The 244,134-nt window shown below is 45.5% G+C and overlaps 3 protein-coding genes, 3 long non-coding RNA genes and 1 other non-coding gene across 31 annotated transcripts; 2 read left to right on the top strand and 5 right to left on the bottom strand.

Moving 5' to 3' along the window:
- Positions 1-2,221: 2,221 nt before the first annotated feature.
- On the bottom strand, positions 2,222-6,824 carry NME2 (NME/NM23 nucleoside diphosphate kinase 2). The gene is given in 5 exon segments (NM_001204750.1): positions 2,222-2,339; positions 2,966-3,078; positions 3,826-3,927; positions 6,327-6,456; positions 6,786-6,824. Coding segments are annotated over 4 exon segments (459 nt in total). The 5' UTR covers positions 6,453-6,456; positions 6,786-6,824.
- Positions 6,825-6,975: 151 nt separating this feature from the next.
- LOC103351623 (uncharacterized) lies at positions 6,976-11,573 on the top strand. Its single transcript, XR_011383508.1, has 3 exons — positions 6,976-7,141; positions 9,482-9,569; positions 11,346-11,573. It is a non-coding gene; the product is annotated as an uncharacterized protein (transcript).
- Positions 11,574-12,926: 1,353 nt separating this feature from the next.
- NME1 (NME/NM23 nucleoside diphosphate kinase 1) lies at positions 12,927-49,158 on the bottom strand. Of its 6 annotated transcripts, none has more exons than XM_070059960.1 (5): positions 48,955-49,158; positions 20,400-20,649; positions 15,081-15,182; positions 13,673-13,785; positions 12,927-13,219 (listed from the first exon to the last, which is right to left on the bottom strand). In XM_070059960.1, exons 2-5 carry the CDS (start codon positions 20,523-20,525, stop codon positions 13,102-13,104), a joined length of 459 nt encoding a protein of 152 aa, XP_069916061.1. In that variant the 5' UTR covers positions 20,526-20,649; positions 48,955-49,158; the 3' UTR covers positions 12,927-13,101.
- On the top strand, positions 48,732-215,870 carry SPAG9 (sperm associated antigen 9). 19 transcript variants are annotated; one of them, XM_070060863.1, is made up of 32 exons: positions 48,804-49,230; positions 90,813-90,933; positions 111,929-111,999; positions 123,706-123,800; positions 129,559-129,709; positions 138,947-138,988; positions 146,324-146,531; positions 147,407-147,506; positions 154,002-154,123; positions 163,556-163,613; positions 166,550-166,702; positions 167,168-167,219; positions 174,760-174,890; positions 180,615-180,671; positions 181,693-181,866; positions 183,256-183,385; positions 184,057-184,146; positions 184,376-184,543; positions 185,155-185,326; positions 189,231-189,449; positions 189,720-189,927; positions 192,863-192,988; positions 194,117-194,197; positions 196,615-196,682; positions 198,423-198,571; positions 200,008-200,179; positions 201,839-201,952; positions 203,139-203,177; positions 204,090-204,266; positions 207,005-207,154; positions 212,481-212,641; positions 212,737-213,215. In XM_070060863.1, exons 1-31 carry the CDS (start codon positions 48,928-48,930, stop codon positions 212,594-212,596), a joined length of 4,017 nt encoding a protein of 1,338 aa, XP_069916964.1. In that variant the 5' UTR covers positions 48,804-48,927; the 3' UTR covers positions 212,597-212,641; positions 212,737-213,215. The 19 variants fall into 19 exon arrangements, with proteins under 19 accessions (XP_051680809.1, XP_069916964.1, XP_051680812.1 ...); XM_070060864.1 differs by having other exon boundaries at positions 48,805-49,230; positions 189,720-189,915; XM_051824858.2 differs by adding an exon at positions 85,857-85,951 and having other exon boundaries at positions 49,101-49,230; positions 212,481-215,870.
- On the bottom strand, positions 49,608-49,994 carry LOC138846115 (uncharacterized). Its single transcript, XR_011383509.1, has 2 exons — positions 49,861-49,994; positions 49,608-49,735 (listed from the first exon to the last, which is right to left on the bottom strand). It is a non-coding gene; the product is annotated as an uncharacterized lncRNA (long non-coding RNA).
- LOC138846116 (uncharacterized) lies at positions 86,506-93,590 on the bottom strand. The gene is made up of 2 exons (XR_011383510.1): positions 87,602-93,590; positions 86,506-86,598 (listed from the first exon to the last, which is right to left on the bottom strand). It is a non-coding gene; the product is annotated as an uncharacterized lncRNA (long non-coding RNA).
- A 5,427-nt stretch (positions 215,871-221,297) lies between the features above and the next one.
- Positions 221,298-226,873, bottom strand: LOC108178550 (uncharacterized). Of its 2 annotated transcripts, XR_001795289.3 has the most exons (3): positions 226,497-226,817; positions 223,041-223,336; positions 221,298-221,525 (listed from the first exon to the last, which is right to left on the bottom strand). It is a non-coding gene; the product is annotated as an uncharacterized lncRNA (long non-coding RNA). The 2 variants fall into 2 exon arrangements; XR_011383506.1 differs by having other exon boundaries at positions 221,298-223,336; positions 226,497-226,873.
- Between the last annotated feature and the right edge of the window lie 17,261 nt (positions 226,874-244,134).

The following is a 244,134-nucleotide window of genomic DNA, read 5'->3' as shown; positions in this document are numbered from 1 at the left end:
TGTCACAAGTGGTGGCTTTACCTGTTAAGCCACAATACCAGCCCCAACCTCACCATTCCTAACATCCAAAACCTTCCTTTCAACTCTTTCCCCACTCAGGACTTCTGGTATCACTTAAAAAAATGTTTATGCAGGGGCATTGAGGCATACTGGCCACAAACATGGACCTCGAAGCTGTTGCCTGAGGTGGAGCCTGGGACCTTCACTTGATGGGCAACTTGGCTCAGTTTTCTCTGGTGTAAGGACAGGAGTGGTGACCTCCCAACAGCCGTGGAGATTCCAGCCGCGTCCCTAAGGCAGAATAAATGCGTGCTTTCTGCTACCGTGAACCCAAGCACCTCTCCCAGCTTGCAGACCTGTCACCACGCAGCAGGGGAAATGCAGACCTCCAAGCCCTCTCCCAGAAGCTATCATTTTCACCCAGCTCTGCTGCTTAACTGTGGTCAAAGTGTACAGCAGACAGAAACATGGGAACTAAATCGAAAAATGATTTTGAAAATGTTAAATTTCTCAATTGTTGACTTGAAACTAGCGTCCTGATGGTTCTTGTACAAAGCTATTAATTTATGTCATCCCAGTGGAAAGCAACCCTTTCTATTCCAAGTCATGTGAGCACTTGACTCCAGATAGGAGAGTGTTGCCCTCCACCAGGGAAATCAGCAGACACCAGAGAGGTGTCCTCTGCTCACATCAGTCCCACATCACATCCCAGTAGTCTGCCCACCAGATGCTGGTCACAAGCTCCACATTGACTCCTGCGCCCATCAGGACGCCATTCATCTGCTACAGCAGCTCCACAGAACTCTTACCATTTATTGTTTAAGAAGGGACACGATCCAGACCAAAGAGAGGCATGGGGGACATGTGTGCCTTCTCCAGGAATGCCACCGTCCAGACACACTGGCAGTAGGGAAGCTCCCCACAACCTCCCCAGTAGCATTATTACGTAGGCCTGATGGATGACATCACTAGCCATCAATCATCGGCCCAACCTTCAGCCCCATCCCCCACAAGAGCAAAGTTCCAACCCTCTCATCACAAGTTGGTTCCCTTGACAACCAGACATCACACAGTCACCCACCCCCTGCCCACTAGGTAGCTCTCCAGGACCACCCCCCTCTTCCCTGGCCATCACTGTCCACTAGCAGCAGCTTTTTGCTAATGCACACCCTGGGAAGCAGCAGGCAATAGCCCTGGTTACTTTTTATTATATTGTGTTACTGTATTTAATGAACCTATATGCCCAAAAAAACATTAGGCCATACATATATATATGTGTGTGTGTGTACTATATGTATGACGTATAGCTTTCCACCAGTTTACAGTCACTGAGTGTTTTAAGCAAACTACAAATGACAGTGCTACAGATTTGTCTAGGGACCACAGGTGCTTATCCGGCTTCACTTTATTGCAAAATTAACCTCTAATACAGGGAATATGATTTTCATAACCACTCACTGCTTCTACCCCAGAAAACAGGCATGACTAAATATCCCAGGGAAGAAAGTAAAACGGGGCAGGAGGGTAAGGTGACATTGTGGCATGGGGGTGGGGGGTGGGGGTAAAGCCACTGTCTAGGACATTGGCATCCCACATAGGCATCACTTTTCCTCTTGGTCTCCCATGCTGGTGCAGGGCCCAAGTACTTTGGGTCATCCTCCACTGCCTTCCCGGGCCACAGCAGAGAGCTGGCCTGGAAGAGGAGCAACCGGAACGGAATCCGGTGCCCCAACCTGGACTAGAACTTTGAGTACCGGCACCACAGGCAGAGGATTAGCCTAGTGAGCCACGGCGCCGGCCATAGGCATCACTTTTGAATCCTGGCTGCTCCACTTCTGATCCAGCTCCCTGGGAAAAGCAACAAAAGATGGCCCAAATACTTTGGCCCCTGCCACCACATGGGAGACCTGAATAAGCTCCTGGTTCTGGCCTGGCCCAGCCCTGGCTGTTGGAGCCTTTGGGGGTGGGGGGATGACCCAGCAGATGAAGACCTCCCTCTCTCCTTTAACTCTTTCAAAAATCAGGCCACTGTCCCAGAGCAAGCAGGGCTGACTAGCTGACGTAATGGCACCAGAGTCGGGGAACCAAGTCACTTCACTCAGTTCCCTATGAAATAAGCACGGACACTGTGCCCAGTTCCCAAAGGCTTTATTGGTCAACAGGCTTCCGAGTGTGCCACGCAGGGCTGCGTCAGGAGCTCCGCCGGCTGCCTGGCCGCCTCTCACTCATAGACCCAGTCGTGAGCACAAGACTTGTAGTCAACCAGTTCTTCAGGCTGGAACCACAGGCTTATTTCCTTTTCCGCACTTTTCACTGAGTCGCTGCCATGAATGATGTTCCTGAAAATGAGAACAGTCGCCGGTCACCGCGGGTTAAAGTGCCAAGGTTTGTTCAGCGGGCCCGCCAATCACAGCTGCCCCAAGGAGCTCCTCCTCAGAGCAGCTACAGAACTGCAGAGGTGCCTGGGCGCAAGGATCCCTTCGCTCACCGCCAGCCCGTCAAGATGGCCGAGGGCACCAAACACCCCTTGTCAATTTCTGAAAAAATACAGAAACAGGCACAGCCACTGCAGACCAAAACCCTAACTGCCCATGCCGCAGGCCTTATCAAGGGCCCTCGCTGCTGCGGTTTGTTCTCACGAGGGTTTGCAAAGCCTAACCACGCAGAGGTTTTTGTGCAGGCCTTATCTAGATGAGGGAGCCCGAAGGTTCAGTGACAGAGGCAAGGCTGGAAACAGGCCCTGCAACGTTGTGCTTCCTGCTGCCTCACACGGGAGCCACACGCAGCCAGCTCCCTGGAGCAGTGCCTTGTTTCAAGTTTCAGAAACTCAGAAGTGGGTATTTATGAACGCTTTTATCCGAGAGTTCACTACCACCTAATGGTTTTCGAAAACTGGGATGTGCCCAAAAGGATCGCTTCAGGTTCCAGGTGGTGGTACAGTCATCAGTACTCGCCCAGGACTCACCTGCCAACCTGGATGCAGAAGTCCCCGCGGATGGTGCCCGGCTTGGAGTCCGCAGGGTTGGTCTCGCCGAGCATCACTCGGCCTGTCTTCACCACGTTCAGCCCCTCCCAGACCTTGCCAGCAAAGAAAAGGGACTTGAACTGTGGCATCAGATCTGCCACCCAGAATCACCAGGGACAGCCATTAACCCCTGCCTAAGAGCAAACACCTAGGAGACCAGTCGGTGACATTACTGGCTCACCCCAGTAGACAGTAAAGGCCTACAGAAGCATTCCATTATCGCCAGGTGACAGAGAGAGTCTATCCAGCGTGTGGACTTCCCGGTCCAGCTGAGACAAATGGTAAGACCGAAGAATTTTTAAGCAGACACAACCCTGAGAACACTAAAGAAGGGGTAGATAGAGCAAAGTGATGAGACTGGAACGGGATCTGTGGAAAGCGCATCCCGGGCAACTGTAGAAGCAAGGGATGGCGAGGATGGCTGTGACAGGGGACAGCACTGCGGGGCAAGCAGACGGAAGCAGTCCTCCCCAGGGAACAGGAAGCAGGCCACCTCCCCAGCAGTGGCGGTGCCCCTCCACGTAGGAAGGCTCTGCTGCGCTACATCTTCCAGAAGCAAGCGTTTCATTTCTATTTTAGGGAGCTTTCGCTTCATGGATTACAGACTTAGTTTACCTGCCTCAAGGCGTCCTTTCTTCCTAAGCTCTGCATCCCTTGCCTCCCTCCTCCCAAGCTCCTGGTGCCTCCAGCAGGCTCCATTTGTGCAAAGAACTGAAGAGCAGCTGGGGGGATGGCTGAGAAAGGTCTGTGAGGAGTGAGCCCTTCCCCTTGCTTTGCTCACGCTCCCTCCCAGCGCTCACCATGGCCACGACCGGCCCCGAGTTCATGTACTTCACCAGCCCCGGGAAGAACGGGCGGTCTTTCAGGTCGATGTAGTGCTGCTTCAGGTGCTCCTCGGAGGCCTGCAGTGAGGAGGCAGTGTTAGGAAACAGGCTCAGGGCCGGCGCCATCCCCTCCACTGAGCCCACTCACTGGGAGGCTCTCAGAGGCAGGCATTTGGGCCGGGTCAGGACCCCAGGTGCGATACCTGCAGGCATATCCAAGTGCCTGTGTCCCGACTCCTCACCCGACTCCACTTTCCCACCAGGCACCCTGGGAAGCAGCACTGATGACTCAAATGGACGCAGAGGGCTCCTGGCATGCATTACTTAACACTCCTATCCAAACCAAGACACCCATGCCACTTTTGCAGAAAGATTATTCTGCCCACAAAGACACCCTCATGACGTCAGTGACATTAGGGATCTTCTAACCCTAAGGAGGTGAAGCAGGTGGTGATAAGAATTGGGTCCTCATTCCCCGCCAGGGGCTCCTCCAAGGTACTCTTTCCAGCCCTGAGTCCTCACCCCAATAAAAACAAAGAAAAGAATTCTGTCCTCAATGAAGCCAAAGGCTGAAGACGAGAGCTTTGGGCTAAAGAACAAGAGGACCAAGTGCCTTGCATGCGTGTCCTGCAGGTTGCAGAGGAGCCACCAAGGCCATGTGGCATTCTGCCCGGGAATTACCCGGCCGCCAAGCAGCAAGCACTCCTCTTAATGGAACTTGCTCTCCCTCCCCTCTTCATCTGTAGCCATTGTGGGTCAGTGTGAGGAGCAACATCTATTTTTTTTCTCCCTCAATTTTCATTATAAAATACTCTTGGGAGGGGGCAGGGATGATGTTGTGCCACAGCAGGTAGCCAAGCACATCTCATATGGGAGTACCTGGTTCCAGCCCCAGTTACTCCACGCTTCCCATTTAACTCCCTGCTAATGTACCTGGGAAAGCAGCAGAAGATGGCCCAAGTGCTTGGGTCCTTGTGAGACCTGGAAGAAGCTCCTGGCTCCAGGCTTTGGCCTGGCCTAGCCCTAGCTGTTGTGGCCACTGAGAAGTGAACCAGAGAATGAAGGATCTCTCTCTCTCTGTGTCACTTTGACTTTCTTAGATCAGAGCGCTGGCTTAAGTCCTGCTGCTCCACTTCCAATCCAGTTCCCTGCTAATGCACCTAGGAAAGCAGCAGAGGGTGGCCCAAGTGCTTGGGCCCCTGTACCCACATGGGAGACCCACATGCGGTTCCAGGCTCCTGGCTTTGGTGTGGCTCAGCCTCAGCTGTTGCAGCCATTTGGGGAGAGAACGAATGGATTAAAGATTGTCTCTCCCTCTGTAACTTGCCTTTCAAATAAATAAAATAAATCTTGGAGGGGGGACTGGACTCTCTTCTGTTTCCTCCTTTTTAAAAGGAACCAGCAGGCCAAGCCCCTTCCTGGGCGCCCCAGCAGCGGCACTGTGGTTACTAAGTGGGGTTTCCTCCACGCAGACAAGAAAAGCTGGAGAACACCAACGACCGCACGGATGCCACCAAGCCCCGACATGGGACCGGGCAGGCAAAGGGCCTGCACACCATCACAAGAACCTCGGCTCTGACCTCTTTCAGAAGTGGGTGGCAGGCAGGCATTCGGCAAGGTGCTTAAAATACAATTGGGGCATCGAATCCCATATCAGATGGAGTCCTGGCTCATCTACTTCTGACCCAGCTCCCTGCCACTGCGTCTCAGGAGGCAGTGGAAGACGGCCCAGGTCCTCCACCCAGGGCCACGCATGGGATCCCCGGATGGAGCTCCTGGCTTCCGACTGCCGAGGCCATCAGAGGAGTGAACCAGAGGATGGAAGACCTCTTTTTCTCTATCACTCTTTCAAATAAATGTTTAAAAGATACATACAATTTAGACTTAACAACGATTTGATGATCTAATTAGGAAGTGCTGGCTGCAGCCGCTCTGCACGTGACAGAGGCCAAATCACTCGCCTCTGGCCTTTATTAACCTGGAACACCTGGCAGCATCCTCACCCACTGGTTAGGATCTCCTGCCCAGGCCGGGGCTTCGGAGCCGTCCGGCCAACTTAATCCGGAAAACACACAGCGACCCCACGCCTGGAACCTCAATGCGCTTGCCAGCACCACAAGGCCGCCATTCTGGACCGACGCGACCAGACAAGGAGGTCCGGCCCGGCCTTGCTTCCCTCCCTGCTGCTCCGGGCTGCCCCCTGGCGACCGGCGGAGGCCCGCGGTCGGGAAGCCAGGCCGGCCCCGGCCAGGGAGTCACGTTACTTCGGCTCAACCTTCCCAAGGGCGTCGGTCCTCCCCGGCCCCGGGAAGGGCCGGCGGGGCGCAGCCGCCCTGGGGAGGGGCGTGGGCCAAAGGGCGTCTCGCAAGGGCTAGGTCAGCCACGGGGGGTTCTGGCTGGAAAGGGGACGCGGATAAACCGCTCCCGGGACGAGAAAACCCCCGCGACCGGGCTCCCGTGGGGCGAGGGCACGTTACCCGAAGGAACTTCATGGCCACCAGGCGGAATCCCTTCTGCTCAAAGCGCTTGATGATTTCTCCCACCAGGCCGCGCTGCACGCCGTCTGGCTTGATGGCGATGAAGGTGCGCTCCAGGTGGGCCATGGTCCTGCGGGGCGAGACATGCGGTCAGGCCAGGCGCCCGCGCCAAAACAGCTCCCCTCCCACCGGGTCCGGCTCGGGGTCCGGGTTTGGGTCCCGGCCGTGGAGGCCACGTGGGCGCCCGCCTGGCCATGGCCGCAGCCTGCACGGCCCCAGGCACGCTCCAGTCCCTCCGCCTGGGGGACACGTGGCTTTCCGGGTGCTTCCGCCTCAACCCGGTCCTGCGCGCAGGCCTGCGCCGGCCAGGGGGTGCCGGCAGATCGGGATCCGCCGGACGCGGTGCAAGCAGGGTTGGGGTCGCAGGGGAAATCGCCTCCCAACCCACCCCAGGCTTACCGGGAAGCTGGCGGGGCCGGGTGGCGGCTGCACTGCGGAAGCTGAAACTGGAAGCGACCACCGGACCCGGGAGCCGCCCGCGGAGGAGGGGCGTGGGGCGGAGCGCGGGGCGGACACACCCCGGACGCCCCGCCCGCCCGCCGGTCCCGCGCCCCGCTGGCGGCCTACGGGCCTCACGCTGGAGCCCCGTGGGAGGAGCTGGTGCGGGCTCCGGGGACTGGAGATGGTAGGTTCTGCGCCTGGACGCCCCGCGGGGGGAATCACACACGTCCCGGATCCCACGCCTCATCACTGTTCTTCCCGGGACCCGCCCACGAGCACCTGCTCCGGGCCTGGAGAGCTCTTTATCCAGAGAGGTACCTCTGCTTTCTCCATGCGCCCTAGCGCGCAGCCCCAAGCCTGACTCTTCCCTTCCCGCTACGGAGATCCAGCCTTCCTTCCCCCAACCCTCTGCTCTGAGCCCTGGAGAAACCCTCGGCCTTCCTCATCCAGATCAACCGGCAGCCACCCAGCGCCTCGACCCAGCCAGCCCGGCCCCCGCCCGCCGGACCGCGCTCCAACCCCTGGGCCAGGTGCCCCGTGCTTTCCCCTCGCGGGCGGCCTGGCTGCCCGGCTCCCTCCCTCCCTTTCTGGCCCCCATCCAGCTTTCTTGCGGTCAGATTGTCTAGTCCAAGCAGAGTGGCACCCCTGACAAGTCTGGCTTCTCTCAGGGTGGAAACCAGGCCCTGTCGGTGCCTTGCAGACGACTCCACCTCCTGTCTGCCTGGCAAACCGCTGATGCACTTTGTCAAAAACCACAGGGCGCCGGGACCGCTCCGGGACCCAGCCTGCTGGAGGCTTTCCTTGCAGGCTAGAGTCAGTCCCAGGGCACCGAGGAAGGTGTTGCCCAAAATACCAAAACTGCTCCAGAATTCCTAAAACCCTCCTAGAAACTCCTTAGCCTGCAGACGCCCCGGAGAGAACGTGGCTTTTCCCTAAGTGACACGTGCTTTGGAATGGGCGGCGGGCACAGAATCCCAGCCAGCCCCATCTCAGAACAGTGCGGCACTGGGGACTCCTCTGCAGCTGCTTTTGGGGTGACTCCAGCCAAGGGCTAGCAGGATGAAGCACACCTCCCATGGTTCCCAGCCCTTACTGACCCCGTGGCAGGGCTTGCTGTCCCAGGACGGGTGTGTGTGTGTGTGTGTGTGTGTGCGCGCGCGCGCACGTGCCCGCGCACGCCTCCATCAGCGGCCATCATCCTAGTGACCCTGCCAAGGATGACAAGCCAGGCGTCTGTGACACTTTCTGGCTTATTTGAAGAACACTGATTCACAACACATTGGCAGTGATTTTCAGCATCCCTCATTCTGGAACAGTGTCTGCTTGGGCCTCAGTTGGATGCACTTGCTTACTTGGGTTTCTTTGCCAGCGGTGGCAGAAGGTCTGAGAATTTCACTAGACAGTTCTGTTCAGTGGGCAGCTGTTTGCAACTGGGTCAGGTCACTGATACCCACACAGGGTCCACGCACTGCCATCCCAGCTCCTTTCTATCCTGAAGAGACTGGCCTTCAATGTGGAAACTTACGCTCCTGACTCATTCCCCAAAGTCCTGGTCATAAACTCTCACCCCCAAAACAAAACAAGCCAGCTGTGTGTAAAACAGAAATTCACCCAGCCCTCAGCTGCCCCCCAAAAAACGCAGCCCCATCCCAACTGTTGGCCTCCTCTGAGGGATTCCTTCTTCTCTGCTGCTTCTGCCAAAGCCAGAACAGGGGAAAGACCAAGAAAAAACATGCTACAGTCTGCAGCAGAAATCATAGCTTTTTTTTTTTTTTTAAGATTTTTTTTTTTTTTGACAGGCAGAGTGGACAGTGAGAGAGACAGAGAGGAAGGTCTTCCTTTGCCGTTGGTTCACCTTCCAATGGCCGCCGCAGCCGGCGCACCGCGCTGATCCGATGGCAGGAGCCAGGTGTTTCTCCTGGTCTCCTGTAAGAGTTACATAGAGAAGAAGAGGCAGAGAGAGGTCTTCCGTCCACTGGTTCACTCCCCAGATGGCCGCAACGGCTGGAGCTGTGCTGATCCGAAGCCAGAAGCCAGGAGCCAGGAGCTTCTTCCAGGTCTTCCACGTGGGTACAGAGGCCTAAGGACTTGGGCCATCTTCTACTACTTTCCCAGGCCATGGCAGAAAGCTGGATCGGAAGAGGAGCAGCCAGGACTCGAACCGACGCCCATATGGGATGCTGGCACTGCAGGTGACGGCTTTAATACCTGCTATGCCACAGTGCCAGCCCCCATAGCTTGTTTCTTAACATCCATTCTGGGGTGGCCAGCACTGAGGCATAGTGGGTAAAGCCACTGCCTGCAGTGCCAGCTTCCCACATGGGCATCAGTTTAAGACCCAGCTGCTCCACTTCTGATCCAGCTCTCTGCTATGGCCTGGGAGAACTGTAGAAGATGGCCCAAGCCCTTGGGCCCCTGCACCCATGTGGGAGACCCAGAAGTTCCTGGCTTCGGATCAGTGCAGCTCCGGCCATTATGGCCAATTGGGGAGTGAACCAGCAGATAGGAGGCCTCTCTCTCTCTCTCTCTCTCTCTGCCTCTCCTTCTCTCTGTGTAACTCTTTCAAATAAATAAATCTTTTTTAAAAAAATCCATTCTTTCTCCTTCCCTTGTTTTTTTTTTTTTTTTTTTTTTTTTTTTTTTTTTTTTTCCAGTTAGAACTCTGGAGTTTTACCTGGACACAAGATTAACCTAAATACAAACATTTTCCAGCTTCCCTGTCTGCTAGATGCAGTCGTGTAGGTAAGTTCTGGCCAAAGGGATGGGAGGGGAAATGAAGGCTGCAAATCCAGCATTTTACCTTGAAAAGGATCGGCTCTGCTTCACTTCCTAATTGCTGGCAGACAGACCTAGGGGAGGGGATCCAACTGGGCTTGGTTAGAAGGAACCAGAGCCCTGACAGCCTCAAGGGCCAGAGCCTTACCACGGCCCCATCAACCAGCTTGGGTTTTAACTTTTTTTAATGATCTTTAAAGATGCATGTATTTATTTATTTGGAGGCAGAACAACAGAAACACAGGAAGAGACAGAAAGAGAGACATTGAGGTTCCAGGAGTGGGGTCGCTCTGTGTTTTCCAGATTAAGTTGGCCGGACGGCTCCGAAGTCCCCCGCCTGGGCAGGAGATCCTAACCAGTAGATAGATTATTTACTGATTCACTCCCCAAATGGCTTTTTTTTTTAATTTTTAAATTTTCCCCCCAAATGGCTTTAATAGCCAGGGCTGGCTGGGCCAAAGCCAGGAATCAGGAGCCTCCTTTGGGTCTCCTACATGGGTGCAGGGGCCCAAGCACTGGGGCCATCTTCTGCTGCATTCCCAGGTGCATTAACAGGGAGCTGGATTGGAAATGGAGCCAGCTGGCTCTCGAACCAACACCCATATGGAATGCTGGCACTACAGGCAGAGGCTTAACCTACGCCATTGTGCTGCCCTGATATGGGGGCCCAAGTACTTGGACCATCATTCACTGTCTTCCTGGTGTACCAGCAGGAAGACAGATCAGAAACAGAGCAGCTGGGACTTGAACTGGTACTCCATTATGGGACGCTAGTATTGACAGCTTAACCCTCAAAGCCACAACACAGGCCCCAGCTTGGATCTTAAGTGAAAGAGAAGTAAACTTTTAGTTCTTCTCTGTTAAAGATACCAGGCCAATGTATATTTTTTTAAGTCACTATCCTAACAAATCAAAATTACTTACAAAGGACTGGCATTGTGGTACAGCGGGTTAAGCCACTGCTTATGACAGCAGCATCCCATAGCTTAGTGCTGGTTGAAGACTGGAGTCTAGGCTGCTCCACTTCTGATCCAGCTCCCTGCTAAAGCAGCAGATAATGGTCTAAGTCCTTGGGTCTCTGCCACTCATGTGGGAGAACAGGATGGTTTCCTGGCTTCTGGCTTCTGGCTTCAGCCTGGCCCATATCCAGCCATTGCACCCATTTGGGAAGTGAACCAGCAAATAGAAGATCTCTGTGTCTTGCCTTTTCTCTCTGTAACTCTGCCTTTCAAATAAAATAATCTTTAAAAAAAAAAAAAAAAGTAGGATGCAGAGTACAAGGAAAGAAGCAGGTGAAGATTGCCTGAGTGGATGTGAGCTCTCTCAGGCCAACAGGAATGATTTCTATATAGGAAGGCATCTGGCCTTACGGTTAAGCCACTTACACACCGGAGTGCCTGCCTGGGCTCAATGCCCAGCTCCTGATTTCAGCCTTCTCTTAATGCAAATCCTGGGAGGCAGCAGTCTGGCTGCTAGTTTGATTCTTGCCATCTATGTGGGAGACCTGGATTGAGTGCCCAGCTCCTAGCTCCTGCCCCAGATGGGGACCATTACAAACATCTGTCGAGTGAACCAGCAAAGGAGTGCCCTTCCTCTGTCTCATTCATTCTCTCTCTCAAATACATACTTTAAAAATTTATATAGGGACCAGCACTGTGGCCTAGTAGATTAATCCTCTGCCTGTGGCACCAGCAAACCATATGAGTGCTGATTCGTGTCCTACTTGCTTCTCTTCCAATCCAGCTCTCTACTTATGGCCTAGGAAAGCAGTGGAGGATGGCCCCGGTGCTTGGGCCCTGCACCCACGTGGGAGACCTGGCATAAGCTCCTGGCTCTGGATCTGTTCAGCTCCAGCAGTTGCGGGCATTTGGGAAGTAAACCAGCAGATGGAAGACCTCTCTCTGTCTCTCCCTCTCACTGTAACTCTGCCTCTCAAAGAAATCTTTAATAAATAAGAATTTTAATAAAAAACTATATATAGTATTTATGCTTTCTATTTGCTCAGTTTATCCAAGATTCATGAAAAAAGAGGGAGTGGGAATTTGGTATAGGAGTTTAGACAGCATCTGGGATGCTCACATCCCGTAGCAGACAGTCTAGGTTTTGTCATTTGGTTGTTTTTTTTAAAAGACTTATTTAGTTGAAAGGCAAAGCAAGAGGAGACAGATGGATCTTCCATCCTCTGGTTCACTCCCCCAAATGGCTGCAATAGCCAGTCTGCACAAGGCTGAAGCCAGGAGCCAGGGACTTCATCCTGGTCTCCCAAATGGGTGGCAGGGGTCCAACTATGCATTAGCAGGAAGCTGAATGGGAAGCAGAGTAGCTAGGACTCAACCTGGCACCCCAATATGGGATGTGAGCTTGAGCTAGGGGTCCACTCTCAATTCCAGCTTCCTGCTAATGCATAACTTGGGAGGCAGCAGGTGACGGCTCAAATTGGATCCCTGCAACTCACACAGGAGTCTGGGATTGAATTCCTGGCTCTGGCTTCAGCTGTTGCAGACATTTGAGGAATGAGCCAGCAGATAGGACATCTCTATCTGTCTGTCTGCTTTCTAAATAAATAAAGTAAAATAAGTTAAAAATTTTGAAAAATAAAAATAGGGCAGATGCTTGGCACAGCAGTTAAAGTTGCTGTTTCGGACACCTGCATCTCATATCAGAGTGCCTGATTCAAGTCCCCAATCCACTTCTAATTCAGCATCCTGCTACTGCATCCTGGGAGGCAGGAAATGATGGCTCAAGTACTTGGGAACCTAACATCCAACTCCTGGATGGAGTTCCTGGGTCCTGGTTCAACCTGGCCCAACCCTCGCTGTTGCAGGCATTTAGAGGAGTGAGCCAGCAGGTGGAAGATTTCTCTCTCTGCCTTCCAAATAAAATTAAAAACTAATTAATTAATTAATTAAAATAGTTGTATTTAAAAACAGTGGGGGGGCCGGCGCTGTAGCAAAGTAGGTTAATCCTCCACCTGCGGCACTGGCATCCCATATGGGTGCTTGTTCTAGTCTTGGCTGCTCCTCTTCCAATCCATCTCTCTGCTATGGCCTTGGAAAACAGAAGATGGCCCAAGTGCTTGGGCCCCTGCACCTGTGTGGGTGACCTGGAAGAAGCTCCTGGCTCCTGGCTTTGGATTGGCTCAGCTCCAGCCATTTAGGGAGTGAACCAGTGAATGGAAGACCTTTCTCTCTGTCTCTCCCTCTCAATGTCTGTAACTCTACCTCTCAAATAAATAAAATCTTTAAAAAACAAAACCGGGGCGGCGGGGGGGGGGAACGTAAAGCAATACTGAAATACTAAGTAACCAACTCAAGGAATCCTACATTGGGATGAAACATTTTAATCTGATGGGAGCACATAACACTGTACAGGGAGCACTCACAGCTCCAAGAGTTTCCCTCCAGATTGTAAGGAAATTCTGGAAATAACTAGGTTTGCTACAGTCTGGTCCTCTCTCCACAGGAAGGAGGGAAGTGGCTGGGAAGGCATCCACCTCCTGTCACTCGTAGATCCAGTCCTGAGCACAACTCTTGTAATCCACTAGTTCCTCGGGCTGAAACCACAGGCTGATCTCCTTCTCTGCACTCTCCACGGAATCGCTGCCATGAATGATGTTCCTGGGTGGGAGAGAGAGAGCCACATGACCAAGAACAACAGAATCAAACCGCCCAGAAGCCCACTGCATTCCCACTGGCTCCAGGTCCATCAGACCACGTCAACACGGCCGCCATCAAGAGCATGCATGCCCTCCCCACTCTTCCCCTCCCGCCACCAAGGATGCTGGGGTGAGGGCCTCCAGGGAAGACTTTGCAGGTGCTATGCTCTCGACAGAGGCACAACCGCTATGATGCTGACAACCAAAGGCAGACAGCCCTTGACGCCAAATATCAAATGGAGGAGAACAATCAACTCGGATAAAATCACCCCACCTACGGCTTCATGTCTGCCTCCAGCCCCAGGAACCAAAATCCTCTAGCAACCAAGTCAGACTCTAGAAAGGAGTAAAGATGACAAAGCCCACCCACCAACCTGGATGCATAAGTCCCCGCGGATGGTACCCCGGGACTCACCTGCCAACCTGGACGCACAAGTCCCCGCGGATGGTGCCCGGCTTGGAGTCCGCAGGGTTAGTCTCCCCGAGCATCACTCGGCCTGTCTTCACCACATTCAGCCCCTCCCAGACCTCCAAGGACAAAAGAAGACACCATCAAGACGGAAACCCATCTCAGCAGAAAATCTGGCAACTGCTGTTTTTTACAAAAGAAGAAATAAATAAGGAAAAGAAAAAGGCCCCATTGAATGACACCGACTCCTTGAACGAATATCCACAGAGCACCTACCTCTTCCAGCACTGGGGATCCTGTCTGTCTGGCCTCACTCTTGCCTCCTTACAATCCACGCTCAACCTGGCAGGCAGAGTGGCCTTCTCAAAACACCAAGCACGCGGCGGGCACTTGGCACAGCAGTTAACCCGGCACTGGGCACACCCACATCCCATATCAGAGTCCCGGCCCTGCTCCAATTTTAGCTTCCTGCTAATTCACACTCTGGGGAACAGCAAGTGAGGCTGAGTACCTAGGCCCCTGCCACCCACATGGAACACACAGATTGAGTTTCCAGCTCCTGGCCTGGGTCTGGCCCATTCCCAGCCATTGTGGGCATTTGGGAACAAATCAGCAAATCTCTCTCTCTCTGTCTTTCCAATAAATTAAAGATAAGTAAATAAAGTGCCTTGTATAAAACACCCCATAGCTTCGCAGCACTCGTGGAATGTACAGTCTGACACAGCTTGTATGATGCAGACCCTCCTCCCTGTCTCTCATCTCATCTACCCCAACTTCTCTCTCCCTCACCAGGCTTGTGCCGGCCCAACTTTCTCCATAAAGCCTTGCTTCTCCCTACTCTGAGTCCTTGGCACGTGCTATTTGCTTGTTTGGGGACGGTCTTTACTGTGATTTTATGCATGGCTGGCTCCTTCCTGTCATTCCTATCTCAGCCTGAAAATCACATTCCTTCCCATCCAATCTAAAGTGGCCACTTGCTGTCACATCATCCCATCTTATATCTGTGCATGCAGTGCCACTGTGTGACTGCGCATGAGTTTCTTTCTTGTCTGCCCAGCCCCACCCCCTTCAAGAAGTCTAGGCAAAGAAGGCTTGGAAACAGGCATCGTCTTTGTCTCATTCATGGCCACATCCCCAGTGGCTAGAAGACAGCCTGGCCGCAAAATGACAAACCGTGCGTACTTTGAGAAGTGGTACCGGCATAAACAAGACAATCTCCCTGTCCTCCGGCAGCTTACAGTCAGCCGTCTCCCCCGATCCCTCTCCCCAGGTGTTCAGAGTCTGCCAGCTCTCCAGCTGAATCAGGCCCTGGCGAGCCATCCTGCCAGCCCCAGTCCCGTCTGCAGCCGTGGAGACCTGGCATCAGAGGCAGGAATCACAGCACTCGCTCTCACTCCCACATGGGCACACTCACCATGGCGACCACGGGCCCCGAGTGCATGTATTTCACCAGGCCGGGAAAGAACGGACGGTCCTTCAGGTCGATGTAGTGTTCCCTGAGGAGGTCTTCAGACGCCTGTTCCACAGGACACAGAATGAAAACTGGCCCCAAGACTACTGGCAGAACCAGCAATCGATTTCACTCAAATCACTGGATGTTTAGCCGAGTGGTGAAGACACTAGCTAAGACGCTTGCACACCACACTGGAGTAACCAGGATCAATGCCCAGCTCCAGCTCCCGACTCCAGCTTCCTGATAATGCAGACTCCAGGATACGGCAGGTGGCCGCTCAAGTATCTCGGTTCCTGCCACCATGTGGGAGAGCCTGAGTGCACACCTGGCACCCAGCTCTGGCCCCAGCCCAGCCCCAGCCATTGCAGGCAGATGGGAAATGAATCAGCAGATGGCAACATGCTTTCTCTTTCGCTCTCTCTGTCTCTCAAATTTAAAAAAGAAATTAATTTTTGAAAAAATTTAAAATGTGAGGAGCCGGCACTGTGGTGTAGCAGATAAAGTAACTGCCTGCAGCACTGGCATCCCATATGGGTGCCAGTTCGTGTGCCAGCTGCTCCACTTCCGATCCAGTTCTCTGCTATGGCCTGGGAAGGCAGTGGAAGATGACCCAAGTTCTTGGGCCCCTGCATTTGTGTGGGAAACCCAGAAGTTGTTCCTGGTTCCTGGTTTCGGATCAGCGCAGCTCCAGGCATTGTAGCCATCTGGGGAGTGAATCAGCAGATGGAAGACCTCTCTCTCTCTCTCTGCCTCTGCCTCTCTGTAACTCTGCCTTTCAAATAAATTAATACATCTTTTTAAAAATTTTGTAAACGTGAGCTCTCAGGGGCTGGTGTTATGGTATAGCAGGTTAAGCCGTCGCCATCAACCCCGACATCCCATCTGGGCATCAGTTCCTGTCCCGGAGGCTCAGCTTCCAATCCTGCTAATGTGCCTAGGAAAGCACAGGTGACCCAACTACTTGGGCCCCTGCACCCACACGACAGACCCAGATGGGAGTTCTAGGCTCCCGGCTTCGGCCATTTAGGGAGTGAAGTAGTAGACAGAAGTAGTAGATAGAAGATTTCTTTCTCTCTCTCTAATTCCGCCTTTCAAATAAATGCATAAATCTATATTTTTTTAAAAAAAGGGAGCTCTCAGCTCGCTGATTCTGTAGTAACTTAATTCATTCTCCACACTGCCAGAGAGAGCAGTGACGAGAACTAATGGTGATGCCACAGCTCTGAACCAGTCTTCCCCCTGTTGGCCTTGATGGATCACAATAAAACCACAGAACACTAGGACTCAATCCAGTCATCTCATTTTCTTTCTTTCTTTTTTTTTAAAGATTTATTTTATTTATTTGAAAGGCAGAGTTACTGAGAGGCAGAGGGAGAGAGAGAGAGAGACGGCTGCAACGGCAGGAGCTAGGCCGATACGAAGCCAGGAGCCAGGAGCTTCCTCTGAGTCTCCCATAGGTGCAGGGGCCCAAGGACTTGGGCCATCTTCTACTGCTTTCCCAGACCACAGCAGAGAGCTGGATCAGAAGTGGAGCAGCCGGGACTCGAATCAGTGCCCCATGGGATGCTGGCACTGCAGGCAGCGGCCGTATAAGCCACAGTGCCGGCCCCCAGTCATCTCATTTTCCAGAGCGAACCCAAACTAAAGCATTAGAGGGAAGTGAGGGAGGTAATCCCAGCATTCAGTGAACAGCAAATGAACAAAACCACTTCCCCAGGATCCTGCAGACTCATTCAGAGGATAAAGGCCCAGTGTGAGAACCAAGTGACTCCCGTTTATTTGTAAACCACCCAGAAGTTCATCATATCTAGCGACAAATAATTTTGCTGAAGAAGAAACCAGAATCTCTCATACTGCAAGGCTGGTCTGTGTGAACAGATCGAGGCAGCCAGAGCGCAAGCCATCTGCTAAGCAGCCCAACGTGGCTGTGTTCTCTCTCTGCCACTGCAGGTACACTGGCGAGGGGCTCAGCACGGCAGTGCAGGAATCAGACTGCACACTTGCGTGACACAACTGAGCGGGTCAGTGCTGAAAGGCACACCCAGACCGTCCTACCACTCGGCCATGGTTGACCGTTACTTGCCAAAGCAGGATTGTCTGGCCATGCAAGCAGTCCTTGGCAGGAGCCACCCCTCACCCTGTCCCTTCCTATCCAAATGGACGATTTTTTGTAGAAGTCTCCCACAACCCACTGACCTGACCTTTCTTTTCAGTCCACCCATCGGTTCTGACTATGTTTAGCCTGGGGAACAGATCACAGGCTTTGAGTAAGGAGATGACCTCAAGAGCTGCCCTGATCCCACCCCGCGCCAGACGTCAGCAACCCTTCAGAGTCGCAGCAGCTCTCCCGCCTTCCGTTCTCACCAACCTGTATCCCTGATAGGAAATCCCGTGTAAAGGAGAGAGAAGCATGTAGGGATGCGAGAGGCCCACGCTAAAATGCCAGCTGCATCACTGCTGTGCTGTGCTGTAGGCACACTGCTTAACCTCTCCCAGCCTCGGGATCACCACTAACAACTAGGAGAACAGAAGTAAGTGCCTCTCAGGGTTGTCATGAGGGCTAGGAAAAACAACATGTACCCAGCACGCACTGAATCCCCAAAGAACAACATGTTCATTTCACTTCACCTTCAAAACCTGGTTGAACGCTCTGGAGACCACTGCTTGTCCTGCACACCTGGCTCCCACCATCACACTGTGCGCTCCCCTGAGCATGGCATCAGTCTACCCCTCTTACATTACAGCAATTTTTCCGAAATATCACATATGCAAATCAAACTAAATTTAATAGAAATTAAAGAGAAAGGCCGGCGCCACGGCTCACTAGGCTAATCCTCCGCCTGTGGCGCCGGCACCCCAGGTTCTAGTCCCAGTTGGGGAGCCGGATTCTGTCCTGGTTGCTCCTCTTCCAGTCCAGCTCTCTGCTGTACCCTGGAAAGGCAGTGGAGGATGGTCTAAGTGCTTGGGCCCTGCACCCGCATGGGAGACCAGGAGGAGGCACCTGGCTCCTGGCTTCGGATCGGCGCTGCGCGTCAGCCGTGGCAGCCATTTGGAGGGGTGAACCAATGGAAAAGGAAGACCTTTCTCTCTGTCTCTCTCTCTCTAACTCACTCTGCCTGTCAAAAAAAAAAAAAAAAAGTACTAGAAAGGGTAGGTATTGTGGTGTAGTAGGTTAAGCTGCCACTTGGGACACTCAAATTCCACGCTGGACTGCTGGTTCAAGTCCCAGCTACTCTACTTTGGATCCAGTTTCTTGTTAATGCACCTGAAAAGGCGGCAGAAGACAGCCCGAGAACATGGGTTCCTGCCATCCACACGGGAAATCAGGATGGAGTTCCAGATTTTGGTTTTAGTCTGACCCAGTCCTGACTGTTGCAGCCGTCTGGGGAGTGAACTAGCAGATGGAAGACCTCTTTCTCCCTCTCTCTTTTACTCTCTCCCTGTCACTCTGCCTTTCAAATAAATAAAGAAATCCTTTTAAAAAAAAAAAAAAAAGGGCTCTCGCTGGGTGGGTTTTGTGATGCAGCCAGTTAAGCTGCCATTTAGCATGCCCACCCCACATCAGAGTGCCTGTGACTGAGTCCTACCTCAGCTGCTGCTGCTTGGTTTTTTGTTTTGGTTTGGTTTGGTTTTTTGTTTTTTTTTTTTTTTAGGATTTATTTATTTATTTGGAAGGCACAGTTACAGAGAGGCTGAGGCAGAGGCGGGGTGGTGAGGGGAGTCTTCCATCTACTGGTTCACTTCCCAAATGGAAGCAACAGCTAGAGCTGGGCCAATCCGAAGCCAGGAGCCCCAGGAGCTTCTTCCAGGTCTCCCACACGGGTACAGGGGCCCAAGGACGTGGGCCATCTTCTACTGCTTTCCCAGGCCATAGCAGAGAGCTGGATTGGCAGTGGAACAGCCAGGTCGCGAACCAGCGCCCCCATGGGATGCCAGCACTGCAGGCAGCAGCTTTACCAGTTCCACCACAGCACCGGCCCCGACCACCTGAGCTTCTGATCTCAGCGTCCTGCTCACACGCACCTGGGAGTTGATGATGATGCAGATGCTGGCTCAAGTACTTGGGTCCCTGCCACCCATGTGGGAAACTTGGATTGAGTTCCTGGCTTCAGCCTGACCCAGCCTCTTTGTTGCAGGGTTGTAGGTATTTGGGGAGTGAAGCAGCACATGAAAGATATTTCTGTTGTCCATGGCCATATCCTGAATGTGCCCAATCTCATCTGAAAGGTGTCTCTGTCTCTCTCTCTCTCCCTCTCTGCCACTTTGCCTTTCAAATAAACACAACCAAAAACTTTAAAAAATGTTTTCAAATAAGTAAAATGTGCTTGGAGGCTCCAAAGCTGATTCCTTGAGTGGAAAACCATGTGTTTCCTAATCTACTGCGGAATTTGAATTTTCATCTCTTGGATCTGCAAGGGGTCAATCAAGATTGGTCACTCATTGAAGCACTGCTTTGCAGGTGTCTAGCAGGTGTCCCTGCTCTCTGCTATTTTAGGAGGGCCTCCCCAAAGGCAAAAGCATAGTCTTCCTCCACATGGCCCTGTGGGGCCTAATACATGCTAGATACTACATGGGTGGTCACTGATAACAAGAAGATTTTCTTCCTGGGTAACAACCTGCAGGGCCGGCGCTGTGGCACAGCAGTAAAGCTGCCGCCTGCAGTGCTGGCATCCTATACGGGCACTGGCTCAAGTCCCAGCTGCTCTGCTGCCCATCCAGCTGCCTGCTAATGTACCTGGGACAGCAGCAGAGAATGACCCAAGTCCTTGGTCTCCCACGCACCCATGTAGGAGACCCCGAAGAAGCTCAGCCTCAGCTGTTGCAGCCATTTGGGCAGTGAAGCAGTGGATGGAAGATTCATTCTCTCTCTCTCTCTCTCTCTTTCACTCACTCACTCTCTCTGCCTCTGCCTCCCCTCTCTGTAATTCTGACCTTCAAATAAATAAATAAATCTTAAAAAAAAAAAAAAAAAGAGGGGGAAGTTCTAAATTATCTGCTCATGAGGTTCAAGAGCAGAGCTCAAAAGTGCTCGGAGCTCTGAGTCAGAACTCACAGTAATAGGTGGGGTCCGGCACTGCCAAGGCAACACAGACCATCTTCAAAAGTCCCAAGAATCTCAGTTTGTTCCAAGGGTCAGCCAAGATGCTAGGCCACGGAGGAGTCTGTGTTCACTCTACCACAGGGATTGTGAAACAGAGAGGCAGGAAGAGAGGCGGCTGCATGTACCATCTTCCCCTACACTACAAAGGGCTCAAAATAAGAGGAAGGCAGTCCACTCACCTGCATTAATTTCAGACTAACGAGGCGGAAGCCCTTCTGCTCAAAACGTTTGATGATCTCTCCCACAAGCCCCCGCTGAACCCCGTCGGGCTTGATGGCAATGAAGGTGCGCTCGGTGTTGGCCATGGTCCTGGGGAGAGCGGGTGGGGGAGTGAGACAGCACTGAACTCTCTGTGTTCATCATTATCCCTCTCAAGCGGATTACCGCAGAAAGCTGGCTTCAATCTGTCATGCCAACCCAGGTCTCTCTCTGGAAAAAAAAAAAAAAAAACCAGTTCCCCCCAGCCCCCTCATCCAAGAGCTAAAAACCCCAAAGTCAGGACCAGTGCAAGAGCAGGGGCTGCGACTTCACCTGCCTGTAACCAGTCCCTACCCAACACGGTGCTGGGCCGCAGGCAGCGGATGTGGAAACAAAGCACCACTTCCTCAAGAAGCCACGCTGGCGAGAACAGGGGTGACACCTGGTCCAAGGCAGCAGAAAACAGTGTGCCCAACCGCCGCGGCCATGGCTGCAGGAGATCTGTCACTACCGTCCCCTTCACTCCACAAATGCAGAAACAGGTCCCCGCAGCAGGGCCCAGGTGGTTTCCCAACCCTGAGCAATGTATGCTCCGCCGGAGCCCATAGTGGGAGAAGGCCTATGGAGCCTCCGGCTTCACAGGGCGAGAAAGGGAGGCGGCGGCCGCCTCGACAAACACTAAGGTGAGACACTCACCTCCCGGCTCTACCGTCCTGTTTAGTTAACCTCTTAGGACAGCACCTTAACAACTGTGCTCCAAATCCAGTGTTTCCCTCTCCCCGACCCCGGCGTGAGACCTTCCTATGGGGCTGGCTGGTTCCTGTCTGTCTGCCGTACCTGGCAGGGCCTACCAGCCATCAAGCGCAAAGGAAATGCCCTCAATGATAACCACCCCGTCCTTTCAAAAAAAGGCCCAAGGATCGCTGGAGAACCGCAGGCGGCGCGCGGGGCAGGTTCTCCAGGAGAAAACGGAGCTAACTTTAAGATCAGAAACAGCCCCTCCGCTGTAAATGCGCTCCAGGCCGGTCTCACACACACACCCTGTCATTCATTCATTCATTCGGCAAGCACGTGCTGAGTGTCGCGCGGTCCCCGACAGAGACCAACAAGGCCCCTGTCGCTGCGGCGTGAGGGGAGGGGAGGCCACGGACAAAGGCGAGTCCACCTGCGCTGACAGGGCTGCACCTGCACACCCGCTCCCGCCCCTCCTCCCAGCCCATCCCCTCGCCACCCCTCAGAGCGGAAGCCACCTCGTCGCCAAACCGCTTCTCCTCTCCCCTCCCCCGACCCCAGTCCTCGTCCTTTCCCCCTGGGGACTCCAAACGTCCTCACCCCTGCAGCTGCTTGGGCTTCAGCTCCAGCTGCTGTCGCCGGCACCGGAAACACGTCCCGACCCCACGCGGCTCCCAGCACCCACAAGCGCGGAACGTTTCTTCGCAAGGCTGCCGCGGAGGAACCCATTTTGGGGGGACACCGCTCGCCCACGCTTCCTCCGGTGAGTAGGGCGTCTTTCTGGGGGGCAATCTTCCGACTGCTAATTTCCGGTGCTGGTGTCTTCGGGCCCTTCCGGCTGCCCGCCTCCTTGTGTGTTTTCCCTGCCCGCCTCTGTGACTCACTTCCGTCCTTCGAGAACAAGCTGGCTTCCCGAGAGGTGGCGCTCGCACTTTACGTGAAGTCCACTGGAGCGCCTGACCTAGAAGCCGAGGCGGCGCTCCTGCGTGGTGATTTTCCTGGCTCGCGGCCTGTCAAGCAGTGAGCCATTTGCTGAGTACCTGCTGTGTGCCAGGCGCTAACCTGGGCCCTGGGGATGAACCATGCAGTCTTGGAGCTTGTGGCGGTGGGGTGCGGAGGAGGGGCAAACGGTAAACAAGCATATTGAGACCTGGAAGTTCACATCACGCAGTGCTGTGCAGAAGCAGGGGACAGTAAGGTTGGAGGAGAAAAGGCTCTGAGGAGGGGATAATGCCATGCACCCAGGTGAAGGGACGGAGCAAGGCCGTGGGTATCAGAGCAGGCGCAGTGGTGGGCACCGTGTGGTAGTGCGGTTGGCAAGGGTCCCACTACTGTGGGAAGGAAATGGACAGGATAGCATCTGAGGTACATTTTTTTTTTAATTTTATTTTTTTGACAGGCAGAGTGGACAGTGAGAGAGAGACAGAGAGAGAAAGGTCTTCCTTTGCCTTTGGTTCACCCTCCAATGGCCGCCGCAGCCGGTGTGCTGCGGCCAGCGCACTGCGCTGATCTGATGGCAGGAGCCAGTTGCTTTTCCTGGTCTCCCATGGGGTGCAGGGTCCAAGGACTTGGGCCATCCTCCACTGCACTCCCTGGCCACAGCAGAGAGCTGGCCTGGAAGAGGGGCAACCGGGACAGAATCTGGCTTCCCGACCGGGACTAGAACCCTGTGTTGGCACCGCAAGGCGGAGGATTAGCCTAGTGAGCCGCGGAGCCGGCCACATTTTTTTTTTTTTTTTTTTTCAAGATTGATTGATTTGAAAGGCAGTTACAGAGAGAGAGATCTTCCATGCGCTGGTTCACTCCCCAAATGGCCACAAGCCAGGAGCTTGGAATTCCATCCATGTCCCCCACGTGGGTGTAGGGGCCCACTAACTTGGACCATCTTCTGCTCTCCCAGGCGCATTAGCAGGGAGCTGAATCGGAAGCAGAGCAGCCAAGACAGGACAATCAGCGCCCGTATGGGATGCGGAAGTCACAGGCAGAGGCTTAACCTGCTGAGCCACAGTGCTGGCCTCTGAAGGAACATGTTTTGAAAATTATTCTTAACTGCTGTATGGAGTATGAATTAGGGACAGATATCAGGAGTCTTCTCAACAAACAATGCTGGAGCAATTGCAGGCTTAGATAGCAAAAAAATAAAAATAAAAAGTGAACCTCAGCCTAAACCTTGCACCTTATAAAAAATTCACCCAAGGGGCCTGATTGTGACACAGCAGGTAAAGCCACGCCAGCATCTCATGTGGGCGCCAGTTTGAGTCCCAGCTGCTCCACTTATGATACAGCTCCCTGCTAACGTGCCTAGGAAAGTAGTAGAAGATGGCCCAAGTGCTTGGGCCCCTGCCACCTATTGTGGGAGACCAGAAGAAGCTCCTGGCTCCTGGCTCCTGGCTTGAGACCTGCCTAGCTCCAGTCATTGAGGCCAGTTGGAGAGTGAACCAGCAGATGAAAGATTCTGTCTCCTCTGCTTTTTCTCAGTAAAACTCTGTCTCTCAAAGAAATTAAATAATCTTAAAAATTGTTTTCAGTCAAAATAGATCATAGATTTAAATGTAAAACTGAAAAACATATATGCATTATATAATATTATATATTATATATAAATATTATTTTAAATCCTGGAGCCAATTGTTGGCATAGCAGTTAAGACTCCCACATCAGATGGCACTGTAGCATAGAAGGTTAACCCTCTGTCTGCAGTGCCTGCATCCCATATGGGAACGGTGCAAGTCCCGGCTGCCCCACTTGGCAGTCCAGCTCCCTGCTAAAGTGTCTGGGAAAGCACCCACGTGGGAGACCCAGAAGAAACTCCTGGCTCCCAGCCCCGGCTGTTGCAGCCATTTGGGAAGTGAACCAGTGGATGGAAGATAGTTTCTCTCTCTCTCTCTCTCCCTCTCCCTCTCCCTCTCCCTCTCCCTCTCCCTCTCCCCCCCCTTCTATTTCTGTATCTCTACCTTTCAAATAAATAAGTAAATCTTTAAAAAAAGACCCTCACTTGCCATATTGGAGTGCCTAGGTTCCTGTCCCTCTCTACTGCTAATTGCAACTTTTGGCTCCTGGGAGGGAGCAAGCGATAACTCAAGCAGTTAGGTCCTGGCCACTCATGTGGGAGACCCAGATTGAGCTTCCAGCTGTAGGTGTTGTAGACATGGGGGGAGTGAACCAGTGGTTAGGTTCTCTCTCTCTCCCTAAGTGTGTGTGTGTGTGTGTGTGTGCGCGCGCGCGCGTGTGTATGTCTTGGTCTCTCATTGTTTCTCTGTTGCTCTGCCTTTCAAGTAGATGAAAATGAGTAAATAAACATTTTTAAAAGGACAAGATTAGGCCGGCGCCGCGGCTCACTAGGCTAATCCTCCGCCTAGCGGCGCCGGCACACCGGGTTCTAGTCCCGGTCGGGGCGCCGGATTCTGTCCCGGTTGCCCCTCTTCCAGGCCAGCCCTCTGCTGTGGCCAGGGAGTGCAGTGGAGGATGGCCCAGGTGCTTGGGCCCTGCACCCCATGGGAGACCAGGAAAAGCACCTGGCTCCTGGCTCCTGCCATCGGATCAGCGTGGTGCGCCAGTCGCAGTGCACTGGCCGCGGCGGCCATTGGAGGGTGAACCAACGGCAAAGGAAGACCTTTCTCTCTGTCTCTCTCTCTCGCTATCCACTCTGCCTGTCAAAAAAAAAAAAAAAAATGGACAAGATTAGACATTACACTGAAGAGGATATACAGTTGGCAAAAAAGCACATGAAAAGATATACAATATCATTAGCCATTAGGGAAACAGCAAATTAAGACCACAATGACATGACCACACAATTATTAGAGTGCTTTTATTCATTTTTAACTGTTATTTATTTATTTGAAAGGCAGAAAGAGAGAGACAGAAAGAGACTTTCCATCTGCTGAACCAAATGCCTGCAACAGCCAGGGCCAAGCCAAGCCAAAGCCAGGAAGCAGGAACTCCATCCAGGTCTCCCATGTAGAGGCATAAGTACTTGAGCCATCATCTGCCTTCCAGGTGCATTAGCAGGAAGCTGGGTCAGAAGTGTAGCAGCCATGACTAGAACCAGGATAATATTGGATACAGGTGTCCCAAGCAGTGGCTTAATCAACAGTGCCACAAAACCTACCCCAGAATGCTAAATTTTAAATTATTTGCTTATAAGTGGGCGGGGAGAGAAAGAGAAATATCTACCATTCACTTGCTTATTCCCCTAAATGCCCACAATTGCCCTGTGATGGAGAGATGTGGAAACCCAGGAGCTAAGAACTCAAACCAGATCTCCTATATGGGTGGCAGGAACCACCTGCTGCCTTCCAGGGTCTACATTAACAGGAAGCTGGACTCCATAGCCTGGAATTGAACCCAGGCACTCTAATGTTGCATGTGCATATGCTAAGTGGCAGTTCAATGGCTAGGCCAAATGCCTGCCAAAGAATGCTAACATGTTTTAAAGTATAATACCAAATGTAATTATGACAGAATTCCTGGGATGAATGACAAGATTTGGGAATTGATTACAGATTCATAACAAGGGCCAGGGAGGCAATGCATCATAGCCATAATAGAGCCCAAGAGCAGGGATCTGTCTTCAAAACATGTGGGTATCAGTCTTGGCTCAGACACTTGGGGATTATGTGACCTTGAACAAGTTATTCAGTATCTCTAAGCATCAGTTTCTGTAGTTGCTGAATGGGGGTAGTAAAGAGCCTCTACAGGCTGGCGCTGCGGCTCACTAGGCTAATCCTCCGCCTGCGGCACTGGCACCCTGGGGTTCTAGTCCCAGTCGGGGTGCCAGATTCTGTCCCGGTTGCTCCTCTTGCAGGCCAGCTCTCTGCCGTGGCCTGGGAAGGCAGTGGAAGATGGCCCAAGTCCTTGGGCCCTGCACCCCATGGGAGACCAGGAGAAGCACCTGGATCCTGGCTTCGATCAGCGCAATGCGCTAGCCGCAGCGGCCCTTGCGGGGTAAACCAACGGAAAAGGAAGACCTTTCTCTCTGTCTCTCTCACTGTATACTCTGCCTGTCACAAAAAAAAAAAAAAAGAGCCTCTACATTATAAGATTCTTGTGGGGCCAGCGCCGTGGCTCACTAGGCTAATCCTCCACCTGCGGCGCTGGCACACCGGGTTCTAGTCAGGGCGCCGGATTCTGTTCTGGTTGCCCCTCTTCCAGGCCAGCTCTCTGCTGTGGCCAGGGAGTACAGTGGAGGATGGCCCAAGTGCTTGGGCCCTGCACCCCATAGGAGACCAGCAGAAGCACCTGGCTCCTGCCATCGGATCAGCGCGATGCGCCGGCCGCAGCACGCCGGCTGCGGCGGCCATTGGAGGGTGAACCAAAGGCAAAGGAAGACCTTTCTATCTGTCTCTCTCTCACTGTCCACTCTGCCTGTAAAAAAAAGAAAAAAAGATTCTTGTGAGGATTATAGAAAGTAATCCAATAAAATTTTAACACACTGTCTGGCACATAGTAAATAAATGTCAGCTGCTTGTCTGTTTTTTCTAACTTTGGGTGACAAAATTTCACACCTAAGAAACTGTGATATTAATATTGACAAAAATAGGGAAGCCTGACAGCAGCCACTAGAGGCCCTTGAGCTTGGTGTGGTGTTAACGATGGACAATGATTCTGAGTGAAAGTATTCAGTCATCAGTTGGGGTTCAGAAAAGATGCTAGGTCTGAAGAGAGAGAGATGGAATTGTCTGGATAAATATGAGCTGTATATCTAAAAAGTGTAATGAAAGAGTGATAATAACCATTCATTTCTATGTTTAAGGATTGATTTATTTTATTTGAAAGGCAGAGTTACAGAGAGAGAAGGAGAAGAAGAGAGATACAAGGGGAGAGAGAGAGAGAAAGAGAAACTCTTCCATCTACTAGTTTGCTACCCAAATGGCTGCAACGGCTCTCTGGGCCAGGACCAGGAGCTTCTTCCAGGCCTCCCATATGTGTGCTGGGTCCCAAACACTTGGGCCATCTTCTACTGCTTTCCCAGGCACATTATCAGAGAGCTGGATTGGAAGTGGAGCAGGTGGGACTTCAGCTGGAGCCCGTATGGGATGCTGGCACTGCAGGTGGTGGCTTTACCCACTACACCACAATGCCAGCCCCTCCATTCATTCCTTTCACCAAAAAAATATAGTCGCCAATATTTGAGTTGCTGTGTGCCGGGCACAAAATACTTTATTTATATTTACGAGTTTAATTTCATAACTCCTTCATGAGATAAATACTATTATCCTCATTTTTTAGTTGAAGAAGCCTAAACTCATGGGGTGTGATTTGATTTCTGACAACCAAAAGAGGTAGAACCAAGATTTAAGGCTGGGGAATGTAGCACTCTTAACTGCGTGTGTGTTGCTTCCTCCAAGGTTTATTGCTGAGACTCATTTCTCTGGGAAGATCACACCATGGTGTAAGGAGATCACAGCAGGATGACAAGGAAATGATATAATTGTTTTTGAATGTAATTTGAGACTGACAAGACAGCTAGCTCTAATATTGAGCAAAGGGTGGAATTGATTTAGGACATGACCATCCTGTTATTAATGATTAAGTACTTGGAGCAACTAATGCATTATGCCTGTGTGTGAGAAACCGAAAGGCACCTTGGGATACAGGGCAAAGAGAGAGCATTCATAACACTAATTGAGAATGAGCCTCTGGGGGATCTTCAGTGCCCACAATCAAGAATGAAGTATGAACCCTCCCACCTTTGACTCAGACTCAAACTACAAATCAAACAGCGGGATCATTTGGTGAAGGCAACTGCCTGTGCTGCATAAATCCCACTCACAGCTCATCTGTCTGCATCTGAGGCTCTGATTCCTGAGAGGGGGAAGTGAGACTTCTTTGGGAAACTTGCATTATTGGCTGACAGAGGAAGGAAGTTATGAGGGGCGTCTCATCACTGTATGGTACAACCACCCTGTGAGGTGGGCATTACTCTTAATCCTATTTTACAGGTGGAAAAACTAGGCACAGGAAAGTTAAATAACTTGCCAATGCCACAAAACTAGTAAATGAAAAAGCGTGGCTGTGAACCCATCTTAGTCTTGCTCCAGAGCTCATACTGTGAACTACCGCACTGTGTACCATTGGCTGTGAACTGCCACACTGTGTACCAGTGGCTGTGAATTACCGTACCACACTGTATACCTTTGGCTATGAACTACCATACTGTGTACTGTTGGCTGTGAACTACCGTACCACACTGTATACCTTTGGCTGTGAACTACCGCACTGTGTACTATTGGCTGTGAACTACCACACTGTGTACTGTTGGCTGTGAACTACCGCACTGTGTATCATGGCTGTGAACTACCACACTGTGTACCGTTGGCGATGATGGCCTCAGAAATCACAGACTTTCCTGGCAGGATGAGACCTTAATGATCACAATCTAGGGACCGGCATTGTAGTGTAGCAGCTTAAGCAGCTGCCTATGATACTGGCATCCCATAGCGTCCTAGCTGCTCTACTGCCAATCTGGCTCCCTGCTAATGCACTTGGGAAAGCAGCAGAGGATTACCTAAATGCTTGGATCCCTTCCATCTACATGGGAGATCCAAACAGAGTTCCAGGCTCCTGGCTTCAGCCTGGGCCAACCCTGCCATTGTAGCCATTTGGGGATTGAACCAGCAGATGCAAGATCTCTCTCCCTCTGTCTGTGTAACTCTTCCTTTCAAATAAATAAATAAGTCTTTTTAAAAAGATCTCAATCAAACCCAAATTACATCAATCATCTTCTTTCTATTCAACTGTGTTCCATGCCTTTGGCACCCCTACATCTTCTACATTTGCCTATGAACAATGATACTAATACCACTGCTCTTTTCTCCTCAAGCTCCGTGAACATTTTCCCATTTATTTATTTTGATATCAAAGTTAACATTTCTTGACATTCTGAGTAAGGGATAGGAATTGCAAAAAGCTTAGGTTATAGTTACTAAATTCTTATATACTTAACATTACTTCTAAGTTATCCTAGGAGTTAACTTTGCTGGAATGTTCACCACAGTTGGATTGAGAGACTACTTCAGGAATGTGACAGTTCTGTAAGGAAACCACATTACAGGTTTACTGGTGATCCAAGGGAGTTGCCTTTGCAGATTTGAAACAAAAGATTGAGCTGCGGTGGAGGGGGGTGGCTTTGATGCAGTTGTCAAATCAGCGCTTAGGACACCTACATCCCACACCAGAGTATCTGGGTTCAAGTCCCAGCTCTGTCCTCCAGCTTCCTGCTAATGCACATCCTAGGGGGCAGCAGATGATGGCCCAAATACTTGGTTCTCTGCCACCCATAAAGCAAAATGCATTGAGTTCCCAGCTCCTGGCTTCAGCCTGCTCCAGCCCTTGCTGTTGCAGACAATGGGGAGTGAACTAGTGGATGAAAGACACTCTCTCTCTCTCTCTCTCTCTCTCTCTCTCTGCCTATCAAACATAATAGTAATAGTAATAGTAATAGTAATAGTAATAGTAATAGTAATAATAGAACAAGCAGCAAAAAAACCTGCTGAGGAGCTGCATATCCTGAAGTCAGGACAGGGAAGAGGAAGGGGAGCAGCTCTGCCGCAAGCTCTCCTAGATTTAGTTTCCAGAGTCCCGTTCTCTTGAAAGGGTTCTATTTGTGCTGTTCTTCTCCCTGTCTTTCCATTCCCTTACAACCTTCTTCTTGTTTCTACTTTCAAAGCGTAGACACAATAAGCCTTTAGCAAAACCATGGGCTCCTTGCCTGTTACAGTTTATACACTTGCCTTGATCCTGGTGTAGTCTTTCAGGGCAAACCTCTGGGGGACAGGATTATGTGGATGAAGAGGCTCCCAATTCAGAAAAGTGACTTAGCATCAGTCTTCCCGCTTTCATGCAGTTTGACTCTCCAGGACCCCCACTGCAAGTCTCTGGATGGGCCTTGTATCTTTTGTGTCTACCAACCATGATTCTAGACTGGTTCAGCACTTCCTCCCTTCAACTTCTTTTGAAGTTTGAAGTTGAATGTCATGTAACCCCTAACTTCTAGAACGCTGTTGGAATGCCTTTGATGTTAATGTACATAGGCTACATTATCCTGCAGGGGAAAAGAAACCCCAAATCTCAGTAGCTTAAAAGAAAACCAAACTTTCTTGGGGATGAGTGCTGTGGCATAGTGGTTTAAACCCCTGGCTTGTAGCGCCAGAATCCCATGTGGGCATCGGTCCAAGTCCTGGCTGCTCCACTTCCGATCCAGCTCTCTGCTATGGCCTGGGAAAGCAGTAGAAGGTGGCCCAAATCATTGGGCCCCTGCATCCACATGGGAGACCCAGAAAAGCTCCTGGCTCCTGGCTTTGGATCAACCCAGCTCCAGCCGTTGCAGCCATTTGGGGAATAAACCAGCGGATGGAAGACCTCTCTCTCTCTCTCTGCCTCTGCCTGTCTGTAACTTGCCTTTCAAATAAATAATAAATAAATCTTTAAAAAAACAACTTTCTTACTTCCCCAGTCTGCTGCAGGACTGGCACCTTTCCAGTGAGCTGCCCATTGCAGTGAATCTGTGAGCTTCGCTGTTCCCAAGAGGTGGCTCTGCCATCCTAGTACGCCACACCAGAGCAGAGAGACCTACAGGGCCACACAGAAGCTCTTCAGTGGCTCCTTTGGCCTGGGCATGATACCTATGATTCTTTTTCCAGCCCATTGACCAAAACTAGTCAGATGAGTTAGCCCCACCTAACTGGAAAGGAGTTAATATGGGGAAGCAGGTGGCATTCTGGGAGGCAGAACTCACTTTGCCTTTTTCTCAGTACGGTATTGCACACACTGCAATCTTGTCTTCCTTTTGCAGACTAGTGGCAGCCTATCCACTTGTACTTTGGATTTTAACCTCTTCCTGCTAAACCCACTAATTATGGCTTAATCTAATTCCTGCTCTGGCACTGTCTTGACCCTGACAGATGACCCTGGCTCTGCTCTTTCACGTGCATGCTTCACATTTGGAATGTTTTCCTTCTCTTCTCCGTGTCTAGTTTTATATCTGGTTATTTTCTAAGATATACCTTGCTGAGAGTGGTCTGGAAAGAACCCCTCCTCACAAACATTCAGTAGTTGGAATTACTAAGAGCAAGAAACACTCTTTCTCTGGAGTGCAAACAAGAAAGGGAGACATGGGCAACACTCAGGGGATAAAAGCAAATTGAACCTTTGCTCTGGAAGCCAGGTCCAGAGGCAACTCCTGGGCCACTATCTCCCTAGGACAGTCTCTGGTAGAAATAGTTCTTCCTCTTCCAAAATTTTCACGTGTCTTGTTCCAGATGAGTGTTTGTGTTATGTTGTTGTTGTTGTTAAGATTTGTTTATTTGGGGCTGGCATTGTGGCTCTACTGGTTGAGCAACTGCCTGTGCCACCAGGATCCCATATGAGCACATGTTTGAATCCCCACTGTTGCACTTCCAATCCAGCTCCCTGCTGATGCACCTGAGAAAGCAGCGGAAGATGGCCCAAATACCTGGGCCGCTGCCACCCATGTGAGAGACCCAGATAGAGTTCCTGCTCCTGGCTTTAGCCTGGCCTACCCCTGGTCATTGTGGCCAGGTCATTATGGTCATTTGGGGAGTGTACCAGCATCTCTCCCCTTCCGTCTCTTCCTCTCTCTCTCTCACTCTGCCTTTCAATCTCCTTCCAGGTCTTCTATATGAGTGGCAGGGGCTCAAGTACTTGGGCCATTCTCTGCTGCTTTCCCAGGCACAATCGCAGGAAGCTTATTCATTTTTGTTTATTTGAAAGGCATGGAGGGAGAGAGATCTTCCACCTGTTGGTTCATGGCCTAAATGCCTGCAAACAGTTGGGGCTGAATGAAGCCAAAGCCAGGAACCTAGAACTCCACCCAGGTCTCCCATGTTGGTGACAGGAACCCAAATACATGGCTCATCATCTGCTGCCTCCCAGGCACATTAGCAAAAAGCTGTATGGAAGTGGAGTTGGAATTCAATTTCAACAGTTTTATTAGAGATGTGAGCATCCCAAATATTGACTTAACCTTTTTTTTTTTACTTTATTTTTTTGACAGGCAGAGTTAGACAGTGAGAGAGAGAGAAGACAGAGAGAAAGGTCTTCCTTCTGTGGGTTCACTCCCCTAATGGCTGCCACGGCCAGCGCTGCGCCAATCCGAAGCCAGGAACCAGGCGTTTCTTCCTGGTCTCCCATGCGGGTGCAGGAACCCAAGCACTTGGGCCATCCTCCACTGCCCTCCCGGGCCACAGCAGAGAGCTGGACTGGAAGAGGAGCAACTGGGACTAGTACTCGGCACCCCAACCAGGATTAGAACCCGGGGTGCCAGCACCACAGGCGGAGGATTAGCCAAGTGAGCCACGGCACTGGCTTGACTTAACCTTACCATTTTTGGACAGCACCAACTGACTGGAAAAAAAGTTATATTGAGAAAAAATGCCCTCTTCCTAGGTTGGTAATGATCTGCCTGCTAGTCCTCCTTCAACATGGTGGGTATTTGAAGTCCGCTCACTAATATTCGAGGGTTTTCTCAACAGGGTGATCATGTCCAGTTACTTCAAACTCCTCAGGTCAAGTCTTCAAGTCGCTTCTCTAACTGGGCCACTTTACTCAGAATGAACTGATCTCAGTAGTTTTCAAGGGACAAAATCATCCTGCATAAGCCTTAAGAAAAAAAAAATTTGGTATCTGTCCAAGAAACTGGAGACCATACTACAAATATGCTGGGTATGATTTTTGAAACAGTGACATGCAGTAAAAAGAAATGCCTATGGGAAGGAGAGCTGAGCCTGGCTCCTTGGTGATAATTCTAAACTAAGTCCTTTCAAAGTTAATTGATTGGGGCTGGCGCTGTGGTGCAGCGGGTTAACACCCTGGCCTGAAGCGCCGGCATCCCATATGGGTGCCGGTTCAAGACCTGGCTGCTCCACTTCCGATCCAGCTCTCTGCTATGGCCTGGGAAAGCAGTAGAAGATGGCCCAAGTGTTTGGGCTCCTGTACCAACATGGGAGACCCAGAAGAAGCTCCTGGCTCCTGGCTTCTGATCGGCGCAGCTCCGGCCGTTGCAGCCAGTTGGGAAGTGAACCATCAGATGGAGGACCTCTCTCTCTCTGTCTCTCTCCCTCTCCTCTCTCTGTGTAACTCTGACTTTCAAATACATATCAAATAAATAAATAAATCTTTTAAAAAAAGAATGATTGATTGATTGATTGATTGATTTTGAAAGGCAAAAAGAAATCTCACATCTGCTTGTTCGCTCCCTAAATGCTTGCAACAATTGTGGCTGGGCCAGGCCAAAGCAAGGAGCTGGGAGCTTAATCTAGGTCTCGCCTAAGTTTAGCAGGGACTCAACTATGAGAATCATCACTGCTGCCTCTCAGGGTGTGCATTAGCAGGAAGCTGGAATTGAAAACAGTGCCAGGACTCAAACCCAGAGACTCTGATATGGGTTGCAGGTGTCAGAGGCGGCACCTTAACCATTGTTCCAAGCACCTAACCCTAAAACTAACTGATAGTCTTAGTTTACATTTATTGAGCAATTGTGTACTAGGCACTATTCTGTATGCTTTATGTGCATTATCTCATTTAACCTTCACAACAGCCCTATAAGTTCTCTTATTGTCAGCCACATTTTACAGATAAGGAAAGTTCAGTACAGAGAATACCTTGCCCAGGCCTTCACAGCAAAGTGGTAGGAGCACAGTTCAGACCCCAGCAGCAAATCTCAGACAACTTGTACCTTCTCAGTCATTCTTGTTCATTGCTTCATGTTTGGCTAAGGTTTTGAATTTTAACAGTTTTACAAAGCAGTAGAGTGCATAACCCTCTGGGTCTTGATTTCTGCTAATATGATAATAAACAGTATAATGTTTTTCCCTTAGATGCAGCATTTACACTGCATTAGAATAGGAAATCAGCCCAGGAAATGCCCTCTTCTTCTAGACTGATGATCTCATGAAAAACTTACATTATTTGGCTTTTGCCTAAGGAATCTGAAACGGGAAGTGGAATGGGGCACAGAGCTGAGTGGCCCAGGATACTAGTTCCAGCACAGCCGTGAGCTTACACATGGCTGGGGTGATTCCATATTTGGAAAATGAAGAAACTGGGTTCCACTCAGCACTGACTAAGGGGAACTTTCATGTTTTGGGAGTCACTCTCCCCTGGGAGTTTCCAGCTCTGTGGGAGAAGGAAGAGCAAATTATCTTGAAAGAGATAGCTCTCTGGTACCCACCTTGAGTCACACAGATTATGCTGAAATAAAGAAATGAGTATTTCTTTCCTACTTTGGATCTGGGAGGCTGCTGATTGGCAATGGTTACTATGCTTAGGTTTTCAACTGGCTCGGTTACCCTTCCTAAAAATAAGCCACCGGTGGTAGAGCTGAGTCATTGTCATACATGAATATGTGGAGGGAAAAAATGACAAAGGTCACAGAGGCTCGGTGGATTATTTCCCTTCAACAAGACACCACCCCTCGTCACAGGTCCCAGCCAGCCCCTCTTTTTGTTTTCTTTCAGATAAGCTGTGTACCTTAAATAGAAAGCATAGTCCCCAGCCAGTCACTGTGCTTCAGCCTGTTCATATCCTGGTCTTTGCTTGTGGCTAGGTCTTGTCCCTCCACTTGGATTTTTATATTTTTCTGAGGAACAGAGGGAAATATTAACGACATTTACAACTTCATTTTACAGTTTGCAGAGTGAGTCCAAAGACCTGACTTCTTGAACAGTCAGTCATCCCCCTGGTGATGTGGCAACCTGAGGACAGGTTCACAATGTTCTCTCTCTCTCTCTCTCTCTCCCTCTTTCTCTCTCTCTCAGATTTATTTTTATTTATTTGAAAGACAGAGAGTTACAGAGAGGTAGAGCCAGAGAGAGAGAGAGAGAGAGGTCTTCCATCTGCTGGTGACCACAACGGCTAGAGCTGAGCTGAGCTGATCTGAAGCCAGGAGCCAGGAACTTCTTCCGGGTCCACATGTGTGCAGGGACTCAAGGACTTGGGCCACCTTCTACTACTTTCCCAGGCCATAGCAGAGAGCTGGATTGGAAGTGGAGCAGCTGGGACTTGAACTGGCACCCATATGAGATGCCGGCTGTGCCACAGCCCCGGCCCCCACAATGTACTCTTGAGGTGATGACTTCTGATTAGGGAAGGATCCGTCCTGGGGAAAACGAGGAAGTCATTTTGTCTGATAGTCTCCCTATTCAGTTTTTGGGGATTCTTTTCTACCTTCTGGAATCTGTTTTCCGCTCCCCCTTCTCAGGGCCAGTGCCCTCATTCTGCTTTCTTCTCAAAGCCTCTCACTCATTAGGGCTCAATCTTCTTAGCTGTAAAACAGGAAGAAGAATGGGGGATGAAATCACTAAAGTTTTTTTTTTTTTTCTTTTTTTAGAGAGAGATATAGAGTTCCCATTCATGTTCTACTCCACACTCACAATACAGCTGGGAGCTGGGAGCTGGGAGCTAGAACTCAATCCAGGTCTCCCACATGGTGGCAAGAACCCAACCACTTGTGGAGCCCAGCATTGAATCCAGGTACTCTGATTTGGGATGCAGACATCTTAAGTACTAGGCCAAATGCCTGGCCCCCATTAAAATTCTTCCTTTCTTATTATAAACATTTATTTAAAAGGAAGACTTACAAAAAGAGAGAAGGAGAGACAAAGAAAGAAAGATCTATCTACTGGTTCACTCTCCAAATAACTGCAATGGCCAGGAGCCAAGGGCTTCATCCAGGTCTCCCCATGTGGGCAACAGGGACCAAGTACTTGGGACATCTTCTACTGCTTTTCCAGGTGCTTTATCAGGGGGCTGCATTAGAAGTGGAGTAGCCAGGACTCGAACCAGTACCCAGAGGGGATGCTGGTGTTGCAGGCTGCGGCTTAACCTTCTGTGCTGCCATCTTCTACTGCTTTCACGGGCAATAGTAGAGAGCTGGATCAGAAGTGGAACAGCCAGGACTTGAACCAGCACTCATATGGGAGGCCAGCACTGCAGGCAGCGATTTTACTTGCTATGCCACAGCGCAGGCTCCTAAAATTATTTCTTAATGTAATCCTCCCCTCCCCCAATTCTGCCTTCCTAAGAATTGACATAAGAATTGACATAAACTCTAAAATTAACCCATGCTTCTTTCCCTTATCTTATAAATTTCCATTCTCTGATTTCAGCTAGCTATTTGGTAGAAAGCAGTTGAGGGGCCGGCGCTGTGGCGCAGTAGGTTAATCCTCCGCCTATGGCGCCGGCATCCCATATGGGTGCCAGTTCTAGTCTGGCTGCTCCTCTTCTGTCCACTTTTCTGCTATGGCCTGGGAAAGCAGTAGAAGATGGTCAAAGTCCTTGAGCCCCTGCACCCACGTGGGAGACTTGGAGGAAGCTCCTGGCTCCTGGCTTCGAATTGCTCAGCTCCAGCCGTTGTGGCCATTTGGGGAGTGAACCAATGAAGAAAGACCTTTCTCTCTGTCTCTCCCTCTCACTGTCTGTAACTCTACTTCTCAAATAAATAAATAATAAAAGTTTTTTAAAAAAGAAAAAAAGAAAGCAGTTGATTAAGCAAAATATAAAGCCTCTCTGGGGCCAGTGCTGTGGCACATTGGGTTAAAGCCCTGGCCTGAAGCTTCGGCATCCCATATGGGCACTGGTTGTAGTCCGGCTGCTCCTCTTCTGAACCAATTCTCTGCTATGGCCTGGGAAAGCGGTAGAAGATGGCCCAAGTCCTTCGGCTCCTGCACCCACATAGGAGACCCTTAGGAAGCTCCTGGCTCCTGACTTCTGATCAGCTCAGCTCTGGCCATTGCAGCCATTTGGGGAGTGAAACAGGATTTAAAAAAAAAGCCTCTCTGGCCGGCGCCGCGGCTCACTAGGCTAATCCTCCGCCTTGTGGTGCTGGCACACCGGGTTCTAGTCCCAGTCGGGGCGCCAGATTCTGTCCCGATTGCCCCTCTTCCAGGCCAGCTCTCTGCTGTGGCCCGGGAGTGCAGTGGAGGATGGCCCAAGTGCTTGGGCCCTGCACCCCATGGGAGACCAGGAGAAGCACCTGGCTCCTGCCATCGGATCAGCGCGGTGCACCAGCCACAGCACGCCGGCAGCGGCGGCCATTGGAAGGTGAACCAATGGCAAAAGGAAGGAAGACCTTTCTCTCTGTCTCTCTCTCTCACTGTCCACTCTGCCTGTCAAAAAAAAAAAAAAAAAAAAAAAAAGCCTCTCTCCAGCTCTGCCTTTCAAATAAATAAATAAATCTTTTTTTAAAGGGTGAATATTGAATCATGTGCTTCATAAACTGTTTCTTCCTCAGAATATTATGCACAACAAAACTTAACTACATTCATCAACAAATTAGTTCAATAGGTTTGTCCAGCCTGGATCTTCGAAATGAAGTCCAAAAGCACCTCAAGTCAAAGGTATCCACCATGAACTCATTATTATTATATATATATATATTTTAAAGATTTATTTATTTATTTGAAAGACAGAGTTACACAAAGAGAGGAGATGCAGAGAGAGAGCAAGGTCTTCCATCCGCTGGTTCACTCCCCAATTGGCCGCAACGGCCGGAGCCAATCCGAAGCCAGGAGCCAGTAGCTTCTTCCTGGTCTCCCATGTGGGTGCAGGAGCCCAAGCACTTGGGCCATCCTCCACTGCCCTCCCAGGCCACAGCAGAGAGCTGGACTGGAAGAGGAGCAACTGAGACTAGAACCCGACGCCCATATGGGATGCCGGCGCTGCAGGAGGAGGATTAACCAAGTGAGCCACAGCACCAGCCCCATTATTATATTTTTGAAAGCCATCTTCCTTTCTGCAATAGATATCTTAAAAAATATATTTACTAGTTATTTGAAAGAGTAACAGAGAGAGAGAAGTAAAGAGGGAGAAAGAGGTCTTCCATCCTTTGGTTCACACCCCAGATGGCCACAATGGCCATGGCTGGGCCAGGCCAAAGCTAGGAGCCAGGAGTTTCATTTAGGTCTCCCACATGGATGCAGTGGCCCAAGAATTTAGGCCATCCTCTTCTGCTTTCCTTGGCCATTAGCAGGGAGCTGGATAGAAGTGGAGCAGCCAGTACAATATGGCAGGCTTGTGTCACAGGCATCAGCTTTACCCGCTATGCCACAGTACCAGCCCCTAAAGTATTATCTTGAAGGGAGGTAGCACTATTTACCCATTTGCTCGAGCCAGAAGTCTTTTTGTCATTCTCTATAAATAGCAAATTCTGTATATTGGATCTCTTAAATGTTTCTTGGACCCATACCATTGCCACTGCCTTAGCATGGGGGTTGGGGAAGCACTGAGGGAGAGTAGATACAGATGGAAAGCCAAGAGAAAAATCTAAGTAAAATCAGTGTAAGCAAATGCACCAAGGCTTTAGCTTAACAAACCAGACAGAGGTCTTGATTCCTACAGAGCTCCCAATATAGAAATAAAATATCTGCAACTTACTTAGATTTAACCAGGAGCAAGTATTTGGCGCAGCTGCACTTGAACATCCATATCCCATAATGGAGTGCCTGGGTTCAAATCCCAGCTCTGCTCACTATCCCAACTCCCTGCTAATGTGTATCCTGAGAAGTAGCAGGTGATGGCTGAAGCAGTTGGGTTCCTGTTACTCACAAGGGAGACCTGGATGAAGTTCCTGACTCCTGGCTTCATCCTGGCCCAGCTCTCGCTGTTGTAGGCATTTGGAGATTTGGGGAGTGAATCAGCAGATGCAAGATCTCTCTCAATTTGTTTCTCTACCTTTCTAAATAAATACATAAAAATTTAAAATTCAGTCATGAGATTGAAGTTGGAAGAGCATATGTGAGAAAGGTCTTACTTTTCAGACTGGAAGATGGGTAGGACGGAGGCAAGGAAACTCAGAATGAGGAGAGTCGAACTATCATATATGTGTCCATGTTTTTGTTAGTCTGGGCTTTGTCCTAAAGTAGAAGCCATGTTAGATAAGTAAAATTAGGTTGAGGGCTATATTCTCTTCTCATCTGGTGCTCAGAAAGATGCTGCCCCAAAAACCACCCTGAACTAACCTAGGGAACAAACATACCACATTGGTTCAGCTGTGGGGTCAGGCCCTGGGAAGAGCAGAAGTTAAACTTTCCCAAGCCCAGTCTAGACTTGGGGTGGTAGCAGGGGTAGGAAGCAAGTGGCTCTGAGGTGAGGGCTGCAGGAAAGGCTGCTATCAGAACCAAATTTAGAGATGTCTCACTTAGCATCAGAGTCAAAGGAGGCCAATTTAGACAGGGAGTAATGCCAAAAGAACAGATCCCACATTCTAGCAACTCAAAACTTCAGCTCTGAAGGCCAGCTGGCTATCCAGAGACCAAGAGAGCAAAGAACATTGTTTAGAGGCCAGAAAATAGAGAGCAAATGTCACTGCGTGGATCCAAAGACTGCATGCACTTTTTTTTTTTTTTTTTTTTTTGACAGGCAGAGTGGACAGTGAGAGAGAGAGAAAGATCTTCCTTTTTTCCGTTGGTTCACCCCCCAGTGGCCGCTGCGGCTGGCGTGCTGCGGCCGGCGCACCGTGCTGATCTGAAGGTGCTTCTCCTGGTCTCCCATGCGGGTGCAGGGCCCAAGGACTTGGGCCATCCTCCACTGCACTCCCTGGCCACAGCGGAGAGCTGGCCTGGAAGAGGAGCAACCGGGACAGAATCCAGCTCCCCGACCGGGACTAGAACCCAGGGTGCCAGCGCCACAGGCGGAGGATTAGCCTATTGAGCCGCGGCGCCTGCCTGCATGCACCTTTAACCAGTCAAGTGGCAGAAGCTCTTCTGCCCAATACATCAAACCCTGTTACGGGGAGAAGTAGGAGGGAGAAGAGTTAGCTCAAAGACCCAGCATTGTTATCCAAGAGATTGCACATGACCTGAAGGAACTGTTTCAATAATCGGTTTAGACCAAGTTTTCCTTTGAAGTAGGTCTGTTCAGTGAGTGAGGGCTCAGAAAGTAGGCCAGATTAGATTTAGACAAAACAAATTATATTTTCTCTGCTTATCTAAGCATGATGTGAACGAACCTCCAAGCTAAGTTTCTGCCTTTCTCTTAGCAAAATCTCCCAGATTTTAAAGGCCCTCATCCCAACACCCTTCAACTGTTCTTCCTCTTTACATCATTGTATTTTGTGCATACTTAGTTTGTTGCACTTTCATAATGGATTTCGATTTGTGCTGTCCTTACTAGACTGCTCATCTTGGGGGTAGGTACTATGCCTGATTCATCTTGACATTAGGCCTAGCACTTTTACCTTGGGGTTTATTTTTTTTTTAAGATTTATTTATTTGAAAGGCAGAGTTACAGAGGCAGAGAGAAAGAGAGACAGAGAAAGAAAGAGATAGACAGAGAGGTCTTCCATCTGCTGGTTTACTCCCCAGATGGCCACAATGGCTAGAGCTGTGCCAATCCAAAGCCAGGAGCCAGGAGCTTCTTCTGGGTCTCCCAAATGGGTGCAGGGGCCCAAGGATTTGGGCCATCTTCTACTGCTTCCCCAGGCCGTAGCAGAGAGCTGGATCGGAAGTGGAGCAGTTGAGAATCGAACCAGCTCCCATATGGGATACCAGCACTGCAGGTGGTAGCTTTATCCACTGTGTCACAGTGCTGGCCCCTACCTTGGGTTTAGCACAGGACCCAGTGCTTAACAGGCAACAAATGTTGGCTGAATTGTACTGAAAAACTTTTTTTTTTTTTTGAGAGTCAGAGAGACAGAATTAGAGAGAGTAAGCTCCCATCCATTGATTCACTTCCCAAATACAACAGCTAGGGCTGGGCCAGAGTCTGTGTTAGCAGGAAGCTGGGTCAGGAGCTGGAGCCAGACATTGAACCCAGGCACTCTGATACAGGATGCAGGCATCTTAACCACTAGGCTAAATGTCCACCCTATGCTGAGTTTTTAAAGGTAATGGATTTCAGGAATGATATTTTGGGTCATTGAGACCTTCCTTCAAAATCGCACGTACAGGGGCCAACACTGTGGCATAGTGGGTAAAGCTGCCACCTGCAATGCCAGCATCCCATATGGGTGCCAGTTCAAGTCCCGGCTGCTCCACTTCTGATCCAGCTCTCTGCTATGGCCTGGGAAAGCAGTAGAAGATGGTCCAAGTCCTTGGGCTCTTGCACCTGCATGGGAGTCCTGGAGGAGGCTCCTGGTTCCTGGCTTCAGATTGGCGCAGTTGCGGCCAACTGGGAAGTGAACCAGTGGGTGGAAGACCTCTCTCTCTCTCTCTCTTTCTCTCTCTCTCCCTCTCCTTCTGTGTAACTCTGACTTTCAAATAAATAATAAATATTTTTAAATCACATATACAAATGAGTTGGCATTTAGAAAAATTAGACCATTTTTTTCTCATTCTATTCCTTTTCAAATATGACTATTAACAAATGTGTCAAAATTAGTTTCTTAGCTGGAATGGATTAATAATGTCATCACCAGTGAAACCTGTTTAAACACTCTTTTAGAAACAGGTTCTGGGCCAGCTCCGGTGGTGCAGCGGGTTAAAGCCCTGGCCTGAAGTGCCAGCATCCCATATGGGCGCTGGTTCTAGTCCTGGCTGCTCCTCTTCTGGTCCAGGTCTCTGCTATGGCCTGGGAAAGCAGTAGAAGATGGCCCAAGTCCTTGGGCCCCTACACCCACATGAGAGACTTGGAAGTGGCTCTTGGTTCCTGGCTTCGCAGCCCCGGCCATTGTGGCCATCTGGGGAGTGAACAATCGGATGGAAGACCTCTCTCTCTGTCTCTACCTCTCTCTGTAACTCTGTCTTTCAAATAAATAAAAAATCTTAAAAAAAAAAAAAAAAGAAACAGGTTCTGGGTGTGGGTGATTTTCCTATAGTTATAATATACACCTTTGTCATCTTTTTCACTTGAGACTCAAGTGAAGGACAAATCCAGGTTTCTTGCTGGTGGATCTCACTGGATACTTACCTGCTTCAGAGACAGCAAGTCTTGCTTGCACTTGACTTCTCTCCCATGAGCTTGATGGAGACTTCCTGGATCACCTAATGAGATGGCTAGATACTAACCATGTGATATTTGGGAGAAAAAGTAATGTTCATTTCTTATTCTGTGATTTTCTATATTTAACAAACTTTTCTATACTGAATATGCATCCTTCTATAATCAAGGAATAAAAAAAACCTAACCAGCCCACCGTATTAAAAACATTTCTCTGGGGTTGGCACTATGGTGTAGCAGGTAAAGCCTCCCACTGCAATGCCGGTTCAAGACCTGGCTGCTACAGTTCCAATCTAGCTCCCTGCTAAGGCACCTGGGAAAGCAGTAGAAGATGGCCCTGCACCAATGTGGGAGACCTGGAAGAAGCTCCTGGCTCCTGGCTTTGGCCTGCCCGGCCTTGGCTGTTGTGGCCGTTTGGGGAGTGAACCAGTAGATGGAAGATCTCTCTCTCTCCTCCTCTCTCTGTAACTCTGCTTTCAAGTTAAAAAAAAAAAAAAATCTTAAAAGAATCCATATCTTTTATTCCCAGAGTGAATTTTGGCTTGATGTCTAACAAGTACACTGAGAGGTGGGTGATGAACCTCCTCTTCTTCTCAATCCATGTTGGAAGAAGTGGAGAGAAAACAGACCTGAATTCACACACCATGAACAATATACTTTGTACTCATTAAAAAGAGCATCAGGTACCAGGACTCGTGTTTAGCTCCTCCTCTTCCGGGCAATTCCTGCTAGCCCAAAGTCTTGAGAGTCAGGGAGTAAAATGGAGCAGTTCTTGTCTGGAAGCCTCCTACCTTCAACACACTTATCCGTCTTGTCTTGTCTTGGTGCATTAAAAGGCTTTCAGAGGACAACCGAGGACTCATAAAGGTACTGTGGCATGTTTCCAGAGTCTGGAAGTCCAGGGCCAGCCTGCCTCAGCACGCATGTGCTGGGCTGTGTGGAGTGATGACTCACCTGGCATTTCACACCGCCAGAACCAGAGGGCCCCAGGCCCAGGAGCCCACTTTTCTCTTCCTTTTTCTGTACTCTTTCCTCAGCTAGGATAAGGTGGTAGGTGAGAACAGAGAAACTGATTCATATGGAGCGACTGCAAAAGTTCCAGAAGGCCAGGCAAACAACAGGACTAGTAATTTCAGCCTCCCAGTGATTATAGTCATTGTGCTGAGGAAGAAACTCCTCCCTTCCTGCCCTCATCAACCCCCCTCTCTTGGGCCCCCCTTTCCTACTGTCCTCATTATTTTTACAAGGCCAAGGAATCTCTTGAATTGGAATTTCCTTCCCTTTAGGAATCACGAGTAAACACTCTAAAGTGGAAAAGTGACCTGTTTTTCCTTAGTGACTGTTAGTCTTTAATAAAAATCTCAGCCCTTCGGGGTTTGAGGTGGGTGCATGGAGGTAATATCACTGCCAACATACTTAGGAGCTGACTAATGGGACTCAGCTTCAAGGCCCTGTTTCCTGTCTGTCACTCCCACCCACAAACAAGAATCACAGGATTTCAGGATTTCAAGAAGCCTTTACAGGTTCTCTAACAAACCCCTTCATTGTTCATAGAGTTGAGGTTCACAGTCTTAATCACACTTAGTGGCACCCAGTAGGTAGTCAATAACTATTTGGTCTTTTTTGCTGACCTAAGTTGTACAAAATAACCAGACCATATTAGAATACAACTTTCCTGGTTTCAAAACCATTTTCTTTCCATTCTGTCACATTGACTTATCTGCTCCATCAGGTCAGCTACAGTCACGCACTTCATAACATTTTAGTCATCAGGGCACCACATATACAATGGTGGTCCCAACAAATTACAGTAGAGCTGAAAAATTCCTATCACCTGCTGACGTCAGAGCCATCGCAGTCATAAAGCAACGCATTACTTGTGTGTTTGTGGTGATGCTGCTGCAAGCAAACAAACCTACTTGGCTGCCAGTTGTTCTAAAGTGTAGCACATACCATTATGTACAGTATATAACATTGACAGTGATAGTAGTTGAGTGTTCTTGGTTTATGTATTTACTATGCTATGCTTGTAATGATTATTTTGGCACATACTACTTCTATTTATAAAACAAGATCACCGTAAAATAGTACGTAATATTACAGCAGAAGCAGCCTCATACACCACATGTTTACCGAGTCCCTTGATTGCATCAAGAGGCCAGGTTGGGTGGCTGACCCATATCATCTAGGTTTGTGTAAGTACTTTATGATGTTCACAAAACAGTAACGTCACCTGGTGCCACATTCATCACAATCTACCTCCATTAATAAGTGATTCATGGTTATATAGCCATGAATATTATTTCATTATTGATTTATTTTTCATTATTCATTTATTTGAGAGGCAGAGAAAGAGACAGAGAGCTCCCATCCACTAGTTTACTCCCCAAATGCCTGCAACAGTCCCAGCTGGGTTAGAGCTGGAACCATGAGCCTGAAACTCAATCTAGGTCTCCCACCTGAGTGGCAGGGATCCAATCACTTGAGCCATCACCTACTGCCTCCTAGGGTGTGTATCAGCTGGAATCTGAAATCTGGAGCTACAGCTAGGAATTGAAGCCAGGCACTCCAGTGTGGGACACACAGGGCACATCATGGCACCTGCATCTCAACACAGAGCCTGGTTTGAGTCCCAGCTACTCCATACTTCTGATTTACCTGCCTCCTAAAGTGCTGGGGCCCTGCCACCCATGTGGGAGACCCAGATGGAGTTCCTGGCACCTGGCATTGGCCTAGCCTAGCCCCAGGTATTGTGAGCATTCAAGGAGTGAACCAGCAGATAGAAGATATCTGTTTCTCCCTGTCAGTCTATTGTAAACTAAACAATAAATCTTAAAAAAATAGGAACACAGGCATCTTAACTGACACCTTAACCACTAAGCCAATCACGGCCCCTCATTTATTTTAATAGCTATATTGAAATGTAATTCATATACCATACAATTCACTCATTTAAAGTGTAAAATTCAAGGCAGGCATTTGGCACAGTGGTCAAGACACTGCTTTGGAATCCTCACATCCATCTGGAGTGCTTGAGGAGTCCAGGCTCCTTATCTTCCCATTCTGCCTTCTGTTAATGTACACCCTGGGAGGCGGCAGAAGATGGCTTAAGTACTTGGATCCCTGCACCCTACATGGAAGACCTGGACTGAGTTACAAGCTCTTCGCTGCTGCCTGGCCCAACCCCAGTTGTAGGAATTTGGGGAGTGAAGCAGTAGATGAAAGATCTTTGTCTCTCTGCCTTTCAAAACAAAAGAAAAATATTTTAAAAGTGTAAAATTCAGTGCCTTTTAGTATATTTACAGAGTTGTATTTAACACCACAATTGAGTTGAGAACATTTTTTTTTTTTTTTGACAGGCAGAGTGGACAGTGAGAGAGAGAGACAGAGAGAAAGGTCTTCCTTTGCCGTTGGTTCACCCTCCAATGGCCGCCGTGGCCGGCGCACCACGCTGATCCGATGGCAGGAGCCAGGTACTTCTCCTGGTCTCCCATGGGGTGCAGGGCCCAAGCACCTGGGCCATCCTCCACTGCACTCCCGGGCCACAGCAGAGAGCTGACCTGGAAGAGGGGCAACCGGGACAGAATCCGGCGCCCTGACCGGGACTAGAACCCGGTATGCCGGCGCCGCAAGGCGGAGGATTAGCCTAGTGAGCCGCGGCGCCGGCTCGAGAACATTTTCATTACCTCAGACAGAAAGCCTAAAGTTGGGGTCAGCACTGTGGTGTAGCAGGTAAGGCTGCCACCTGCAGTGTCGGCATCTCGTATGGGCACCAGTTCAAGTCCCGGCTGCTTCACTTCTCATCCAGCTCTCTGCTATGGCTTGGGAAAGCAGTGGAAGATGGCCCAAGTCCTTGGGCCCCTGCACCCACCTCGGAGACCTGAAAGAAGTTCCTGGCTCCTGGCTTCAGATCACCACAAAGCTCTGGTCATGGCAGCCAACTGGGGAGTGAACCAATGGATGGAAGACTTTTTCTCTCTGGGTCTCCTTCTCTCTGTGTGTAATTCTGACTTAAAAAAAGGAAAAGCCTAAACTCATGAGCTGTCATCTTCCTTTTCCCTTATCCCACTATCTCATTGCTTCCTAGCCCTAGGAAACCATAGATTTGGCTATTCTGGACCTTTCATACAAATAGACTCATATTGTATGTGGTCCTTGGTGGCTGGCTTCTTTCACTTAGCATGTTTCAAAGATTCATCCCTGTTGGGGGATGCACTTTTTATTGCTGAGTAACAGTCCATTGTATACATATAATTCACCAGTTTATAGCTATTTAGGTGAATTTCATTTTAAACATTTAAATGTGGGGCCAGCACTGTGTCTTAGTGGGTTAAGCCGCCGTCTGCAGCAACAGTAGCCCATATTGGCACTGATTTGAGTCTGGGCTGCTCCACTTCTGATCCAGCTCTCTGCTCATGTGCCTGGGAAAGCAGTAGAAGATGACCCAAGTGCTTGGGTCCCTGCACCTACATGGGAGACCTGGAAGAAGCTCCTGGCTCCTGGCTTCAGATCAGCCCAGCTCTGGCCATTGTGGCCATTCGGGGAGTGAACCAGCAGATGCAAGATCTCTGTCTGTCTCTCCTTTCTGCGACTCTTTCAAATACATGGATAAATCTTTAAAAAAATTTAAATGTGAACTCTGTTAGTTACCAGAAGTTTAAAATCAACATAAATATATATATATCTCATGTATTTTTGAGCTTATAACTTAAAAAATCTTATACAAAGACATAATTATAATCTTGTACCTGAAAACTGGCATTTTCTCCTAAATTTTCTGATGTGTGTAGTAATGTTGTGGAAAGGCAAAATAGAGAGTTCTCTAAGCTTTGCTGCTCATCTGACTCCCAGAAAAATAGAATCACATTAATATAGATTGCCTTGGTACATCCCTCCAGAAGAGAGAAGAAAGCAAAAAAAGAAATCAGAGTAAGACATTTCCTGATTTTCAGATGTTAAGAAGAGAAAGAACATTTAGGGCTCACACCCAACCAAGTAGTCTGCACTTCTATAACCCAGACATCCCCAAACAATATAAGGGTGGATGTGGGGTGAGGGTGAAAAAACAAGACAGCACAGAACACAAATTCAGTACATCTGAGGTAAGACTTAGCATTTTGTTTTGTTTTTTCTTCTGACTCTATAAATTGACTGTGGCCCAACCTTCATACTGTTTTCATTGGTCTTCAGGTGGGTCAAGAGCAGACTTGGGGCCAGCGTTGTGGCACAGCGGGTTAAGCCACACTTATATGAGAAGCTAGCATCCCATTTGAGTGTATAGGCTGGAGTCCTGGGTGCTCCACTTTGGAATCAAGTCCCTGCTAATGTGCTTGGGAAAGCAGTGGAAGATGGCCCAAATACTTGGGCCCCGCCACCCACGTCGGAGACCCTGATGGAGTTCTTGGCTTCTGCTTCAGCCTAGCTTGGCCTCAGCAGTGGAGGCCACTTGGTTAGTGAACCAGCGGATGAAGATCTCTGTCTCTCCCTCTCTCTGTGTAACTCTGCTTTTCAAATAAATAAATCAATCTTAAGTTAAAAAAAAAGTGGGAGACTTTGGGGGACTAATTCATGCTTGGTGAGAGGAACTTGAAAACACCAAGTTGAGGGTATTTATGATCTGGGGAAGTGGCAGATTTCCCCTCCTAAATCCTTGTTTATCTCAATCCTGACTTCCCTCCTCCTGTTAGGTGAGTCACTGAGGCGAAGAGAAGGGGCTTTGAGAACGTATTCCGACCCACTTGGACGCTAGATGAGAACACGGAGAAGTTATCCTTGACTCAGCCCGCTGCAGGCTTGGGTGTTGTGTCATTCCCCACACGTGACGCTGTCCCAGGGCGGAGGAGACCTCACACACCATGGGACTTATTCACCCCAGTGACTCCACCCCTTCCCTCCTCCACTCCTCTTCCAGACCAGCGGAGAGGAAGGTGGCTGGAGCCTGGCGATTGCCTCCGCAGAGCTGGCCGGGAGCAGCAAGAAATTCCATGTTTGGGAAAGTGCAGGATGTGGCGTTACAGTCCTACCCTTCTCCAGAATCCTTTGTACTTCCTGTTTTAGGTTATCCTTATTCCTCCCTCCCATCTCAAAACAGCTGTAGCCCACTGCAGACCACCTTAAAAAGCACTCAGACCATCTCCTGGTTATGGTTGTTGCCCCCCACCCCGCCACTGTTGTTCCTTTTTCTCTGAGCCCGGAATTCTCCGTCACAACTGGTCTGAGTCCCGACTCGGCCTCTTTCCTGATTCTTGACCTTGAGTGAACCACAACTTTTCGGGGCCTGGTTTCTTTGTCCGTGAAACGGGGGCCAACTGTCTCCGCACCGCGCCTGTTGTGACCGTCAAATAAGAATGAGCTTTGTGAGCTGTAAAAAGCAATACCCTTAGCCACGCTCGTCCTGGATGCCAGTCACTCTTCCGGAACCCCTCCCTATCCTCTGGGATCGCCCCACAAGTCCGGCCTCAGGCTGACACTTCTCCCCACCCTACGCTCCACAGCCTTTCCCATTGGCGTCGCGCCCGTCGCGCGGCGCCCAGTGCTGACGCCACAGCCAGCCTCCGCCGGCGCGCGACGACCGCAGCCCCGCCCTCGGCCGCGCCTGGCCTCCCGCGGGGCCCCGCCCATCGGGCCGACGCGGCGCCCGCCCCGCCCCCGGGTGACGTGTTGCGCGCGCGGCCCGGCAGCCCCGGCAGTTGGTGCTGCGGCGGTTGGGGTGAGTGCGCTCACCCCTCCCCTCCCCTCCTCCGGCCCCGGCCCCGGCCCCGACTCGGCCGGGCCCAGCCCCAGCCCCAGCGCCAGCCCCAGCCGGGCCCGTCCCGTGCGGGCCGGTGCCGCTCCTCAGCCGGCGACGCCCCGGGCTGCCCGCCCGCCCGCCCGCCCGCCACCATGGAGCTGGAGGACGGTGTGGTGTACCAGGAGGAGCCCGGTGGCTCCGGGGCCGTGATGTCGGAGCGGGTGTCCGGCCTGGCCGGCTCCATCTACCGCGAGTTCGAGCGGCTCATCGGGCGCTACGACGAGGAGGTGGTCAAGGAGCTGATGCCGCTGGTGGTGGCCGTGCTGGAGAACCTGGACTCGGTGTTCACGCAGGACCAGGAGCACCAGGTGGAGCTGGAGCTGCTGCGGGACGACAACGAGCAGCTCATCACCCAGTACGAGCGGGAGAAGGCGCTGCGCAAGCACGCCGAGGAGGTGAGGGCCGCCGGCCGGCGGGCAGGGCGCGCGCCGCGGGGCCGGGGTCGCGGCCCGGCCAGGGCCGGAGGCGCGCCGGGCCTCCCGGAGGGCGGGCCGGATGCCGAGGCCCCGCGTCAGCGAGCCCGGCGGCCTCGGGGGACCCCGGGACCCCGGGACCCCGGCCGGCGTTGGAAGCCAAGGCAGGCCAGCGTGTGTCCGGGCGAGGGAGGGAGCGCGATGGGAGAGGCCAGGCCCGGAGGAAGCGGCAGCCTGGCCCGAGGACCCCTGGGGGTGGCCGAGGGCGGCGGTCTGAGGCCGTCTGCCAGCTTGGGGTCGTCGGGGGAAGTTTCCGACCACCGTAGGCCGGTCGGAGGGCGGCTCAAACTTTTACCGTTGGGAAGGGGGACACTTCTGTCCTGGATCTGTAACTTGCGCTGGTTCCAGTACCTTTCCAGGGGTTGCCCGCTGCTTTGGAAGTCGGAGATCTCCCTCTTTCGGTCAGTTCTTCCTTGACGTTTTAATCCTGTTAAGAAAGAGGTCTTGTTTTCACGTCTCGTGTGCCTTATCGGGTTCCTGCTTTCTCAAGACGCAGATGCTGCGCCGCGGTGCTCGGTAGAGTACATAATGGTGTTCTGTCGGTACCCTCACCCGAGCATTCCTCCCTGTCAGGTGGTAACCTTGGACAGTTCCCCTCAGAAACCCTCTGTTTATAAAGACGCCTGGGGGGGCGGGGTTGAGGAGGTGCAGGTGACTGTCGCAGCACGTTTGCTGTCTGAGTCTCCTTTTATACTGCGGATTACAGGTGCACTTGCCCGGCTGTTACCTGGCACCGGAGCGCTGACCTCACTCTCTGCGGTCCTTGGCATCTTGAGAGACAGACTTTAGCTGTCAGGCTGTATTCCTGTTATCTCTGGGGAGCTTAGTTAAGGCAGCAGAAATGCCCTATCTGCCTTTTGTTTCTGGAGCAACCAGCACACCTGACGAAATGCGTGTGCCTGGTGACTGAGGAAGTTAAATGACTAATTATAGAAGAAAGGAAGTGCTCTTTGTCAAAAGTACTTGGAAAGTTTTTAGGATGTGAGATTTGTGCAGCGGCTCGTTTCCTAACACTGAAAGTTACCCCATTTAACTGTGTTTTGTCTTGTCGCTTTAGGGGATGCCTTTGCACCGCTTACACGAGTCTTTTTCAGTCTATTTTAAAGCTTGACTAGTGATGATTTTTAGTTCTGATTTTGCGATGCAGTTGTCTCAGAAAATTGCAGTTTAATTTGACTTTATTTCAACAATATTTCCCGGCAGCTAGGGAAGGAAGGGTTGAAAAATCCAATAAAAATGGGATCAAAATATCCACTAGTGTGTTAGCACTGTTTATGGAGCAGGTGTCAAGTACTGCTTCTGAGATGGCTTGCTGCTGCTTCAGGTTTGTGCAGCCTTTGCCACTTCCTGAATGCACCTGGGAGAGGCTGGTGGCTCAGCCACATGGACACAGGGGTGAGGAGCAGGCCCAGCATGACCTGCCACCTCTGGCAAAAGAAATGCTCCCTTCAGCCTTAAACTTGGGGCAGTCCAGGCAAACATGGGCAGAATGCCGAGGTCACAGGTGCCTTGGACAACCATCTGCCACAGCTTGCAGAATCAGAAAGTAAAACTAGCTGCAGAGTTCTGAGTTTTATATTAACTTTTGAAGCAAATACATTTTAAAAAATTAGGCCATCTAAGAAGTTTGTTTGTAAGGTTATACGTGTTCAGTCACATCTATAAATTCTCCATAATGAAACCTTTGGGCAAAGGGCCGTGACCTGAGAAGGGAGAACATTGATGAAATGTTAGATGAGCCAACTTCCAGACCACAAACATCAGACTGCCTCGTTATCAGTCTTCATGTAAGATCATAAATCAAATGTTGCCTACTGCGTAGAGGTTCAGTCTCTTAGGCCACTGTGCAGAGTGAGTACTGTGTTTAATTTTCTGTGAGTGCTTTGTTTGTCCTTTTAATGTGTAGTCTGCAAGGCTACTATTTAGCAAAAATGCTGGAGGGATATTGACAGTAAAAGTAATTTGAAACCATGGCAATTGTCCATCACCAGAGGGTGTAAACTCTTGAGCACCTTGTAGAAATTTAGAAGGGTGTGTAAATGGTGAGACTGTTTCAGAAGCGGTGAGGAAACTCTTGCTTGTAGGGATTCTCAACAAGGAGTCTGAAATTTAATCTTCATTATCATGAGAGGACTGACGTTGAACACCATCTCTTTCTTTGCTTGTCTTTGACTTTTTTTTTTCTTGTGGGAGTTAGACTGCTATTTTAGTGATTCTTTAAAAACAACCTAAAGGAGTGCTGATTTGGACTAGCTTCAAATGCTCATCAGTAAATTAATCAGTTTATCACCCACGACGCTCCATAGGGCTCCCTGCCACACACCTTCTCCTTAATCCAGCCCTGTCTGAGGCCATCACCCACGTGCTCCCTTGCCCTAGAGTGCTCTTCCCTCAGAGCTGTACCTGGTTGGCCCCTCAGTTTATGCTCAGCTTAAATTTCACTTTTTCAGTGGACCTTCCTTCTGCTCTGTCAGAGTGGAAGCCCTGCGAATATATTGAATTAGTTCATTTTAAATCAATGACTTATTAATAATAAAAATCTGAATAGAAAATGAAATGAAAAGAAATGCTATTCCTGAGTTTATAAAATATTAGTCTTTTTTTTTTTTTTTTTTTTTTTTTTGACAGGAGAGTTAGACAGTGAGAAAGAGAGACAGAGAGAAAGATCTTCCTTCCATTGGGTCACTCCCCAAATGGCCACTATGGCCGGCGCACTGCACGGATCCAAAGCCAGGAGCCAGGTGCTTCCTCCTGGTCTCCTATGCGGGTGCAGGGCTCAAGCACTTGGGCCATCCTCCACTGCCTTCCCAGGCCACAGCAGAGAGATGGACTGGAAGAGGAGCAACTGGGACAGGACCAGCGCCCCAACCGGGACTAGAACCCGGTGTGCCAGTGCCGCAGGCAGAGGATTAGCCTAGTGAGCCGCGGTGCCAGCCAAAATATTAGTGTTTTTAAACATGTTTTTTGTGCAAGTTCTAATTTTTTTTTAAAAAAGGTGTAATTTTCATTAATTAAAAAAAAGAAAACTACTCTGAAAAGTAATATGTAAGTTAAAGAACCCTTTTCTTACAAGCTTCCCTCTGAGTGATTCTGTGGGCCTTGTTAGGTTTATTTACAAAGGGAGAGTTTATTTAGCATCACTGGGTAGAGAGAAATTGTACTTCAAAGTGAAGACATGCCATCTTCTTCCTCTCTTCCCTAGTTTCATGGTAGAAGTATGTATGAAGGGAGAATGTCTTTGGTAGAAACACAATTTTGAGATTTTGTGACTTTTTGCTTAAGAACATAGATCAGGTAAATGCAGAGGTGGGAGATGCTACGAGGATTTTCAGATTATAATTCTCCCCAACAGGGGTTGGCGCCATGGCGCAGTAGGTTAATCCTCTGCCTGTGGCGCCAGCATCCCATATGGGCACCGGTTCTAGTCCCGGCTGCCCCTCTTCCAGTCCAGCTTTCTGCTATGGCCTGCAAAAGTGGTGGAAGGTGGCCCAAGTCCTTGGGCTCCTGCACCCACATGGAAGACCAGGAAGAAGCACCTGGCTCCTGGCTTCGCATCAGTGTAGCTCTGGCTGTTGCAGCCACCTGGGGAGTGGACCAGCAGATGGAAGACCTCTCTCTGTCCCTCTCACTGTCTGTAAATCTAACTCTCCAATAAAATAAATAAAATCTTTAAAAAAAATTCTCCCCAAGAAATCAGAACTTGGGTAATATCAAGACTTCTGTATGAAGACTTTAATCAAATTATTTTCTTTGGAAATATGTGAAAGTGGGAACAGTAAACCAGAAAATAGGCATTGACATTTAATACCTTTTTTTCTTTTTTCATAAAAAGATGTATTTACTTATTTGAAAGTCAGAGTTACAGAGAGAAGGAGGGAGAGACAGAGGTCTTCCATCCACTGATTCACTCCCCAAATGGCCACAACAACCAGGGCATCTTAATAGCTAATTAAGCACATACTCTCAAAGAACTTAATTTTGATTTTTCTGCAAAACAGTTTAGAATCATGGTTAAATTAATCTCTTTAATAACCAGCAAAAAGGAGAAATTTGAAGTCTTTAAACTGAGCTTTGAGACTTTTTTTTATAAAGTGACAGTGTAGTATAGTAATTTCATATACATATCCAAAATTATTGTCTATTAAAGATCTAGGAAGTTAAAAAGTAGAAATTTCACTTCTATTCCAACATTAAATTTATTTTGTGCCTTTAGTACAATGGCTTGTTACCTGATAATTATGATGGGGAGCTGGCATTGTACCTGTTAAGTGGTTTTTGAAAACCAGTGTCCTGTGGCATGTTTAGTGGGCTAGAAAGTTTTGGTCCAGGGGCCAGTGCTGTGGCATAGCAGGTAAAGCCACTGCCTGCAGTGCCAGCATCTCATATGGGTGCTGGTTTGAGTCCCGGCTGCTCCACTTCTAATCCATCTCTCTGCTATGGCCTGGGAAAGCAGCAGCAGAGGGCCCAAGTTCATGGGCTCCTGCGCCCACATGGGAGACCCAGAAGAAGCTCTTGGCTCCTGGCTTCAGATTGGTGTGGCTTTGGATTGGTGCAGCTCTGGCCTTTGTGGCCAGTTGGGGAGTGAATCAGTGGATGGAAGACCTCTCTCTCTCTGCCTCTCCTTCTCTCTCTGTGTAACGTTCAATTAATAAATAATCTTTAAAAAAAAAAAAAAAAAGAAGAGTTTTGGTCCAAGAATTGATTCAGGTGCTTGACTTCATTTCTCTGTTGGTTTGGCTAGAGAAAGGTCTGCAACATCAATTCAGGTGGCAAGGACCCAACTACTTGATCTGTCACCTGCTGCCTCCCGGGGTATAAATTAGCAGGAAGCTGGAAACAGAAGAGCCAGGACTCAAACTCAGACACTCCAGTATGAGAAACAGGTGTCTTTTCTCTTTCTATTTTTCTTTCTTTCTTTTTTTTTTTTTAATAATTTACTATCATTTTCTTTTAAAAACTATTGATTTACTTTTGTTTATTTGAAAGGCAGAGAGAGAAAGGAGGGAGGTATCTTCTAGTTGCTGGCTCATTCCCCAAATGCTCCCAATACCTGGGGCCTGTGCTAAAGCCAGGATCCCAGAACTCAGTCTGGGTCTCTCACTTTGGTAGCAGAGACCCAGTTACTTGTACCATCATCTGCTGCCTCCCAAGTACACATTAGCAGGAAACTAGAATCTGGAGAGGAGCCTGGAACTCAGATCTAAGTACCTTGATATGGGATGCCCATGTCCCAAGTAGGATCTTCGCCACTGTACCAATCTCCTGTTCCTATGAAGAGCTTTAAAATTCTCTCTCTCTCTCTTTTTTTTTTAAGATCAATTAAACTTCTCAGTAAATCTCACTCCCCCCAACTTTTTGATTAGGAAAAATTTCAATACCGAATAATTAAAAGTATGTTAATCATCTGTATATCCACTATCTAGGTTCAGTAGTTTTAATTATCTGTATATGTGTAAATATACTTACTCTTACACATTTTCCTTACTGTGGAATCATTTGAACATAAACTGCAAACATTATACTGCTTCACCCCTCAGTTCTTAGCACATTTATCTTCCAAAATAAAAGGATGTTTTCCAGTATAGCCACAGCATTATATATATATATATACACATATATATATATATTTTTTGACAGAGTGGACAGTGAGAGAGAGACAAAGAGAAAGGTCTTCCTTTTCCGTTGGTTCACCCCACAATGGCCGCTGCAGCCAGCGTGCTGCGGCCGGTGCACCACGCTGATCCGAAGCCAGGAGCCAGGTGCTTCTCCTGGTCTCCCATGCGGGTGCAGGGCCCAAGGACTTGGGCCATCCTCCACTGACTTCCCGGGCCACAGCACAGAGCTGGACTGGAAGAGGAGCAACCAGGACTAGAACCCGGCGCCCCGACCGGGACTAGAACCTGGGGTGCTGGCACTGCAGGTGGAGGATTAGCCTAGTGAGCCACGGCGCCGGCCTATATATATATTTTTTAAAGATTTATTTTATTTATTTGAAAGACAGTGTTACAGAGAGAGGTGGAGACAGAGAGAGAGGACTTCCATCCGCTGGTTCACTCCCCAGATGGCTGTAACAGCCGGAGCTCTGCTGATCTGAAGCCAGGAGCCAGGAGCTTCTTCCTGGGTCTCCCACGCGGGTGCAGGGGCCCAAGAGCTTGGGCCATCTTCTACTGCTTTCCCAGACCATAGCAGAAAACAGAGAGCTGGATCAGAAGTGGAGCAGCCGGGCTAGAACCGGTGCCCATGTGGGGTGCCGGTGCTTCAGGCCAGGGCTTTAACCCACTGTGCCACAGCGCCGACCCCCAGTATTATTTATATTTAAGAACATTTTCTAATATCTAATATTTTCTTTAAATTAATTTTAAGAGCATAGTATATATTAGTTATTGTAGAGATGAATAAATTGTTTTAGTAATTAATATAGCACATCTGAAAAAAGGAAATAAATAGCAGTTTAGCTACTTTTCTGTAAGAAATTGTGAGAACTATAAGATTGGTTAGTTTTATTGTAAGACTACAGCCTACAAAATATGGAGAGGCAGGCATTTGGCACAGTAGGCAAGATGCTGCCTCAGACACCCACATTCCATATTTGAGTGCCCAAGTTCAAGTCCCAGCTCTGCTCCCGCTTTCAGCTTTCTGATAATATGCTTCTGGGAGGCTGCAAAGGATGACTCAAGTGATTGGGTTCATGCCACCTACATGGGATACCTGGATTGAATTCCCGACTCCTGGCTTGGGCCTGGTCCAGCTTTGGCTGTTACCAGCATGTGGACATTTGGAAAGTCAGCCAGTGGATGGGAGCTGTCTGTTTCTGTCTGTCTCTTTCCCCCGTCTCTCTGCCTTTCAAATAAATAAACTAAAAAATTATATGAATGCTTTCTTTCCTTTGAAATTTGAGATAGAGAAATTGAGAAGCTGATTCTACATTTACTGTCACAAGAAACTTTTTTTTTTAACTCTTGTCACACATTTCCAGGATATCTTGTTTCTGACTGCTTTCCTGCTCTACTAGAGTTATAGAGCCTGAGTAAATTTTTTAATTTTTAATTTAAGGTCCTGCTAATAAAATTCTTTCCAGGGATAGGTCTAGAATTTTTGTGATTTTGGATTCAGTTGTTGTCCTTTAAAATTTATTTCCACTTGTTCTTCCTCTATTTTTTTTTTTTTAAGAGCTAGAAGAAAATTCCATGATCTTCTAGTTCTGCCCCATCCCATTCCCTAAGTTAGGTGGAAAGGAAAATAGGCATATAGATACTCAGAACAAATATTGAGCAAAACACTGTTCTGGGCACTGAGGATGTAGCCACAAACAAAGCAGACAAGGAAGAGCTTGTATTCTAATAAAGAATAGACAAACTAGTTAATTACAGATTATGTTAGATGCCATGCAGGAAATAAACAGGATGTCAGAAAAAGAGTGAAGAGGCAGGAACTTTAGATGGAGCAAACAAGCTTATAGAAGGTTAATCTGTCCATGCATCAAATAACTCATAAGTATTTACATCCAAAATCTGAGGCTTGTAAATTCGGTTTCTTCTACTTAATCTTTTAAATTCAAGAAAGTAAGTAGATGTCATAGATGCAGTTTTTCCTTTTGTCATGTTCCTTCTCATACTTGATCTCGTGGTACTCTTTTCTGAGAGAAACGTTATATTTGGGTTATGTGAATTTGCAGCCTCTTGGTTTTCCTTTTACCTATCTGACCACCCTGTGCCTTCCTCTTATTCCTGTTAGTTTTGGTGTCCTTGGCATTCATTCTGAGGTCCTCTTTAGTTTTCACTCTGCATACTGCCTAGCTGATGTTATCTACTCCCTTCAATTACCATGTGTTAATTATTTCAAGATGTATATCTCACTCATTGAACAGATATCTATACTGAGTGCCTATTATGTGCCTAGTATATCCCCACCTGGGAGACAGACAGGGTCCTTGCCTTGTGGAGCCAACAGCCCATCAATAACTTTTAAGGCCAGATTTCTCTCTGGAGTTTTGAATCCATGTTTTCATTGTTTGTTGGAAATGAATGTCACCCAAAGTGAATGTTAATCTGAGCTTATCTTTCAGGCCTGTTTCTTTGTTTCCTATCTTTGTGAAGGAGACTTCCATCTACCTGGCTAGAAACATAATCATCCTTAATTCTCTGTCCCTTACCCCCATTTCTGCTTTATTTTTTTTTTTAAATAAACATTCATTTCAGTTCACAATTGATCATACTGATAGGTCTTAGAGTCAAAGGGATCACAAAAACAAGACTAGTGTCTGCTAATACTAACTGATAGAATAAAAAAGGGAGAGAATGATCCAACATGGGAAGCAGGATACACAGTAGACTCATAGAATGGCAGATGTCCTAAACAGCACTCTGGCCTCAGAATCAGCCCTTAAGGCATTCGGATCTGGCTGAAGAGCCCATGAGAGTATTTTAGGCATGGAAAGGCAAGACACTCTGGCAAAAAAAAAAAAAAAAACACACCTAAAAAATGAAAGATCTCTATGAGTGAGATCCCAGTAGAAAGAATGGGCCATCAAAGAAGGAGGTACCTTTCTCTGAAGGGAGGAGAGAACTTCCACTTTGACTATGACCTTGTCTAAATAAGATCGAAGTCGGCAAACTCAAAAGGCTTCCATAGCCTTGGCTACTCATGACTAGAGCCTAGGGAGATTACTGATGCCATAAACAAGAATGTCAAATTGTTAAGTCAACAATAGGAGTCACTGTGTACTTACTCCTCATGTAGGATCTCTGTCCTTAATGTGTTGTTCAGTGTGAGTTAATGCTATGACTAGTGCTAAAACAGTATTTTGCACTTTGTGTTCTATATGGTGCAAACTGATTAAATCTTTACTTAATATGTGCTGGATTGATCTTCTGTATATAAAGATGGTTGAGAATTAATCTTGATGTGAATGGAATGGGAGAGGGAGCGGGAGATGGGAGGGTTGTGGGTGGGGGGAAGTTATGGGGGGAAAAAGCCTTTGTAATCCATAAGCTGTACTTTGGAAATTTATATTTACTAAATAAAAGTTAAAAAAATTTTTTTAAAGATTTATTTGTTTATTATTTGAAAGGCAGAGTTACAGAGAGGCACAGCGAGAGTGAGTGAGCAAGAGCTCTTTTCATCCACTGGTTCACTCCCCAAATGGCCTCAACAGTTGAAACTGCCCCAATCCGAAGCCAGGAGCCAGGAGCCAGGAGCTTCTTCCAGGTCTCCCATGCTGATGCAGGGGCTCAAGGGGCCATCTTCCACTGTTTTCCCAGGCCATAGCAGAGAGCTGAATTGGAAGTGGGACAGCCGAGACTCGAACTGGAGCCCATATGGGATGCCTGCACTGCAGGTGGTGGCTTTACCTGCTATTCCACTGCTCTGGCCCCTCTGCTTGATTTTGTTTTCTACTTTTAAATATCTTCAGCATCTCTACTTCTTTCCAAATCCTTTTCTCCCACTCTGCTACAGCCCAACAACATCTCTCACCTGAATAAAATCTCTATAGAGCTGGAACTTTATGTTATTCACCACTGTGTCCCAGTAGTTGGCGCATAGGAGGGACTGGAAGAGTATGGTTAAATGACCAGACAACTAAAATTGTCCCACAACTGACTTTATTTTTTTTTTGCATTCAATATTGCCAGCCTGTAAACTGCCCATTTCTTCAAAATGGAAACCTGATCAGATAATTTTCTGTACTTACAGCCCTAAATAGCTCTGTCTAAAGTTCTTGAGATGACTTAAGTTCCTAAGATACAAGGTCTTGAGATCTGGCTGGCCCTTATCTTGTCGGTGTCAAATGTTCATTTTTGAGCTATACGTAACACTTTTGAGTTTGTTTCGCAATTTTTTTTTTTCTACAGATCTTCATAAAAACTGCCTCTTTGCTTGGCATTTTCTTTGTCTTCTGTTGCCTGACTACTTTGATTCATCTCTCAGGTTTCAGTTCTAGAATACCTTTCATGAACACCCAGGTTTGGACTGTGTCTGTCCTGTATCCTCTCACAGCAGGAAGTGCTCACAGCACTTCCAGTGGTATATCAGACTAACCAGTCACTTTCATTCCCCCATCAGATTACTGGGAGACAGTAGGTACATATTTGTTGGTTGGGTGGATGAATATGCCAAAGGTCAAATTGCTGAGCCAAACCATTTAAAGTTCTCTTTGTGAATTAGAATTATTGTCCTTACTTGTGGTGCCAAGTTATGCTGAAACTTCCAAAAAGTTCTTCAGTAAGCCTTTGACTTTTGTATATACAGAAAAATTATGACTTCTTGAGAATTGTTGTTTGATAAACTTTACCCTTTATTCTATATATAGTAATGATTCAGAAATATTTATACATTTTAGGAGTTGAAATATTAAGATCACTATACTATTAAAAGTATCGAAGGAATTCTGCATTTGCAAAGGTTGGAATAAGTGATCTCTCTTTTTAATGCCTATTTGTTTTTGGGGCCAGTGCTATGTCATAGCTGTTAAGCCACCACCTACAACACTAGCACCTCATATTGAAATACCAGTTCAAGTTCTGGCTGCTCCAATTCCAATCCAGTTCCTTGCTAATGTGCCTAGGAAAGCAGTGGATGATGGCTCAAGTACTTGAGCCCCTGCCACTCATGTAGGAGACTCCTAGCACTGGCATTGCCTGGGGCCATTGCAGGCCTTTGGGAAGTGAACCAGTGAATGGAAGATGTTTGTGACTCTTCTCTTTCTTTCTGTCACTCTGCCATTTAAGTAAATAGATAAATAAACCTTGCAAAAAAAAAAAAAAAAAAGTCACAAATGAGTGGGTAATTTGTCAAATGTTTCCCAAATCACATGAAACAAGTTCGAGTAGATTATCTTCATGGTAGAACCACAATCAACTTTTTTAAAAATTAACATCTTGGGATGGGCATAATTTAGCCTAGCAGTTAAAATGCCCCCTTCCTATATTGGAGTACCTGGGTTCAGCACCTGGCACTGGCTCGTGACTCCAGCCTCCTGCTAATGTGGAAGTAGCAGTGATGGATCAAGTTATTGGGTTCCTTTTACCCCCATAGGAAACTTAAATTGCATACCGAGTTAGGACCTTTGGCCTGGTCCATTCCCTGTCATTGTGAGTATTTGGGGATAAAATCGCAGATGGGAGCTTTCTTTCTGTGTCCACCTGTCTCTGACTCTCAAATAAATAAATGTGTGTGTTTTAAAGATTTTATTTATTTATTTGATAAGCAAAGTTACAGACAGAGAGAGGGAAAGACAGAGAAAGGTCCCCTCTCCACTGGCTCACTTCTCAAGTGACCGCAATGGCCGGAGCTGCACCGACCCAAAGCCAGGAGCCAGGTGCTTCCTCCCAGTCTCCCACGAAGGTGCCAGGGCCCAAGCACTTGGGCCATCCTCCACTGCCCTCTCAGGCCACAGCAGAGAGCTGGACTAAAAGAGGAACAACTGGGACTAGAACTGGCGCCCATATGGAATTTTAATGAATGTTCAGAAATAAATGTTGTTTTACCAACCATTTTATTTGTTACTGTAGGATACTAGTGAATCCTAATTAGAAATGTCTAACACAAGATTTTAAGCATTTAACATTAAGTCCAGCATTTAATTTTCATTTGAGAAATTTATTCACATAGCCCCAAATTATTTCTTAACAAATAACTCAGAAACAAATACTTGTTTGGACAAGATACCACTTGGGATACCCACTTGCCATATTTGAGTGCCTGAGTTCAAGTCCCTGCCACTTTCAATCCAGTTTTCTTAGAGTGCACACCCTGGAAGGCAGCAGATGGTGACTCAAGTACTTAAGTCCCTGCCACCCATGTGGGGAAACTGCATGGGGTTCCTAGTTCCTGGCTTTGATTTGGCTATTGTAGCCATTTGGGGAGTGAGCCAATGAATGGAAGCTCACCCTTTCTTTCTCTCTCTCTCTCTCTCTCTCTCTTTCTTTCTCTCTCTCTCTCTCTCTCTCTCTCTCTCTTCTTTCTTTCTTTCTTTCTTTCTTTCTTTCTTTCTTTCTTTCTTTCTTTCTTTCTTTCTTTCTTTTTTAACCACAGATATCTTAAGAAGTAAATAAGATCATTTTGTTGTTGTTGTTTTTTAAAGATTTATTTATTTACTTGAAAGAGTTACACAGAGAGAGGAAAGGCAGAGAGAGAGAGAGAGAGAGAGAGAGAGAGAGAGAGGTCTTCCATCTGATTGTTCACTCCCCAGATGGCCACAGTGGCTGGAGCTGCACTGATCAGAAGCCAGGAGCTTCTTCCGGGTCTCCCACGTGGGTGCAGGGCCCCTCAAGAACCTGGGCCATCTTCTACTGTGGAAGCTCTTTCTGTTGTTCTCTCTCTGCCTTTCAAATAGATGAAAATAAATAAGCATTAAAAACATTTTTAAAAAGATTTTTTTTATTTGAAAGGCAGAGTGACAGAGAGAGAGGGAGAAACAGAAAAAGATCTTCCATCTACTGGTCAAATGTCCATAACAGCCAGGAGCCTGGAACTCAGTCTACGTCCCATGAGGGTAACAGGGACACAGGTACTTGAGCCATCCCCACCTCCCAGAGTGTGCCATCAGCAGGAAGTTAAATTTTGGAAGTAGAGGAGCCAGGACTCAAACCAGGCACTCCACTATGAGATGCAGGCATCTCATGTGGTGTCTTAACCACTATTCAAATGTACAGCCCTGCCCTTATTTTAAGTAAAATAATTTCCTAGCCCTCAACTGGTTATTACAGCAAATTAATGCGGGTGTCTATTAGAAATAAGTATTTATACATAATAAATAGCAGATGTCTCTGATGCAGGATTCTGAAAATTACACAAAGTGCTAGTAGTGCAGTGGCCAAGAACAGTGTGGTCTGATGCCCTAGTTCAAATCCTGACTCAGTTACTTTCAAGCTATATGATCAAGAGCAAGTTTCTTTTTTTTTAATTTAAGAATTTTTAAATTTTAATTTATTTGAAAGGCACAGTGGCAGAAGGAGAGATAGAGAGATCTTCTCTTCACTCCCCAGATGGCTGCCAGGAGTGGGGCAGGCCAAAGCCAGGAGCCAGGAATTTCATCTGAGTCTTACACATGAGTGGCAGGGGCCCGAATAGTTGGGCCATCATCCATTACTTTCTCAGGCGCATTAACAGAGAGCTGGATCAGGGCTGGCACTGTGGCATAGAGGGTAAAGCCACCGCCTACAGTGCACGCATCCCATATGGGCGCCAGTTCAAGTGCCAGCTGCTGCACTTCCGAACCAGCTCTCTGCTATGGCCTGGGAAAGCAGTAGAAGATGGCCCAAATGCTTGGGCCCCTGTACCCACATGGGAGACCCAGAAGAAGCTCCTGGTTCCTGGCTTTGGATTGGCCCAGCTCTGGCTGTTGCAGCCATCTGGGGAGTGATTTGTTGGATAGAAGACCCTTCTCTTTCTGCCTCTGCCTCTCTGTAACTCTGCCTTTCAAACAAATAAATAAATCTTTTTTTTTTTTTTTTTTTTTTTTTTTTTAAAGTGAGCTGGATCAAAAGTGGAGCAGCCAGGACTTGAACCAGTGGTCATATGGAATTCTGGCTTCACAGGCAGTGGCTTAACCCACTGTGCCAGGATGTTGGCCCCATGAGCAAGTTTTTTAATGCCAATTCTCAGTTTCTTCCTTTTTTTTTTTTATTTTAAAAGATTTTATTTATTTGAAAGAGTTACAAAGAGAAGTAGAGACAGAGAGAGAGAGGTCTTCCATCTGCTGGTTCACTCCCCAGATGGCCCTAACAGCCGGAGCTGTGCTGATCCGAAGCCAAGAGCCAGGAGCTTGTTCCGGGTCTCCCATGTGGGTGCAGGGGCCCAAGGACTTGGGCCATCTTCTACTGCTTTCCTAGGCCATAGTAGAGAGCTGGATAGGAAGAGGAACAGCCAGGACTAGAACCGGTGCCCATATGGGGTGCCAGCACTTCAGGCCAGGGCTTTAACCTGTTGTGCTACAGCGCCGGCCCCAGTTTCTTCCTTTCTAAGTAGGGGATAATAATAGTAATAACCTCATAGAGTTGTGAAGATTAAACAGAAAAAATGAGTTTTTCAAAGCTCTAGACATTTATTTACTTCTTAGATGTTAATTAAATACCTTGTGCCCAGGTGACAAGAATTAAACAACTGTTGTGTGCAGGGTGGTAAAAGACTTTCTTGACTTGATGGGCGACTTCATTGAGAAAGTGTAGCCTTTAACTGGGTAAATGTCACAGAGCCAAGGTATGAGAGGTCTGAAAGAATATATTGGGGCCACCAAAGACATTCTTCTCAGATCTAGAAAAAATGATGGTGAAATTCATATAGAGGCACAGGAAACCTCAGATAGCTAAAGCAATCTTATACAACAAAAACAAACCTGGAGGCATCACAATACCAGATTTCAAGACATAATACAGGGCAGTTGTAATCAAAACAGCCTGGTACTGGTACAAAAACAGACATGTAGACCAATGGAACAGAATAGAAACTCCAGAAATCAATCCAAACATCTACAACCAACTTATATTTGATCAAGGAGCTAAAAGCAAGGACTGTCTATTCAACAAATGGTGCTGGGAAAACTGGATTTCTACATGCAGGAGTATGAAGCAAGACCCTTACCTTACACCTTACACAAACATCCACTCAACATGGATTAAAGATCTAAATCTGCGACCCGACACCATCAAATTATTAGAGAACATCGGAGAAGCCCTGCAAAATATAGGCACAGGCACTGACTTCTTGGAAAAGACTCCAGAAGCACAGGCAGCCAAAGCCAAAATTAACAACTGGGATTGCATCAAATTGAGAAGTGTCTGTATGGCAAAAGAAACAGGAAAGTGAAGAGGCAACTGACAGAAAGGGAGAAATTATTTACAAACTATGCAACTGATAAAGAATTAATAACCAGAATCTACAAAGAGATCAAGAAACGCCACAACAACAAAACAAACACTCACTTAAGAGATGGGCCAAGGACTTACACAGACATTTTTCAAAAGAGGTAATCCAAACGGCCAGCAGATGCAAGAAAAAATGCTCAGGATCACTAGCCATCAGGGAAATGCAAATCAAAATCACAATGAGGTTTCACCTCACCTGGGTTAGAATGGCTTTCATATGGAAATCAGCAAGCTACTAATGCTGGCTAGGATGTGGGGAAAAAGGTACCCTAATCTACTGTTGGTGGGAATGTAAACGGGTAAAGTCACTATGGAAGACAGTTTGGAGATACCTCAGAAATCTGAATATATTCCTACCATACGACCCAGCCATCCCACTCCTTAGGATTTACCCAAGGGAAATAATAAAGCTGTCTCTCCTTCATGTTTATTGCAGCTCAATTCACAATAGCTAAGACATGGAATCAACCTAAATGCCCATCAATCGAAGACTGGATAAAGAAATTATGTGATATGTACTCTATGGAATACTACACAGCAGTAAAAAAAAAAATGAAATTTGGTCATTTGCAACAAAATAGAGCAATCTGGAAAACATCATACTGAGTGAAATAAGCCAGTCTCAAAGGGACAAATAGCATATGTTCTCCCTGATCGTTGACAACTAACTGAGCACCTAAAAGAAAACCTGTAGAAGTGAGGCTGGCGCCGCGGCTCACTAGGCTAATCCTCCACCTTGCGGCGCCGGCACACTGGGTTCTAGTCCCGGTCGGGGCGCCAGATTCTGTCCCGGTTGCCCCTCTTCCAGGCCAGCTCTCTGCTGTGGCCAGGGAGTGCAGTGGAGGATGGCCCGAGTACTTGGGCCCTGCACCCCATGGGAGACCAGGAGAAGCACCTGGCTCCTGCCATCGGATCAGCGCAGTGCGCCGGCCACAGTGCACCGGCCGAGGCAGCCATTGGAGGGTGAACCAACGGCAAAGGAAGACCTTTCTCTCTGTCTCTCTTTCTCTCACTGTCCACTCTGCCTGTCAAAAAAAAAAAAAAAAAAAAAAAAAAAAAAAAAAAAACCAACACCTGTAGAAGTGAAATTGACTATGAGAAGCAATGACTTGATCAGCCTTTGTCCTGATTGTTAAGGAACAGCTTACTGTTTTATTCTTTTTAGTATTTAGTGTTTAGTAGAAAAACTACTTAATACCACTGTTTTATTCTTTTTAGTATATAGTACTTAGTAGAAAAACTACTTAATACCACTGATTGAACTCTTTACTTAACACAGAATTATTCTTAGGTGTTTAAATTCAATTGAAAATCAATCCCTGTAAAAAAATAAGAGTGGGAATAAGAGAGGAAGGAGACATACAGTTCGGCACACGTTCCCATGGACTTACACCTAAGGGTAAAGCTAAAAACTTGGAAATTCCATTAAGTTGGCAGGTACTAATGCCATCTTACTAGTTAAAGTGATCATTTAAGTTTCATAACTGATAATAAAGATAGGAATAAGTGTCAAAATGATCACATGAATAAGAGCAAGCATCTGCTAGTAACAATAGATTTAAAAGGAGAGAATGATCCAACATGTGAAGCAGGCCACACAACATTCATAGAATGACAAGTGCCCTAAACAGCACTCTGGCCTCAGAATGAGCCCTTAGGGCATTCGGATCTGGCTAAAAAGCCCATGAGGGCATTTCAGGCATGGAAAGCCAAGACACTGTGGCAAAAAATGGCCTACATGAAAGATCTCTTTGAGTGAGATCCCAGTGGAAAGAAGGGACCATCAAATAGCTTTCTTTGAAAGGAGTGGAGAACTTCCACTTTCATTATGGCCCTAAGTAATGTCAGAGTTTGTGGACTCAAAAGGCTTCCATAGCCTTGACAGCTCATGACAAGAGCCTCGGGTGATCACTGACGTCATAAATAAGAGTGTCAATTGTTAAGTGAACAGCAGGAGTCACTGCACTTGCTCCCCATATAGGGCCTCTGTCCTTAATGAGTTATACTATGAGAATTAACAGTAAAACTTGTCTTCAAACAGTACTTTATACTTTGTGTGTCTGTGTGGGTGCCAACTGTTGAAATCTTTATTTAGTATAGAGTTGATTTTCTGTATATAAAGATAATTAAAAATGAATCTTAATGAAGAATGGGATGGGAGAGGGAGTAGGAGGTAGGACAGGAATGGGGGTGGGAGGGCAGGTATGGGGAAAGAACCACTTATATTCCAAAAGCTATACCTATGAAATTTATATTTATTAAATAAATGCTTTCTATTAAAAAAAAAAAAAGACTAATTGGGGCTGGCACTGTAGAGCAGTGGGTTAAAACCCTGACCTGTAGCATCAGCTTCCCATATGGATGCCCATTCAAGTCCCAGCCCCTCCACTTCCAGTGCCTGCTCCCTGCTAATATGCCTGGGAAAGCAGCAGAGGATGGCCCAAGTGCTTGGACCCCTGCATCAATGTGGGAGACCTGGAGGAAGCTCCTGGCTCCTGGCTTTAGATCAGTTCAGCTCTGGTCATTGCAGCCATTTTGGGGAGTGAAACAGCAGATGGAAGACCTGTCTCTCTGTGTTTTTCTTCCTCTCTAACTCTTTCAAATAAATAAAATATATCTTAAAAAATTTTTTTAAAATATATGATGATGTGCCTTGGAGCATAGAGGATTTTAATTACAATTTTTAAAAAATTTATTTAAAAGGCAGAGAGATATTCTCTATATACTGATTTATTTTCCAAATAATAATGATGGTCAAAGAAGGCCATTGGGGAGGTAACATTTCTGTTACAACATGGGAGAGAGTGCTATCAGTGGAGAGGTTCTAGATCCATAGAATGGGACTCTCAGGAAGGCAGTCCAAAAGGAGTCAGCCAGTCTAGAGGAAGGGAAATGGAAAAGGAGGAGATAGAAGGAGCTCATCACTTCGTGGGTCTTGCCAACCAGGTTAGAGTTTGGGTTGCATTCTAATGTTGAATTCTAGTGGGAAGCCATTGATGATATTTAATCAAAGGAATGAAATGGCTGGATACATGGGATTCTTTTGTTGTCAATTTGTTTTTTGTTTTTTGATTTTTTAATTAAAAATTTTAAATTTATTTGAAAGAGTTAGGGAGAAACAGAGAAAGAGAGGTCTTCCATCCTTTGGTTCACTCCCCAGATGGCTGCAACTGCTGGAACTGAAGCAGGCCAAAGCCAGGAGCCAGGAGCTTCATCTGGGTCTCCCATGTAGGTGAAGGGGCCCAAGCACTTGTCCATCTTCTGCTACTTTCCCAGGTGCATTAGCAGAGAGCTGGATTGGAAGTGAAGCAGCCAAAAATCCAACTGGCCCCCATATGCGATGCCAGATTCATAGGGGCAGCTTAACCTGCTTTGCCATAGTGCCAGCTTAACCTGCTTTGCCATAGTGCCAGCCCAATCCATGGGATTCTTAAAAGAGGTTAATAGAGGGGCCAGTGCCCTGGTGCTGTAGACTAAGCCTCCGCTTGCAGTGCTGGCATCCTATGTGGGTACCAGTTCATGTCCTGGCTGCTCCTCTTCTGATCCAGCTCTCTGCTATGGCCTGGGAAAGCAGTAGAAGATGGCTCAAGTGCTTGGGCCCTGCACCTGTGTGGGAGACCTGGAAGAAGCTCCTGGCTTCAGTCAGCCCAGTTGCGACCATTGCCATTTGGGGAGTGAACCAGTGGATGGAAAACCTTTCTCTCTCTCTCTGCCCCTGCCTCTGCCTTTCTACAATTCTGCCTTTCAAATAAATAAATAAGTCCTTAAAAAATAATTCATAGAAAATATGTATTATGGGAAAATTCTATATGAATATGAAAAATTTTTGCACCAGTATAAACAAACTTTTTTTTAAAGATTTTGTTTATTTATTTGAAAGTCAGAGTTATACAGAGAGAGGTCTTCCATCCGATGTTTCACTCCCCAATTGGCCGCAACAGCCAGAGCTGTGCCAATCTGAAGTCAGGAGCCAGGAGCTTCTTTCAGGTCTCCCACGCGAGTGCAAGGGCCCAAAGACTTGGGCCATCTTTCACTGCCCTCCCAGGCCATAGCAGAGAGCTGGATTGGAAGTGGATCAGCTGGGCCTCGAACCAGCACCCATATGAGATGCTGGCGCTTCAGGCCAGGGCATTAACCCACTGCGCCATAGCGCCAGCCCCACAAACATGTTTTAATTCAGCTCTCCATGAACTTTTGAAGTACCCTATATGTACTTTTGAAGTACAAGTATATATAAAGTAACTTTGATATGTGTATACTAAAATATTTATAGCTGAAATAGTGTGTTGCTGAGATTTGTCAGGGGAAAGGGGAAAGATACAATGATTTGACAAATACTGATAATTTGAAATTGGGTGATAGAGTGCATATGTAGGGTTTATTTTATTATTTTTCCACCGTTCATTTTTTTTTTAAAGCTTCTTTTATTTACTTGAAAGTCAGAGTTACACAGAGAGAAGGAGAGGCAGAGAGAGAAAGAGAGAGAGAGGTCTTCCATCCGCTGGTTCACTCCTCAGTTGGCTGCAACGTCTGGAGCTGCGCAGATCTGAAGCCAGGAGCCCCAGGAGCTTCATCTGGGTCTCCCACAGGGGTGCAGGGGTCCAAGGACTTGGGCCATCTTTTACTGCTTTCCCAGGCCACAACAGAGAGCTGATTCGGAAGTGGAGCAGCTGGGACTCTAAACGACACCCATATGGGATGCCGACGCTGGAGGTGCTATCTTTACCCGCCATGCCACAGTGCCGGCCCCCTTTGTTCAGTTTTGTAAAGCCATTGGAAAATAACTGGAAAGAAAGGGTTAGCCACTATTTTTTCTTTGTAGATATTTTCTAATTTTTTCAATAGTCATGTATTTTTTATTTTGAGATAACATTTTCTAATTTTTTAAATGGCAGAATGTTTTTGCAATAGTTAAGTATTAAAATAAAACCACAGGGTTAAACATGATGATCTGTAACTTAAAGTCAGAAATGTAAGATATTGATCACGTACTTACAGAACCAAAGGACGGTAAAACAAAGTTTGTAACTGATGCAGCAAGCCTCACAGTAGGCACCCTCTCAGGCTTGGTCAGTGTAGCTGTTAGTTCCTGCCTGGTGGCCTCAGACATTGGTCAGTGAGTTCCTCTTCTCCTTTCCTGTGCTTTTGGGTATGGCAATAGAAGACGAATTCTCTTTTTTGCTGTGGTGATTAGTTGCAAGGACTAATAAGGAATAGGAAACAGACTTGAGAAGCAAGGAGAACAGGACGCATGTGTTGAGCAGATGGTTATGTTTGACTACATTCATGTAATTCTGGATGATGCTTTCAGGCACTGAGTAACATTCTTGTGCATGAGGTGCTTGTTTGGCTGTTCTTTCGTTGTTTTTTATTTTTTTTGAAAGAGAGACAGAGATTCCCCCATTCCCTGGTTCACTCCCCAAATGCCAGCAAAGCTGGGAGCTGGAACTCAATGTGGGTCCCATGTGGGTCTCGGGGACCTAAATACTTGACCTGTCACCTGCTGCTCTCAGGGTGCACATTAGCAGGAAGCTAGAATTGGAAACGTAGCCTGCACTCAGACTCAGGCACTCTGATAAGTGATTTAGGCATCCCCAGCAGCATCTTAAATCCCTGCCCTGATTTTCTTTCTTTGTTTTTAAACTCATAACTTGTCTTTGACATCTTCCCTTGTTTCTACAAAGCAGTTGGATGATACACACACACACACTCAGGTGGAAGGTCGTTAGGGATTGGTGTGAGGGCTTAAGGAGAGTTGAGTCAGGACCCACGTGGGGGTGCCATTGTCCTTCCTGACTTACCTATGGTTAGGTTAGTAAAGACCCCAACCATTTGAAGCTATGCTTGCAAAATAGCCACTTGTTTAGATCCTTGCACTTTTACTCGTTCACTTTTGTGAGACTCTGGGAGAAGTGCTGCTAGGCTGTGCCTGTGTATTCAGGGAGAAAAAAAAATCAAATCTCTCAAGGTGCTTGTGCTTGCCCCATCCTCCCTTCAACTTCAAGAACCATTGCTTCAGAGGAATGAAACACAGGCTTACTGGAAGCAGAAAACTTTATTCATTTAAAAAAAAAATGACATAAAATTATAGAAGACTGAAGAAAATAATGTAAAAAAAATCCACCTGCCACAACTAGGGTAATATATTGGCAGTTTATTTTTACTTAAAAAGTTTATTTTTAAATAAATTATACAGAGCATTAAAAATAAGTCACCTTTGGGGAGGGAAGTGGTTCTGAGTAAGATCACCAAGGTAACCTGTGCATTTAGTGTATCTTCTGTTGTGTGGTTTTAGGCATTTATCACATATGTTTGTATCTATAAACTATGTGTAGCATTAGTTTTAGACATTAAATTTTTTCCCTAAATGATATTATAATTTTATATAATTTTACATTTTATTTTTCCAGTTTTCAAATTTTCCCATGCTGATACATATAATTCATTTCTTTTGTATTAACTGTTAGACATTTCATATTATGAATATACAACTATTTCTCGACTCTGTTAATGAAAATTTTGGGTTATTTGCTACATTGCCATATTATGTGCTACAAACATTGCTGCAGTAAAATTCTGTGCAGGTGTAAGGGTGTCCCACAGATGTACATTTAGAAATTGGAGTACAGGTTTCAGGATGTGTATTTGTAAACCTAATTAGATGTTGCCACATTGCTTGTCAAAGGGATGTAGTGAATTTTATTCCTGTCAGTAGTGGATGAATTCTTATTTACCTGTGTATTGGCCAACATTTGGCACTCTGGCTTTTTTGGCTTCAGTTGTCAGTCTGATGTGAATAAAACCACCTGTTGATTTTATTTTGCTTTTCTCAGATCACTGCTGTGGTAAAGCATGTTTTCTTTTATTTTTGTTCCTTTTTTTAAAAGATCTATTTATTTGCCGGCGCCGCAGCTCACTAGGCTAATCCTCCGCCTAGCGGCGCCGGCACACCGGGTTCTAGTCCCGGTTGGGGCGCCGGATTCTGTCCCGGTTGCCCCTCTTCCAGGCCAGCCCTCTGCTGTGGCCAGGGAGTGCAGTGGAGGATGGCCCAGGTGCTTGGGCCCTGCACCCCATGGGAGACCAGGAAAAGCACCTGGCTCCTGGCTCCTGCCATCGGATCAGCGCGGTGCACCGGCCGCAGCGCGCCGGCCGCGGCAGCCATTGGAGGGTGAACCAACGGCAAAAGAAGACCTTTCTCTCTGTCTCTCTTTCTCTCACTGTCCACTCTGCCTGTCAAAAAAAAAAAAAAAAAAAAAAAAAAAAAAAAAAAAGATCTATTTATTTGAGAAGTAGGGTTACGAGAGGGAGAGACACAGAGAGAGAGATCTTAATCTGCTGGTTCACTGCCCAGATGGCTGTAATGGCCAGAGCTGGGCCGAACTGCAGCCAGAAGCCAGGAGCCTCTTCCAGGTCTCCCACTTGGTATAGGGGCCCAAACACGTGGGTCATCCTCCACTGCTTTCCCAGGCTATCAGCATGGAGCTGGATGGAAGTGGAGGAGCCAGACTCCATGTGGAATGCAGAGGCTTAACCTACTATGCCACAGCGCAGGGCCCTGAGCATGTTTTGATGATTCTACTTTGCTAAGGATCATGTTTTCAGTTTCATTCACTCATAAGTGACAATAGCCTATCTGTAGAAATACATGGATAGATCTAAATTATACTTTTCAATGATTTTATTATAGGAGCATCAACTGGATAAAAAGACCTGGGGAATCTGTAGTTTAAAAGAGACTTAACAGATCATCTACATGCAATATATGAACTTTGTTTGGATCATCGTTGTAAAACATTTATGAGACAGCCAGGAAAATCTGAAAAGTGACTAAGGTAGTCTCTATTATTTCAATAAAGATTGAGAAATGGTGCTATTCTAACCCAATTATTCCTTCAATATGTAATAGATAAGCTTTTTTATAAAGGAGAACTTCCCCTCATCAACGGTTTAGCTACCCTGGGGGTATAGTTTCTACAAGAAAGGAAAAGTGGTTCCATCTTCCTCATACTTTAATGATCTCCAAGAGCTCTTCCTTGTTCTTAGTCGCCTTCTACTTTTAAAAATAACATCTCTAATGGTTTCATGGGAGCAATGCTTTTTCTTTGGTCTCTGAATATATTAATTATAGTTTTCATTTGTTCTCTGCTTTTCTCTGTTTCCTCAGAGCCTCACTTTTTTTTTTCCGGTGAAAGTTTTGGTCTCTCTCTTTGATGTTGATAACCTTTAATTAGCCCTTCTTGGTTTAAAAGTGAGGCACTGTAAAAGGAAGACCAGAAGCTTCGTCTGCCTGGGTGCAGTTTACTTTGTTTTGGGAACTGAGATTTCAGAATCCCCTTTTTCTCAGAGACATTTCATTTCTCCAGTGAAGGATGATCTTTCTGGGGGTGGATGGCAGAGTAGTAAGTGAGCTTTGTTCTTTCTGTTACTGGAAGCTGGGTGAGCACAGAAATTCAAAGGGTACTGTCAGTAATACTGTTCAGTGTGTAGACTGTCACTGATTTTTCACTTTTCCACTCTGACTAGAGTATCCCTAGAATAAAATCTCCTTGGTTGGGTTTGTGCAGAAAGCAACCCCCCTATCTCCAGTGTGGTCAAGCAAGGAGGGCCACTTGGCAGCTCTTGGCTGGAACTGGGGACTTACTAGCTATTATTAAGTAGTGATTTTAGACTTCTATGCATTCTCAGCTCCACATTTACCCCCACCCTAATTCCCTATTACATAGTTTTTGTAGTATGGATCTATCATAATTTGTCTACTGTCCACTAGTGGATATAGAAATTGTCTTCTAGTTTTGAACTTACAAATAGGTTTTCAATGAACAATGTTTATGTCCCTTTTTGTGTATTTATTTGCCTTTTTTTAAAAAAAACAAAAAACATTTATTTGAAAGGCAGGGTTACAGAGAGAGAAGAGAGGGAGCTTCCATCCACTAGTTCACTCACCAAATGGCCACAAGGGCTGGGCTGTGCCAGCCAGAAGCCAGAAACCTGGAACTCCATCTGGGTCTCCCACGTGGGTACAGGGACACAAGTACTTGGGTCATCCTCCACTGCTTTCTCAGGCACATTAGCAGGGAGCTGGATTAGAATTGGAGCAGCTGGACTCAAACCAACACGCATATGAGATGCTGGCACCAAAACACCAGCCCCTATTTATTTGCTTGTTAATAACAGGAAACTCGGGCCGGTGCCGCGGCTCACTAGGCTAATCCTCCGCCTTGCGGCGCCGGCACACCGGGTTCTAGTCCCGGTCGGGGCGCCGGATTCTGTCCCGGTTGCCCCTCTTCCAGGCCAGCCCTCTGCTATGGCCAGGGAGTGCAGTGGAGGATGGCCCAGGTGCTTGGGCCCTGCACCCCATGGGAGACCAGGAGAAGCACCTGGCTCCTGCCATCGGATCAGCATGGTGCGCCGGCTGCAGCGCGGCGGCCATTGGAGGGTGAACCAACGGCAAAGGAAGACCTTTCTCTCTGTCTCTCTCTCACTGTCCACTCTGCCTGTCAAAAAAAAAAAAACAAAAAAAAAAACAAAAAAAAAAACAGGAAACTCATTGCAAATTAATTTTTATAAATAGTAACTTAAATGCTACTAATAATTGTCCAGAGTCTTTATTTTTTTAATTTCTTATTATAGAAATATCCAGTCTACAATATCAGGCCAATATTATTTCATCTGTAACTCCATATTAGTCTTTTTTTTTTTTTTTTCAAAAGATTTATTTATTTGTTTGAAAGTCAAAGTTGCAGGGGGGACTGCTCCTCCACAGCACGGGATTGTGGGTATGCGCTGTGGGCTTTGGCTCCGCCTTTCATTCCCACGCTATTTGCAGTATTTAGGAAATACACTGAAAAAAAAAAAAAAGAAAGTCAAAGTTGCACAGAGAGAAGGAGAGGCAGACGAGAGAGAGAGAGAGAGAGAGAGAGAGAGGTCTTCCATCCACTGGTTCACTCCCTGATTGGCCGCAACAGCCAGCGCTGCACCGATCTGGAGCCAGGAGCTTCTTCCAGGTCTCCCATGCGAGTGCAAGGGCCCAAGATCTTGGACCATCTTCTACTGCTTTCCCGGATAATTGCAGAGAGCTGGATCAGAATTAGAACAGCCAGCACTTGAACCAGCGCCCAGATGGGATGCCAGTACTGCAGGTGGCACTGCAGGGCTGGCCCCAGTCTTTTTTCTTTACTATAATGAAATATACCAATCCAGGTAATTTATAAAGCAAAGAAGTTTATTTTTTTATAGGGGCAGGCGCTGTGGCATAGAAGGTAAGGCCGCCATCTGCAGTGCTGATGTCCCATATGGGCACCGGTTCGAGTCACGGCTGCTCCACTTCCAATCCAGCTCTCTGCTATGGCCTGAGAAGGAAGTAGAAGATGGCCCAAGTCCTTGGACCCCTACACCTGCATGGGAGACCCAGAGGAAGCTCCTGGCTCCTGACTTGGGATCGGCGCAGCTCTGGCTGTTGCGCCATCTGGGGAATGAACCAGCAGATGGAAGACCTTTCTCTCTCTCTCTGTCTCTCTCTCTCTGCCTCTTCGCTCTCTGTGTAACTCTTACTTTCAAATAAAATAAATAAATCTTAAAAAAAAGTTTATTACACCCGCAGTTCTGGAGGTTCAAAAGCAGGACACCAACATTGGCTGGGCTGTGGTGAAGACCTCAGGCAGATGGCATTATAGTAGTGGGAATGTGTGAGAGAGCACTGAGACAAGAAGCCAGACTTTCATGCCCTTTTATAAACCCTCCTGTGGGAACTGACAGAGTCCCAGAGGACTACCTTAGTCTCTTGTGAGGACTGTGCCCCTAGTGACCTAACCAGCTTCCACTGGGCCTTGAGTCTTTTTTTTTTTTTTTTTTTTTTTGTAAGATTTATTTTATTGCTGTGGCCTAATAGTGTTTTTTAGGTAACTACTGTAGTCAAAGTAACTACTTAAAGGGCTTTTTCCCCTTTTGGTCTCCTGTATCTTTGCTCCAAAGAGCAGCAGTCGCCAGGATTTTTTTTTTTTTTTTTTTTTTTTTTTAATCTGTGGAGGCTTGCTCTTTCAAAGTGTTCATTTGTTTTTCTCTAGAACAGTAGGGCAAAACAGTCCCTATAAGCCATCTGGACTTGAAAGCATTTTGCTTCACCACAAAGCTTATTCTTCTTAGATCCTGACATAAGTCTGTATTGTCCACTGCTTTTTTTTTTTTTTTTTTAAACAGTGTCTAGTTGCTCCCAAGAGAGTACTCTCTGAAATTGTGTCAGTGTTGTTGCTGGCCTATTAGTTGTTGAGAGAGTAAAAGGATATGTAGTGAAGGTGTGTGTGCATACACTCTTGTGGGTGAGAGAAACAGAAAAAAAGGAAGGGTGTATACTCTCCCAGTGTACTCTAGGGAGCTGACAACCTCTCCTGTGCTGGGGAGTGGCCAAAATTTCCAGGGAGAAGATGGTTTTGTGTTTTGGGAAACTGCCCTCTTTCTTTTTCTTTCTTTCTTTTTTTTCTTTTTCTTTCTTTTTTTTTTTTTTAATTTATTTGACAGATAGAGTTAGACAGTGAGAGAGAGAGAGAAAGGTCTTGCCTCCGTTGATTCACCCCCCCAAATGGCTGCTACAGCCGGTGCTATGCTGATCCAAAGCCAGGAGCCAGGTGCTTCCTCCTGGTCTTCCCTGCGGGTGCAGGAGCCCTAGCACTTGGGCCATCCTCCACTGCCTTCCCGGGCCACAGCAGAGAGCTGGACTGGAAGAGGAGCAGCTGGGACTAGAACCCGGCGCCGCAGGTAGAGGATTAACCAAGTGAGCCATGGCACCGGCCCCCTACCTTCTTTCTTACCATGATTTTGCTATTGCTCAAACTACATCATGGATGTTTTAATGTTTGCTAAGTATAGGCAACCAATTTTATAGTTGCCCCTGGAAAGATGTTAAGTCACATCAAATTAGTTACAATTGTTGTTAGACGTCTTATAAGCATTCTTTTTTATTCTGCTTTAGAATACCTCTGACTAGGGTAAAACCTCCAAATCCTGTTTACATTGCAGAAAAATATTGTTATATGTCAATTATAGTAATAAAAAGAAGCCACCTGCTTATACTGAGAACTCTATTATAAATACTGCTAAAATATAGGAAGGAATGAAATCTATACAAGGAATCTGTTTTATACAATCTTTCTATAGGCTGTTTGGAATGGATCCACCCTTCTGTATCCCAGTCCTGAAAAACAGAAGTCTTTTTGTAACTTCGGACTGGAACAAACTTCATATACTGTCATGATGTATGTCATGAATTGTATGTACAATAAGTAAATGGAATTATCCTTGCACGTCAATTTCCCCTGCCTCAATATCCTATTTAAGGGTTTAATTTTGACTAACTGTACTTAGAAAAATATCAACATTTTTGTTCAGATGACAGTATTAATACAATTTGAGCATTCCTGATCTGAAAATCCTAAATTTCAGTTCCAAAATCTGGCGCTCAAAAAGTTGTGGGTTGGGGAGCGTTTTGGATTTCAAGGTTTTGGATTTAGGATGCTCAGCTGGCAAAGTCTATGCAAATATTACAAAATTCAAAATCTGAAACACTTCTGGTCCCAAGCATTTCTAATAAAGGATACTCAACCTAAGTTTGATTTACCAAATTTTCCTAAACTGAGTTGCAAATGAATTAAGTAAAGGTCATGGCTCTTTTACCACCATTAAAAAGATATATGCCCAATATAAATTAAAAATATTTTCCTTAAAACAATAAGAGGAGAATAGGTAGGAACAGAAGTTTTATTATATTCTTAAAATTGTATCTGTGGGGCAGCTGTTATGGTGTAGCAGGTTAAACCACTGCCTGTGATGCTGGCATCCCATATGGTATCTGTTTGTGTCCCAGCTGCTTCACTTCTGATCCAGCTCACTGTTAATGTGCCTGGAAAAGCAGTGGAAGGTGACCCAAGTGTTTGTGCTTGAGCCCTGCACCCACATAGGAAACCTGGATGAAGCTCCTGGCTCCTAGCTTCAACCTGGCTGTTGCGGCCCCTTGGGTAGTGAACCAGCAAATCTCTCTGTCTCTCCTTCTTTCTCTTTCACTCTGTCAAGTAAATAAATAAATCTTTAAAAATAAAAAAAAAAAGAATTATATCTATGAGCTACATTGAATCTGTTCCCTTTGTATTAATATAATGTTACATGAGATTTGTGTTGTAATTATCATGCGTTTGCTGTGACCCTGAGAGTTTTAGTGTATTAATAAATTACTTAAAAAGAGGCTGTATTTTGCATCTTCACTTTTTTTTTTTTTTTTTAAGATTTTATTTATTTGCAAGGCAGAGTTACAGAGAGAAGGAGGGGAGAGAGAGGTCTTCCATCCGCTGGTCTTCTCCTCTCATGGCCATTACACTCAGGGCTGGGCCAGACCGAAGCCAGGAGACAGAAACTCTATCAGAGTCTCCTACATGGGTGCAGGGGCCCAAGCACTTGGCTGTCTTCTGCTGCTTTCCTGCCAGATCTGGAACCAGTACCCATATGGGATGTTGGCATTGCAGGTGATGATTTAACCCATTACATCACCCACCCTTTATTATTTTAAAATATGTAAATAATCCATTAAGTGAAAGAAAAAAAGCAAAAAATAAAACTTAGACTTTAAGGATGAGGCTGCTCTGGTGCAGCAGGTAAAGCTGCCACCTGCAGTGCCGGCATCCCACATGGGCCCCGGTTCGAGTCCCGGCTGCTCCACTTCCAATCCAGCTCTCTGCTATGGCCTGGCAAGGCAATAGAAGATGGTCCAAGACCTTGGGCCCCTGCACCCATGTGGGAGACCTGGAAGAAGCTCCTGGCTTCAGATTGGCGCAACTCTGGCCATTGCAGCCATCTGGGAAGTGAAGCAGCAGATGGAAGACCTCTCTCTCTCTCTCTCTCTGCCTCTCCTCTCTCTGTGTAACTCTTTCACGTAAATAAATAAATAAAACTTAAAAAATGAGGCTATAGAAAGGAGGTAAACATTACATTAAATTCTAACACTGATAAATCACCATTACCAATGTTTAAATATGAGGGTGCTTCAGAAAGTTTGCAGAAAGATGGAATTAATGGATAAATTTATTTTGATGCAAAAAATCAAAACCTATGCATAATTTTTCCTTTTGAGAGACAGAGTTAGACAGAGAGATCTTCCATCTGCTGGTTCACTCCCCAAATGGCAGCAATAGTCTAGGCTGGGCCAGGCTGAAACCAGGAGCCAGGAGCTTCATCTATGTATTCCATATGGGTAGCAGGGGCCCAAGCACTTGGACCGTCTTCCTCTGCTTTCCCAGGCACATTAACAGGGAGCTGGATTGGAAGTAGAGCAACCTGGATCCAAACAGGAGCCCATATGGGATGCCAGCATCTCAAGCAGCTGCTTAATCTCCTGTGCCACATTGCTGGAGATTTTTATTTATTTATTTGAAAGGCAGAGTTAGAGAGGGGAAGAGATAGAGCGAGATCTTCCATCCTCTGCTTCACTCCACAGATGGCTGCAACAGTGATGGCAGGGCCAGGCCAAGAGCCTGAAACTCCATCTGGGTCACCCATGTGGGTTGCAGGGGCCCAAGTACTTGGGCCTTCTTCTGCTGCATTCCCAGGCACATTAGCAGCCAGGACTTTAGTGGCACTTATATGGGATACTGGTATTGCAGGTGGTGGCTTAACCCATTGCCCCATGACTCTGGCCCTGTATAGTCTTTTTCATGATATGCATTTTCTGTGAACTTTTTGAAGATTCCCCAAATATGTCCCCAAACCTTTTCTTTTGCCTGTTGTTTTTCCCCCTAGTATGTAAGAGTAAGATTACATTGTTGTGGGCATATGTATCTTTTTTTTTAAGATTTATTATTTATTTGAAAGAGTTGCAGAGAGAGGGAGAAATGAAAAAGAGATATCTTCCATCTATTGATTCACTCCCCAAATGGCTACAGTAGCTGAGGCTGGGCCAGGTCAAAGCCAGGAGCCTGGAACTCTATCCAGGTCTCCCATGTGGGTGGCAGGGGCCAAGCACCTCGGCCATCATCTGCTGCCTTCACAAATACAATAGCAGGGAAATGGATCTAAAATGGAGCAACTGGGACTTGAACACATGCTCATGTTATGCCATCATTGCAGGTAGTTACTTAACCTGCTGCACCAAGACACTGGCCCCTGGGCATATACATCTTAATCTTTATTCCAGGTTCTTGCCCTCACAGAAATAAGAATTCAAAGCAGCAATTTACGTACAGTGCACATGTGAGAGCAGGACTTATTTAAGAGAGGGAGAAAATATACATTTACACGAGAATGTGGGCAACCCCACACAGAGAGATACCTACCATAAGTAGACCAGAGTTGCCTACAAGGAGAGAGATTGGAAGGAGGCCAGAGAAGAACCCAGAAGCCAAAAGCAAAGGGTGTTTTCTTATGTGTCAGTCCCTTTTCTGAGGTAGGGAATGGTGTCCTCACTGAATATACAGGGTAGAGATTAGGATGTGTTATGCTTTCTGGGAGTTTCATGGCCCCTCTGTATGGAACTTGATTTCCACATGGCCATCATAGCTTCTTCTCCATCTGGTCCTAGATAAGACACAGGTGAATCATGGGAAATTTGTCATACTGGATTGACAGGTAGGGGGTAGAGTTATAATGCAGTGCTACACATAAATTATGAAAAACAATTTCAGATTTATTTATTCCTACCTAACTCCCTGCCTAGTTTCTCCATATCGGTACTACACATAATATTTCTTTTTCTTTTTTTAAAGATTTATTTATTTGAGAGAGAGGGCGAGACAGAGTCTTCCATCCACTGGTTCACTCCTCAAATGGCCGCAACTGCCAGAGCTGGGCCAAAGCCAGGTGCTTCTGCCAGGTCTCCCACGTGGGTGCAGAGGCCCACGCACTTGGACCTTCTTCCACTGCTTTCCCAGGCCATTAGCAGGGAGCTATATCAGAAGTTGAGCAATGCATATTCAACTGGCATCTTTATGGGTTGCCGGCAGTGCAGGCAGAGGCTTAACCTACTATGCCACAGTGCTGGCCCCTACGTATAACATTTCTATCAATGCCTGTAAAGAATGCATATTAAAAAATCCTTTTGGGGGGTGGTGCCGTGGCTCACTTGGCTAATCCTCCACCTGCGGCACTGGCATCCCATATGGGCCGGCGAACCGTACTGATCTGAAGCCAGGAGCCAGGTGCCTCTCCTGGTCTCCCACGCAGGTGCAGGGCCCAAGCACTTGGGCCATCCTCCACTGCCTTCCCGGGCCACAGCAGAGAGCTGGACTGGAAGAGGAGCAACCGGGACAGAATCCGGCACCCCAGCTGGGACTAGAACCCGGTGTGCCGGCGCTGCAGGCAGAGGATTAGCATGTTGAGCCGTGGCGCCGGCCTCTTGGGCCATCTCATGCTGCCTTCCCAGGTGTGTTAGCAGGGAGCTGGGCTGGATTGGATTGGAAGCAGAGCAGCCAGGATTCAAACCTGTGCTCTGATATCGGATGCTGACCTCGCAAGTGACAGCTTAAGCTGAAGCATGACTGGCGTTCAGTATACTCAATATGCTCCCATGCCCTCAGGTCCTTGCATGCTACGGGCCTTCTCTGTTTTCTAGCTTCATCTTAGGCTATTCTCTTTCTCTCTTGGGCTTTGTCTAAGTTTTCCAGATTCATCTTGGCTTTTCTGGGTTTCTTGGAACAGAGCTCTTTTTGCTTGATGAATATTTATTCATCTTTCAGGTGTCAACTTAAAAGGGAATCTCCTGGCCGGCGCCGCGGCTCACTTGGCTAATCCTCTGCCTGCCGCACTGGCACCCCGGGTTCTAGTCCTGGTTGGGGCACCGGATTCTGTCCCGGTTGCTCCTCTTCCAGTCCAGCTCTCTGCTGTGGCCCTGGGAAGGCAGTAGAGGATGGCCCATAGTGCTTGGGCCCTGTACCCGCATGGGAGACCAAGAGGAAGTACCTGGCTCCTGGCTTCAGATCAGTGCACCGCCGGCCATAGCAGCCACTTGGAGGGTGAACCAACGGAAAAAGGAAGATCTTTCTCTCTGTATCTCTCTAACTCTGCCTGTCAAAAAAAAAAAAAAAAAAAAAGGGGGGGGAATCTCCCTTATCAAGTTAGTTCCTTCATTATACACTTTTTGGGATCTTGTTCTATGTCTTGTGTCACATATATGATTACAGTATGGTTGCCCTATTTGCAAACTAGAATTCCATGATTTTAAGTTTTGTATTCAGGGGCAGTGTTGTGTGCAGTGGGTTAAACTACCACATGTGACGCTGGCATCCCATATTCTGAGCACTGGTTCATGTCCCAACTGCTCTACTTCCAATCCGTCACCCTGCTAATGTACCTGGGAAAGCAGCAGGAGATGACCCAAGTCCTTGGATCCCTGCCACCTACGTAGAAGACTCGTTAGGAGTTCCTGGCTCCTGGCTTTGGCCCCAGCTATTGTAGCCATCTGAGGAGTGAACCAGCAGTTAGTAGACATGTTTCTCTTTGTCTGCCATCTCTTCTGTCACTCTGCCTTTCAAATAAATAAAATAAATATTGGGGCTGGCATTGTGGCACAGCGGGTTAACGCCCTGACCTGAAGCACCGGCATCCCATATGGCACCTGTTCAAGACCTAGGTGCTCTATTTCCCGTCCAGCTCTCTACTATGGCCTGGGAAAACAGTAAAAGATGGCTCAAGTCCTTGGGCCCCTGCTCCCTCATGGGAGACCTGGAGGAAGCTCCTGCTTCCTGGCTTTGGATCAGCGCAACTCCGGCCGTTGTGGGTACCTGGGGAGTGAACCAGTGGATGGGAGACCTCTCTCTCTCTCTCTATGTAACTCTGATTTATTTATTTATTTGAAAGGCAAAGTTACAGAGATAGAGGGAAAGAAAGAGTTCTTCCATCCACTGGTTCACTCCCTAAATGGCTGCAATGGCTGAGGCTGGGCTAAGCCAAAGCCAAGAGCCAGGAGCTTCTTCCAGGTCTCCCACGTAGGTACAGGGGCTCAAGCATTTGGGCTGTCCCCACTGCTTTCCCAGGCCATCAACAGGGAGCTGGTTTGGAAGTGGAGCAGCTGAGGTCTTGAACCAGAGTCCATGTGGGATGTCAGAATCACAGGTGGTTTTACCTGCTACGCCACAACACTGGTCCCTGCTCCTGATTCTTGAAGACTTTCTGAAGGGCTCCTCAATCACCTACATTTGAAACTCTGTGGATGTTCAGGTCCCTTAGATAAAAATGACTTAGGATTTGTACATAACCTATGTACATCCTCCTGTGTACTTTAAATCATCTCTGGATTACTTACAGTATCCAATATGAGGTAAATGCACATAAACAGTTGTTATACTGTACTGTCTACGGAATAATGACAAAGGGGAAACTATGTATGTGTTAAGTACAGATACAGTGTTTTTTTATTTTTATTCATGTATTTCCGTGTTTGTGGAACCCATGGGTACCTAGGCCAACTATACTTCACAGTGTTCTGTTTCTTAAACTACTCTACCCTTTAGCAATTTCTAGTTTTGAGGTTACCTTTATTACCAGGAGCATTTCCTAAAATAAAGGTTCAAAACTAGCCTATTTGATGGGTATTTTTCTTGGGTAAAAATTTACAATATTCCAGTCACTTGTTGCTTTTTCTTAATTGCTCTCGGAAGGCTGTTAAAGGGTTTGTCCTGCTAGGCTTTTGGTGCACGATGTGATCTATTATGATGTACTATCAGAATTGAGGAACATTTATTTTGTTGCATTTTAGTGATCAGCATTGTAAATGAGAGTACATTTCTTTTTAAAAAAAAAAAAAGATTTATTTATTTGAATAAATGGCCAGAGCTGTGCTGATCCGAAGTCAAGAGCCAGGAGCTTCTTCTGGGTTTCCCATGTGGGTGCAGGGGCCCAAGGACTTGGGCCATCTTCTACTGCTTTCCCAGGCATAGCAGAGAGCTAGATCAGAAATGGAGCAGCTGGGACTTGAACTGACGCCCATATGGGATGCTGGCACTGAAGGTGGTGGCTTTACCCACTATACCACAACACCTGCCCTGAATCTTTCTTCTTTTTGCTATGTTTACTTAAAGCAGTATAGACATAAGGCTTCAATAGTCATAATGTGAAAAATTTTGAGGCTTGAATCTTGTAGGTAAGCATAAGTAATATGCTTGTAGTGTAAACTTATAGCGGTGACTGCTTAACAGTTATGGATTATTCACGTTCTCCTGTAGCCAAGCTAGGTCACTCACAAGCAAAGCAGAGATGTGACTTGGAACAGATGTGAGTCATTATGATGTTTCTTCTACCAGTCAAACAGGTGTTCTGAATAAGCAAAATAATGCTAGAATTTTTTGCTAGGAGTTCAGTATTGCAGCATTTTTAAAAAAAGATTTATTTATGGGCCAGCACTGTGGCTTAGTGTGCTAAGCCTCAGCCTGCAGTGCTGGAATCCCACACGTATGCTTGTTCAAGTCCCAGCTGTGCCTCTTTCATTCCAGCTCTCTGCTGTGGCCTGGGAAAACAGTGGAAGATGACCCAAGTCCTTGGGCCTCTGCACCCATGTGGGAGACCTGGAAGAAGCTCCTGGCTCCTGGCTTTGGATCGGCTCATTTCTGGCCTTTGCGGCCAACTGGGGAGTGAACCAGTGGTTGGAAGACCTCTCTCTGTGTCTATCCCTCTCTCTGTTTGTAACTCTCTCTCTCAAATAAATAAAAAAGAGAGAGAGGAGAGAGGGAGCGGAGGGAGAGGAGGGAAAGGGAGAGAGGGAGAGGAAGAGGAAGAGGAGGGAGAGGGAGAGGAGGGAAAGGAGGGAGAGGGAGAGGAGGAGGGAGAGGTCTTCCATCCACTGGTTTATTCCCCATTTGGGTGCAAAGGCCAGAGCTGCGCTGATCTGAAGCAAGGAGCCAGGAGCTTCTTCCAGGTCTTCCAAGTAGGTACAGGGGCCCAAGCACACATGGGTCATCTTCCACTGCTTTCCCAGGCCACAGCAGAGAGCTGGGTCAGAAGAGGAGTGGCCCACAGGCGGAGGCTTAGCCCACTATGCCACAGTGCCTGCCCATATTGCAGCATTTTAAGTGTTAACTTGGTAAGCATCTGCTGAATATTCTCTAAAACAGCACTTTATCCATAACACAAAAGGAGCCTAAAATAAGAATTTTTTGTTACTTACCTAGGTATGGCAGTTAAGTTAGCCAAGGGAACAAGCCAAAAAAATTATATATATTTTCTTATTAATTCTAAATCTTTACTTACACACTGAAGCAAAATGTTGAAATAACTTACTCAGACTTCATAGGTGCTGCTTTTCTATTTAATGTAATCTTACATGATTTGCTTGTCTTCACTTGTAGCCAGTGGAGGCCTGGAAGGCAGGAGTGAAGGGTTGCTCACAGAACGTTCTCTTTGCCTGGCACATGGTAAATAGATGTTTCTTGAATGAGTGATTTTAGCTTGCTTCTTCTATTTACTGTATCCTTTATTGCTTCTACATGTGATCATCTTTAGATTAATAGTATAGAAAAATTAACAGTGCTTGTTTGGTGAGTTTCCCCAGAAGCCTCACAAAAATGGAATACTTTCATAAAAAATTATAATGTAAGGGATCTTTGAGCTCCCTGAGAAAAAAAATAGATAAAACTTGGGGTGCATGGATCCTTTTTTTCTAGGGAAACATGGTTCATAGATATATACAGTTTCCACATAGATCTCTGGACCCATTTTAGAGGTGGTAGGTTTCAAACTTCAAACATGAACAAAAATTTAATCAAATGGCCCTTGAAGGAAGGTAGATGACTGTGCTGAGATGCTTTCAGTTTCTTGTGATACAAACAAACTCACTTAGAAAAGGAATTTTTTTGGCTTATGTAACTGGGAAAAAAAAAACACATCAGAAAAATGCTGACTAGGGATTGCTACTGAATGAAGGACTCTGAATTTAAACATGTTGGGGACCGACGTCGTGAGCTGCCACCTGCAGTACCAGCGTCCCGTACGGACACTGGCTCATGTCCCAGCTGCTCGACTTCCAATCCAGCTCCCTGCTTAGAGCTTGAGACAAAGCTTGGGCCTCTGCACCTGAGTGGGAACCTAGAAAAAACTCCTGGTTCCTGGCATCGGCATGCCCAGCCCTGGTTGTGGCCATTTGGGGACTAAGCCAGCAGATGGAAGATCTCTCTCTGTATCGCTCCCTTCCTCTCCATAACTCTGGCTTTCAAATAAACAAAACAAAACAAAAATCTTAAAAATATTTTTATTAGTTTTGTTCAAAAAAGAGACACAGAGAGAAACAACAGACAGAGATCTCCTATTTGCGCGTTCTCTTTCTAAATACCCAAAAAAGCTGGGCTGGGCCAGGCTGAAGCCAGGATCCTAGAACTCAGTCTGAGTCTCCCACATGGGTGAGAGAGACCATTGAGCCATCACCTGCTTCCTCCCCGAATGTACATTAGCAGGAACCTGAAATGTGACCTGGACCCTAAGCATTCCAACATGGAATACTGGCATCATAACAAATATTCCAAACACCCAACCCAATAGTATCTTTACTTAGGGTTTTCTTCTCTTTGTTCTTTTTTTTTTTTTTTTCTGTACTTTAAATTTTTCTCTTCCCTCCTCTTACTTTACATTGTAAAAATGTCAGTTTACTGCTTACATCTGCTAAATTCTTAAAAGATTTTAGAGGAGGGGGGTAGTATTGTAATTCACTTTCTATTTACTTTACAGAATACCTGAGACTGGGTAGTTTATAAAGAAGAGTTTATTGTGACTTATGGATGGTTCTAGAGGCTGGGAAGTACGTGATCAAGTGGCTGAATCTGGTGAGAGCCTTGTCTGCTTTAACTCACGGTGGAAAGCAGAAGGGCAAGTGGGCATGTGCAGAAGAGGCAAAACACCAAGGGATTGCCTTGCTCTTGCAGTAACTAGTCCTTTGAAGGAGACCTTAAGACACAAAGACAATCCATTTTAATGAGCTAATCATCTCTTTCAACATTGTTACGTTGGGAATCATATTTCAACTTGAGTTTTGGCAAGGATAAATCACATCTAAAGCATAGCAGGTAGTATTCCTCCTAATAATGAGCAGATGTCCCAGAAAAGGTTTTGACAAGTCTGGCTCAAGTCATATACCTACCCCTAGGGAAATGGAATCATCACCAGTCAAAAATCATGGGCTGAATAGAATTAGCATGAAACTAGGCTGAGCAAGTTCCCCAAAGGAAGGCAATGTGAATTGATAGAAAACAGTCTTCTACAGTGATTGAAAAATTTGAGTACATAGGGTGCAAGTTAACTATGACACACCAGGTTAAGCCACCACTTGGGTTGCCCACATCCCATATCAGAGTGCATGGGATCAACTCCTGCCTCTGCCTTTTTTTTTTTTTTTTAATGTTTATTTATTTTAAAAGATAAATTTAAAGACAGAGAAAAGGAGAGACAGAGAGGTCTTCCACCCACTGGTTTACTCCCTAAATGGCCTCAGTGGCTGAACTGGGGTCTGAAGCCAGGAGCCAGGAACTTCTTCTGGGTCTCCCATGCGGGTGCAGGGGCCCAAGAACTGGGGCCATTTTCTACTGCTTTAAAGGCTGTCGCAAGAGAGCTAGATTGGAAGAGCAGCAGCTGGGACTTGAACTGACACCCATATGAGATGCTGGCACCACAGGTAGAGGCTTTAGCCCACTAAAGCCACAGCACTGCCTCTCCCCCTCCCTTTTTAAAAGGTTTATTTATTTATTTGAAAGACAGAGCTACAGAGAGGCAGAGGCTGCAAGAGAGAGATCTTCCATCTGCTGATTCACTCTCCAAATGACCTCAATGGCTGGATCTGGGCCGATCCAAAGCCAAGAGCCAGGAGCTTCTTCCAGGTCTCCCATGTGGGTGCAGGGGCCCAAGGAGTTGGGCCATCTTCCACTGCTTTCCCAGGCCATAGCAGAGAGCTGGATCAGAAGTGGAGCAGCAGGGACTCGAACTGGTGCCCACATGGGATGCTGGCACTGTAGGAGGCAGCTGTACGTGCTACACCACAGAGTCAGCCCCTGCTGCCTTTGCTTCTGATCTAGCTCCCTACTAATGTGCCTGGGAGGCAAGAGATGGTGGCCCAAGTATTTGGGTTCCTACCAACCACATGGGAGACTCAACTAGAGTTCCTGGCTCCTGGTTTTGGCCTAGCCCAGACCTGGCTGTTGTGGGCATTTAGAGAGTGAATCAGTGAGTGGAAGATACCTCTCTCTCTCTCTCTCTCTCTCTTTCTGCTTTTCAGATAAATAAATAAATATATATTTAAGGAACCGCGCTGTGGCTCACTTGATTAATCCTCCACCTGTGGTGCCGACATCCCACGTGGGCGCCAGGTTCTAGTCCCGGTTGCTCCTCTTCCAGTCCATCTCTCTGCTGTGGCCCGGGAAGGCAGTGGAGGATGGCCCGAGTGCTTGGGCCCTGCACCCACGTGGGAGACCAGGAGGAAGCACCTGGCTCCTGGCTTCAGATCGGCTCAGCGCGGACCGTATCAGCCATTTGAGGAGTGAACCAATGGAAGGAAGACCTTTCTCTCTCTCTCTCTCACTGTCTGTAACTCTACCTGTCAAATAAATAGAGTAAATAAATAAACATTTAAAATAAATAAATAAATGAACTTTAAAAAAGAAAAATTTGAGGACAAATAAAGTAGGTGGACTGGAAAAATTTACATTGAAATGAGAGTGTATTTAATGATAGTTAACTTTTTCCATGTGTTACATATTGTTCTATATGAGTTTCTGTTTTTGGCTGTCCAAATTTTATTCATTTACTTACTCAATCATTTGTAACAAATATGTGATGCCATATACCTCGTCATTCTTTGCCTGGGGAATACAGCAGTGGGCAGAACAAAACTCTGCCTTCATGGAGCCTATATTCTAGTGAGGGCAGGCAAATAATAAATAAGTTATTCAAATAGCATGTTAGATGGGGATAAATGTTCTGGAAAAAATAAATGGGGAGGAGAAATAAGGAGTGGCTACTGCAGTTTTATTTAACTGAGAGGCAGAGAGACCGAGACAGATCTCATCCACTGGTTCACTCCCCTCAGATGTCCATAGCAGGACTGGACCAGGCCAAAGCCAGTGGCCTGGAACTCAGTTGCATCTCTTACAAGGGTGGCATTGACCTAACTGCTTGAGTCAGCATCTGCTGCCTTCTTCAGAGTACACATTACTCTGTGTACTGAGGCACTTTGATGTGGGATGTAGATGTCCGAAGTGGTATCTTAACTGATGCACCAAACACTTGACCCTGATACTGTGGTTTTTAAATGAGGTAGTCAAAGAAGGCCTCACTGAGAAGGTGACATTTGGGTATTATGAGGAAGCAAGCCTGGTAGATAGCTGCAGGAAGAGAGTTCCAAGCTGCAGGTAGAAATGCAAAGGGAAAATAGAATGGGAAGAGGGGACAAAGAAAATAAGCAGGAGATGATGTCAAAGAAGTAAGAGGGTGGTGGATCAGAAGCTGTAGGTCCTGGGAGGCTATGGCTAGTTCATGGATAAAGAATGTAAGCCATCAGAGGGCCTTGTGTAGAGAAGATGGTTTATCTGACTGATTTTAAAGGATCATTCTAAATTTGAAAGTAAAAACAAAAACAAAACAAGACAAGAATCACCCTAACTGCTTATTGAGAATGCATTGTAGAGAAGCAAGAATGGAAGGAAGGAGACCTATTAAGAGGTTATTGCTAATCCAGTAATCCAGGCTATAGGTAATGCTGGTGTAGAACAGGGTGGTGGTGGAGGTGATGAAAAGCGATTAGATCCAAAGGTAAATTTGCTGATGGATTGGATATGAGGTGTTAGACAAGAGTAAAAGCTCACTCCAAAGTTTTAGACCTAGACAATTGACCATAGTAGTTTAATGAGCCAGAGAAGACCAGGAGAGGAACAAGTATTAACATGATAAAATTTAAGATGCTTATTAGACATCTAAGTGAAGATATTCATTAGGCACTTGGACATACAAATCTGGAATTGAGGTCTGGGCTAAAGATAGAAAGTTGGAAATACAGTTAGTGTTTAAACCTATGAAACTGGATGAGATCACTAGGGAATAAGAATAAGCAAGGAAGGGATAATTTGTCCAAGGACTGAGCATTCCATTATAAAGAAGTTGAATAGAAGAGGAGATACAGAAGGAAACAAAGAAATGTCCTGGCAGCCAAATTGGAAAAAAAAAAAAAGTTTTAAGGAGGAATGATCAGTTGTCAAATGTTGCTGATAGAACAATAAGTTAAAGACTTTGAGATTTGATGACTGCATTTAACTATAATCCCTTTAATATGAATAATTTTGGTAACTTGAATTTCATTGTTGGCAATAGTTCTGGTGTGTGCCCTTTTTAAGGAAATTAAACTCCATGGTTCAGGTATGTCTATAAGACTACCTATCAATCAGATAATCATTTATAAAATACTTATTTTTGTTATCTCTTTATACATATTATGCATTTAAAAATCATGTCCTGGGATGTGTGTTTGGCATAGTGGTTAAGATGCTGCCTGTTCAAGTAGTTGGATCCCTGCTACCAATGTGGGGGACCTGGATGGAGCTCTAGACACCTGACTTCTGCCTGACCCAGCCCTGGCTGCTGTGGGCATCTGAGGTGTGAACCAGTGGATGGGTGATAGCTCTCTGTCTCTTTCTGCTTCTCAAATAAATAAAATAAAAGACAAAGCAAAAATCAGGTCTTGAAAAGAATATGGAAGTATACTAAAAGAATGATCTGTTTGTAGTAGAATATACTCAAATGTTCTTCCTTTGGGGAATGTCTATTATATGAAGTGGAAACAGTTACTAAACATATTCTTTTGTCATTATTTATAATGGGAGCTTTTTAAATTTAATTTTTATAGAGAAAATAAAAATCAAATTCATAATTCTGAGATCTCTTTAAGTAGTTATACTTAATTGTGAGTCCTTTTTTTATTTATTTTTTAAAGATTTATTTATTTATTTGTAAGGCAGAGATATATATATAGAGAGAGAGAAAAAGAGATCTTCCATCTTCTGGTTCATTCCCCCAAATGGTCACAGGGGCTGGAGCTGGGCCTAACTAGAGCCATGAGCTTCCTCTGGGCTTCCCACATGGTTGCCCGGGTCCAGGGGCTCAGGCCATCTTCTGCTGCTTTTCCCAAGTGCATTACCAGGGAGTTGGATCAGAAGTAGAGCAACTGGGACTCAAACTGCCTCCCATACGGGGTGCCAGCATTATAGGCAATGGCTTAACCTGCTATGCCACATGTTTGTTTTTTTAAAGATTTATTTTATTTATTTGAAAGGGAGAGTGACAGAGAAAGAGAAAGAAAGATCATCCATGTGCTGGTTCACTCCCCAAATGGCCTCAATGGCCAGGACTGGGCCAGGTCGAAACCAGAAGTTAGGAACTCCATCTGGGTCTCCCACATGGTGGCAGAGACTCAAGTATTTGGGCCCTCTTCCACTGGCTTCCCAGGCACATTAGCAGGGAGCTGAATCAGAAGCAAAGCAGCTGGGACTTGAAATGGGATGCTGGTGTCACAGGCCGTGGCTTAACCTATTGCACCACAACACTGGCCCCTAATTGTGTTTTTTGATAGTAAGAAGCAGAGGAGTTGAAAATATAGAAAAAATTTCATTTCCTCTGATGAAAATATATATTGTTCTTCTTTATTAGAAATTCATTGAATTCGAAGACTCTCAAGAACAGGAAAAAAAGGACCTACAGACCCGGGTGGAATCTTTAGAATCTCAAACAAGACAACTTGAACTCAAAGCAAAAAACTATGCTGACCAGAGTAAGTAAAAATACCTCTCCTCATAAGTACACTTTACTTTAAAGAGTGGGCTCTAATAGTGCGTGAGCTCTTCCTGACATTTGACTATGGTTCCAGCTGTGTGTTTGGAGTTGTCATCTCACACTCAAGAATGAGACTCAAGAGTGAGCTAGGGTTAGTTCTATATCCACATTTTCAAGTGGCACCCATGTATGCAGAAGTGACTAAATGCGTGCGTGTGGATCATTTCTTCTAACTTTGATCAAGTACCCAAAATTTCATTGTTTCTGAATTGTTTTGAGATTTTAAAATATAAGATAGACTCTGGTTTTGAATTGTGTAAAAAAAACTTTTTATTACTTTCTAATGGAAAAATAAACGTATTTAGGAGAACAGAATTTCATTTTTTCAGAATCATTTTACTTTTATATCATTTAATCTATTACTGTTGACTTTTTAAATAATTTTTATTTGAAACCTCAAGGATGATTTTCCTTTTTTTGCTAATGAAAATGAACCTAACTATGTCAAAATTAGAAAAGGAAATGATGAGAAACTTCATTATTTCCATGACTAACACAGGTAGGCAGAAAGCTCCCTGTTATTCCCTCCCAGGATTATTAACTTTCAGAATCCTAGGGAGAAAAAGGGATTGCCAGGCAGTTGCCCTTTCCATATCACCCATTAAGGCTGTATTGTGGTGCCTGTTTTTAAATTTATTCGTTCAATCATTATTTGAAAAGTAGAGTTACAGAGAGAGGGTGACAGACACACAGAGATAGTAAGATCTTCCATCCACTGGCTCACTCCCCAAATGAGCACAATGGCAGGCCTGGGCCAGGCCAGAGCCAGGAGCCTGGAACTGTATTCAGATCTCCCATATAGGTGGCAGGGGCCTAAGCACTCGAGCCATTTTCTGGTGATTTCCCAGGCACATCAGCAGGGAGCTGGATCAGAAATGGAGCAACTAGGACTTCAAGCTGCACTTCAAGGGATGCTGGCGTTGCAGGAGGCAATCTAACATGCTGTACCACAATGCTGTCCCAGGGACTGGCATTTGTGATGGATAAACTTTGCCACCAGATTTGGAGTATTGTGACAACTTTAGAACTCTGGAAGGGTCTAATACAACTAAATCAAATTCAGGCATTCTGGAATTCATGGAGCACTCACATGGCTATTAAACAAATGTCATAGAATAGAGAGCCAATGGATGTCTGACAACTGAAAGCCCTTTGAGTGAAACAGAATGAGTTATGTATCATATGTATTTTTAGGGTCATAGATAATCTGGAGTTGTATACTCATTGTTAGTTAATGTTGAGTATGTCACATGACTTCTGTACTTCTATATAGAAATTTTAGTTCTTAGGTGTATGATGAATTCCACATGCACACAATAATAACTCGTAAGTACTGGAGTCACATCACTAAGTATCATTCATTTAGAGAAACAGTCTGTGGCAATTGCAAGCTCTTGGGACCTTCAAGAAGCAAGCATTTTCTATTTATTCAAATAAAAAGCAAGTTTATTTACTGAAGATAATATTAACCCCAACCTGATTGTCTTTTTCCTGTCAGGGATTATATACTGATTTATAACCAAGCAATAAAAGGCACAGTCGGCAGAATCAGTCTTTTGTTGTTTTACATATTAAACCTTTTTCTTGATTTCAAAAGAGTACCACTTTTTTTTTGTTTGTTTGTGTCCTTTTATCATTTATTTATTTGAAAAGGAGAACAACAGAGAATGAGGGGGAGATGGAGAGAGAGACTTTTTAATTAAAAAAGAGTTACAGGCAAAGAAGGAGAGACAGAAAGATCTTCCACCCACTAGTTCACTCCCCAAATTGCCACAATGGCTGAAGCTGGGTGGATCTGAAGCCAGGAGCCAGAGCCTCTTCTAGGTCTCCCACATAGGTGCTGGAACCCAAATGCTTGGGCCATGTTCTACTGCCTTCCCAGGCCATAGCAGAGAGCTGGATTGGAAAAGGAGCAGCCGGGACTAGAACCAGTGCCCTTATGGGATGCTGGTGCCACAGGTGGAGGCTTTAGCCCAATACGCCACAGCGCTGGCCCTGAGAGACTTTCCATCTGCTGGTTCACTTCCCAAGTGGTCACAACAGCTAGGTCTGGGCCAGGCTGATGCCAGGAGCCAGGAACTCCATCCTGCTCTGTCACATGGATGGCAGGGACTTGTGTACTTAGGTCATCATTTGTTCCCTTCCCATGTGCATTAGCAGGAAGCTGGATTGGAAGCAGAGTAGCTAGCACCCAGACTGGCACTCTGATGCGGGATGCTTGTGTTGTAAGGGGTAGCTTAACCCCCTGAGCCCCAATGCCTACCCCCACCAAGTTTTTGACTCCGCCTGCGGTGCCAGCACACTGGATTCTAGTCCCAGTCGGGGTGCCAGATTCTGTCCTGGTTGCTCCTCTTCCAGGCCAGCTCTGTGCTGTGACCCAGGAGTGCAGTGGAGGATGGCCCAAGTCCTTGGGCCCTGCACCCCATGGGAGACCAGGAGAAGCACCTGGCTCCTCGCTTCGGATCAGCGCGATGTGCTGCAGCGCACCAGCCATGGCGGCCACTGTGGGGTGAACCAACGGGAAAAGGAAGACCTTTTTCTCTGTCTCTCTCTCTCTCACTGTCCACTCTGCCTGTCAAAAAAAAAAAAAAAAAAAAAAAATTGTGCCGCAATACCAAATTTTTGATTAAAAAAAAATTTCTTTGGAATTGGAAAGGAATTCCTTGCCTAAAACCCTTTTATGCGTCAAGTATTCTGCTTCTATCATAAGGAAGCATTATTAGAGTAAAAATGACCTTATACTTGAAACCATTTTTTTTTTTAATGAAAGTACCTGATTGTCTTCTCTCATATTCAAAAGAGAACTGGTTCCTTTTCACTAACTTAAGTGGAACGTGTTACTAAGTTTCACAGTACACTTAGCCCCTTTTATTACTGAAATATAAAAATCTGTCTCTTGTTTCTTCCAGTAAACATAAACAAAACCTAATAGTTTGTTAATTAAGGGAAGTGATAAATTTAGGAGAACATTTGAGTATCTCAAAATTTGCCTTCCTCATTGTCTCATATTTGTTACCCAGTTCTGTGAGTCGTAGCCAGCTGTTGAGAATTATTACATTGTGTGGCACCCATCTTCTCAGTCCTTTGTCCAAAAGTATTGATTGTTACACCTTCCATTTTAATTCAGACTTTCTAAAAAAAGATTTATTTATTTATTTGAAAGGGTTATACAGAAAGAGAAGGAATGGAAGAGAGAGAGAGGTCTTCCATTGCTGGTTCACTCCCCAATTGGCCGCAATAGCCGGAGCTGTGCCGATCAGGAGCCAGGAGCTTCTTCTGGGTCTCCCACATGGTGGCAGGGGCCCATGCACTTAGGCCGTCTTCCACTGCTTTCCCAGGTGCATTAGCAGGGAGCTGGATCGGAAGTGGAACAGCCAGTACACCAACTAATGCCCATATAGGATGCCAGCATAGCAGGTGTCAGTTTAACCCACTTCACCACAGTTCCAGCTCCTAATTGTCCTAATTCTATTATTTTGCTTTTAGAAAAAAATATAGTAGTCTTTATTAAAGTAAGTATAACCTAACATTTGATTTAAAATAAACATTTATTCAGGGCCACTGAAATTACTGTTGATGGTACCTAGGTAGTGGAGCAGGGTTGTGTGCAGTTTGTTTTGTTCAGTGCCATTTTTTGGAGCACCATATAATTGTACGTTGTTCAGTTTCCATATTTGTGTACAATGTCTTAAAGTCTTGAATTTTAAAAAATAGGGTATGTGCATTCTGATTGATAGGTTTTGGAAGCATATATCCTTTTAAAAAGTAGTCACAATAAAAGTCCAAGTTCTACTTTAAAGACCACTTCCTATATTGAAAGGGAAAATTTGGGTTGTGTTTATTTGCTGTGAGAAGCAAGGAAGAGTAAAGAAGTAGGAACTGAATTGAAGGACACACTTTACAGTGTTTGATAGTATGGAACTGATCTGACTGGTGTGATTTAGCAATGTTGAGAAAGTTAACACTAATAAAAACTTTGGTTACAATTTTATGATTGTTTGATATTAGAGATTTCTGGTTGTTTTCCTTCAAAATTTGAACTGACAGAAGACATGTTTTGGTTTTTCCAATAGAAATAAGGCTTTTTTTAAATGCTGTATGTTATGCTTTTGGTGGGAATAACAGTAACAGTTCTTGGTAATGAATATCTTGGGGGCCTTAAGGAAAAATCTGAAACATACATGGTATGGAATAAGGAAGTTGTAAATTGAGACAGGCTTTTCAACCCTGTGAGGAGTTGTTAGTTCACTTTGCTTGGTGTGGCAGTGATGGGTTCTTTCTCAGAAAATGCTGTTTATATTCTTTATTTCTACTGGATGTTGAATATCTCTGGCTTGTAAGTCAAATATTATCTTAAATGAGCCAAGTAAATGTTGACATTTTAATATACTTAAAAATATTAAGCTCTGGTATGCCTAGTATTCTGCCCAGGTGTGGTTGTTGTGTGGAAGTTAGGTGTGATCTTGGGGCTTATGTCAAGTCCAGCTTTGTAGAATGGAGGTGGTTATGTATGTGGCCTTCCAGTTTTTTCCCCATATGTATCATGCTTTGTGTCACTGCAGTTAGGATGCATATATGATTTTGTATCTTTCCCTTAACATGATCATATTTCCCTTGTATAATCCTTAGTAATGTCCGTATGTAGCCATCATCCAGAAGTTATGCCACCTGTTGACAGTTTTGTTTCTCTTGAGGAACTGTGCTTTCTGCTGTCCTCTAATGATACTTATTTAAAAGCCACTTTGTTTTTTACCTTTTTTTTTTTTAATTTATTTATTTGCAAGGCAGAGTTGTAGAGGGAGAACTACAGAGAGAGATCTTCCATCCACTGGTTCATTCCCCAAATGGCTACAATGACTGGGGCTGGGGCACACCAAAGCCAGGAGCCAAGAGCCAAGAGCCATGAGCCATGAACTTCTTTCAGGTCTCCCATGTGGGTGCAGGGACCCAAGGACTTGAGCCATCTTCCGTTGCTTTCCTAGGCTCATTAGCAGGGAGCTGGATCTGAAGTGGAGTATGGGATGCTGGCACTGCAGGCCATGGCTTTAACCTGCTGTGCCACAGCCCGGACCTGTTTTTTACCTTCTCTACCCAGAAACTCAGAACGAACTTTGGAGTGCACCCGTAAGCACTGGTTTGGACCTCGCCTGATTGGAATCTTAAAGTTATTTTTTCCTTGATCCAAATTTTATACATATATAATGAATAAATGGTGATATGTTCTTGTAAGGTATCTCAAGTCCTTTATGGAATGAATCAGGATAAAATATAAGTAAAAAAAAATTTTTTTTAAATTTTTTGACAGGCTGAGTGGACAGTGAGAGAGAGAGACAGAGAGAAAGGTCTTCCTTTGCCGTTGGTTCACTCTCCATTGGCCGCCGCGGCTGGCGCCATGGCTGGCGCGCTGCGGCCAGCGCACTGCGCTGATCCGATGGCAGGAGCCAGGTACTTATCCTGGTCTCCCATGGGGTGCAGGGCCCAAGTATTTGGGCCATCCTCCACTGCACTCCCTGGCCACAGCAGAGAGCTGGCCTGGAAGAGGGGCAACCAGGATAGAATCCGGCGCCCCGATCGGGACTAGAACCCGGTGTGCCGGCAGCGCAAGGTGGAGGGAGGATTAGCCTAGTGAGCCACGGTGCTGGCCTATAAGTAAAAATTTTAAAAAAGATTTACTTATTTATTTGAAAGGCAGAGTTACAGAGCGAGAGAGAAAGAGAGATCTTCTATTTGCCTTTTCAATCTTTGGCTGGGGCTGGTCCAGGCTGAAGCCAGAGCCTAGAACTCCATTTGGTTCTCCCATGTGGGTATAGGAGTCCAAGCACTTGGGTCATTTTTTTTTTTTTTTTAATATTTATTTTAAAGGCAGAGTTACAGAGAGGCAGAGAGAGAGAGAGAGAGAGAGAGGTCTTCCATTTGCTGATTCACCCCCCAGATGGCTGCAGAGGCTGGAGCTGCGCTGATCTGAAACCAGTAGCCAGGAGCTTCTTCTGGGTCTCCCACGAGGGTACAGGGGCCCAAGGACTTGGGCCATCTTCTACTGCTTTCCCAGGTGCATTAGCAGAGAGCTGGATTAGAAGTGGAGCAGCCAGGACTCAAACTGGAATATGGAATGTTGACATTGCAGGTGGCAGCTTCAGCCAGTGCACCACAATTCTGACCCCATAAATAAATTTTCAAAAAGCCCCAAACCAGGCAGGTGCCGCAGCTCACTAGGCTAATCCTCTGCCTGCGGCGCCGGCACCCCAGGTTTTAGTCCGGGTGGGGCGCTGGGTTCTGTCCTGGTTGCTCCTCTTCCAGTCCAGCTCTCTGCTGTGGCCCGGGAAGGCAGTGGAGGATGGCCCAAATCCTTTGGCCCTGCACCTGCATGGGAGACCAGGAGGAAGTACCTGGTTCCTGGCTTCGGATTGGCGCAGTGCGCTGGCCGCAGCAGCCATTTCGGGGTGAGCTAACGGAAGGAAGACCTTTCTCTCTGTCTCTCTCTCACTGTCTAGCTCTGCCTGTAAAAACAAAAACAAAAACAAAAAACAAACAAAACCAAACCAAAAACTTCCCCTGTTGATTGGGTAAACATTTTTGTGTGTTTTTTTCACACTTACAATTTCCCTCTTATGATATGTTTCATAGAAAATATTTAAGGAAGTAGATGAAGAAATATGAACATGTTAGTGGTTCTTAGTATATAATAGTATTCAGCCACTGTATGTGAATGGAGTTGGAGAATTATTAGTAGTAAATTCCATTTTGTTTATCATAATATATGAAGTTAAGCCATTATTTATAATAAATGAGCGTGCAAGCCAATAAAGAACCATTTACTGTTCTGTTCTCAGTTAAGAAACTTCTCTTGCCCTTTAGCTCCTTGAATTTACAATAGATCACTTTTCCCTGAGGTATATGCAGAGCCATTGCCTTTGGTGGAGATGAGCAGATTTAGAAAGTACTACTTAGCACTTCTGATTCTGCCCTTCCTTTCTTTGAATGAAAATCCACTTAAAACAAAAAAACAATGAAATGGGAAAATGTAGACAACTGAAAACTCATCTGTCAGAGTTTTGAACTCTAATCTTTCTACCCTTTCCATATCCCATACAACATTGTTTGCTTTTAAAAGTTGATATCAAGCTCTAATTTAGTAAAATACCTTTAAGTCTTTACTTGGAAACATTCTTTATTGTTGTAAGGAAAATATTAATTATTTCCAGGTAGTAAGAATAAGTACTTAAGTAGATGGAAAGTATGGGGAGGTTAGTGTGGTAAGTTATTTTTTATTTTAAAGTATATATTTAAAAACTGATCTTCATAAAAAGGTCTGTTAAGGATATGATTGATATATTTAGACTTCACAGCACAGAAGAAAAATAAAACATTTAAACTTAGTTGTATAATTTTTTTCCTTCTTAAATAAATTAGTTACAGAATTATTGATTTTTTTTGAAAGTCAGAGTTAAAGAGAGAGGCAGGGAAAAAGACAGAGATCTTCGACCAGCTGGTTCACTAACTCCTAATAGCCACAATGGCTAGGGCCAGGAGCTTTTTCCATGTCTCCCACATGTAAGAAGCAGGGGCCAAAGCACTTGGGTCATCTTCCTTTGCTTTTTCCAGACCATTAGCAGGGAGCTGGATTGGAAATGGAGCAACTGGGACACGTACCAGTGCCTATATGGGATTCTGGCACTGCAGGTGGCGGTTTTACCTGCTTACACCATAATTCCAGCCCACAAGTATAGTTTCATACCAAAGTTAATATTTGAGAGGGCCTACATATTGTCTTTTACTGTTTTTCAAATCACTTAAAAATATACTTTGAGGGTGATATAGAAAGCTTTATCAGTCCCTTTGCTGTACTTTGCAATTGGCAATGAATGTTAATATTCAGAAAAAGTTGAATAATGCTGTATTAGATCACTTTTTTCATTTTAGTTTTATCTTGTTAATAGATATTCCCTTTACATCATTTTTAGGATGATAAAAGTAGGCTGTTATTGATTTATATATTTTGAAGGCATATTCTTTATTTGATTAGGCAGTTTTAGGAGTTTCAGATTTGTGCTTTCTGATTTGAAAAAAAAGACAATTACATAGAAATTTAATTTTAGTCCCTTTTACTTGATCCTAGTTGTTTGTAATATAGATAATATCTGTATATTTAATAAACCTTATTTAAGAGCTGTGTCTTTTTCTTAGGACCTGTATATTCAGAAGTAGAAGAAAATTAAGCACAAGATAATTAGTACAAACACTAATTTTGTTGCTTTTCTTGTTCCTTCATTAGGTAATACTGTGTGGTCTTTGATTTTGTTTTATGTTTTATTATCTGTATTTGAACTCTTTCATTTTTGTAGTCTAGTGTTGTCTATTGAGAACCTTAAAGTTATAATTTATAATTAACACCTGGAACTAAAGAACTAAATGATAGAAAATTATTTTTATGAGTAAGAGTTAAAAGAATTCTGGTGATTTAGTTTAGAGAACAGAAGAAAAATAAATGAATTGATATCTCTCTCTGACATGCAAAGGGATGATGAGGAAAACAACAAGCTGTTTTTTCTGTCATTTTGAAAGATTAAAATAGGGGAAATGAAAGTGTTGACTATAGTTGGCCATGAGGAAGTGTTTCTTGATTGTGAGGGTGATGTGATACTCTGCGTGTGTACTGGGGTAAAGGATGGTTTCTCCCTGCCTATAGGGAGGCCTTAGAATAGGAGGCCACTTTGTGTCATAGACGGCTTAGGGGAGGTCTTCGGTTCCGTGCCTGGGTCAGATCACTGCAAGGCCTTGCCTCTGGGACTGTTTGAAGTCATCTACTTTGTTTTATGGGTGTGATCATTGATTCATGAGAGATTTAAAATATTTATAACTCACACTGGGCTATGGATTAATAATATGTAATATCTGTCTGAAAAATCTTTTGAAGTTTAGAGATACGATGAAGGATGTGGTTGGCAGATGGAGGTTTTCATTACTGTTTTGATGCAGTCATCTTGAGATCTGCTTGCTCTTGAGTCAGTATTTGATTCTGGCTTACCTGTTGGGACTTGGATTCTAAATTGTTCAGAGAGGTTTCTGAAAGACCAATGTCAGTCTTCTGAGGCCCAGTAACAGTTGGATTATCTGCCTTCTAGGAACAGTAAGAACTGATGACTCCTTTTGAGAAGGCAAATAATGAGTTGGATGTGGCATTCTAGCAGGTCTGTTTCTCTTTCTTCCCCCCATAGGCCTATCAGCAGTCTGATGGGGCAGAAGACAACAGAGATGGAAGGTGTTCCAAACTTGGCAAAGGCCATCAATCTAAGGAGGTAAGCTCTGATTTTGAGCCGGCAGAGCAGGTGGCTCTTCCTGCCTGAATCATATCCTCTTGCTCTTTGGACAGATGGATAGAAAGAGCATTCAAAATGAGGCTGAAGTATCACCATTAGCCGTTAAAAGGGGGAAACTTGCATCAATCCTTTGAATGTTCTTTTTCTTGTCCCCCCACCTTTTTTTTTTTCTATTGAGATGCCTTGGTTTAATTTTTTTCTCACCCTTAGAAAATTATCAGTTAAAACTGGCAGATTAGTTATCTGTTGCTTTTGGAATAGGCAGAATGAGCAGAATCTTGTTTATTTCCAGTTAACTTCAGGTTGTAGCTAGTTTGGGCGAGTAAGATGGTAGTTTTAGAATTTTTCCTGAGATCTTTTTTTGAAGTTTGGGTTCACATGGGAACTATTAAACAAGAAATGATCACTTTGGGGGATGTCTACAATCCTTGCCCAGATGGGCTTTTCTTTCCTGATCTCCCTTCCCTTCTACTTCCCTTTTCTGATTCTTTAGTAGTCTACAGGACTTTCAAGAAGCATCTCTTCCCTGTGTTAAAAGGTACTTCTGAAAAGTGTCTAACTCTACCCTCTCATGTGACTTAGGCCTTGAGTAAACTGAGCTTATTGGATGTGTTGTACTGAGTTACTGTATTTTCAGAAAAGAGTGAAAGGTTCTGAATTTGTATTATATGAAATGAGTATATTACATGATCTCAATTAGTGTGTGTGTATGTGTGTGTGTATTGCATATTCTGTGTACTATAGGTTCATATTAAATGATTTTGTGTTATATATCTAAAAATGATATTTTGAATCATAGTATAGATAAAGAAAACATGAAACACAGAAAATTATAAGCAGTTTCTGTTGATTAGAAGAGTTGGGGGGAGAATAATTGCCATATTAGCATTTAGAAAATCATCCAGAATAACAAAGGTACTACTATTCTTAAAGCATAATGGGTGACGTACCTCTAGTAATTTAAAATGCCAGTTAAGAGGACTTAATAAATGTTTAGCAAACAAGCCACAAAAATTAATTTTTTCTCACGTAAAGTTTAAAAAGTAAATGTTTCTAGTGTGAAGTGGTCTCTTTAGAGCCACAGGTACTTTCCAATTTATAACTTTGAGGTTCATTGTATTCCGGTATGTAAATTGGAAGAAGGGAAAAGGGAATGGGAGATTGTGGAAGTTTCTTAGTGGACAGGCCTGGGAGTGGAGCACCTTGTCTGTAACTCAGTCAAAGCAGAGGCGAAAAGGAGCAGATGCTTCTTTAATTTTTGTAAAGATTTCTCCATATGTTTATTTGAAAGGCAGAGTGACAGAGAGGAAGAGAGAGAGAGAGAGAGAGAAAGAAAAAGAGAGAGCCAGACAGAGCAACCAACCGACTGACTGACCGACCTTCCATCTGCTGGTTCACTTCCAGATGCCCACAACAGTCAGGTCTGGGCCAGGCCAAAGCCAGTAGCCAGAAACTCCCACATGGGTGGCAGGGGTCCAAGTATTTGGACCATTCTCCGGCAGGGAGCTGGATCAGAAGCAGAGCAGCTGGGATTTGAACCAGCACTCCCATATGGATGGCATTGCAAGAAGCAGCTTAACCTGTAGCACCACAGTGCTGGCCCCAAATGCTGTTTTTTTAAGTGTAGAGGCAATGGAGTGAACATACCTAAAGTTTAGCAGTCATCTGCAGTTCTTTCTGCTGTGAATTATCTGAGGAAAGAGAAGGAGATTTTAATGTAAATATAGAATTTATTATCTGTGCTCAGATAATCTAGTTTTTAAAACTAACTTCCAGATTCCTCTGGCTTGATTTTTATCATCGATATAAAACTCTTAACTGTATCTTCATCAGCATTTCATTTCATTTCATTTGCAGTATTCACTTACTAAATGTTGAGATTTTGTTTTTGTTCTCTTATTTGAATTTTTTCTTTTTCTTTTTCTTCAAAAAGAGGTGATTATTAAATTAAGATGTAACTTTTCTGCTTAAGTGGTAGATTTTAATATCTACTTTAAAAATTGAAATCTAACTCATATACCCTAAAGTCCACCACTTTAGAGTGTACAATTCACGTGAGGTTGTACAACCACTTCCAGTACATTATCATTACCCAAAACAAAACCCCATACCTGTTAACACTCACTCTTTATTCCCTGCTTCTCTTGGCTCATATCTCTATGAATTTACCTATTTTGGACATTTCACGTCAATAAAATTGTACAGTATGTGGTATTTTGTGTTCAGTTTCTTTCATTTAGCATAACATTTATTCATATTGTAGGATATATCAATACTTTAATTCCTTTTTTTTTTTTTTTTTTTAGTTGACAGGTAGAGTTATAGAGAGAGAGAAAAAAAGGTCTTCCTTCTGTTGGTTCACCCCCCCAAATGGCTGCTGGTCTTCCATGTGGGTGCAGGGGCCCAAACACTTGGGCCATCCTCCACTGCCTTCCTGGGCCACAGCAGAGAGCCGGACTGGAAGAGGAGCAGCCAGGACTAGAACTGGCACCCATATGGGATGCCGGTACCACAGGCAGAGGATTAACCAAGTGAGCTACGGCGCCAGCCCTTCCTTTTAAAAATTGAATAATAATCTTTTTTGTGGGTATACCACATTTCTTCTTTTTTTAAGATTTATTTATTTATTATTGAAAGGCAGAGTTACAGAGAGACAGAGGCAGAGAGAGACAGAGAAGTCTTCCATCCGTTAGTTCACTCCCCAAATGGCCGCAACAGCTGGAGCCAGGCCAATCTGAAGCCAGGAGCCAGTTGCTTCTTCTGGGGGGTCTCCCATGTGGGTACAGAGACCCAAGGACTTGGACTATCTCCTATTACTTTTCCAGGCCATAGCAGAGAGCTAGATTGGAAGTGGAGCATCTGAGACTTGACTTGAACTGGCGCCCATGTGGGATGCCAGCAGTGCAGGCAGCTGCTTTACCCACTATGCCACAGCGCCAGCCCCTATACCACATTTATGACCCTTCTTCCTTCTTAATCGCCTATGTAGCCTGCTGGTCTCAGAGATAAGAGCAACCAAAATTCTAGGTTAACTGTTTGAAATCCTATAGTGTGTAATTTGCAGAGTTCACTATTATGAGTAACCACCTTGGAAAGGTTTTCTTGGGTTTCTCTTGGCATCCTGACTTGTTTATTTCCTAGTTCACAAATTGGACGTCAATAACTTAGCATTTGAAGCATCTTAAAATGCTGTAGTTCACTACTGGTTAAAATGAGTTAAAATCTTATTAGTGTTCTTGTTTTGTTATTTGTTATCAGTGGGGTATTTGAATATAACTGGACAAAGTGACAAGCCTTCTGTTTACTTTTAGTGGAATAGACAAGTAAATTAGTTAATGATTCAATTAATTAGACTGAGTTGAATGGGTTATAATTTACTCTTGTACTGGAGTATAGAGGAAGATGGAAGTGGAGAATGCTTATGCTAGAGAGGATTATCATTTATATAGACTTAAATCCAATTTATGTAGATGTTTTAACCATAAGATAACTTGTCTGCTTTTATTTTAGATTATGTAAAATTCAGTATGCCTGTTACTAAATAGTGTAAGAAGTAAAAAATACAGACACACATGTGTATAGCTAGATAGCTAGATAGATAGCTTGGCTTAAATGCAGTTGTGATTTATTTTGCAAATTTCTAACTTGTAGCAATACTAGTTGAAAGTATATTAAAATACCACTTTTGTGGATTAAAAAAATTAACTTCTGTGTTTAGAGGAGATAATGAATGTTTAAGCCTTGTAACTGTAAGACTGTAGTGCTTATGAAAATATTGGGGGGAGGGCAGTGCTGTGGCGCAGCAGGTTAAAACCCCAGCCTACAGCGCTGGCATCCCATATGGGCACTGGTGCGAGTCCCGATTGCTTCTCTTCTGATTTAGTGCTCTGCTATGGCCTGGGAAAGCTGTAGAAGATGGCCCAAGTCCTTGGGTCCCTACACCTGTGTAGGAGACCCAGAAGAAGCTCCTGGCTTTGGATCAGCTCAGCTCTGGCCACTGCAGTCATTTGGGGAATAAATCAGCAGAATGGAAGACCTCTCTTTCTCTCTGGCCCTACCTCTCTCTGTAACTCTGTCTTTCAAATAATAAATCTTAGGGCTGGCGCCATGGCGCAGTAGATTAATCCTCCACCTGCAGCGTGGGCATCCCATATGGGTGCCAGTTCTAGTCCCGGCTGCTCCTCTTCCAGTCCAGCTCTCTGCTGTGGCCTGGGAAAGCAGTGGAAGATGGCCAAGTGCTTTGGCCCCTGCACCCACGTGGGAGACCCGGAAGAAGCACCTGGCTCCTGGCTTCGGATCGGCACAGTTCTGGCCATTGCGGCCATCTGTGGAGTGAACCAGCAGATGGAAGACCTTTCTCTCTGTCTCTCCCTCTCACTGTCTGTAACTCTACCTCTCAAATAAATAAATAAAATCTTTTTTAAAAAAAAAAAACAACTAATAAATCTTTAAAAAAAGAAAAAAACAGGTATAATTCCTTTCAGTGGAATATTATTCGGCACTAAAAAGATAGGAAGTATCAAGCCATGGAAAAACATAGAGTAGCCTCAGTGGCCTTTCTTAAGTGAAAGAAGCTAATCTGGAAAGACAGTATACTATATGATTCTAACTCTGACATTCTGGAAAAGGCAGTACTTGAGACAGCTGTTGGGAGTGGGTAGGGAGGGTTGGGTGGGTGGAATATAGAAGATATTTAAGGCAGTAAACCTGTTTTGTATGATACTATACTGGTGGGTGCCTGTCATTATACCTTTGTCAACATCAAGAGTGACTGAACCCTAATGTAAATGTTGTCCTTTGGGTGATGATGTGTCAGTGTAGGTTCATACAGTGTAAGAAACACACAACTTTGATATGGCATATTGGACTGTGAGAGACACTATTTATGTCAGAATGGGGGGAATGAGAATTTGCTTAATTTTTCTGTGAACCTAAAACTGCTCTAAAAATAAAAAAAAACAGATATCATAAGGGATAACTCATATGCAACCTCATGTAGTTTGCATGTGCTAAATGCCCTTATTAAGTGCTTGCTAAGAAATAATGTAGATATAGATCATTTGTATGAAATTAGTGATTATTGCCATTCCATCTTTTGAATGAAGTGATAAAGAATGGGTTTATAGGGAGCTGGCACTGTGGCATAACAGGTAAAGCCGCCACCTGCAGTGCCGGCATCCCATATGGGCACCAGTTCAAGTCCTGGGTACCCCACTTCTGATCCAGCTTTCTGCTATGGCCTGGGAAAGTAGTGGAAGATGGTCCGAGATCTTGGGCCCCTGCACTCACATGGGAGACCTGGAAGAAGCTCCTGGCTCCAGGCTCCTGGCTTCAGATTGGTCCAGTTCTGGCTGTTGCAGCCATTTGGGGAGTGAACCAGTAGATGAAAGACCTCTCTCTCTCTCTCTCTTTCTCTCTCTTTCTCTCTCTCTCTCTCTCTCTCTCTCTCTCTTTCTTTCTCACTGTGCCTTTCAAATCAATCAATCTTTAACAACAGCAACAAAAAGAATGGATTTATAGTTTAACTACTGTGGTTTTTTTTTTTTGAGGCAGAAGTAAGAGTATGACGCCAAATGGAAATAAACTAAGCAGAAAGTCACATAGATAAGAAAATTATAAATAAATGTTGCTTGAAGGGATTATAAACAGATAATCTGAAATGTTTAGGGAAAACCAAACACACAATAGAACGTTAAGGAATTTTTATGGATGACCAAAATCAACCTGAACAGTGGTCGTGTTCATTTAGATACTGGAAATGCGCAAAAATCAGTGGTCTCTTGGGGTTATACATCCCCCTTCCCCACAGTCTGGCTGTTAGGTAGTACATTGCAGCAGTGCTCTGCACACCAACATAGATCCGCAGGCTGGCACGACGTTGGGCAGGACCTGGTTCTGTTAGACAGAAGCCAGGTCTCTGACCAAGTCACCTGACAAACACCTTGGATAAAAGCTTTTCTTTGAGGTTTACTTAGCGATATTTAGTTTATGTATTAGTTGGCTAGGGCTTGTGTCCATAATAAACGACCACAGGCTGGATGGCTTAAATTTTTTTTTTTGAATTTTAATTTAAAATTTATCTGAGAAACACAGACACACCACCACCACCCCTCCCACCTGCTGATCCACGCCCCCACATGCCCACAACCACTGCCTGATCCCCGGGGGCGGGATGGGGCCTTCTGCTCAGGCCGCCCTGGCGGGGCGGGGCCACCTGTTCCGGCCACACCTGACCCCGCCCCCACCTTCCCCCAACCTAGGCAGGTGCTTCTCAACCACAACTGCCTACAGATGCTGCTGTAGCACCTGACCCCGCACAACCTGACCGTCATGAGCAACGCGTGCAGCACGCAGTGCGCGGGACCAGGAGTTGCTGTGGGACCTGGGCACCGTAGGCATGCTGCGTAACCTAGTACACTCCAGGCACAAGATGATTGCCATGGGCAGCACCGCCGCCCTGCGCAACCTGCTGGCCCACCGGCCCGTCAGGCACCAGGTGGCCGCCACGGCCTTGTCCCCCGGCACCTGCGTGCCCAGCCTCTACGTGCGCAAGTAGTGGGCGCTGGAGGCAGAGCTCGACGCCCGGCACCTGGCGCAGGCGCTTGGTTGATGGCTTAAATTAAACAGAAATTTATATCTCAAAATCTGGAGGCTGCAGTTCCCAAGAATAGACACATTTGGTTTCTCTTGCCCTTTTCCATGGCTTGCAGATGACTATCTTCTGTGTCTTTTTGTTTCCTAAGATTTTTTTGTTTATTTGAAAGACAGGGTGAATGAGGTTTGTGTGTATGAGAGAAAGAGAGAGTGCTGGTTCACTCCCCAAATGGTTACAGCAACTGTGTCTGGGTGTGGGCCAGGCCAAAGCCAGGAGCCAGGAACTCTATCTGAGTCTCCCATGTGGATAATAGGGCCTCAAGCATTCGGGCCATCATCACTGCCTTCTGAGGTACATTAACAGGGAGCTGACTTAGAATCCGAGCCGCTGGGACTTTCAAACTGGCATTCTGATATGAGATGCTGGCATTGCAAGTGGCAGCTTTAACCTGCCTTCACACACCCACCCCTAGCTTCTGTCTTAACATGGCCTTTTTTCTGCATGGAGAGAAAGATAGCTGGTGTCTCTTCCTCATATAAGGACACCAGTCCTATTGGATTAAAGCCTACTCTTAGGATCTCACTTTAATTGCTTCCTTCAAGGCTGTATCCCCAAATACAGTCACATTGGGAGTTAGGACTGTAACCTATGAACTTGAGGGATGCGGAGCACAATTCAGTCCATAACAGTTGGGCCAGGGTGGGGAGCAGAGTGGTGTGACTTAACACACCATATCCCGAAGAGTCTTACAGTCCATTGTAAGAACTTGTTTTTGGTCTTTTTAAAGTGAAATAGGAAGCCCTTGAAGGGTCTTGAGCTGATTCCACCCAGTTTATTATTTTGAGAACATAAATCAGGAGACAGTTGTGAGAATACACACAAGAGATGATATTGTGGACAAAGGTGGAAATGATGAAGGGAGAAGAGTGGTTGGATTCCAGACTCTGAAGGTAGAAATGGACATAATTTGCCAGTAGATTGGATATGTGAGGTGTGAGGGAAAGAGAAGAGCGAAAGGATGGATGGTTTTGCCTGAGTGAGAAGACAGTGGGAAAGAGCTGCTGTGAGGGAAACTGTTCAGTGTTGGTCTTAGAGACATCTGTTTTCAGAAGTGTATAGTTTACTTCCATCCATCCGTTCAGTTCGAGGCACTTTCTTATGTCAATAGGCATAAGAACAGAAGAATTTTCTTAAATATTTATTTATTTATTTATTTGACAGGTAGAGTTATAGACAGTGAGAGACAGAGAGAAAGGTCTTCCTTCCATTGGTTCACTCCCTAAATGGCCACAACGGCCAGAGCTGCACCGATCCAAAGCCAGGAGCCAGGTGCATCTTCCTGGTCTCCCATGAGGGTGCAGGGGCCCCAGGAGTTGGGCCATCTTCTACTGCTTTCCCAGGCCATAGCAGAGAGCTGGACTGGAAGAGGAGCAACTGGGACTAGAGCGGGCACCCATATGGGATGCTGGCGCCACAGGCGGAGGATTAACCTAGTGTGCCACAGCGCCGGCCCCTCCCTGTGAAATCTTAACGTAGACTTTAATATACAAAACAGATTGAAAGAGGGTTTCTTGCGAGGCAGTATAGCATGGTAATTAAAAACACAGATTCTGGAGCAAGACCTCCCCTTTGGGAATCCTTATTTTGCCATTTACTACCTGTGTCACTTTGGGCAAGTTGCATAACCTCTCATTGCTTCAAGTTCTGTATCTCTAAAATGAATACATTATTAATAATAGTATTAATAATACTTTCATGATAAAGTTAATGTTGGGACTGGTATTGTGGTACAACTGGTTAAGCCACCATGTGAGACATTGGCATCTCATATGAGGCCTGGTTCTTATCCCGGCTGTTCCTCTTCCAATCCAGCTCTCTGCTGAGGTGCCTGGGGAGACAACAGAGGATGGCCCAAATACTTGGGCCCCTGTACCCATGTGGGCGATCCAGATAGAGTTCCAGATTCCTGGCTTTGGCCTGGCCCAGCCCTAGACATTGAGGCCATTTGGGTAGTGAATCACCTGGAAGATCTCTGTCTCTCTTTCTCTCACTCTGCCTTTCAAAGAATAGATACATTCATTTTTAAATAAAGTTAATTTTAAACTCAAATATGTTAGGATTATGTACAGTGCATAGAACAGTGCATGCTATATGGCAAACACTAGAAGACATTAGCTGCTATTAGTGGTGGTGATGGGGATATAAATTTATGAATTTGTATCAAGTTAGTTGACAAGAGTAATGAAGTTCTATTGAACACAAATTTGAAACAGAGGTATATGAATAAAAGTTGGATTTTAGTTTAGTCTCAGCATCCAATTAAAATTTTTTTAAAACAAGATTTATTTACTTAGGTAGTTATTTGAAAGTCAGGGAGAACACATGCTCCCATCTGCTTGTTTACTCCCCAAATGCCCACAACAGCCAGGGCCAAGACAGGCTGAAGCCAGGAGCTATAAATTCTTCCCACATGGATGGCAGGGCCATCTCCTGTTGTCTTCCCAGGCACTTCAGCAGGATGCTGGATCAGGACTCAAACCAGCACTCCTAGGCCGGCGCCGCGGCTCACTAGGCTAATCCTCCGCCTAGCGGCGCCGGCACACCGGGTTCTAGTCCCGGTCGGGGTGCCGGATTCTGTCCCGGTTGCCCCTCTTCCAGGCCAGCCCTCTGCTGTGGCCCGGGAGTGCAGTGGAGGATGGCCCAGGTGCTTGGGCCCTGCACCCCATGGGAGACCAGGAAAAGCACCTGGCTCCTGGCTCCTGCCATCGGATCGGTGCGGTGCGCCGGCCGCAGCGCGCCGGCCGCGGCGGCCATTGGAGGGTGAACCAACGGCAAAGGAAGACCTTTCTCTCTGTCTCTCTCTCTCACTGTCCACTCTGCCTGTCAAAAAAAAAAAAAAAAAAAAAAAAAAAAAACCAGCACTCCTAGATGGGATCACAGCATTGTAAGTGGCAGCCCAATCTGCCGCACCACAGTGGTGGCCCCAGTATTTGATATTTTGGTTTGGTTGCATATTATCAAGAAAATACTGATTTACAAAGGTGAACAATTAAAAATCTATACAGGGGCCAGCGCTGTGGTGCATCGGGTTAACGCCCTGGCCTGAAGCACCAGCATCCCATATGGGTGCCGGTTCAAGACCCAGCTGCTCCACTTCCAATCCAGCTTTCTGCTATGGCCTGGGAAAGCAGTAGAAGATGGCCCAAGTGCTTGGGCCCCTGCACCCATGTGGGAGACCCGGAAGAAGCTCCTGGCTGCTGGCTTCAGATCAGCACAGCTCTGGCCATTGCGGCCAGTTGGGGAGTGAACCAGCAGATAAAAGACCTCTGTCTCCCTCTCTCTTCCTCTCTCTCTCTCTGTCTCTCTCTCTGCCTCTCCTCTCTCTATTTAACTCTGACTTTCAAATAAATAAATCTTAAAAAAAAATCTATACCAATTATACAGTAGCTTCAGAATTCCCCTAAGCTTTTAGATCAATTTAGTTTACAAGAAATACTAGAAAATGTTTCTTTAAAAATTGTTGCTAAATAATTTGCTTGGATTTCCTATTTTTAAATAAAAATCATAGAGGCGGTACTAAAAATTATACAACTTCATTATCTATTGTATTATCCCAACACAGCTGGTTTAAGTTTGCTTAAGGCTTTCAGCCACAGGAGAAGCTAGCAGATGTGCTCAGCTCTTACCTGGCGTGGTAAAGTAGGCTCCACAGATCCTGTAGTTTGTGTTTAAAACTGATGCCAATATAATGAGCCAATAACATATAGGCTTGAATTAGAAACAAATAAAAACAAAAAGAGCTTTTGTCCTAATTAATGACACGCTTTCAGTCTACTAAAGCAATTTGTGACAGTTAAATGTACACAAACCAAAAATGAGTTAACTGGCAGCACAAGCTGTGTTTTGTTTGATGTTTCATGTGGACATAAACTACTCAAATGTGTGCTATCAGAGCGTTTCTCTTAATAGCTAACTTCTACAGTTATTTGCCAGTCACAGGTTGTAGATTGTAACAGCCTTGGGTGTTTGCAGCTAGGTGACCTTACATCAAGAACTTTCCCAACTGACTTTAAGGCTTTCAAATAGGTGTTATTGAGTTTTGAGACCCCAGCTTCCCAAGTGGTCTTTAAAAAGTTCATGGAAACCATGCAGATTTAAGATTTTTTTGCACCAAATTAAACATCATTTAATTCCATTCCCACAAACTTTTTGAACCGCCTTTGTATTTCTGCTCACCGACTTGCTCCCACTGCTCCTCAGCCAGCATAGGCTCCTCGAGGCTGACCAGTCTCTCCCTCTGCCATACCACCAGCATGGTTTTATGTTCCTTTCTCTGTGGTAACAGTCTCTAGAACACTTTCAGTACCATCTGCTTGAGTAGTGTGATTTCTTCCTGGTCCTGCTTAGGCTCAACAACCTCTTTTCTAGATCATTCTTCTTTATTACCAGTCATTTTTCCCTGTGAAATACTTTCCTGACATTCTGTATCTCGGGATTGTTTCTAAAAATGTAATTTTTACTCTGAGCACTGCCTCAAATCAGTGCCACTCACAAAATCCATCAGCAGAGGGAGCTAAATAAGAGCAAATGAATCTGAAATTGAGAAGACCTGAAGCAGAAAAAGTACTTACAGTGGCATATTGTCCTTTCTGGTGCTAAAAAGAGATTTGAATAGTGTTAGAAATCATTGATTTGAACCCTAATTTCATATTAACATGATGTATAAGTTTGTGCAATAGTAATTTTATATCATGTTTCAAGTCCTGACTTTAACATGCATATTAGAGAACCAATGTGATAGTTAGATTTTTTTCCTTTCCTGTTTTCTCCCACTTGGAAGTTTGTTACATCTGAAGTCTATTAAGGATGATGAGCCGAGGTCACTGCTTTGTGAAGAATTTGATATGGCGCATTGAGTCCTAAAGTTGCTAAGGATTATGGGTAACCCCATTCCAAGTATTGAGGATGGATTTTTTTCTAGTAAATTTTTTGTGTTTTAAGCATATGTATCTTAATTTCAGTTAGCAGACTTGAAGAAAGAGAAGCAGAGCTGAAGAAGGAGTATAATGCATTACATCAGAGACATACTGAGGTAAGTTTCTGGATTATTCTTACCATGCTAAATCTGAGACAGAGAAATGGACATCAAGATGTACGTCTTGGTTTCTAAAAAAAAAAATCAGAGTAATTCTGATAATAATTTCCAGAAAACATTAAATGTGATGTGACATTTACCTGGTTACCAAATATTTTCTTGTTTTTCACCTGGAATTAACTTTTCAATTAATGAATTGCTTTAATGAATTTCTTTGCTACAAAATATTTGTTTAAGGCTGTCCCAATATTTGTTTGCTTGACTAGTATGATATTAAAATGAGAGAATTCATTTGCTTAGTATCAGTTTGGAAATTTTTAATAGTTGGTAAATTATCGGTAATCTCTACATTTATAATCTAGTATAAAGAACTTATTTGCGCCAGTGCCGCGGCTCAATAGGCTAATCCTCCGCCTTGCGGCACCAGCACACCAGGTTCTAGTCCCGGTCGGGGCGCCGAATTCTTTCCCGGTTGCCCCTCTTCCAGGCCAGCTCTCTGCTGTGGCCAGGGAGTGCAGTGGAGGATGGCCCAAGTGCGTGGGCCCTGCACCCCATGGGAGACCAGGAGAAGCACCTGGCTCCTAGCTTCAGATCAGCGCGGTGCACCGGCTGCAGCGCGCTGGTCGCGGCGGCCATTGGAGGGTGAACCAACGGCAAAGGAAGACCTTTCTCTCTGTCTCACTGTCCACTCTGCCTGTCAAAAAAAAAAAACAAAACAAAACAAAACTTATTTGCATTAAGTTTATAACAAATAAAACACACATTATAACATGTTAAATCTAAATGACTCTAAAACATATTTTCTGTATGAGTTTTTAGTATTTTAAATGAATAATTCCAGTACTTGATCTCTTCCAAGCAAATTAAAAATGTATTTAAGCACTTAAAAATGTTTTTAAAATTATTTTACTTATATGAAAAGCAGATAAAGAATGAGAGCCAGCGGCCTCTCATCTTCTAGTTCATTCCTTAAGTACTTGCAACAACTAGGCCTGGGCCCAGCAGAAGTAAGGAGATGAGAACTCAGTTTGGGTCTCTCACATGGGTGGCAGGAACCCAAGTACTTGAGCCTTCACCTGCTGCTTCCCAGGGTGCACATAGCAGGAAACTGGAATGGAGAGGGGGAGCTAGGACTAGAACCCAGGCACTCTGATAGCAGGGTACGGAATCGTGACTCTGGTAGAGGCCTGTGTTTTTGTTATTAAGAACCGTGAAATTTAACTGCACTCAGTTTGATTTTCTTTGGAATGATGTAGTTAACACTTTCTTGGCGAGAGGCTAAAATTTCTCCCTATTGGCTCTGATAGGCAAGGTTTGATGATTATTACCTTAGCTTTTTAGCCAAACCCAAACCATGAAGGGTGTCAGAGTTTTTCTTTTCTTTTTCTTTCTTTCTTTTTTTTTTTTTTTTTTTTGACAGGCAGAGTGGACAGTGAGAGAGAGAGACAGAGAGAAAGGTCTTCCTTTGCCGTTGGTTCACCCTCCAATGGCCGCCACGGCCGGCGCGCTGCGGCCGGTGCACCGCACTGATCTGAAGCTAGGAGCCAGGTGCTTCTCCTGGTCTCCCATGGGGTGCAGGGTCCAAGCACTTGGGCCATCCTCCACTGTACACCCTGGCCACAGCAGAGAGCTGGCCTGGAAGAGGGGCAACCAGGACAGAATCCGGCGCCCCAACCGGGACTAGAACCTGGTGTGCCGGTGCCGCAAGGCGGAGGATTAGCCTAGTGAGCCGCGGCGCCGGCCTTGTCAGAGTTTTGATATACAGTGATAGAGAAAACTGCCCGTGAAAGACTGGCACAATAGAGCTCTGGGAAGACAGGAGCAGATTACACAGCAGCTTTTTCAATTTGTAAAAGTGACTACATTTCAATTATATTTGATGGACATTAAAAATATTAAAAACCAATGGATTGCGGCTGACATTGTGGCGTGGTGGGTAAGGCTGTCACCTGCAATGCCAAAAGCCCATATGGGTGCCAGTTCGTCTCCCGTCTGTTCTACTTCTGATCCAGCTCCCTGCTAATGACCTGAGAAAAAGCAACAGAAGATGGCTCAAGTGTTTGGGCCTCTGCAACCCAGGTGGGAGACCTGGAAGAAGCCTTTGGCTCCTGGCTTTAACCTGGCCCAGGGCTGGCTGTTACAGCCATCTGGGGATTGAACCAGCAAATGGAAGATCGCTGTCCCTCTCCCTCTCCCTCTCTCTCTCTGTAACTCTGTCTTTCAAATAAATAAATTTTTTAAAAATAAATGGATTATAAAAGAGTATTTTTGGTTATTTTTACAGCATTTATTTCAAAACCTCAATAGTAACCTGCCTATAGTGTTTGTCAGTACTGATAACTAAAAACATGTTTGTGGAATATGTTTATATTCCATAAGTGATTGATAATGATGAATGATGAATAATACTTTTTTTAATAAGATTTATTTGTTTATTTGAAAGAGTTACACAGAGAGAGAAGGAGAGGTAGAGGTAGAGGTAGAGAGAGAGAGCAGTCTTCCATCTGCTGGTCCACTCCCCAATTGGCCACACCAGCCAGAGCTGTGCCGATCTGAAGCCAGGAGCCAGGAGCTTCTTCCGGGTCTCCCACATGGGTGCAGGGGCCCAAGCACTTAGGCCATCTTCTACTGCTTTCCCAGGCCGTAGCAGAGAGCTCAATCGGAAGTCAAGCAGCTGAGACTCAAACTGGCACCCATATGGGATGTTGGCACTGCAGGTAGTGGCTTTACCCATTGCCACAGTGCCGGCCCCGAATAATACATTTTTTTTTGAAAGGTTTATTTATTTATTTGAAAGAGTTACACAGAGAGAGAAGGAGAGGCAGAGAGAGAGAGAGAGAGAGAAAGAGAGAGAGAGAAAGATCTTCCATCCACTAGTTCACTCTGCAAATGACTGCAGTGGCTGGAGCTGCACCGATCTGAAGCCAGGATCCAGGAGCTTCTTCTGGGTCTCCCACATGGGTGCAGGGGCCTAAGCACTTGGGCCGTCTTCCACTGCTTTCCAGGCCATGGCAGAGAGCTGGATCAGAAGAGGAGCAGCCGGGACTCGAACCAGCGGCCATATGGGATGCTGACACTGTAGGCCGGGGCCTTAACCCACTGCTCCATGATGCCAGCCCCCTGGATAATACTTTTAAAATGAAATTTTAAACTTTTAATAATTGAGGATTATTATGATATGTTAAATTTCAGTATGTATAAAATATATACATTCGGGGCTGGCACAGTGGCGTAGCGGGTTAAGGCCCCGGCTTACAGCGTCAGCATCCCATATTGGTGCCGGTTTGAGTCCTGGCTGCTCCTCTTCCAATCCAGATCTCTGTTATCGCCTGGGAAAGCAGTTAAAAGATGGCCCAAGTCCTTGGGCCCCTGCATCCGTGTGGGAGACCCAAAAGAAGCTCCTGGCTCCAGGCTTCAGATCGGTGCAGCTCTGGCCTTTGTGGCCAATTGGGGAGTGAACCAGCAGATGGAAGACCTCTCTCTTCCTCTCTCCTTCTCTGCCTCTGTAATTCTGCCTTTCAAATAAATAAATGTTCTTTTTTAAAGATTTATTTATTTACTTGAAAATCAGAGTTACACAGAGAGAGAAGGAGAAGCAGAGAGAGACAGAGGTCTTCCATCCATTGGTTCACTCCCCAGTTGGCCTCAATGGCTTTAGCTGAACTTTTTTGAATCCAGGAGCCAGGAACTTCTGAGTTCCCCACGTGGTTGCAGGGGCCCAAGGACCTAGGCCATCTTCTACTGCTTTCCTAGGCCACAGCAGAGAGCTGGATCAGAAGTGGAGCAGCTGGGACTCGAACTGGTGCCCATATGGGATGCTGGCACTGCAGGTGGCAGATTTACCCGCTACATCACAGTGCCTGCCCCAAATGTTTAAAAAAAAAAAAAAAAAGACTGGGAAGTATACCAGTATCTAAACAGTTCCCATCTTTGCCCCCCCCCAAAATATGTATATATATATTACACATAGACACACACACATTCTTGGAAAAAATGTCTAAAGAATTTCTAATTTTTCCCATATCTTTATTCAATAAAAAAAAAAGCTTGACATTAATTTCAAATTAGAAGATATAGTACTTTTTCTGTGTGTTTCTATTCCTTTAGGGAAGTCACAGTCTGGGAAGAATAAAAATTTCAGGAAAATATATTTTTTAAAGATTTATTTATTTATTTGAAAGTCAGAGTTACACAGAGAGAAGAGAGGCAGAGGGGGGGGGGGTCTTCCTTTTGATGGTTCACTCCCCAATTGGCTGCAATGGCTGGTGCTGTGCCGCTCCGAAGCCAGGAGCCAGGAGCTTCTTCCAGGTGTCTCATGCCAGTGCAGGGGCACAAGCACTTGGGCCATCTCCTACTGCTTTCCCAGGCTGTAGCAGAGAGCTGGATTGGAAGTGGAGCACTGGCTCCTCAGGAAAAATCTTAATGACAAAGTTAGAGAGTTGCATACATCCACTCAACAGGGCAGATTTCCCACGGTGTATGACAGCTATTTGCATAGAGTCCTCTCTCTCATCACTAGCAGCTTTTGTCACCTGCCCTGATAGGGTCCCTTTATTTTGTTTTGCCTCCAGGGAGGTTTATGTAACACAGATACAGCTGCTTTGAAATGTGGGTCTGTTCTATCCTAGCCTACAGTTTTCTATGTTTATACATTCTTTCTAGAGATGCCATTCAATTAGCAATTATAAATAGCTATCTCATGCTAAAGAACTAGGTGCCCTTTAACTGTAAGCTCTGGAAATCTTCAGGGAAAGGAAATCTGAAAGTTTAACCTTAACTTCTTCATTATTATTTCCAAAGAAGGTAACACCTTTTACAGGTACAAAATAATTGCCTAAATAGTACTTTTATGAAACACATTGCCTACTGCTTCAGGGAGACCTACTGTGTTTCCTTTTTCTAAAATTTATTTTTAATTATTTTATTTGATTATTTTTTGAGAGACAGAACAAGGTCCTATCTGCTGGTTTACTCTCCAAATGCTTGCAATGGCAGAGACCTGTCCAGGGTGAAGCCAGGAGCCAGAAACTCAATCCAGATCTTCTTCCTGGTTCACAGGAACCCAATTACTTGAGCCACCATTGCTGCCTCCCAACGTCCACATGAGTGGGAAACTGAACTCAGGAGCCAAAGCCTGATATTGAAGCCAGACACTTTGATATACGGTGTCTTAACAACTAGGCTAAATACCTGCCCTCTAAGGCTCTTTCTGTAATGTGAATTACTGTTCTCTAATACAATCCAAATTTTACGTACATTCCTGAATTTGCAGAAAAGAAGACAGGCCGTAAAGAAGGCAACAGACAAAATATAAAGGTCAAGTAATTGTGAGGCAGTCAAGCCACATGTATACAGTGCTTAAGCTTATCACCAAGAAACCTGAGCCTTTGCAAACTTGTGAGGTTATCACCAGAATGTTTAGTGCATTGTCATTTCATCCTTTGCCTAAACTCTATCATACATCCCCATTTTACAGTTTGAAGTTTAGTGCATGCTGTGAAATTATTTGTGCCGAGTCCTATGCTGGTTAGTGATAAAATGCTAGATATTTTTCTGTGCCTCTTTTGTTTTATGTATCTCAACAACTTTAAGATCATTGGCTTAAGATCATTGGATAGAGGTATGTGACTTTTTTGGCTGCATATGAAGATTCAAAGCCAGCATGATTAAAAGCATCCATGCCAGTTGTTTTCTTTCTTTCTTTCTTTTTTTTTTTTTTAATTTTTTTGACAGAGTGGACAGTGTGAGAGAGAGAAAGGTCTTCCTTTGCCGTTGGTTCACCCTCCAATGGCCGCCTCAGCCGGCGCGCTGTGCTGATCCGATGGCAGGAGCCAGGTACTTATCCTGGTCTCCCATGGGGTGCAGGGCCCAAGTATTTGGGCCATCCTCCACTGCACTCCCTGGCCACAGCAGAGAGCTGGCCTGGAAGAGGGGCAACCGGGACAGAATCCAGCGCCCTGACCGGAGCTAGAACCCGGTGTGCTGGCGCCGCAAGGCAGAGGATTAGCTTAGTGAGCCACGGCGCCGGCTGCCAGTTGTTTTCAACCATCAACTTCACCATCGCCTTACTTTTCCATTTTTGCTAATGCTGTCAGACTCTTTTGTGAGGATATCTCAGGGAATGGGAGTTGGGGCCTATCTCAAATCTGGATTTTCTAAACAATGTGTTTGGGATCCTTAAAAAAAATTTTTTTTATTTGAAAGGCAAAGAGAAACAGAGAGAGAGACAGAAAGAGATCTTCCTTCTGCTGATTCACTCCCCAAGTGGCTGCAACAAATGGAACTGAACCAGGCCAAATCCATGAGCCAGGAGCTTCATCCCAATCTCCCATGTGGGTGGCAGGGGCCAGAGCACTTGGATCACCTTCTGCTGCTTTCCCAGGTGCATTAGTAGGGAGCTGGGTTAGAAGTGAAGCAGCTGGCATTCAAACTGGCACTCCTATGGGTTGCTGGTTTTGGAGACTAATTAACCTGCTACACCAAAATACCAACCCCTGGGATCCTTTTGGATGACTCCAGCTACTTTATTACTTTATTGCTGAACTGATTCCTCAGTTCATGTGAATGTAAAATGAATCCTTGAGAAACTTGAGATTTACAGTTCTGAGACCAAGAGACAAGACTGATGGATGTAACAGTAGATCATCTGAAGCATGCTCTATTTTACTCTCACCTTTCTTATTTAAAAAAAAAATTATTTATCTGAGAGGGAGAAAAACATACAGCTTCCATCTATTGGTGCACCCCCCAACGGTCTGCAACAGAGGGATCTGGGCCAAGCCAAAGCCAGGAACTTAATCCAGGTCTTCCACAGTGATAACAGGGGCCCACCCAACTGCTAGAGTCTCCCAGGATGTGCCTTAGCAGGAAGGTGGAATTGGAAACAGAGCCAGGATTTGAACCCAGAAAGTCTGACATGGATGTCCTAGCAGTGTCTTAACCACTGTGCCAAACTCTCAGCCCTCACCTCTTTTTCTGTCCAGGGCAGCACTGGTTCTGTCCTCCCACTCACTTTTTTTCCCTTAATTTAAAGTTGTTTTTTTTTTTAAACCAGAGATATATTGTGAAGCCCTATTATTAAATTTAATGTTTTATATCCAAGTTATTTTTCTACTTTTTGTGCATTTGTAGAATATAGTGCATATTATTTTATTTCAGATGCCAGGAAATGCTTTAGGGTGTGGGGTTTTCTTGTGGGCGTCAGGAAGAAAGGACAATGAGCTCATTGCCTGTCTGGAGAATTAACTGAAAGGGCAGATAACAGTACCAGTATACATTGCTCAACTGCTCAGATCACTGAGTCTTGTAGACCTGAGTGCTGGCCTCAAGGCTAATATTAGACAAAAAATAGTTAATCATTAGCTAGCTGGTCAACTTGTTTTAACCTGTATATACTGGAGCTTTTCTGTAAAAAAAAAAAAAAAAAATCATGATATTGTGAAGATCAGCTGGAAAATGCCTGTAAATACTATGGTTGACTGTAGCCATTCTTCCTGCATAAGTGACAGTTGCCATTTTTGTTGTCTTCTGGTCAGTAATCATTTAGTTGAATCTGTAATTTCATGTCAGCATATTATATCTGCAGTTACTTGAGAGCAGTCATTTGAAGATTCAGAATTCAGCATTTTCTAAATTTCTCATTTTTTTTTTAGTATCTAAAACTAATCAATCTAGAATGAGCTATTTGTGGAGGAACTGTGTTTTAAGTTCTTCTTTTATATTGAGTGAATAGGCTACTATACAAGCAATCTGTGGGATGTTTCAGTCTTCTTTGTCTGAATGCTTAATGAAATTTAGATACTTTTGTTTGAACAAAGCAATTTCATATGATTACTATCCAGGAGAATTCAATTTAGGTTCTCTAAAACCTTACTTTTTTTTTTTTTCTTCTATTTTTGTTTAGTTGAAAGGCAGAGCTAGAGAGGGAGAGGGACAGAGAAAGAGAGAGGGAGAGAGAGGGGGATCTTCCATCTGTTGGTTAACTCCCCAGTGGCCGCACCGGCAGGTGCTAGGCCAGGTCAAAGCCAGGACCCCAGAGCTTCTTCCAGTCTCCCATGTGGGTACAGGGGCCCAAGTACTTGGGCCATCTTCCTCTCCTTTCTTAGGTGCATCAGCAGGAAGCTGGATCAGAAGTGGAGCAACCCAGACTTGAAACTGGGCCCAAATGGGATGCCAATGCTACAGGCCACAGCTTTACCTGCTACACTACACCACAATGCCTGCTCTGAAAAACCTTGAATTTAAATTGGCATCTGTTAGGCCCAGTACTTATTTTGTAATATTAGTTTGAATTTAATTTTTTTCCCGAAAATTCTTCCTGCTATAAAAAAACAGCTTGTTCTTTTTTAAAAAAATATATTTATTTATTTATTTGAAAGGCAGAATTAGAGAGAGAGAGAGAAGGGACAGAGAAAGAGAGATCTTCCATCCACTGGTTCACTCCTCACTTGGCTGCAATGACCGGAGCTGGGCTGATCCAAAGCTAGCAGGCAGGATCTTCTTGTGGGTCTCCCACTGGGTGACAGGGGCCCAGGCCCTTGGACCATCTTCCACTGCTTTCCCAGGCCACAGCAGAAAGCTGGATCAGAAGTGGAGCAGCCAGGACTCCATATGGGATGCTGGCATTGCAGCAGGTAGCTTTACTTGCTATGCCACAACGTTGGCCCCCAGCTTGTTAACTTTTGACTTGCTGACACAAAGACAAGAACTGTAAATCTGTAAAACAATTCTTTAAATGAGCTAAAGAGAAAACTTGTGTATTTAAAATAAAGAGTTTGTCAACTTAAGATTCTCAAAAATACTTTCACATACGATTTATTTGAAAGGCAGAATTACAGAGAGGCTAGAGAGAGAGGTCTTCCATCTGCTGCTTCACTTCCCAGAGGGCTGCAACAGCTAGAGTTGGGCCGATCTGAAGCTAGGAGCCAGGAGCTTCTTTGGGGTCTCCCATAAGAGTGCAGGGGCCCAATAACTTGGGTCATATTTTGCTGCTCTATAGCAGAGAGCTGAATTGGAATTGGAGCAGCTGGGACTCGAACTGGCGCTCATATGGGATGCCAGCAATACGCACGGCGGCTTTACTTGTTACGCCACAGTGCCGCCCCCTCTATGTTCATTCTGATAACATTTCTTATTTGGAGTGGTCTTAATTGAGGAATAGATTTATCTTTTATTATACTTAGTTTAATAGAATCACTTGTTTTATTTCATGATCAGAGTTCAACTTTTTATTTAGCAATAAAGAACACCTTTAAATTCTTATTTTTTTGTACCTGCCAAGTAAAAGTTTTACAGCAAAAGTGTACTTTTTAAAAAGTAAATTTAGGGTTCGGCATTTTTTTTTTCCAGGCAGAGTTAGTGAGAGAGAGAGAGAGAGAGAGAGAGAGAGAGAGAGAGAAAAGTCTTCCTTCCACTGGTTCACCCCCCAAATGGCCGCTACAGCCGGCACGCTGCGCTGATCCGAAGCCAGGATCCAGGTGCTTCCTCCTGGTCTCCCCTGCAGGTACAGGGCCCAAGGACTTGGGCCATCCTCCACTGCCTTCCCGGGCCACAGCAGAGAGCTGGACTGGAAGAGGAGCAACCAGGACAGAATCCGGCACCCCAACTGGGACTAGAACCTGGGGTGCCAGCGCCACAGGCAGAGAATTAGCCTAGTGAGCCACGGAGCCAGCCCATTGTATATATTTTTTAAAGATTTATTTATTTATTTATTTGAAAGTCAGAGTTACACAGAGAGAGAGAGGTCTTCCATCCGCTGGTTCACTCCCCAATTGGCCACAACAGCCAGAGCTGAGCTGACCCAAAGCCGGGAGCTAGGAGTTTCTTTCATATCTCTCACATGGGTGCAGGGGCCCAAGAACTTGGGCCATCTTCTGCTGCTTTCCTAGGCCATAGCAGAGAGCTGGACTGGAAGTGGAGCAGCCAGCCGGGACTGGAACCGGCACCCATATGTAGCAGGCGGCAGCTTTACTTTTCTCTCTGTAACCTTTTCTCTTTCTCTCTGTAACGCTTTGAAATAAATAAATATATCTTTAAAAAAGAATAAATAAGTAAAAATTTGCTTTCAGTAGTCATTTAATATGCTGTAACATATATTTTTAAGTTGTTTTGAGATTAAAATCATTATTAACATAGCTAAAGTTTAGTAACTTCTATGACATAATGTTAAGAATTCAAGTAATATTTCCAGGGAAGAGAACAATCTTTCTTGCCTCTTAATATTTATTTTTATTTTTAATTAGTGGATTGACAGAAACAGACACATATTTTCCATCAGCTTGTACAATGTTGCATATGCGTACAATAGCTGTGTCTGGGCCAGGCTGAATCCAGGAGCCCAGAACTCAATCTATATTTCCTATGTGGATTTCAGGGACCACAGTATACAAATTAGCAAGAAGCTGGAAACTGAGCAGAGCCAGGACTTGAACCCAGGCACTCTGATAATAGGATGTGGGCATCCCAAGCACTGTGTAAAACGCCTAGCTCACCTCATATTTTTACCCTTTAAATGCTAATATTTCATTTCTTAAAATAAAATATTTTTTTTCTGGTTGGTGCCTCGGCTCACTAGGCTAATCCTCCACCTGAGGTGCCAGCACCCTGGGTTCTAGTCCCGGTCGGGGCGCCGGATTCTGTCCCGGTTGCCCCTCTTCCAGTCCAGCTCTCTGCTGTGGCCCGGGAGTGCAGTGGAGGATGGCCCAAGTGCTTGGGCCCTGCACCCACATGGGAGACCAGGAAGAAGCACCTGGCTCCTGGCATAGCTCCAGCCGTAGCAGCCATTTTGGGGGGTGAACCAACGGAGGGAAGACCTTTCTCTCTGTCTCTCACTGTCTAACTCTGCCTGTCCAAAAAAAAAAGTTTTTTTCTTACTCCTGTTAGTATATCTAGCAAAGACTTTTGATTTTATGATTGATATTTGTTGCCATTTTATATATCTTAATTCCGGATTTAGGATTCTTAAAAGTGAAAATATTGATTATCAAGATTCAAATAAGACCTTAGAATTTCTTGACAGTTTATATTTATAGTCCCAAAGTTTTCACTTCCATATTCAGCTTGCCAATCATGATTCCTCGTCTAAGATTCAAAGTGTTCTATTTTTTATTTGTATTAATTTGTTGCTATTATTATAGATTATTATATTGCATAGTGATATTAGTAAATTAAACAAAAGAAAATATTTTTAGTATTCTTTTGGTTAAGTCTACAGAAACAAGAAATATGTTGATATTAAATTATTCAATTAAATTGAAAATTATCTTTACTCATAAATCCCTTGTAAAGTGGAAGAGATCAACACGTAAGGAAATAGTGTCTTTTCATATTTCACCTTAAGAATTGTAGTGACTGCATTTCTCTATTATTTTTAACTGAGTCTTTTACTTGCCTCTTCCCCAATAACTGTATACTATTTTGTGTTATTTATTTCATGTAATAGCATTCTATGTTGTAAAAAGAAAGCTTTTTGCTATGCTAAACAAGATAATTGGCTATTTTTAGGGAAAGAAACATTCTTAAAAATATAAGCATTTGTGTATTCTTTTGCTATTAAAATGTTCTTTAAATCCTTATTTTTTTAATATGGAATTGGGAAGCCTGGTAAATTAGAAAATTGAGCAAAAATGTTTCCCTTGTTATTATCTCTTTATTTCAGGTACTAGTCTTAAATTCTGTGTATCTTTTTTTCTTTCTTTAAAATAGATGATTCATAATTATATGGAACACTTAGAAAGAACAAAACTTCATCAGCTCTCAGGGAGTGACCAACTAGAATCTGCAGCTCACAGTAGAATTAGGTAAGCTTTGTTATACATTTTTCCTTGAGAAAAATTGAAATAAATGGCCTGTCTTTCTGGTTTTCTCTATTTTTTAATCTTGGAGCAATAGGCTGATTCCGAAAGCTTTGCACTGTGGTTGAAATGCTGTAGGAGAGGATAGCGTAGAAACTACAAACAGCTTTCACTATGGGAAGACGAAGTATGAGCCAAGCCGTGTAAGTGATATATTGACTGTTCTCTGATGCTTAATGGAGATTACACAAAGTTTAAAATTGTCTAATTTGAAGGAATGCTGAAAACTTCAGTTCCCTTGTATAACTGATCCTTTTTGTTACAGAGAGGCTTGTGTGAAAGGGTTAGCTAAGCCATCTGTTTGATGTAGGAGTGTGAATAAATTATGTAGATCGCTGGGCATTGTAGCCAATGAACTAAGCCAGGACTCGGAGTGGAGAGGAAAAACAGTTAATAGGCGGGCTGTCGCTCTGGATTGCTGCATAAATGCTAGGAGCAGCAGCTCTATGGTTATGAGGTGGGGAGAGCGGAATGACGTCATCGCTTGGGAGCTGCTGCAGGATGGAGTGGAAAGCTGCTGCTGATGGCATTGTTTTTGTGGCAGCAGCTGAATGACAGATCCTCACTACAAAGATATCCCGTTGGCCCCCGTGTAGGCCTCCTGGTTCGGGTGTTTCACCATGCCAGCGCAGCGCCATGAGTCCTGGATGCATGCTGCTGTTGGTGTTTGGCTTTGTTGGCGGGGCGGTGGTCATTAATTCTGCTATCCTAGTATCTCTCTCTGTTTTGCTGCTTGTGCACTTTTCTTTTTCTACCGGTGTGCCAGCTCTGACGCAGAACCTGCCAAGGATACTCAGGTACTCCCGGTCTGTCTTGGAAGCCCCCGTGTAGCTGGTTTTTCTTACCTTTTTAGCTCCTGGGTCTTGCTTTGTAACCATTTCTGTTGCAGTTTGAAACAATGGAAAATAGCCCGAAGCTAGGATTTTTGTTCTTATTTATACTAATTTATCTGCTATGACTTTGGAATACAGCTTTGTGTTTGGAAACCGTGGACCAAAGAAAAGGATTTTCATGTTGTACTTACATACCCGTACAAGGTCAATTTGGTCTTGTTTAATCAGTGTTCAAAGAGTGAAGGGAGAGCAGGAGTAGAGCATTGGGTCCAAATGCATACAACCTCTGTGTTTAGTTCCTGGGCGTTCAGGGGCAAATGTCTGTTATGTTGGGACTTGAAATTGATTAGACACAGACCATAGGTTTATTTTGTTCCAGTTTTCCTGTGACTGATGGAGGCTCAGGTATCACTTTAGCAATTTCTGATAACAACTCACAGGAACTGAAAATTTAAATATTTTCCTCCTAAAACAAATATATTTTAAAGTGAATGGATTTAAACTTTTTAGGGCAAAGAATACATTTCCCCCATTATTTACACATCAAAGTTGTGAAAGCTTTACAAAGCCTATTCACTATTGTTTTGTCAGATGTCGCCCTTTCTTTCCTTTGTAGTCTTGGGTGACAAATATCCAAGCCTGTTTGTGGGGGTAGTCATTAATCTCTGCAGCTTTACTGCTGCGCCCTGTGCTTGTTCTCTGTGAGAACCATCTTAGAGGTTTAAGGTTTAAGGTTTAAGGTTTGAGTTTCTTTTGTTTCCTGATTCATCAAACTAAGGCTATCTGATTGTTTTGTTTTCTAATTCATCAAACTCAAAGTATCTGATTTGTTCAGATTTCTGTTTTGCCATGGTTAAAATGAAAGCTCATAATGAATAATTGTTATTTATTGTATATAAAAAGATTTAAATCCTGATTTTAGATTTAGATAAGTTAAGAAGAGATAACGTAGTGAATTCCCTCAGAGTGTTCCCTTTTATTCATAGACCAATTCATGGTAGTTTAAGGCCTAGACATTATATTTCATCTGTGGTCTAAAACTACATGCTTGATAATTTATTTCCTGATTTTATAAAAAATCAGAAACAATCTTAATACTTTTGTGTATTTTAATACATAAGAGATTTGTATGTGAGTAAATGTATATTTAAGCTTTGAAGAAATTAAAAATACCTGAATTCAAGAATATATAGGATATGAAGTCAAGATTCATATTGAGGGGGCTGTCTTGGGTTAAATTCTGCTTGAGAAAGCAGCATGAGCCATGCCTGGGTACAAATGCTCTGCCACATGGGAGCTGTTGGGATTTTGGCAAGTTGCTTAATCTGTGTCTAAGTTTCTTCTTCTGAAGGTTCTTTCCCATTGGGTGATTTTAAAAATCAAGTGAGAATATTATATTGTGTTTAATTTCATTGAAAGAATAAAGAATAAATTACACAGTCACGTATAGCTATTGTTAATAGAGCTGTTTTAACTCCAGCTAGTTTCTTGATAAATTACCTTGTGATTAAATTTTAAGTTTTTTTTAACACAAATGTTACAATTTATCTGACTAGAAAAAATGTCATATTCTGTAATGTTAGGATGCAATTGTCAAAAAGTAGGTAGTTCTAAGTAGGAAGTACCAAGAGAAATACATGAGCCTTGAAATTGAACAGATCTGACTTTGAATTACAGCACTGCCAATTATTAGTACCCAGACCCTCTAAGCATCTGAAGGTTGGGAAAACCATTGCTATTTCCTTATGAAGGGTAAATGAGATAATGTAAATAATCTAGCTTAGTATCTACCAAATGGTGGGTGTTCAACAAATTTAATCATTCAGAGAACATCTTTTAAAAGTGGAAAGTAGGTTTTCTAAGTAGTTGCACTAAATGTGATTGTAGCCAAAAAGCTGTTTGAAAAATGTATTTGTGGAATTATGAGAATTTATACATGTGAGCTCACGTTTAAATATCTGCTCAAAAATGAATATGTGAAACTAAGGCAATTAAAAAAATACATAGCAAGGATTCTGATAGTTCATAGCTTTGTTTCTACACAGTATTGGCAGATGTTTCAGTCTGTGGGTTTAAATCTGCCACTTGATATTCTACCACAGGTATACTGTTTACTTTTCTTCAGTGAGTTTTTCTCAAGCATTTACTACGCAGAGCATTAACCACTGCATGCATACCACTGTAGCACAAGACTAATGTTTTTGTCTTTCAGGGTTTCTTTTTTGAAAGTAGGATTCCAGTGAACTTGTGTAATTACAAGTCTTTTTTCCCTCCTTCAACTCTTACATAATTTATCAGTAAAGTAAGAAGAGAAGAGTATGTGATCATCTCCCTTTTCCACAGCTGCAACAGTATAGCCTGGAGCATCAGTGACTCTCCTGACAGATGGCTGTCACAGGCTCCAAAGTCCCCTTGCTGTCCAGCAGTTTCTGGATGACTGATGAAAGCAAGATAAAGAAGTAGGAATCCTACTTGTAGCTTGGATTATAGATTATAGATTTAGTTGACTGAAGTAAGGAAAGCAAAACTTTGATTCTTGGAAGACTCTTTCCCCTAATAGTTTTAAACTTTTTCATAATTTGATGTGTGAAAATGAATGTGTTAACATTCACATTTGAGGGTAATTGTAATGACTGACTTGTATTTGGATTTCTGTTAGCAGTGTGATATTTGAATGAAGTCTGTTATCTTCCTGCATTTTGCTTTGCATTTTGGTCTACTAAACTTTCCTTTAGACCCAATCTGATTAAATTCCCAGTCACTTTCTGCAAATTTATTAATAAATGTTAGGAAGTAAGTAAAAGTTGGGGTCAGGTGTTTAGTCTAAAGGAAATAAGTAAAAATCATTGAGTAGCTCTCTTAGACCCTTGGATTTTCAGTCCCCAAAATATGTTCCTCACAAATCTAGGAATAAGCATCAGGCTGACAACTTTTTCTTTTGTAAGTATGGACATGAAAAGAAATATCCCTTACCAACCGCTGCTACCATCATTTGATGAAAGAAAGAGTGTTTTAAGAAGCAGCAAAGGTGTCATTTAAAATTAGGGTCAACTATCATTCTGTGTTCAATGGAAATATGTGCATGTACAATGTGTACTGTATTATCCACTAAAGAAATAATAAGTAATACTTTATTGCCACTCTCTTACTAAACCTTTATTGCCGATCAACATTTGGGAGTCTCTGATGTCTGACTAGTGACTCTAATTTTTATCACTTGGTTGTTCTGACAGCTTTGTCACAAAGTTAGATTTGGTGTTAAAATCTAGCTCCTTGTTGTGCTGCTTACCCACAGTTTTCCTCCCGAATAGGAAAAAGTGTAAAGAAATGTTAAATACTTAACTCTGAAGGGAAAAGTCCTGTTTTTAAACTTTTATATCCTTGTGCACACAACTTTGACAAAATGCAGATTCTTAGCCATTTTGCTTCACTTACCTGATAAATTTCACTAATCCTTTTTGATAGGAATCAAAAAGCATAGGCTTTGTATTAAGTGAGGGTACATTTCAAAAGTGGCTTAAGTTTCTTGGTATAAAAATGAATTTACAAAATGAAGAAAAATGGAATCTTTTCTCACTTTTATGTTATAACTTCATTATTTCTATACTGACTTATATTCTTGGCAATGGAGATAGAATTATTGGAGGCCTCAACCTTTAGTGTCAGGTTTCTTTCTGTTCCTACACTTGTGAGTTAGTAGCCCAAGATGACCTGTTAGGAGGCTTGTTTCCACCCTCTAGAAGTGCTTTAATTTGGATCTTCTGTATGTCAACAAAGGATGTATTTCTTATTAAAATTCTATTATCAAAATTCTCTTGTTCACTGAAAATTCTCACAAAGCATTGGAAATTAAACAGTTCTTTTATAGAACATTTTGACCTCCTTGTTTGAGACAAACTGACCTGTGCCTGAAAAGAACTCATATAGTAGAAAAAAAAAAACAACAACAACAGAGTTTTCCTATTTCCTATTTTAGGGAGGAGCAAAACTTTTTAAATTGTTTTTACTGTTTAATCAGTCAGTAGCCCTGATTCAAAATACGCTGATTTTCCTCTAGACAGCATGAAAGGCATACCCTAAAGAGGCTTCAGTAAACATCCAGGGATTAGTGTGAGGATTTGGGAAGTGCAGCAGCAGAGGCTGGGCTCACTCCAAAGGAAGAGGTTGCAAGTCCCCCAGTGCTAACCTAACCTAAACGTGATTGAGAACTTAGCAACTCCTCTCCTTGTAAAACCAGACCAGATTACTGCCTCTTGGGGGAGAAACTCGCCAGTAACTTAGAAGATTGCCTAAACTCTTTCTTAATACTTTTTTTTTTAATTTTTTTTTTTATTTTTTGACAGGCAGAGTGGACAGTGAGAGAGAGAGACAGAGAGAAAGGTCTTCCTTTGCCGTTGGTTCACCCTCCAATGGCCGCCGCGGTCGGCGCGCTGCGGCCGGCGCACCGCGCTGATCCGATGGCAGGAGCCAGGAGCCAGGTGCTTTTCCTGGTCTCCCATGGGGTGCAGGGCCCAAGCACCTGGGCCATCCTCCACTGCACTCCCTGGCCACAGCAGAGAGCTGGCCTGGAAGAGGGGCAACCGGGACAGAATCCGGCGCCCCGACCGGGACTAGAACCCGGTGTGCCAGCGCCGCTAGGCGGAGGATTAGCCTAGTGAGCCGTGGCGCAGGCCTCTTAATACTTTTCTTAGTTGATTTGGGGAATGGGAGGGTAATTTTAACTTTTGAGACTGTCCTTTCTTTTTGGTAAGTCTGCCTGTTCAGATGGGCAGACAGTGATGATCCTAAAGCAGTGCAGGCCAGGCTTGTTATTTATAGTCAACAAATGAAAACAAATGGGTACTTAGCTTTTTTTCCCCCTTTCCAAATAGAAAAGAACGCCCTATATCATTAGGGCTTTTCCCTCTGCCTGCTGGAGATGGATTGCTTACGCCTGACACTCAGAAAGGAGGGGAGACCCCTGGATCAGAGCAATGGAAATTTCAAGAATTAAGTCAGCCACGATCTCATACCAGCCTCAAGGTAAACTTTATTTTGCTAATATCATCAATTTACATTTTATAAGCTTTTCTTAAAATCCAAATTGAAGTCGACAGCCAAAGTATAATAAAATGTAATTGTTTGTATACATTTTAGTTTATATCTTTTTTCCATTGGAAATGAGCTATTTCCTAAATGCTAGTTTTTAACTATCGTTTTTCAAATTATATGGGAAAATGAGTCAAGCATTCTTAAATCTTGATTAGTATATTAATGACAATGATTGCTTTCTATTTGACTTACTTCATAATGTGAATTTAGTGTGGGGTAACTAGTGAACTTAAAATTAAGGTTTTTGAAATTAAAAATCACTATCATCTGAACTCCTTAGTGTTCATTATAGATGTAATGATATTACACTTTTAAAAAAACCAAACATTGTTCCTTCCTCAAAACCACTTATCATAGTGATATACAAAAGTACGCTGTGTTTAGCCAAGAAGTTCTGGTGTTTTGTTAATTGAATATATTCTTGACCAAGAACTTGTCAACAAATAAATGATAATCAGTAATGTACTCTGAGTTGAGATATGCCAATAGTTAAGTTTTAAATTTATTTAAAATAGGAGCTGGCACTGTGGTATAGCTAATAAAGCTGCTGCCTGCCATGCTCACATCCCATATGGGCACTGGTTCCAGTCCTCGCTGCTCCTCTTCTGATCCAGCTCTCTCCCGATGTACCTGGGAAAGCAATGGAGGATGGTGCAAGTGCTTGGGACCTTGCACACAAGTGAGAGACCCAGAAGAAATTCCTGGTCCCTGGCTTTGGCCTGGCTCAGCCCTGGTCATTGCTGCCATTTGTAGAGTGAATCAGAGGAAGGAAGATTGATTCTCTCTCTCTCTTCTCTCTCTCTCTCTTCTCTCTCTCTCTCTCTCTCTCTCTCTCTCTCCTCCTTTCTCTTTCCCTCCCTCCCTCCCTCCAACTCTGATTTTCAAACAAATAAATAGTATTTAAAGTTATATTCTGTATCTTATGAAATAACAATATTTATAAAGGAAATATTGATTCTAAAAAGGTCATTATATTATAAAATCTACTCTTGTCACTAAACAAATGGGCCAGCTATAATGTATACAAATAAATTACATCTTATCTCTTCTTGCTTTTTAATTTTTCTTTATATATTTATCATGGTTCAAGTACTAAAGATTTCACTTACTGTTTTCTCAAATAGTAACTCATATGTTTGTTTACCTTGCTTGTTTCTTTTTACTAATATGCAAATTCCACGAGGTTTTCTTACTGCTGTATCCCTAGCACATTAGGGAACTTCAGAACATGTTGATGAATTATTTGTTGCAGATGTTTGAAGGAATCTTTTGGGACAATATAAATGACCTTTCTGTCAGCTCTAGAAGATGGAGATATTCAAAATCATTCCACTGACTTTTTTGTGTTTTTGAGAGGCAGAGAGATAAAGAGAGAACACAAACTCCTATCTGCTGGTCACTCCCCAAATGTCCATACATTTCCTGGGATTGAGTTGGGCTGAAGCCCAGATCCAGGAACTCAGTTCAGGTCTCCCACGTGGGTAGCTGGAACCCAATGCCTGGAGCCATCACCACTGCCTCCCAGGATCTGCATTGGCAGGAAACAGTCAAGAGAGAGCTGGGTATCAAACCCAGATACTCCATTGTGGGCACAGGCATCTTAACTGCTGGGCTGAATGCCTGTCCCCTCCAGTGACCTTTGAAATGTGCTCAAAACTGTAAGTGTCAGTAAGTATTGCATAGCCTTTCTCCCACTGAAAAGTGTTTTTAACAATAAGGTTTATCTCACCTTTTCTTCCTTCAATTTGTTAGAAGCTGCTTGTGCTCAATATTAGCCCATAATGACACCACTAGAAAATGCTCTCCTTCCTTACTCCTGCTGCCACACTGGCTTTTTAAAGCCTGCTTGTAGGTTTAATAGAGCCTCCAAAATACCCATCTCTTGGTTGCCTCCTTGCTGTGGCCCCCTTCCCAAAGCCAAATTAAGCAGGAGATATACATTTAGTATATCAAAAATGTGTACCAAATGATAACTATATTTTAATTACTATCCAAAAGTACACCTTAAGAGATTATAATTCTCTTGTTATTTAATCCACTGACGTGCTTGTGACAACTTTACAGGCAAGTTATAAACCGATTAGGAGATGATTAAGATAGACTAATGCATAGGAGTTTTTGTATCCTCCCTAGAGATATTAAATCATATACTCCTGAGAAAGTTCCTAAAACAGAATCCCCTCTCCTTCTCTACTTGGTCTGGACATTGAGCTACTAAATGAGATAAACACTGAACAGATAAGGATTTCCAAGAATGAGGTAGTACATTACAAAATGACAAAAGTCCAATTTGTAAAGTATGCCTACTAATTGTGATCAATTTTATTATTCCCCTAAGCCCTTGTTGTTAACCTGGTATCTTTCTCTTATTTCATGAAGGGCTGGGAATTAAGAGACTGAGTTCACTTGAGAACCGTATCACAGCCACGTCACATACCTTCTCATTGATTTCTATGTGTCACAGAAATTGTACTAAACCAACTCTAATTTAAAATATCCTATAACTCTCATTTCTCCTGAAAACTCTGGGGATGACCTGGCTATATTTCAGGCATATTTGTATCTCATCATGAAAAAATTGAAGGTGAGCATTATAAATAAAACATTAGTTTTACCATAAATTTTTCTGTGAAATAGTGTTAAGGTGAAAATGTGGTATAAAGGGTGGATATTTAGCCTAGAGGTTTAGATGCTGGTTGAGACACCAGCATCCCATAAAGAGTGCCTGGGTTTGAGTTCCAGCTTCACCTCTGATTCTAACTTGCTGCTAATACACACCATTGGAGCCAGTAGGTGATGGCCCTGCCATCTATGTAGGAGACCTAGATTGAGTTCCTGGTTTTGACCTGCTCCATGGTTGCAGGCATTTGGGGAGTAAACCAGTAGATAGAATCTCTGTTTTCTCTCTCTCAAAAAAAAAAAAAAAAAAAAAGAAAAAGATTTTTTTAAAGAAAAGTAAGAGAGTAAAGTAGGACATACTTTAGGTGAGTTATTATTGTGTCCACCAGTCCCATGCCTGTTGGTCTCAGAACTTGATTCAGTTCTAGGCTTCTAGCTTCAGCCTGGTCTAGCCCTGATGTTGGGGGCATTTGGGAAGTGAACCAACAGATGGGAGATCTCTCTCTCTCTTTCTCTCTTTTTTCTCTTTCTACCCCTCAAACAAAATAAATAAAAAGAAAATATTCCATTAAAAAAACATGTGATGGGTTATAATTTCCCACTGTGAGAGTTATAAATTTCCCATTGTGAGAGAGTAAAGTTATAAATAATTCAGCAGATTTTCTAAGAATGATATACCTAACAAAATGTGCAAGTTCTTAAAAGAAGTATTGGTAAAGATTATTTCTTGATTTATCACATTCTTATGGAGATTGACAAATAAATAGTAAAATTTCAGGTATTTGTTAAGTGCTATTAAGAAAGCAAAACAAGCTCAGGAGTAATGGCTAGGGAAATGTGCTTATTTTAGGATACTGACATGGGAATGTGCAGGTACGTAGAAAGATCTAGTGGGGTGTTCAGGGACGATGAGGTAGGAATGAAAGGTCCTGGGGTGGAGACACTCTTTAGTGTGTCTGAGGGATGGTCTTTTTCTCTTCATCTCATTCCTCTCAGACTTCATTCCTACCTTCTACATCAACATGCCTTTTGTCAAGGTTGACAAAAACATTCATCTTTCCAAGTTGACTAGCAAATTCTCAACCTTCACCTTGCCTTTTAACAGCATTTGATGTATTTGAATACATTTAGCATCTTGAAGGGCTCCTTTCGGTTTGCTTCTGGGATACCATCGTCTCCTAACACCCTCACTAGTTTGTACTGCTACTTCTCCACCTCTGATTTCTTTTCTACTGGTGGACCTCTAAATGTTGGAGTGCCCCAGGACCTAAACCTTACTTAGCCCTTCTCATAATCCATGTCTTAGTGCCATCTACACACCAGTGTTCACAAATGCAATCTCCAACCATGACTCTTTTCCTGAACTCTAAAGACCTTTGCATCCTATTGCTTGTCTTTATAGTTGCCCCACATCTGTATGTTTTACCCTGTGTAGAGTGCCATCCAGAGAAACACCCTCTTTTAAGGCCGTTCCAAATGTTACAGCTCATATGAAGCCTCATCTCACACCCTATTGGTGATCCTCAATCCAGTTTAGAGATCTCTAAATCCAGTTTAGAGATCAGTTGAAAGCAGGAAGCAGGGGAGTTTTAATTGCATCATGAACAGAGACTTCTTGCTGGAGAACTTCTTCTAGTGGAGCTGGCAAAAAAAAATTCCAGATGTTAAATGACCAAAGCTGTTCTGTTAACAAATGCATTACAAAATGCTAAGTGTAGGAATGAGCAAAAATGTCAAGGTGAAACTAACTGAATTATTCACGAACAAGCCACAAATAAGTAAGAAATTGGAGAACAAAAGGCCAAGTTTAACCAAGATAATCTTGAAGAAGAAGAACTTACCCTACCAGATATTAAGAATGACTTTAAAGCTGTAATTATTTAAATGGTATACTGCTTTATCTTCCCCTCCTCCTTCCTTTTTGTACACTTTAGTGCTAAAGCTGTTAGGTAGGGCAGATAGGTAGGGCAGAGCAAGACTGGTGTCTCTAGAGTGGGGCAGGGAGGGTTTCCATGTTGGGATACCAGGATGTAGAGTCAGGGCTTTGGCAGTATAAAGGACATCCTTGCATCCTGCCTTGGGGGTGTCACATTCTATGAGGGTCCCCTCCACAGGATCAGTGCCAGGCATAGGGTGCCAGATCCTGAGCCAGTTGAGAAGGCAGCATCTGTGTACGTGAGGTGGTGGAGCTGGAATGGAGAAGAAAGGATGGACAGGAAGAGGAGAAGGGCATTTGCGGGTGGGTAGGCATTGTAGTAGCAGAGAAGAAGAAAGACTAAAAGATACTTAAGGCCTGAAAGTCAAGGGACAAGAGAGCCTTAGAATGTAAGGCTGTCAACAGGGTCCACTGTATGGTAGCGAGGCAGGAGGACTGAGTTTGTGAACTTGTAGAGAGTTTTGAGTTGCAGGACCAATAACAGGTGTAAGTTAAAAAAAGAAGAAATAACTGGTACTCATACAAGGTGGTTGTGGTAGGAGAGGAGAAAAAGGATGACTTAGGTGAAGGTTAGTAGAGGGACAAGTACTCCTAGAATTGGGATTAACTGGGTTGCTTGTTTGCTTTGATGAGAAATTGAAGGCAAGAGAGCAAAGAAAGATAATTGTTATGTCAGAATCCTAGAAGATGGGCAGGAGGAAAGAGCTCACATATTCCCAACTGCAGTTCAAATCTTCACTGCTGGAACATTTTATTTTGTGTTAGTCTTTTGTTATTACAAACAGTGCTGCAATGGATAACAAACCAAAGGCGTAGATAACATCAGAATTAAACAGGTGTGATAATATACCTATATTTACGTGCACACAAATGTACTCCAAAAAAGTATCATTTTTTTCCTTTGAAAAATATTGTAGTTAGTTGATTGCTGATAGAATGTGACTTTTAAAACTGAGAAGAACAATTTTAAATTAATTGAAAAGCAGTCAGATTTGTCCCTCCTTTTAAAACCATGTGATTAGAAATACTTTAGTGGAACTGCTGTGAGAAGCTCTTGTTAGCAGACTTTGGTATGTAAAGCCACTGGTCAGCGTGTGCTGCATTCTTCAGGGGATGTGCTTAGCATACAGAGCAGGAAGCATCTCAACAGAGCCTGCATTCTTATTGAGAAGAATGCTCCCTCTTCCTCCATTTGTGGATGGCTTCTGAAATTGTTTCTATTTCTTTGGTTTTCACAAGCTTGAATGTCTATAGTAGTTGAACCATGTTTCTGTTATTGTCTGTTATTAGAGTCCTATTATGAAATGCATGTGTAATTTTAAGTTTTAAAAGTTAAAGCTCTCCATTTTAAGTATTTAATGTATTTTGTTTTGAAATAATAGTGCAAAGCTGCCATATTCCTTTCACCCAATTTCTGCTATTGTTAACAAACCACAGTACAGTTACTAAAGCTAAGAAATTAACATTGTACAATACTGTGAGCTAAATTACAGACTTGTATTCAAGTTTCACCAGTTTTCCCAACATTGTCCTTTTTCTGTTCCAGAATCCTATATTGCATATCAGTCTCTTTCAATGTGTGACAGTCCTTCAGTCTCTTCTTGTCTTTTCATGACCTTGAGAGTTTTGAAGGGGACTGGTTAATTATTTTGTATGCTGTCTTTCCATTGGGCTTCTTTGATGATTTCTTAGGATTAGACTGAGGTTATACATTTTTGGTAAGAGTACCATAGAATGCCTTTCTAAGTTTGTTACAGTAAATACTACGTCAGTATGTTTTATTAGTGGTAATAATAACTTTGATAACTTAGTTCAGACAGTATGTGTCAGATTTCTCCACTATAAAGTTAGTAATTTTCTTTTTATAATTAAAAAAAATTGATGTATATATTTGAGACTGTAAATATTGTTTCTATTCAAGTTTTCATCTTCTGATTTTAGCATTCATCAATGGATGTTGGCTACAACAGTTATTAGTAAAATATTACTAATGGTTCTTTTCTGTTTTATTCATCCTTCTAATTTATTAATTGGAATTTATTAAAAGGAAAAACTGACATGCAGTGTGGACTTAGAGGATGTATATTTTACTGTGTGGGCTAGCCAGTCTCATCATTTATTTGGTTTCTCATATCGTTCCATCTTTGAACGTTCAGAGCTCTTCCCCGTTGGCGCCTGTACTCTGATACATCCCATCCTTGTTTAAGCACTTTTCTCCTTCCTTACTGGCATCAGAAGATGCTTCAGGCTCTTGCATTTTTCCTTGCCCCGTGCTATAAAATCAGCCTCTTCCCCAAAGATCCGTGCTTACTTCTTTAAGAATACTATTTTTAGGAACCAAGATCTAGGCACCAAGTATGTTTATATTTTGGACAGTGGATTTTTCCTGGACCTTCTCTCTCTAATGTTCATGTTGGGTTTTGCTATTAGTTTACAGTCAAGGTGTCCTCTTTTTTGTTAGTAAAATAGCGCAGACTTATCTATGGCAAACTCTACACCCCGGACACCATCTTAGGCTCTAGCCCCTGCTGCCATGGCTGGAAGCCAGGGACCCATGGCTCAACCACCGGTGTCAGCTCCACCTCCACCCTAATAGGATTCACTGCTCCTACTTCTCTGCCCACCCCCTGGCAAAGTTTTAAGAGGACCTGCTCCTGAACACTTGATCTCTCTCTGTCTCTGTCTCTTGATCTTTCTCTCATGCTCTCTCTTTTGATCTCTCTCTTACACTCTCCTTCTCCCTCTTTTTCTTCTTTGCCTTGTCTCTCCATTCTGTCGGGTTTCCCCCAATAAACCCTCTCCCTTACTCCAGTGTTAAGTGTGTTTTGTGGTGGCCTTACACTTTTAGATTTTCTATTAATGTTTATGAGGGTAAGATAAAAGTAGAATTTCTTTAAAGAGGATTATTCATTATTTTTGTAGTACCCTACTTAGTATATAAATAAGCTTGTAGAATAGGAAAAATTTTAAATATTTTCTGTTGAGGAAAATGAGCTTGCTTTTTCATGTTCAGAAATATTTATTAGTGATCATTGTGTTAGACACAATGCTATATACTAGAAAAGGTATTTAGAGTCCAGACTATTTTATTAAACAGGCTTAGTAGTTTCTTTTTTCTTTTCTTTTTTTTTTTTTTTTTTTGACAGGCAGAGTGGACAGTGAGAGAGAGAGACAGAGAGAAAGGTCTTCCTTTTGCCGTTGGTTCACCCTCCAATGGCCGCCGCGGCCGGTGCACCGCGCTGATCCGATGGCAGGAGCCAGGTGCTTTTCCTGGTCTCCCATGGGGTGCAGGGCCCAAGCACTTGGGCCATCCTCCACTGCACTCCCTGGCCACAGCAGAGAGCTGGCCTGGAAGAGGGGCAACCGGGACAGAATCCGGCGCCCCAACCGGGACTAGAACCCGGTGTGCTGGCGCTGCCGCAAGGCGGAGGATTAGCCTAGTGAGGCCAGTAGTTTCTTTTTAAAAGTTATATTAATTCCATTTCACAGTTTTTAATAATACTGAGGAATGTAGACTAAAGTAGAAAGCTTCTCCAACCCTCCTCCTACTCCTTCCCCTGGTCATTATAAATAGTGCAGTTATCTCTCAGACCTTTTTCCTCATGCACACAGATGATGGGTTTATGCTATAGATATTTTCCTATAGCTTGCTTTCTTTTTCATTTAACAATGTAGTTTTACACTCTTTCTACTCCAATTTTTTTTTACCTAGTTTTTGATGAAATGAGTAGTTGAAAGTGGTTAAAGATGATGGTACTCCAAAATCAAAGATCATATAAACAAACATTACAAGATCTCACCACAAACACACACAGTATGAGGTGCTGGGTGTGTTAATTAACTTGGTTATGATTATTTCAATAGTGTATACACACATTAAAACTTTTTTTAGTTTTACCTCAACAAAGCTGGCAGATAGGATGTTTGTTAATGGAGGGTAATATGGATTCCATAGTCAATTAGGCTTTGCTAATTTGTGGTTTTTGAGGGGGATTAAGGGCCAGCAGACTTTCAAAAGGATTTTGATGAATTTCCAGACCAGGAGTGTTTAAAACTTTAGTATTGCTTTGCATTTAAAAGAAGCACTTTTGTTTCACAGAAAGAAAATGTATGGATAGGAATAAAGAATATGAATGAAGAGATATTTGTATAGGAAAGCATTTCAACCTTGGCCACCTTTCAATCATTAGTGTTATCTAGTAATTTCAGAAATGGTGGTAGGAGAAAGGAGAGAGTGGGAAACGTTTCCAAGTGTGCTACACAGGAATGTTTGGTGCTGACTATTCACAGTGACTGAAATAAGGGTCAGAAAAATTTCAAAGTTGTGTGAAGAAAAGAAACTTAGACGAAAAGCTGTGTATCAATAAGTTTGAAGTGAGACTGATCCAAGTGGTGACTCCTGATGCAGAAATATCATTTCATATATCATTTAAGCAGTAGTCTTGAAAGAGGTGGTTTTAAATCAGACCAATCCTCAAACCCTTATTTGAAACATACTGGATAATAGTCATACAAATCTTTTATCCTGAGAGGTAGTATAAGCCTAAGACAGAAATGTTATCACCTAGTAAATACGTAATTTTTTTCTCTTTTATAATCTTTCCCTTTCTTAGGTCAGCAATAGTCCTGAACCTCCGAAGGCTGTAGAACAGGAGGTGAGAATGGTATTTCCAAACATTTTGCAAAAAGTAAACAAAAATAGTTAACTCTTGGTTACTTTCTCAACTGCTATTCTCAGGACATCAAATGCTCAGTTTGGAAGACTGTTGAAGTTACTGAAATACAAAAGAAAATTATGTCCTCTGCAGGGGTTGCTAATGCTGTACTGTAATCTATAACTGCTGTCCCAAAGTAAGCATTTTTGAAATAAAGGGGAAATAAATAGACTATGGAGTTGTAGCCTGTTTCCACTTACCCAACTCTAGATAAGAAAACTGGTGTCAGTGCCTTTTTCAGGGAAGAATGTCCATCCCTTGTTTGTCTCCTGGAGACGGCCCAGTGTGTCATTTTACCATGAGGCTGCTCCAGCCAGGGCACCCTGCAGCTTTACTCAGCTAATGTCCGTTAAGGGACTACTACAAAAGACAAGACTTTGTCCTGCCTGATAGGTCAGGGATTAACCTGGGTGCCTGGAAGTCCTTAGGCATTGACAGTGAAACAATGTCCCTTTCTTCATGGTTGGGATTAGACATTCATACTTTTCCTTTCATAATCTGAATTCTCTTGAAGCTACTGCAATGTTTACACCCAAGAGTATTTTATCTGAGTATGTCTAGAGTTAATGATTCTCAGACTTTCTCTGAGCTGTAGAGTCCTCTGGAAGTCAAATTATAGTAAACTCTCCAGAAAAATGCGTGTACACACAGTTTAGTAATCACCGCTTTAGAGACTTACTTTTACGTGGGGAAAAAGAAATAGGAACAAAAAATGTAAGGTGGTACATATTACAGTGGGGAACCCTGCTTGGGCTACTTTCTTGTTTTCAGTACTATTTTTTCTTTCTTGCAGCTTAACATCTTCAAGTCTATAGACAGACATAAACATATGTAACTGCATTCATGCCCTTTTATTAACCTTGTTTCAAATGAAGTTGGGCAGGCCACTTAGGGAAACACTGCACTGGGACATGGAATAAGTTGTCCTTGATGGGATAGTTTACTTTCTATAGTTGTGGACTAGTGTATAGTCTAGAAAATAGTTATGGTGCAATATCAGGTAACAAATGACATATGTATTGTTTGCAGCCTATCATGCACTTAATGAATAGAATAACTGAAATATTTTGAAAGGCTTATAAGATACCTAAAGTGGTACAAAAATGAGGTTGTTTTCACCTTGGTGTCACAAGTGAAAGCAAAAGTAATGATGCCTACTTGTGTGGTTGTGATGGTGCTAAAGACACATACTTACCCATTTTTTAACTTGGTAGTGTTAAGTATATACATATTACTGTAAAACAGATTCCGGAAGTTTTTCATCTTACAAATCTAATAAAACTGTATACCCATTAAACAATAACTTACTCTGCCCAGCCCTTGATAACTGTATTCTTTCTGTTTCTATGAATTTGACCTCATATATTAGATACATAAATAGAGTCATGTAGTATTTATGATTTTAAGACTGGCTCATTTCATTTAGCATAATGTCCTCAGGGTTCAACCATATGATAGCATGTGGCAAGATTGCCTTCCTTTTTAAGAATGAATAATATTCCATGATATGTATATACAGGTTGAGTATTCCTTATCCAAAATGCTTGGGACCAGAAATGTTTGGGATTTTGGAATATTTGCATATACATAATGAAATATCTGAGATATGTTGGGAATGGGACTCACCCAAGTGTAAACACACAACTCATTTTTGTTTCATATGCAGCTTACACACGTAGTGCGAAGGTAACTTTATGCAGCATTTGTAGTGCACCTGTACTTTGTGACTCATCATGTGAGGTCAGGTGTGGAGCTGGAATTTTTCAATTGTAGCATCATGTCCACTCAGAAATTTTTTTGGATTTTAGATTTTCAGGTTAGGTCCTAGTAAGAAATTTCCCTTGGTTTGCTTATATTATAAGCTGACTGTTGACCAAAAGTAATAAATTTTATCTTTTTTCAGGTTGATATTTAAGCATGTCTCCCTTGTTCTGTCTTTAATTGGAGGCAGTAATTTCCTCCATAGAAGTAGAATTCAAGAATGTGTGCTCCGGGCTAAATGGTGTAGCAAAGACTTCCTTCTAAGTGCTTTTCTGCTCATTGAGGAGAAATACTTCTTTTGAAAACTGCTCCTCTGAAATTCAGAACTTTCTTCTCCTTAGCTCTCATGCTGTGTTCCTTGGAGCAGTAGTCAGAAGTATAGCCCACTTGATGAGCCATTTTAAAGGCTGGAAAATATTTTTGTGTGGTAAAAGTATAAAAGGGAAATGAGTTACAGATAAATAAATTCCGTGTTATTTGGATAGCTTAGAACAAATTAAGAGCATTTCCTTCCAGATAGATCCTAACTTGCCCCTTCTTTGTAGCCTAAAAGCTGGGGGTCCCTCTGGTGTCATAGTCCTTTTCCTGTTTCAGGTTCAGGGCTCTCCTGGTTATTTTATTTCATGCTCTTAGATCCATAGTGAATGTATGCTTTATTGTGGATGTGGACTTTGGCCAGACTCTTTATATTGTGAGCTTTTAAATTACTGAGTAAAAAAATGTAAGGCTTAAACCGGATTTGTAGGGGAGTTTGTGGGGTTGCTGAAGAGGAAGAAGAAATCATTTCTTTGTTTGGAAAGTAAATGACAAGACCAAGACTGATCTCAAGTTCTTTATTTTTCAAGTGGTTTCAAAGAGTAGCGTTTTCCCAGTAAATATAAACTGATAAACCTGATATTCCCTTGGGCTTTCTGAATCCACAGTCTTGATAGGTTTTAGTGCTTTCATCAGGACTATTAATCAGAAACAAGGACTGTTGATTTTCTGTTTTAGGATGTATGTTATGATCTTGGACTTTAAAGAGTGGGGAATTCATGTATAGGATAAAATGAATATGAATTAGGCTGTTAACCAAAATAATGCCACTCTTTTTTTTAAATGGCATACACATCAAAGCAAAGATTATTGTTGGGGGATGTTTGTCGTTGTTTTCACTATAAGCCTCTTCAACTTTAGAAACATTACTTAGTTTTTCTGACTCAGCTCCAAACAAGCTAATTAGCTTGACTGAGTAAATTTTTATAAGATGCTTCTATGTTAGGTGCCAGTCACCAGCTCAATGGAATAGTAACTTTATCTTTTAATTTTAAGGGGGAAGAAGGTAATGGAGAATTAAGTTTATTTCTTTGATTTATCTTTCTTCTCATTGGAAATCAACCCAATATTTGAGACCCATGGGAGAAAATAATTGGCTATACAGTTCAGCTAGCTTTATTAGCATATGGTTAGTATAACTTCACTGGAAATGACAATTACAGCTCTTTTTTTTTTTAAATGATTTATTTATTTATTTGAAAGAATTGCACAGAGCTTTCTCCGGGTCTTCCCATGTGGGTGCAGGGGCCCAAGGACTTGGGCCATCTTCTACTGCTATCCCAGGCCACAGCAGAGAGCTGGATAGGAAGTGGAGCAGCCAGCACTTGAACCAGAGCCCATATGGGATGCCAGCACTGCAGGTGGTGGCTTTATCTGCTAGGCCACAGCACCAGCCACAACAGCTGGGTCTTGAACTGGCACCCATATGATGTGTCAGCATCACAGGTGGAGGCTTAACCTACTATACCACAACGCCGGCCCCAATCAAAGCTATCTTAAACACAAGCCCATAAAGAATGAGTAACACCCAGTTCCTTAAAAATATGAATGGTTTCCTTTTCCCCAAAATCTATCTCAAACTGAAAAATAATACATCTAGTTATATTCAAATCTGTTTAGAACTTATTTACATTTTTCCCTTATCTTGAAAGTAGCAGATGCCTGTGGTTAAAAAGAATTTGAAGTGGTGAGTGTTTGGTTTAACAGTTAAGACCCATTTTGGATGCCCATAAAGCATACCTGGAGTGCATGGTTTGAGTCCCTGCTCTTCTCTTCTGATTCAACTTCCTGCTAATATGCACCTTGGGAGGCAGCAAGTGGTGGTCAAGCACTTGGGTCCTTGTCACCCATGTAGGAGACCCAGGTTAAGTTGTGGACTCCTAGCTTATTCCTTGGCCAAATCCTGGTTATTGCAGGCATTTGAGAAAGTGAACCAGTTAATGGAAGATAACTGTGTGTTTATGTGTCTACTTGTTCTCTCTTTCTCTCTCTGTTTTTCAAATACAGTGAAAATAAATGAATTTAAACATTTTTTAAATGTTGGAAAGGATAGAAAACTGGAATGGATATTTGGTGCAGCAGTTAAGATTCTACTTGGGATACTTGTATCTCATTTTAGAGTACCTGGGTTTGACTCTCAGCTCCACTTCTAATTCCAACTTCATGCTAACGAGCACCCTTCGAGGCAGCAAGAAATGGCTCAAGGCGTTGGATCCCTGCTGCATGGGAGACTGTCATTGAGTTTCTGGCTTCCAGCTTAGGCCTGGAACATTTGGCCTTACAGCCACTTGAGGAGTGAGTCAACAGATGGGAGATCTCTCTGTCTCCCTGTCACTCTCTCTCTCTGACTTTCAAATGAATAAAAATAAATTTTAAAAGAAGAAAAAAGTATTGGGACTGGCATTGTGGTATAGTGTCGCTCCCCCTCTTCACGGAGGAACGACACTAGACCCTGCGCTGTTCTTTTGTCTGCTCGGCCCTTCCCGGGTTTGCTGCTGGTCCTTCCCAGGTTGGCTGCCGATCCCTCCACCTCCGTGGAGGGGCGGCTCCCCCTGCCACTTTCCCCACTTCCGTGGGGGAGCGGCACACCGCCGGCCGGCTCTCTCGGGGCTGCTCAGATGTTATCCGGATGTTCCTGGTGTGTGTTGTCTCTCTCCTCCTTTATAGTCCTCTTCCACCAATCCCAACTCTGCTACCCACACACCGAGCACACTGCTCTCCTCCAATCAGGAGCAGGATCAGCTCCTGCAGCTCATCAGTCAAGTTCGTGAGAGGCAGCTGTGTAGAAGTTGTTTACTCCCTTTCAGCGCCATATTGTGGGAGAGCAGATGCATAGAATAAGTCTTAATTCCAGTAACTTAGTCTAGTCCGAGTTGCTCCCCACAGTATAGTAGGTTAAGCTGCTGCATGTGATGCTGGTTTCCCACATGAGCACCAGTTTGAGTCTTGCTGCTCCACTTCTGACCCAGCACTCTGCTGATGCCCCTGGGAAAGCAGCAGAAAATGGCCTGAGTATGTGGGTCCCTGCCACCCATGTGGGAGACCCAGGTGGAGTTCCAGGCTATTGGTTTCAACCTGAACCTGCCCCAATCTTGTGGCCATTTAGGGAGTGAACCAGCAGATGAAAGGTCGAACTCTGTCTTTCTCTCTCTGTGTGTGTCTTTCTCTCTTTAACTGTGCCTTTCAAGTAAATAAATAAATCTTTTTATATAAGAATAAAGTATTATAAGCAGGAAAATTCTTATCTTCAGTCACTTTATATGCTTTTTAAAAAACTTTAAGACTATTTATTGTTTTATATTCTGATATATATTACTTTATTTGATCATATTATTTTTGAAAAATATTGTGGATTTTTCATCAGTAAATGTTCTTCTACAAAACATTCTTATTTGCTATATAGTATTCTGCTTTATGGATGTACCATAATTTGCTTAATCTCCTAGTTGAGAACATTTAGGTTGTTCACAATATTTTATTGTGATAAGAACAGCTAACATGAGATATATCCTCTTACTGTTGGCTGTAGGTGTGATGTTGTACAGCACACCTCTAGAGTTTACTCATCTTGCTAGACTGACACTTTGTTTTGCTGTTATAAATAACAGCATATATACATCTTTGATTTTCTTTTAGAGTATACATTTTCCCCAATTTAAGATATAAGCATTTTTCTTTCATTGAAAATTCATTTTTCAGTATTGAACTCTGACATGGATATATGGTTTTCTTCTTCTTTTGGTAGATTGATAATCTCAAGAGATTAGGTTTCAGGTTAGGATCATTGTCTATCATGGATATATGTTTCTTAACCTGAGGATGAGCAATAAAATAATCAGTAGCTGACCAGCCATTGCACAAGTACAAGTGCAGTACAAATTGCCAAAAGTTGAGAAAAGGAAGAATTTTTTTGGATTTAAGGCCTTTGGCAAACACATGAGTTTCGACACCTTATTAGAGCCCACACCCACCAGTTGAGCTAATATATTCCAGACCCTTAATGAGTAATTCCACTTTGGGTGTGCCATTCATTCTCTGGCTTTCTATAGTTCTCATTATTTAAAAAATAAAAAGGCCTGGGGTGGGAATAAAGGCATAGGGTAACTATTGAAGTGGGTAAGAGCTCTCCCTTTATCATAACAAATATAATCACACTTAAAATTTATATGCATATAAATGTAATTACAATTGTATAAAATGTACTCATAATTAACATTTACAAAACATTCAGGATGTGTGAAGCAATACTTAGCCATCATATTGAATAGTTTATAATAATCCTATTAAGTAGGTGCTATTATCTGTATTATAGATAGAAACACATAGGTACGGAAAGAATATATAACTTACCCTAGGTCATACATTTAATGAATTATAAATGCACTGAATTCCTAATTTTTATTATTGTTATTTAGTAGTGGTAGTAATGGTAAACTTTTTGTCAGTTTGTCTTTTCTTAAAAAATTGCCTCATTTATGGTTGCCATTAGACATTTGTTTTTAGTTATTTTGGAGTCACAAGCCCTTTTGAAAGTCTGCCAAAAGCAGTATATCCTTCATTCAGAAAAATGTACCCTAGTTTTCACATACAATTTCAGTCTGTTGGTGTACCTCTTAAAGCCTATGTGTAGACCTTAGAGTAGAAGTTATCAAATTGTAGTGAGCAGATAAATCACCATGGTTGCTTGCTAAATGCAGATTACCTGATTTCACTGTTCACGTTTGGTGCATTAATTTTGGAGTAGAATTTAGAATCTGCCCTTTTAACAAGCACTTCAGTTGATTAGGGTGCCGAATGTTTTAAGGCCACACTTTGCTGTCCTGATATTAGGAGTCTGATTGTTCCATCATTATTTAGAGCAGCTGCTGCAGAGTACATGCTTTAAAATAAGTTGTTACCAAATGAGTTTATGAGATTGCAGCTGCCCTTACAAACTGGTGTTGGCATTACTATTGATTTAGGGCAAATGCCTCTAATGTACTTTTATTTTTAAATCTCTGTTTAGAAAAAACTATGCATATCTGGAAAATATGATTTACTTAAGTATTTCCCAATTATTTGCAAATAATCTAGAGAGGAAATCTGACTGTTTTTATTTTTGTTTTTAATTAGAATGTTCTCTGGGCAAGTTTACAAACCCATTTAAAGCTGTTTAGAATAAATTATGGTTAATATTTTCTCCTTAATTCTTATATATAGGATGAACTTTCTGATGTTAGCCAAAGTGGATCTAAAGCTACCACTCCAGCATCAACAATTAATTCCGATGTGGCAGCAATTCCTACTGATACTCCCTTAAGAGAAGATAACGAAGGATTTGTGAAGGTTACAGATACACCAAATAAGTCAGAGATAAGCAAGCACATTGAAGTACAGGTAGCCCAAGAAACTAGAAATGTGTCAACAGGTAAGTGACCATAGTTCTTTGCTTACTAGCAAAGTATTCGAGAATCCTTAATGGTGGGGGTATGAGAAACTTTATCTTTGGAGGGCAGCTTGCTTTCAATGGATAATACAGGTAGATACTTCTCATATTTAGTTGTAAATGAGCTTAGAAGAAATAATGATTCAATGAAGTTTTGGAGAGAAAAATGTTGGGGCTGGTAAGTTAGAGAGTCTGAAATAGTTTCTTTTTTTATTTTTTTAAAGATTTATTTAATTTATTTTTTTTAAAAGAGTTACACAGAGAGAGGAGAGGCAGAGAGAGAAAGAGAGAGAGGTCTTCCATCTAATGGTTCACTCCCCAATTGGCTGCAATGGCTGGAACTGCACCATCTGAAGCCAGGAGCCAGGAGCTTCTTCCGGGTCTCCCACGTGGGTACAGGGGCCCAAGGACTTGGGCCATCTTCTACTGCTATCCCAGGCCACAGCAGAGAGCTGGATCAGAAGAGGAGCAGCCGGGACTAGAACTGGCGTCCATGTGGGATGCCGGCACTTCAGGCCAGGGCGTTAACCCACTGAGCCACAGTGCTGGCCCCTAGTTTCTTTCTATTTTACCCTTTAAATGAGAATAAAAGCAAGGCATTGTTTTCTGTACTATTCCAAGAAAAACAGATGAAAACTTTCTGTGGTGACTTAATCATTAGTTTCTGATATTGACTGTTAGCTGAATATATGAGGGATCTTAAAAATGTTCATGAAAATGCCTACTATGAAGCAGTTAGACATGGATTTTAAAATTTTTTGTGCAAAAATAGACTTATCTTTTAATTCCATTTTTCCATGAACCCTTTGATGAACTCTTGTATATGTATTGTTTATTTCATCATGTTCTTTCCTTAGGCTCTGCTGAAAATGAAGAGAAGTCTGAAGTTCAAGCAATCATTGAATCCACTCCTGAGTTGGATATGGACAAAGATCTCAGTGGATATAAAGGTTCAAGGTACCAGAAATGCCAGATTAAGACATTTATTTGTCCTTTTCTCCACTCCCAGAGACCAGAATAGGGTACTGTACCCTATTCCTGGTCTCTGTCCAGACAAAATGAATTTGAATGTTTTGTTGAAGAAATGTTGATATTATATCAGGAGTCTTCAAGAAGTTCATATGAATTCATTCATTATGAATAAAACCTGCATGGATTTCAAAATTCTGTTGCAACAAAATAAACTTATAATTCCATTTTACATGGACTGTCTGAAGTGCCCTCACATTCTAATTTCTTTGCTTGAAACTAGGCATTATATGTGGCTTGAATTTTTTCTGAAATGTTACCTTTGCAGCATCAAGGATCAGAGCTTATGGAGGGATGGTGTCTTAGTCCATTTTGTGCTTTTATAATTTATAAAGAACAGAAATGTATTTTCTCATGGTTCTGGAGTCCACAAAGTCCAAGATCAAGGTGTTGGCCAGTTTGGTTGTCTCATGGGGCTGCTCTTTGCTTCCAAGGTAGTATCTTGTTGCTGTATCCTCTGTAAGGGAAAGAGGCTGGGTCACACAAGCCTCTGTTGAAGGCAGAAAGCCCAGTGGCAGCACACACCATGTGACACCTGAAGCCATTCACAAGAGTGGAGCTGTCATAGCCTGATCCTCACTTTATTTTTCTTCTTGAACATCACCATTTTTACTTACTTTCTTTGACTTTTTTTTTTAAAGACTTATTTATTTATTTGAAAGGCAAAATGACAGAGAGAAGGGGAGAGACAGAGATCCATCTGCTGGCTCACTTCCCAAGTGTCTGTAACAGCCAAAGTTGAACCAGGCCAAAAACAGGAGCCAGGAACTCCATCCTGGTCTTCCACGTGGATGGCAGAGGCCCAAATATTTGGACCATCATCTACTGCCTTCCCATTTGCATTACTAGGGAGCTGGATTGGAAGGAGAGTAGCCAGAACTCGAACTGTCATAAAACAACATAACCTGCTGTATCATAACACTGGCTGCTGATTATTTTTTCTTAAAAAGCAACTGACATGTAATAATTGTACTAATTACCTCTTAAAGATCCCAGGGGTTAACACTATCACACTGGTGACACATATATTTTAGAAGAAACACATTCAAATTTCAAGCAGATAAAGGAAAAAGAGAATCAAGTGGTAGACATACTTTCTGGCATTTGAAGATACAAGGAAGCGGGAGTAGGAAGGCTGTGGTAGGAAGAGAATGGTAGGTGTTACGGGAAATACATTGATGTTCAAGAATGTCAGACTAGGGCTACTCCCTTTCTTTGAGTTTCTTCCATAAATTTTACCTAGTCATTAATTAAAAATAGCTATAAGAAAACATGCCAGTTTTTGATCTCTGCTAAGCATTGTGCAGTGTGCTAGGGTGGTTAAAAGTATAGACCCAAGAGTTCTGTGAATGCTGTGTGGGTCCAAATCCCGCCTCGGATTTGAATCTTAGGTACATTTCCTGTCCTATAAAAGAGGATTATGATAATACCTCAGGTGGTTATGAAGATTAATGAATCAATATATGTTAAATCTTGGCAAGTGTCTCATTCAGTATATGTTGACCAGTATTGCGGTTTTCATCATCATTATTTTGTATAGTTTGATCTCAAGTATGACTTTGTGAATGTATTCATTCCTGTTTTTATAGATAAGGAGAACCTTAGAGTAGCTTGTCCAGGATTGTCATGCTAACAAGAGGTAGAGCTGAGATTCAAATCTAGACCACTCTGATTTCAAAGATTGTGTACTGTTAATATATTTTTCAGTTACTGATAATTTTAAAATATAAACAATGCAGTATAAAAAGTGAAACTTGCTTCTGTTCACCTTCTCCAAAGCCTAATAGATAAAGTTACTTGTTAACAGTTTGTATACTTAAACTATTCTGAACTTTTTCAAAACCTAAATTTTCTTATTAGACTAGTGAATGGGTGCAATTTTAAAGTCAAACAGTAATGCAAAATACAAAGGGTGCTAGCAGTCCTCTGCCCACGGTGCCCTCTCATTGCCACACTGTGCACTGTTTGTCTTCAGGATCTGAACAGCATCCTTGTGTTGTTCTTCCTTGGTCCCCGCCTTTCTCAGCTGGGATTCTGTGAGAAAATTGAGCCCCAGTGTCCTCAAGTAACCCTTGCATATAACGGATTAGCATTTAGAGTGGTACTAGGTATATACTTTGCTTGGAAGAATTGAGAAAATAGTCCCTGAAATAGTTTTCTGTATTCTGTGGATCAAATAGGAAGCATGGTCGGTAAAGGCTGAGACACTAGCTGTTGACCCCCAGTGGCGGAAGATGATTGAGGATGTGACTACGCAAACCACCATCCTTCCTTTTATCCTCCCAGTATAATTATACCTCAGTTTTTGTTAAATTGATATTTAGTGTCTACATAATTGTTAATAAGCTATTAATCACCTTAGATACAGAATATATTATTAATTACATTTCCTTTTACAACTTTTTGTTCTCTGGAACTAGAAAGGGTGGTTTTGTTACTTTGTTTCCTTTAGGTCTTTGTAGACCTGCCTCTAGCTCATTCACCTTCTGCCTTTGCTCAATATGAGCAAACATAAAGCTTGTCTGTTTTCTGGAGCAGTTTGTCTTATAGTCGTTCCCATTCTTCAGTCTGGGTCTGGAATATGCCATCACTGTCATCCTGGGAATTCTCTTCACCTTTCTCCTGGATCCCATATCATCTTGTTTCTTGACTTGTGCTCTTGATTGACAAGCATACTCCTACTAATTTTCTGGGCAAAATATGCCTAAGAAGAATTTCTTGAGAACTAGAATATGACAAATGCCTCTTGAAGATATGAAGCCATGCTTGACCATTTGGATTGATACAGAATTATAGGTTGGAAAACATTTCATTTTCCTTCAGATTTGTGAAGACATTGCTTTATTGTCATGTTGAGTTCAGGGTGGTGCCATTTATATTCTTGCTTCTTTGTGTACATTTTCTGGAAACTCTTGGGATCTGCACTTTATCCCTGTTTGGGTGGTTTCTTTTTCTTTTCTTTTTTTTTTTTTTTCTTTTTTTCTTTTTAATTCATGATGATATGCCTCATCCAGGGGGAGCAAATCCTTTTATCTGAAAATTTCTATCTCCCAATTTTGAGAAATTCTGTTTTTTGTTACTCTGTTTCTGCCTCTCTCATTCTGGAACACCTCTGAGGTAGACACTGATTTTATTCCCTTCCCCTCTTTTCTCTGTCTTCTAAGTTAAGTCTAATTTCTGACAGATTTCTTTAAACCCTCATTGTTTTTCTGTTTTCTTTTTGTTGAACTGCTCTTTTTTGGATGCAACATATTCTGAGGAAAATTAGGTTTTTTGTTTTTCTTGTTGCCTTTGCTGCTTGCATTGTCCCTTCTTGCCCCTAGTGACTCTTTCACATTCCCTTTGTTTTGGGTTCTTTCTTTTATAATAGAAGCCTTCTTTAAATGTCTGGTGCTCTATGGCTGTGTTGCTCATAATTAAGTATACAATGCTGACTCTCTGGTTTTCTGCCTGGAACTTTTAAACTTGGCTTAGGGTTTTTCAGGGAGCTTTGCTGAGAGGAGGGAGGTCTCGCTGTTCTGGAGGATCGGTCACTGTGTGTTGTGCAGTCCTGTATCCCACCCTCTGTTTTCTTTCCCTTTGTGTGCTCATATCCACAGTTGCTGGTTCCTGTGAGAACCAGGGACATTTCCGGGGTTCTGGCTGCAAACTGATCCCTGCTTAGCTCCTAGAGGCTTGGGTTTCGCTTTGTTAGGTCTGTTCTTCAGCTTCTAATTTCCATCCTTCAGAGTTCTGTTCATATTTTATCTGCTGTAGTTTTTTTCTGTTCCTTTGTCCTTCAGAGTGAGTACCATTTTAATTTCATGATTGTCATTTTAACTAAGTTTCTTAATGATTAGATGATAAATGACCATGTTGAGTCTACCATATTTAACTGTGCAGTAATCCTGTACAGTATTTCTATTAATGTAGCATTAAAGCATAAGCATATACATTTTCCCATTCTCTCTTACCTGTATACAAAAAGGCTTACATATATAGTGTTTTGCAACTTTTTTTTTAAGTTTTTTTTTTTAATTTGAAAGAGTTAGAGAGAGAGAGAGAGAGAAGTGTCTTCCATCTGCTGATTCGCTCCCCAAATGGCCACAATGGCTGGAGCTGAACCCATCTGAAGCCAGGAGTCAGGGGCTTCTTCCAGGTCTCCCACATGGGTACAGGGTCCCAAGGGCTTCGGCCATCCTCCACTGCTTTCCCAGGCATATTAGCGGGAAGCTGGATGGGAAGTGTAGCAGCTGAGACTTGAACCAGTGATCCTGTGGAATTCTGGTCCTGCAGGCTAGGGCTTTAACTTGCTGTGCCACAGCACTGGTCCCTGCTTTACAACTTTTTAAAAGAGGAAGGCAATGTGTAATGGTTTTTGCAAGATTTATAAAGCTCTATTTTAATGTTCCTAACCTAAAAGAATCTAAAGTATTTTTGTTTTTTAACCAATTTGGCCATTTCAACTTTTTGCCACTATAAAAATGCTACTCTGGGGTTCCGGTGCTGTGGTGCAGTGAGTTATTCCTCCACCTGCAATGCCAGCATCCCATATGGGCACCGGTTTTAGTCCCAGCTGCTCCTCTTCCAATCCATCTTTCTACTGTGGCCTGGGAAAGCAGAAGATTACCGAAGTGCTTGGGCCCCTGCACCCACACGGGAGACCCAGAGGAAGCTCCTGGTTCCTGGCTTCAGATCTGTGCAGCTCCGGCAGTTGTGGCCATTTGAGGAGTGAACCAGTGGAAGGAAGACATTTCTCTCTGTCTTTTCCTCTCACTCTGTAACTCTACCTCTCAAATAAATAAATAATTTTTTTTTAAGATTCATTTTATTTATTTGAAAGAGTTAGAGAGGTGGAGACAGAGACGGATCTTCCATCCAATGGTTCACTTCCCAGATGGCCACAATGGCCGATCCAAAGCCAGGAGCTTCTTCCAGGTCTCCCACTTGAGTGCAGGGGCCCAAGGACTTGGGCCATCTTCTACTGCTGTCCCAGGCCATAGCAGAGAGCTGGATTGGAAGAGGAGCAGCTGGGACTAGAACTGGCACTCATATGAGATGCCAGCACTTCAGGCCAGGGCTTTAATCTGCTGTGCCACAGCACTGGCCTCAATAAAATCTTAAAAAAAAAAAAAAATGCTACTCTGACCATCTTTTCCATACATAATTAATTGCCTTCTTGTATGGTCATAAATTTTGTAGGATTTTGGGGGCATAATTTTTTGCAGTCAGTTTTAGAAGATACTGTCAAATTGTCCTTAAAAGAAAAAATTTAAAGCCATATTATTTATACCAGGCAACATATAACCTGGTAGTTAATATCATTTTTTTAAAAGATTTATTTATTTATTTGAAAGGCAGAGTTATAGAAAGAGGAAAGAGAGAAAGAGATGTTTCATTTGCTGGTTCGCTGCCCAAGTGGCCATATCTGCTGGAGGTGGGTCAGGTGGAAGCCAAGATCTTGGAACCCCAGCTGGGTCTCCCACAGGGGTAGCAAGGGTCCAAGTACTTGGACCATCTTTTGCTGCTTTACCAGGCACATTAGAAGGGACCTAGATCTGAAGCAGAGCAGCAGGGACTCAAACTATCCCTCATATGGGATGCCAGCATTGTATGCAGCAGCTTAACTCGCTATGCCACAATGCCAGTGCCAAGTAGGTAATATTGAACTGAATATTGACTGGATTTCAGTCCTGCCTCCTTCTGTCCCAAATGATCTTGGCCAATTCCTTAATCTCTTTAGTTTCCTACTCTCTAATACCGGGATAATAGCAACATCTAATTTTCTGGGGGGCTGGTGCCGTGGCTTAGTGGGTCAGGCCACCACCTGTAGCGCTGGTGTCCCATATGGGTGCCGGTTTGAGTCCTGGCTGCTCCAGGCTGATCCAGCTTTCTGCTGTGGCCTGGAAGAGCCATTGAGGATGGCCCAAATCCTTGGGCCCCTGTGTCCGCCAGGGAGACCCAGAGGAAGCTCCTGACTTCGGATCAGCCCAGCTCTGGCCGTTGCGGCCATTTGGGGAGTGAGTCAGCAGATGGAAGACCTCTCTGCCTCTGCCTTTCTGTGCCTCTGCCTTTCAAATAAGTAAACAAATCCTTAAAAAAAAAAAAATAGTAATTGTAGAGTAGTTAGTAGTAAGGACTGAGTGTAGTTTCTGTGAAGTACTTAGTAGACCAGTGCCTGGTACAGCACAGAGTAGCAGCCTTTATTGTTTATGTTTGTTCAGATCTTACAAGAAAAATGTCTGTATTTTGTTACTATTTATCTCTGGAGCTTAGTGGGAATTTCTGAGGAAACTTTTAAGAAATCTTAGAAAAGTATATTTTGTAGGAAATGTAATTTATAGGTAAGAAATTTCTACCTAGCTTTGTCCATTATGTACATCTTGCACTGTCCAAAAAGTCTTTGTAATGTGTTGATTCAGTTTCATTCTTTTTATTGCATAGCACTCCCACCAAAGGCATAGAGAACAAAGCTTTTGATCGCAATACTGAATCTCTCTTTGAAGAACTGTCTTCAGCTGGCTCCGGCCTAATTGGAGATGTGGATGAAGGTGCAGACTTACTAGGTATGACGGCTCATCTGAAGAAATATGATACTGGTATTAATAATATATTGTTTAATAGAGTTAATAGTCAATTACTTCAGAATGTCCTCAGCTGCCCCATGGGGTGGGGTAAGTGTACTTTTAGGTAATTATTGAAAACATGTACTTTGAGATCATGAAAATTTTAAATGAAAACATCTGTGCTAATACAATGTATTGAATTCCTGCTGTATTCTGAGAACAGTTACTGCTCACAAGGAACACAGTGATAAGTAATTGGGGGTAGGGTGTAAATGTATGTATGGATGGATAGTTCCTTGCTTTAAAGTGTTTTTATTAAATTCTGTGGACTTCAGTTAGAAATTTATAACACTTGATTTCTCAGAGCTTTTTTTTTTTTTTTTTTTTTTTTTGACAGGCAGAGTGGATAGTGAGAGAGAGAGACAGAGAGAAAGGTCTTCCTTTTGCCGTTGGTTCACCCTCCAGTGGCTGCCACGGCTGGCGCGCTGCGGCCAGCACACTGCGCTGATCCGATGGCAGGAGCCAGGTGCTTCCTCCTGGTCTCCCATGGGGTGCAGGGCCCAAGCACTTGGGCCATCCTCACTGCACTCCCTGGCCACAGCAGAGAGCTGGCCTGGAAGAGGGGCAACCGGGACAGACTCCGGCACCCCAATCGGGACTAGAACCCGGTGTGCCGGCGCCACTAGGTGGAGGATTAGCCTAGTGAGCCGCGGCGCCGGCCTTCTCAGAGCTTTTATAAGCATTGTATTTTAGCTCTGTGGAAAATGTGGTCACTTTAAAGCTTGTGGTGTTGAAGCACATGTGGTCTGAAAAGAAGACACGATTTGGCTCTTCTACTACTTACCTGGTGACCTTTGACAAATAATCTTTATGGACTTTAGTTTCTGTGTGTTAAAAGTTCAGAAGTCCACCAACTGCAGCTATGAACCAAATTCACCTGACTTCTTGTTTGTAAATAAAGTTTTTTTGTCTTTTTTTTAAAAAAAGATTATTTATTTGAAAGTGAGAGTTACAGAGAGAGAAGGAGAAGCAGAGAGAGAGAGAGAGAAAGAGAGAGAGAAGGAGAGAGAGAGAGGTCTTCCATCTGCTGGTCCACTCCCCAATTGGCCACACCAGCCAGAGCTGTGCCGATCTGAAGCCAGGAGCCAGGAGCTTCTTCTGGGTCTCCCACATGGGTGCAGGGGCCCAAGGACTTGGGCCATCTTCTACTGCTTTCCCAGGCCATAACAGAGAGCTGGATAGGAAGTGGAGCAGCCAGGACTCAAACCAGTGCCCATATGGGAAGCTGGCACTGCAGGCTGCGGCTTTACCCATTACGCCACAGTGCTAGCCCCTGTAAATAAAGTTTTATTGGAACACAGCCTCCCCCATTTGCTTACTTGTCTGGTTTCTTTTCCCAACACAGAGTTGAGCAATTTACGTCAGAGATCATATGGCCTGCAAAGCCCAAATGATTTACTCTCTGGCCCTTCATTAGAATAAGTTTGCTAACCACTGCTCTAAGTGATCTCTGAAGTTCTTTCCAGCAGTAATCACATGATTCTGATTCATGTGACTTAGCTTTGGAGTACTTTTCTCTTTAAGATTTATTTATCTACTTATTTGAAAGTCAGAATTAGAGAGAGAGAGGAATCAATCTTACATCTGCTGGTTGACTCCCTAAAATCCCTGAAGGCTGCAACAGCCAGGATTGGGCCAGGCTGAAGCCAGGAGCATCTTCTGGGTCTCCCACAAGGACTTGGGCCATCTTGTTCTGTTTTCCCAGGTGTATTAGTGGAGAGCTGGATCAGAAGTGGAGCAACCGGGACTTGAACAGGCGCCCATATGGGATGCTGGCACTCATGTGGCAGCTTAACCTGCTGTACCACAGCGCCGGCCCCTGGTGTACCTTTCTTATAAATTTAAGACCATATACAAATTGAGAACCATAGAGATTTAAAAACCTGTACCTTTGTAATAGATACTAGGCTACACAAAACTTTTACATTAGTGTAATTATAATACAAACCATACTGTTTTCAAAAGATGCTGTTCTCTAGAGTGGAATTACATGGCTTGCATTAATTTATGTTGAATTTATTGATTGCCAGTTATGTTCTTGACATTGTGATGTATTTTTTTTAAGATTTTATTTATTTATTTGAGAGGTAGAGTTACAAACAATGAGAGGGAGAGAGAGAAAGTCTCCCATTTGCTGGTTCACTCTCCAAATGGCTGCAGTTGCCAGAGCTGGGCCAATCTGGAGCCAGGAGCTTTCTCCAGGTCTCCCACACTAGTGCAGGGCCCCAAGCACTTGGGCCATTTTCTACTGCTTTCCCAGGCCATAGCTGAGAACTGGATCAGAAGAGGAACAGCTAGGACTAGAACTAGCGCCAATATGGCACCACAGGCAGAGGATTAACCTACTGCACCACAGTGCTAGTCCCTGTGATGTATTTCTAAAAGGAAACACAAGTTCTATCTAAATGTCAGTCTAGTAAGAGAGGTTGAAAGTATGTAAATAGAACTGTCCCTACCCAGATACAGACAGACTTTTACCATTAATGTCTCAGTGAAACAGTGGAAGGAATTGGATGAGTTATATTTCTGAAGGAGGGCTAGGAATAATTCATTCTTAGGTAATATTTAATTATTTTTTTTTATTTGAGAACAAAAGAGCCAGTCAGCCAGGGAGAGCTTCCATCCACTGGGTTGTTCCCCATATGCTCTCAGCCACTGAGGCTAGAGCCAGAGCCAGAGCCAGGAATTCCATCCAGATTTCTCATGTAGCAGGAACCCAGTTACTTGAGCCATTACTATCATCACTGCTTCCCAGGGTGTCCAGGAAGCTGGAGTCAGGAGGGAGATGGAACTGGGAATTGAACCTGGGCGCTCCAGTGTGGGATTCAGACATCTTAACCACTGTGATAAATGCCTACTTCAAGAATGTTCCATTTTTTTATATGCTGTAATTTTACTTAACATCAAATTCTGCAAGAAAAGTTTTTAAGATTTGATTGGTTTTATTTAAGAAACCAACAGAATTGAAAGGCAGTTGCCAAAAATATTAATTACAATTTACATACACATACAGTTCACTCTTTTTCTGTGTATAGATTTTTGAGTTTTGAAAAAGGCAATGGTTCTGTAACCACCATCAAAACCAATATGCATAATTCCCCCAAATTTCTGCATGCTGACTGTGTTAACCAGAATAAAGCTGTGTGTGTGTGTGTGTGTGTTTCTTTCCAATTTTATTTATTTGAGAGACACACACAGAGAGCTCCCCAACTGCTGATTCACACCTCCCTCCCCCAAGATGCCTGCAATGGCTAGAGCTGGACTGGACTGGACAGAAGCTGGGAACTCAATCTAGGTCTCCCAGATGGATGGCCTGAATCCAACTACTTGGGCCATTACTGATGCCTCCCCGTGTCTTGTTAGCAAGAAGCTAGTCATGAGCCAAAGCCAGAGCTGAGTAGTGAGCTAGAAGCACCATGGTGTGGGATGTGGGCTTTGTAACTGAGGCCAAACACCCCCTTCCCAGAGTCTGTGTCTTGTCTTCAGTATAGAAAAGAAGCTGAGGCATCAGGTTCTGTCTTTAAATTAGTTATTATGCTTAATATTCTTTCAGAAAATTCTTGACTTAAAGGACCACGATTATTTTTCAGTGCTAGGTTGCTAATTTAATTCTTTTTTTTTTTTTTTTTTTTTTTTTTTTTTTTTTTTTGACAGGCAAAGTGGACAGTGAGAGAGAGAGACAGAGAGAAAGGTCTTCCTTTTCCGTTGGTTCACTCTCCAATGGCTGCTGCGGCACCGCACTGATCCATAGCCAGGAGCCAGGTGCTTCCTCCTGGTCTCCCATGTGGGTGCAGGGCCCAAAGACTTGGGCCATCCTCCACTGCACTCCCTGGCCACAGCAGAGAGCTGGCCTGGAAGAGGGGCAACTGGGACAGAATCCGGCGCCACGACCAGGACTAGAACCCTATGTTGGCGCCGCAAGGCGGAGGATTAGCCTAGTGAGCCGCGGTGCCGGCCTTAATTTAATTCTTTATTAGAAAAGAAAGATTGGGGCTAGCAACCTTGAAAAAACTTCTGTCTCTGTCTCTCAAATAAATAAAACTTTAAAAAATTAAAAACAGAAATAGACTGTAACCCCTCTTTTGCATTTTGCAGATATTGACATATTTACCTCCAGAATGTTACAGATTAGATTGTCTTAATGTGTAACCCTTAGTAACTTATCCCTATGTGAATACTTTTGGCCAAAGGTAATACATGAAATTTCTGAGGAGTGTATTTGTTCCTTGGCTTTTCTTCTGTGCATTTCAATGATGGCAATTGAGGTAATGCTAAGTGAAATTGTAGTTAAGCTAACAAAATTGTTCCCCAAGGTTCTCTAATTTCTTTTGGGTTACCTATTAAGTATACAATCCACTTCTATAATTTATCATTCATTTAGAATAATTATTGTATTATCATAAATTCTTTTCTAAGATGTAAATTTCTTTCAATCATACATAGATTCATATATAGATTACTTTTTTCTGATTTTAATAATTTATGGGAGGTATCCTCAGCAGCTGTCCTTTATCGTGGTTGGTGTTTCATCTGGTGACTTTGTTATTTTCAGTGACCTTTTTCTCCCTTCACTGTAGTCACTTACTTCCCATGACTATATTCTACTCTTGAGATTTTCTTTCTCTTGATTATCTGATGTGTTTTTAACTTCATTATCTCTACGAACTTCTTCCTATTGTCATTTAAGCATTTAAAATAGTGCCTGCCTCTGACCCAGTATCTTCACCCCCTGCTACCTACTACTCACTCTCCTCCCATGTCTGTGGATTGTTTGTGTCAAGCGTTGTTCTAGACACTTGTGATATATCAGTGAACAAAACAGACTTCTTGAAAGTGTGGCTACTTAAATTCGGCAAGACTTCCCCAGTCCCTCCTTCTTCCCCATCCTGCTATGACCTGGTATTCTTCCCCACACTCACCTTACATACTTCTTGTTGCTATAACCAGTGGTTCCTCTGAGTTTTTTCATGTGACTTCTCTCTAGCATTTGTCTTAAACACTGCCTTTGTTGGGTTTCTGTGACATCAGACTTGCCTGCATCCTTTTCTGCTTCTGATGATTCCTTTCAAGTTGTCTTAACAGGACCTGCTTCTTCTGTTCACCTTTCCAGCATCAGTGTTCCTGTTCTTAGCTTGTTCTGTGTTCGGGAAATCATATTTGCTCTTCTAATCTCTTGGCTTTCATGGCTAACAATTACCCTAAGTTTAATTTCCCAGATCTTTTCTGAGTCCTAAACTGATGTTTCCAAACTGCCTACTATATACCCCTAAGGTGATTTCCTTTGATGTACCTAAAGCTCATCATCTTCCTTGCCCTGCCCCAAGGGTACTCTTGCACCAACATGTACTGTTTCAGGGAATGAATAGCCTCACCGTCTGCTCAGCTGTCCACCCTAAACCTCTCATGTGTCCCCACACAGCCAATCAACATTGCTTGTTTGTTGCCTCGCCTTAATGCACGTTCATATTTATTTTCTCTGCTTGAATAGCATTTTCTTCCAGGAATTCTGCCATGATCCCCTTATTAAAGCTTAGTTATCCCAAAAAATGTATTCCTATAACACACTGCCTTTTATTATGCCATTCTTCATAATTTACTGTCATTTTTAATGTACCTTTTTCTGAATAGACCAGGAACTCAAGGTGATCGGAACAACTGTCTTTTGCTCACTGTTTGTTACATCTGTAGCTAGCACTTAGCACAGCAACTAAGTGAATGAGATTACAAGATAGTTCTCTCTCTTTTTTTTAAGATTTATTTATTTATTTATTCTGAAAAAGTTACAGAGAGAAAGCTCTTCCATCCACTGTTTTACTCCCCAGGAGGCCACAACAGCCAGGGCTGCACCGGGCCAAAGCCAGGAGCTTCATCTGGGACTCTCACGTGGGTGGTAGGGGCCCAGACACTTGGACCATTTTCCTCTGCTTTCCCAGGCTATTAGCAGGGAGCTGAATGAGAAGTGGAGCAGCAGGGACATGAACTGGTGCCCATATAGGATACCAGCATCACAGATTGTGGCTTTACCCACTATGCCATAACACCAGCCCCACAAAAAAGTTCTAACAGTTTTGTTTCAACTCTAAATCTGTGATTCCTCATCTGCTGGGATTAAAAATCCTTTCCAGAAAAATACATACACAGAAGTAGCGAAAATGGTACGTACATTTGCAAACGATTACCAGAAAACTCTGGAGCCTACCTGTGGGCCAGGCTTGAGATTCACCACTAAAAGTTGATAAGACTTCTAAGGTTTATTTTAAAACTGCAAGATGGCTTTTTTGATTACTTTTAATAAAGTTTCCAAATATATTAGACCTAAGGTTATGCTTAGTTTAAGTCTTGAATAGAGATACAGTCATTTGAGTTGTATTCTTAACAGTTATAATAAGTTTTTGTTGATATATGTCAAAATGAAAATTTTGGATTATCCTGTTGGTCATATATATATGAAATTTATCCACTATATTTTAAGAGTACTCTTCGTTGAGAATGTGTAGATTTAATATACACTTTAGAAACTTTATTATATAATACATATCTCCTATAGTATATATTTCATTTTTTCCCTATTTATAATATTTACAGTTTGTTTAGTTAGTGGGTTATCTGTATCATTTCAGTTCCTTTGTCACCTCCTTCTCATTTTAAAATAAATGTTTTAGTTCTTGTTTTCTGAAAACAATTTAATTGTAATTCTCATTCATTTTTCTCTTGGGCTGCTTACCCAGGGGAATATTCTGGTGTGTATGCTTTTAAATACTTTAATAGCATTGCTTTTTAAGCTAGGTGTTCTTGGCTGCCGTTCTCATCTAGTGCTTTATCATCATTTATTTCTGCTCAGCTTTATTTTTTTGCTCTGAATATATACATTCAGCTTTTATGCGTATCTAAATGCTTGAAGAGTTCATAGCAAGCAGTTATTACACAGACTGTTTTCACCTAGTCCTATCTCTATTTCTATCATCTCTATAGTTTTATTAGAGAATTAACATAATGTTTAAAACAGATGTCTTGCAAAAAATTATTGTGGAATTGGGAATTTGGAAATTTGTATATCGTGACTTTTTTCAGTTTCTAGAGGATAGATGGATGGATGGATGATTAAATAAGCTACTGTCTTTGATATTTAGTTCTTTCTGGTAGAAATGACCTGGTTTTTTGGAATATTTGCAAAAAATACAGAATATGAGTCCATGTGTAAGCACTAACTTTTTAGCATTCCTAGGTTGCTTTTATTTTATTTATTTATTTATTTATTTATTGACAGGCAGAGTGGACAGTGAGAGAGAGAAACAGAGAGAAAGGTCTTCCTTTGCGTTGGTTCACCCTCCAATGGCTGCCACGGCCAGCGCACCACGCTGATCCGATGGCAGGAACCAGGTGCTTCCTCCTGGTCTCCCATGGGGTGCAGGGCCCAAAGACTTGGGCCATCCTCCACTGCACTCCCTGGCCACAGCAGAGAGCTGGCCTGGAAGAGGGGCAACCGGGACAGAATCCGGCGCCACGACCAGGACTAGAACCCTATGTTGGCGCCGCAAGGCGGAGGATTAGCCTAGTGAGCCGCAGCGCCGGCCACTTTATTTTTATTTTTTTTTTAAAGATTTATTTATTTATTTGAGAGGCAGAGCTACAGATAGAGGGAGAGACAGAGAGATCCTCCATCCACTGTTTCACACCCCAAATTGCTGCAACTGCTGGAGTTGGGCCAATTCGAAGCCAGGAGCCAGGAGCTTAATCTGGGTCTCCCTCATGGGTACAAGGGCCCAAGCACTTGGGCAATCTTCTACAGCTTTTCCAGGCCATAGCAGAGAGCTGGATCTAAAGAGGAGCCACTGGGACATGAACTGGTACCCATATGGGACTCCATTACTACAAGTAGAGGCTTAACCTACTATGCCACCACACCAGCCCCTTATTTTGTTCTAAGTAATTTAAAAGTAATTTGTAGCATTATGTTCTCTTTGAAAAGCAATATGATATATGTGTGTATGTGTGTGTGTGTGTGTGCGCACGCGCGTACATATATATACAGAGAGAGAGAATCATTCATGCACTAGTTCACTTCCCCCAGATGTGGAAATGCAGCTGGGTCTGAGCTAGGCTGAAGCCAGGATCCTGGAACTCCTTCCACTTCTACCACATGGGTAGCTGGGAGCTGACTACCCAGCTGATCTCCTTCCACTGCTTTTCTAGGTGCATTAGCAGGGAGCTAGATCAGAAGTGGAGCAGTCAGGACTCATAACTGACACCCATATGGGATGCTGCACCACAATGCTGGTACCACTTTTTCTTTTTTAAACAAATAGATGTATTGACGCTTTGGCCTTACGTAATTTTCTTTAGAAATATTTCCTTCCTGTTTACCTGGGTGATGACCTGGGCTATAAGTCTTACTTCTTCCGCTAGATGTGGTTTTCCACAGATAGTGCCACAATTTTTGAGACAAGTTAATAGTGGGAGTTCTTTTGTTTTGTGTTTTTATCAATGTCCTGTAATATTTCAATTCTTCAGTTTCTTATGAGAAACAAATTAAATAGCTTTCTTCTCCCTAAAGACCTCTACACTGGGTTTTTTCATTGAATGTGCCTATCTTAAAGAACTCATTAAAAAATATTAAGCACAGTTCTATAAAGTGACAGCTGAATATTATCACTTAATAGGTGGAACTTTGCAAAAATTTTGTGGTATTGATTTGGGGTTTTCAGTCTAATTCAGTTTTGTTGTGAGAAAAAATTAGTATTTTTTAGATGTATCAGAGAGCATCCTTATGAATAGAGTCATCTTTATTTCTATCTTTTGCACATCATTATACATTAAATCATAACATTGTGATTCCAGATGTTTTTTCATATCATGCATAAAACTTTATAGATTAATAATCTATTTTCATGCTGTTTCTTACATGAAACGTTTCTTGTTCTTTGTTTTTGCTTTACATGGAATGCATGGGCTTTAAGACCATAATTTCTTTGGTAAGGTTTCATCTGCCTTGGGGGTTCTGTCTTTGGCCTTGTTTCTGCCTGTACTCTATAATAAGACCTAATTGTTTCCCCGAGTAATGCTACTTGTTAGAGTATTTAGCAAAGAAGTTTTGATCCTTTTGGAATATTATCTATGAGAAATGAATCCAAACTAACAGATATAAAGAATTGGCCAAAAAGCCTCTCACTTTATTTTGTGATGAATAACTTTTATATTTTATAATCCATGTAACTATATATATCAAATGAGATAGCAGACAAAATTATGGTATTTACTGAATGACAGGTAAAATTTATAAATTGAAATTTGTGACTATAACTTACTCTGGTAAATATATATATCATTTTTTATATTTATCTTCAAAGTCTTTTATCATTTTTCTTTTGATAGGAATGGGTCGTGAAGTTGAGAATCTTATATTAGAAAATACACAACTTTTGGAAACCAAGTAAGTATATACCAAAAAAAAATTGTTTTAAAGATTTTATTTACGGGCCAGCACTGTAGCGTAGCAGGTAAAGCCACCACCTACAATGCCAGCATCCCATGTAGGCACCGGCTCGAGTCCCAGTTGCTCCACTTCAATCTAGCTCTCTACTATGGCCTGGGAAAGCAGTAGAAGATGGCCCAAGGCCTTGGATCCCTACACTCATGTGAGAGACCCAGAAGAAGCTCCTGGCTCCTGGCTTTGGATTGACCCAGCCCCAGCTGTTGCGGCCATTTAGGGAGCGAACCAGCAGAAGGAAGACTTCTCTCTCTCTGTCTCTGTCTCTGCCTCTCTGTAACTCTGCTTTTCAAATAAATAAATAAATTTTTTCAAAATATTTATTTAAGAGGTAGAATTACAGAAAAAGAGAGGGAGAGACAGAAAGGTTTTGCACCTTTTGGTTCACTCCCCAAATGACTGCAACAGCCAGAGCCAGGCCAATCTGAAGCCAGGAGCCAGGGGCTTTTTCCAGATCTCCCACACAAGTGCAGGGGCCCAAACACTTGGGCCATCTTCCACTCTCTTCTGATACCAGAGAGCTCTATCGGAAGGGGACATGAGCTGCCACCCATATGAGATGCCGGTGCCACAGGCAGAGGCTTAGCCTACCATGCCACAGCACCGGCCCTAGTGTATACAAAATTTTAACAAGGAACAAAAGATACCAGACTTTCTTTTTGTCCAAATCAATACACTTCATCAATTTGACATAGAATTAATGCAGTTCCCCTTCTCTACAGATATGCACACACAGAAATAGGTAGTGGGAGCTGCATGGCCCTGATGAATAAGTTTCATTGCTCTATTTTTTGTACAAACATAGATTTTTATCTCCTTTCTACTCAACAAGTATCTGCACCTTTTTTTTTTTTTTTTTTTTTTTTAATGTACTTGAGGAGAAGAGGCAGTTTCCATGTTAATTCACTCCCCAAATACCTGCAACAGCCTAGGTGCTGGGTCTGGGGTTGGAGCTAGGAGCTGGGAACTCAGTCCAGGTCTCCCATGTAGATGCAAGGACCCAATTACTTGAGCTATCACTGTTGCCTCTCAGGTTCTGCATTGGCAGGAAGCTGAGGCTAGAGCTGGGAATCAAACCCAGGTACTCCAATTTGGGATATGATTGTGACCATTAGGTCAAATGCCTGCCCCTGTGATTTTAATATTTTAATTGTGTCATATGCTTTTTTTTTTTTTTAAGATTTTATTTATTTATTTATTTGAAAGGTAGAGTTACAGAGAGAGAGAGAGGGAGAGACAGAGAGAAAGGTCTTCCATCTGCTGGTTCACTCCCCAGATGATCACAACAGCTGCAGCTGGATCCGAAGCCAGGAGCCAGGAGCTTCTTCTGGGTCTCCCATGTGGGTGCAGGGGCCTAGGTGCTTGTACCATCTTCTGCTTTTCCAGGCCACAGCAGAGAACTGGATTGGAAGAAGAGCAGCCAGGACTAGAAGTGGCGCCCATATGGAATGCCGGCACTGCACCAGCTCTTCATATGCTTTCTTGCTTTCCATGCTCCCATCTTCTGCCCCACCCCCACCAGCCACTTGAGATTTGTCTGCTTTCTTAGCTCTTCTCCTGGAGTTTAAAATATAGATAAAATTTAAATTTACTTATTTGAAAGGAAAAACGACCAAGAGAGAGAGAAAGACAGATCTTCTGTCCACTGGTTCACTCCCCAAATGCCTGCAACCAGGGCTGGGCCAGGCTGAAGCTAGGAGACAGGAACTCATCTGGGTCTCCCATATGGGTGACAAGGACTCAAATTCTTGGGTCATCCTCTGCTGCCTACCACGCACATTAGCTGGAAGCTGGATCAGAAGATAGAAGCAGGACTTGATCCCAGGCACTCTGATATGGGATCCAGGCATCCCAGGCAATGGCTTAATCTGCACCACAGTACCTGCCCCTCTACACGCACGTTTTGGTTTGTAATTGCCACAGAGCTTTCCTCTGTAGTTGCACATTCTTGGGTACAATTTGGGACACTTAGGCCCTTAAGCACACTGAAGTCTTGTGTAGTGGGACTGGTCTTCAGTCATTTGAAAAGCAGTGTTTGTCCCTTTGTCAATTTGCTGTGTGAGAGCAACTTTGTAGCATCTTTGGGTATCCAAGACAGCATACAGCTATAGTGAGCTCCTGTGTCCACTATCCTCAGTGGAAGCAGATCTTGAATTTTTTTCTTTTTCTTTCTTAAGATTTATTTTACTTGAAAGGCAGAGTTACAAAGATAGGTAGGGACAGAGAGAGAGAGAGAGAGAGAGAGAGAGAGAGAGAGAGAGAGGGATCTTCCATCTACTGGTTCACTCCTCAAATGGCCACAACAACCAGTGCTGGGCCAGGCCGAAGCCAGGTGCCAGGAGCTTCTTCTAGGTCTCCCACATGGGTGCAGGGGCCCAAGGACTTGGGCCATCTTCTGCTGCTTTTCCAGGCTGTAGCAGAGAGCTGTATCAGAAGTGGAGCAGCCGTGACTTGAACCAGTATCCATATGGGATGCTGACGCTGCAGGCCATGGCTTTAACCTGTTATGCCACAGTGCCAGCCTTGGATTTTTTAAACAGTTTAGACTGCTTTCATTAATTATTAATGGTAATTTTACTTTACTGATTGGATACTATATTTTCATGTCTTACTAACCTAATTTGTTGTGTGACTGCTATTTTTTAATAGTCTATTAATTATCAGTCTGTTTTGTTTTATCCATTTATTTTTCATTAGTTAAGTGGGAAGAGTAAAAATATTGCTCTTCACTCTGCATCTTTTTATCTACAAACAGTGATCAGGTAGAATGTCTTGAAATATTCAGTTATGGAGCTGTGATTGTATTTAGTCTGTAAATGAATAAGCTGCAAGAGGAGATATTTATTTGTAACGATGCACTTGAAATATGTGTTTCTTAGAAATGCTTTGAATGTAGTGAAGAACGACTTGATAGCAAAAGTGGACGAACTGACCTGTGAGAAGGATGTGCTGCAGGGGGAGCTGGAGGCTGTGCAGCAAGCCAAGCTGAAGCTGGAGGAGAAGAACAAGGAGCTGGAGGAGGAGCTTAGGAAGTAAGTCCTGAAGCCACGGTGGCTGCCAGTGTGCACTCCCGAGGCTGAGCCCCGCCCCTCTCCAGGTAGGAAGGCCCAGCAGCTGCCTGGGAGAGGGCAGAGTGCCCCAGAGCTGGCCTCTGCCCTGAGCACACCCCTCCACTCACCAGTTTCTCACTCAGATGTTATCATTGCTGGTGTCTGTAAATGATGTGGAAAGAACAAGAGCTAGTCAAACACCTGCATTTTGGTAATGAAGAAACCAGAAACATTAAGTATTTTCCTTCACCCAGCTTTCTTTAATGTTTGTTTTCTGAAAGCAGTACCAGAATAACATTTCTCCAAATTGAAGGCTGTCAGATACCCTGTTTGGCAAAAGAAGGAACAAATCCTTTAGTGGTAGTTAAAATTGTTGACTTGCTCTTTTGTTTTTTGAATAGATGAACTCAGTTAAAATAACTTTTGGTTTTGTTTTGTTTCCTCTAGAGCTCGTGCAGAAGCTGAAGATGCAAGGCAAAAAGCAAAAGATGATGACGACGTAGGTTTACAATTTTAAACTTTTTCTTTACCACATTTTTATAGTTGAGAAAAATCTTGCAGATTAAGCTTTGGATACAGTATTATAAGATTTTATTTATTTATTTATATAGAACGATATTATCCTGCTTCTTTTCATGCTTAATGTATTGTTTTGCTTTTGCACGTCACACGTTATGATTTTACCTTGCTTGGATGCTGGATATCTCTGCATTCCTATCAGTGTTCTTTTTTTATGAGATATATTTTTTATTTGAAAGTTAGAGTTAACAGGGAGACAAGGAGAGACAGAGAAAAAGAGAGATCTTCCATCTACTGGTTCACTCCCCAGATGGCCGCAGTGGGTAGAGCTGGGTCAAGCTGAAGCCCGGAACCAGGAGCTTCATTCTGGTCTCCCACATGATTGGCAGGGGCCCAGATACTTGGACCATCTTCCACTGCTTTTCCCATTTTCCCAGGTCATCAGCAGGAGCTGGATTGGAAGTTGAGTAGCCAGTACAGGAACCAGTACCATAAGGGATGCCAGTGTTAGAGGTGGCTGCTTTATCCACTGTGCCACAACGCCAACCCCTTATAAAGACTTTAAAATCAGTTGATGTGTCTGTGGTCATGAATGTGATAGCTCATGTGTCCACATGATACCCAGATACTAAGCTTTCTCTCTACATACAGTGTACTCATTTTTCCTCTGTGGCTGTGGCACTGTAGTTCAACCTGTGTTTGCATGTTCAAGTTCAAGGGTCAACTGGGGCATTTGGGACTTCTTTTGTTTTTGTTTGTTTTATATCAAATTTTGACTTAGAAATATGAAAGTTTAGGGGCTGGCGCTGTGGTGCAGCAGATTAAAGTCCCTGCCTGCAATGCCAGCATCTCATATGGGTGCTGGTTCAAGTCCTGGCTGCTCCACTTCCTATCCAGCTCCCTGCTAATATGCCTGGGAAAACAGCAGAGGATGCCCGAAGTTCCTTGGGCCCCTGCACTCATGTGGGAAACCTGGAAGGAGCTCCTGAATCCTGGCTTCGTATTGGCTCAGCTCCAGCTGTGGCAGCCATCTGGGGAGTGAACCAGCAGATGGAAGACCTCTCTCTCTGTCATTCAAATAAATAATAAAATACATCTTTAAAAAAAGAAATATGAAAGTATAATAGTAAAATTGTTTAATATTTAACATGAAAAGATGAAGTTTAGAATTTCAGAATTAGCTAATTAGTTCACATTGATGCCAATATACATAAATACAAAGGAACAAAAATGAGCTTCTTGCTGACATTGGTAGTATACTGGTAATTCTGTGGGTACCTAGAATCATTTTTTTATTTTTTTATTTTTTTTTACTTTTGACAGGCAGAGTGGACAGTGAGAGAGAGAGACAGAGAGAGAAAGGTCTTCCTTTGCCGTTGGTTCACCCTCCAATGGACGCCGCTGCAGCCGGCGCACCGCGCTGATCCGATGGCAGGAGCCAGGATCCAGGTGCTTTTCCTGGTCTCCCATGGGGTGCAGGGCCCAAGCACCTGAGCCATCCTCCACTGCACTCCCTGGCCATAGCAGAGAGCTGGCCTGGAAGAGAGGCAACCGGGACAGAATCCGGCGCCCTGACCGGGACTAGAACCTGGTGTGCCGGCGCCGCGAGGCATTTTTTTTTTTTTTAAGATTTGTTTATTAGCCGGCGCTGTGGCTCACTAGGCTAATCCTCCACCTTGCGGCGCCGGCACATCGGGTTCTAGTCCCAGTGGGGGCACCGGATTCTGTCCCGGTTGCCCCTCTTCCAGGCCAGCTCTCTGCTGTGGCCCAGGAATGCAGTGGAGGATGGCCCAAGTGCTTGGGCCCTGCACCCCATGGGAGACCAGGAGAAGCACCTGGCTCCTGCTTTCAGATCAGTGCAGTGCGCTGCAGCCGGCCATTGGAAAACCGGCAAAGGAAGACCTTTCTCTCTGTCTCTCTCTCTCACTGTCCACTCTGCCTGTCAAAAAAAAATTTTTTTTGTTTATTTATTTGAAAGTGTTACAGAAAAGAAGGGAGGGAGAGAAAGAGAGAAAGAGAGATCTTCTATCCCAGGCACATTAGAAGAGAACTGGATAGGAAGTGGAGCAGCCAGGACTCGAACCAGTGGGATGCTGCTGCCACAGGTGGCGGCTTTACCTGCTTTGCCATAGCCCCTGCCCTTGAATCATTCTTATACCAGGCGTTTACAGGTCAAAGGTCATACTTGAGATACAAGTGTGTCCCGGACAGAATGATCATTTGGTGCCACTTCAGTCAGTTATTTTGTTTTTAAATTTCTGAAAAAATAAAAAATATATTTTTGATGCAGAAAGATGGTAGCTTACTGAATATCCACATGTCCAGAAGTGGGCAGAGGTTGAAGCAGGAGCCAAAACTCAACCTAGGCCTCCCATTTGAGTGGCAAGGACCCCATCATTTGAGCTATCACCCCTGCCTCCTAGAGTCTGTATTAGCAGGCAGCTGGAGTCAGGAGCTGGAAGCATGTATCAAACCTAGGCACTCTGATATGGGATGTGGCGTTCTAACTGGCATATTAACCACGAGGCCAAATGCCCAGTCCTCTTGGTGTTTTTAATATAATATTGAATACTGGCCAGCGCTGTGGCTCAATAGGCTAATCTTCCGCCTGCGGTGCCGGCACACCAGGTTCTAGTCCCAGTCGGGGTGCCGGATTCTGTCCCAGTTGCCCCTCTTCCAGGCCAGCTCTCTGCTGTGGCCCAAGAGTGCAGTGGAGGATGGCCCAAGTGCTTGGGCCCTGCACCCCATGGGAGACCAGGAGAAGCACCTGGCTCCTGGCTTCGGATCAGCACAGTGCGCCTGCCGCAGCGCGCTGGCTGCAGCATGCCAGCCGCGGCAGCCATTGGAGGGTGAACCAACAGTAAAGGAAGACCTTTCTCTCTGTCTCTCTCTCTCACTGTCCACTCTGCCTGTCAAAAAAAAAAAAAATATATATATATATAATATTGAATACCAAAAATATATATGCAAGTCAGGGAACCAAAAAAAAATCAACATTATGAACCTACCACCCAAACTAAGAACTAGAATGTTACTAAACATTGAAATTACTCTGTGCTCCTCCCCTTCAGAAGAGACTGTATGATTCTGTGTTTATTATTTGCCTAAATTTAAAAAAATACTTCTACTATACCACATATATATAGATGTATTCCTATAACATGATTTAGTTTTCATTGTTTTGGTGTTTCATACCATGTTTAGTTTTAGAGACTTCCTTCTTTTTTAAAAAATAATTTTTTAAAGAATTATTTTATTTATTTGAAAGGCAGAGTTACAGAGAGAGGTAGAGCCAGAGAAAGAGAGAGGTCTTTCATTCCGCTGGTTCACTGCCCAAATGACCGCAACAGCCAGAACTAGCTGATCCGAAGCCAGGAACCAGGAGCTTCTTCTGGGTCTCCCACGTGGGTGAAGGGGTACAAGGACTTGGGCCATCTTTTACTGCTTTCCTAGGCCATAGCAGAGAGCTGGATTGTAAGTGGAGCAGCCGGGACTCAAACTGGTGCCCATATGGGATGCCAGTGATGCAGCCTGGGGCTTTAACCCACTGTACCATAGCGCCAGCCCCGAGTCTTGCTTCTTTTACTCTACGTATTTTTGAGACTCACCTCTGTTTACTATAGTATTGTAGTTTATTCATGTTCACTGTGTTATAAAAAGCAGTTAAGGCGCTGGATTCTGTCCCAGTTGCTCCTCTTCCAGTCCAGCTCTCTGCCGTGGCCTGGGAGTGCAGTGGAGGATGGCCCCAGTCCTTGGGCCCTGACCCACATGGGAGACCAGGAGGAAATACCTGGCTCCTGGCTTTGGATCGGCGCAACACGCCGGCCATGGCAGCCACTTGGGGGGGTGAACCAGCGGAAAAAAGGAGGACCTTTCTCTCTGTCTCTCTCTCTCTCTCACTGTCTAACTCTGCCTGTCAAACAAATAATAAAAATATTTTTAAATAATAAATTTTATTAAATATTTAAATTTATTAAATAACAAATTTTATTAAATAAATTTTATTTAAAATTTATTCAAATAAATTTTAAATAAATAAAATCCAATTATATGAACAGTCTAATTTTTCTATTTTCCTATGAAGAATATTTAGCTGGTGTTCAGGTTTTTACCACCACAAATGATGCTATGGTTACAAAATTGTAATATAAGTCTCCTGGTTTATAGGAGCAAAAGCTTTTCCAGGATTTATACCAAGTGGTGGAATTGCTATGTTGCAAATTCAGGGTCCTTTTTAAATTGTTGTTTAGCTTTTATTTAAAGGAGAGGCTAAGTTCTGTAACAAGAAGACTGCTGATAGCTAATCCCAGCCTCTCTATTGCTGTCCCAAGCTTTTCAGTTGTGATACAAAATGTGCTTACTCCATCCAGCTAAGCACAAGTCCTACTAAGTTAAACTCATCTTTTTCTCCAGAAGAGAGGTAAATCAGCAGCAGAAAGAAGTTGACTTACAACTGCCTCTTTGTTGTTCTTATTTCTATTTATTTTTAAAAAATTTTTTTAATTTAGTTTTTTTGTATTTTTTAAAGATTTATATATTCTTTATTTTGAAAGTCAGAGTTATAGAGAAAGAGGGAGAGATAGGCAGAAGAGATTTTCCATCTGCTTTTCACTCCCCAGATGGCTGCAATGGCTAGCACTAGGCCAGGCCAAGAGCCAGGAGCTTCATCTGCGTCTCCCACATGGGGGTCCAAGCACTTGGACCATCTTCCTGTGTTTTTCCCAGGCCATTAGCAGGAACTGGGTTGAAACTAGAGTAACTGGGACACAAACTGATGCCCATATGAGATGCTGGCATTTCAGACAGAGGCTTTACCTGCTATGCCACTGCACAAACCCCCTCTTCATTTTTTTTTTTAAGATTTATTTATTTGCTGTATTTTTTTTATTTGACAGAGTTACACAGTGAGAGAGAGAGAGACAGAAAGAAAGGTCTTCCTTCCGTTGGTTCAGCCCCCAAATGGCCGCTACGGCCAGAACTACGCTGATCCAAAGCCAGGAGCCAGGTGCTTCCTCCTGGTCTCCCATGTGGGTGCAGGCGCCCAAGCACTTGGGCCATTCTCCATTGCTTTCCTGGGCCACAGCAGAGAGCTGGACTGGAAGAGGAGCAACCAGAACTAGAACCCGGCGCCCATATGGGATGCTGGCACCACAGGTGGAGGATTAACCAAGTGAGCCATGGCGCCGGCCCACTTTATTATCTTTTTAAATAAAATATTTATTATTTGTTTGAAAGGCAGAGTTACAGACAGAGAGGGAGAGACAGAGATTGTCTTCCATCAACTAGTTCACTCCCTCAATGGCCGCAATGGCTAGAGCTGGGCCGATCAGGAGCCAGGAGCTTCTTCTGGATCTCCCATGTGGGTGCAGTTGGGCCATCCTCTGCTGCTTTCCCCAGCACATTAGCAGGGAGCTGGATCAGAAGTGGAGCAGCCAGGATTCAAACTGGCACCCATATGGGATGCTGGTGCTGAGGCTAATGGCTTTACCTGCTATATCTCAGCGTTGGCCCCAAAGATTTATTTATCTGAAAGGCAGAGTTACAGAGAGACAGGCAGCGAGAAAGAGATGGGGAGCCGGGGGCAGGAGGGAGAGGGAGAGGAAGGAGGGAGAGAGAGAGAAGTATCTTCACCTGCAGGGTTGTTGCTGTGGATTCGTTCTGAGAGGAGGAGCGTGGTGGGGGCAAGAGACACAGAGTCACCACACAGACCCCGGGAGTTGGGTGGGAGTCGGGTGAAAGCAGGCCAGAGGGGAGCAGCCCGCAGACTTGTTTATTTCAGCTGGTACAGCAGCTTAAGTAGCCAAGGTAGCCAATCTGGTCAAGGGGCGGTTTATGCCCTAACCAATCATAGCCTGTTGCCAGGCAGTACCTGAAGCCATCCAGTCACAGCCTGTTGTCAGGCAGGCTCCATTGCCATGTGGTTTCCAAAACCATCCAATCACAACCTGTTGCCAGGCAGGCTATGTTGCCAAGTGGTTTTCGAGGCCATTCCTGAGTAACTGACACTGGCTTGCCAGCGGCCATCTTGGCATGGCCTTCTCATTCTATCGCACTGGGTCACTTCCCAAATGGTTGCAATAGCCAGGGCTGGGCCAGGCCAAAGCCAAGAGCCAGGACTCTGTTTGGGTTTCCCATGTGGGTTCAGGGGCCCAAGCACTTTGATTATTTTCCTTCACTTTCCCAGGCATGTTTATAAGGAGATGGATCAGAAGTGGAGCAGCCAGGACCCAAACCAGTGCCCCTATGGGATGCCAGCATTGCGAGCAACAACTTAACCCGCTGCACCACAACCCTGGCCCCACTTAACATTCTTTATTCTAAGAATAATTCTGGTTAAAACAATGGTCCCATCTTGTTGTATTTCTGTTGGTATTTAGTGTTGTTATTTTTAGTTGGATACCTTGGTAACTAGGAACTAAGTTATCCCTTTATGCTGACTTTGGGTGTATATGTGAGTTGTCAGTTTAAGATAATTATTCTGGGACAAGCATTTGATATAGCAGTTAAGATGCCACTTGAGACAACTGTATCCTATATCAGAGTGTCTGGATTCAAGTCCCAGACTCTGCTCAATTCCAGCTTCCTGTGCTAATTTGCCCCCTGGGAGGCAGCAGGTATAGGCTGAAATACTTTTGCCTCTCCCACCTGTGTGGGAGCTCTGCATTGTGTTCACAGCTCCCAGCTTCAGCCTGGCACAGTCCTGGCTACTGGAGGAATCTGAAGAGCGAAACAGAGGATGGGAGATCTCTCTCTTTCTGTTTCTCCCCGCCCCCAAACCCTGTGTGTCTGTGTCTGTGTGTCTGTCTGTCTTTGGCTGTCAAATAAATAAAAAATTGAAGAGAAGTGAAGCTTGTTTGAAATAAGCTTCTAGGTATTTTCTGAATGACAAATGTTATAGAATATGAATTTAAAATAATGTTAGGGCAACATTTTCAAGTGAAACTTACAGGAGCATATTAGGGGGCCAGTGCTGTGGCTTAGTGGGTAAAGCTGCCACCTGCAGTACTGGCATCCCATATGGGCGCCAGTTCAAATTTCGACTGTTCCACTACTGATTCAGCTCTCTGCTATGTCCTGGGAAAGCAGTAAAAGATGGCCCAAGTGCTTGGGCTCCTGCACCTGCATGGGAGACCTGGGAAAAAGCTTCTGGTTCCTGGCCTCAGATTGGCCCAGCTCCAGCCATTTGGGTAGTGAACAGCAGATGGAAGGTCTCTCTCTCTGCCTGTCTGTAATTCTGCCTTTCAAATAAATAAATAAATATTTTTTTAAAAAAAGAGCATATTAAATCCATGTAGTTAACTTTATAATTTTAGTTCAAGTTGTGTATTATTCTTTATTTTTATTTTATAATATGTTCAAATATTTGTATTTATACTCAGAAACAGAATAAAACCTTTTTTTTTAAGTGGTTAATTGCAAATTGTGGTTAAGAGTTTAAAGATTTTGTGTAAGTCTGAGATTAGCACCAAAATGTCTCTGCGTATAAGCTCCAGAGTGACCTGTCATCTTTCTGTCATTAGAGTGATATTCCCACAGCCCAGAGGAAGAGGTTTACTCGAGTAGAAATGGCCCGAGTTCTTATGGAGAGAAACCAGTATAAAGAGAGGTTGATGGAGCTTCAAGAAGCTGTTCGATGGACAGAGATGATTCGGTTTGTAAAAGTATTCCAGTGTTTTCCTGCTCTTGTTTCATGGGTTTGAATATTCATTCAGAACCAGCATCTTGCCTTGGAAGGTCCAAGCCCTTTTCTGTGTTTACTAGGAGAGATTTTCTGAAGTCACACTTGAAGTTAGTAACATAACATGTTAAAAATGGGTGTTTTGGTCCAGTATGTAATCTTGGAGGATGTTCCCGTGACCTCTACAAAACCCTTGTTACTACTTAGGAATGAATGACGGTCATTTTTCAGAATATATAAATTGATGTTACTTGTGCAATGTGAACAAAGGTAAAAATTTTATAGGCAACCTGGGAAAATAAAACCTTTTTACTCAGTGTCTTCCTGTGAAATACTCTTGCTTGATTTTTTTCTGACTTTGACTTTTTTAATAAATATACTTTTCATTAATGTCTTTGAATCAGTTGGATCTTAAATTTTACGTAATACTGCCAACTAATGGTTGTGTTGTCAGTAACACCCTTCCTTCCTTTAATTTAGAAAGAGCTCACAGTTTATCCCTTACCAAGGTCATACGAGGATGAAGTATTGTGTCTAACACATTTTGCAGTTGCTATACTTGTAACTGCTATAGTTGCTGAGAAGGAAGGGAGTGTTGTAATCTTTATTTATTGGGCAAGAAAACTGTCCTACTAAGAAGTATAATTTTTTAAAATTTTATTTAAGTTGTATAAGTTTCATGTATTTCCTATATATAGAATTTAGGGTATACATTATATACAGACTTAGGGTATACTAATGACACTTCTTCTTCCCACTCACATTCCAGCCTTTCTTCCTCCTCCCTCTCCTATCCAACTCCTAATTTTTACAAAGATCTATTTTCAATTTACTTAATGATCGTAAGATTAACCCTATAGTAAGTAAAGGGTTCAACAAATACTGTGAGAGAAAAAACATTGTTCCTCAACAGAAGAGACAGGGACTTATAAACAGTCATCAGATCTCAAAATGTCTAATTAACTCTAATATATTACATTTTAGGTACTCTAATAGTTACTCCTGATCACAGAAAACATATGATATCTGTCTTTTTTGGACTGACTTATTTCATTAAGTATAATGCTTTCCAGTTGTGTCATTTTGTTGCAAAACACAGGATTTCATTTCTTTTTACAGCTGAGTAGTACTCCATAGTATATAATACCATAATTTATTTATCTAATTATCAGTTGATGGATATCTGCTTTGATTCCATATCTTAGCTATTGTGAATTGACCTGCAGTGAACATGGGCATACACATAACTTTCATATGCTGATTTCTTTTGGTTTGGGTAATTTCCAAGGAATGGGATAGATGGATCATATAGTATGTCTGTATTCAAATTTCTGAGGTATCTTCATACTGTCTTTCACAGTGGCTGGACCAGTCTATATTCCCACCAACAGTGGATTAGGGTACCGTTTTCCCCACATCCTCGCCAGTATTTGTTTGTTGATTTCTGTTTGAGAGCCATTTTCTAACTGGGGTAAGGTGAAACCTCATTGTGATTTTGACTTGCATTTCCCAGATGACTAGTGATCCAGAGTGCTTTTTCAAGTGTCTGTTGCCATTTGGATTTCGTGTCTTGAAAAATGCCTGTTCAAGTCCTTTGCCCATTTCTTAACTGGATTGTTTGTTTTGTTGTTGTTGTTGAATTTCTTGAGCTCTTTATAGATTCCAGATATTAACTCTTTATCAGTTGCATAGTTTGCAGATATTTTCTCCCATTTTGTCTCTTCACTTTGCTGAGTGTTTCTTTTGCAGTGCAGAAGCCTCTCAGCTTGATGTAATCCCATCTGTCAATTTTGGTTTTGATTGCCTATACTTCTAGGGTCTTTTCCAAGAAGTCTTTGCCTATGCCAATGTCTTGCAGAACTTCTCCAGTGTTCTCTAGTAATTTGATGGAATTGGGTCATAGATTTAGGTCTTTGATCCACTTTGAGTGGATTTTTGCATAAGGTGTAAGGTAGGGGGCTAGTTTCATACTTCTGCATTTGGAGATCCAGTTTTTCCAGCACCATTTGTTGACGAGACTGTCCTTGCTCCAGGGACTGATTATAGCTCCTTTGTCAAAAATAAGTTGGTTATAGATGCATGGATTGATTTCTGGAGTTTCTATTCTGTTCCTTTGGCCTACACATCTGTTTTTGTGCTAGTACCAGGGTGTTTTGATTATAACTGCCCTGTAGTACGTCTTAAAATCTGGTGTTGTGATTCCTCTGGTTTTCTTTTTGTTGTATAAAATTGCTTTTGCCATTTGGGGTCTCTTGTGTTTCCATATGAATTTTAGCATCATGTTTTCTAGATCTGCGAAGAATGTCATTGATATTTTTATTGGGATTGCATTGAATCTGTAAATTGCCTTTTTTTTAAAGATTTATTTATTTATTTGAAAGTCAGAGTTACACAGAGAGAGAGGAGAGGCAGAGAGAGAGAGAGAGAGAGAGAGAGAGAGAGATCTTTAATCCGATGGTTCACTCCCCAGATGTCTGCAATGGCCGGAGCTGCGCTAATCCAAAGCCAGGAGCCAGGAGCTTCTTCCAGGTCTCCCACACAGGTGCAGGGGCCCAAGGACTTGGGCCATTTTCTACTGCTTTCCCAGGCCATATCAGAGAGCTGGATCAGAAGTGGAACAGCCAGGTCTTGAACTGGTGCCCATATGGGATGCTGGCGCTTCAGTCCAAGACATTAACCTGCTGTGCCACAGTGCCAGCCCTTGTAAATTGCTTTCAGTAGTATGGACATTTTGATGATATTGATTCTTCCAACCTATAAACAAGGAAGATTTTTCCATTTTTTTTTAATGTCATCTAATTCTTTCTTTAGTTTTGTAATTATCATTGTAGAAGTCTTTGACATCCTTGGTTAAATTTATTCCAAGATGCCTTTTTTTTTTTTTTTGTGGCTATTGTGAATGAGATTGATCTTAAAAGTTCTTTCTCAGCCATGGTATTGCCTGTGTATACAAAGGATATTGAGGGCTAGTGCTGTGGCGCAGCAGGTTAACATCCTGGCTTGAAGCGCTGGCATCCCATATGGGCGCCGGTTCTAGTCCCAGCTGCTCCTCTTCTGATCCAGCTCTCTGCTATGGCCTGGGAAAGCAGTAGAAGATGGCCCAAGTCCTTGGGCCCCTGCACCCATGTGGGAGACTCGGAAGAAGCTCCTGGCTTCGGATCAGCACAGCTCCAGCCATTAAGGCCATCAGGGGAGTGAACCAGCGGATAGAAGACCTCTCCATCTGTCTCTACCTCTCTCTGTAATTCTGTCTTTCAAATAAATAAAAATAAATCTTTAAAAAACAAAGGATCAAAGGATGTTGATTTTATATCCTGCCATTTTACCAAACTCTTTTATGAGTTCCAGTAGTCTCTCAGTGGAGTCTTTTGGATCCCCTATATATAGAATTGTGTCATTTGCAAATAAGGATAGTTTGACTTCCTCCCTTTGATTTCTTCTCTCTTGCCAAATGGCTCTAGCTAAAACTTCCAGGACTATATTGAATAGCAATGGTGAGAGTGGGTATCCTGGTCTGGTTCCAGATCTTAGGGGGAATGCTTCCAGCTTTTTCCTCATACAATAGGATGCTGGCTGTGGGTTTGTCATACATTGCCTTTTGATTGTGTTGAGAAATGTTCCTTCTATTCCCAGTTTTCTCAAGGTTCTTGTCATGAAACAATGTTGTATTTTATTTTTCTGCATCTATTGAGATAATCTTATGATATTTGTTCTTCACTTTGTTAATGTGATGTATGACGTTTATTGATTTGCAAATGTTGAATCATCCCTGCATATCAGGGATAAATCCCATTTGGTCCAAATGAATGATCTTTCTGAAGTGTTGTTGGATTCAGTTAGCTAATATTTTGTTGAGGATTTTTGTATTTGTGTTCATCAGGAATATTGATCTATAGTTCTGTTTCTCTGTTAAATCTTCTTCTGGTTTAGGAAATAAGGTGATGCAGGCTTCATAGAAGGTGTTTGGGAGGATTCCCTCCCTTTCAGTTGTTTTGAATAGCTTGTGAAGTATTGGAATTAGTTCTTCTTTAAAAGTCTGATATAATTCAGCAATGAAACTATCTGGTCCTGGGTTTTTCTTATCACTGATTCAGTCTCCATCGTGGTTATTGGTCTGTTTAGGTTTTCTGTGTCTTCATGACTCAATTTTGATAGATTGTATGTGTCCAGGAATCTGTCCATTTTTTTCTAGGTTTCCCAATTTGTTGGAATACAGCTCTTGCTAGTAATTCCTGATGATTCTTTTTATTTCTGTAGTATCTGTTGTTATATTTCCATTTTCATCTCTGGTTTTATTGATTTGGATCTCTTTAAAAAAAGATTTATTTATTTATTTGAGAGTCACAACTACAGATGGAGAAAGAGAGGTCTTCCATCTGCCTTTTCACTCCCCAGATTGCTGCAACAGCTGGAGATGTCTGCAATGGCCGGAGCTGCGCTAATCCAAAGCCAGGAGCTAGGAGCTTCCTCCGGGTCTCCCACATAGGTGCAGGGGCCCAAGCACTTGGGCCATCTTCCACTGCTTTCCTAAGTCATTAGCAGGGAGCTAGATCAGAATTGGAGCAGCCAGGATTCAAATTGTTGCTCACATGGGATGTGGTGTTGCAGGCAGAAGCCTAACCTACTAAGCCACAGCACCAGCCGCGTCATTGCTGTTTATAACTGTAGCAGCCAGGTGGTAGTCAGCAAGTAAAGGGAAACAGTTCCTTACTTCTTTTAAAAAAATTATTTATTTATTTATTTGAAAGAATTAGAAGGAGAGGCAGAGAGAGAGAGAGAAGCAAGGTCCTCCATCCACCAGTTCACTCCTCAACTGGACGCAACAGCCAGAGCTGTGCTGATCCAACGCCAGGAGCCAGGAGCTTCTTCCGTGTCTCCCACATGGATGCAGGGGACCAAGGACTAGGGCCATCCCCCACTGCTCTCCCAAGCCATAGCAGAAAGCGGGATCAGAAGTGGAGTAGCCGGGACCCAAACCGGCGCCCATGTGGGATGCCAGCACGGCAGGTGGCGGCTTCACCCCCTACACCACAGCGCTGGCCCCCAGTTGCTTACTTTTAACTTGTTCATTGAATTAAAAGATGTCTCAAAATCAGTCTTTTTTTAGAAAATTAAAAGGTGGGCTCTGTGATGACAGAATTCTTAGCACCTTAGTAAATAAATTTAGAATGCCTTATTGTACTATGAAATAGTGTTGAATTCTTTGCAACCCATTTTATCCACTTCTCTTTGCTAGTCATTGTTTCAGTGATGGGTGAGTTTCAGATCCATTGTACAGTGAAGTTATATGCTATTTTATGAGAATCCGGAGTACAGATGATAGAGACCTTTATTTAAATACAGGGTTTTGGAGCAGGTGTTTGGTGCAGTAGTTAAGACACATTTGGCACACCTGCATCCCATGCTGGGGTGCCTGGGTGGAAGTTCTGACTCCACCCCCAATTCCAGCTTCCTGCTAATGTGCACCCTGGGAAGCAGCAGGTGGTAACTCAAGTAGTTTCAGTAGATTGAACTCTTTGAAGGAGCAATGGTATTTTATTTATCTTAGTGGTATTAACTTTAGCAGACTGACTGACACATAGTAGGTCAGAGTTACTACTTAATTTAATTGGAGTCTACTCTGTCTATTCTAAGAACTCCTTGAGTCCTTTGTTCTTCAGAAACATTTTCTTTTTTCTCTTTGTTTTTTTAATGTAGGGCATCACGAGAAAATCCAGCCATGCAGGAAAAAAAAAGGTCAAGCATCTGGCAATTGTGAGTATCTAAAAACAGTTAAGGACATTAGGTAGCATCCTGAGACAAAAAGATTACAGTCAAACTTATTTTCAAAAATGATTTTGTGCCTACTGTAATTTATTCATATTTTAAAATTGGAAGGAAATAGCTAAACTGAATTTTCTTCTCTTTGACATGTAGCATGCCAACTCGGTAAGGCTTTTCTCCAGGACAATAAATGTGCTATCGTAAGCTGCATCGTGTTGCTTGCAGTTGGTGAAATCCTTTTTCAAATTAAATGAAATAAAGGGCAGTTATTTGTGGAATTGATAATTACCTAGATCTCCATTAAATCAGTCACTGATTCATTCATTGGCTGTATGTTTATAAGGATTTTTACAAAGTGAAGATGAGAAACTTAGTGTTTGTGAGATTTGATTGGTATGTGTATGTGTTGGAAATGAATTATCTTCATGCTGTAAGTACTGTGTGTTTACTGTGCTTATCCTTTTTTGGTGAATCTGCTATTTAGTGGAAGTGTCAGTTTTCTTGAAAAGTAGACATGGAACTAGCTATTTAAATTGAATTTAAAAAAAACATGTAACGTGTTAACATTGTTAAATATGTGTTTTAATACGTTGTTATAATAGACTGTTCTTAGAACTGGCATACTAAACTTTTATTCAAATCACGCAACCATAACCTTGCTTTTTAACAACCATTGTTACCAAGTAGGAGCTATCTAGAGGAACCATTTTATTTATTCAGTAGGAGAAGTTCCCTATACTCAAGACCGTCTCCCTTTCATTATGGAAATTGCTCATTGGGAAGCAGGCGTCTGCCATTCTGAGCAGTAGGTTCTCCTCCCTCAGTGTCTGAGCTTGGCTGTGAGCTACTGCTCAGGCTGCAGCATGTGACTGTTAAACTCACTGCCAGTTTCTAACTTTTACTACAGCATACAAGCATTTTGGAATTTCTTTGAGCATAAAACTTTGTGAAAAATCACAAATTGTTCTTCACAGTGCGTATGATGTACACACACATGCTTTTTTCTCTTTAGTTTCAGCCGACTCTTCAGCTCCTCAAGTAACACAGCTAAGAAGCCTGAACCACCTGTGAATTTGAAGTACAATGCGCCCACTTCTCACGTCACTCCTTCCGTCAAGAAAAGAAGCAGCACCTTGTCTCAGCTCCCTGGGGATAAGTCCAAAGCCTTTGATTTCCTTAGCGAAGAGTAAGTATTTTTCATATTAGTGGTTTTTGCCCTAAATAAGTTATAAGTTCAGAATATTCTTGTCCCTTATCAGATCATGTATAAAGATTCAGGTAAGTCTTATAAAGAAGCTATTTCTGTAATTTGGCTACCTTTAACTAGATTATTTGTAGTTAATACTTTTTATGAAAAATTGCATTCAGTTTCATGAAAGGAAGAAAATTTTTAATGCCCCATTTGTATTGGTGTGACAACATTGATAAATATTAATAAAATGTTAAAATCTTATATAAGTTTCAATCCTAAATGTTGGGACATTTCTCTTTGTGTCAAAGCCAAGGAGTTGGTTTTTGTCCTGGATCTGCTTCTTGTTGGGTATATCCACTTGGGCAAAGCAGCTTCTCAGAGCCCATTTCTCTGCCTACAAAATGGGAATAATCACCTTTTCAAAGATGTTAGGATTACATTACACAGGATCTGAAATTCTGATTTATAGGTAGTTTTTTTTTTTAAGCATGGTATACATAGCAGGTTACCTCACAAGGGTTTAAGCAGCTGAAAGAAAATTATTTTCAGAAGCATTTTCATAATATATCTAACCCCATAGCTCCAAAGCTTGCCAAACCAATTTGCAGTTTTTTGTCTTCTGAAACAAGTTAATGGGATCTAAAATTTAACCTACATTGTCTTCCTTGGCAGATATATTGATTTATAGATTGAGTCATTTCCAGTGCATTCCCTGACATTAGAAAGCTGTCAGTAAATATTTGTTGAATGAATAAAGTAGAAGGAGCCAAGAATACTTAAGAATTTTCCCCTTCATGTGGCCAGCATCTGAAATCTGGTAGAAATGTGATGGCTGATGATCCAGTTTAACGTAGCAGGCTGCCTCCTAACCTCTTACAGCCTGGGCACTGTTTTAACCTGTAAACCACTTTTTTTATTTATTTTAAAGTCAGAGTTATACAGAGAGTGGAGAGAGAGAGAGAGAGGTCGGTCCTCCATCCAATTGTTCACTCCCCAATTGGCTGCAACAGCCAGAGCTGTACCAATCTGAAGCCAGGAGCCAGGAGCTTCCTCCGGGTCTCCCACATGGGTGCAGGGGCCCAAGGACTTGGGCCATCTTCCACTGCTTTCCCAGGCCATAGCAGAGAGCCGGATCGGAAGTGGAGCAGCCAGGTCTCAAACCAGTGCCCACATGGGATGCCGGCACTTCAGGCCAGGGCGGTAACCCACTGTGCCACAGCTCCGGCCCCAGTAAACCACTTTTTAAAGAGCTGTTTTAGCCTGAATAAACTAGTTTGAATGAAGTAGTTTTTGGTTATTGTTTTTGCTGTTTCAGCAAGAGAGGTTAGATAAAGCTTTTGTTACCTTCACTCAGTTAAAAAAGGCAATCTCTCTTCCTTACAGAACTGAAGCTAGTTTGGCCTCACGCAGAGAACAGAAGAGAGAGCAGTACCGCCAGGTGAAGGCACATGTTCAGAAGGAAGATGGCAGAGTGCAGGCCTTTGGCTGGAGTCTGCCTCAGAAGTACAAACAGGTAATGTGGGACCGTGGTAAGCGTCGAGCAGGAGACACAGGGCAACAGGAGTGTGCTTCAGCGTAAAGGAATTGCAATACGTGTCGCAAACCTGCTGGGCACACATTTAGAGAAGGGTTGGGGTAGTGGTTTCCAGACCATCTTCTGGAGCTCTAGGTGCTTGAGGGAAGTGCCTGGAGCGTGTGCAGTGGGGAGGGCTCAGCAAGGGGTAAGGGGGGAGACCTTTCCTGCCCTGTGTTAATCAGAGAAGTTCTGTTTCAGTAGTCAGAGATCACCTTTTTAAAAAACGTATCTATTGTTTAAAGTTTTCCAGGAACATTAACATAAAATCTTCCAAATTGTTGGCTTAAAATTTAGTTCAGGTCTCTTGGAACTAGTTTGTTTACTCCATGTTCCTACACCATAAAGACATGATACATTTGTGTAGGATGCATGCATGTGAGCACATGTATGTGAAGTAGCACCTCTCTTCTGAGCTGTCCTTTTTTTTTTCTAATTGCCTCTTGATTTTCTGCTTATCTTTTCCAATAAAAAGGACAAAATCAACTTGAAATTGATTTCAGGGAGTAAATATGTAACAGCAATACTTGCCTGCGTCTCAGTGGCTCTGTCAGAAGTTCACTTTGGATGAGGCTTACCAATCTTTTCTCCTTTCCCCTCTCCATGATTAGGTAACCAATGGTCAAGGAGAAAATAAGATGAAAAATTTACCTGTGCCTGTCTATCTTAGGCCTCTAGATGAAAAAGATGCATCAATGAAGGTAAGTTCATTGTGAAGTAGAGATTTCCTGAACTCTGGATAGTTATTTTTCTAGCGCCAAAAAATGTTTAAATGTTTAAATGGTAAGGTTGTTACTCGTTTTATAGTTTTAGGTTATATTAAAGACCTATATTTATAACTAGCAGTTATTTTAGGAAAACATGAAGAATTATAGATATTTCTAGAGAGAGAATGACTTAATGCATTTTTTCCCTTTTCCATCTGCCCAGCTGTGGTGTGCTGTTGGAGTCAATTTGTCTGGTGGGAAGACCAGAGATGGTGGTTCTGTTGTTGGAGCGAGTGTGTTTTACAAGGATGTTGCTGGTTTGGAAACAGAAGGCAGTGAACAGCGAAGTGCATCTCAAAGTAGCTTAGATAAGTTAGATCAGGAGCTTAAGGTAAGTCTGTCCACTAACATTTGACCCCCTGGTTTATGAGACTCTTAGTGTCATTCTTTGTTCCAAAATTTACTGCTGACTCCAGCTTCTAATTGGGATTACTGTACTTGCTTCCTTTCTCCTACCACCTTTTAACAATCAGTTTCATTGGGCTGTAGTTTACATACACTAAAGTGTATGCTTGAGATGTGTACAATTCAGTTTGGATCAGGAGCAGAGCCTGAAGCTCAAACCCAGGCACTCTGAACCTTGCTGATCTAATTAACTGTTAACTTTTAGTCTGCTGATTAATAATGATGGGTGGTTGTGTTTTTACTCTTACAAATAATCTGGAAATAAATTTGAAGTAGTATTGCCTTTTACTGTACTAGCATAGCCTTTTTTTTTTTTTTTTAAGATTTATTTATTTATTTGAAAGGCAGAGTTACAGAGAGGCAGAGAGAGAGCGAGGTCTTCCATCTGCTGGTTCACTCCCCAGATGGCTGCAATGGCTGGAGCTGTGCCGATCTGAAGCCAGGAGCCTCCTCTATGTCTCCCATGCAGAGCACAAGCTTTGAATATTGTACATGCATCTGATTTCACTCATTCATTTTCCTTACTTTCCTTTTCAGGACCAGCAAAAGGAATTAAAGAGTCAAGAAGAATTATCCAGTCAAGTCTGGATCTGTACCAGCACACATTCAGCTACAAAAGTTATCATCATTGATGCTATTCAACCAGGCAACATCCTAGACAGTTTCACTGTTTGCAATTCTCATGTTCTGTGCATTGCAAGTGTTCCAGGTGAGAGTGAGTCACTATCACTCTGCCCCTTTTCCTAGCATCTACATCTCCTTTTAGGCAGGAACCAATTTGGCTTTTGGAGATGTAGTTGTGCAATGGAGTTTATGTTCTAGTTGGGGAATATTAAAAATAAACTGAAAACTATTGAATAAACAAGATATTTTCAGATAATTGAAAAATACTGTGAAGAAAGTAAAACAGTGGTAATATGACAAGATAACTGGGAAGCGGGGCAAAGGACTTTAAATTGATTAATAAGGAAAGGTCTTATCAAGTTCTGGGTTAAATATTATGTGATATTAAAATACTACTTTAAAAATTAGTTTGTGGGGCCAGCACTGTGGAGTAGCAGGTTAACCCACCGCATGCAGCACTACGTATGCATGTGCTGGTTCAAGTCCCAACTGCTCCACTTCTGATCCAGCTCCCTACTGGTGTGCCTGGGAAGGCAGTGGAGAATGGCCCAAATGCTTGGGCCCCTATACCCACATGGGAGATCTAGATGAAGCTCCTGGCTCCTGAGTTAGGCCTGCTCCAGCTCCTGCTGTTGCAGTCATTTAAGGAGTGAACTAGAGGATGGAAGACTTCTCCTCTCTCTGTAATTCTGCCTTTCAAATAAATGAAATAAATCTTTTAAAAAAATAAAAGATGGGCTGGTGCCGTGGCTCAATAGGCTAATCCTCCACCTTGTGGTGCCGGCACACCGGGTTCTAGTCCCGGTCGGGGCACCGGATTCTGTCCCGGTTGCCCCTCTTCCAGGCCAGCTCTCTGCTGTGGCCCAGGAGTGCAGTGGAGGATGGCCCAAGTGCTTGGGCCCTGTACCCGCATGGGAGACCAGGAGAAGCACCTGGCTCCCGGCTTCGGATCAGCGCGGTGCCCTGGCCGCAGTGACCATTGGAGGGTGAACCAATGGTAAAGGAAGACCTTTCTCTCTGTCTCTCTCTCTTTCACTGTCCACTCTGCCTGTAAAAAAATAAAATAAAATAAAATAAAAAATAAAAGATGATTTTAAAAAATTTGTTTGGGACTTACCTACACAATGAAATCATATTCACATATTCAACCATAAAGAATAATGACTTTTTTTCATTTTTTTAAAATTATTGTAGGAACAGTTAATATGAGCTCTACTCTGCTAACAAATTTTTTGGTGTATGATATTATTGACTGTAGATAAAATTTCTGGTACATGGTATTTGACATAAGTTAACCCTAGAAATTTACTAAATGAAATGAACCAGACATAAAAGGACAAATTTGGTATGCTTCCATTTATCTGAGAGATCTAGAATAGGCAAGTTCAGACACAGAAATAGAATTAGAGGTTATTAGAGGTTGGGATGAGGGAGGCGAGCATAGGGAGTTATTGTTTAATGGTGTTGGAATTTCTATGAGTGATGAAAAGGTTTAGAAACAGTGCTGATGCCTGCATAACATAAATGTAATTAATGCCATGGAATTGCACACTTTAAAGTGGTTAAAATGGCAAATTTTATATTATGTTTTTTTTTTTTTTTTTTTTTTTTTTTTTTTTTGACAGGCAGAGTGGACAGTGAGAGAGAGACAGAGAGAGAAAGGTCTTCCTTTTGCCGTTGGTTCACCCTCCAATGGCCGCCGCTGCAGCCGGCGCACCGCGCTGATCCTGGCAGGAGCCAGGAGCCAGGTGCTTTTCCTGGTCTCCCATGGGGTGCAGGGCCCAAGCACCTGGGCCATCCTCCACTGCACTCCCTGGCCATAGCAGAGAGCTGGCCTGGAAGAGGGGCAACCGGGACAGAATCCGGCGCCCCAACCGGGACTAGAACCCGGTGTGCCAGCGCCGCAAGGTGGAGGATTAGCCTATTGAGCCACGGCGCCGGCTTATATTATGTATATTTTAACTACACTAAAAATTTTAATGATATCAGTAAAAACCAATTTTCTAAAAAAACTGAAGAAATTTATCTTTATCTTGAAAATGCAAAGGTTTTAAAAGTCTCACTAGACCCCAGTGGAAAGAAAGGGCCATCAAAGAAGAATGTACTTTTCTCTAAAGGGAGGAGAGAACTTCCACTTTGCTCATGGCCTTGTCTAAATACTGACAGTTTGTGGTCAAAAGGCTTCCATAACCTTGGCTGCTCATGACAAGAGCCTGGGATGGGGTGGTCATTGACGTCATAAATAAGAGTATTAGTTGTTAAATTAACAACAAAAGTTACCGTGTACTAACTCCCCATGTAGGACCTCTGTCCATAATGAGTTGTACTATGAGAATTAACTACAAAACTTGTTCTCAAACAGTACTTTATATGTTGTGTGTGTGTGTGTGGTGCAAACTGTTGAAATCTTTACTAAGTATAGAATTGATCTTCTGTATATAAAGTTAATTAAAAATGAATCTTAATGAAGAATAGGATGGGAGAGGGAGTAGGAGGTGGGATTGGAGCGGAGGTGGGAGAGCGGGTATAGGGGGAAGAACCACTATATTCCTAAAGTTGTACCTATGAAATTTGTGTTCATTAAATAAAAGCTTTATAAAAATAAAAATAAACTAACATTAAAAAATTAAAGTCTCACTAATATCTTTAAGGTACTATATGTACTTAGGATAACTAATTTTTTTAAAGATTTATTTGAGAGGCAGAGAGAGAGGGAGAGGTCTTCCATCTGCTGATTCACTCCCCAGATGGCCGCAATGACTGGAATCATGCTGATCTGAAGCCAGGAGCCAGGAGCTTCTTCTGGGTCTCCCATGCTGGTGCAGGGGCCCACACACTTGGGCCATTTTCTGCTGCTGTCCCAGGCCACAGCAGAGAGCTGGATCAAAAGTGGAGTAGCCGGGTCTCGAGCTGGCACCCATATGGGATGCTGACATTGCAGGCAACTGCTTTACTCGCTATGCCACAGCACTGACCCCAGGATAATTAATTATTCAGTGCAGTGACTAGAAGCCCAGTATTACTCTTGATTTTTTTTTTTTTGGCTGATTTGTTATCAGATATAATTTGTTCTTTAAAAATTGATTAATTATTTGAAAGTCAGGATTACACAGAAAAGGAGAGGCAGAGAGAGAGAGAGATGTCTTCCATCCACTGGTTCACTCTCCAGATGGCCACAACAGCTGGAGCTGCGCCGATGCGAAGCCTGGAGCCAGGAGCTTCTTCTGGGTCTCCCATGCGGTTGCAGGGGCCCAAGAACTTGCCTTCCCAGGCCATAGCATAGAGCTGGATCGGAAGTTTAGCAGCCGGACTCAAACCAGTACCCATATGGGATGCCAGCAATGCAGTTGGCAGCTTTACCCACTATGCCACAGCACCCACCCCAGATTGTTTTAATGTTTTGTGGTTAAGCAGTTCATTCTGAGCAGAAATGTCATTTGTGGCGTGGCAGGCTAAGCCTCCACCTGTGATGCTGGCATCCCATAGGGGAACCAATTCGAGACCCTGCTAAGGTACCTGGGGAAACAGTGGAAAACGGCCTGAGTGCTTGGGCCCCTGCACCCACATGGGACACCCAGGGGCAGCTCGTGGATCCTGGCTTAAGTCTGGCCCAGCCCCGGCCGTTGTGGCCTTATGAGGAATGAGCCAGTGAATGGAAGACCTCCGTTTCTCTCTCTCTCTCTCTCTCTCTCTGTAACTCTGACTCTCAAATAAATAAAGAATTCTTTTTAAAAGAGAGAGAAGAATGGCATTTCTGACCGTTTAATGTTGATTATTGGTATAGAAGTATTATTTTCGTGTTGTAAGTTAGTCTCCCATTTTGTGGAGATTAATTTAAGCTTAATGCTGCCATCTTGACAGTGTATTCAGGTAGCTGTATGTCTCACCTGCACATTCTTGTTTCAAGCCTATAGTTGCTTTAAGGAAAAAAGAATGCTCTTTGTGGGAGTTTACTTAACTATTAAAAGGAGGCTGAATTTGTTCTTCAGGAGCACGAGAAACGGACTACCCTGCAGGAGAAGAGCTCTCCGAGGCTGGTCAGGTGGACAAAGCATCTCTCTGTGGGAGCATGACAAGCAACAGCTCGGCAGAGACAGACAGCCTGCTGGGGGGCATCGCGGTAGTGGGGTGCTCCACAGAAAGTGCAGCAGGAGCTGCCATCTCCCCTAGTCCCAACGGGGCTTCTCCAGTGATAGAGAAACTACCAGGTATACCTGATTTTACCTTGTGTGCCATCTGCACAGACTCGGGCCACCTAGGTGGTTTGGTGTGGACTTGGTTTAGGTGCTAAAGTAGCAAGGATGAAAGAGCTTGAAAAAAGATGCTGTAATGACTGTTAGATAAAGTCAAGAATTCGCAAGGTCATGATACAGTGTGGAGGAGAGAGGAGGCAGAGTCGGATTCTACAGCAGGGGTTTGTGTGGGGAAATTAGTGGAGGAGAAAAGCTGAATCTTGCCGTGTCCTATTTATTTTGTAGAAATGGAATCAGAAAATACTGAGGTTGATGAAAGTGTCCCAACAGCAGAAGAAGCAACTGAAGCCACAGAAGGCAATGCCGGGTCAGCTGAAGATGCCATGGACATCTCCCAGCCTGGCGTGTACACAGAGCATGTTTTTACAGATCCTTTGGGAGTACAAATCCCAGAAGACCTCTCCCCTGTATATCAGTCAAGGTATACTAATGGGTTAGTAACCTTGGAAATGGAGTGAAGTGCCCAAATAAAAAGAACCAGTATAATCTCAAACAGCCAAACTGTTCCCACTAATTGCATCACAGAGGTGAACTGAAAGTTGCTATTGCTTATTCCTGCTGTGTCTTCGTGTCTTCATCTATTCCCACCCCTTCACTGTGTCTGGCTGTCTTCCCCCAGCATTTTTTTCTCTCCTCCTTCCAATAGGGTCAAGTGTTTGGCCCAGCAGTGACCATGCCATTTGGGTCACACACACCCCATATTGAAGTGCCTGAGTTCAAGTCCCAGATTTGTGTGTGTGTGTGTGTGTGTGTGTGTTTGTTTTTTTTTTAAGATTTATTTATTTATTTGAAAGGCAGAGTTACAGAGAGGCAGAGGCAAAGAGAAAGAGAGGGAGGGAGGGAGTGAGGAAGAGAGGGAGAGAAAGAGAGAGAGAGGTCTTCCATCCGCTGGTTCACTCCCCAAATAGCTGCAATGACCAGAGCTGGGTCAATCTGAAGATAGCAGGAGCCAGGAGCTTCTTCCAGGTTTCCCACGTGGGTGTAGGGGCCCAAGGCTATCTTCCACTGCTTTCCCAGACCATAGCAGAAAGCTGGATTGAAAGTGGAGCAGCCATGACTCAAACTGGCGTCCATATGGGATGCCGGGACTGCAGGTGGCTGCTTTACCCACTGTGCCACAGTGCCAGCCCCCCAGATCTGTTTTTGATTCCAGCTTCCTGCTGATGCACACCCTGGGAGGCAGCAGGTAATGGCTTAAGCAGTTGGATCCTTGCCACCCAGGTCTTCCATGGAAGTGGCAGGAGTCCAAACACTTGGGTCATATTCCACTGCTTTTCCCATATCATTGGCAGGAAACTGGATCAAAAGTGAAATGGGAGCCAGCTCTGTGGTGTAATAGGTTAAGCCTCCTCTTGCACCACCAGCATCCCATATGGACGCTGCTCCACTTTCAATCCAGCTCCCTATTGATGGTCTGGGAAAGCAGTAGAAGATGGCCCAAGTGCTTGGGCCCCTGCACCTGCGTGGGAGACCTGGAAGAATCTCCTGGCTCTTGGCTTTGGATGGGCCCAGCTCTGGCCATTGTGGCCATTTGGGGAGTGAACCAATGGATGGAAGACTTTTCTGTCTCTCCCTGTCTGTAACTCTGCCTCTCAATTAAATAAATAAATCTTAAAAAAAAGAAAAGAAAAGAAAAAGAGTGTTTGGGACATGAACCCATGCCCATATGGGATGCTGGCATTGTAGGTGGCAGCTTTACCTGTTACATCACCATGCCAGCCTCTAGGCTTTTTTTTTTTTTTTTTTTTTTTTTTTTAAGTTATTTATTGGGGCTGCACTGTGGCGTAACAGGTAAACTTGCTGCCTGCAGTGCCAGCATCCCATATTGGCGCTGATTCCAGTCTTGGCTGCTCCACTTCTGATCCGGCTCTCTGCTGTGGCCTGGGAAAGCAGTAGAAGATGGCCCAAGTCCTTGGGCCCCTGCACCTGTGTGGGAGGCCCTGAAGAAGCTCCTGGCTCCTGGCTTCAGATTGGCACAAATCCAGCCATTATGGCCATCTGAGGAGTGAATCAGAAAATGGATGACCTCTCTCTCTCTCTCTCTCTCTCTCTCTCTCTCTCTCTCTCTCTGCCTCTCCTTCTCTCTCTGTGTATCTCCGACTTTCAAATAAATAAATAAATAAATATTTTTTAAAATGTTATTTATTTGTTTATTTAAAAGAGACAGAGATCGGCCGGCGCCGTGGCTCACTAGGCTAATCCTCCGCCTTGCGGCGCCGGCACACCGGGTTCTAGTCCCGTCGGGGCACCGGATTCTGTCCCGGTTGCCCCTATTCCAGGCCAGCTCTCTGCTGTGGCCAGGGAGTGCAGTGAAGGATGGCCCAAGTCCTTGGGCCCTGCACCCCATGGGAGACCAGGAGAAGCACCTGGCTCCTGCCATCGGATCAGCGCGATGCGCCGGCTGTGGCGGCCATTGGAGAGTGAACCAACGGCAAAAGGAAGACCTTTGTCTGTCTCTCTCTCTCACTGTCCACTCTGCCTGTGGGGGGAAAAAAAAATGGCAAAGTCAGGAGACCAGAACTTCATCCAGGTGCCCCATGCTGGGGGGCAGGGAGCCAACTACTTTAGACTTCACCTGCTGCCTCCCAGGATGTGCATTAGCTGGAAGCTGAAACTGGGGGCAAAGCCAGGACATGGGCTCAGGCACTCTGACGTGGGGTGCAGCGGCCCAAGTGGCATCTTCACTGCCTTTCTTCCTTCAAAGAGTTGCTTAGTCAGAGCTGTTTAGTGAACTCTTTGATTTTCTTTCCTGCCTTCTCTAGACCCCCTTTAGCTGAGGGTCTCTCAGAACTGGATCCTTTGTGCAGTTTAATATTCTTCATAATCTACAGAACAGCCAAGGGTCTATTTAATATTTACTTTTTATTTTAAAAATAAAGTCATGTTCTGGATCTGGATAGTTCATTTATATATCTTTTATTAAACATGCCCTGACAATCCAGAAGAAAGGTTTTGTGATAGACTGTAGGCATATTTCAGTTTATTATAGAAATTTCCTTTTACATTACCTTCTTCTGTGCATGTGTGTTATTATAAAACAAACCATCTCCCCATTCCCTCCCCAGAAGCAACTCCTAGAAAATTCAAATTCACCTAAGGAAGAGCCATAATTGCAGCCTAATATATAATACATGTATCTCACATATAACTGCTATATTTTACTTCCATGTCTCATCCTCTTTTCTACACCTTGGGCCTTCTGATTTGTTAATATTTCTGGTATAATTGTTGAAATATTTAAGCATTTTACTTTGGTTTGTCTGGAATTTTAGTGTTTGATTATTTTAATTTTTTCGTTGAAATGTTCAGTTTCTGAAAACCACTGCTAAGCATTCTTAGGTATTTTTTCTGTTACCCTGCCTTCCCAGTAATGACTCAGATGCATATAAAGACCAAATATCAGTATTGCCAGATGAACAAGATCTGGTGAGAGAAGAAGCCCAGAAGATGAGTAGTCTTTTACCAACTATGTGGCTTGGAGCCCAAAATGGCTGGTAAGTGCCACACTGGTAATATTAGAGTGTCTTTAATCTTTTGCTTTTGAAAACAGTAGGAAAATAAATAAAATATGGTAAATACGAATAACAAGTGCATATTAGTGCAAAGTTTATGTACAAACAAAATTTGAAATTGTGTTAGAGCTATCTCATAAACTGGGCTTGGTTAGTTCTGACGTGTTTGTCACAGAATGTGCTCTAATTTATGTAATATTCTTAGAAGAATTAAATGAGATTTTAAAATCTTGGTGGCCCAGAAATAGAAGATGCTAAAGAGCTTAGAAACAGAGTAGTATTAATGTGTATAGGCTAGAATGTTGGCAAGAAACACCAGGGAATAAATTAATGTGAATCTTGCTGCAGGAAGGCCCAATCCTAAACGTAACTCTTTAGTAGAGTTTCTGGGAAAACCAGAACAAATCACAGTCTGAAAGCTCAGAGGATAATAACTAGCAGTGCATGACTTGTTCACTAATAACAGACTGTACATTTTCAAAAAGTAAGCAAAGATACTAGTGTGTGAGTTCCACAGGGCTTCAGTACTATAAAGTGAATGGTCAGCAAAATTAATGTAACTGTTTCAATTAAGTAGACACTGACATTTGAATTTTGTGTGTATCTCACATGTAACAAAATACTCTTCTTTTGATATTTTCTTCCAGCAATATAAAAATGTAAAAACCATTCTTAGCTTGCAGGCTATAGTAAAACAAGTAGCAGGTGGATTTAGCCTGCAGTCCATAATTTGCCACTTTTTGATGTAAATCACTCTGCCATTCAAAAGTTCAGTGCAGTAGAGGTATTAGATAATTCAAAAAAGGGCTTCAGCCAAGTGTTGAGCAACTTACCACTAAGTGATACCATTAATTGAAGTTCTAGTATTAAACACTTGTTCTGGCTTTTTAGCCTTCATGTTTCTGTTTGCTAAAGCAGCCTAATAACTGCCATAGGCCTAGCCTTACTCTCATAGTTTTTTGACCATTGCACAAAGCTGTGACCTTTTCCTAAAATGTTTGTGCTACCTTTGTTTCCTCTCAAATGAACTTTGCGGTCATTATTAAATACAAGCAGTGAGTGACTTAGGATGTTCTCTGTGCCTTACCAGTCTTGGCTTTGTTCTTTCAGTTTGTATGTCCATTCATCTGTAGCCCAGTGGAGGAAATGTCTCCATTCCATTAAACTTAAAGATTCGATTCTCAGTATTGTGTAAGTTGTATTTTTGAAATTCTTTCTTTTTAAAATTATGTGTTTTAGCATAAACTAGATTTATTTAGTTTATTTATTTGAAAGACAGAGTTATATATAGAGAGAGAGACAGAAAGAGAGAGGGAAATGTCTTCCATCCTCTGGTTCACTCCCCAAATGTCTGCAACAGCCAGGGCTGTGCCAGGCTGAAGCCAGAAGCCCAGAGCCTCCCCTGGGGTTCCTATGTGCATGCAGGGACCCAAGCACCTGGGACATCCTTCACTGCTCTCCCAGGCACATTAGCAGGGAGCTAGATGGGAAATGGAGCAGCGATGTCTCAAGCTGGTGCTCACATCAGATGCCAGCATCACAGGTGGCAGTTTTACTCGATACACTGCAACACTGGCCCCATAAACTAGAATTTAAGACTGTTAAAGCTAATATTCTAACACACTTAAATAACTTCATGGAAAATATATATTATAAAACAAAAACAAAACCTCATTTATGGGCTGGCTTCAAACGGTTTTGCACTGAAATTTATCTTTTGATTCAATTTTCTGTGACCTTTTTGAACTATCCTCATTTCATGACTAAATCAGTGTCCAATTTTTTTTTTTTTTTTTTTTTTTTTTTTTGACAGGCAGAGTGGACAGTGAGAGAGAGAGACAGAGAGAAAGGTCTTCCTTTGCCGTTGGTTCACCCCCCAATGGCCGCCGCGGCCAGCGCGTTGCAGCTGGCGCACCGCGCTGATCCGATGGCAGGAGCCAGGTGCTTCTCCTGGTCTCCCATGGGGTGCAGAGCCCAAGGACTTGGGCCATCCTCCACTGCACTCCCTGGCCACAGCAGAGAGCTGGTCTGGAAGAGGGGCAACCGGGACAGAATCCGGCGCCCCGAACGGGACTAGCACCTGGTGTGCCGGCGCCCCAAGGTGGAGGATTAGCCTGGTGAGCCGCGGCGCCGGCCAAATTTATTTGTTTTAAATCCTTTTTTATAGAACTAGAGAAGTAGGGTGAGAGTGAAATTCTGTAATAATAAAAGATAAAATAGAAAACTTTCAGAAGAGGAGACTTGCCAGATTGATTCTTCATTGTTACTGGGAGTTCTTTAGTACTTTAGGGATAGACTAATTAATACCTATTAATTAATTAATTATTTTTTGACAGGTAGAGTTATAGACAGTGAGAGAGAAAAAGAGAGAAAGGTCTTCCTTCCATTGGTTCACTCCCCTAATGGCTGCTATGGCCGGCGCTGCGCTGATCCAAAGCCAGGAGCTGGGTGTTTCCTCCCAGTCTCCCATGCAGGTACAGGGACCTAAGCACTTGGGCCATCCTCCACTGCCCTCCCGGGCCACAGCAGAGAGCTGGACTGGAAGAGGAGCAACCGGGAGTAGTACCTGGCACCCCAACCAGGACTAGAACCCAGGGTGCCGGTGCCGCAGGCGGAGGATTAGCCAAGTGAACCATGGCACCGGCCAATTTATATATTTTTAAAATATTATTTATAGCTTGAGAATATGTTGATTAGGCCTTTCATTTGCTAGTCCTTTTCTATTTGTTTTTTTTTTTTTTTTGAAAGGCAGGGTTGGAGGGACAGAGAAAGAGAGATAACTTCTAACTGCTGGCTCACTCTCCAAATGTTTGCCACAGCCCAGGCTGGTCCCAGTTGAAGACTAGAGACTCGAACTCCATCTGGGTCTCCTATGTGGGTGGCAGAGTACCAAGAACTTGGACCATCATCCACTGCCTTCCCATGCTCATTAGCAGAGAACTGGTTAGGAAGTGTAGAACAGCTGGGTCTCTTTTAAATGGTGCTCAAATGGGGTGCAGATGTCACAGGTGGTGGCCCAACTCTCTGGCCACATCAAAAATCAAACAATTTGGGGCTAACATTGTGGTGCAGGGTCAAGCCGCCACTTACAATGCTATTATCCCATATCAGAGTGCCAGTACCTGAGCCAGTACTTCTGCTAGGGAGTGAACCAGGAGATAGAATCTCTCTGTCTGTCTGTCTCTCTCTCTCTCTTTATCTCTCTCTCTGTCTCCATCTCCCCTCTGTCACTCTACCTTTCAAATAAATGAATAAGTCTTAAAAAAATAAATCAGTTTGTCCTGAAGTCCATAGAGCTGACTTTTAGTTTCTCCCAAGGTGTGTATCTCTGGTCTGTAGATTTGTTGTGTTCACCGTGCTGAAAGGAGCTTGGGCCAGAAAGTGACACAACTGAGATCCTACACATGCTGTTGATGTCATTAACAGTTGGCAGTTTGTCATGGAAGAACATTCTCGGTGAACTGAGCAGCGTGCTCATTTAGCTCTGGTGTAAGCTCCTCATTGTATCACAGAGTGGCCCTTTCAGAGACTCCAATCTAGGTCGGGAGCGTGTGGTCCCTTCTGTGATCTGGAATGCAGAGTTCTGAAATCCCTCTTCATGTTTGCAGACATGTGAAAGGAATTGTGTTGGTGGCCCTGGCTGATGGCACCCTTGCAATCTTTCACAGAGGAGTTGGTGAGTTATGAATATATAATATGTACTCCAACTTGCTGCTCTGCAAAGCACTTTCAAGCAGATTGCCTTATTATGTTTTAAAGAAGTGATACTTCATAGGAGAACAAATGAAGGTTTAAACAGAATATTAACAATGTATGACATCAGAACAAAATGCCTCATGATAATGTTGTTTACCATAATGAAAAAGTAATTTAGCATTTTATGGTGCTTTCATATAGCATAATGTGGAAGTATTTGTCTTTCATTCATAAACAAGGGGGTTTTGAAAAGTGGAAAAATGGGGGCCAGTGTATGGCATAGCAGGTTAAGCTGCTGCCACAGAGAGGGGGAGGGACAGAGAGAGAGAGAGAGAGAGCTTCCATCTGTTGGTTCACCCCACAAATGGCTGCAACAGCCGGGGCCTTGCCAGGCTGAAGCCAGGAACCAGGAGCTTCATCTGAGTCTCCCATGTGGGTAACAGGGACCAAAGCAATTGGGCCATCCTCTGCTATTCTCCCAGGCCATAGCAGAGAGTTGGATCGAAAGTGGAGCAGCAGGGACTTGAACCAGAGCCCAGCATCAGTGCCGGCACAACAGCACCAGCCCCAAGACTGGATTTATTCTTTGTGTTTCCACTGGACAGAAGTACAGATCTATGGGTGGTTGTATACCGGGAGGCAGACTTGAAGGTTGGGCTATTTTCAGACACCTGTATTGTTTCCCACCAAAATAGCTCAAGGGAAACAAGCAAAATAGAGTCTGCAGTGATTCCTAATGTGTTTGCAAGGGGTTGCCTCCAACTTCTACCCAAGAAAATATGTCAAAATCCAAGTGAATGAGAGATTATCTCCAAAAGTCCATTCTAATTCTAAAAATATTATAAATGGATAACTTTTTTAAAAAATTATTTGAGAGGCAAGAAAGAGAGTCAGAGGTAGAAGGAGAAAGAGGTTGGCATTGCGGTTCAGTGAGTCCGGCTACCACACCAGCATCCTTTATGTTTATGAGTGCTTGTTCAAGCCCCAGCTGCTCCACTTTCAATCCAGCTTCCTGCTGATGCCCCTGGAAAAGCATCAAAAGATGGCCTGAGTGCTTGGGCTCTTGCTACCCACATAGGAGATGCAGATGGAGTTTCTGGCTCAAGGCTTTGGAGTGAACCAGCAGATGGACGATCTCTCCCTCTCTGTTACTCTGCCTTTCAAGTAAATAAATAAACCTTTAAAAATATAAAAAAGGAGAGTGCTCCCATGTACTGGTTCACTCCCCCAGATGGCCACAAGAACCAGGGGTATACCAGGCCAAAGAAGGAACCAGGAACTCAATCCAGATCTATACGGATAGCAAAGACCCTACCACCTGAGCCTTAACCTTCTGCCTTCCATGATTTGCATCAAGAGAAAGCTGGAGTCAGGAGCCAAAGCTGGGTCAGGAACCCCAGCACTCTAGTATGGGATATAGGCATCCGAACTGGATTCTTCACTGATAAGCCAAACACTCCACATCACTGCTTTTGAGAACATGTTTTAAAGGGAATCCACGTGAGTGGCAGGTTTATCAGATGACCTTAGAGATCTCTTACACATTTGCAGTTTGTAAAATAAGAGAACCCAGCCTCTGCAGATAAAAGGTTTACTTAACACATGATACTCTGGGTGCTTCATCAATAAATTTAATTATACAGCCAAATAGGACATTTCTTGTGTTGAAATTGAGTAAAAGATGGTATTTGTTAGCTGAAATCTATTTCTTATTTTAAAGATGGACAGTGGGACTTGTCAAACTATCACCTCTTAGACCTTGGACGGCCTCACCATTCCATCCGCTGCATGACCGTGGTGCATGACAAAGTCTGGTGTGGCTATAGGAACAAGATCTATGTGGTTCAGCCAAAGGCCATGAAGATAGAGGCAAGTTAGCTTATGTTTTCTGTATTTATTGAATTTGTAGTAGCCAAAGACTGTAAGGCCATGATTATTTTCAGAGTCTTTAGAAATTGTTTTCAGAATCTATATGTTTTAGGGTACTTCATTAATGAATGGCTTAGCTTTCTGTGTTACTTTAGCTGTCTTATCACTTTTGACATGAAGGTAGGGCATGGTTTTTCTTAAAGAGAAAAGAAGGAATCAATGAAGGTGTTCTTTAACAAATGAATGGAGAAAGAAAATGTGATATATATATATACACAATGAAATATTATTCAGCTACATATATAAAAAAAAGAATGAAATCCCATCATTTGCAGCCAAATAGTTGGAACTGGAGGACGTTATGTTGAGTGAAGCAAGCTAGGCACAGAAAGACAAATACTACATATTCTCCATTATCTGTGAGCACTAAAATTAAAATTAAAACAAATTAACAAACTCAATCTGAACACAGAATGTTGATTACTAGAGATTGAGAGTTTGGCTTAAAAAATAGTGGATGTGTTTCACTATTTGTAACAAATGTACTAATACCAAATGTTAGTAAGGAAAGTGGGGTGAGAGATATATGGAAATTCATTATAGTATTCCTCCTCATAATTTTTGTTTTGTAAATTTAAAATTAACGATAATAAAATGGAAAAAAATTCACACATGAATATTTAAAAATATGTCTGTGTATGTACCCAAAGCTGGGTGAATGTGTTTGACTATAGAAGGGTCGATGGAGAGGAGAGTTTCCAAGTCCTCATCATGTGTGCTTACAAGCACAGCCATATGTGTCCCAATCGGAACAACCACAGTGCAGTGGCAATTTGTAAAAACAGAAGCCTAAGTCTTGACATTGCTTTCTCAAAAATTTTTTGTCACAATATATAAATTCATTCTAGTTCTCAGAAAAAAAATAAAACTTAAAACAAGAAAAATTTATGGTGAAAATCCTCCTTCTCCATTGTTCCAAATTCCATTCCCTTCTGCATAAATCCCAAAATTAACCATTTAATGTTTATTTTTCATTTCTCCTCCTTATATCCAGATACATACACACACAGCAATATGAGTTCCTTTTCATTTAATTATAAATGGGATCTTCATGTGTTGCTGTAAGACAACACAAAATCCTGAGATCAAAATTTGTCTATTAAATCCTTTTACATAGCATGAATTATGTTCCAGTATTGTTTTCATATATTGACATCCTGTATAGTGCTGAAGTCGAACATCATTTGGATTCTCTGGTTCTTTATTTTGCATTCTAGGATGAAAAGAACTGTGTATATGAGCAGTCATGTTTAATAAACCATATTTAGGCTTGGCATTTAATAAGCAGTCTGCTAAATTGTTGTGCAGATTAGCATAGTTTTTAAACATGAACTCCTGTGTAACAAAAGACTTTATGATCGGACAATCTCTCCTAGAAATCATTTGATGCACACCCCAGGAAGGAGAGCCAAGTGCGGCAGCTTGCGTGGGTGGGTGATGGTGTGTGGGTGTCCATTCGTCTGGATTCCACTCTGCGTCTCTATCACGCACACACTTACCAGCATCTACAGGATGTGGACATTGAGCCTTATGTAAGCAAAATGTTAGGTAAGCTTCCAAAGTGTTTTATCAGTGTTTTAAATGGTCTAAAATGCTGGGTAGAACCAGTGACTAAGGTGCCTCAGAAATAGTTAACTCATATCAGTGAAAGTGTCAGGCAGAGGTTCCAGTCTTCTTCATGGTTCTTGACAGAAACTCGGAGTCATTTCTACTCCTCTTATTTTGCATATCTAACCTATCACCAGGAACTGTCAAGACTACCTCTAAAAACTTCTTAAATCGATTCCTTCTTTATCTCTGCCACCATCCCCTGAGGCCAAGTCACTGTCCTTTCACCCCTGGAAACAGTGAGCTTCCTTTCTGGTCTCCCTGTTTGCATTCCAGTCTGTTCTCTGCAGAGTAACCAGTGTGCAGGTATCACCTTGACTTCCATCCTTGCCCTTAGGTGAGATGACCACCAGGAGACCTCATCGGTCTGGACCACTCTCCTTGCTCACTCCCTTCCACCCACACTGACCCACACCCTGGCAGATTCCTTCCCATTCCAGGGTCCTCACGTGGCTGTGTCCTCTGCCTGACAATATCTCCTTGGTCCCTTGTTACTTAGCTTTCGGATCACAGTCTACATGTTGAATCCAAGAGAAACCTTCAGTTAGGGCCTCTCTTGGCCTTTTTATTGATGAGGTCTTGTTTACTCTCTCTTTCCCCACAGTCCATAAGCCCCATGAAGAACAGGGCCATCTCTGTCTCATTATGCTGTGTCCATTAGCACCTAATTCAATGCTTTATGCTATTAGAGGCATCAGAATGATTCCTTTCACGAAAGGTTGAACTGGCTTTTTAGTCACTCTAGGGTCCCTGCTCTCATCAAAACTGATTATAGCTAATATGCCCTCTCCCTAGCACCAGGTATATGTAGACATCCACACTAACTTGTTTCCAGAATGTATTTGGACTATAGGTTAAAGACCCTTAGCACAGACTAAATGGTAGTTAAGACTCTTTCTGATACTGTGATTCTGTGATCATCCCCTCAGTCCTTGTAAGTAGGACTTAGAGTGACTAATGGTGTGTTTGTCTTAAATCTGTTTTATCATTTGCCTCTTAAATCCCTGAAAATAAGATTGGTTATAAAAATACATCCATTCTGCCTAAGTTATTTATGTATGGTGTACTAAAATCTCAAGTCTGCTTTAAAACCTAAAAATGTAAGCAAGGAAAAACTATAGGTTTGTTAATAAAGATTGTTTTAATATATATAGAGAACATGAGGCAAACCAAAACTCTTTTAGTTCATAAAATCAAAGGACATTTGATTTCCCATTGTAGTAAACTGGTTTTTTGTTGTTTTCTTGGTGGTGGTGGTGGTGGGGGGTGTAAGTTGTTTTGCTTTGTGTTTTAGTTTGGTTTTGCAGCTCCCTAATTAAACTCTGTGTCATATATCCTAATATGCCTTAATTCCTGGGTACCTCCCTTCTGTTTGGTAATGTAATGCTAGCTGCTTTTAGCATTTTCTTTTTCCATTGACCCTGAATGGTCAGGTGATAAAGCCAAATAGGAGTTTGCTTTGCTGTGCACTTTCAGGACACATTCATCCAGCCCTGGCAACACCTCTGTTGCATTAACCTAGCTACCTTAAGGGAGGTGGCACCTAAAACCCCATCTGCTTTAGTTTCTCAGTGAAATGTTCTCCCTCTTCCCTTACAGGTACTGGAAAACTGGGCTTCTCTTTTGTGAGGATCACAGCTCTTATGGTGTCTTGCAATCGTTTGTGGGTGGGGACAGGAAACGGTGTCATTATCTCCATCCCACTGACAGAAAGTAAGTATATTTTTAGATAACTATGACAGGACAACTGGAGTTATTGGAATTCAGGTAGAAGGAATTGTTTAGATACTGGCAAATCTGCAGTAACTCAGAAAATCCAGCTGATGACAAAGATCTAGCTGAGGTTTCTTCACTCTTCCTGTGAAACTTACAAACTCCAGAGTTCCCATGTGTCAGGACTAGTATTGGTACAGTGTGAGAAATTCTTTCCCTCAGTTAAGGAGTCACAAGCCTGTGTCATCTTTGAAATAAAGATTGAATCCGTTTTCTTCAGCTCTGTTTCCCAGTATCCAGAAACACTACCTGACATCCATCCTAGTTTTCCTCATCTCCCTGGCGAGCAGTGTAGGATATTCCATTTGTTCTATTTGAGACTTATAAAAAAATAGTAGAAGTTTCTCAGGAGGTCAACAGAGCTTTACTTACGCTGGAGATAAGCCATCTCTCCTCTCTTGGAAAAGAATGTGGTTTATTATTTTTGTGAACAAAATGTATGTTGTATGTTTTCTCATATGATGTTCCATGACATTAGTCATCTGTGAAATAAGTGTGTTTCTGTCGCACATTCGTGGGTAGGGAATGTTTCGAAACAAATGTTGTGAATCCATAATATAAGTAATAATCGCATACCAGAGGCTCACTTTTCCTTTTTTTAGGGGTAAGGGAAGGAAGAGGACCAGATCTGAAGCTTTTAGATAACCCAAGTTCTTGATCCAACTTTAATTACTGTATAAATCAACCTGTGTAGACCATTTCTTATTATATATTTCAGGATCCCTAGAGTTCATTTCAATTCTTTATAAGACAGAGTTCCATTTTAGCATAGTTTGAACCAGATTTTTAAAAACACACACAAAAATAAGGGGGAAATTTTAGCATTTAGAAAATGTGCCACATTCAGTCCTCAGTGTTCTGATTCAGATTCACTAAAAGTAACTTTTAACTAAGAAAACCAAAATCACAGCAAATCAGATTGGCCTTTTGGAGCAGAGATTCTGTAGGGTCCTTGGCAAGAACCTTACGTGGTACTGCTGTGGAGCCAAGTCAGATCTTGTCAATGTTGTGGCACTTGAAGCGCCAGGTTACCAGCTAGAAGATGCTGAGAGTGGTGGCGCACAGTGACGCTTCTCCTCCCTGTCATGCACCTCTCCATGTCCCCTTTCCTCCTTTCTCACTTTAGCCGTAATCCTCCACCAGGGACGTTTACTGGGGCTGAGGGGTAAGTGCAGATCCTGAACCAAGCTCTTCTCCCTGGCTTCTGATAGCCACTGTGAGGCTGTTCCCACTCTCTAGATACCCTCTTGAATGTCTTTCAGTGTCACCCACTTGCCGTCACTGCCCTGCAGCAGGTGTCTGTCTGTTGTGTGAGGTCATGTCTGTTACATGGCCACCGACTGCTCAGCAGCTTCAGTCTGTTCATCATCTTTTGTTGCAGCTGAACTTCCTTTCAGACTGTTTTCCTTCCAATAAAAACATGAAACATCTCTTAAAAACTATTATTAATCTACATCATTTACTCTTGTCACCAGTCATCTTTCCTTCGTTCACTTACTTGCCCATGGAATGGGGATGTTTTGTGAGTCTGGTCATTGCGATAATCCAGCCAACCACAAATGTGGGGTAAATGAAAGCCACTCTGTTGAAGTGGCACAGCTTTTACCAGCCCCCTCCAGGGACGTATTCTCAACCAAGGGGGTGGTGGGGGAATCAGAAGATAAACTATTACAAAATATTTTACTTAGAAATAATACCTATTTACTTTAGACAAGCACACAACACAACTTTACTTAACGTAAAGATTAGTTTTCTAAAATGGGGCTTAAAAGACACATCAAAAATTCAAATCTGTTTTCTTTTGTTCACTGAAGTGATTTTTTTAAAGAATTAATAGATATATATAAAAAGCGAGCTTAGGGACTGCTAGACTGGCAAAATCCCCTCCTCCATCTACCTAGGCCCTTAAATATAACCAGCATGCTGTAGCCCTCTCTTCCAGCTTTGTCTTGAATTGGCATTGCTGCCCTTCAACTGGCTGTAGCTTTTAGATAATACCATAAGGATTAACCAGTAACCTCTCTGCATTGTTACTATTCTAGGGGAAAATATTTGTTCTTTGCTTTTTCTCTTGCAGCAAATAAAACCTCAGGAGCCCCGGGAAATCGTCCTGGAAGTGTAATCCGTGTGTATGGCGATGAGAACAGCGACAAAGTGACTCCAGGGACTTTCATACCCTATTGCTCAATGGCACATGCGCAGCTTTGCTTCCATGGACACCGGGATGCTGTCAAATTCTTTGTGGCAGTCCCAGGTGAGTTCAGTTATTCTGTTGAGGTGTTCCGTGTCATTGTCTCTCTTCTGGGATCACAGTTCCACTGTCCTGTCTAACATGAAGTACTGGAAAAACCAGTAATTCCAATGTGGCATATGAAGGAAGTTCTATGACAAGTGTTTGAATAAAGAGCCATAGGGATTCACAAGTGAGATTATTTTGGAGTCTCCTCCCTACCCCCAAGATTTTTTATTTTTATTTAAGAGACTAGCTTACTTTTAAGAAACAGTGGTGTTTTGTCACAAAAGAATGCCAAAAATGGTCTCAGCCTAATGAAGGAAATCTTAAGAAAGAAGCTTCAGTTGTTGAGGCTCCATACAGGAGGGGATGGGCTGCACCCTGGTACCTCCAGCAGTGCTGCGCTGGAGAGCGGTGACTGCACAGTCGGGCTCTGGGCTTCCTCCGCTGCCTCTGCCACTCACGTCAGCCCAGCCACTTAACCTCTGGGCTGTGCTTCCTAAGTGGTGATCCATGTGTGTTCTGCCTGCCTCTGTTGTTGTGAAAAATTAATGAAAATGCACCATACAGACAAGAGGTGATAGTGGTGATGTCCAGGGGAAAATATTCTGCCCACTGAGAGTATAGTGATGTGGCTGACCACCTATACACAGGACTCAAATTTTGCAAACTTTTTCCTTATTAAAAAGGCAAGTTTGGGGGTTCAACAAAGTTCAAATCTGACTTTACCACACCAACGAACTGTGTAAAAATGGTGATGTTTCAGTGTGTTATGGTTCTCCAGAGAACCAATAACAGTAGTGTGTTTGCACATGTGAGTGTGGGTGTGTGTTGCATGTACATGCATTTGTGTGTGGAGAAAGACCAGATTTAAGGAGTTGTCTCATGTGACTGTGGGGCCTAGCAGGTCAGGAATCTGAGTGCAGGCCTGCAGGCTGGAGACACAGGGAGGAAGTGGTGTTGGGGCCCAAGTGTGCAAGCAGTCTGGAGGCAGCACTGTTCTTGCTTGGGGTCCTCAGTCTTTAAGACTGTCAGCTGATTCTGTGAGGCCCACCCACAATATGGAGATCATTCATACCAGTTTTTCCCAGAGGATTCTCAAGTTAAATGTAACAGGGCAAGGGCTGGCATATGGCGTCCTAACCAATTAGTCAGTTACTCTAAACAGCATGACAATGAGTTTCCTGATACCTCATGAGTACATTTTGTTCATTTGTGCGGTTGTTTCCTTAGGATAAATTCCTAGAAATGGAATTGCTGGTGATAGTGTTCCTCTTGTATGTTTTTAAAGAAATAAAATGCCAGAGTCTCTATGTTTATACTTAAAAGTCTAGTTTATTCATGGTAGTCTCATGTCGGAATAAATAAATGTGCTGTGTTTTATTTTCTTCTCTGGCGATGGGTCTCTGGATTCCTTCTCTTTTTCCACTAGTAAAAACAGTACTTCAGTGGACCTTTTGGCACCTTTCTGTTGGGTGCAAATAAATCTAAAAATGGAATTGGCAACCTTGTTTTTTGTGGTTCTGAAGATTGAACTACTCTGGTTGGCCTTGTTATCATACCAGTGTGCTCTTGCCTCTGTGGCAGAAATAACCAGTCTGACAGAAGCCATCTCAAGCAGGCTCCCTTTTTCCCAGGGCATAATTGAGTAATTCATGAGTGAAGCCCTGTGGGGATACATCAAACTATCCTGGCCACTTAAAACTTAAATTAATTTTTAGATTCAGACTGCATCGTATCGTGACTGTGCCCTGCTAGCTCCTGGGGGCCTGGTCTGTGTAGTCTGACCAAAGGACAGTGGATTCTGGCAAGGAAGAAGCTGTCCCACAGTCAAAGCTGTGCAAGTGGGATGGATGCCTTAGACATTATTCATTTGTTCAGAGTGTGAGTGACATTTAAGGGGTTCTCTCTGCCATTTCATGCTCAAGGTTTCTACCTTGGAACTTAAGCTTGACAACAAACAGCACATTTAGCAGCAATTTTATTTGCATAATCTAAATTAGAAATAAGATGTACTTTTCTTAAACACGAGCAGAGAGCCGTGATTTGGAATAAATGTAAATGTTACTTAGGAATATACAGACTTGTGAAGCTTAGGTTGAAGACTCTTCTCTTACACAAATGCATGCTCTCCCTCTCAGAGGAGACCTTTCCACTGTCCCTCAAATCAGGGGGACCCGACACGGGGTGAAATAATTTGAAGCAGGCAGCCTTATACATATCTCATACTGGATTTTGGACCCGTTCTTGCTTGATGCAAAATTGCTTTAGTTAGATTTTCAAACTGGGCCCTTACAACCTACATGTAATTTTTTCCTGATCACATGGAGCCTTTTAGCACCCCTGATAGTTTGGTTGCGCTTTAAAGTCTAATTACCTTTTTAACTCTCAGAAATAATCAGGGGTGCGCATTGGGTGCATCAGTTAAGACACTACATGAGATGCCCACATCCCCTGTCAGAGTGCTTAGGCTCAAGTTCTGGCTACACTTCTGATTGCAGCTTCCTGCTAATATATACCCTGGTAGGCAAGACATGGAGATCCCCATATGGAAGACCCAAATTGAGTTCTAGGCTTCTGGCTTCAGCCTGGCCCAGCCCAAGCTGTTATAGGAATTTGGGGAGTGAACATGTGGTTGGGAGGTATCTCTGTCTCTCCAAATAAAATGAAAAATAGAGCAAAATGTTTAAATATTCCAGAAACAACCATCTCCCCTTGCCCTCCTCCTGTAAGTAATACTTCTGTCCTGTATAAAATAGGTCAAGTCATCAGCCCCCAGAGTGGCAGTTCTGGCACAGATCTAACAGGGGACAAGGCAGGGCCATCTGCACAGGAGCCTGGCAGCCAGACACCCTTGAAGTCCATGCTTGTCATCAGCGGAGGAGAGGGCTACATCGACTTCCGCATGGGTAAGTCCTGAATCTGGAGCTCAAATCCCACTGCTCTGGGGTTTAGATTTTCGCCCTAAGTAAATAAGAAATCACTCTGCTCATGATTCCTAAGAGATTTTCTTTGAGTTCTTTATTTAAGAGAGGATTTTGTATTTCTTTGTTTTTGTTTTTGTTTTTCTTTCTCTCTTTTTTTTCCTTCCATACAGGAGCATTTGTTTGAGAAAGCATTAGACATAGCAAGATGTGGTTGAGTTTATGTGAAGAGCATACATTTGGAGTCAGTGGGGAAATCATTCAACCTCCTAGAGTGTTGATTTCCTCACCTGCAAAATGGAGACATTCAGGTTTTGGGTTTTTTGTTTTTTGTTTTTTGTTTTGTTTTTGGGTCAACATTGATTTTATTTGTTCATCTTTTCACCTGACAAACAGAGATTGAGCTTTTATTGTCTGCTTGTCAGCCTGGAACTTGAAATTTAGAAATAAGTCAGACAAAGCCAGTCTCCAATAGATGATTGAACAGCATTAAGATAAAGATATGTTAATAGGTTTAAAGTGTTACAGATGCTTGTGGTAGGGAGTAGAAGGAAGCCAAGAAATGATGCTTAAAGTGACTCAGCACCCAGCAGTGTTAGTCTCAAGCAGGGGTGGGGAACCATTCTTCTGCCAAGGTCCATTTAGGTATTTATAGCATCACTCTCAGGCCATACAACTTAAAAATTAACCTGCCATAGATTTATTGAATTTTGAGTCATGCAGGGCCAGGCCAGTGACTTTGTGGGCCTCATACAGTCCCCAGACTGGACATTCCCCACCCATAGTCTAAAAGATCAACTTGGGGAATGGGCTGCAGAGGGCTGGGGGTTGGTGTTCCAAGGTAAAAGAATAGCTTGACCAAAGATTTGGAGATGTGAAACCATCTTAATTGAAGAAAAACTATTTTTAAATGATAGGAACTTGGAATAGTAGAAAGTACAAATTCTTGCTCCAGAAAGGAGGAGCTTGGCTGTTTATTTACACAACAAAATAAAGGGTTTGCATTTTATCTTTAAAGAAAAGGAAAACTTTTGGGGAACTTTACATAGAGCCGTGCTGTGATGAGATTTATGTGGAGGATGCTTAGAGATTGGGAGATGAGTTAAAAAATGGATACCTGAGTAAGATATTAACAGAAGGAAAAGGTAAGAAAGGTGATGGGGAAATTGCTAAAATGGTGTGGGGAAAGAGGGAGGGACCCACTCCCTGGGAGCTAAAGGCTGTCAGAACAGAGGCAGATCTGCAGGAAAAGAAGGAAGGGGTAGAGTTTTGTAAACCAGAAAGTATTGTGCAAATAGATGGTTATTTATTTACTATGATAAACTGATCCCTTGAACTATCCCCAACTGTGTTGGGGCACAGCGGATTAAGATGGTGCATGCAACACTGGCATCCTCTATCAGAGCACTGGTTCAATCCAGTCCAGCACCCTCCTAATGCGGGTAGCAAACCAGTGGACGATGGCCTGAGTTCTTGGGCCCTTAGCACCTGTACAGGAGGCCAGGCTGGAGTTCTAGCTTCTGGCCTCCTCCTGAGCCAGACCTGACTGTTGTAGCCATTTAGAGAGTAGACCAGCAGATGGAAGATCTCTGTCTCTGTCTCTCTTTCTCCATTGTTTTACCTTTCAAATAAATAAATAAATCTTTTCTTTAAGGTCACAAACATAAGCATGAAATGGTTTTTGAGAATGTAATATGCTCTAGATCAGTGACAAATACTTAGGTATGAATTTTGTAAAAGTAAAGTATAGAATTTTAGGGTCACTAGGGCCAGTGCTATGGCACAGCGGGTTAAACCACTGTCTGCTGCACTGGCATCTCATTTGGCGTGGATTCGAGTCCCAACTGCTGCACTTCCTATCCAGATCCCTGCTAATGTGCCTGGGAAAGCGGCGGAGTATGATCCAAGTGCTAGGGACCCTGCACCCACAGGGAGACCCAGACAAAGCTTCTGGCTCCTGGCTTTGGTCTGGCTCAGCCCCAGCTATTGTGGCCATTTGGAGAGTGAACTGACAGATGGAAGATCTCTCTCTCTTTCATATATGTATACACACACACACACACACACACATACACACAACTCTACCTTTCAAATAAATAAATAAAATCTTTTTTAAAAAGTCAAAATTTAGGGTCATGTCAGTGACAGTATACCACATGTGATTAGTGTAACCAGAATATCTGATGCAAAAGCCTCATTAGACACCTTTGGTGGGAGGCATGGGGAGGATGTTAAGCTTAGAAATTTTCCCAGGGGCCAGCACTGTGGCGTAGCCCATAAAGCTGCTGCCTTTAGCACCGGCATCCCATATGGGCTACGGTTCAAGTCCCAGCTGCTGCACTTCCAATCCAGCTCTCTGCTATGGCCTGGGAAAGCAGTAGAAGGTGACCCAAGTCCTTGGGCCCCTGCACCTATGTGGGAGATCCAGAAGAAGCTCCTGGCTCCTGATCGGCACAGCTTCGCTCTAGCCATGAGGCCATCTGGGGAGTGAACCAATGGATGGAAGATCTCTCTCTCTCGCCTCTCCTTCTCTCTCTGTATAACTCTGACTTTCAAATAAGTAAATAAATAAAAGTTTTTTTAAATTCGACTTTTAAAATGAGACATCAGTTTTTTTTTGTTTGTTTGTTTTTTTGACAGACAGAGTGGACAGTGAGAGAGAGAGACAGAGAGAAAGGTCTTCCTTTGCCATTGGTTCACCCTCCAATGGCCGCCACAGCTAGCGCGCTGCGGCCGGCGCACCGTGCTAATCCGATGGCAGGAGCCAGGTGCTTCCTCCTGGTCTCCCATGGGGTGCAGGGCCCAAGGACTTGGGCCATCCTCCACTGCACTCCTGGGCCACAGCAGAGAGCTGGCCTGGAAGAGGGGCAACCGGGACAGAATCTGGTGCCCCAGCCAGGACTAGAACCTGGTGTGCCGGCGCCACAAGGCGGAGGATTAGCCTAGTGAGCCGCGGCGCCAGCCAATAAATAAATATTTTTTAAAAAAAGAAGAAAGAAAGAAAGAAAGAAATTTATCCCAGCGGGGCTGGCATTATGTCGTAACAGGTAAAGCTACACCTGTAGTGCCAGCATCCCATATGGGCACCGGTTTGAGTCTTGACTGCTCCACTTCCAATCCAGCTCACTGCTGATGGTCTGGGAAAGCAGTAGAAGATGGCCCAAAGTGCTTGGGCCCCTGCACCCATGTGGGAGACCTGGGAGAAGCTCCTGGCTCCTGGCTCTGGATCAGCCCAGCTCCAGCTGTTGTGGCCATTTGCAGAGTGAACCAGTGGGTGGAAGACCTCTTTCTTTCTCTTTCTGCCCCCCTATAACTCTGCCTTTCAAATAAATAAATAAATATATTTTTTAAAAAGTTAAAAAAAACTTATCCCAGTGATGTAAGAATGGAGTCATTTCCAAGTGTTTTAAATAATTGTTTTTTATTTACTTGAGAGGTAGAGTTACAGACACAGAGAGGAAGAGACAGGAAGATCTTCCATCCACTGTTCACTCTCCAAATGGCTGCAACAGCTGGAGCTGGGCTGATCCAAACCCAGGAGCCAGGAGCTTCTTCCAGATTTCCCATGTGGGTGCAGGGGCCCAAGCACTTGGGCCATCTTCCATTGCTTTCTCAGGCCATAGCAGAGAGCTGGATTGGAAGAGGAGAAGCTGAAACATGAACTGGCGCCCATATGGGATGTTGGTACCCCAGGCAGAGAATTAGCTTACTGTGCCATAGTGCTAGCCCCTAAATAATTGACTATTGGTGTAGAATTATTTTATAGAGAGGAACTATAGGGCCTCCACTTGGCTGGAATATTTTTGCAGCTTTTTCTTGGAGTGCAATATGGCAGTTGGAACCATACTAAGGAATATGTTAATAAAATCTCTATGTGGCTTTTCCATTTCCACTAAAAATTCTTTCCATTGTAGATCCTGAAAATAGTATAAAAATTGCTTAACCATTTGGCAATATCTTTAGTTAATCCAGCCTGAAAAATAGACTTGTATTTAAGCATAAGCTAATATTAATAGTGCATGTGCTTTTGTAAAAAATTGAATTTGTTCTTTTTTTGTTCCACTTTCATTTTCATTTCCTGTGATGTTTTAACAAGTAGAAACTAATCCCAGAAGTTCCATATTTTTAATGCTTTAACTTAAATTTTAGGATGTAGAGACCTTAGGAGACAGGATAGAATCTTTAAAACAGCTCAAAAACATACAGTGGTCTTTTGTCTCAATTTGTCATTATTGTAATTTTTTTAAATTAAACAGCCAATTTTTTTTTACATTCTACCCTAGGCTGATGATATTTCGCCAGTTCAGAAATTGGATTTTGTCCTGAACGTTACTCCTCTCTGTGGTTTGTCATTGTCATGGAAAGGCCAAGAGCAGGGGTAAAGGAGAGTTTAGCCTGCAGAGAAAACCACAGAAACATAGGGCTTCTCCTTCTCTGTTTCTGTGCAAAATGTCAATGTTTTCTGGTGTCCAGCTGGAATGCAGGTCCAGCACATTACAAAATACCAGTAGTCCCTTGTTATGTACCTTTTCAGGGTTGTACTGAAGAACTCATCCCACTAGACAGGTTGTCATTGGCTTGTGCCCAAACATCCTTGCTCTGCACACCAATTGACGGGAGCTTGTGGAGGGAGTGGAGTGTGCCTACACTAGGCCTTGGAGCCAGTGGCTTCCATCAGACTTCACAGAAGCCCCTACAGCCCATCTGCCACCCACGCCTTTTCCCTGCCTCATCTCCACTTAGAAGCTGTTGATGCATAACCTCTCCTAAACCTGAAAATCATTGGAAGAAAAACTCACTGTAGGAGGTGATGCCTCTGCCGTCAGGTGGTGCTGGAGAGAGACGGTTTCAGTTTCTATATACGTGTGTCCCTTATCCTCAACTGAAAAACTTTGCTCCCTACAGTGGGAATGAGCATGAGCTGTTCGGGTTTTGTCTCAATCCTTAGTTTGTAATAAGCACAAGTAGGCTGTCCATTTTGCACGACCACAGAACTGGACACTTTGCCATCCATTTCTGTGAACATCAGTATACCAGCACATCAGGATGACTTCCCCATGTAGTATAGTGAACTCACTTTTATCAGTGCAGCCTGCAAAGTAAGTTAGCCTTTGCAGAAGTCAGGCAGTGGCTTGGCTAGCAGTGGGTGAGGAGTGTAAGTCGCGGCATCTCCTTTACTGTGCTCTCTGTGGTGAAAGTCAGCTGAGTTTGGTGCAGCTTGTTCGTGGCCTGACTGTGAGCATGGTGTCAGATTCCCGTCATCCTGTGTTTTCTGTGCTCAGCCTAACTGGTGTCTCCTTGTCGTCCATAGGTGATGAAGGCGGAGACTCAGAACTTCTCGGAGAGGACCTTCCACTTGAGCCTTCTGTCACCAGAGCGGAAAGGAGTCACTTGATAGTGTGGCAAGTGATGTATGGCAGTGAGTGAGCCCGTGGAGACAGGTCGAGATGGGCACGCCGTCGCTTCTGCATGGTTTATTTTCCCTTTCCTGTTTATTTAATGCTCTTTTTGTGAAGTAAAGTTTCACCACACGTGTGAGATTTTTTCCTGTTAACTTTATATTACAGACTCTGTCCTACCATAACGATACGGAGGAGCTAGCTGTTTTACTGCACCGGTGTTACAGGCGACTTCAGTCCATTATGAACAAATCAGGAAGGTGACTTACAGAAAGCAGTCCCGATGTGGTTGAGTCTGCCGCTGTGTAATGTCACTTCATTTGATGGGGTAACATTGTAGCTGTCACTAATAATGGAATTAATGGAAAACACTTGATGAATGAAACTGTACCATTAAGTACAATAGCAGTTTGCCCCAATGTATTAAAATTGACACACACTAATGTCAGGTGGATCATCAGGATTTGTCTTAATGTCCCAAGAGGGCTAAAAAGCTAACTGTAAATTACTTTAACTTTGACTTTCAAATCTGACAAATCTTGTTTATATGGTATATAAAACTTTGTTTTCATCAGATTTTGGGGGGGTTTTATATTAAAGAAATTAAGACTACACTATTTAAATAAAAGTTTCCTGTTTCTGACTTACTAGAGCTCTAAAATTTATGAGGCCTGCTTCTCTAAGCATTCTTGTTTTGTTGTTTTGTTTTGTTTTTTGTGAGACCAGTCTCACTCATTTTCATCCTGACGTGTCTGAAAGCTTTGTCACTTACCAAGCTCAGAAGCCATTTCAGCTCTGAGAGGATTTTTTTAAAAAAGGCAACTGTGTTTTGTGTTCGTTATACTGGGAGATGGCGGTTGACTGAGTTATTTCCATGTGAAAAAGTTCTCCTGTTTGCCAAATGTTCCTGGGCTGCTCTTACCTGTTAAGAGTAAAACTGTAGAGGGAATGGGGTCTGGCCTAACCAACTGAGTAAGGGCTTTGGCTTAAAATATTACTTTCTTTTGTCCTGTATAAGCTTGCAGAACAGCTAGTACTTGCTATTTTTTATGTAAATAACACATTTAAGATTTGGCACCCTTTTGAGCTTAAAACGTCACCTTCAAAGGGAAAAACTATGAAGGGGACGAGACAAAGCCACAGTGCGACATAGGCTGGCCTTACCCCTTTTCACTCACAATGCCCATTTTCAAAAACAGGTTAGAGAGTCTAGGTCTTTAACTGGTTTTCTTGTTTAGTTAAGGTTTAAAAAGCCATCATGCAACACTTTTTTTCTCCCTCTCAAGCTTTTCGAAAATGTGTGATTTACTATTTCTTATCCATTATTCTAAGCAAAACTAAAAATAATTCATGTGCTTTGTAAAAAATGAACATGCTGAATCAAAGCCCCAGTCGCTGGAGGGACGCTTCAGAGAAGAGGCTCAGACTGCGCGTCCTCAAGTGCTAGGGAGGCTGTTTCTCTAAACTGTTAGGCAAAGTTGTTTGAAGAGTACGCCAGTGACTGCTGCGCGTGCCTGATCAGGACTGTAGATACGTGGATTTCATGAGGAGGCCTGGGATCCATGTGGCCACAGGATCTTCAAGCACGTTGTATACCCAGTAAAACTGTAGAAGAAAAACTGTCAAAATTGGATTAAGAGAGTAATTTTTTGCTTGAGCTGCTTAGTCACTTTTCTTCAGGACACCAAAACCTAGGCCACTTCTCCATAGCTCGTTGGCTATGTTTTTGTTTTATTTGAAATCTGAGCCATTTTTGGCACTACCTAAAAAAGGCGTTAGTACACATTTATTGGAAATGTTGCATTAAATCACCAGAAAGAGACACCAAAGTGTTTTGGGAGCTTAATCCCAAGAGGCAAACATCCCAGAGTCAGACCCAGTTGGCTGTTGTTCAGCCTTTTCCACATTCGGATAACTGAATGTAATGTAGGGATTCAGGAGTTACAGGTGAAAAACGCAGGTGTATTACAATGGTTGTGATTGTTTTTCAGTTTACTGGCTTTAACTTAAGGAATATAGGTGTAGTTATTTTACCTAAAGATGTCAGATGATCTGTGGCCCTGTTAATTAACTTCAGGGACCAGAGAGAGGATGTCCATGCCTGTACAATTTGTTTTAAAGGCTTGTCCTATGTCTGTCATTTCAGTTAAGTATTTTCTACAGATTGCTTCACTTCCCCTTTCCCCAGTAACCAATTTATATTCTTGTGATGTTCACATTGGTGGAGGTGGCAGCCTGTGGAAGAAATGCCACGCGCGAGTTTCTGGCGCGCAGCAGAGGTTGTGCACTGTCCAGGGCAGAGCAGGAGCCTCCCTCGGGGCAGTCTCCCTGTGGGAAGAAGGAATCCTTGGGTTGTTGCACTGGGATTATTTATGAGGTCGAACCGTGTGACCGGTGCCGACCTGCACAGACCGCGGTCCACTCTGCCTCAAGTTGATACTCCTCTATGAGTTGTAGATGAAAATCTCTGCGAGGCCAGGGGAGAATGTTCTCTAGGAAGTCAATTTTAAGAGTGCTTTTCTGTAGCTCTCGTGTATCTAAATTTTTTAAATAGAAATGAATCTTTTAATAGCTGCAGCTAGTTGAGAATGTGAAACATTTTGAGCACAAAACATGCAGCACATAACTTTTTCAGATGAAGCGCGTTTGCATAGAAAAGGTTGCACCCCATTCTCTCAGTTGCCGAATTGTTCACTTCTCGGAAAGGTCTCCTGCATTTGAGAACAGACCCTGGAACTTGGGCTGCCTTAGTGCAAAGCCAGACAAAATGTGTCATGGCCTGAGCTGTCCTGAAGAACGTGTGTCTTGCAAATGCCGTGGAACTGAATATTTATTTCCTTATGAGTATTATGACTGCTGCCAAAGGACCCAGCCGGACTGAGGGCGCTTCTTCATGGATCACGTTGGGACAGGGGCATGGGGAGAGCAGGAGGGGACGTTCAGTGTGGAAATCACAGTGCGTTTCTAACAGGGTTATGCTATTCTGTAACACTAAATGTCTTTTACTTTCTCTTTAAAAATTGTTTTAGTAGTAATTTTGTCATCTATTTCTTGATATTTGAATATATTTTAACCATCTTCTGTTCTAAACCTGTTTTTGTCCTAGACATTTTACCCAGAACTTTGCCCGCCTCTATAAAATTGGGTTCTAGAGTGTCACTTAGAGGCGGAGGCTTCCTTTCTATGAGCAAGAAGCTCACTTAGCAATGTAGTTATTTCAGTATTTATTTCTATTATGGAATCCCTGGGGTTCGGAATGTAACTTTGTATATGAAAAATATATAAATATGTATATGAAACAAGTGTGGGGTGCTGTGTGTTTTGTTTTAATCTTCTCTGCTTAGGGGTGGTGGTGGTGGTCACAGCTTGGTTTTTATTTGAAAGTCTGCGGTGTTCCCCCTCTAACGTGCTTGCCTGAGGCACTGGCTGAAGCTGTGCCCTGAGCAGTACCCTGGTCTGCTTAGGCAGGAAGGCTTTCCAGAAATGTGGGAGCGCTGACGCCCACTCGTGACCCTGAGACATGCCACGCCAGGGACCTGCTCGCTTGTGAGCCCCAGGCTTGGGAGACACTGAGAGGAGGGATGGTTTTAGACCCACGGTGTGAGCCCACATCCAGGGCACCCCCAGCTGTTGCAGTAATGTGGCGCTGTCCTCTGGGTGAGGCTGAGCGTGAGAGAATCCCATTAGCGGCCTCATTCTGTGCGTTGGAGGAGGCTCCCCTGCCCTCCCCGGAGGCCTCTGGGGCCTGCCACATCCTTGTTTTGAAAACAGATGAATTCTGAGCCTCACTCATTTAACTATGTGAGGGGACCAGGGCAGAAGTGCAGCCTGCCGTCCCACCTCAGAAAGAACTGTCCTTTGGCCCATGGGCTGGAGACAGCAGACTCAGCAAAAGCCCCGCTGCGGGCGTGGATTGGATTTTTCAGCAGGAAAGGGTTGTTAGTGAGGGGCTTCTCAGAATGCCTAGGTACTGAGTAATTAAATCTCATTTCACACTCAACTTCTTTAGAGCTACATGGTGTATGATGGGAGAGGAGGCTGTGGACTGGGCTCTGGCCAGGCTCCACTCAGAGTGGCCCTAGGAAAATCACTTGAAAACAGCATGCAGAATCCCGCACAAGGCTTATGCACCCCAGGAGCTGTTGCATCAGAGTCTGGCATCTGTGGGTGTCCTAAGTGTGAGGTGTGGCTTACGTTAGGGGTATGGGCTGACATCTTTGGACCAAGTTACTCGTGTGCTGGGATGGCGTTTTGGAAGAGCAGTTAAGCTGCCACTTGGGCCACCGACATCCCGTATCAGGGTGTCTGGGTTCAAATCCCAGCTCTGCTCCTGATTCCGGCTTCCTGCTAATGTGCACCCTAGGAAGCAGCAGTGGTAGCTCAAGTACCTGGTTCCCTGTGGCCCATGTGGAAAACCTAGATTGAGTTCTTGTCTCCTGGCTCCAGCCGGGCCCAGCCCTGGCCATTGTAGGCATTGGTGAGTAAACCAGTGAATAAAAGATCTGTCTTTGTGGCTCTGTCCCTCTCTTTCTCTGTTCTGTTCTCTCTCTCCACACCCCCCTTCAAATAAATAAATTTTAAAAGGAGAGAGGGTGTCAACCAAGTAACCTAAAAAATGCTAGGCCTGACCCTCTCTGGATGCATGACCCTGCTCTGATTGGCCTGGTTTCATTGTCTACAGAGATAACCATGCAGGTCCTGGGCAGCCCAGATCCCACATGAGGCCCAGATAGCTGGTGGGTGGCATTTGATTATTTAAAGTTCCCATTTTATCAGAACAGCACTGTGTAAAACAAGCCAGATAGTTTAGCTCTTTGCAGGCAGAGCAGTGGCTCCACCCACACACAGAAAGGAGTTAAGATTTGTTTCAGGCCCCACCATAGAGGCTGGCAAGACAACCCCACCTCTGGGCAACGTCACTTGGAAGCTGCAGTTCTCAACTAGGCCAGGAGACGGCAGCATGGCCAAATCTCCCCAGAGCTATTTGAGGAATACACTTTTTTTTTTGCTTCTCCCTTTCATCTCAGGAATATTGAGCTCTCCTGGTGTATTTGGAAAGACATTTACCTGGGTAGGTGATTCTGATCCTCCGATTGGTAACATCTGCGTCAGAGGCACTGCGGAGGAGCCCAGCTGGGTTCACAAATGCCTGCTTTCCAGGGCAGAGAGCTTCATTCATTCCTAGCCAGTTACAGTGTGCGCCTGGTGACATGCCAGCAGGCTCACCCTGGCTCAGCCCAGGACTCTCCTTTTTGATTCATGGACAATTGAAGTTTAGGGTACTTTGAACAGAGCGCTACATTAAAAGTTTAGCGGGAATGTTTCATCTCCGATTAGTCTGTATTCGCTTGGCAAGGCTATTTTCTTGTGGTTCTTCATGTCTTAGAGACCATCAAGGAACACCTTCTCAGTAACTTGCTCGTAATGCTTTATAACAAGCGTGAGACTCAAGTCAGTGTATATAAATGGGTAGTGAACAGAGAGAACTAAATCAAGTATTGACATCAAATGCACAACGGTGGAATGGTGGCAGGTGGGGGAGGGATGCACTTTCTGCATGGTTAAAAAGCGTTATTCTTAAGGAGGCAAAATTCCATCTGGAGGTTTTTGCAGGACATGGCATGTGCAGAGACGTGCAAGGAGAGGGAACTGGTCTTTAGTGTCAGCAGTGGTGTCTTACACTAGAAAGAACAGACGAGGTCTGGGATCCTTGGAGCCTTCCCTCGCCAGAACCTTGACTTCTCTTCCTGCCATCTTTCCCCACCGAGCTTGCTCTGCTCCACCTTTGGCTGGGTCCAGGCGAGCGTCAGAGGTTGCTGGGAGTCGTAAATCCAGCCATGAATTTGCAGTGTTTGCGCTGGCAGTGTCTATGGAGGCAGGCTGTCATCCCCTAGCCATCCCAATTCCCTACTGGAGAGATTGCCTGGGGCTGGGAACCAGGGACAAGGAGCAAGAGAGAAGAGGGGCCCATACTCAACTCTTAGAGACGTCTCAAGCGTTGCCCTTCCTGGAGCAGTCTGGAGATGAGGAGAAACCAGTGGATGCCTCCAGGCAGGCCCCAGCTAGCTGAGACACAGTCCTGGGCTTCCTCCACTGAGGGGCTGGCAGACCACTGCACTCCCTGTTAAAGCTGTGTTTCTGTGGCTCCAGGTAACAGCCCAGCCTTCCAAAATCTCCTCTAGTGTGATAATGATGTGAGCCAGAAACCAAGTCGTGTGGCGAATCGGAAGGATAGCCCCTTCCTGCCGCTGAGTCTGCTTCCTTTATCTGCACATGCAGAGGCATGGCTGGGACACGCCCCGGGCTCCCTGTCGGGTGGGCCGTCCATGCCGAGTGCAGTTTGGCTGTGTGGACTCGTGGCCTTCATGCTGAACCAGCTCCCCATGGGCAGAGGGAGGGAACTCTGGCAGCCTGCCCCACGTGGTGCACGCTGCCACATATGGTGCTCCAGTTGGTCCTCCAGGCATCAAGAACTCTTATCAGTGGGAGGAGTGTTTCAGAGGAAGAGATGCCTGGGTTCCCGGCATCACGGACTGCCCTCCGTACCTCCCTGACCCTAGGAGGGGTTCTCCAGATCTGCTTGAGGATGGCATCAGAGCCTGCCAAGAACTGTTCTGCAGAGCGGAGGGGCTGGAATGCCAAGCTTGATTAGGGAAGATCCATGGTTTACAATACCACCCTTCCCACAGCAGCAAAGAGGAAAGCTGCCTGGCTAGGCAGAGATCTGGCTGTGCTCCCTCTTGAACACAAGGTGGCGCCATGTTAACAGGTGCCGGCCTTCCAGGTGTAGATCTCGAAGGCTGCCAGCCCCTCATCCCTCCCCTTCATCCTCACTGGGCTGCGACCCCAGGACGGCAGGCCAGGCCGGACCAAGCAGGGTGCCGCAGCGCCGAGGGTGAGATAAAGTAGCCTGGTCCTGTTTACAGGACAAGCAAGCTGGGGCCACGATGGCGGTTACCAAGCCGAGGGCAAAAGCCTAGAGCTCCTGACTCGGTTCAGAGGGTTCTACTAGGCTGCCCTGGGGTCTCCCAGCCTGGTCTCCCCTCCCCAGCCCTTTCCTTCGCTGCGGGCAGGGGAAGACACTTCTGCTCAGCTCCCCCACCCATGTAGCCTATTGCCCAAGGACCCAAAGGGCTGAGAGCCCGGGTCCATTGCTGATGGGCCGGGGTTGATGTGGGTGGGAGAACACTGACCCGGCGATGTAAAGTGAATTTTTGAAAGCATCCACACCACCAATTTCTGGTCTTTGAAGCTGCAGAGGCATTGCTGCCACCGCCGCCGCCATTGCGGCCTCTGCACTAGGCAAAAGGAAATGTCACGGAATCCACGTGGCGAGTGGCTTCAGCGGCTGCTGCGTCCAAGGCCGAGCACGAGCGGGAGTTATGTAACGCAGCAGGTCACAGCACCAGCCAATCCACGTGGACTCCCTGGGTCTTACAACTGCTGCTAGCAGCGGCAGGGGGTGGGGTGGGGGGTGGGGCAGCGGGTGGGGATTAGGGCCAGAGAGTCTGTGTGCCTGGAACCAACCTCCACGGGTGCCCCTGGGCCATCTCCTCTTCCCTGCCTTCCTCCACACGCAGCCCTGCACTGTTGTGAAGTGACAGGGTTGAGCCTTGTGGGTGCTACCCCCTCTGTCTGCCTCATGGTTCCACACACCCCACCAAGGTTAGCTGCAAGGGCTGTTGGGCCCCTTTGATGGAGGAGGGAGAGGAATGGGGGCGGCACCAAGTTGGTGGGGGCAGGTGAGGGCCCAGACTGTGGCCCCAGGGCAGAAGGCGGCTCAACTATGCTCCCCACTCTGAGGGAGCTGGCTGAGCTGGGGTGGATACGGGGTATAAAGCAACCTTGCCACCTCCCCGGGCCTCCCTGCAGTCAGGGCACCCAGAGGAGCTACAGCCAGCATGGGTTGCCCCCCGAGCTGAGGCACACACAGAAGAGGGGGCTCCGGCCTGGAGGAGGGGGCGCCTGGCAGCAGTGCTCACCAAGGACTCAGGGCTGCTCAGGCAGTGGGAATGCCTGGTGCACAGCCCCCCGCTCTGGGTCAGGGAGACAGCTCCCCCCACCCACCCACCATCTGGAGTCCCCGGGGCCCAGTTTCCCGTGTGGAGCTGCGGGCAGGGAGACAGCTTTGGGCACAGCTCCTAAGGAGCCTGGCCCGGGTGCATGCTGGGATGACACCCTGGGCAGGTAGCCTGGGGCAGGCGCAGGCTGCTTCCCTGGCTTTGGAGCCCCTGCAGGAGGGGGCTGGCAGCAGGTGGGCAGTCAGGGCTGGCCGGGCCCGGCTATGGAAGACGAGGTACAGGCCAGACAGCACAGGTCAGGAAGAAATTGCCAGTGGGGGGCAGAGAGGGGCCCCCAGGGAAGGGGCCCCAGGCTTTCCTCTCCTGCTCACCCCACTGATGTCTTCTGCCCCCACCGCCACCTTTGCAAAAGCAGCTGCTCACCTCCCCTTCCCCAAGACAGCTGGGGCCCAGAGGGTGCAGTGTGTGAGAAGTCCCAAGACCCTGCATGTGAGCAGTGCCAGAAAGCCCCCACTCCTCCCATCCCCCCACCCCCGTCATGGCCATGCATTGGTTACCGCCCTCTGTGGGGACCCCAGCATCTGGTACTCTTGGGATGCCTGAGCCAACCAGGCAGGGCTTGGGGGGGCGTCCAGGATGAGGCGGGGGGGGGACGGACTCCCATCTGGGGCCACCCACCAGACCCAAGGAACAAAGCAGAGACTTAACTTATAAGGGAATTTTTTAAAAAGATTTATTTGAAAGGCACAATTACAGAGAGGCAAAGGCAGAGAGAGAGGTCTTTCATCCACTGGTTCACTCCCCAGATGGCCACAATGGCCAGAGCTGAGCTGATCCAAAGCCAGGAGCCAGGAGCTTCTTTGGGTTTCCTACACAGGTACAGGGGCCCAAGCACTTGGGCCATCTTCTACTGCTTTCCCAGGGCATAGCAGAGAGCTGGATGGGAAGTAGAGCAGCAGGGACTCAAATCAGCACCCATATGGGATGCGGGCACTGCAGGTGGCAGCTTCGCCTGCTGCACCACAGCGCCAGCCCCAGGGAAAAGTTTTTGTAGAGGAGACACTTGACCTTCGGCCGCCAGGTGAAGGAGAGCCAGGCGGTGGCTATGTGGAAGGACCTGCCAGGTCCTGACATCGCCTCCAAGGGTTTCCTTGGCCATCCCCTTCCTCTGCATGTGACTGCTCCCCAACAAATCCCCTCCCCACCCCTGGGCTCTGAGGCCCAGGCTAAGGAGAGCCTGGAGAAGGGGTGGGTGGGGTGGAGCGCGTGGGGGTGGGGGAGCTGGGGTAGGTGGCATGGTGAGGGCCCAGGAGGTGGCCCGCTCCTTCCGGGCCTGCTTCTTCCTGGTTGAAAGAGTTGACAGAGAGCATGCAACTCGCTTAGAAGGCCTGCCCTGGATGGGGCGGGAACACCCAGATCGGTCCAGCAGGTCAGCTCTGTCACCACTCCGCAAAGGAAGGAGTCTGGCGGCCTCAGAGCTGGGGCTCAGCCGGGCCCGGGGCTCCTGGCAGCCGAGTCTTAGGCCAGGGCTTCTGGATCTTGGCGCAGCTGACAGCTGGGTGGGATCAGTCTCTGTGTGGCGCCTGTTGTGTGTGTTATGTATGCTGAGCTGCATCCTTGGCCTCTCTCCGCTAAATGCCAGTGTGTCCCCACCTGTCCCCCACGCTAAGTGTCCCCTGGGGACACAATCATCCCTATTTGAGGATTGTCCAGGAACCTGGATCTTCCAATGCTGAAGCCAGGACGACTGCTTTCTGTGCTGCTGCTTCCTTGGGGGAGGATGGGGTGGGGGGGGGGGTAACATCCCCTTTGAAAATCTGATGACAGCACAAGGCGGCCACTCAGGGCTCCAGGTGCTCCTTCCTGGCGGGAATGCCAAGTGCTGCCCGCAGGGAAGCAGGCCTGCATGTGAGCCGCTGAGTCAGCCTGCCCTCCCGCTGGGGCCCCCTGCGTCGTCGTCACGTGGAGGGGATGGGGGAAGAGACACCCGCCCTTTCTGGGCATCTGACTGTAGCCACACCCCTGCTCGCCCCAAGGCAGGCAGATGTGGCAGCCACAGGCTCAGCCTCACTCATCATCTCACAGATGGGTCCCCCCCCGACTCAGCCGGCTGGACGTGACCTGTGCTCGTCCCATCTCAGAAAATATTTGCTGTGGCTGAGTGACCTCAACCCTTACCCAGGCGCACCTGCCCCCTGAAGCCCATGAACTCAGGAGGTGGCCTTTTGTTCTGGGTTCCAGAATGTGATACTGGGGGGAGGGAGGGGCTGGGGAGGCGCTAAAAACAGCAGCACTTCCAAAGCCCTGGCTCTGTAGCGAGGTGTGGACACCTGGAACCCAATGCCAGATGTGAGCTCTCGGTCCAACTCGCCAGGCCTCAGTTTCCCTGTTTGTAAGATGGAGGAGCCGGGCTGGACGCCTTTCCTATGGTGTCTACGATGTACACCTTACCATTTAACTCACGCAGCCTTAGCCTCGTGTGACAGCTGAGGAAGCAGACTCAGAGAGCTGAAGTAATTTTCCCAAGGTCACACAGCCTGCAAGCTGAGGAGGCGGATCACGTGCCCAGCTCTGGCCGGGCGGCATTGTTGAGGATGGCAGTGGCTGGGGAGAGGGGGCCCCCGGCAGGGCAGGGCAGGGCAGTGAGTAGGCAGGAGGGTGATACAGGAGTTGCCTGCTGAGTGAGGAGGCGGGAGGACTGAGGATGACTCGGAGGTCTGGAGCTGGCGACTGGGACGGTGGCGGAGCTATTAATAGAAAAGGGCCGTCAGGAGGAGGAGCAGGTTTGGGGCTGGAAGATGGTGAGTTCATTCTTAGACACAGTGAAGCTGACGCGCTGACACTGGACATTCAGGCCGAGATCAAGCTACAGTGCCGGGAGAACACGGCAGCTACCTGATACCCACGCCACAGCCCCCTTACCAAAATCAGATCCCCTCACTGCTCACACGGCAGGGGCCCCACAGGATCCCGGGGCCCTGGGCGGAGGCTGCCTGGCAGGATCTACAACGGTGGTGCCCAAGGCCCAAGTTCAAGTCCCACACTGACCACTGGGGGGCACCACTGATGCATGCACTTGGTGCAGCTGCCCAGGGTGTTGGCTGCCTAGGGTGAACCTAGGGAAGGGGCCCAGTGGGATCTGGGGAGCCAGACACTCCTAGCAAGGGAGTCAGAGGGTTTTCCCCTTCTGTTGAGTGGGAAGGGGAGAGCTTGGCAGAGGCCCAGCGGCTGCTTCTCCCATCTCCCGGGCACCTGCCTTCCCACTGGAATCACCAACCTGGGTTCAAGTTCTGGTGACCTCAAAGCCAGGAGGAAGGACAGGGAGCCGGACCCCCTTCCCTGCATTGCCTTGACAACCAGGGCTCTGGGGGCTGGCCTGGGGGACGGTGAGTCCAAGCCCTTGGGCCCTGGAGCGGTGCAGCCGGGGAGCAGGCTCCCAGCTGTCTCCCCTGACATTTGCGTCAGCAGCTCTGCCCTTTGACTTTTAATTCCCGGGAGAGGAGGGCGGAGGCAGCCCTGTGATCAGGACTGATTATTTGTGATTCGATCAGACTCGCGGTTTATTGGAGGTTGAGCTGCCTCCTGCCCTCCCCTCTCTTCCCCCACCCAACACCCCCAGTTTTATGGCTGTGGTCTCCTTCAGAAGCTGGAAGAATGGCGAGCAGGTGTGATTCCTCTCTCTGGGGCTCCTGCTGGCTCACAGAGTGCCCTGCAGGAAGTCACACTTATAATAAAAGTGCTATGAGTTCCCCCAGAGAGAGGTGTCCACAGGCTGACGCCTAGCCCAAGCCCTGTGCTCTCTCGGGCCAGCCTCCTGCTCTGTTTGGGCTTGTTGGGACATGTCCCCAAGTGCGCCCAGCCCGGCCAGGGGCGCTAGGCTCCCAGCTGCCTGGGTTAGTGGGGGGGGGGGGCCTCGGAAGGGATGGGGGTGGGGCTCCCCAGGCCCCGGGGCCCCTCTGGCATCTGGTGTCCTTCTCTATCTGGCCAGGCTGGAGGGGCAGGCGGCCAGCGGGCACTTGCCTTCTCCTCCAATGGCCTGCACTATTTTGGACCCAGCCTCGGGGAAGCTGGGGGAGTGAGAGGTGGGGTTTTAGAGAACATTTCCTTCTGGCTCCAGGTCAGAGAGGAACTGCGGCTGCGGGGCTTGGAGATCGGGCCCCCAAGGCCTTCTCAGAATTCCCAGGACAGTTACTCGAATGTTCCTTCTGCCCGGGTTTCTGGGGATGCCTGGTCTCTGGGGCCGCAGGGGCTGGAGCTGGGCATGAGCCGCCAACCCGCCCCCGCCCCCACCCCCGCCCCCGGAGAAGTCCCCAGCTGTTCAGATGTCATCTCTCAATTCGCAAACAACCCCCTGCTCGCCAGCTCTCCAACAGCGGCTGCAGCGGCCAGCTCAGGGGTTCCCAGGCTTTCTGCTGTCTCTCATGACCAACCTTTCCAAAAAGACAATGTAGGATCTGACCCGGTCACCACTTTTCTATTTTGCTGAGTTAAGGGCATTAAAAGGAAATGTCAAAGGAGAGGCCCCTTGGAGCCCACACGGGCCTGAAAATGCATAGCTCAGATGAACGGGCCGTCTCTCGGGCCTGGTGCACCTAGCTCCAAGCAGACCCCACTCCACTGTCCTTATTTTCATCATTTTGCCTTGGGCAGGGGAGAACAGGGCTGCAGCTGGCTCCAGGCATCTATGCGTGGCCTCGTGCTCCAGGAACCCACGGTCCCTTGCACTGCTCAGCCTGGCCCCTGTGCCAAGGGCAGCTGGCTTGGCCTCGGGGCCCCCTCCCCAACACTCTCCTTCCGGCTTCCTTCTGTGCCAGCCACTTCTGCTGCTTCCCATGCCCCCAGTATCAGCAGGAGGGGAAGGTGGGGTGCGGAGCCCACCCAGCTCCCAGCTCTGGACAGGTCCTCCCTGGGAGAAGCCACACGGTCACCAGCGGCTTTGCAGAGACAGACGGCTGCTGTGCAAGGTGCCGGGCCTGGGGCTCAGAGAGGCCAGCGTGTCGGCCGCCTCCCGGCCGTGTGATCGGAGGCCAAGCCCAGAACCGCCCTCCCTAAGCTTCAGTTTCTCGTCCTATAAAATGGGTCTATGAAGTCCTCATCACAGGGCTTGTGCGGGGATTAAATGAGTGTTTGTGAAAGTGCTTTGAGAACTCCACCGCAGAGGCAGGGGTGGTGATTACTATTATTATGGGAAACTAGTAAATGGCCAAAGACAGAGCAGGCCCGGAGCTGAGCTCAGCTCCTGGGTACAAAGGCAAGGCTCACACCCACCCGAGACAGGGCCCTCCGGCCCCATAAGGGAGCCGCGCCCCACAAAACCAAGACAGCCTGCGCTGGACAGAGGGCCCGCCACCCAGTGAAGAGGCTTCCGTCTACCACGTGGTGATTGATGCCTGCTCTCCACCCCCGAATCGTACAGCAGTGTGTGTGTGGAGGGCTCCTCAAGTAGTTACCCCTGGGGGCCGGTGCGTGGCACAGCGTGTGAAGCTGCCACTTGCGACACCGGCATTCTATGTGAGCGCCGGTTTGAGTCCTGGCTGCTCTGCTGCCGATCCAGCCTCTAATGTGCCTAGGAAGTCCTTGGACCCCTGCCACCCACATGGGAGACCCGGATGGAGTTCCAGGCTCCTGGCTTCAGTCTGGCCCAGCCCTGGCTGTTGCAGCTTTTAGGGAGCGAACCAGCAGATGGAAGATAGCTCTCTGGCTCTCCCTGCTCCCCCACCCCTACCCCATTGCTCTGCCTTTCAAATAAGATGTTTGCCTGGGTGGCTGTTGAGAGGAGTGTAGCTGTCACAGTGCGCAGTGTGACAGAGCAGCTGCCTTTAAGGGCCGCCCTGCCCCCACCACATCCTTGGGGGGCACAGAAGGAAACCCGCTGAACCCTGTTCCCAGTCCAGGTCTCCCACTCACCCCAGCTCGGTGGCCGCCTCTCAGAGCCTCGGCCTCCTCTGTAAACGGGGTGGCCGTGGGCTTCTCTGCGGTCACATGTGAGGACACCCGCAGAGACGGCGCCTCGCGGTGGGGCTGCCTCCACCCCCTGCGGAGTGCAGCTGCAGCCTCTGCCCTGAGCAGAGGCCAATGGGCAAGTCTCTGGCCCAGCCAGGCCCCTGCTCCCCGCCCCCTGTCCCCAGCTGCTCAGTTGTCATGAAGTCATTGCCACCTTCCCCAGCCTGCACCCCCCTCCCCCCGCTGACATCCCATTTTGCAAAAAGGTCGGAAAAGCCGCTGACGCTTCCAGACCCTGAGTTCACTGACTGGTCAGGGCTGACGGCCACAGGCTGACCCCGTGGGCGTGGGGGGTGCAGGGAGAGGGAGAGGCACTCCTCTCAGGCCTGCCTAGCTCCTCAGTCTCCCCCCACCCCGAGGCTCTCCCCCAACAACCCCTGCACCCCTACGGACCTCAGCAGGCCCTGCACACTGGAGACACGCACACAGGGACACAGGCGCACAGGCCACTCGGGGCTCTGCCGCTGGCCCAGGCCACACCCCGAGGCTGAGCTGGTCATGGAGGGGCAGGGGTCACGGGTCTAGACCAGAACCACAGGCAGCCAGAGCTGAAACCCGCCACAGAGCCGAAGTCCCAAGTCCTTCAACGCGCCTGAGGGCGTGGCACAAAGGGAGACAGCACCCCTCATTGCCCCCACCCTCATCTCCCGGTCCTGGGCACAGCCGGCTCCTGGCTAATCCTGGACCACGGCCTCCTGCACTATGACTCCCAAGACTGGGTGCTGGGTGAGGTTTCCACCCTCTGCCCTGTGGGAGCTTGGGATGTTGGTGCCCACTCACCTGGCCTCTGTCCCTCCCCCGCACCCATGCCTGCCCCAGTCTCCCCTCCTGGGCCTCACACATCAAGATCTCACCAACTGCCTGCAGTGGGGCTCCATCAGGGGACCCCAGCTCTGGGTATGGTCGGCGCTCCGCAGCTCCACCAGGAGTTTGGGGGGTGGTGCCCGGCAGCTAGTAGGTGCCCAGCAAAACTTGTAGTAGGAATGAATGAACGAACGAATGAATGGGCAACCTTCCCACGGGGGCCTCCCCCAGACCATGGGGTGGGGGAGCTGAGGCCTGGGAGGCGGAGCCGTCCTCAGGAGGTGCGGGCAGCCTGCCAGGGTGGGCAGAGCGACCCTCACTGCCCCTGTGGGCCTGAGCGGCACCTGGCAGGAGCAAGGTCGCGGGGAAGCCGCCGGAGCCCAGCGCGGCCTCCTCACCCCTGGCTTGGGAGAGGGCGTCCCCTTCGGGCAGCCCGGCCTAGGGAGGCCTAGCTTGTCAATAAAACGGCCGCCCAGAATAGATCAGAACATTTGCAACCTAGGAAGCAAGGGAACAGGATCGCCCCTGCCCTTCCCCCACCCGCAGCCGCCTCCCGCCGCTCCCGCGTGGCCCGCCCGCGACTCCGGGTCAACATCCTGCTTCCTGCGGGGCCCTCCCGGGAGCGGCGCCGACCAGGGCGCACACAGGGCTGTTTGTCCGCCGTGGGCGGCGGCGGAGACGACGGGCGAATCGCCGCGGATCGCGGGCCCGGCGCTTATAAATAACCTCGGTCCGCCGCCCCCGCCCGGCGCTGGGCTCGGGTGGATTACCGCCCCCTCCCGCGGACTGCGGGAACCTGAGCCCTGAGACCGAGCGGAGCGCGGCGACCTAGGGGGCTGGTGCGCAAGGTCAGACCAGGCCCCTGCCTCCCTGCCGTCTGCTAGGGTCGGGGCTGGGCCGCTGGAGATCCCTCCCAGCACCACCGGCACCCCCAAGGCCCGGCAGGTGGAGGGGGGCCGCAGGACGTAATCCAGGGACACAGCCCTGCTCTTGGCTGTGGGCTGGGAGGCCCGCCTGCAGCCACGCCGGGCTCCGAGCCAGCCGCGGAACTTTACCCTGGGCCCCAGTCTGTGGCTTCGCATAGGGGTGGGGCCACTGATGATGCCCTTAAGGGGGCACCTGGCTGTGCACCAGCAAGGGGGGCCTGTCCTCTCTGTCTCCCCTTAGCACAGAAATGGGCAGTGACTTCACCTGTTCTAGGCGGTCAGTTATCTCCTGCATGTCTTCCTGGAGGTGAGCACACACACCGGATCGCACACATCCCAAGCGTACAGCCGGGTGCATTTGCACAGGCTGAGGGTGGCCGTGCAGCCAGCGCCAGACCACAGGGAGCACCTCACCAGTACCCTGTGTCCCCAAGCCCCTTCCACTCAGGGGCTGTGAAGGAGCCTCTCCGCTGACTCCTGCCCATAGACCCTGTGGCCGCTTCTAACCTGTGCATAGGTGGAGGCCTTATGGGACCCTGCTTTCTGCTGGGCTCACCTGGGTGTGGTGAGGTTGGTCTGTGCTGTCACGGGCAGGCGGGGGCGGGCCGTCCTCAAGCTGGGAGCCTGCTGCTGTGCGATGCTCTCGTAACCTGTTCACCTGTTTGACAGTTGGTGGACGCTTGGGGCAGGCTCCAGGCCCTGGCTGTCACGAACATTCTAGAGCCTGAGTACTGAACCCACGGACACCTTGTTGTTGAGTGTGTGCCTAGGAGAGGAACTGGGGGTGCCCGGGTGCCTGTCTGCTCTGCTTTGGAAGATAATGAGGGGCTCTTCAAAAAGTTTGTGACAAATGGAATTAAAAGGGACGACCATGGTGCTGCCAAAATATCATAAAATCCATGCATGCCAGGGCTGGCGCTGTGGCCTAGTAGGTTAAGCCTCCACCTGTGGCACCGGCATCCCATATGGGCGCTGGCTGGTTCATGTCCCCAGCTGCTCCTCTTCCAATCCAGCTCTCTGCTATGGCCTGGGAAAGGAGTAGAAGATGGCCCAAGCTCTTGGGCCCCTGCATCCGCATGGGAGACCCAGAGGAAGCTCCTAGCTCCTGGCTTTAGATTGGTGCTGCTCTGGCCGATGTGGCCATCTGGGGAGTGAACCAGTGGTTGGAGACCCTCTCTCTCTCATTCTCTCTCTCTCTCTCTCTCTCTGCCTCTGCTTCTCTGTAACTCTGTCTTTCAAATAAATGAATAAATCTTTTTTTAAAGAAAAATATGAAAAAGAAACTGCATGGACTTAAAGATCTTTTGTACCAAATCAATTTCTTTAAAGATTTATTTTATCTATTTGAAAGAGTTACAGAGAGAAGTAGAGACAGAGAGATCGATCTTCCATCCACTGGTTCACTCCTTAAATGGCTGCAACAGCCAGAGCGGGGCCAATCAGGAACCAGGAGCTTCTTCCAGGTCTTCCATGCTGGTGCAGGGGCCCAAGCACTTGGACCATCCTCCAATGCTTTCCTGGGCACATCAGCAGGGAGCTGGGTCAGAACTGGAGCAGCCGGGACTCAAACCAGTGCCCATATGGGATACCGACACTGCAGGCCAGGGCTTTAACCTGCTGAGCCACAGCACCAGCTGCCCCAAATAAATTTTTTTTTTAATTTATTTGACAGATAGAGTTAGATAGTGAGAGAGAGAGACAGAGAGAAAGGTCTTTTTTCCGTTGGTTTACCCCCCAAATGGCCATTACGGCCGGAGCTACGCTGATCTGAAGCCAGGAGCCAGGTGCTTCTCCTGGTCTCCCATGGGGTGCAGGGCCCAAGCACTTGGGCCATCCTCCACTGCACTCCCGGGCCACAGCAGAGAGCTGGCCTGGAAGAGGAGCAGCTGGGATTAGAACCCGGCACCCATATGGGATGCTGGTGCCACAGGTGGAGGATTAACCAAGTGAGCCACAGTGCCAGCCCCACCAAATCAATTTTTTAAAAAAGATTTAATTGTTTATTTGAAGGGCAGAGCAAGAGAGAGATCTTCCATCTACTGGTTCACTCCCCCAAATGGCCACAACAGCCAGGTCTGGGCCAGCCGAAGCCAGGAGCCAGGAACTCCATCCAGGTCTCCCACGTGGGTGGCAGGGGTCTAAGTACACGGGCCACCTTCTGCTGCTTTCCCAGGCGCATTAGCAGGGAGCTGGATTGCAAGTAGGAGCGCCAGGACTCAAACTGGCGCTCCAATAGGGGAAGCCACTGTCACAAACAGTGGTTTAACCCACTGCACCCCCAGCCAGACTGCACCCCCAGAGCTCAAAGTGAGACGTGAGGATGATGAGTACACAGTTGATTGCCGTCAGGCCAAACGAGGGCTGGATCTCGGAGGACAGGTGCGTGGGCCCTCAGGAGTGGATGGGTGTTAGGCAGGAGGCGGCTGCAGCCGGACTTCGGACTCTTCCCTGCGGGCCACTGACAGGTTTCAGCCTGAGCGTGAGCAAGATTGCACTGGGCTCCTGCAGCAAAGGCTCCTGGGGAGAACTTCAGAGGGCCCGAGTCCATGAGCACGATGGGCAGTGGGTGGGGAGCAGAGGGGGACCGGGGAGATGGCGCCGCGGCGCCCTGGAGGGACCTGGGCTTAGTTGATTCTGAGTGTGTGGGGGAGCTGACATGAGGTCTCTGCCTCACATAAGACTGGGGTAGGCACGCGGGGGCCTTTTGGGTTTTGGTGAATTCCCTTCCCACCTGTAGCACAGGTGGGTTCTCCGTGTGTCTGAGATCTTCTGCCAGCCCAGCTGGGTGGACCCGAGCCAGTCCTGGGGAGCCCTGGGGAGGTGGGAGGTGGTCATGCGCTCATCCAGGAAGTACTGCCGCAGCACCGGCTGTCTGGGTGTTCCCGGTGCCAGGGTTACCTGGTGGACAAAGCAAAGGCCTGGTCCTCCTGTAGCGCGGTTCTCGTGGGCAAGACTTTGCTCTGCAGGAGGAAGCAGTGTCAGAAAAAGGCAGCGGCCGGGCCAGGGGCTTGTGGATGCCCCTGGTGTGTGGGAGTGTTTCAGATAGACTGGCAGGGCAGGCCTCTCTGAGGAGGGGACTTGTGAGCCAGTGCAAAGGCCCCGGGGCAGACCCCTGTGGGAAGACTGGAGTGCGGACCAGTCAGTGGGGGAAAAAGTGGCAGAGCTGAGGTGAGCCAGTTCGTTCCTGGAGGTGAGCCTGGTCATGTCTGTGTTTGAGGGGTCACTCCTGCTGCTCTGAGAACAGGCTGGGAGGGGCAGGTGGGAGGGGCTCAATTGAGAAGGGTGTGGCCCGGACCAGGGAGGAGACGGTGCAACCTGCCACTCCAGGGCAGTGCGAGGGTGGAGCCTGGACCTGAAGTGGCTGATGGCAGAAAGGGCTCTGGTGGGTGCTGGCCACCAAGCTGTGAAACCCGGGGCCAGCTCCCTCCTCCTCCTCCTCCTCCTCATTGCCCAGCCCCTCCTCTCCCACCCCGCTCCCTTCTCCCCTTCTCTGCCCCCTTCCCTCTCCTCTCCACCTGTCCTGTTTCAGGAGCCCAGTGACCTCATGCTGTGGCCAGGACCCAGGCACTGGCAGCTGAGGAAACAGAAGACGTGACCCCCAGGTCCCACGGCAGGCAGCAGAGGGCTGCAGAGAAAGCCCCGCCCTCGTCTGGGGCCTCGCTGGGGTTTGTGGTCGGTCTCGGCACTGTACAAGTACAAGGCAAAGCCAAGGGCTCCTGGGGGCTCAGGATGTGGAGCCAGGTGTCCCTTGGAGTTGAGGGCCGGCTCCTGGGTCCTGTGGAGGAGTCATGCTACAGGGCCTCAGCAGACACAGGTCCACGCCCATTGCCTCCCGACGGCGGTGCCAGGTGCTCAGGGCTGGGCTGAGAGGGCGGCTCTCGTCTCACACACCCAGCCCACCCTCACCCCCTGGCTCCTCCAGACTGCCGCGGGTCAGATGAGCAGGTAGCCTCCTCAGCATCATCCTATCCCTGTTCACCCCCGCCCCGCCCCGTCTCCAGTCTGGACGCTCCTGCGTAAGCCCCTCGCCCGCCTCCCACTGCCGCCCACCTGATCTAAGCCAGGGCAGGTGCTCCCTGGATTCTGACTGTAGTGACTGCCCTTGCCCCCCACAATGTCCCCAGCACAGGAGCCCAAGTGGCTGTATTCCCAGGAGAGTCAGATCCGATTACCTGTCTGCTTCGCCTGCCCATCTGCAGAAAAGCCCGAATCAGATGGCCTCTCTGGCACCTGGATCTCCTGTGCCTCTCCCACGTGGGCTCCTAGTGCCGCTGGCCTGGCTCCAGCCGCACAGGATCACGCAAAATGTGTGCCTGCCTCAGGGCCTTTGCACATGTTTCCTCCTCTCCTCCAGCTCCCCCACCTCCTCGCCCTCTTTAGGCTCAATATTCCTCCACTCACCCTGAATTGACAAGTAAAGATCACACCCACGTAGAGACCTTGGTCTCTACTATTTTCCCAATAAAACAATACAAGGATCCTTGGAGAAACAGTAGATTCTAGGACTGAGGCAGGAAATGTACAAGATGAGCCTGGAGCTGAAAGTAAGCAAGGGCTTAAAAGAACTGGGGGAGAGGGGCAGCGCTGTGGTGTAGCGGGTAAAGCTGCCGCCTACAGTGCCATATGGGCGCTGGTTCAAGTCCTGGCTGCTCCACTTCCGATCCAACTTTCTGCTGTGGCCTGAGAAAGCAGAAGATGGCCCAGGTCCTTGGGCCCCTGCACCTACATGGGAGACCCAGAAGAAGCTCCTGGCTCCTGGCTTCAGATTGGTGCAGCTCTGGCTGTTGCAGCCATCTGGGAAGTGAAAGAGCGGATGGAAGATCTCTCTCTCTTTCTCTGCCTCTATGTCTCTGTAGCTCAGCCTTTCAAATAAATAATCTTAGAAAGAGAGAGAGAAAGAGAGAGAACTGGATTGATGGCGGCATGTCACAGGGACCCAGGCGCCAACTGAGAGATCTTCCAACAGCAAAAGCTGGAGCAGTTAAGTAATGGGATGAAGTATGATTGGGTGATAGCCAATTATAAAGCAAATATCTATGAGTCCATTATAAATAAGTGATCGAATTAAGAAGTAGGGGAGAAGATAGTTTCTATCTGGTACGGGAGAGGTCCATGCAATTCCTAAAACGGGAGTGGGCCTAACTGCCACTCCTTAAGAGCAGAGTGTGGGGGCCGGCGCCGTTTCTATCTGACTTCCACGCATCAAACCCGTGTGCTTTGTCGGTGATCTCCTAACTCTCTAGAACGTAAGCTCCCTAAAAGTTTCTGTCTCTTCAGCACTCTAGCCCCAGCACCTAGAACAGTCTACAGATAGTAGGTGCTTAATAAATATTTGTTCAATGATAAATTTCTAAAGATAGTCACTATTAGTTTTTCCAGTTTTTCCCTAGGCCGAGATACATTTATTATCATTTTAAAATAAACATAAGATTATAATGTTATCTGCTCCCTTCACATAATAGAGCCTGATTATTTTTCCGTGTTATTCCTTTACAACGTCATCTGCTAGGCCGTGCTGATGTCTGCAGCCCCAGCAAATGCTTGAGTTAAGAGGAGAAGGCTTTGGGGTGCCTGCTTCTCTCTGCCGGCTCCGCCTTGCCGCCACGTGGGCAGAACAGCTGGAGCGGCGCCAGGCCTGGCCGAGGCCGCTCCCGCCCTCTGACATCAGCTCCGTGGGCAGCAGGTCCTGCTTCTCGGTGAACCCGGTGCGTCAGGGATTAAATAGCTTTCGCAATCCACCAGCTTGTCCTCGACCCGCCAGAGGCCAGGACACGTGCCCAGACCTCAGGCCAGCTCAGACCCAGTGGGGAGCACCTTCCTTGCACGCAGCTGGGGTGGCCCAGCCGCAGAGAGACCTCCCACAGTTGGCCATGGCTCAGCCACAGGACCCGTGGTCACGGCCCGGAACACCGTGGAGAGCTGACCTGGGGGACGGTTTGGAGGCTGGGGGCTGGGAGACCAGCTGCCCGGCCAGCTAGTTTCCTGGTAGGAACTGGGCAGCTCTGGGGGGCTCTGTATGTTGGGGGCAGGAAACACCATGACGGGGTTGGGAATGGGGGAGAAGCAAGGGGTCTCCTTGTGTCCCGGATGCCACCTGCTTCAAAATCCAGCCACTTGTCCTCCTTGGGGGGAGCAGTGCAAAGGCCCTCCCCCAGGCTCTGCTAGAAACATGAGTGCCGGAGATAACGAGATTCGAAGTCTGGGTGAGCCGCGGCTGAGCGTGTTTGAGTCCTTTCTGTGAACAGCAAGTTCATCCCCACCCCCACCGGCCCCACGGCCCCGAGCAGGCGCGGAAGCCACTGTGGCCTTCACGGGTGCTGCGCTTGAGCGTGTGTGTGTGTGTGTGTGTGTGTACGTGCGTCTGAGTGCGCGGGCGTGTAGTGTGTGCTCGTGTGTGTGCACACGTGTGCCTCCATCTGTTCTTGGGTGGGTTTTGTGTGCTTGCCTTCTTGGCTGTGAGCTCCCGGGTACTTGTGTGGGTGTGCACCAGGGTGTGTGTGTGTGTGTGTGCGTGTGCGCGCGCGCACACCGAGCTGCTTCTACGTAAGTGCTCCCAAGGGGAGAGGTGTGTGCACGCTCTGCGCTCCTGTGTGTCCTGTGCTCATCCCTATGCTGCGTGCCTAGGGGAAGGCACAGCTGTGCCCAGGAACCAAGCTCTGAGAGAAGTGTTGGCCCCACACACCTGCTTGGCCAGCCATGCCCTCCCTCCCCTTCCGCCACCGCCCAGGCCACCTGCACACCCTCTTGTTGGCAGGACTGGGGTTTGTTTTGCTCTGCTAATCTCTTGCAGGTGAGGGGGCCTCTCCTTTTCTCACACCTTGCGCTCACTCCTGCATCCCGGGTCTTTTTCCCCCACGGTGCCGTCTCCCACCTTCCCTAGCTCTCCGTGGCTCCCCAGCCCCTCGGACGTTCTGGAAGCAAAGAGCTTCCGGGCCGACCCCTTTTTGGTAAAAGCTGTGCTTGAAACACCTGCAGGGAGAGTCGCTGTGCACCTGAGCACGGGAAAGGTGCCAGCAGTCCTGTGCCTTTGGTTCCACACGGGGTTCCGGAGATGACTGCATCGTGGACACTGATCTGTGATGACCACACCTGGGTGACATCAGGGATCCTCAGTGGGGACGGCGGCAGACCGGCATGTGCTGCAGGCCATGTCCCCTGGGGGCGGGCTGCCCCCTGCTGCTGCTCTGGCACCAGTGACTGTGCTGTGCAGGTGGGCAGGGCCCACAGGAGGGGGAAGACATCCTGGTCCTACTCATCGGGCACCCACGGGGAGCTGTAGCCCTTGCCCGGAGAGAGACGTCAGAGGACACTTCTCCAGGTGTGGCTGACACCTCCTGCTGAGCCTCCTGGCCTCAGAGCTGGCCGCGTGGCAAGGCACCTCCTGCAGAGACTGTCCCTCCATGTGGGTAAGGGGGACCCTTGGTGTCCGAGTGAACCCTGCAGACCTAGCCCAACCCCCCAGTCTTGCCACGTTCTCCTGAAATTCAAAAGACTTCAAAACACAGTGATCAGACACCTAGAAGCCCCTGGTAGGGCAGAAGTGGGGGGTGCAGTTCCCCTCCTGACCCCACCACAGCCAGGGGACTCCCTGCTCCCCCGCCTCCCATAACATTAGAAGCAAATCTTCAAAATTAGGCACAAGTAGGGACTGGTGTTTGGTGCGCTGGTTAAAGGCACCGTGTGTGCTGCGCACATCCCACACTGGAGTGCCTTCTCCTCCCAGCTCCCCACTGGTGCACATCCTGGCTCAAGGACTTGGGTGCCTGCCACCCACACAGGAGACCAGGGTGGAGTGCCAGGCCCCTGGCTTCAGCCTGGCCCGGCCCCAGCTGTTGTGGACATTTGGGGACTGAGCCAGCAGATGGAAGCTCCCTCTCTCTGTCCCTCTATCCCTGTCTCTGTGTCTCTCTGACTTCCACATACCGTGAACACAAATAAAAAATTAAATCATGAAAGTAATATAGAGACACAGTCCCTTTGTACCATTCACATAATATGGAAGTAGAATAAAAAAAAAGTCTCTTCCTCTGTGAGCCCACACCCCGCTCTGGCCCCACCCAGAGGTAACCCAGTTAACTGTTCACCGACCTTAAGAAACGTAATGGGGGCCGGCACTGTGGTGCGGCGAGTTAAAGCACTGGCTTGCAGCGCCGGCATCCCATATGGGCTCTGGGTCCAGTCCCGGCTGCTCCACTTGCGATCCAGCTCCCTGCTAATGCACCTGAGAAAGCAGCAGAGGATGCCCAAGTGCTTGGGCCCCTGCACCCACGTAGGAGAGCAGAGGAAGCTCCTGGCTCCGGGCTTCAGCTTGGCTCAGCCCCTGCTGGCCCTTGAGGCCATTTGGGGAGTGAACCAGAGGATGGAAGATCTCTCTCTCTCTCTCTCTCTCTCCCCCTCCCACCAACTACTCTGCCTTTCAATTAAAAAAAAAGAAAAAGAAAGAAACACAAATGAAACCACTCTGTATCTTTCTATGACTTGCATTTTCTAAGAAGAAATTTAAGCATCTTATCCAGCTACCACATTTTTGTTAAGGTTCCACTGCCCTGCCATTCGGACCTCCCCGCTGACGGGCGCGAGGGGTCCCGTCTCTGGCTATTCCAGGATACACAAGGCGATGAGAAACCGCTTTCAGCAGATCTCTGCGGGACACGCGTGTGAAAAGTGGACTCCTGCGCCCGGCACACAGGGATCAGAGCAGCACAGACCCGGGGGGGAGGAGGCAGAGGTGCTGAGCCGGCCCTGGGGCCTGCGCCCCCGTGAGGCTTCGCGGGCCCCGCTCGGCTCAGGGCGGACCCAGCGCGGCCGTGGCGGCTCTGCCCGCGGCCCCCGCGCCCGGGGGGAACCAAAAAAAGCCGGCGCGTGGTGCGCGCGCGAGCGGCGCGGGGCCCCGGCGCTGCCGTTTTTAGTGCGCTCGGAGCCCAGAATACAGACTTCGTCACCCCCAGGAAACGCGGCCGGCGTATTTTTGGTTGCATAAGCGAACGAGATTAGAAATCTGGAACGCGCTCCAGACCTTTGGATGCGAGCGCTCGGCGCGTGCGGGAGGCCAGGGGAGAGACAGATGGGGATTAGGCGAGGTGAGCATCAGGAGAGTAATTTCCTCTTTTAATTTGGGTTCCATCGACCAGCACAGGGGTTTGAGCCGCCCGGTTACGTAAGCGGCGGCGCCGGGGCCCAGCTCTGATAAGCGGCGGCCCCCGGCCCCGGCTGGGCCTGCTCAGCGGGGCTATTGTTAGCCCTGCTCAGCACAGCAGTTCTCGGGGAGGTGGCCACACAGCTTGCAATTTGCAGTCCGGGTTGGAACTGCAACCGGTTCGGTTTCGCAGGCTCAGTACGGATGGCCCTTGCAAGATCGTGAGATTGTACAAAAGTGGAAGCTACCAAAATGATTAGCATTGTGCACGGTCCCTGGAGCAGTCACATTATAGAGGAGTGTTAAAAAAAAAAAAAAGTGGGTGGGGATGAAGAAAAGGAAGATGTCCCAGGCATAGAATTAAGGGGAAAGAGCTCGTGGTAGGACAGCAGCGACACCAGCAGTGTGAACTCAAAGACAACACACACCAGGTCTCCCCGGCAAAGCTCTTTCTGTCTGAGATGCACCTGTCCCTAAGCTCTTTCTGTCCCGGAGACGCACCTGCAGGTAGGGGTGTGTAGAAGCCCATGAGTGGGGGCACAAGGGAAGTGACCCGGGCGGGGCTCTGCCTTGTCAGAAAGCAAGGAAGGAAGCAGGCATCTGTCACAGTGCCTTAAGCTGCCACTTGGGCTACCTGTCTCTGTGCCTGGGTTCAAGCCCCGCCTCTGCTTCCTAGTCAGCTTCCTGCTGGTGCGCATCCTGGAGGCAGTCTGTGACAGCTCAAGTCCTTGGCTTCCTGTCACCCACATAGGAAACCTGAATTGAATTCCTGGTTCCTGGTTCCTGGCCCCTGACTCCTGGCTTCAGCTTGACCCAGCCCTGGCTGTTGTAGGCATTTGGGAGGTAGTTAACCGGTGGGTGGAATATCTGATGTTTCTCTCTCTCTCTCTCTCTCCCCCTTCAAATAAAAAAATAATAAACAAATGGATAAAGCACCAGGGGATTATGGAGCAGCAGGTGGGGAGTGGGGAGGACCTTGCACCTGCGCCAGCGGTGGGCTGAGAAGACGGGGCCGTAGCTTCGGAGCCTCAGTCTTCCTCCACCGGACCACTGCCCTGCCAAGTGTCCTCAGTGTGCTAACTTGTTACAAAGCCATAGTATCGAAAGGGGGGTCGCTCTGTGCCAGGCATTTGCCCATAGAGGGGCGCAGTAACGAAGAAGCATGGTCTCTGCCCCCAATAAACTAACAGTTTAATGGAGAAGCCAGACACAAAGCAGGTAATTACGAAATAATGTGGTAAGCGCCACGAGGGAGTCATGCACAGCTAATGTGTGCGCCGAGCTGAAGAGTCTGTAATCTAGGCTGGGTGGGGTCCAAAAAGGTTTCCTGGAGCTGGTGACATTGAACTAGCTTTGAAAGATGAGTAAGGGTTGACCGGGTAAGAGAGGTGGGGGTGGGGAGGCATTCCAGGTAGGACTGGGCCCTGAGGCTGGGCAGGGCCCCCAGGCCATGGAGGCTGTGAGGGCAGCCTGGACAGACAGAACGACTGGGATGGGGGGGGCAGCACTGGGACTGGGGAGGGAGAAACCCAGGAATGAGGACTTGGGGCACGGGAGGAAGGAGACATGGAGAACATTTGGGAAAGTTGTCAGGTCTGGGGGCCTGGCCAGGCGCCCATGGGCAGTTCTTGGGTCTCCCTCGTGAGTGCCGGAGTGGCCCCCAGCAGCTTAGAGAGCCCTGAGAATGGGAGTGAGAGGAGGAGGAGCTGCTCTGGGGTCCCGGGTAGGGGTTGGGGGTGGAGACCTCCAGGAGCTTGGGAGGGGCAGGAATCAGAAGCATGGGGAGAAGCTGGGGAGGAGGTGTGGAGACTCTAGTGAGCACACACACGTGGCCGTGGTGCCCAGGAGCACAGGTGGGCTGCCAGGGGCTGTCAGGAGGGCCGAGTGTGATGACCAAGGGCCTGGCGGTCCACGCCCAAAGACCCTGGGATGTGTCCCAACAGGGGGCAACCATAGGCACGCACAAGGAGGAAAAGGCAGAAGTCCAGGCGGTCAGACACATTCACATCCAAGGATTCCAGCCGGTGCCCATACAGGATGCTGGCATTGCAGGTGGCGGCTTAACCCGCAACAGCACGGCGCCAGCCCCACCGACATCGGATGTTGGTGGCTCGAGGTTTGCACACATTTCTTTTGCTGACAACAGCAAGCGATGTCGCTGGTTTCAAAGATACAGATGTGGCTTAGAGAGGACAGTTTCCTCCCTTCCTGGCTGTGATCTGGGAAGACCGAGGAGGTTGCAGTGAAACCCGGAGCCCTAACATCCTGAGCTCCAGGGGATCTCCGGGTGGGCAGCACCACAGTATCACCTGCGGAATGACGTCCCAGAAGGCAGCCAGGCCAACCAGACCAGAATCCTAATCCTGGGGGTGGGAGCCAGGCATTGTTTTTTTTTTTTTTTTTTTTTTTTTTTTTGAGCCCCTCAGGTATTCTTATCCCAAACCAGGGCATCAGCATCAGAGTGGCTTGTTAGACATGCAGATCCCTTGGGGCTGGGGCTGGGGCTGGGGCTGGGGCTGTTGTAGCCATTTGCGGAGTGAACCAGCAGATGCAAGGATGTATGTGTGTGTGTGTGTGTGTGTCCTCCCTTCTCTGTGACTCTGCCTTTCAAATAAATAAATAAATCTTTCAAAAAGAAAGAAATGCATCTCTTGGCCCCCACACCCCTTCGACTCAGAGTCTGTGAGGGCGGGGCCCTTGGGGGTTCCGATGTGCAGCAGACTGAGACACCCGTCTTAGCCCAAGACGGGCGAGGTCCTGGTGGTGCCTGTGCAGATCTAGATCCAAAAACAATAGGAGATGCCCCACGGCCCAGGAACGCCGCGCGCTGGGCCTGTCTCCCTTGTTCGGCTGGAACCCTTCCCTGCTCTGACTTTGCACTCTTTCCTTTGCTCTCCGGGCGAGAAGCGCCGATCGCTCTCCTCCCAAGACTGCCGCCTGGTAGGTGCTCCCCACGCGTCGGTTCCTGTCCTCTCATGTGTCCTCCCTCTGCGGTGATTTATACCCAAGGTAGTGACGTTGCGCAGCAGTGCCCTGTGGGGTGGGGTGGCCAGCTGCCCGGGGATTATGCATTCCTGGGTCTCATCCAGCTGGTGCTGGTTGTTCTGACTTAAAGACCTCCGCCTCGGCCAGGGATGCAAAGGGAAGTGAATGAAATAGCAGGCAAATCGCATTCATGGTTTTAGTCCATCTCCCATGTCTGCGATGCAAAGTGACCTACCCTGTTTCCATGATTCTGTGGCACACAATTGACTCAGCAAGAGATACTTCTTTTGGGAGGTGGAAAAAAATTGTAGGTATCTTGTATATATATCGACTACAAGATATGCTTGTATTTTATTTTCATTCTTAAAAAGAGATTTATGTATTTGAAAGGCAGAGTTACTGAGCGAGAAGGAGAGACACACAAAGAGATGTTTTCCATCCACTGGTTTCCTCCCCAAATGGCCACAATGGTCAGGGCTGGGGCAGGCCAAAGCCGGGAGCCGGGAACTCCATCCAGGTCTCCCACGTGGGTGGCAGGGGTACAGATATTTTGTCCATCATCTGCTGCCTTCCCAGGCACATTACCAAGGAGGAGGATAAGAAGTAGAGGAGCCAGGACTGGAACAGGCACTCCGATATGGGATGCTGGCACCCCGATGCCATCTTTTTTTTTTTTTTTTTTTTTTTGACAGGCAGAGTGGACAGTGAGACAGAGAGACAGAGAGAAAGGTCTTCCTTTTTTGCCGTTGGTTCACCCTCCAATGACCTCCACGGCTGGCACGCTGAGGCCGGCGCACCGTGCTGATCAGATGGCAGGAGCCAGGTGCTTCTCCTGGTCTCCCATGGGGTGCAGGGCCCAAGTACTTGGGCCATCCTCCACTGCACTCCCTGGCCACAGCAGAGAGCTGGCCTGGAAGAGGGGCAACCGGGACAGAATCCGGCGCCCCAACCGGGTCTAGAACCCTGTGTGCTGGTGCTGCAAGGCGGAGAATTAGCCTAGTGAGCCGCGGCGCCGGCCCCCAAGTGCCATCTTAATCTGCTGTGTCACAATGCCCACCCTTACCCCTGTTTTTTAGAAATGTGAAAAATGGGGGCTGGGGTTGTGGGGGGTTTTCATGATGAATATTAACATGGTTAAAGAATACAGTGTACAAAGGGAGAGAAAGCCCACAAGCCATGAAGAAGACTCTCACAGCATGTGGTTTTGGGGGCCAGCACTGTGGCACAGTGGATTAAGCCACCGCCTGTGACGCTGGCATCCCATATGAGTGCTGGTTCTAGTCTCAGCTGCTCCACTTCTCATCCAGCTCCCTGCTAATGCACCTGGGAAGGCAGCAGAGGATGGCCCAAGAACTTGGGTCCCTGCCACCCACGTGGAGACCGAGATGGAATTCCTGGCTCCTGGCTTCAGCGTGGCCCATCCATAACCATTGCAGTCATTTGAGGAGTGAACTGGCAGATGGTAGAATTCTTTCCCTCCCTCTCTCTCTGTAACTTTACTTTCAGATAATTAAAATAAATATTTTAAAAAAAAGAGAGAGAGGGGTCAGTGCTGTGGCATATCAGTTAAAGCTGCCCCGTGCAGTGCTGGCATTCCCATATGGGTGCCAGTTCCAGACCCGGCTGCTCCACTTCCGATCCAGCTCTCTGCTATGGCCTGGGAAAGCAGCAGAAGATGGCCTAAGTGCTTAGGGCCCTGCACCCATGTGGGAGACCCAGAAGAAGCTCCTGGCTCCTGGCTTCGGATCGGCTCAGCTTTGGTTATTTTGGCCATCTGGGGAGTGACCCAGCGGATGGAGGGCCTCTCTCTCTGTCTCTCTCTGTGTCTGTCTCTCTGGATCCTGGGGCTTGATCTTGGTCCCCATGCAGCCCCAGGGACTCGGCTTCTTCCCTTGCTCGATGGAGATCACCGTCATCCCCACCTGACCTGCCTCCCGTGTGGCCAGAGACGCCAGTTCGGGGAAGAGCAGGTTCAGACCTTCCTCTGCTCAAACTGGGCGAGGGTGTTTCCGCAACTTCCCTGGGACCCCTGAACTCCAGTCCAAGCCTCTGTAGCTGCAGACCGTCACTGCGAAAACACAAGGCTTGGAGGACACCCTCTGCTCCCAGACAGGCCCCCACCTCAAAATAATCTGGGAATAACTGGGCATGAGTTCCAGGGGCAGATCCGGTCGGTCAGCCCAGGACAGACCCATGCCTGGGGCGGCCCAGGGGCAGCCGAAGGGCCTGAGATGCCACCGCAACGGTGTCCCCCTCTGCAGCACATCCTCGCTCAGAGAGCCCCTTATACAAACACGGAGGCGTCACTTTAGCAAGAGCAACACTGAGACTTTGCGGAGATGGTCACCCGCAGAGGGACTTCCCAAAGGTTCCAGTTCCCCACAAAGCCATAATCCTGTTCGTTCCTGTGGCCGCCACTCAGCCTGGGGCAGCACGTGGACGTGGCAGTTCCAGCAGGGGCTGCCTGGGCCCCAGAGCCCTGGGAGCAAGTCCAGAAAGCCAGATAGCAAGAGAGGCTCAGCCCTGGGCTTCCTGCCGCAGTCTGGGTTGGGGAATTTGCCGAGCGAGAGGGCGCCTCGGCCAGATCGTAAAGCAGAGGTTGTTTTACAACTGGTAGTCAGCGCGCAGGGCGTCTCCCGCCCGGTACGGGAGCCGGGCTCCCCCTCAGCCACGCATGCATCCGTGAGCAGCCTCCCCAGGGCCTCCGGGGGCCCCTGACCATTCGATTATCCCAGCAGCCTGTCCCCATCTACAGATGGCTAAACTGAGGCCTGCAGGGGCCAGGTCCCCTACATGCCCCGTTTCTCTCCCTCCTGATCCCCAGGGTGGAGGTGCCAAGACCGCGTGGGTGTTCCCCACTGCTTGCCCTCTGACCCCTTCTGTTCTGGACTCTGGCTGAGGTCAGAGACCCCAGGGGCGCCCTTGGCCCAGGCAGCCTCCTGCAGCCCGCAGAGGTGGGGCTGGGGAGGCTTATTGGCCGGGCTGGGTGCGCCCCTCACTGACGGAGAAAGGCTGGGCTGGCTGACGTGGGTCCCATCCTCTAGACCCAGGGCTGGAAACGGACAGCCACCCCAGGGTGCCCTCCACAAACCTCGGGTTTTGGGGGGCTTCTCTGCTTTGCACAAATCAGGGTTTCTTGCGTGGAGAGTTTGGGGAAGATGACAAAGGCATTTCCGAGCCACTCACAATGCCACCTGCCAGCGACGGCCCTTCTTAGCACTGGGGACAGATCGCCTTTGTGCCCCCAAAGTGAGACACGAACCCCAACCAGGTGCTTCCGGGCTCACAGGGACTTCCTTGTTCGCATTATTTAAAGATTTCCCTCCATCATTTTCGGTTTCTTAGGAGATTGTTTTTCTCCCCCCCCCCTTTTTTTTCTTTTTAAGTCTTTCCTAGTCACGTGTAGCACAGACTTCAGGAAATACTTCGTGAGTGCGAGAGTGACAGGCAGAGCCTGTAATGGCGATGGGCGGCTTGGGGTGTGCCCAGCACGGGCTGCGGCCCCACCGCCACTCACCGTGCAACCATCCCTGGCATCCCTGCTGGCGGCTGTTCGCTGGCCTTTAGTAAAGGAGATGGCGGTGGAGAGGGAGGAACCCCAACTCGGGGGCCGGGTGTCAGCCTGGGCTTCAGCCTTCTCCCCGAGTTCACAGGCATCACAGAACCCCAGCGACTGCGACTAGAGCGGGCA

Source organism: Oryctolagus cuniculus, chromosome 17, assembly GCF_964237555.1.
Source record: "Oryctolagus cuniculus chromosome 17, mOryCun1.1, whole genome shotgun sequence".
Classification (NCBI taxonomy): domain Eukaryota; kingdom Metazoa; phylum Chordata; class Mammalia; order Lagomorpha; family Leporidae; genus Oryctolagus; species Oryctolagus cuniculus.
The sequence above is the reverse complement of the archived record's forward strand: the minus strand, read 5'-3'. Positions and strand labels throughout refer to the sequence as shown.

Excerpts from the sequence above, each read along its gene's own strand:
- NME1 (XM_070059960.1), bottom strand. The coding sequence starts at position 20,525 with ATGGCCAACACCGAGCGCACCTTCATTGCCATCAAGCCCGACGGGGTT. Across the intron at positions 15,183-20,399 it reads TTAGTCTGAAATTAATGCAG|GCGTCTGAAGACCTCCTCAG; the intron begins GTGAGTGGACTG and ends CCTGTGGAACAG. Across the intron at positions 13,220-13,672 it reads TTGTGCGTCCAGGTTGGCAG|GAACATCATTCATGGCAGCG; the intron begins GTGAGTCCCGGG and ends TCTCCCACCCAG.
- SPAG9 (XM_051824849.2), top strand. The coding sequence starts at position 48,928 with ATGGAGCTGGAGGACGGTGTGGTGTACCAGGAGGAGCCCGGTGGCTCC. Across the intron at positions 138,989-146,323 it reads CGAAGGCTGTAGAACAGGAG|GATGAACTTTCTGATGTTAG; the intron begins GTGAGAATGGTA and ends TCTTATATATAG. Across the intron at positions 184,544-185,154 it reads AGTTAGATCAGGAGCTTAAG|GACCAGCAAAAGGAATTAAA; the intron begins GTAAGTCTGTCC and ends TTTCCTTTTCAG.